Source organism: Nyctereutes procyonoides, unplaced genomic scaffold (assembly GCF_905146905.1).
Source record: "Nyctereutes procyonoides isolate TBG_1078 unplaced genomic scaffold, NYPRO_anot_genome, whole genome shotgun sequence".
Taxonomy (NCBI): domain Eukaryota; kingdom Metazoa; phylum Chordata; class Mammalia; order Carnivora; family Canidae; genus Nyctereutes; species Nyctereutes procyonoides.
In genome coordinates this window covers 34,892,355-35,180,712 of record NW_026575049.1, presented here as the reverse complement: position 1 = coordinate 35,180,712, position 288,358 = coordinate 34,892,355, and the positions used below count along the sequence as shown (strand labels likewise).

General features: G+C 41.3%; 1 protein-coding gene and 2 pseudogenes across 10 annotated transcripts; all 3 read left to right on the top strand.

The window, feature by feature from the left end:
• Positions 1-6,715: 6,715 nt before the first annotated feature.
• Positions 6,716-7,214, top strand: LOC129511821 (NHP2-like protein 1; annotated as a pseudogene).
• Positions 7,215-161,922: 154,708 nt separating this feature from the next.
• Positions 161,923-282,637, top strand: TXNRD1 (thioredoxin reductase 1). 10 transcript variants are annotated; one of them, XM_055328402.1, is made up of 17 exons: positions 161,923-162,032; positions 192,034-192,206; positions 197,314-197,374; positions 218,521-218,630; positions 238,622-238,744; positions 240,477-240,549; positions 242,355-242,474; positions 247,295-247,437; positions 247,861-247,976; positions 249,466-249,691; positions 253,618-253,710; positions 254,304-254,380; positions 255,956-256,112; positions 262,862-262,969; positions 265,314-265,409; positions 268,790-268,924; positions 280,716-282,637. In XM_055328402.1, exons 1-17 carry the CDS (start codon positions 161,945-161,947, stop codon positions 280,776-280,778), a joined length of 1,962 nt encoding a protein of 653 aa, XP_055184377.1. In that variant the 5' UTR covers positions 161,923-161,944; the 3' UTR covers positions 280,779-282,637. The 10 variants fall into 10 exon arrangements, with proteins under 10 accessions (XP_055184377.1, XP_055184384.1, XP_055184376.1 ...); XM_055328403.1 differs by lacking the exons at positions 161,923-162,032; positions 218,521-218,630 and adding exons at positions 194,207-194,284; positions 237,127-237,461 and having other exon boundaries at positions 192,127-192,206; XM_055328406.1 differs by lacking the exon at positions 161,923-162,032 and adding an exon at positions 194,207-194,284 and having other exon boundaries at positions 192,127-192,206.
• LOC129511587 (ATP synthase F(0) complex subunit C2, mitochondrial-like) lies at positions 204,929-205,407 on the top strand (annotated as a pseudogene).
• Positions 282,638-288,358: the final 5,721 nt, after the last annotated feature.

Below are 288,358 nucleotides of genomic sequence, written 5' to 3'. Positions count from 1 at the left end.
AGAGATAAAATATTGGAAATTTTTAGTCTGATACAAAAACGAGTTGTAATGAAAAAAAAAAAAAAAAAAAAAAAAACAACCCTCCCTAGTTCTATATATTATTTTCCCTCGGTCCTGTAGCTTTCCAGTGCTGCTTGTTCAGTGAACTTGCTCTTCCCTTGTTCTTCCAGCAGTTCTTCTGGTGGGTGGTCTGCTGCTGATTCTCAGGTGTCTGTGCCTGGGGGAGATGCCCCACCCCTTGCCAGGTGCTGGGTTCAGTGTGAGCTATTTATCTTGTGAGGCCTTTGTTCCGTAGAGGTCCTGCCTCTCCCAGGTATAAGGGAAAAGAAAGAAAAGAGAAAAAACTGGCAGAGGCCAGATTTCTAGGTCTGGAGTCGAGCTCCTCGTGGGGAACTAACCACAATCTCCTAGTCCACATTGGCCTAGCTGCTCCTGGGGGTAGGTGCAAGTGCACTTATCTGCATAGCTTGCCAGAGCCTAGGGCAAGAGAGTTCTCAGTTTCCTGTGCCCTTCCCACTTCCACCTTTCCTGTGGGAATGGAGGATAGCTGGGTTTTCTGCTTCGGTGTCCTTGGATCCAGGGCCCTGTGCCTATGTACCTGCAGTCCTAGGGACTGCCTCTCCCGAAGGGAATGGAGGACACCTGCCTCTGCCCATCAAGACCCAAACAACGTGCAATTCTTAGCCAATGAAATCAGATCCTCTGAAGGTGGGGTTTGGACTTAAGTATTTTTTCAACCATAAATGATTCTGATGTTTGTAAGCCAATGAAATCAGATCCTCTGAAGGTGGGGTTTGGAATTAAGTATTTTTTCAACCATAAATGATTCTGATGTTTGATTTGATTCCATATTTTCCTCTTTGGACAGCAATTTGATTCCATGTTTTCCCCTTATCCTGGTTTGGGAGTCAGTCTCTGAAGAGCTCAGTGAGCCTTGGTCTTAATCTTGGAATAACCAGATCAAGTTCCCTGTTGGATCAGGATATAAATTTGTTTCATTTAAGCTAATGATATTGATGGGGAACAGAGGACTAACTATGGACAAAGCACACTGAGAAGTCCTTGAAACAGGCAGAGAGACATTCCTCTATGGACTCAACTGCCTCGATATGAATACTTTGCTAAAGGCAAAAGACAGTTTTAGCCCGATCCCCAGGATCCTGTATCTACCTAACATACAAAAATTCCTTTAGAAATTTCCTTTATCTCTAAACCTCCAAGATACATGTTGGCAATCATCCACCAAGCACATGGCCCACCGATATACATCTGAAGGGTCTCATGACTCAGGTTTTATTAGATAGTACTAAGTGACCTTTTCCCGAAAACAGCTAGCGCCCTCCAGGTCCTGGAAACCTTGGTTCCAAAATTCCTTAGAGAGTAAACTATCCTCAAACCCCTCCTAACTCCCAGGTATGTAATCAGCCTCCCCTCACAGGCCCGGGGCAGCAGCTCTTCCTGCCCATGGGTCCTGTCTCCTGTGCTTTACTAAAAGCACCATTTTGCACCAAAGACGTCTCAAGAATTCTTTCTTGGTCATTGGCTCCAGACCTCACCCCCCTAAACCTCACATAATTCCAAAACTTCATCAATATCACTGAAAGAGACTGGATAATGTGAAGGAAATGAGGGAGCCTCTGGTGATATGTCAGGCACCACTAGCTGCACCACAGCCAGAGTGCCCCTGTCTCTGTGGTACAGCCCTGATTTGTTCATCAGTGGATGCTCTTTCTGCCTGTGGACCTGTCTATGTAAAGATGTGATGCCTGGAGCCAGGGGGACTAGCCCACTGACATGACATGAGATAGGAAGAGCCTGGATTCTTGGTGATGACATCACATCACAGAATCAAACCAACTCCTCAAATTACTCCATCTTTGGATTTTTTGTTAGTGGAGGTAAGAAAATTTCTTCCTGTTTAAAGTATTGACCTGTGATTTTCTGTTTCTTACAGCCAATTCATCCTAAACTGATACACCTAGTTACTCCAAGGCAGTGTTTCTCAATTACAGTGGCTATAAATTACACTTAATTGGGTAGTTAAAAAAAAAACACAACAAGATAAAACAATCCTATTGATTTCTGTGTTCCACATCTAGAGATCTTGATTTAATTGGTCCAGGGTGAAGGGAAGACCCTGGGAATTTTAAAACCTGGGCTTGAATTGAGAACCACATCTCTAACGTTAGGAAAATTAATATGAAAAGATTACACAGGAGCTGCTTCAAAGCCCTTGCAAGCCAAAAACTGAGTAGAGGTGGGATAAACCAGTACCTTGTGCCTGGGCTGTTGTCAGGGCAGGGCAAGATCAGCCCATGCGAATACAGTATGTATCTCACAGGGAGCTCTGAGAGTCACAAAAGGCTCCATTTCTAGGACTAGAGGCGGACCTGGTGTCTGGATAACAATGACTTCATTCACCTCCTTATACAAAAGCCATCTGTTTCTCATCAATCAGAAAAGTTGGTGTGTATGGTACACATGTAGCATGTGTGTGTTTGTGTGTGTGTGTGTGTGGGGGGGTTGTAGTGATGAGGAAATGGAAGGGTTTGCACTGTGGTTTGGAACTGAATGGAAGCACCAGTATGAAGAACCTGAGGAAACTGAAGCCCTGACCATGGTGTGAGCCTGTACCAACCTAATACCCAGTTAGGCTTTTTGAGATTGTGTGTGGTGTGTGCTGTTTCCCTACACAGGGGTGAGATGGGTTCTGCTCCCTAACTCTTACACTCTTGAAAGCTGGGTGGCACACACAGCAGGGACAGGGACACATAATGGGCTCACAAGTACAGGTAAAACCAAGTTATGGAAGGATCCTGGTCCCTGTGTGGTGGGAGTAGAATTTTCATTGTCAGCTTAAATACCAGCAATTGTTGGTGGTGATGTTACCCTGTGGAGCTTCAGTGAGGTCTGGGGTGTCACTCCTTATCAAGAGAATCGGTGAGAACCCATTTTCCTGGAGACTTGCCTTTAAGGATTGTGACTAGAAACAGACAGCCCTTCTATTTACCGTGTTTCAATAAGAAGTGAATAACTCTTTCTCTTTGAATGCCCCTTCAAGGATTACCCAGGACTCACATGTCTAAAATCCTCACAGAATGACCTCAGTGCAGACAGCAGGCCCTGTCTTTTGGATGTTGATGATTAGGAAGGGGGAATTAAATATTCAGTCATTCAGAAAGCATTGACTGAGAATCTGATAGGTTCTAGAGAAGATGCTAAAGCAGAAAAATACTTAGTCCCAGCCCTCAAAGACTTTACAATTTGTTTAGGAAAAGGAAACTAAACTACAGAGTGATATTAGAAATAATTAAAGTTGAATTGTATACTAGTACTACTAAAAACCCCTAAGTGGAGCTGGAAGGGCTTGAAAAAGGGCTTTGTGAAGAAGGTGGGGCCCCAGTTAGGGACCCAGTGGAGCACTGGATTTGGCTAGGTGGGAGGGGCAGGTGAGATTGAGATGTGCTGGGGTCTGTGGCCAGGATATGTAAAACCTTGAAAGTCTAGGGAGCAATAGGATCATTCAAATCTTGACTCATGCACCCAGAGTCCCATGACAGGCTTCCATAATTCATGATGTTGGTCTGGCAACTCCCTTTCTCCACCCAGCTACAGCCAGTGTCTCAAGCTAACAGTGGCACAGAATAAATATTAATTCCAGAACATAGACCAAGTCAGTTCTCATGTTGGCCTTGAATCCTCCAGTCAATGACCAACCTCACAAAAATGCTAGTATATTGAACAATAAACACATAGTTTCTTTGGCAGAATCCCGTGGCTGGCTGGCTGGCTGGCATTCTGTTGTCATTTGCCCAGAGCACTCCTAGGGCCCTCCTGCTCTATGTCCAGCATATTCAGTTTGTCTTCTGAGCCCTCCAAGTGGTCACATTTGGACATTTTACTATATCTTCTCCTATTGTTTGTCAACACTCATTCATTCTCACTCCGATTAGAGACTATTTCATATTCTTTTGTATCTTTTAAGTAATAAGCATAGTGCCAGACTGACAGTGGGTTAAAATTCAATAGCACTTTCACTTCCGCAAGGTTATTAGAGACAAAAACTATACATACTTCTGCTATTTCATATTTTAGGAAGGTAAATGTACATTTGAACAAAATTATGAAGGTACAATAGGGAAAACCAAATTTTCTCTCCCCTCTGCCCTTCATTTAATTAAATTACCTCCAAGGTAGACACTCCTAGATTTCTTAGGAGTGTTTTGAGAAATTTTGTATAGTTAAGAATATATATCTCATACTTTTCCACATAAATGTCAATACACTATAGTCACTATTCTGCACCTTGATTTTGTCACTTATTATTATATCTTGAGCATTTTCTATATCTGTACAAATAGTTCTGCTTCTTTTCTTTTTATTTTTTTAAATTTTTTTTAATTTTTTTTTTATTATTTATGATAGTCACAGAGAGAGAGAGAGAGAGGCAGAGACATAGGCAGAGGGAGAAGCAGGCTCCATGCATCGGGAGCCCGACGTGGGATTCAATCCCGGGTCTCCAAGATCGCGCCCTGGGCCAAAGGCAGGCGCCAAACCGCTGCGCCACCCAGGGATCCCTGCTTCTTTCTTTTTAATAGCTGCATACATTCCATTGTGTGGATGTACATATGATTTGTTTAACCAGGTTTCCACTCATAACCATGTAGGATAAGCAACAATGAATATGCTTATGAACACATAATTTTTATTTTTTTAATTTTTAATTTTATTATTTTTTTAATAATAAATTTATTTTTTATTGGTGTTCAATTTGCCAACATACAGAATAACACCCAGTGCTCATCCCATCAAGTGCCCCCCTCAGGGCCTGTCACACATTCACCCCCACCCCCGCCCTCCTCCCCTTCCACCACCCCTAGTTCGTTTCCCAGAGTTAGGAGTCTTCATGCTCTGTCTCCCTTTCTGATATTTCCCACACATTTCTTCTCCCTTCCCTTCTATTCCCTTTCACTATTATTTATATTCCCCAAATGAATGAGACCATATAATGTTTGTCCTTCTCCGATTGATTTATTTCACTCAGCATAATACCCTCCAGTTCCATCCACGTCGAAGCAAATGGTGGGTATTTGTCGTTTCAAATGGCTGAGGAATATTCCATTGTATACATAAACCACATCTTCTTTATCCATTCATCTTTCGATGGACACCGGGGTTCCTTCCACAGTTTGGCTATTGTGGACATTGCTGCTATAAACATCGGGGTGCAGGTGTCCTGGCGTATGAACACATAATTTTGTACTTATACCAGTAGAACTGTAGAATAATTACTGAAGAGTAGAATTTCTGGGTCTTAGGGTATATATATTTCAAATTTTGGTGATTTTGGCAAAATGCCTTCATAAAGTCATCCCAATTACACCCCCACAACCAATATATTAGATATATTTCCTGCATCCTCAGAAGCCTACTCTGATTTTATATCTTTGAGGCAAAAAATACTGAGCCCTCATTGTGTGTATGGTACCCTTTTTGATGTTGTGAACATGTACAAGGCTGGGAAATACAGAGTACCCTGCTCTGGTGCGAAGCTGTCAGGATGTTTGCCAGATGGGCAGGACAGCCCTATGAGAGTTGCCACAGCATACATCACCAAGGTGTGCAGAAGGCTTGTCCATCTGGGGCTGTTGCATGGCTGCGGTTCTGGGGTTTATTTTAAATTTTACTTAATTAAGTTAAATTAGCATTTTAAAAGAGATTTTTCTTTATGTATTAGAGAGAAAGAGATGCACAGAGAGCAGGGGCAGAGAGAGAGGGAGAAGCAGACTCCTTGATGAGCTCAGAGCCCAGTGTGGGACTCGATCTCATGACCCTGAGATCATGATCTGAGCCAAAGGAAGACACTTAACTGACTGAGCCACTCAGGTGCCCCTAATTTTATTTTTTTAGGTGAAATAATTTTAATTTTCTGTGGAATGTAACATCTAAGATAGATTAATCTTGTGGGTTTCTTTTCTTTTTTTTTTTAATGGCCATCAGTTTGTGGGAAGGCTTATATCACACCGACAAAGCAGAGGAGGGGAGGGTTTCCAGGGGTGAAGAAGGGACAGTGATAGAACAAGGACAGTAGGAGAAGAGGAAAATGGTGGAAGAGTTAGGAGTCACCAGGTTCTGAGGGTTGGGGAGGAGCAGGGAATGATCAGAGAACAGACCAAGTTTGGGGAAAAGAAAAATAAAGCTAAACAATGAGGTGAAATTTGGAGTTTAAAAGTTCCTAAAAATTTTCACAAGAAAGTAATTTCTTAGAGAGGGTCTGTTTATTTTGTAAATTTTGGAATTTCCTCCTTTCCCAGCCTTTGGCCTTCACACCTTAATGCTTTTATTATTATTATATTTATATGTTTTTTACCATTTTTGCTCAGCCAGTGATAACTGATATTACTGTCTTGGGGACTGTTTGCCATGCTGGGGGAAACTTTCAAGAAGTGTTGAGACAGCTTCTGAGATGTTTTCTCAGGCAAGTCAAAGCCCTGAACCAGTAACCTCTGGAAACTGGAGGAGGCTGTTTGTTTTTTTAGGTGAATCTTGGTCATCAAGCTCAACTAGTACTTAAGCAAACTGGTTTTATTACTTGGATTTGAAGCCACCACAGATACTTAAAGTTGTTTATATTTCACTTTTTAAGATTTTATTTATTTGTTTAAGAAAAAGAGAGAGAACTGGTACCCGGCAGGAGACCACCAAGGCAGACGCAATGACTGAGGCTGATGTAAATCCGAAGCCTACTCCCTTGCACCTACCCCCTTGGTGATTATTGCCAAAATGCCTTAATAAAGTCATCCCAATTACACCCCCACAACCAATATATTAGATATATTTCCTGCATCCTCAGAAGCCATCCCCTTGCAGATGCCAACCTCACCAAGAAACTACTGGGCCTTGTTCAGCAGTCATATAACTACAAGTAGCTTCGGAAAGGAGCCAATGAAGCCACCAAAACCCTCAACAGAGGCATCTCTGAGTTCATCATGATGACTGCAGACGCTGAGCCCCTGGAGATCATCCTGCACCTTCCGCTGCTGTGTGAAGATAAGAATGTGCCCTACGTGTTTGTGCACTCCAAGCAGGCCCTCGGGCGAGCCTGCGGGGTGTCCAGGCCTGTCATCGCTTGTTCTGTCACCATCAAAGAAGGCTCCCAGCTGAAGCAGCAGATCCAATCCATTCAGCAGTCCATTGAAAGGCTCTTAGTGTAAACCACTGGCCTCTGTCCCTCTCCTCACTGAGTCCTCCCCCCGGGGTTGTGTATCATATCATCTGTGTTTGCGTGTAGTTTCTCCAGCTACCTTCTCTTGTTATATTCTTGTACTAAATCCTGGTTTTGCATTTTTGTATTATTTTTGTTTTACAGGTTGTTATCTGTATATTAATTCCCACCCCACCTCAATCTCCCATTCTACTCTCTCTCTACCATCCTATCCTCCCTTTTGAAAAATGAACTAATGCCAAGAACAGGCAGAAACAGAGTGGTGACACCATTCAGAGGCAGGGAAGAGCCTCATTAGAGGTCTGGTTCGAGCTCACTTCCTGTTGCGTGTAGAACATGATGGATGTAAACATCATTCACTTTGAATCTTTGTGCCTGGAGTACAAAATCATTCCATATGTGTTTGGTCTCTAGGGGATTATGGATCATTAGGGGAGAAAGCATGTATTTTTTGAGGTTGTTAGGTGTGTGTCCAAGTGTCATTTGTCAATATACTCCTGCTGTTTGCTTTGGTAACGTGATGTTGTTCCCCTTTCCCCAGATCCCAACCATGCCCCTGAGGGTGGCAGGACAGCAGCATACCAAAGAGATGTGCTGCAGAATTCCAGAGGCTACATGAGTGAGTTAGACATGGGGCAGCTGATGTAAGTCTTGAAGGAGTCGAGAGTGACTAGAAAAAAAAAAAAAAGAGTCCACTGACGCTGGAATGAAATCTGAGTATGTCACGGAGACCTGACTGGAAGCTACAGCAGAGACATTGGAATCAAGGAAACATCCTCTCTGGTGAATGGAGTTGTCTTCAATGGACACCTGGTACCAGCTCTGAGAGCCCTTATACCTGTTTCCTGCCAGAATGTGGCTCAGATGTATGTGTTCTTTATCACATCAGAAGGACAGTGCTAGTGTGTCATTCTTGTGAGCATCCTAATAAAGAAATATATTCATAAGAAAAAAAGAGAGAGAGAGAGAGAGAGTACAAGCAGGGAAGAGTCGGAGGGAGGACAAGTAGACTCTGCCGAGTGGGGAGCAAGATGCAGGGCTCGACCCATGACCTGAGCTGAAGGCAGATACTTAATTGACTGAGCCACCAAGTGCCCCAAGTTGTTTATATTTCTAATCCCAAACTTGCTACTTTGAATAGGAAAGGACTTAGATCTTGAATATATTTTGTAAATAAAAATTACTCATAGTCTTATAAATGTTTTACAAAATACATTTATCCTTTAAATGCAGTCCCCTTCCCTATGTAGGGAGCATTTGATTTCTCTTTACTCATAAGTGTTTTATTTGTATAGGTATCACTTACTTATACTGGTTTGCATGTATAGACTGAGTGTCTTGCCAGGCACTAGTTAGGCTCAGTGCATTCAATTGTGTTACTTATTCAGTTATATCAGTATGGACTCAAGAATATTTGTTTTATTTTGGGGATTATAATCATCATTACTTATTTTGTTGTTCACATTCACCCAGCATTGGCTATCAGGAATTCCTTTAAATTGACCTCTTTCCTTCTGATATGCCCTCATTTGATTTTTGGAGCACTTCACTATTTTTGGTAGTAAAAAGTCCCTGGAACCAATCTCTTCTCCAGGGAACTCTGGTTCCTTTTCTTGGAGAATGGTATCTGGGAGCCGAGTGTGCTCAGTATTATAAGGGTGTCACTACTTCTAGACCTTCTCAGTCAATAGGACTAGGAAATATGTGTATGTATAATGGCTTTTTGAGATGAACCTCTGCAACCTCAGTGTCTCTAACGTTTCTTTTCAAATCCATTTAGGACAATATAACAGAGTAGAAGTTAAATTTAAACTGGACCTCCTTACCTTGCAGCATTTGGGGTCCGTAGGCATGGAAGTGGGAAAAGATCAGCAGGAAACAGCTGGTGGAGACATCTGCAACTAACTATAGCATATTTTCCATACCTGCTTTTCATTAGCAATGACAAAATCCAGCCACGCCTTGGACTCAGCAAAATTGCTTTTTCCCTTTCCTGCACTCCAGTTAAGTAAACTCTAAAATTCCTTTTGCCAAATACACTTTTCCCTCCTCCTCCCTATCTCTACTATTCCTCAAAGCATGTACAAGCACTTACAGGGAAATTTGATCCATATGGGTTGAATCATCTACACTTCACTCAGAAAAGCTCCTCTTTTGAAGGAGCTATTCCATTGCCAAGTGTGTCTGAACAATAATAAAATGTTTTTCCCGGAAAAAGTGATAATTGGAATCCAAAATTAATATTTGTACTCTTCTTCTCCTAAAAATTTCATTCAATTTAACCAGCATTTATGAAATTCCTAATATGTATCAGGTGTATATTGGAGGCAGGTGCCTGGGGCTACAAAGGTAAAGGCTATCTGACTTGTCTTCTCCAGGAATTATTATTCTATTGAGGGAAAGAGAAATGTACCAATGATGATTCTATTATTAAGTTGTTATCATGGGGATCCCTGGGTGGTGCAGCAGTTTAGCGCCTGCCTTTGGCCCAGGGCACGATCCTAGAGACCCGGGATCGAATCCCACGTCGGGCTCCCGGTGCATGGAGCCTGCTTCTCCCTCTGCCTATGTCTCTGCCTCTCTCTCTCTCTCACTGTGTGCCTATCATAAATAAATAAAATTTAAAAAAATTAATATTAAAAAAAAAGTTGTTATCATGTTCTTGGCACATGTCACAAAGGGGGCTACCAGGCACAGAGGCACTCAGTCGTCTGAGGCTGACTAATGTGCTCCAGGTGGCACATCAAGGGAGAGACCCACCATCCTTTGAAGCCAGGGGGGCCTCCATGTTAGACTACTGCTCAGCATCCATAAGGCCATGGTGGTGTACCTGGGAAGCACCTTGGGCAGGGGAAGAAGGACTTTGCCAGCCTGACCCCCTCCTGATTGAGCTTCTCCCCTTTGCCCCACCTTCTTTCTTCTTGCACACTCAGTAACCAGAGAATTCTGAACATTGCCCTTGTAATATCCCTTTCCAGTTCAGTCACAGCTTTGTTCTCTGCTTCTCATACCAGTGCAGGGTACTTCACCCCGTCAGGCAGCAGCTGGTTCTGCAGGTTTTATAATGTTCAGTCACCAACACCAGAGCAGTCAGCTCTGTCCTGCTGCAAGGCAGGTTCTTTACAAAGGACAGAGCAAAGACCTTGGGTCTCTCCCAGCACTGCAGAACTCAGGACTAAAAATACATAGGGATGATGGGAAGTGTTTACAGTAGCTCTGCCAGAAGCCCAGCAAACGTGTTTAAAGAAAAACACACTGACTCTCAAGTAACAGGGCTAGTCACAATCAGCTGTTGATGATTGGGGGAGAAATGTCCCTTAAATAGTAGGTTTTTAGTAGTACTGCATAACAATGGTGGTTTCAGTCTAAACATAAGGATTTGGTGGAGATCCACCCAGAGACACAGTCTAGTGATCAATCATTGCTGCCAGATGAGCATAAAGTGCAGCCGACAGTTCACCGAGGACCCAGCAGGGCTGGTTTCTGGCTCACCCAGGCCAGTTTCCAGGGCTCTGTTCTGAGCTGGATCAAAGCAGAAATGCTCAGAATGCCCTCAGGGGCCAAGCCAGGTCCAGAGCAGATTTTACACAGCACTTTGTAAGTTCTTCCCTGCTTCCATAAATGGGACTTGGAGCTGCCTCAGGTCATCTCTTGGGTCCCAGCTGGGGCTCCTTCCCATGCTCCTTAGTGGTGAGTAAAGATGGAGATAGAGTAAATCTATACAGTAAAACTGAAACCATGGTGGTTGGCCTTTGTATACACACCTATTTCCACTTCCAACTTAAAGCATCCTAGAAAGTTTGTGATCAACTTTGAGTTTCTGCATATCAAATCCCAGTATACCTTTTGCAAGCTTACTGCCTGGGCACACTGGTGTTTGTGTAATGGAGCAGATGCTGGTCACATGTGGCAGCAGAAAAAGGCCAGGCACAAAACCCACATGTTGTATGGTTTCACTGTGACTGTCCAGAATCAGGAAATAGATAGAAACAGAAAATAGATTTGTGGTTGTCTAAGGCAGAGGATTTGGGGACAGTGGGTATATTGGGGGCTAGGGCAAAGGGTGTAGAGTATACTTTTGGGGTAATAATATTCTAAAATGGGTTATAGTGGTGTTGGACACACAGTTCTGGGAATAGACTAAAAATGAGTAAACTTTACACATTAAAAGGATAAACTTTGTGGTATATGAATTATATTTCCATGAAAAGTGAATGTGGCAACAGAACTGGGAAAAACAAAATAGAAGCTAAGGGGACTCCTGCCTCTCTCTGCATTAGAAAAGTCCCTGGTTTTTGTTTTGGTTTGGTTTGGTTTTTACTCATCTAGAGGCTACAGGCCATATATATGGGAGAAAAACCTAAAACATGCAAGACAGTCTCCTTCTCCATCATTGGCCCTTTGCCATTTCTTATTTCCCTAAATTGGAATTTGGGGTTTCTAGGAAGCTGCTAAATAGCTGCTTGAATTTTTTCACCTTCAAAATTGCAGAGCAGTGGATCCATATATGTCTCCTTTAAAGTCTTTTACTGTTTTTCATTCAGTGCAGATTTATTGTGGGCCAGCTACATGCCAGACACTGTTCTAGTAGTTGGGTTACATTAGGTCTTTGTATTAGGACACTCACATTTCAGTCAAAGACAGTAGAAAGTCAGTAAACATAAAAATAGAAGTAAATCATATGGCATATTAGAAGGTAGTAAGTGCTAAGGGAAAAAAAGCAGAGCAGGGTAAAGGATAATAGGGGCACAAGTCTGAGGGGACAAACACTACAAGTTTAAGACAGGGTGGGCAGAGCAGATCCCATTCAGAAGGTATCATTTGAACAAAGATCATAAAAGAGGTACAGGACAGATTCCTGCAGGTAGGTGGGGGAGAGCTGTCCAGGACAGGACTCTGCACCTAAGGCAGGAGCAGGCGGGGGTTACTGGGGTACAGTGAGGGGACAGGAGGAATGACACCAAGGATAGCAAGGGGATGGGCTACAGCTCATGGAAGGCATTGTGAGGTATGTTAATCATGCCTTTTTATTCTGTATTTTTCATGCTTTGATTTCTTGGGTCCTGCTGACCCTGGATGGATTTTAGCGTCAGCTAAGAGCTAGAGATAGTAAATATGCAAACAATCCAATTCCAAGCCCATGCCCCCAACTGCTTCCTCTATCTGGTTCTCACTCTCCAGGCCCCATTCTTGAGCTGTAATCACACCCGGCCTGGTACCAGAAAACGAGGGACAGCTCCTGTGATCTGGAACCTGCAACAATTAATTATTCAAGCCAGCCAATCAGAAAATTGCTTATTCAGCTTTACCTTTATCTTCCTGTAGAAACCACAATAAAGGCTCTTGCCCACATTTTCTCAGCTCCCTCTGCCTCCTGTCTGGCCCTGGTGTTCTCCCATATGGCTCTACATGCCTCCTGGTTTTAGGGGTTTGTGAATATAAAATCTTCCTTCATAACAGTCATTTCCATGTCTGCATGTCCTACCACTCCTGATTAAAACACATCCTCTTAAAGGAGGAGGTCTCTGGCTTCTGTCCTGAGAGAGATGCAGAGCTACTGGATGTTTAATCAGAAGAGGAACACAATTGAAGTGGTTTCTTAAGGACCACTCTGGTTGTTGTTTTGAAAAGAGATTAAAGGGCAGGGGTACCTTGGTGGCTCAGTCAGTTGAGTGTCCAACTCTTGATTTCAGCTCAGATCATGATCTCAGGGTCATGGGGTTGAGCCCTGTATCGGATGGACTCTGTGTTCAGTGTGGATTCTGCTTAAGATTCTCTCTCTCCCTCTTCCCCTGCCCCTCCCCTCCTCGACTTGCACACAATTGTGCATGGTCTCTCCCAAATAAATAAATAAATAATATATCTTTTTAAAGGAGAGATTAAGAGGCAGAGATAGACTCAGGGCTGTATCATCCTGGTAAGAGACAGTGGTGCTGGGACCAGGGCAGTGGCTGTGGAGGTGTAATATATATCTGTAATATATATTACAGATGTATCATAAGTGCAGAGCCTTTCTGATTAGATGTGAGGTATGGAACAAAAAGAAAAGTCTAAATGACTCTAAATTTTGCCCCAAACAAAAGAAGAATGGTCTAACTGAGACAGAGAACGCCATAGATAGAGCAGATTTGGGGTTATTACCTTGGAGATGTCAATTAACTTTCCAAGTGAGATGTCAGGTGAGCTGTTGCATACATAAACTTGAAGTGTGAAAAAAAATAATAAACTTGAAGTGTGGAGTGGGAATGGCTAGCAGATAGGTGGTATTTAGACTTATGAGACTGAGAAGACTGCCCAGGAAGAAAGAGAAGCAGACCAACAGAGGCCAGACATCCAACAATAAATGTTCAGGGAGAAGCTGAGACCAGCACAGGCAGATGAAATGCACTATGACAGGGAAGAACCCAGGAAACCACAAGAAGGAGGTATGTCTGGAAGAGGGCATATGCTGTGTCAAATGCTACGAAAAGGTGAGAGTTGAGAATAGACCATGAAATCTAGCAATACGCAGGCAGATCCACAGTGTCCTTGACCAGACCACTAGAGAAGAATCAAAGGAAATAAGAGGACCAAGTGTGGGAAGACTAATTCTCTTGTGCACTGCAAACCTTACAGCAGGTGTGATTTTGGTGAGATACATTGAGCCAGGAAACATGGGTGAATCCTGCTCGGTCTGAGTGATGTCAGCAGAAACATGAGTCACAGAATGAAGTCCTGGGTGACCAGAATCTGAGCATCTGAGGTCAGAACTCAGGTTCAGGGGCAAGCGACATAATGGTCTCAGAGTGATGTTGAGGAGTTAGGCCATCAGGGCCAGTAAAGAGGAGGAGGAACCAGCCACTCTGTGAGTAGGCTTCAGGGGAAGTGGTATCTTCCATAGGGCAAGGAGGAGCACAAAAGGGGGTTTTTGATGGTATCCATTGATATTCCAGAGGGCGCAGTAGAAGATTCAGGTGTTGGACACAATGACATTAGGGGATATTCTTATACAGATAAGAATCTTGCTTTCCTGGAACTTACATTCTGTTAAGTGGAGACAGAAACAAACAACAGAGGATGTAAAAAAAAAAAAAGTGACTAGTACAATAAGAATAAAATACGTGGTGAGAGGAGTTAGGCAGCTACTTTATGGGGGAGGGTTCTGAAGAGGATTCAGTCCTATTCCACGGGGAAGATGTGGCATTTGAACTGAGCCTTAAAGATTTCAAGAGCAGTAACAGAAAAGAAGGTGTTCCAAATGGGTCATTGTTCAGGAAAAGGCACTGAAAAAGGAGAAAGTAGTGGGTGCTGTTTGGCCCCCATAAGTAGAGATAGGGAAGTGGCTGGGAAGTCCTTTAGGGCAGACTGAGCAGTCCTTAAGCAACTGAAGGATTCTGAGCAGGGGGGTGATATGATCAGAGCTGGGTATTATGTGGTTATCTGAGCATAAATGGAGCTAGGGCATTATAACACCTTAAAAAAAAAGAATTTTTGTTCTAAAATGCATCTTTAGGCCTCATAGTGTTTCTACTTCATGGATGAAGTTTTTTACTTATAAGTTATTATATATTGTCTTTGGAAAGTATTATCTTTGCCAGGGGATTTATTTCTTTATGTCCTAAACACTGACTTTTGATAACTTATATTTTAGTTGAGAGACAAGACTGGAATACATGAAAGAATAGTGAAATACAAGATCCACATCAGATGAGGTGTCCTTAAGGATTGTCAAGGAGAAGGACATCAATGACATGCTATAGAAAGTCTTGGGAAAACTCTTCAATGCACTCCCAGGAATTGAGAACTAAAGGTATTAATAGATAATGACTATCACTCCTAAGTGAGCTGTTGTAGACACTTTCTGTCGAGGATTCTGTGTCCGTCCTCTGTCCTATTAGAACTTAGATTTTGCAGGCTGAGTGACCCAGGGGAAGATGACCCTTTACTTTATGACCATGATTCCAGGAGTGGGTCCTCATCAGTCTAAATAAACTCATTTTGCTGATTCTACTTCTCCTTGCCAGTGATTGGTTCAGGGAGCCAGGCTTAACCCAATGGGATATTGCATTCTTCTTCACAGTTGGCCCAGTAAGACTGAGGGGGAGGACTGTTATTCCACAGTTGGAGGAGAGGCTCTCTCAACAAGGTGGTATGTGGTACCTGATGACTGTGGTCCTGAAGGAAGGCAGCCTGAGGACAAACACGTGAAGGGCAGAGATAGGTACTTGTGGTGGCATGGAGAGGAAGTCCTAATTATGCCATGCTCAGAGCTGTGCCATGTTGGGACTTCTTTGATATGTGAGCTAATCCTTTTCTTATTGTTGAAGCCACTTTAAATTTAGCTTTTTGCTACTTGCAGTCAAGAACATCCTGAGTGATAGACAGGTGTGCTAAAGTTGGTATATTTGTTCCCAAAAGATAGGCTGCAGGAGAATGAGTGACATACACAGGACCTGTGCTTAAGAAATCTAGCTTGCTTGCTCTTTTGACATATACATCTCCATAGATAGATTAGGAAGAAAACCAAATTAAGGGAAAGGAAGTTGTGATTGGATGACAACTGGTACCTAGAGTTAGGTTACAAAAAGCTTCAAAACACTCCCAGGGTTTGGCTGTACACTTTAGGCTAATCCCCTCCATCTTCTGCCTCCCAACTGCTGCGTGGGTAATACAAGCTAGGGGATCAGAATCATCAGGATCCTTTAACTCCCCCTTAGGCAGAGGGCTCATGGGAATAAAAGGCCCACAGAGCCAACTGGCTGTGGGTGTCCTGAAGGTTTGGTCTTACCAGAGTCAAAGCCTCACCTTCAAAAAAGAACATGTCCCTAATTTTGGTAGGTCCTAGAGTATGATGGCTACAAAAGGTTGGAAAATTCAATGGAGGAAGCCAAATTTGAGGTGTCTATCCAATTCTTTTATTAGTCACCAATGTTATCATTACTTTTAGACAGAACTGCTAATTTAAAAAGTAAAATATTTAATAGTTTATTTTTTTCTTTTATTTATTTATTTTTAAAATAAATTTATTTTTTATTGGTGTTCAATTTACCAACATACAGAATAACATCCAGTGCTCATCCTGTCAAGTGCCCCCCCCAGTGCCCGTCACCCATTCACCCCCACCCTCCGCCCTCCTCCCCTTCCACCACCCCTAGTTTGTTTCCCAGAGTTAGGAGTCTTTATGTTCTGTCTCCTTTTCTGGTATTTCCCACACATTTCTTCTCCCCTCCCTTATATTCCCTTTCACTATTATTCATATACCCCAAATGAATCTCATACACTGTTTGTCCTTCTCCGATTGACTTACTTCACTCAGCATAATACCCTCCAGTTCCATCCACGTTGAAGCAAATGGTGGGTATTTGTCGTTTCTAATGGCTGAGGAATACTCCATTGTATACATAAACCACATCTTCTTTATCCATCCATCTTTCAATGGACACCGAGACTCCTTCCACAGTTTGGCTATTGTGGACATTGCTGCTATAAACATCGGGGTGCAGGTGTCCCGGCGTTTCATTGCATATGTATCTTTGGGGTAAATCCCCAACAGTGCAATTGCTGGGTCGTAGGGTATTTAATAGTTTAAAAAATACCATGCACTCAGTGTTTTTTGTTTTTGTTTGTTTTTCTCCTATGGGTCCATGGTGGTTGACAGAAAAGACTTCATCCTATATATATTAATAAAATATATGTCCATAATTAGTGGACAGGAAACTTGAAGAAAGCAACCAGATCTTCCTTTGCTTAGAAGCTCCATTGCCGGCAGTCTGGGCCCCTAAAGTCTTCTAGATGTGACCTTGCTTTCCTCTTCTTCTCATACACCACATGTCAGTTGATCTGTTGTTCTGCAATTCTCTGAATATGTGTCCATACTATCTTAGCTTCCTGCCTCTGCCTACAATTCTTTTCCCTTCCTACAATGTATTCAGCCCACTGCCTTCTGTCCTTTCAGGACCCAGCTCAGGCATCACTTCCTCCAGGGAATGTTCCCTGACTCTCTCCTCAACCTTAGTTGGGAGAAAGCACTGCTCATCTGACCTCAAATGGATTTTGCCCTTTGAACTCCATCATAGCTGTTTGTCTTTGGATAAATTAGAATTTTTGCCTGTTCAAGCACATCTTGTCTGACTCCTTTCTCTTATTTTAGAAAAGGCCTGGAGAACCTGGAAGGCTGGGGATGAAGGTGGAGCCTAATCCTTCTCTGGTCACTGGGCCTGTTAGGAGTGGGGCTTTAGTGTGCAAACAGTGCAAAAGCTACACAGGTCATTGGCAAGAAGTTGATATCTTGCCCTACCCAGGTCTGATGAGCCAGAAAATTCCCTTTGACTTCATAGACTCACAAACTACTGAGGAGGTTGGTGCAGGCTGTCAACTCAGGCATTGGCTCTCAAAAATAGGCAAAGGCATTGTTCTGTCTTTGCTTCTCACTCTTTACAGAAGAAAATGGATAGGATGTAGCAGGGTTGAGGATTAATGGATTGAGGCCAGAGAAAATTTTCTGACAGGGTATCATCTAGAAAATTTGTTCCTGATTTGGGATTGTTCTGGTTAGGAAATGGGTAGTTACACTCAGCAGGTCCCAACGGGGAGCAAAATAGCAAGACCCCAGATTAATCCCAGATTAAATGCCAATTTGAGACAGGTGGAGACTCCTGCCTCTGTTCTTGGGATACCTGGCCCACTGCTGGTGAGTGGTGAGGCCCAGGAAAGAAAGGAGAGAATTATTCCCTGATCTGGAAACAGAATGATTCTCTTGATTGTCTTTCAGTACATATAGTGGGCCAACTCTTTCAAAATCTTCTAAATTATATTTTAGGCACCAGAGGCAAAAGATACCAAAGCACTTTGCAGAGTGGATCCATGTTACAAAAAATTAGCACACACATAAAAAAATTAGCTCATATAGTGTAATATGTACTTGCTTAAAGGAGCTAAACTCAGTTTGAGGAAACAGCCCTCTTTTTCACTAACTTCTGACTATTCTTTCTTTTGTCTGTTTCCTCACTGCCCTGTCTCCTCTTCTTCCCCCCTTGCCTGCTCTTGGCTAACTCTGTTTACCCCTCCTCCTTAATCTATACTTCTAAAATGCTTGCTGCCAAGAAATATACATTTTCTCAGTGGGTGTTCTGGTCATAATTCAAAAAAAGTTATTTTCCTTCAAGAAGTTCAAAGTGTTTTTCAGGCTTAAATCTTGTAACACCTCAGGCAGAGATCAAATAATTACCAGGACTATCTCCAAGAAACACAAGGGAATGCAAAGATCCTAATTGTCAACTACGTATTTTGGAAAGCTTATCTGGTACTAAGGTTTCAAGTAAGGAGTTATGATTGGATTTAGGGACAAAAATGGGGAAGTGACAACTGAAGGATGAAAGAAAAGGGCCACTCATTTTGGGAGTGACACAGTTGGAGCTAACTGCTAGTAATACTCCTGAAGTTAGTGCTAATGACACTTTTTCCTAATGACAAAGCACTGTGCCAAATATATTGAGATAACACCTTTATTCAGATTGCTAAAATTTCTTCAGTATGTTAATGAAGAAAGGGATGGGAAGGATTATTAGCACTATTTTATGAATTAAGAATTATAATCCAAGCTCGAGGGGCTTCCTGATTCTGGATATGTCAGTAACAGAGACAGGGACAGACAACTCAGGGACTCTCACTAGCTAGGCCTACCCAGCCTTCCTTCCTCTCTGTCTGGGTATTCCCCTCCTTCCCTTTGAAGGAGTAGTGTGAAAACTTGTTTATACGGCAATGGAACCCTTTAAAACCCTTGCATAAAAGTGATATTAAAACAAGGTAAAATATAGTTAGAAGTACTATTTAATATATCCTCAGTAGATTCACTTTAATTTCATCAAGAATTTCACTGAATACAGTTGGATCTACATGCTCTACTTGTGCCTGTGGATTCTCTCTGCATTCGTAAGTAACAATAAACTTAAAGTAATTTCTCTACACCGAATCATGGTACTAATTATTGTTATATATAATTCATTACAAAAAAATTACTGGGGTGCCTGGTTAAGCATCCAACTCTTATTTTCAGCTCAGGTAGTGATCTCAGTGTTGTGAGATCAAGCCCTGCATGGTGAGATTGAGCCCCACATTGGGTGATGCACTCAATGGAGAGTCTGCTTAAGACTCTATCTCCCTTTCTCTCTGACTCTATTCACCCCCTTTCTCTTAAATAAGTAAATAAATCTTTAAGATACTTGTAAGATTTAAATTACTTTAAGATTTTAAGAAATAACATGCAACTTCTCATATATTTTTTAAATTGAGGGATAATTGGCATATCACATTATATTAGTTTCACATGTACAACAGAATGATTCAATATTTGTATATCTTGCAAAATGATCACAAGTCTAGTCAACATCTATATCATATGTAGTTACAAAAATTTTTTTTTGTGATGAGAACTTTTAGGATCTTCTTTCTTAGCAACTAATGCATGACATGGTAACTGTAGTTAATAACACTGTATTGCATATTTAAAAGTTGCTAAAAGAATAGGTATCATGTTTTTTAAAGGAAGTGTCCTTAAAGTACTTTAATCAAATACTTACCATAGTATCATTTATTCCTTTGTTTGATGGCTTTATTTTAATGAAGGTAATCTATGTTCATTGCAAACATTTCAGAAAACACAAAGTGTTTCATTCATGCTTACCAATGGGCAGTGAGGTGGTTCTCACTTACTAGTAGTATTAGGATTGCTAATGAGCATCCAGACTTGTCTGGATATTTCCAGAGGAGAAATCTCAAACTGTGGAACTATTGGGTCAAATGGGATACACACATTAAACATTGATATGCATTGCCACACTACCTTCCAGAAAGCCTTCACCAAGGGACCCATTTTCCCCCACATATGTGCCAATAGCTGGTTTTGGCATTTGTAAATATTTTTTGTCAATCTGATAGTTAAGTTGAATATATTTGGTATGTTTGTTAAACACTTAAATTTTTATTTTCAAAATCTTTTACATATATTTTTAGATTTCTATGTTTTACTTAAGGGTTTATAAGAGCTTTCATTAGTAAAAATATTAACCTTTGATTATCAATATTTCCTTCCAATTGTCTTTGAACTATATTTATGGCTAAGAGGTTCATTTTTACAGAGTCCAATATCTACCTTTACCTTGAGGTCTGGTTTCAGTGATTAACTTTTCTTTCTTTTTCACTTTTATCTTCAGATAATTGTAGATCCACATACAGTTCTTTTAAAGATTTGTTTATTATTTGAGGGAGAGAGAGAGAGAGAGCGAGAGAGAGAGAGAGCTCATGAGTGGGGGGAGGGGCAGAGGGAGAGAAACTCAGGCAGACTCTGGGCTGACTATGGAACCCAATGCTTGGCTGGATCTCACCACCCTGAGAGTATGACCTAAGCCAAAATCAAAAGTTGATTGCTCAACTGACTGAGCCACTCAAGCTCTGATTCATATACAGTTCTAAGAAACACTACAGAAAGATTCCATACACCCCTCACTCAGTTTCCTCCAATGCTAGTATCATGCATAACTATAGTACAGTACCACAACCAAGAAATTGATATAATCCATTGACCATATTCAGATTTCATCATTTTTATGTGCACTCATTTGTGCCTGGGTGTATTTAGTTTGTACAATTTGATCACATATGTAGACTAGTGTCACCACCACATTCAGGATACCAGAACGGTTCTATGGCAAAGATACTTCATGCTACTTCTTTAAGCCATACCCTTTCTTACCCTCTCCCTGGAATATCCTCAATACCAGGCAAGCATGACTCTGTTCTCTGTCCCTGTAATTTTGTCATTTCAAGAATGTTACATAAATGAAATAATACGGTATCTAACCCTTTGAGGTTGGCTTTTTAAATTTTTGGTGTGATATCTTTGAGATCTGTGCAAGTTGTATCAATAGTTTTTCCTTTTTATTTCTGAGTAGTATTCCATAGTATGGAAATATCATGGTTTGTTTAACCATTCACCCACTGGAGGATATTTGTGTTTTTGCAGCTTTTGGCTATTGCAAATAAAGCTGCTGTGAACATTTGTGTACAGATTTATGTGTGAACATAAATTTTCATTGCTTTAGGATAATGTTCAAGAATGTAATTGCTGGATCATATAATACATGTTTAGTTTTAGAAAAACTGCTATACTTTTTACTAGACTTATTACCATTTCACATTACCATAAGCCTGTATAAAACATAATATATGCCATAAGCAAGTGGGAATTATGGCAATCCAAAAATGAGCAATCCATTTTCTTTCCATCCTTGCCAGCATTTGGTGTTATCATTTTTAATTTTAGTCATTCCAAGAGATACATAGTATTATCACACTGTGGTTTGAATTTGGATTTCCCTAATGGTTAATGATACTGAATATCTTTTTATGTCATGTATCTGTATGTCCTATAATGAAATATCTTTTTATGTTTTTTGGCATTTTAAAATTGTATTTTACTTTTTAAATGTTTTTCTTTATTGAGATTTGTGAGTTATTTATGTATAATTCTACAAATAGTTCCTTTGCTGGATATGTGGCTTGTAATGTTCATTCTCAGACTATATCTTGTCTTTTCATTCTATTAACAGGGTCTGTCACAGAGAAAAATTTTTATGAGATCAAATTTATCAATTTTTCCTTTTATAGATTGTGTTTTTGGTGTCAGATCTAAAAACACATTGCCTAGCCCTAGGTCCTGATGATTTCTTTTTTTTTTTAAGTTTTACTTAAAAAAAATCATTTGTGTGAGTCTATTTCTGGTTTTTCTTTTATTCCTTTCTATTGATTTCTGTATCTGTTTCTTCACGATTATTATATTGTCTTCATTTTTATAATTAGATATTAAACCTTAATATTAGACAGAATAATTTCCCCTACTTAATTTTCTTTTTCAAAATTGTTTTAGCTATTCTAGGTTCTGTGTGTTTTCTCCTGGATTTAGAATAAGTTTGTCTATCTCTATAAAAAAAAACATCTTTCTGATTTTGATAGGAATTGCATTGCACTGATAGTCTGGGGAGACTTGATGTTTTTACTGTGTTCAGTCTTCTGATCCTTGAACACAGTATACCTCTATATATTATTTCTTTCATCAGGACTTTGAATTTTCAGGATATTTATCACATAATTGTTTAGATTTTTTAAAAGGTTTTATTTATTTATGAGAGACACAGAGAAAGAGAAAGAAAGAGAGAGAGAGAGAGAGAGAGGCAGAGACACAGGCAGAGGGAGAAGCAAGCTCCATTCAGGGAGCCCGATGTGGGACTCAATCCCGGGGCTCCAGGATCACACCCTAGGCCGAAGGCAGGCGCTAAACCGCTGAGCCACCCAGGGATCCCCTGTTTTGTTTAGATTTACCAAATGCTTATACCTAGGCATTTGATTTTCCTTAGAGAAATTATAAATGGGGGGGTGGGGGGAATCCCTGGGTGGCTCAGCGGTTTGGCGCCTGCCTTTGGCCCAGGGCGCGATCCTGGAGTCCCAGGATCGAGTCTGACGTTGGGCTCCCGACATGGAGCCAGCTTCTCCCTCCTCCTGTGTCTCTGCCTCTCTCTCTCTCTATGTCTATCATAAATAAATAAATAAATCTTTAAAAAAAGAAAAGAAATTATAAATGGTATTGTGTTTTTAATTTTGGTTTCCACGTATTCATTGCTAGTGTAAGAAATGTGATTGACATTTGTGTGCTGATTTTCAATTGTACAATCTTGCTAAAATCACTTCTTATTCTAGGAGGTTTTGTCATTGTTTTGTTTTGTATTTTGTTTTGAGTTTTGTGTGTGTGTGTGTGTGTCTAGATTTCTTGGGATTTTCTCCGTAGATAATCATGTCATCTGCAAATAGGGAAGTTTATTTGTTCCTTCCAATCTTTATACTTTTACTATTATTTTTGATTTATTGTCTGGCTAGAGTTCCCCAGTACCATAATAAATAAGACTAGTGAGAACAGATGTGCTTGGTTTGTTTTCAATCTAGGAGGAAAGGATTTTGCCTTTTACTCTTATGTTAACTGTAAGGTTTTTTTAGATGTTCTCTATGGAGTTGAGGAAGTTCCCCCTCTATTTCTAGATTGCTGGGAGTGTTTATCATGAGTGAGGGCTGGATTTTGTTAAATGCTTTTCCTGCATTGATTAATATAATCATAAGACTATTTTTAATGTGTTGATGTGGTGGATTACATTACCTGCTTTTTGAGTGTTGAATTAGACTTACATACATGCCATAATTCCCACTTGCTTATGGCATATGTTACATTTTATACAGACATGCCTCAGAGATACTGGGGAGTTAGTCCCAGGCACCACAATAAAGCTAGTATAGGAATAAAATGAGTTAAATGAAATTTTTAGTTGCATTCAGCATATAAAAGTTGTGTTTATCCTGTACTGTAGTCTATTAAGTGTGCAACCACATTATGTCTAAAAACACCAATGTGAATATCTTAATTAAAAATACTTTATTGATAAAAACTGCTAACCATCATCTGAGCTTTCAGTGAATCCTTTTGCTGGTGGAGGGTCTTGCCTCCATGTTGATGGCTGCTGACTGATCAGGGTGGTGGTTGCTGAGGGTTGCAGAAGCTGTGGCAATTTTAAAAAATAAGATAACAATGAAGTTGCTGCATCAACTGACAAAATGATTCTTTGTAGCAAGCAATACTCCTATAGCATTTCACCCAAATTTCAAAATTGGAGTTAATCTTCTCAAACTCTGCCACTGCTTTATCAATTAACTTTATGTAATATAAGATTTATAATATTCTAAATCCTTTGTTGCCATTTCAATAATATTTACAACATCTTCATCAGGACTACATTCCATTTCAGGAAACCACTTTCTTTGTTCCTCCATGAGAAGCTTCCCCTCATCCATTCAAGTATTATCATGAGCTTGCAACAATTCAGTCCCATCTTCAGATTCCAGATCTAATTCTAGTTCTCCTGCCATTTCCACCACATCTGCAGTTTACTTCCTCCACAGAAGTCTTGAACCCCTCCAAGTCATCCATGAGGATTGGAATCAACTTCCAAATTCATGTTAATGTTGATATTTTGTCCTCTTACCATGAATCAGGAATGATCTTAATAGCATCTAGAGTGGTAAATACTACTTTCAATTTTGTGAAGGCTTTCAATTTACTTTGCCCAGATCCATCAGAATCATCATAATCTGTGGAAGCTATAGCCTTACAAAATGTATTTCGTAAGTAGCAAGACTTGAAAGTCAAAACTACTCCTTAACCCATGGTCTGCCAAACGGATGTTGTGTTAGTAGGCATGAAAATAGCATTGATCTTGTTGTCCATCTCCATCAGAGCTCTTGGGTGACCAGGTGCATTGTCGATGTCCAGTAATATTTTGAAATAAATCTTTTTTTCTGAGTAGTAACTTACAATAGTCAGTAAACTATTTGTCAATAGATGTGCTGTCATCCAGGCTTTGTGTTCCACTGATAGAGCACAGTAGAGTAGATACAACATAATTCTTAAGGGCCCTAGGTTTTTCAAAATGGCAAATGAACATTGGCTTCAATTTAAAGTCTCCAGTTACATTAGACCCCAATAAGAGAGTCAGCCTGTCCTTTGAAGCTTTGAAGCTAGACTTTGACTTCTTCTCTCTCTTCTCTTCTCTTCTCTTCTCTTCTCTTCTCTTCTCTTCTCTTCTCTTCTCTTCTCTTCTCTTCTCCTCTCCTCTCCTCTCCTCTCCTCTCCTCTCCTCTTCTTCTCTTCTCTTCTCTTCTCTTCTCTTCTCTTCTCTTCTCTTCTCTTCTCTTTTCTCTTCTCTTCTCTTCTCTGAAAGTCCTAGATAGTATGTTTTTCCAAAATAAGGCTGTTTTACCTACATTGAAAATCTGTTGTTTAGTGTAGCCACTTGCATTAATTATCTTAGTTAAATCTTTCGGAAAACTTGCTGCAGCTTCCACATAAGCACTTGCTGCTTCACCTTGCCACTTTATGTTTTAGAGATGACTTCTTTCCTTAAACCTCATAAACCAAACTCTGCTAGGTTCCAACATTTCTTCTGCAGCTTTTTCACTTCTCTCAGCCTTCACAGAATTAAAGAGAATTAGAAACTTTTTCTGGATTAGGCTTTGCTTTAAAGAAATGCTGTAGCTGGTTTGATCTTATATTCGGACCACTAAAACTTTCTCCATATCAGCAATAAGGCTGTTTCACTTTCTTATCATTTCTGTGTTCATTGAAATAGCACTTTTAATTTCCTTCAAGTGTATTTCTTTTGCAATCACAGCTTGACTGTTTGGTGCAAGAGACCTAGCTTTTAGCCTCTCTGCTTTTGGCATGCCTTCTTCACTAAGCTTAATCATTTCTAGCTTTTGATTTAAAGTGAGAGATATACATCTCTTTTCACTTGAACATATACAGGCCATTGCAGGGCTAATTTCAATATTGGCCTAATTTTCCTATTGTCTCAGGGAATAGGGAGGCCTAAGGAGAGGGAGAGAGATGTGGGAATGGCCAATTAGTGGAGCAGTCAGAACACATACAACATTTATTGATTAAGTTTGATATCTTATATGGATGCAGGTTCTGATAACCCCAATTGCAATGCTAACATCAAGGATCACTGATCATAGGTCAGCATAACAAATATAATAATAATGGAAAAGTTTGAAATATTGCAAGAATTACCAAGATGTGATACGGAGACATAGAGTGAGCAAATGCTGTTGGAAAAATGATGCCAAGAGACTTGTTTATCAGAGAGTTACCAAAACCTTCAGTTTGAAAAAAAAAAAAGCAATATCTTCAAAGCACAATGAAACGTGTTATGCTTGCATATCATCTGTATGTTGTTCTACCTGCTCATATTTTGTTGAGGAATTTTATCCTTAAGTTCATGGAAGATATAGGCCTGTAGTTTCTCTTTCTGTATTGTCTATATTAGGTTAATAATAGTCTCATAAAATTAGTTGAGATGTGTTCCCTCCTTCTCCACTTTATGAAAAAGATTGTATAAAAATGGTAATAAATTCATTTCAAATATTTGGTAGAATTCTCTATCAAAACCATCTAGAACTGGAGATTTCTTTTTTAGGAATTTTTAAATCATGAATTCAGTTTCTTTAATGGTTATAGAACTAGTCAATTTGTCTATTTCACCTCTGCAGTTTTCAAAGAATTGGTTCATTTCTTCTAAGTTGTTGAATTTTTGAGCATAAAGTTCTAGTAATCCCTATTACCCTTTCAATACTTGCAGGATCTGTGGTGATATCTCCTGTTTCATTCCTAATATTGGTGATTTGTGTCTTCTTTAACTTTTACAGTTTTGCTAGAGGGATATCAATATTATCCTTTAAATTTTTTTTAATTTAAATTTTAGTTAGTTAACATACAGTACAATATTGGTTTCAGGAGTAGAATTCAGTGATTCATCACTTACATACAACACCCAATGCTCATCACAAGTGCCCTTTTTAATACCCATTCCCCACCCATCTTGCTCCATCAACCCTGTTTGTTCTCTATCATTAAGAGTCACTTATGGTTTGTTTCCCTCTCCTTTTTTCTCCCTCCCCATATGTTCATCTGTTTTGTTTCTTAAATTTCACATATGAGTGAAATCATATGGTATTTTTCTTTCTCTAACTAACTTATTTTGCCTAGTATAATATACTCTAGCTTCATCCATTTGCATCTGTCATTGCAAATGGCAAGATTTCATTCTTTGTGATGGCTGAGTAATATTCCATTGTGTGAATATACTACTTATTTATTCATTCATCAGTCATTGGACATTTGGGTTCTCTCCATAGTTTGTTAATAATGCTGCTACAGACATTGGGGTGAATGTATCCCTTCAAATCTGTGTTTTTGTATTCTTTGGGTAAATACTAGTGCAGTTCCTGGCTTATAGGGTAGCTCTATTTTTAACTTTTTTGAGGAACCTCTGTACTGTTTTCCACAGTGGCTGCATCAGTTTGTATTCCCACCAACAGTGCAAGAGGGTTCCTCTTGCTCCACATCCTTGCCAATACTTATTGTTGCTTATATTGTTAGTTTTAGTTATTCTGACAGGTGTGAGGTGGTACCTCATTGTGGTTTTGATTTGTATTTGAGGGATATCAATATTATCTATTTTTTTTCAAAAATCCAGCTTTCTATTTTGTTTATTTGTCTGAATAGATTTCCTATTTTTAATTTCATTTGCTTCTGCTGTTGTTTATATGATTTCCTTCCTTCTGCTTGCTTTGGGTTATTTTTCTCTTCCTTTTCTAATTTCTTGAGGTAGGATTATCAGTGATTGGTTTGAGACCTACTTTTCTAGTATTCAATGCTATAGGTTTCCCTCTTAGCACTGCTTAACTCCATCCCACATATTTTGATATGTAGTATTTTCATTTTCACTCAGTTCTATGTTTCAAAATTTCTTTTTTTTTAATAAATTTTTTTATTGGTGTTCAATTTACCAACATACAGAATAACACCCAGTGCTCATCCCGTCAAGTGTGTTTCAAAATTTCTTTTGGTATTTCTTCTTTGGCCCATGGATAATTTAGAATTGTGTTAATTTCTAAGTGTTTGAAGATTTTTCTGTTGTTTTTCTGTTACTGATTGATTTTGTGCAGTTTATTCTGTGGTCTAAATTTATGGTCTGATGGTCCACAATATGCCACATCTTGGTGAATGTTCCACAGATGCTTTTAAAAAGTATATTCTGCTGTCGGTGGATATATTGTATATAGGTGAATTTGATCCTGTTGGTTTATTGTGTTGCTCATTTTTTCTATTTCCCTGTTGATTTTCTGTCTGGTAGTTTTATCAGTTCCTGAGAGTGGGATATTGAAGTCTCCCAACTATGGTTGTGGATTTATCTATTTCTCTTTCAGCTCTACCAGTTTTTACTTCTATTAGTATTTTGAGGCTCTGTTGTGTGAAGGTGCATGCACATATAGGACTTTTATGTCTTCCTGGTGAATTGACCCTTTTATTATTGTTATGTATTTTCCTCTTTTTCTCCAGTAATTTTCCTTTTTACTTTTTTTTTTACTCGAGTCTATTTTATTTAATATTAACATAGTCACTCCTGATTTTAAAAAGTTAATGTCTGCATGTATATTTTTCCACCCTTTTACTTTCTACCTACCTGTATTATATTTGAGTTTCTTACAGATAGCATGTTATTGAATTATTTTTATCTACTCTGCCAACCTCTGTCTTTTTATTAGTGTATTTAGAACTATTTATATGTAAGGTAATTATATATAAATCTCTCTATATATGTATATAATATATACATACATATACATATACATACACAGATATATATATCTGTCATTTTGTTATTTGTTTTTCTGCCTGTTTCTTGTTTCTCTGCTCACCTTTCTTACCATAATGTGAGTTCTTGAATTTCTTTTTTTGGTAGTGTTTTGAGTATATCACTTTGTATAGTTTTTAAGTGGTTGCTTAGAGTTTTACTATATGTGTATATATATATGACTTATTGCAGGCTACTGGTATTAACATTTCAATTCGGGATCCCTGGGTGGCGCAGCGGTTTGGCGCCTGCCTTTGGCCCAGGGTGCGATCCTGGAGACCTGGGATCGAATCCCACGTCGGGCTCCCGGTGCATGGAGCCTGCTTCTCCCTCTGCCTATGTCTCTGCCTCTCTCTCTTTCTCTCTCTGTGACTATCATAAATAAATAAAAAAAATTAAAAAAAAAACATTTCAATTCTTTGAGTGAAGTGTAGAGACTCTCCTTCCATTTTAAGTTCCTTTACCCTCACTACTTTTACTATTTTTATTTTTTGAAAAGTTTTTAAAAAATATTTTATTTATTTATTTGAGAGAAAGAGAGAGAAGGAAGGAAATCAAGCATGGAGGAGGAGCAGAGGGAGAAGGAGAAGCAGCCTTTATGTTCCAGCAGAGAGTCCAATGTGGGGCTCAGTTCCAGGACCCTGGGATCATGACTTGGATGGAAGGCAGACACTGACTGAGCCACCCAGGCACCTTAACCCTCTCTGCTTTTAAAACATACTTCCCTAATGTATTTTCTCTACACATTGGATACCATATCAGATGGTATTTTAATTTTTTGCTTCAGCTATCAGGTATAATTTTAAAGATTAATGAGAAGTAAGACAGTCTATTTGCCCATTTCAATGCTTATCTTTCAATTCTGAAGTCCCAGGCCTTCTTCTGTTATGATTTATTTTTTGTTTGTTTGTTTATTTATTTTCTTTTCTGTTTAGAGGATGTTCTTTAGCCATTCCATAAGACTAAGGTTTACAGCAACAAATTCTCTTAGTTTTCCTTTATTTGAGGATGGCTTTATTTCCTCTTCATTCTTAAAGAATCTTTTCATTAGGTGTAGAATTCATGGTTGACAATTCTTTCAGTATTTGAAAAATGTGTTGCTTCCTTCTGGCATTTACAGTTTCAGATAAGAAATCTGATGTTATTAGAATTTGTGTTTTATTTTTATTTTTATTTTTTAAAAAATTTTTATTTATTTATGATAGTTACACACACAGAGAGAGAGAGGCAGAGACACAGGCAGAGGGAGAAGCAGGCTCCATGCACCAGGAGCCTGATGTGGGATTCGATCCCGGGTCTCCAGGATCGGGCCCTGGGCCAAAGGCAGGCGCCAAACCGCTGCGTCACCCAGGGATCCCCAGAATTTGTGTTTTATTATTAATTTGTCATTTCTCTTTAGCAGCTTTCAGTATTTTCTCTTTGCCTTTAGTTTTCATAAATTAAATTATGATGCATCTTGGCATATATTTCTTTGGATTTATCCTACTTGAGTTTTTTTAGCTTCTTTAATATGTAGCTTATTATTATTATTTTCTTTTTGTAAAAGCAAATTTGTCAAGTTTTGGTTATTACTTCCTTAAATATTTTTTCAGTCCCACTGTCCTTTTCTTCTGGGACTCCAGTGATAAAAATATTAGTTCTTTTGTTGCAAGCCTACAATTCCTAAAGACTTATACAGGTCCTAGAGTCATTTATTTTATTTTTTAGTCTATTATTTCTCTGTTGTTCAGATTGGATAAATTCTTCTTACTCAAGTTCCCTGATTCTATCTCTCTTCTTCTCCGTGCTATTGAGTCCATTCAGTGACTTTTAGAATTTCATTTATTGTATTTTTTCTGTTCTATATGTTTCATTTGGTTATTTTTAAAAAAACATAATATTGGGGCACCAAGGTGGTGCAGTCAGTTAATCCTCTGACTCTTTGTTTTGGCTCAGGTCATGATCTCAGAGTCCTGGGATTGAGCTGTATATTAGGTTCTGTGCTCAATGTAGTCTGTTTGAGATTGTCTTTCTCCCTCTTCCCCTCCTGCTTGTGCTCTCTATCTCTAAAATAAATAGATAAGATCTTTAAAAAAACAAAATCCATAGCTCCTACTTCGTTGCTGAGATTTTCTTTTTTTTCATTTAAGAGAATTCCTAATGGCCTATTTAACCTTTATAATAGCTTTAAAATCCTTGTCAGATATTTCCAACACCAAATTCATCTTAGTATTGAGGTCTCTTTACTTTTTTAACTCAAGTTGTGATTTTTCCTCCTTCACAGTATGATAAATAATTTTCAATTGTATCCTGGAGATAAATATAGATACATAAATATAAAATATATATCTATATCTAGATCTATCTATATATATATTTTTACTTTGACTATTACTTTAGGTATAGTTGACATTCAGTGTTACATTACTGTCAGGAGTACAACATAATGATTTGATAAGCTTATACATTATGTTATGTTTATGGTTTCAGATATTGCATTTAGTTTTTAATCTATTTTGAGTTTATTTTTCCATATGATATTAAAATGTGGCCCAGCTTCATTCTTTTATATGCACCTGTTCGGTTTTCCCACCACCATCTATTGAGGAGACTATCTTTTCTCCATTGTATAGTCTTGCCTCTTTTATAATAAATTAATTGACCATCTAAACAAGATTTTATTTCTGGGCTCTCCATTCTGTTCCATTGACCTATGTGTCTATTTTTGTGGAGTACTATACTGTTTTGATTACTGTAGATTTGTGGTATATCTTGAAAAATTTTTTTTAAGATTTTATTTATTTATTCATGAGAGATGAGAGAGAGAGAGAGAGAGAGAGAGAGAGAGAGAGAGAGACCGGGAGGAGCAAACTCCATGCAGGGGGCCCGATGTGGGACTCAATCCCGGGACTCCAGGATCATGCTCTGGCTGAAGGTGGTGCCAAACCCCTGAGACACCCGGGCTGCCCAGTATATCTTGAAATTTGGAATTGTGATACCTCCAGTTTTGTTTTTCTTTTCCAAGATTGCTTTGCTATTTAGGATCTTTTGTGGTTCCATGAAAATGTTAAGATTATTTGTTCTAGATCTGTGAAAAATGCTGTAGGTATTTTGATAGGAATTGTATTAAATGTGTAGATTGCTTTGTGTAGTATAGACATTTTAACAATATTTGTTCTTCTGACCCATGAGCATGGAATTTCTTTCCATTTCTTTGCATTGTCTTAAATTTCTTTCATCAATGTTTTATAGTTTCATGGTACAGATCTTTCACCTCTTTGGTTAAGTTTATTCCTACATATTTTATTGTAAATGGGATTACGTTCTCAATTTCATTTTCTACTGCTTCATTATTAGTGTATAGGAATGCAATATATTTCTCTTTATAGGAATTCATTTATCAGTTCTAGTAATTTTTTGATGGCCTCTTTGGGGTTTTCTACATGTAGTATCATGTCACCTGAGAATTCTGACAGTTTAACTTTATCAATATGGTTGCCTCATATCTTTTTCTGGTCTGATTATTGCAGCTAGAACTTCCAGTGCTATGTTGAAAAGTGGCAAGAATGACATCCTTGTCCTCTTCCTGATCTTAGAGGAAAAGATCTCCATTTTTCACCACGTTACCTGTGGGTTTTTCATATATTGTGTTTATTATGTTGAGGTATGTTCCCTCTAACCACACTTTATTCAGAGGTTTTATCGTGCACGATGTTGAATTTTGTCAAATGCTTTTTCTACAACTATTGAGATAATCATATTATTTTTATCCTTCATTTTGTAGATGTGGTGTATCATATTGATTGATTTGTGAATGTTAAACCATCCTTGCATTCCTGGAATAAATCCTAGTTGATCATGGTGAATGATTTTTTTAAAATATTGTATGTGGGTTGATAATATTTTGTTGAGGACTTTGCATCTGTGTTCTTTTTTTTGCATATATATATTCTTTATTGGAGTTCGATTTAGCATCTATGTTCATCAGAGATATTAGACTGTTGTTTTCTTTTTTGGTAGATTCTTTGTCTAGTTTTGGTATCAGGGTAATTCTGCCCTCATAAAATATATTTGATGGCTTCCCTTCCTTCTTTTATTTTTTGGAATAGTTTGAAGACAATAAATATTAACTCTTCTTTAAATATTTGGTAGAACTCACCTGTGAATCCATCTAGTGTTGGGTTTTTATTTTTTGGTAATATTTTGATTACCAATTCAATTTTCTTACTTGTATTCAGTCTGTTTAGATTTTCTATTTATTCCTAATTTAACTTTAGAAGTTCGTATGTTTCTAGAAATTTATCCATTTCACCTAGGGTGCTCAATCTGTTGACATATAATTTTTCATAGTATTTTATAACTCTTTGGAATTGTGTAGCATCAATTATTATTTCTCTCTCAGTTTTGATTTTATTTTTTGGGGTCCTTTCTCTTTTTCTTGATGAGTCTGGCTAAGTGTTTAGCATTTGTTTATCTCAAAGAACCAGTTTTTGGTTTCATTGATTTTTTTTCTACTGTGTTTTTAGTCTGTATGTCCTTAATTTCTTTTCTGATCTTGACTATTTCCTTCCTTCTACTGGTTTGGATTTTTGTTGTGGTTGTACTTCCTTTTTCTAGTCCCTTTAATTGTAAGGTAAAATTGTTTACTTAAGCTTTTTATTGTTTCTTGAGGTAGGCCTGTATTGGTATATATATCCCTCTTAGAATTGTTTTTGCTGTGTCCCAAAGATTTTTAACCATTGTGTTTTCATTTTCATTTTTCTCCATGTATTTTAAAATTTCTTCAATTGTTTCATTGATCCACTGGTTATTTTGCATCATGTTCTTTAGTTTCCACATGTTTATATTTTTTTTCAATTTTTTTCTTATGACTTATTTTTACTCATAACATCGTGATCAGAAAAAGGGCATGCTATGATTTCAGTCTTCTTAAATTTATTGAGACTTGTTTTATAGTCTAATATGGGATCTCTTCCAGATAATATTCCATGTACACTTGCAAAGAACATGTATTCTATTGTTTTGTATGGTATGGTATTTCCTATATGTTTTGTCCATCTGGTTCAATGTGTCATTCAGAGGCACAATTTCCTTGTTGCTTTTCTGCATGGATTAACTGTCTATTGATCTAAGTGGGGTGTTAAAGTTCCCTACTATTATTAAATTACCATCAATTTATCTTTTTATGTCCATTAATATTTGCTTTACGTATTTAGGTGCTCCAGAGTTGAGTGTGTAGATATTTGCCATTGTTATATTCTTTTGCTAGATTGATACCTTTATGATTATATAATACCTTTCTTTGTTTTTGTCTTTTATTTAGTCTATTTTGTTGGATATAAGTATTGCTACCTTGGCTTTTTTTTTTTTTTTTTTTGCAACCATTTACATGGTAAAAGTTTTTCCATCCCTTTAATTTCTTTTTGCATGCATCATTAGGTCTGAGGTGAGTCTTTTTTAGGCAGCAGCTAGATGGGAATTGTTTTCTTTTCTTTTCTTTTTTTTTTAATCTATTCTACCAGCCTATGTCTTTTGATTGGAACATTTAGGCCATTCTCATTTAAAATAATTATTGATAGGTATATACATATTGCCATGGTGTTCCAGGACCAAAGAGTTCCCTGAAGGGCTGCCCAGGATCTGAGGTGGGTGTAGGCTGCTAGGTACTGAGATATTCTGTGCAGGCAGCCTCCTGGCAGTAAAGCTAAAGCTAAAATGGGCACGGATTGATAGGTATCCTGGATATTTTGGATATTATAAGAATCCATATCCCATTTAATCTTCTTGTTTTTAGTGAACAGTTCCCCTGTTGAGATGTACCATGAAGGCTGGATGGATATGCTATTTTCAGCTTCCCATGGGTCCTTCTAATATCATTTCAGCAAAAATGTAGTCAGTAGGTGCTATTGGATGGAAACGGTGGTTCATTTTGATGCCAGATCTCACAGACCTCTTGGTGGGGAAATTTGGGGCATCATCTGCTTCACCCAGGTGAGAAATGGATGGAAGATCAATGATTTTTTCTTGAGCTATCAAATATTTGCACAGCCCTGCTAACATGACTTTGGAAGGGGAATAGCTATGCTAATTGCTTTTGTCAGGTAAAGATGGAAGATTGTCTCCCTGCTCAACCATAGAGACTGTGTGGGAAAATTGGAATACTAAGGCTTGCTTCCATAGGGCAGAGGGTTAGAGAGAAAGGCCAGCTTCTTGCTTAGTCTTGCTGAAACTGCAGTAGGTAGGGGGTAGTTTTTACATTTACTTTTGGCTGGAGTACAGTGGATATTGCCAAAAGTGTTTTCTATTTTCGACTCCCTTTTTCTTGGACTTTGGTTAGAGGTACTAGGCTTTTATTGGAGTTTACACACACACACACACACACACACACACACACACACTTTTTTTTTTTTTTTTTTTTTTGTGACTATTGACAGTTTTGGATTGGAGGCTTCTGTGGCTTTTTGTCTAGGATGTAGGGAAGCAGTAAGGAAACCCTGAGAGCTCACCACATATTATCCCTGAAGTTCTGAAATCTCTATGTAGTCCATCTTTTTCCCACTGTTCAGTATTCTTATGTTTTTATGTCATGTTTTGCTTAGTGTTTTGAGTTATAAAAGGGTGGACATGGAAAGATTAGGATTATTTCATCCTATCCCAAACTGAACAACAAATTGCTTTTGCTATTATTTTTAACTTGGTTTGTTGAAAATATAAGTCTTCTCAATCTATATCCTACTGGCATATAAAATTCCTAGTCATGTTACTTTCAGTCATTCTTTCGTGTTTGGAAGATAATTTTCAATAATAGAAATGATAAGGGTAGGAAAAAATTAATCAGCTTTACTGATAAATAATTATTTTTCAATCAAGTTCATCCATTTTAAGTTCAATGAATAGTTCAATGAATTTTAACAAACACATACAATGTGTAACAACAACCACAATTTAAAATATAGAATATTTACATTATTTACATATTTACATTAACCCAAAAAGTTCCCTCCTGCTCATTTTCAGCCAATTCCTTCCTCTACTTCAGTTCCTTCCCCTACTTTAACCCCAATGTCAAAAACCATAATGAAATTTTGAAGCATACAGTTATTTTGACTCTAGTTTCTTTTTGTGTGTGTGTGTGTGTGTATTTTTTTATTGGAGTTCGATTTGCCAACATATAGTATAACACCCAGTGCTCATCCCGTCAGGTGCCCCCCACCAGTGCCCATCACCCAGTCACCTCCTGCCACCACCCACCTCCCCTTCCAATACCCTTTGTTCCTTTCCCAGAGTCAGGAGTATCTCATGTTCTGCCACCCTCTCTGATATTTCCCACTCATTTTCTCTCCTTTCCCCTTTAATCCCTTTCACTATTTTTTATATTCCCCATATGAATGAAACCATATAATGATTGTCCTTCTTTGATTGACTTACTTCACTCAGCATAATACCCTCCAGTTCTATCCACATTGAAGAAAACGGTGGGTATACGTCCTTTCTGATGGCTGAGTAATATTCCAATATATATATATATATATATATATATATATATATATATATATATATATATCACATCTTCTTTATCCATTCATCTTTTGATGGACACTGAGGCTCCTTCCACAGTTTGGCTATTGTGGACATTGCTGCTATGAACATTGGGGTGCAAGTGCCCTAGTATTTCACTACATCAGTATCTTTGGGGTAAATACCCAGTAGTGCAATTGCTGGGTTGTAGGATAGCTCTATATTTAACTTCTTGAAGAACCTCCACACTGTTTTCCAAGGTGGCTGCACCAGTTAGCAGTCCCACCAACAGTGTAAAAGGGTTCCCCTTTCTCCACTTCCTCTCTAATATTTGCTGTTTCCTGTCTTGTTAATCTTCACAATTCTCACTGGTGTGAAGTGGTATCTCATTGTGGTTTTGATTTGTATTTCCCTGATGGTAAGTGATGTGGAGCATTTTCCATGTGCTTATTGGCCACATGTATGTAAGACTTTAGTGACATTTCTGTTCATGCCAACTGTACATTTCATGATGGGATTCTTTGTGTCGTGGGCGTTGAGTTTAATAAGTTTTATGTAGATCTCCGGTACTAGCCGTTTATTGATATGCAATTTGCCAATAACTTCTCCAATTCTGTAGGTTGTCTTTTAGTTTTGTTGATTGTTTCTTTTGCTATGCAAAAGATTTTTATCTTGATTAAGTCCCAATTGTTCATTATCTCTTTTGTTTCCCTTGCTCTGATAGATGTATCTTGCAAGAAGTTGCTGTGGACAAATTCATAGAGTGTTACCTGTGTTCTTCTCTAGGATTTTGATGGATTCTTGCCTCACAATTAGATCTTTCATCCATTGTGAGTTTATCTTTGTATGGTGTAAGAAAATGGTCTAGTTTCATTCTTTTGCACGTGGCTGTCCAATTTTCCCAGCACCATTTATTGAAGGGACTGTCCTTTTTCCCGTGGATACTCTTTCCTGCTTTGTCGAATATTAGTTGACCATAAAATTGAGGGCCCATTTCTGGGTTCTCGATTCTGTTGCATTGATCTATGTGTCTGTTTTTGTGCCAGTACTACATTGTCTGATGATCGCAGCTTTGTAGTACAACTTGAAATCTGGCATTGTGATGCCATCAGCTATGGTTTTCTTTTTCAATATTCCCCTGGCTATTCGGGGTCTTTTCTGATTCCACAAAAATCTTGGGATTATTTGTTCCTACTGTCTGAAGAAAGTCCATAGTATTTTGATAGGGATTGCATTAAATGTGTAAATTGCCCTGGGTAACATTGAATTTTCACAATATTAATTCTTCCAATCCGTGAGCATGGAGTATTTTTCCATCTCTTTGTGTCTTCCTCAATTTCTTTGAGAAGTGTTCTTTAGTTTTTAGGGTATAGATCCTTTACCTCTTTGGTTAGGTTTATTCCTAGGTATCTTATGCTTTTGGGTGCCATTGTAAATGGGATTGACTCCTTAATTTCTCTTTCTTCAGTCTCATTGTTAGTGTATAGAAATGCCACTGACTTCTGGGCATTGATTTTGTATCCTGCCACACTGCCAAATTGCTGTATGAGTTCTAGCAATCTTGGGGTGGAGTCCTTTGGGTTTTCTAGGTACAGTATCATGTCATCTGCGAAGAGGGAGAATTTGACTTCTTCTTTGCCAATTTGAATGCCTTTTTTTAAATTTCTTTTTTGTTGACTTCTAGTACTATGTTGAATAGCAGTGGTGAGAGTGGACATCCCTGTCTTGTTCCTGATCTTAGGGGAAAGGCTCCCAGTGTTTCCCCATTGAGCATGATATTTGCTGTGGGCTTTTCGTAGATGACATGTAAGATGCTGAGGAATGTTCCATCTATCCCTACACTCTGAAGAGTTTTGATCAGGAATGGATGCTATATTTTGTCAAATGCTTTCTCTGTATCTATTGAGAGGATCATATGGTTGTTGCTTTTTCTCTTGTTGATATGATCTGTCACGTTGATTGCTTTACGAGTGTTGAACCAACCTTGCATCCCGGGGATAAATCCCCCTTGGTCATGATGAATAATCTTCTTAATGTATTGTTGTATCCTAGTATCTTGTTGAGAGTTTTTGCATCTGTGTTCATCAGGGATATTGATCTATAATTCTTCTTTTTGATATGTTCTTTGTCTGGTTTTGGAATTATGGTGATGCTGGCCTCATAGAATGAGTTTGGGAGTATTCCATCCCTTTCTATCTTTCTGAACAGTTTTAGGAGAATAGGTATTGTTTCTTCTTTAAGCATTTGATAGATTTCCCCTGGGAAGCCATCTGGCCGTGGACTTTTGTGTCTTGGGAGGTTTTTGATGACTGTTTCAATTTCTTCTCTGGTTATTGGCCTGTTCAGGTTTTCTATTTCTTCCTGTTCCAGTTTGGTAATTTGTGTTTTTCCAGTAATGCATCCTTTTTTCTAGATTGCCTAATTTATTAGCATATAGCTGCTCATAATACGTTTTAAAAATCATTTGTATTTCCTTGGTATTGGTTGTGATCTCTCCTTTTTCATTCATAATTTTATTAATTTGAATTTTTTTTTAATAAGGCTGTCTTATGGTTCATGTACCTTATTGATTCTTTCAAAGAACCAACTCCTGGTTTTGTTGATGTTCCACACACAGTTCTTCTGGTCTCTCTTTCATTGAGTCATTGAATTCTTCTCAAATCTTTAACTGTCTCCTTCTTCTTGGTGTACGGTTTATTTGCTGTTCTTTTTCTAGTTCCTTTAGATGTGATGTTAGCTTGTGTATTTGGGTTTTTTTCCAATTTTTTGAAGGATGCTCATATTGTGATGTATTTCTCTCTTAGGACTGCTTTTACTGTATCCCAAAGATTTTGAATGGTTGTATCTTCGTTTTCATTAGTTTTCATGAATCCTTTTTAATTCTTCTCTAATTTCCTGATTGACCCATTCATCTTTTAGCAGGATGCTCTTTAACCTCCACGTGTTTGAGTTTCTTCCAAATTTCTTCTTATTATTGAGTTCTATTTTCAAAGCATTGTGATCTGAAAATATGCAAGGACAATCCTAAGCTTTTGGTATTGGTTGAGACCTGATTTGTGACCCAGTATGTGGTCTATTCTTGAGAAAGTTCCATGAGCACTTGAAAAGAATGTGTATTCAGTTGCATTTGGATGTGAATTTCTGTAACTATCTGTGAAATCCATCTGGTCCAGTATATAATTTAAAGCTCTTGTTTCTTTGGAAATGTTGTGCTTAGAAAATATATCATTTGCAGAAAGTGCCGTGTTGATGTCTCCCAGTATTAGTGTATCATTATGTAAGGATGTCTCTACTTTAGTTATTAATTGATTGACATACTTGCAGCTCCCACATTAGGGACATAAATATTCATGATTGTTAGGTCCTCTTGTTGGATAGATCCTTTAAATATGATATAGTGTCCATCTTCATCTCTTACTACAGTCTTTGGATTAAACGTTAATTTATCTGATATCAGGATCGCTACCCCTGCTTTCCTTTGAGGGCCATTTGAATGGTAAATGGCTCTCTAACCTTTCATTTTCAGGCTGAAGGTGTCCTTAGGTCGCAAATGAGTTTCTTGTAGACAGCAAATACATGGGTCTTGTTTTTTTATCCAGTCTGAAACCCTCCATATTTTGATGGGATTATTTAGCCCAATCACGTCAAGAATTACTATTGAAAGGTATGAATTTAGTGTCATCATAATACCTATACAGTTCCTGGTTTTGTGGATTATTTCTTTGGGCTTCCTTTTTCCTTTACAGGGTCCCCCTTTATATTTCTTCAGAGCTAGTTTGGTGGTCACTAATTATTTCAATTTCTGCCTATCTTGGAAGCTCTTTATCTCTCCTTCTGGTATGAATGAGAGCCTTGTTGGATAGAGTATTCTTGGCTTCAAGTTCTCATTTAGGACCCTGAATATATCCTGCCAGCCCTCTCTGGCCTGCCAGGTCTCTGTGGAGAGGTCTGCTGTTAGTCTAATATTTCTCCCCATATTAGTTATGGATCTCTTTTGTCTCTTGCTGCTTTATGGATTTTTTTCTTTATCTTTGGAATTTGCAAGTTTCAGTAGTACATGTCAAGGTGTTGAACGGTTTTTATTGATTTTAGGGGGGTATCTCTCTATCTCCTGGATCTGAATGCCTCTTTCCCTCCCCAAATTAGGGAAGTTCTCAGCAATGATTTGTTCAAATATGCTTTCTGGCCCTCTGCCCCCCTCAGCATTCTCTGCAACTCCAATTATAAGTAGATTTTTACTTCTGAGGCTGTCATTTATTTTCTTTAACCTTTCTTCGTGGTCTTTTTTTTTTCCTCGTGGTCTTTTAATTGTTTTTCTCTTTTTTTCCTCAGCTTCCTTATTTGCCATTAACTTATCTTCTATGTCACTCACTCTTTCTTCTACTTCATCAACCCTTGTCGTTAGGACCTCCAGTTTGGATTGCATCTCACTTAATTGATTTTTAATTTTGGCCTGATTAAATCTAAATTCTGCAGTCACGAAGTCTCTTGAATCCTTTATGCTTCTTTCCAGATCCACCAGTAGGTTTATAATTATACTTCTAAATTGACTTTAATACATTGAATTATAATTCAAATTCTGTAACTATGTGGCAGAGAGTATTGTTTCTGATTCTTTCTTTTCTATTTAGTTCTTCCTTCTAGTCATTTTGTTCAATGCAGAGTGGCTTTATGAGGGGTGGAGTCAAGAATATCAACCACAACCTAAGTAAATTTCACCCTAGATGATTCTGACAAGGTCAGGGACTAGAAATTGAAAACAAAGATCAGAATGAAATAAAACAAATGGACCACTAAAGTGAAAAACAAATTTTAAAACAAAGTAGTAAAAAATAAAAGAATTCCAAGGAAAAGAATTCCAAAAGGAAAAAAGAATTCCAAAGGAAAAAAAATAACAAAGAAAAGAGATAAAAGGAAGAGAAAAAGGAAAAATAAAGAGAAAAAAAAAGAGAAAAGCAAAGAAAGAAAAAAAAGAGGGGAAAAAAGGAGGGGAAAAAAAAGGGTGAGGCGACTGGGAGATGTTGGTGGTGATGACGTTGTCAGTGGAGGGAGATGTAGTCTACCTGAGGAGTCCTAGAGGGTGATCCTCTTGGTTTTGAGTACATTAAGTTCTGTATGTTAGAAGATTCTCAGTCCAAAATTTGTACAAACCAGACATACTTGTAGAGAGCCTCAGCATTGACCACATAAACATAAATGAGATAAAAGAGTGGGGCAAAATGGGAATGAGGAATCTCACTGAATGAACCTGCACGGTATATGATTTGGTTCTGGGTCCATGCTGGTCATGTTTTAGAAGGTATTAACTTCTGCCATTGTAGAACAAAATGAGGCAAGAAAACAAAAAACACTAAACATGCATACAAGATATGCAAAACAAACATATCCTGTATATCTCCCCAAATTAAGCTGAGTATGTTCAAGGCAATCTAGAGGTGGAAAATATATCTAGGACTTGTAATTGTAGAAATATGAAAGTCAAAAAGGAAGAAACTTAAAAATGAAGAGGTGGTAAAATTTGTGGTTTAGGATGGGAAAAGAGAAAAATTGGTAATTTACAGTCTGATATAAAAACGAGTTGTACTGGAAAAAGGAAGAAAAAAAATCGGAGGGATATCCTCTAGTTGTATTTACTGTAAACCCCTTCACTTCCCTGGAGCTTTCCAGTGGTGCTTGGTCTAGCAGTTACTCTCCCCTGGTTCTTCCAGCTGGGCTTCTGGGAGAAGGGCCTGCTGTGCTGAAACAATAATGGCAGCGGCCAGATTTCCAGCTCAGGTTTCAGCTCCCCACTAGCAACTAATGCAGTCTTCCAGTCTACACTGGCCCACAAGCTCCCGGGCGGCATGGGTGTGCTGATATGCACAGCTTGGGGGCGCTCAGCGGCTGGAGAGTCCTCACTGTCCTGGGCCATCCTGATTCCACCTTCCCGGGAGGGGGGTGCAGGATAATGGGCTGAGTCTGCTCGTTGCCCTGGGATCCGGGGCCCTGTGCTGCTAGAATCTCGCTCCCAGGGCTGTGGCTCCCGAAGGCAGCAGGGCGCAGAGCCTCCACCTGGAGCTGCCACCTTACTGACTGGCTTCTTCCAGAAGCCCTGCCCGGTGTGTGCTCCAACACTTTACCAAGATCGGTCCAGAGTTTGTGGTGTGCTTTCCCCCGGTGCACTTCCTCTATTAGTGATTGCAGGAGACTGGAGGCTTCACTGCCCCTTCTGCGATTCTGCTCGATTTCCCTGCTAATTGCCTTTCAGTCCAAGAAGAATCTGGTGTGGATTTCTTAAAGTTCTCACTTTTCCAGGGCTGGGCTCTCCTGTCCCACAGGCTTTTGCCACTGGCCTTAGCTGGGTTACTCATGGGGCCCCTCCCCCACCTGATTCTTTTTTATTTTATTTTTTTTCCACCTTTCTACCTTGTTAGAAGCAAAAACCCTTCTCTCTGTAGCGTTCTGGCTGTTCTCCCTTTAAATCTCAGGTCAAATTCATATGTTTTCAGGATGGGTTGAAAGTTACCTAGGTAAGTTGGTAGGGCCAGGTGAGTTGAGGATGCTACTCCTCTGCCATCTTGCCAGCAGCCTAGTTTCTTATACTTAGTTTAATGTTTATAAGATTAATCCATGTTGTTACACCTTTCCTTTTTGTTCCTTTATTATTGCTAATTAGTATTTCCTTGCATGAATGTATCTCATTTTGTTTATTTATTCACTGTTGTTAATCATTTGAGTTGTTTCCTGTTTTCAGCTATTTTGAATAAAACTTCTGTAAAAATTTCTCTAAGCATTATTTCATGGGTGTGTGAAAAGCATTCATTTCTCTTGGCAAATACATAAACATATGATTGCTGGGATTATGGTAAGTACCTTTTAAATTTTGTGAAAATCTGCTAAAGTGTTTTCCAGACTGGCTGTACCATCTTCATTCTGTCAGTGAATGAGAAATTTAGTTGTTTAAGCATCCTTGCCAACACTTACTATTGTCTGCCTTTGAAAATTTAACCATTCTAGTAGGGGTGAGGTGATATTTTATTGTGGTTGCAGTCTGCATTTTTAAACTTTAAAAAAAAATTTTCATTTATTTATTCATGAGAGACACAGAGAGAAAGGCAAAGACACAGGCAGAAGGAAAAGCAGCCTCCCTGTGGGGAGCCCGATGTGGGACTTGATCCCAGGACCCCAGGATCACACCCTGAGCTAAAGGCAGACTGCTTTAGCACTGCTGAGCCACCCAGGTGTCCCTTGATCTGAGTTTTCTAATGAGTGTCTTTTAATATGCTAATTTACACTTCCATATTTTCTTTTTTACATATCTTCTTTGGTGCAATGTCTGTTAAACATTTTATCAATTTTTTTGAGTAGTTACTCTTCTTATTAATGAGTTGTAAGTGTTCTTTATATATTCAGGATACAAATCCTTTTATAAACATATGCTTTACAAATATTTTCTCTGGCTTACATATTTATTTTATTTTTTTAAAAAATTTTTTATTGGAGTTCAATTTGCCAACGTTTAGCATAACACCCAGTGCTCACCCCTCCAAGTGCCCCCCTCAGTGCCCATCCCTCAGTCACCCCAACCCCCCACCCACCTCCCTTTCCACTACCCCTTGTTCATTTCCCAGAGTTAGGTGTCTCTCATGTTTTACATATTTATTTTCTTAAAATATTTTTTGAACAATAAAAAGTTTTATATTTTTGGTAATAGCTTTGTTGAGATAAAATTTACATATGACAGAATGTACTGTTTTAAGGTATACAATTTAAAACAGAATGTACTGTTTTAAGGTATACAATTTACACTTTAATTTTGATGAAATGCAATTTCTCAACTTCTTTAGTATAATTCTTTTTTGTATTCTTTCTAAAAATTCTTTTTTTTTCTTTCTAAAAATTCTTGTCCAATTTATATTAATCATACTTTTCTCCTGGACTTTTTTTTTTAAAATATTTTATTTATTTATTCATAGAGACACAGAGAGAGAGAGGCAGAGGCACAGGCAGAGGGAGCCTGACGTGGGACTTGATCCAGGGTCCCCAGGATCAAACCCCAGGCTGTAGGTGGTGCTAAACCACTGCGCACTGGGGCTGCCCTCTCCTGGATTTACATCAGGAGTTTTATAGTTGTAGCTCTTATATGTAGGTCTACAATCTACTTCAAGTTATTTTTTTATATGTGTTAATAGTTTAGGTTCATTTTACCTACTTATGGAGATCTAATTTTTCCATTACCATTTGTAGAAGACTAATTTTTGCCTGTTGTGCCACTTTGGTTCCTATATCAAAGATCAATCAAACATTGTGGGTCCATTGCTGAACTTTTTATTTTGTTTTATTTATCTACATATTTATTTTTATGCCATTTTCAGTCTTAGCTATTTTAGTTTTGCAGTCTTAAGATTGGGTAGTACAGGGGCACCTGAGTGGGTTAAGACTTGACTTTGGTCATGATCCCAGGATCCTGGGATGGAGTCTCACACCAAGCTTCCTGCTTGGATGGGAGCCTGCTTGTCCCTCTCCCTCTGTTGCTCCCTATGTGCTCTCTCACTCACTCACTCACTCACACTCTGTCTCTGAAATCATCAAATAATGAATCTTTTTAACAAGTAAAATCAGGTAGTACAATTTCTCTAACTTTGTTCTTTTTTGAAGTTGTTTTGGCTATTTTAGCTCCTTTGCACTTTTATACAAACTTTAGAATTAAAAGAGTACCTGCTGAGATTTGATTGGAATTGTATTGAATCTATAGATCAATTAGGGGAGAACTGGCATCTTAATAATGAGACCTGTGATTCATTAACATGCTATAGCTCTCCATGCATACAAACCTTCAAAAACTTCTCTCTGTGGTATTTTGTAGCTTTCTGTGTACAAAACATGTACTTTTGTCAGATTTATCTCTAGGCCTTTGTATTTGTCTATGCCAATATTAAAGATATTTTTTCCTGAATTTAAACTTCTAAATGTTCATAGCTAGTATATAGAAATACAGTTAATTATTATATAATAACATACCCTATAACCTTGCTAAAGTCTGTAGTTTTAGTAACTTTTTGTGGATTCTTGGGAATGTTCTACATGGACAATTGTGCCATCTGCAAATAATTCTTCCTTTCTGTTGTTTACCTTTTGTTTTTTATTTCTTTTCTTTGCTTATTGGCACTAAGATGTCTAGCACAATGTTATTTAGAAGTTGTGAGAGCAGGCATGTTTGCCATATTCTTAGGAGGAAAGCATTTGGTTCTTTTGCTATTAAATGTGATGTTAGCTCTATTTGTTCTTTGTACATGTTCTTTGTACATGTATTTTTTTCAGGACACGGAAGTTCCCACCAATTGTTCATTTGCTGAATTTCTTTCATGAATGGATATTGAATGTTTTCAATTTTTTTCCATATTTAAACCTATGTTGTTATTGTTTTCAGTTTGTTAACATGGTAAGTTACATTAATTGATATTTGAATGTTATACCAACTTTGCATTTCTGGTACAGCCCTACTTGGTCATGACATATACATTGTTGGGTTTGATTTACTAATATTTTGTTAAATATTTTAAAAAGTATTTTCACAAGGCTTATTGGTATGCAGGTTTCTTTTAAAATCTTTGTTGGTTTTGGGGCAGCCTGGGTGGCTCAGTGGTTTAGCGCCACCTTCAGCCCAGGGTGTGATCCTGGAGACCTGGGATTGAGTCTGGCGTCGGGCTCCCTGCATGGAGCCTGCTTCTCCCTCTGCCTGTGTCTCTGCCTCTCTCTCTCTTTGTGTCTCTCATGAATAAATAAATAAAATCTTTTTTAAAAAAACCTTTTGTTGGTTTTGGTATCAAAACCTCATTGGTTTTGATTTTGGTATCATTAGTTTCTGCACTGGCAAAAAATTGATATTATTTCCTCCTAAAATATTTGGTAGAATCCGTCAATAACGCTATCAATGCCTGCAGTTTTCTTTGTGCAATGACCATATGCATATTCAGTATTTAAAATAGGTGTAAAGCTATTCAGCTTACCTTTTTCTTGAATGAGCTTTGGTAGTTTGTGTCTTTCAAAGAATATGTCCATTCTTTGGACATATGAATGTAATAATGTAAATTATAAATTTATAATATGTAAATTGTCAAGCTTATTAGCATAAAGTTGTTTATGCTATTCCTTTGTTATTTTTTTTAAAGATTTTTATTTCTTTATTCATGAGAGACACATACAGAGAGAGAGGCAGAGACACAGGCAGAGGGAGCAGCAGGCTCCATGCAGGGAGCCGGACGTGGGACTCGATCCGAGGTTCAGGATCCGGCCCTGGACTGAAGGCAACACTAAACCGCTGAGCCACCGGGGCTGCCCCCTTTGTTATTATTTTAATGTCTATAAGATTCATAGTGATAGCTTCCCTATCATTGCACACATTGGCACTCATTGTCCTAAGGATGACATTATGCTTCCGTTTCCTTTTCTGTCCTTTTGGCTATTTTTGTCACTCGTTTTGCTTCTCCATATTTTATAATTTCCACAAAATAGTTTTCTATTCTCTCTCTCTCTCTCTCTTTTTAGTTATCGCTATACCCAACATAGGCCTTGAACTCATATCTAAAGATCAAGAGTCACATGCTCTACTAACTGAGCTAGCCAGGTACTATAGGGTTGCTATTATTGCTTTAAGCAGTGATATTATTTTTAAATGTTTTAAATTGAAAACAAAAAGTGGTTTTCTTTGTCCCATCTGCTGGGTTTTGTTGAGGCTCTTGCATCTTGCATTTGTAATTTCATCAGATTTGAAAAAAAAAACTGGCCATTACCCCAAGTCTCAAGAAATTAAAAAAGACTGATTAATCAATCACAAGAAAAAAATCTAGAAAGACACAAATACATGGAGGCTAATCAACATGTTACTAACAATGAATGGGTCAAACAAGAAATGAAAAAGAAAAAAAAAATACCTGCAGACAAATTAAAATGAAAACACAAAGTTCTAAAATCTTTGGGATACAGTAAAAGCAATTCTAAGAAGGAAGTTTATAGCAATGCAAGCCTACTTCAAGAAGTTTTAAAAATCTCATGGGATGCCTGGGTGGCTCAGTGGTTTAGCATCTGCCTTCAGCTCAGAGTGTGATCCTGGAGTCCTGGAATCAAGTCCCACATCGGGCTCCTTGAGGAGCCTGCTTCTCCCTCTGTATATGTCTCTGCCTCTGCCTTTCTCTGTGTGTTTCTCATGAATAAATAAATAAAACTTGAAAAAAAAATGTTAAAAAAGAAGCAAGAAAAATCTCAAACAATGTAGCATTACCCATGAAAGAGTGATAAAAAGAACAGCGAAAAAAACTAATTAAATTATAGATTATAATATTTATAATTATAGATTTATAATATTTATAGTAGCACACATTTAATATTCTTGAGTGCTAATTAATCATGTGTCAGTTCTGGGTTTATTTGTATTAGTTGAGATTCGTTTGTATTAATTGCACCTGTTTGTATCAATTGAAAATTTTACATTTGGATACTGGATTTTATTGTATTATTTTAAGAGCATTGTACTTTGTTTCAGGGAGCAGTTCAGTTTCCTATAGATGGTTTTATAGGTTGGTTTTAAAGTTTTTGTGTTTTTTTTTCCAGGTGGGTATAAGGCAGCTTTTATTGTAGTGTTTTACTTTAACTCCACTACTAAGGTAGGACTATTCTGTCTTCTGGGGTCTTGGCCCAGAAGTATTATTAAATCTTTCATTTGCCTGAGTGAGGTCTGTTGTACTGATATTCCACTTTCTGGTGTTCTTCTCATGCCTTGTGTAATTTAATTTTATGTAGATTTGTGTAATTTATTTTAGCTGACAGGGAATCCCACACATCTCTGAAATGCTGTTTCTTTTAAGCCCTTCCCTTTTAGTACTCTGCTGCACTGGCTTCACATTATGACCTTTTTCTTTCAATTCAGTTAGTCATCTAGGTTCCATTTCCCTGTGCCGCAGGCTAGACACTGCCTCCAGGAAGGAAGCCGAGACAATTGCAGGGTTTACCTTGTTTGATACTCTTCTCTCAAGGATTATTTTCCTGCACTGCTTGTTGTTCAATCTCTGAAAAAAAAAAACTTTTCATTATTTTGTTTGTTTTCTAGTTTTATTGCAGGAAGATAATTTCTACAGTAGTTTATCTTTAATGGGTGGAGCAGATGTTATGGATAATTCTTTATTGTTACTATTATATTGTCTTAAAAAGTTCTTGCCAAAAGAAAACCTGAAGTACATTTTAAGTTGAATAGCATTCAGTGTCCAGGATATTTTGTAATGAATTCAAGGTCAAAGTAAAAACAATAATTATCATAATTGCAACCTAGTGTGAGTACTTGGAAACCTATAGGGGATATGGGAGAGATTAATTGTTGCTTGCACCTCCTGTGTGTTGTGCCCAAGATTGCGAATCCGAGAAACCACCAAGGAGCTGACACTGATGGAAGTACATGAGGGTTTATTTACAAGCTCGAGCTTGGGTCCAAGTATACTCCATTCAGCAGACCAGGGACTTGGACCCCGAAGTGGGTTACAGTTGGGTTTTCTATGGGCTGGTCTAGGGGATCTTCAGAAGAGGTGGAGAAATTTTTTCCATTCCAATATGGGGGAAAGGGTGGGGGAGTTTCTTAAGATCTGATATGGGATTCTCTGCCGAAGGCATTCTGAGCTTTATTGTCTTTCAGATATGTCCTGCCTAGGACGATCGGCAGTTTTCCCTGTAAAGTTCAGCTCTTATTCCCAGGGACATAAGATGGCTGTACTTGTGCTAATGCTAAACTTGAGGTGGAATGGCCTTAATTTTTCTCGGCCTCCACACTGTGATGCACTTCTATATTGAAATGTAGTTGCAGCTAATAAGGACACGGTAAGAAGAAAAAGTAAGGAAAGGCCCATCGGAGTCAACAGGGAGTTACCATAGTCAGAGGACAGAAGATTGATTGATGATTGATTGATTGATTGATTTTTGGCTTTTTTTTGGGGGGGGTCTGATTTGCCAACATATAGTATAACACCCAGTGCTCATCCCATCAAGTGCAGAGGGCAGAAGATTGATGACTTTTTTCCCTTAAGGAAATGGCAAAAGAACAAATCAGAAGATGAAGTAGGAGGAAAGCTGGGGAAGGCAAAGGCAAAAGAGAATTTGTGAATAACAGTAACTTGAAAACCAACAATAGAGATAGATTTATCCTCCCAGCCCTTTGTGCCTGAGGGAAATCCATGGAATCCAAACTGCAGGGGATAGGTTCTCAGAAGCAGGGGTTCTGGGCTCAGCATTGCCACTTACTTTGCAGAAAGAACTAAAACTAAGAGATTCAGTCACCTTCTGCAGTCAGGATACAACAAAAAGAGCCTCATCCCATGAGGACTGCCACATGCAATTGGATGCAATTCCCTTACCCAGGGCAAATTAGAAAAAAATAAATTATTTTCTCTAACAGTGACTTTGCTTTTGGTTTCCAAAGCAAGTATTTTAAATTTGAACTTGAATTTGTTGACTATTAACCAAAAATGTGTACTTTTTTTCTTTTTAGTCACAGAGGCCCATTAGTCCCTTGAACATCTACCTGACTTTTTTTCATTAATGACTATGCTTACATACTATTTCACAACATATCTTTTTTTCTTAAGATTTTTAAATTTATTCATTTGAGAGAGAGAGTGAGAGAGAGGGAAAAAGAAACATCACAAGCAGAGAGTGGAAGAGGGAGAAGCAGACTCTCCACTGAGCAGGGACCCTGATGTGGGGATTGATCCTAGGACTCTGAGATCATGACCTGAGCTGAAGGCAGATGTTTAACCAATGATCCACCCAGGCGTCCCCACAGCATATCTTCTGTGTGATTAAAGTAAGCAATCACCTAAAAAGTTTGATCTGAAGGATACTAAGAAGGGTCACCTGCCTGAAATGCTACTTCCATATGTTTTCTGCAAAGTCAGAAGTCCCACTGTGTGATGCCTCCAAGAAGGGAAATGCCACAAGCTGGTTGCCCTGCCCTGGTAATGTATTAGCTTATTTTCCTTGTGAAAAACGACTGAGACCAGGCCACGGAGAAATATCAATTGGGTGGTGGTAAAGAAAGGAGTATAACTTTCTTGGAAAGTTCTCCGGAGTGGACAAGTGTGGAGGATTTGAAAACTCAGGATTAGAGATTATTAAAGCAGGAGATTAAAAAGAGGAAGTGAAGGGAAACCAAACACAAATTTCATCCATGTGTTTGCTTGGGGCAAGCCCTGGTCCAATGTCTCATTTGGCTTGCATTCCCAGATTTTCAGTCCAGCTTATGAGTCCATGGCTGATCTACCACTGATCCACCTGGCCTCCTGGCCAAAGGCATTTTTTTTTCTCTTTTACAATTTTACTTTTATTCCAACTTCAAGGTATAATTGACAAAATTAGAAGATATTTAAAGTGCACATGATGATTTGATACACATCGTAAAGAGCCTCTCTCATCAAGTTACTTAGCACAGCTATCACCTCACATATTTATCTTTTTTTGTGGGGGGAGGAGTGTTGAAAGTATTCTCAAGTGTCTTTAGGACACTTCACAGTGGTAACCTTCAATGTCACCATATTACACGTGAGAAACAGATCTTAATCATCCTAAACTGTGGCTAAAAGTTTGTATTCTTTTACTAGCCTTTACTGGTTTCCTCCACCCTCCAACCCCCCAGCAACCACTTTTCTACTTGATATTTCTATAAGATTGATTATTTTTTAAAATGTTTTATTCGTTTGAGAGAGCATGCACTAGTGGGGTCCGAATGGCAAAGGGAGAGGGGGAAGCAGGGAGCCTGATGCAGGACTCGATCCCAGGACCCCGAGATCATAACTTGAGCCCAAGGCAAATGCTTCACTGCCTGAGCCACCCAGGCGCCTCTTGACTTTTTGTTTAGATTCCACATATACATGATATGCCGGAGAATGTCCCATGCTACCTGACTATATAAACACTGGGTATAACCCTGCCTCTCTCTTAGATCCCACACAAAGATAACAAATGGCCAACTATAGAGTAAGACAAGCCTTTAATTCACACTAAAAGGAAATTCACTTCAGAGCATTCCTTCCTTGTTCTGATCTTAACTTTCTCTGACCACTCAAATTTATGCCATCTTGTAAGAGAGCCTATCAGTAATATATATGTTGGAGGATTTATATTACTTGGTGGTTTCAGAAAGTGCTGGGCTGATATTCATAACCAGTTTATTTCTGTAGATCTTTCCTTTTCTCACCCTACATTCTTTGGGATCTGAGTCAGTTACTTTTATTATAGGTATATTATATAGTGTGACAACAGAGGTGTGGCTAGTTAGATGATGGTCTATTCTCTCAAAAGTTCTTTGCTTCTCTATAAGTATGCTCACCACATTCTTACCCACTTCCTAACCTCAGACAGAGTAGCATAATACTTATATTACAAAAATAGCAAAAAACATTGATCAGATTTGGGGTCAGGACTAGGAATGGACTGTACAAAAAATTTGTTACTCTGAAGTTTGAGTGGTTAGTTTTTTTTTTTTTTTAGATTTTATTTATTTATTCATGAGAGACACACACACAGAGAGAGAGGCAGAGACAAAGGCAGAGGAAGAAGCAGGCCCCATGCAGGGAGCCCAACATGGGACTCCATCCCAGAACTCCAGGATCACGCCCCAGGCCAAAGGCAGGCGCCAAACCACCGAGCCACCCAGGGATCCTGAGTGGTTAGTTTTTTATATTACATTCTGAACTGTAATGTGTAAACACTAATAAAATAGTACCACATCTGTTGAACTGTGACTGTGTCCTGTTATCTAACAGGATGTGTTCACACTCACGCAGACAATGCTTAAATATTGCATGGTGGTGGTCTGGGTTTTTTTCTACATGTTAATTGCTCTTCACCTTGTGATTTGTTGTGAGTATCTTTCCAACTTAATCTTCCTCCTTTACCATCTTCCTTCCTCCCTTCATCTAAAACACACCATCAGAATAGAATTTCTAAAAACCACCATACAAATGTCCTCCTCCTGCTCAAAAACATATAAAGTTTGCTAATTACCTATTTGTTAAGCTCAAGTCACATAAGTGGCCACTTTTGGGCAAGAACTGGTGACACACTATGAAGAGCAAAGCAGACTTCCATCATTGGAGTTGTCTAGAGGGTACAGTCCTGCTGTAAAATGTACTAGAGGTAGCATTTCTTCCATCATCATTTTCTCACTGTTCTATCCCTCCTTATCAGAGAGCTACCCAGGATGTGGGCCTGAATGAACTGATCCTGCTCACCAGAGGTTTTTGGCCCAGGGTAGAAAGTATATCCATCAGATTAGTTAGGTCATCTCTCCCCACACATTTGGAAGTGGGCTCAGAAGCCCCAGTTAGTCTATATTGAGCCTTGAACTGAGCTGGTAGACTGCCATATTTGTACCCCATGTGTTACACAACACAGACAACTGCCTCTAGAGAGAAAAGAAGAAGGCAGGTATCAAAAAGTCAGTAAGAGAAATACGATGATTTGGTATAAGTCAGTACTCACATAGGATGCTCAGACCCTCTGGGAATTATAAAAATGCATAATGACACAACAATCATTCCTGCCAATCAGATTAGCAGATAAAAAGAAAATGGAATACATGCAGTGAGGATGGTGGATGGACAGAGAGAACAGAGCCTGCTCAGCTGACTCCTGGAGGCTTTCTTGCTGCCTCCCAGGGCTGCTGGAAACCTTGTGGGCATGTATCTGTGGGCCTGGTTCCCTGTTGTTCCAGGCTCAGACTCAGAGTTACAGTGCCCAGAGTTCACCCCAGTGTTTCAGCCATGGTTCTCTAAAGCACAGAACTGATCAGGGTGACTGTGCTGGACCGGAGCCTGGTGCCCCCGCAGACCTTTGGCATTGTGCTGGCTTTCCCTAAAATTTAGGCAGAGCCACTCTGGTCCAGCCAAGCAGGCTTTTCCAAGTTTGCATTTAGGAGCAGGAGTTAAAGTCTCAGTCCCCAAGGAAGTCTAGGACCTCTACAAATAGAGCCATTGTCTCTGAAGTTCAGCCAAGAAAGTTTTAGGGAATGATTACCTAGTGGTCATCTAAAATTCCAATGTCTAAAATAGAAATCCTAATGTCAATCCACTGTGAAAAATCACACTGTTCCACTTGTCTCTAGTCAGATAAAAGTAACTCTAGCTCTTCATGTAAACCAACAATAAGAAACTTTGGTGTCATTTTGGATTGTTCCTTCTCAGATTCATACCCAGACTATTAGGATATCATTTAGGGTATACTAAATACCCAGCCACTGCTTCTAACTGACTCACTAGTGGGAACTACTGTCACCTCTCACCTGGGTTATGTTGTGGCCTCCTGGCTGCTCCTCCTGCCCCCATCCCCTGAGCCTATTCTCAGCACAGCAGACATAAAGTAGGCCAGCCCACTCCTGCTCATATCCAGCAGTAGGATCCATTCACTCAGATGAGGAGCCAAAGTCTTACCAGGAAGGAAGATCCATATGACTTCTCTGGTGTTGCTTCCACTCCAACAGATTGGATCATACTGGTCCTTGGAGAGACTAGGCACATCCTTATCTCAGGGCTTTCACACTGGCCTTTTTTTAAGTCTGGAATGTCCTTCCTCAGAAACCCATGTGGCTGACCCCTTTCCTCCTCTAAGACCAATCTCATCTACTAGTTCCAGTTTCATCTACCATTGGAGCCCGCCTTGACCTCCCACACTTCTCAATGCCTCTACTCCCTGTATGCCCTGCTCTGCTTCCCCTCATGGCACCTAGTCCTTTCTAATGTGGTGTATAATTCTGTCACTTATTATGTGTTGTCTACCTCCTCCTCCTTGTTCCATGAGGCCAAAGATGTTTCTCTTTTGTTCACTGAGGCATTCAGAGCACTTGGAATGATGACACATGGTAGGCATTCAGTGAATGTTTGTTGAATGAGAAAGTGAATGAATGAATGATTAGTTACATCTTTCATCTCTGGAAAATGGGTGTCAAGTTGCCTTAGATACCAATAACAAAGGCAGAGTGAGAAGCTAACACCAAAATACTTACCATATAACTTGCAAGGGAGAGAGTGCTCTAGAAGGGGACTTTTACTTTCGACACTCTATTCTGTTTTGCTAGAATTTTTGTATATTTAACTAATATTACTTTTATAATTAAATTGCTTTTCATTTTTTAGAGAATGAATTCAACATATGAAGGAAAGAGTCAGAGACTGAGAGGACTGTTGAGCATGAGGTCAACTGGAGGCCTGGTCCTAGAGGCCCTGGGGCCCATTCCAGACCTTCTACAGGCACTCTGCATTTCTTGCCTCCAGGGAACGTTCTTAGACACAAGCAACAGAAACTGGATGGCTGATTTGAGCTGAAAGGGAATTTATCACAAGGATATTCTCAGATACAGACTTGGATAAAGGGCAGGAACAGCCAGAAGCTGACTTAGCCAGAGCTACAGTAGGAACTGTGCCATAGGACTGCTATCTTCCTCACCTGGCACCCCTGCTGCAGGTTACTGGGTGCCTCTCTGCCTGCTGCTTCTGCCTCTGGATGCTAGGTGTTGCTGCCCTTACCACCATCACCGAAGAAGATTCTCCCATTACTGCTTCCTCTCATCACTAGCTCTCGATTTAAAACCTGGGGTGGGTGCATCTGGTTGGCCTAGCTTTGCTGCTTGTCTTCTAGTGGCAAGTGAAGCTGGGGAAAGGAATATTTGACTTTTTTTTGTTTCCACAGTGAGGGTTTCTCCAAACAGAAATAGGGGTTCAGAAACTTGGCAGCCAAAGCATCTCAACAGATATCTGCAACAAACAGGTTTATGTTATGAGAAACAATAGTGGTCTGAGAGAGAAACAAATTTGAGGTGGTTTTAAAGGGGGTAATCTGTTGGGAAATGAGCCTTTAAGGAGAATGTCCTGCTATGATGGGACAGTACTTGTTTTGTAGCTTGCCAATAGAGTACTCCATCTCCACAGGAACTTTCCAAAACAACTCTGGGAACTGGAGGGATGTGTACCCATTGATTGACTTGGTGGACCTTCTGTGGAGGCTGTGCTGTGGAGCAGGCAGTGCTGGATCTAAGGGTGGGAAAGGGGTGCTCTAGAACTATGGCCAGCCTGGCTTTAGCTTAAGGAAGAAAGAGAATGACAGAAGGAGGGAAAGCACTCAGAAGACAGGTAGTGGGGGTAGATGGGTGGGATGTGGCTGGGAGATGAAGACAATGAGGGCCCAATAGGTAGGCTCTCTTTTAGCTCCTTGACTATCTCCAAGTTACCACATGGGGGATCGGGTGCAGTGAAGGCTCTTGGCAGCCTGGCCTTACCTACATCTCATATCTCCCCATCCCAGCCAATATGGCCCACCTACTGACTGCTCCCAGACAGGTCAGAAGCACTCCTATCCCTGAGACTTCAAACCCGCATCCCTACCTTCAGCTTTCAGTGTTTATGGTTCAGCAATAAAGCTAAAAAATTGGGAAGAAAGGGAAAAGTGTCCATTTCTTTCAGTGGGCTGAGATTAGAGTTTCCTTAGATGTCTCTGTTTTTCCCAAACATTGGTTAATATGGATACCACTAATTAGGATCTTCTGAGAAGACCCATGCAAAATCACTGAAGATAGAATTGAAGCCCCAGGACTCATCAAAATACAGATGAAACCACTCATCATTCTTCATAATCTGAAGTATGCTGCTGCCTTAGCAACTGAGCACAGAGAATGCATGGTTCAATGTCAAGCTCCAGGCCTATATCACAAAATGTGCAACAGTCACAAATTGCTCTTGAGTGTGGGGGAGGGGGCAAAAAAGGGAAAAGTGAACCAACAGCCACTCCCCTACCATGCATCCTAGTATATCCACCATCACTTTTGGCTTCTAGATCCCTCTACCTTTCTATAGAACTACTTATTTTTGATTTCCAAAATTACTCTACTGCAAGTTACTTTTTACTCCACCTATAATTCATATATTAATAGGGTTTCCTATTCCTCCTTAGATATGTAGACTTTGACCAAATCTTTGGAGGTCTGAAGATCTCCCAGGACTTTAAAAAAATTCTCTGCCATTACTTTTTTTTTTGAAAATTTACATAAATGGATGTAAAATATACAGTGCAATGGATTTCCACAAGCTCAATATATTGTACAAATAGAACTCATGTCAGAAAAAGATATTTTTCCCAGGGCCTCAAAGCTTCTTTCAAGAAACCATCTGTGACCACCCACTCACTAAGGAACAACTTCTCATTACTTATTATTTTTGTCAGGCACAACTCCGCTTTTCAAGAATTTTTAATTAATATTCATAATGATTCTCTGAAATAAATACTGTATCTCCCCCATATTAAAGATGAGGAAATTAGGGAACATAAGCATTAAGTTACTTGTGCAGTGCTCACTGCTATTCCATAGCAAAACCAGTATTCTATCTAGAGTCACGTTCTTGAACCTGTGCTGTGAAAAATACCTTGGCAAACAGGAAAAACACTGTGCTTAAGGAAAAGCATGAGTGTCTATGTATACTCTGCAGCTGGTTTCTTGAACACTCTTGAGTTTGTGTCTTTACACTGTGGGTCAGAACCTGTAGGACATGTGAGGCTCTGAGCAGAAAAGGGACTTGCCCCAAGGGCCACAGCTAGTAAGGCACAGAGTCCAACTATAACAAAGAATAAACTGTGAATCATTCTTTTTAATTCCTGTCTGCAAAGAAGTCTTGGAGCATTTGGCCAGTAGGGTTACATGAGATGTTGTAGGCCCACCTCAGTGTTCTACCCAGGGTTGCTGCTAAACTTCCATAACGTCCTCACCATGTTTATTTCTGAACTATGAGCGAACACAGTTTACTAGTAGAATAAGACAAGATTTGGCATCAGTTGTATACATATTTTTCATTTTTGTATTTGTATGTTGTATTTGTTTACAAATAAGTAGACATGAATGGAAAGAGTCCTTATGCAATTACTTGAATTTTGTCAAAGTTATAGATAAAAAATCATATAGCGATACTAATAAAAGTTATTATAAATGACCCATATGCTAACAACTGGATTAGTTCCAATGCTTAAATTGTTTAATGAAGAACTGAAAGTTACCTGAGTTGTAATCAGGTATCAGTTACCTGATATCCAGGAATTAGAATGAGGCTCATTCTCAATACCTACTACAATATTTTAAGTTATCCCTTTGTAGGGCACTGGAATATGGATCCATGGCCCAAGGTAAAATGAAAGATTCTTGAAAAGCAATATTTCTTTTATGAAGTGGGAGAAGCTTTATCGGAAAGGGAAATATTCGTTTTTATACTAGATCTTGGATCACTTTTTGGAAAAAGTATATGTAGAAGTTAAAGATCTGGAAATTAATTCCTTTAAAACCATCCATGCATAGGTCTGGAACGAAGATGGTGGAGTTAGGAATTCCAAAAGCCTTCCTTCCATAAAAACAGTAGAACACTGGTGAAAATTGTCAAAATCAATTTTTACATAACTCTGGAAACTAACTGAAAGTGTGCAGCAAGCAGGGAGCACAAGACAGTGAGAAATCTCTTGCTAATGATGCTCATGACTAAGCTCAAAGACAAGGTGTGAAGAATCCTCAGTGGTTTTGAACAAAAGTAAATAAATGTTTACAGAGTGGATTCAATTTTATGTTCATAAATAAACTAATACACATAAAGTGTACCAGAAAAATTAAATTCTGTGTGGAAAAGGAAAATGTCTGGGTCCCAAAACATCAGGGTTTCTGGTCTGGGTGCCCATTCTGCTGTCCCACCAGAGCAAGGAAGCTAATTTTATTTATTTATTTATTTATTTATTTATTTATTTATTTATTTATTTATCTCTCTATCTATCTATTTAAATATTTATCTATTTATCTATATATTTATTGGTTATATGCTGATATATATATATATCTTATATAATCTTTTTTATACGTTTATTTTTTATTGGTGTTCAATTTGCCAACATACAGAATAACACCCAGTGCTCATCCCATCAAGTGCCCCTGTCAGTGCCCATCACCCAGTCACCCCACCCCCCGCCCACCTCCCCTTCCACACCCCTAGTTTGTTTCCCAGAGTTAGGAGTCTCTCATGTTCTGTCTCCCTTTCTGATATTTCCCACTCATTTTCTTTCCTTTCCCCTTTATTCCCTTTCACTATTTTTTATATTCCCCAAATGAATGAGACCATATAATGTTTGTCCTTCTCTGATTGACTTATTTCACTCAGCATAATACCCTCCAGTTCCATCCAAGTCGAAGAAAATGGTGGGTATTTGTCGTTTCTAATGGCTGAGTAATATTCCATTGTATACATAAACCACATCTTCTTTATCCATTCATCTTTCGATGGACACCGAGGCTCCTTCCACAGTTTGGCTATTGTGGACATTGTTGCTAGAAACATCGGGGTGCAGGTGTCCCGGCGTTTCATTGCATCTGTATCTTTGGGGTAAATCCCCAGCAGTGCAACTGTTGGGTCATAGGGAAGATCTATTTTTAACTCTTTGGGGAACCTCCACACAGTTTTCCAGAGTGGCTGCACCATTTCACATTCCCACCAACAGTGCAGGAGGGTTCCCTTTCTCCACATCCTCTCCAACATTTGTGGTTTCCTGTCTTGTTAATTTTCCCCAATCTCACTGGTGTGAGGTGGTATCTCATTGTGGTTTGATTTGTATTTCCCTGATGGCAAGTGATGCAGAGCATTTTCTCATGTGCTTGTTGGCCATGTCTTTGTCTTCCTCTGTGAGATTTCTGTTCATGTCTTTTGCCCATTTCATGATTGGATTGTTTGTTTCTTTGCTGTTGAGTTTAATAAGTTCTTTATAGATCTTGGATACTAGCCCTTTATCTGATACGTCATTTGCAAATATCTTCTCCCATTCTCTAGGTTGCTTTTAGTTTTGTTGTCTGTATCTTTTGCTGTGCAAAAGCTTCTTATCTTGATGAAGTCCCAATAGTTCATTTTTACTTTTGTTTCTCTTGCCTTCATGGATGTATCTTGCAAGAAGTTGCTGTGGCCAAGTTCAAAAAGGGTGTTGCCTGTGTTCTCCTCTAGGATTTTGATGGAATCTTGTCTCACATTTAGATCTTTCATCCATTTTGAGTTTATCTTTGTGTATGGGGTAAGCGAATGATCTAGTTTCATTCTTCTGCATGTGGCTGTCCAATTTTCCAGCACCATTTCTTGAAGACACTGTCTTTTTTCCAGTGGATAGTCTTTCCTCCTTTGTCGAATATTAGTTGACCATAAAGTTCAGGGTCCACTTCTGGATTCTCTGTTCTGTTCCATTGATCTATGTGTCTGTTTTTGTGCCAGTGCCACACTGTCTTGATGACCACAGCTTTGTAGTACAACCTGAAATCTGGCATTGTGATGCCCCCAGCTATGGTTTTCTGTTTTAAAATTCCCTTGGCTATTCGGGGTCTTGATTCCACACAAATCATCTCATGATGATTTGTTCCAACTCTCTGAAGAAAGTCCATGATATTTTGATAGGGATTGCATTGAATGTGTAAATTGCCCTGGGTAACATTGACATTTTCACAATATTAATTCTTCCAATCCGTGAGCATGGAGTATTTTTCCATCTCTTTGAGTCTTCCTCAATTTCTTTTAGAAGTGTTCTGTAGTTTTTAGGGTATAGATCCTTTACCTCTTAGGTCAGGTGTATTTCTAGGTATTTTATGATTTTGGGTGCAATTATAAATGGGATTGATTCCTTAATTTCTCTTTCTTCAGTCTCATTGTTAGTGTATAGGAATGCCATTGATTTCTGGGCATTGATTTTGTATCCTGCCACGCTACCAAATTGCTGTATGAGTTCTAGCAATCTTGGGGTGGAGGGTTTTGGGTTTTCTATGTAGAGTATCATGTCATCGGCGAAGAGGGAGAGTTTGACTTCTTCTTTGCCAATTTGAATGCCTTTAATGTCTTTTTGTTGTCTGATTGCTGAGGCTAGGACTTCCAATACTATGTTGAATAGCAGTGGTGAGAGTGGACATCCCTGTCTTGTTCCTGATCTTAGGGGAAACGCTCCCAGTGCTTCCCCATTGAGAATGATATTTGCTGTGGGCTTTTCGTAGATGGCTTTTAAGATGTCGAGGAAAGTTCCCTCTATCCCTACACTCTGAAGAGTTTTGATCAGGAATGGAAGCTGTATTTTGTCAAATGCTTTCTCTGCATCTAATGAGAGGATCATATGGTTCTTGGTTTTTCTCTTGCTGATATGATGAATCACATTGATTGTTTTACGAGTGTTGAACCAGCCTTGTGTCCCGGGGATAAATCTTACTTGGTCATGGTGAATAATTTTCTTAATGTGTTGTTGGATCCTATTGGGTAGTATCTTGTTGAGAATTTTTGCATCCATGTTCATCAGGGATATTGGTCTGTAATTCTCCTTTTTGGTGGGGTCTTTGTCTGGTTTTGGAATTAAGGTGATGCTGGCCTCATAAAATGAATTTGGAAATACTCCATCTCTTTCTATCTTTCCAAACAGCTTTAGTAGAATAGGTATGATTTCTTCTTTAAACGTTTGATAGAATTCCCCTGGGAAGCCATCTGGCCCTGGACTCTTGTGTCTTGGGAGGTTTTTGATGACTTCTTCAATTTCCTCCCTGGTTATTGGCCTGTTCAGGTTTTCTATTTCTTCCTGCTCCAGTTTTGGTAGTTTGTGGCTTTCCAGGAATGCGTCCATTTCTTCTAGATTGCCTAATTTATTGGCGTAGAGCTGTTCATAATATGTTTTTAAAATCGTTTGTATTTCCTTGGTGTTGGTAGTGATCTCTCCTTTCTCATTCATGATTTTATTAATTTGAGTCTTCTCTCTCTTCTTTTTAATAAGGTTGGCTAATGGTTTATCTATCTTATTAATTCTTTCAAAGAACCAACTCCTGGTTCTATTGATCTGTTCCACAGTTCTTCTGGTCTCGATTTCATTGAGTTCTGCTTGAATCTTTATTAACTGTCAAGGAAGCTAATTTATAGTCACATCTACTGCTAAGTACCATGCTCAGTCCCAAACACATAGGAAGTCTGACCAGAGAATTTAGACAAATAGGGAACACATTCTATTGAGCAAGAAACCTAGCCAACAGTGCTACTCAATTGTTCTCTGTCAATGGTACTAACTACCTCAAAGCTCAGCAGTGGCTTCACTCCAAGATTGACTCAAATAGCAACACTCAATAGGACATTGCCAATTGACACACTCCAAACCCCAAGCTAAGCTCACTGGCAAAGGATTGTCTCTACCAAAGCAAACCTATAAATATTAGAAGAGGAGGCTGCTGACTCACATATGCATATATCAATGTAAATAATCAAGAATCAGGGATCCCTGGGTGGCGCAGCGGTTTGGCGCCTGCCTTTGGCCCAGGGCACAGTCCTGGAGACCCGGGATCGAGTCCCACGTCGGGCTCCCGGTGTGTGGAGCCTGCTTCTCCCTCTGCCTGTGTCTCTCTCTCTCTCTGTCTCTCTCTCTCTCTGTGACTATCATTAATAAATAAATAAATAAATTTAAAAAAATAATCAAGAATCACAAAAAAATCAGGCAAACACGATACCATGAAAGGAAACTAAGAAAGCTCTAATAGCTGAGCCTAAGGAAATAGAGGTCTATGAGCTCTTAGACTAAGAACTCAGAATAATCCTCCTAGAGGTTTAGTGAAATATGAGAACACACAGACTATGAAACAAAATTAAGAAACAAAATTAAGAAAACAGTGCATGAACAAAGTGAGAAGTTTTACAAAGAAATAGAAACGATAAAAAAAAAATAGTCCCCTGAAAATTTTAGAGCTTAAGAATACAATGATTGGACTGAATAATTCAATAGAGAGCTTCAACATCAGACTTTTATGCAAAAGAAAGCATCAAAGAACTAGACGATGGTACATTGAAACTATCTAGTCACAAAAGCAAAGCAAAAAAAAATGAAAAAAAATGAAGAAAGCCTATGGAACTTACGGCATGCAGTAAACAAAAAAAACAAACAAACAAACAAAAAAAACCCTATATGTGATTATGAGAATCCAAGATAAGAGAAAGAGAAAGGGACAGGAGGCATATTTAAAGCAATAATGACTGGAAATTTCCTGAACCTGGAGAGAGAAATGGATATCCACATCCATGAGGCTCAAAAGACCCCAAGTATGTGGAATCTGAGTAGGTCTACACCAAGATATATCATAATGTCAAAATTCAAAACAAAGAAATTATTTTGAAAGCAGAAAGTGAGAAGAGAAAATATACACAGGAATCTCCATGAGCCAATCTTGGATTTCACAACAGAAACTTTCAGGCCAAGAGAGAATGGATTGATACATTAGAATACTGAAATTTTAAAAACCTATCAACCAAGAATGTTTTGTTTGACAAAACTGTCCTTCAGAAATAAAGGAGAGATAAAGACTTTTCCAAACAAACAAAAGCTAATGAGTTCCTCACTACTAGACCTGCCCTATGAGAAGAATTAACACCTATACTACTTAAACTCTTCCAAAAATATCAAAGAAGGAGGAATACACACAAACTTATTTTAAGAGGCCAGTATCACCTTGATACCAAAGCCAGATAAGAAAACTACAAGAAAACTATATACTAGTATCCCTGATGAATATAGGTGAAAAAAAAATATCTTTAAATATTGGCAAACTGAATTCAGCAGCACTTTAAAGGGTCATACAACATGATCAAATGGAATGCAAGGATGGTTCAACGTATGCAAATCAATCACTGTGACACATCATAGTAATAGATGGAAGATAAAAACACATGAAAATAATAAATTAAAAAAACACATGAAAATATTTCAGCTGAAGCTCTCTATTGGATTATTCAGTCCAATTATTGTATTCTTAAGCTCAGTACATATAGAAAAAGCATTTGACAAGAATTTGACAAAATACAACTTGCTTTCATGATAAAAACCCTCAACAAACTGGATCTTGAAGAAATGTACCTCAACATGGTAAAGGCCATATATGGCAAACCCACAGCTAACATCATACTCAATGGTGATAATTGAAAATTAGTCATGTAAGATCAGGAACAACACAAGGGTGCCCATTCTCAACATTCCTATTCAATATAGTACTAGAAGTACTTCTGCTAGAAGTCCAAGCAGAACAATCAGGCAAGACAAAGAAATAATAGGCATCAAAATTGGAAAGGAAGAAGCAAAGCTGTCTCTATTTTCAGATGACATTATTTTATGTAAAGAAATCCTAAAGACTCTATCAAATAAAAAAAATATCTTGTTATATCTAATAAATAGATTCAGTATAGTTGTCAGATAAAAAATAAATGTACAAATATCAGCAGCATTTCTATACACCAACAACAAACTATCTGAAAAAGATATAAAGAAAACAATCCCATTTAAATTGGGATAAAAATAATAAAATACTTAGAAGTAAACTTAACTAAGGAGGTGAAAGATCTGTACATTGAAAACTGTAAGACATTGATGACAAATATAAAAAAAGAAACTCACAAATAAATTGAACAATATTCCATGTTTATGAATTGAAAGAAATAGTTAAAATGCCCACATTACCCAAGCCACCTATAGACTCAATGAAATTCCTATCAAGATTCCAATACATTTTTTACAGTAGAAAAAAAAATCCTAAAATTTGAATGAAACAGTGAAAGATTCTGAATAACCAAAACAATTTTCAGAAAGAAGAACAAAGCTGGAGTGGCCATACTTTGTGATTTCAACTGTATTATAAAGCTATAGTAATCAAAATCTAATGGTACTGGCATAAAAACAGACATATAGACTAATGAACACAATAGAGAGACCAGATATATGGTCTTTGAGAAGAAAGGCAAAATACTCAATGGAGAAAAATAAAATTGCCTCAATGCTGGGGAATAAACGATGCTGGGAAAAGTGGATATTCACATGTAAAGGAACAAATCTGGAAACCTATCTTAACATCATTCACAAAAATTAACTCAAAATAGATTAAAGACTTACATGCAAGATCTGAAATCATAAAACATAGAGAATAAGCTACTTGATATTGGTCTTGGTAAATGTATTTTTAAAAAATAACACTTAAAGCACAAGCAACAACAACAAAAATAAATGATACTACATTCAAGAACCTCTTCATAGTAAAAAAAAATAATCTACAAATGAAAATGCAACATATGGAGTGGGAAAAATATTTGCATATAATATTAAGAAATTAACATATAAAATATATAAATAACTCATACAACTCAATTTTATGCAAAAAAAGACTAAAGAAAATGCAAAGAACCTGAATAGATATTTCTCTAAAGAAAATGAATAAATGGACTACCAGCATAAAAAGATGCTCAACATCTAATCATTAGGAAGATACAAATCAAAACTACAATGAGATATCATTCCTGTTAGAATGATTATCATCAAAATGACAAAAGATAACAAACGCTGGTGAAGGTATAGAAAAAAAGGAACCCTTGTACACTGTTGGTGGGAATGAAATTGGTATAGGTAGTATGGAAAACACTATGAACTTTCCTCAAAAAATTAAAAATAAAATTACCACATGATTCAGCAATTCCACTTCTGTTCATAGAGCTGAACAAAATGAAATTAGCAAGTTGAAAAAAAGAAATTAGCATGTTGAAGAGGTATCTGTACTCCCATGTTTATAACAGCATTATTCATAATAGCCAAGATATGGAAACAACCTATATCCATCAATAGATTAATGGATAAAGAAAATTTGGTCTATATATCAATGGAATACTATTCAGCCATAAAAATAAGGAAATCCTGCCATTTGAAACAGCATGGGTGGTCCTTGAGGACATTATATTAGGTAAAATAAGACAAATACTAGATGATCTCACTTATAGGTGGAATCTAAAACATAAAACAAACAAAAATCCCCCTGCTCAAACTCATAGAAAAAGAGATCAGATTTATAGTTACCAGAGGTAGGGGTGCTGAGAGGGGATACTGAATGAAGGTGGTCAAGAGGTACAAACCTCCAGCTATGAGATAAATACTAAGAATACAATATACAACATAACTATTGTTATCACCGATATATGTTTTATTTGAAAGTTACTAAGAGCTCATCACAAGGAAAAGAATTTTGATGTAATTATATGAGGAAATGGATGTTAACTAAACTTATTGTGGAAAAAAAAAAAAAAGAATGCCTGTGTGGCTCAGTAGATTAGGCTGCCAGCTCTTGATTTCAGCTCAGGTCATCATCTCAGGGTTCTGGGATCAAGCTCGGCATTGGGCTCCTTGCTCAGTGGGGAGTCTGCTTAATGATTTTCTCTCTCTCCTTTTCCCTCTGGCCCTCTCCTTGCTCTCTCTCTAGGATAAATAAATACATATTTAAAAAAACACTAAACTTTTTGTGGTATTCATTTCCCAACATATGTATGTCAAGTCATTATGGGGTATACCTGAAATTTATACACAGCTGTGTGTCAATCATATATCAATAAAATTGAAAAAAAAGAAATTTTGGTCATAAAGACAATATATAGTCAGTGACAAGCTAGATGTAAGTAAATAAATAAAATGTATCTCAGATAGTTGTAGGTACTATGAAAGAATACAGATGACAGCAGAGAGGGAAGTAGTAGCATATGTAGAAGCTGTTCTGGACCCTTGTTGAATAAATAAACTGTGTTGACAAGACTCACCCATGGAGACTAGGTGATTGAAGTTCTCCTGTATCACTCTCTGAACAGCTTTCTCTAGGATTTGTCCAGCAGGACTCAGTCTTCCTGGGTGACATCCATAGCCACATTCTAAGGTCACTGATCCCTACAACATCATATACATTCTGATTCACTCAGGGCGATCTTTACTAAAGTCCCAGAGAGGAGTCAACATGCTGGGGACAGAGGGCTGTGTGCAATAGAAAGCTCAGGTTGCCTTTGATGGTCTGACCCAATGTTTTTCCTTGATGACCTGGTATGCACCTTTCACATATGCTCAGAGTTATACACATACTCTGAATACATAATAACTTCAGTAAAAAGGAATACCACATAGACTGCGGTTTGAAACAACCTGGATGTTTCCCAATAATGTTTGTGTTGTTTTAAGTTACTAAGTTTGTGGCAGTTGTTACACAGAAACAGAAAACTAATACTGATATCTAGTCTTCCTTCCCCCTTTTTTACCCCAGTATTGAATCTAAATAATGTCTGAATCCTTGCTAACAGTCTCCCAGCACATACATGAATAGCCCTGGTCTGAGGCATTTACTCATATACAGTAGCTGTATATGGTTTTGGATAGCTCAGGAAAATAGTGATAATAGTGATATCTGATAGCTCTTGAGCACTAGCTAGGTGCCAGTTACCACACAGCCTTTTATACCCATAACTCCATTAAACTCCCACAATGGTCCCATAAGAGGAGGAACTAGGAATTAATATTCAAGTTATCTAATTCAGCCTTATTGAATCATTAGGAATCCCAGGCTTAATCCCAGAAGGCTTAAGTCCAAGGTTACAGAACTCCCACATATTGCTTTTTTCAACTCTTACTGCAATACAGAACACTTAGAAGGTGCTCCTATATTCTATGCGCACGGTCAAGATATCCTTTATTCACATACTCTTCTAAGGCTGTGACTGTGTACCCGTTTCTTGTCATAGTCAGAATTCAGTTAGAAACTGTCTTTCTGATTCTAACAGTGCTAATGTATTATGTTTTCAACACAAGCTACCTGTAGTATGAAGTATTGTCTATTTATGACTATGAATGATTTAAAAATATAGGCAAACTCAAATATCTCGTACTGAAAATTTACAATTTATAAGCAATTCTACAAAATACTTTAGAAGCTTAAAGAAAGGTGTGAGGACACATTTAGGAAATGTCATGATATATTTGGGTTTTGTTTTAATTAATTTCTGACTGAATGTAGTATTCATTTCTGTTATCAAAATGTATTTAAAACACCACACATGCATATCAAAACATCGAAGTTATTAGAAGGAAAGAAACAACAAAGATTAGAGCAGAAAAAATGAAACAGAACTAAGAGGATAATAGAGAATACCAATGAAACTAAGAACTGGTACTCTGAAAATAAAATCAACACACCATTACCCAGACTTGCCAAAAAAAAAAAAAAAGTGAAAGAGAGGAAGAGATAGAACTCAAATACAAAACAAAAGAGGAGATGTTAAAAGTGATACCAGAGAGGAGGAGGGGCAAGACGGCGGAAGAGTAGGGTCCCCAAGTCCCCTGTCCCCACCAAATTACCTAGATAACCTTCAAATCATCCTGAAAATCTACGAATTCGGCCTGAGATCTAAAGAGAGACCACCTGGAACGCTACAGTGAGAAGAGTTCGCGCTTCTATCAAGGCAGGAAGACGGGGAAAAAGAAATAAAGGAACAAAAGGCCTCCGAGGGGGAGGGGCCCCGCGAGGAGCCGGGCTGAGGCCGGGGCGAGTGTCCCCAGGACAGGAGAGCCCCGTCCCGGAGGAGCAGGAGCTGCACCAACCTTCCCGGGCGGAAAGGAGCCTGCAGGGAGTTACAGCAGGACCCAGGAGGGCGGGGATGCCCTCGGGCTCCCGGGGACACTAACAGACACCTGCGCCCCGGGAGAGTGCGCCGAGCTCCCTAAGGGCTGCAGCGCGCACGGCGGGACCCGGAGCAGCTCGGAGGGGCTCGGGAGGCGGCTCCGCGGAGGGGGCTGCGGGGCGGGAGCGCGAATCCCACAGCGCAGGCCCCGGAGCACAGGGCGCCGGGACACAGCCCAGGATCCGGCCTCCCCCGGGACAGGCAGAGGCCGGGAGGGCCCAGGACAGCGAGGACGCTCCTGCCCCGAGCTGAGCAGATCAGCGGCCCCGCCCCGGAGCCTCCAGGCCCTGCGGACGGAGAGAGCCCGTAGTTCCTGCGGAGGCTGAATCCAGGCTTCCAGAGCTGCCGTAGCCACTGCGGCTGTTCCTCCTGGGGCCTCACGGGGTAAACAACCCCCGCTGAGCCCTGCAGCAGGCAGGGGCAGAGCAGCTCCCCCAAGTGCTAACACCTGAAAATCAGCACAGCAGGCCCCTCCCCCAGAAGACCAGCTGGACGGACCAGTTCCAGGGGAAGTCAAGGGACTTAAGGTATACTGAATCAGAAGATACTCCCCGTGGTTTTTGTTTTTTGTTTTTTGTTTTTTTCTTTCTGATTTCTGATTGCGTCCCCCACCCCTTTTTTTTTCACCTTTCTTTCTTTTTCTTTCTCTTTTTTCCTTTTTTTTCTTCTTTTTCTTTTTTCTTTTTCTCTTTTCTTTCCTTCTCTCTCTTTCTCTCCTTTTCCCAATACAACTTGTTTTTGGCCACTCTGCACTGAGCAAAATGACTAGAAGGAAAACCTCACCTCAAAAGAAAGAATCAGAAACAGTCCTCTCTCCCACAGAGTTACAAAATCTGGATTACAATTCAATGTCAGAAAGCCAATTCAGAAGCACTATTATACAGCTACTGGTGGCTCTAGAAAAAAGCATAAAGGACTCAAGAGACTTCATGACTGCAGAATTTAGATCCAATCAGGCAGAAATTAAAAATCAATTGAATGAGATGCAATCCAAACTAGAAGTCCTAACGATGAGGGTTAACGAGGTGGAAGAACGAGTGAGTGACATAGAAGACAAGTTGATGGCAAAGAGGGAAACTGAGGAAAAAAGAGACAGACAATTAAAAGACCATGAAGACAGATTAAGGGAAATAAATGACAGCCTGAGGAAGAAAAACCTACGTTTAATTGGGGTTCCCGAGGGCGCCGAAAGGGACAGAGGGCCAGAATATGTATTTGAACAAATCCTAGCTGAAAACTTTCCTAATCTGGGAAGGGAAACAGGCATTCAGATCCAGGAAATAGAGAGATCCCCCCCTAAAATCAATAAAAACCGTTCAACACCTCGACATTTAATAGTGAAGCTTGCAAATTCCAAAGATAAAGAGAAGATCCTTAAAGCAGCAAGAGACAAGAAGTCCCTGACTTTTATGGGGAGGAATATTAGGGTAACAGCAGACCTCTCCACAGAGACCTGGCAGGCCAGAAAGGGCTGGCAGGATATATTCAGGGTCCTAAATGAGAAGAACATGCAACCAAGAATACTTTATCCAGCAAGGCTCTCATTCAAAATGGAAGGAGAGATAAAGAGCTTCCAAGACAGGCAGGAACTGAAAGAATATGTGACCTCCAAACCAGCTCTGCAAGAAATTTTAAGGGGGACTCTTAAAATTCCCCTTTAAGAAGAAGTTCAGTGGAACAATCCACAAAAACAAGGACTGAATAGATATCATGATGACACTAAACTCATATCTGTCAATAGTAACTCTGAACGTGAACGGGCTTAATGACCCCATCAAAAGGCGCAGGGTTTCAGACTGGATAAAAAAGCAGGACCCATCTATTTGCTGTCTACAAGAGACTCATTTTAGACAGAAGGACACCTACAACCTGAAAATAAAAGGTTGGAGAACCATTTACCATTCAAATGGTTCTCAAAAGAAAGCAGGGGTAGCCATCCTTATATCAGATAAACTAAAATTTACCCCGAAGACTGTAGTGAGAGATGAAGAGGGACACTATATCATACTTAAAGGATCTATCCAACAAGAGGACTTAACAATCCTCAATATATATGCCCCGAATGTGGGAGCTGCCAAATATTTAAACCAATTAATAACCAAAGTGAAGAAATACTTAGATAATAATACACTTATACTTGATGACTTCAATCTAGCTCTTTCTACCCTCGATAGGTCTTCTAAGCACAACATCTCCAAAGAAACAAGAGCTTTAAATGATACACTGGACCAGATGGATTTCACAGATATCTACAGAACTTTACATCCAAACTCAACTGAATACACATTCTTCTCAAGTGCACATGGAACTTTCTCCAGAATAGACCACATACTGGGTCACAAATCAGGTCTGAACCGATACCAAAAGATTGGGATCGTCCCCTGCATATTCTCAGACCATAATGCCTTGAAATTAGAACTAAATCACAACAAGAAGTTTGGAAGGACCTCAAACACGTGGAGGTTAAGGACCATCCTGCTAAAAGATGAAAGGGTCAACCAGGAAATTAAGGAAGAATTAAAAAGATTCATGGAAACTAATGAGAATGAAGATACAACCGTTCAAAATCTTTGGGATGCAGCAAAAGCAGTCCTGAGGGGAAATACATCGCAATACAAGCATCCATTCAAAAACTGGAAAGAACTCAAATACAAAAGCTAACCTTACACATAAAGGAGCTAGAGAAAAAACAGCAGATAGATCCTACACCCAGCAGAAGAAGAGAGTTAATTAAAATTCGAGCAGAACTCAACGAAATCGAGACCAGAAGAACTGTGGAACAGATCAACAGAACCAGGAGTTGGTTCTTTGAAAGAATTAATAAGATAGATAAACCATTAGCCAACCTTATTAAAAAGAAGAGAGAGAAGACTCAAATTAATAAAATCATGAATGAGAAAGGAGAGATCACTACCAACACCAAGGAAATACAAACGATTTTAAAAACATATTATGAACAGCTATACGCCAATAAATTAGGCAATCTAGAAGAAATGGACGCATTCCTGGAAAGCCACAAACTACCAAAACTGGAACAGGAAGAAATAGAAAACCTGAACAGGCCAATAACCAGGGAGGAAATTGAAGCAGTCATCAAAAACCTCCCAAGACACAAGAGTCCAGGGCCAGATGGCTTCCCAGGGGAATTCTATCAAACGTTTAAAGAAGAAATCATACCTATTCTACTAAAGCTGTTTGGAAAGATAGAAAGAGATGGAGTACTTCCAAATTCATTCTATGAGGCCAGCATCACCTTAATTCCAAAACCAGACAAAGACCCCACCAAAAAGGAGAATTACAGACCAATATCCCTGATGAACATGGATGCAAAAATTCTCAACAAGAACTAGCCAATAGGATCCAACAACACATTAAGAAAATTATTCACCATGACCAAGTAGGATTTATCCCCGGACACAAGGCTGGTTCAACACTCGTAAAACAATCAATGTGATTCATCATATCAGCAAGAGAAAAACCAAGAACCATATGATCCTCTCATTAGATGCAGAGAAAGCATTTGACAAAATACAGCATCCATTCCTGATCAAAACTCTTCAGAGTGTAGGGATAGAGGGAACTTTCCTCGACATCTTAAAAGCCATCTACGAAAAGCCCACAGCAAATATCATTCTCAATGGGGAAGCACTGGGAGCCTTTCCCCTAAGATCAGGAACAAGACAGGGATGTCCACTCTCACCACTGCTATTCAACATAGTACTGGAAGTCCTAGCCTCAGCAATCAGACAACAAAAAGACATTAAAGGCATTCAAATTGGCAAAGAAGAAGTCAAACTCTCCCTCTTCGCCGATGACATGATACTCTACATAGAAAACCCAAAAGCCTCCACCCCAAGATTGCTAGAACTCATACAGCAATTTGGTAGCGTGGCAGGATACAAAATCAATGCCCAGAAATCAATGGCATTTCTATACACTAACAATGAGACTGAAGAAAGAGAAATTAAGGAGTCAATCCCATTGACAATTGCACCCAAAAGCATAAGATACCTAGGAATAAACCTAACCAAAGAGGTAAAGGATCTATACCCTAAAAACTATAGAACACTTCTGAAAGAAATTGAGGAAGACACAAAGAGATGGAAAAATATTCCATGCTCATGGATTGGCAGAATTAATATTGTGAAAATGTCAATGTTACCCAGGGCAATTTACACGTTCAATGCAATCCCTATCAAAATACCATGGACTTTCTTCAGAGAGTTAGAACAAATTATTTTAAGATTTGTGTGGAATCAGAAAAGACCCCGAATAGCCAGGGAATTTTAAAAAAGAAAACCATATCTGGGGCATCACAATGCCAGATTTCAGGTTGTACTACAAAGCTGTGGTCATCAAGACAGTGTGGTACTGGCACAAAAACAGACACATAGATCAATGGAACAGAATAGAGAACCCAGAAGTGGACCCTGAACTTTATGGTCAACTAATATTCGATAAAGGAGGAAAGACTATCCACTGGAAGAAAGACAGTCTCTTCAATAAATGGTGCTGGGAAAATTGGACATCCACATGCAGAAGAATGAAACTAGACCACTCTCTTGCACCATACACAAAGATAAACTCAAAATGGATGAAAGATCTAAATGTGAGACAAGATTCCATCAAAATCCTAGAGGAGAACACAGGCAACACCCTTTTTGAACTTGGCCACAGTAACTTCTTGCAAGATACATCCACGAAGGCAAAAGAAACAAAAGCAAAAATGAACTATTGGGACTTCATCAAGATAAGAAGCTTTTGCACAGCAAAGGATACAGTCAACAAAACTCAAAGACAACCTACAGAATGGGAGAAGATATTTGCAAATGACATATCAGATAAAGGGCTAGTTTCCAAGATCTATAAAGAACTTATTAAACTCAACACCAAAGAAACAAACAATCCAATCATGAAATGGGCAAAAGACATGAAGAGAAATCTCACAGAGGAAGACATAGACATGGCCAACATGCACATGAGAAAATGCTCTGCATCACTTGCCATCAGGGAAATACAAATCAAAACCACAATGAGATACCACCTCACACCAGTGAGAATGGGGAAAATTAACAAGGCAGGAAACAACAAATGTTGGAGAGGATGCGGAGAAAAGGGAACCCTCTTACACTGTTGGTGGGAATGTGAACTGGTGCAGCCACTCTGGAAAACTGTGTGGAGGTTCCTCAAAGAGTTAAAAATAGACCTGCCCTACGACCCAGCAATTGCACTGTTGGGATTTACCCCAAAGATTCAGATGCAATGAAACGCCGGGACACCTGCACCCCGATGTTTCTAGCAGCCATGTCCACAATAGCCAAACTGTGGAAGGAGCCTCGGTGTCCATCGAAAGATGAATGGATAAAGAAGATGTGGTTTATGTATACAATGGAATATTACTCAGCCATTAGAAATGACAAATACCCACCATTTGCTTCAACGTGGATGGAACTGGAGGGTATTATGCTGAGTGAAGTAAGTCAATCGGAGAAGGACAAACAGTGTATGTTCTCATTCATTTGGGGAATATAAATAATAGTGAAAGGGAATATAAGGGAAGGGAGAAGAAATGTGTGGGAAATATCAGAAAGGGAGACAGAACATAAAGACTCTAACTCTGGGAAACGAACTAGGGGTGGTGGAAGGGGAGGAGGGCGGGGGTGGGGGTGAATGGGTGACGGGCACTGAGGGGGACACTTGACGGGATGAGCACTGGGTGTTATTCTGTATGTTGGTAAATTGAACAGCAATGGTAAATTTTAACACCAATAAAAATTAATTTGTTAAAAAAAGGGGGGAAACAAAAAAAAGTGATACCAGAGAAATACAAAAGATCATAAAAAACTACTATAAATAATTATACAACAACCAATTGGACAACCGAAGGGAAATTGCTAAATTCCTAGAAACATACAGCCTGCTAAGACTGAATCATGATGAAATGGAAAATCTGAACCGATTACTAAGCAGGTAGAATTAGTAATCAAAACCTCCAAACAAACAAAAGTCCAAGACCAGATGGCTTCACAGGTGAATTATACAAAATGTTCAAAGAGGAGTTAATATCAATATTTCTCAAACTATTTCAAAAAATAAAAGAGGAGAGAATTCTTCCAAACTCATTTTTTGAAACCAGAATTACTCTGATACCAAAACCAGACAAGGATTCCACAATGGTCCCAATGTACACTTAGCAAAAATCCTCAACAAAATATTATCAAACCAAATTCAGTAATACACGAAAAGGACCATATAATTTCCCTTTGCCTCAGGACACATATCTAGGAAAATGTTACAGATGATATGAGAGAAATTATTTTTGCTGTCTCCTAGAATTTTTATGGTTTCAGGTCTCACACTGAGGTATTTTATCTATATGAGTTTATTTTGTCCATGGTGAAAAAAGTGGTCCAATTTCATTCTTTTGCACGTTGCTGTCCAGTTTTCCCAACATCATTTGTTGAAGTGACTCTTCCCCATTGGTTATTTTTGTGTCCTTTGTTGAGGTTTAATTGGTCATATATAGGATTATTTGGGGGATTCCTATTCTGTTCAATTAATCTATATGTCTATTTTTGTGCCAGTACCATACTGTTTTAATTACTACAATTTTGTAGCTTAAATTGAAATCTGGAATTGTGATACTTCCAGCTTTGCTTTTCTTTCCCAAGATTGTTTTGGCTATTCAGGATTTTTTGTGATTCCAAAAAAATTTTGGCTTTTTGTTCCAGTTCTGTGGAAAATGCTGTTGATATTTGATACATTAAATCTGTAGATTGCTTTGGATAGTATGGACATTTAAATAATATTAATTCTTCCAATCCATGGAATGTCTTTCCATTTTTTGGTGTCATCTTCAGTTTATTTCAATGTTTTTATAGTTTTCAGAGTTCAGGTCTTAATTTTATTCCTAGGTGGTTTTTTTTTTTATTAAATCTTTGGTGCAATTGCGATTAGGATTGTTTTCTTAATTTCTCTTCCTGCTACTTCATTATTAGTGTATAGGGATGCAACTGATCTATGTATTAATTTTGCATTCTGCAACTTTACTGAATTTATCTGTTCTAGTAGTTTTTTTTTTCTTTTTGGTAGGGTCCTTAGGGTACTCTATATATAGTATCATGCTATATACAAATATATTTAGCATTTAGATGTTTTTTATTTTTTTCCTGATCTGATTGCTGTTGCTAGGACTTCTAATACAAAATTTAATACAAGTGGTGAGAGTAGATATCCTTGTCTTCTTCCTGATCTCAGAAGAAAAACTCTTAATTTTTTACCATTGAGTATGAAAACCACTGTGGTTTTAAATTTATGGCTGTTATTATGTTGAGGTATGTTCCCTCTAAACCTAATTTGCTGAGAGTTTTTGTCAAATGCCTTTTCTGCCTATTGGAATGATTATATGGTTTTTATCCTTTCTTCTGTTAATGTGATGTATCATGTTGATTGATTTGTGAATATTGAACCACTCTTGCATTGCTGGAATAATTCCTACTTAATTGTGGTAAATAATTTTTAATGTATTGTTGGATTTGGTTTGCTAATATTTTATTGATAACTTTTGCATCTGTGTTCACCAGGGATATTGGCCTTTCATACCTCTCCCCCCTTTTTAGTGTCTTTATCTGGTTTTGGTGTCAGGGTAATATTGGCTTTCCTTCTTCTTTTACTTTTTGGAATAGTTTTAGATGAGTAAGTATTAATTCCTCTTTGAATATTTGGTAGAATTCACCTGTGAAGTCATCTGATTTTAGACTTTCATTTGTTGGGTGTTTTTTGATTACTGACTCAATTTCATTGCTAGTAATTTGTCTGCTCAAATTTTCTATTTATTACTGACTCATTTTGGAAGTTTATATGTTTTTAGGAACCTAAATATTTCTTCTAGATTGTGCAACTAGTTGAGATACAATTTTTCATAATATTCTCTTGTAATCTTCTGTAGTTTGTGATGCTGCTTGTTATTTCTCCTCCTTCATTTCTGATTTTTTCACTCTCCCTCTCTCCTTTTTTTAACATGTCTTGGTTTTCAAGGTAGGCTTATATTGCTATAATCCTTCCTCTTAGAATAGCTTTTGCTGCATTCTAAAGATTTTGGACCATTGTGTTTTCATTTTCATTTGTATCCATATAAATCCACACTCCATCTATGCCCAGTGTGGAGCCCAGTGTGGGGCTAGTACTCATGACCCTGAGATTAAGACCTGAGCTGAAATCAAGAGCTGGATGCTTAACCAACTGAGCCACCCAGGCACACCCTCCAAGTATTTTTAATTTTCTCTTTGAAAAAGAGAAATGAGGTGACCCACTCATTGTTTAGTTACATAGTATTTAGCCTTCATGTGTTTGTGTTCTTTTCAGATTTTTTTCTTGTGATTGATTTCTATTCTCATATGATTATGGTCAGAAAAGATGTATGATATGATTTCAGTCTTTTTAAATTTATTGGTACTTATTTTCCAGCCTAGCATGTGATCCATTCTGGAGAATGTGCACTTGAAAAAATAATGTATATTTTGATGTTTTTTGGATGGAATGATCTGAATATATCTATTAAGTCTATCTGATCCAATTATTCATTTATATCCCTTCTTTCCTTGTTTATTTTCTTTCTGGATTATCTATCCTCTATGTTAGTGGGATGTTAAAGTCTCTTACTTTTATTGTATTACTAGAAATTTCTTCCCTTATGTCTATTAATAGTTGCTTTATGTATTTAGGTGCTCTCAACATTGGGTGCATATTTACAATTGTTATATCCTCTTATTAGATTGTTCCCTTTATCAATATGCAGTGTTCCATTTTCTCTTGTTACAGTATTTGCTCTGAAGTCAATTTTTTGGATATAAGTATTGCCATCTCAGTTTCCTTTTCCTTTCATTTACATGGTAAATATTTTTCCATTCCTTTATTTTCAATCTGCATGTATCTTTAGGTCTCAAATGAATCTCTTATAGGCTGCATATAGTTGGGTTTTGCTTTTTTATCCATTTAATCACACTATGTCTTTTGATTGGAGCATTTAGTCCATTTACATTCAAAGTAGTTATTGATAGGTATATACTTATTGCCACTTCATTACTTGTTTTATGGTTGCTTTTGTAATTCTTCTCTGTTCCTTTTTTCTTCTGCTCTTTTCTCTCATAGTTTGTTGGCTTTCTTAGTGATATATTTGGATTTTTTTACACTTTACTCTTTTGTATACTTATTACAGATTTTTTTATTTGGGTTACCATTAGGTTTATATATAACACCTCATGCATATAGCAGTCTATATTAAGTTGATGGTCACTTAAGTTTGAACACATTCTAAGAAGCACAAAATTTTTACTCTCCACCCCATACATTTTATGTATATGTGTCATACTTAACATCCTTTTATATATGAGCCCTTTGACTTATTTTTATGGATATAATTTTACTGTGTTTGTGCTTTAATCTCTGTACTGTTTTTATAAGTGATTAATCTACTATTTTTATTTTGTTTGTATGTATCTATGAAAGTTTTTCCTTTCCTAATTTTCTTACTCTTGATTATGGCCTTTTATTTCTCTTATATACTTCCCTTTAATATTTCTTGTAAGACTGGTTTGGTGATGATGAACTCCTTTAACTGTTCTTTGTCTGGAAAATTCTTTTTTTTTGGAAAATTCTTTATCTCTTCTTCCATTCTGAATGACAGCCTTGCTGATAAAGTATTCTTGATTGAGGGCTCTTTTTCTTTCAGTACTTTGAATATATCACATTACTTCCTTCTGGTCTGTCTAGTTTCTGCTGAAAAATCAGATGATAGCCTTATGGTATTTCCCTTGTATATATATAATCACCTGTTTTTCTTGCTGCTTTTAAAATCCTATCTTTATTATTACTTTTTTTTGGCATTTTAGTTATTAAGTGTCTTGGTGTGGATCTCTTTGAGTTGATTTTGTTAGAGACTGTCTATGCCTCTTGAATCTGGATTTCTGTTTCCTTGCCTAGTTAGATGAGTTTTCAGCAATTATTTTCAAATACATTTTTGCCTCCTTTTTCTCTGTATTCTCCTTCTGGGATCCTTATAATTCAAATGACATATTCTTGATGATGTTGCTCAGTTCCCTTAACCTATTCTCATTTTTATTATTCTTTTTTCTTTTTGCTCTTCAGCTTGCTTGCTCTCTATTACTCTCTTCCAGGCTACCATCCATTTTTCTGCCTCCTCTAATCTGCCATCGATTCCCTCTAGTGTATTTTTAATTTCGGTTATTGGTTCTTTTAAAATATTTTATCTCTTTATTGAAGGTCTCACTGAGATTCTTCACCCTTTTCTCAAGTCTACTAAGGATCTTTGTGACCATTACTTTGAAGTCTTTATTCAGGCATATTGCTTATCTCCTTTCCATTTATCTCTTTTGCTGTGAATTTGTCCTATTCTTTTTTTCATTTGGGACATATTTTTCTGCATCTGTATAAATAAGAAAATTAATATTTGATAGCCTTCTGCAAACAGGTAATATTTTAAACAGTTCAAAATATGAAAAACTTAAAGTTCACAATAAAAATATCTTGATTTACCTGAATATGGCTTGAAAAAGTTCTACCTGAGCTTTGACTCAAAAGCCACTTCTGATGATTCTCTCAACTTAGAACAAATCACCATAAATCTTAATAAGCTTGTAACTAATCATACTGCTTTTTCAGCAAGAGTAGACATATCAAAGACATAGGATACAGTGCTGGGAGTGAGCATTAATACTAAAGCAGATTTAAGAATCTGGAGTGTGGAAGCGAATGTTCTCACATAGAACTCATCCATGGAGCCAATGATTGTAGTGAGGAAGTTCTGTAGTCTCCGAGAAAGACTGGACCATTAGTAGGAAATACTCCAGACACAGATTTTTCTGGAGACACAAGAAATTCCAAAAAATCTTATAATCAGTGTGAACACTGGAGAACTTGGAATCTATTGTCTTTTTTTTTTTAAGATTTATTTATTCATAAGAGACACAAAGAGAGAGACAGAGACATAGGAAGAGGAAGAAGCAGGCTCCTCACAGGGAGCCCGGTGTGAGACTGGATCCCAGGACCCTAGGATCATGCCCTGAGCCAAAGGCAGACACTCAACCGCTGATCCACCCAGGCGTCCCTAAAGTCAATCTACCTTGGCAGCTGAATGAAACAATTACAGTAACATCCACATTGATGGATTTAAGAGTGAGCTTCAGTGGACAAAAGAAACTCCTTCTCTGTGTCCAGATGTGTGAATGGTTGGGTTTACAAGTAACTTAGGTATCTATCTATCTATCTATCTATCTATCTATCTATCTATCATCTATCTATCTATCTATCTATCTATCTATCTATCATCTATCGATCATCTATTGCCATGAAAATATATGGCAAGTAAGCTGAGTATATTTTAGTGGTCCCCAAAATTCAGTGTTTTCTACCTGACATTAATTTCAGTTATTTGTGTATAATGTATCCTGTGGTTTTGGTCTGTTGTTCTGTATTAAGTCTGTCCACTCTTGATTCAGAGCTGTTCCCTGGGTTTTTTATGTTCCATTTTGCTGCTGTCAGCAACCCTCACAAGGCAGCTTTAGGTGGCTGCTGGGCATCCAGGCAAGTCTTGCCTTGAATGTGGCAGATACAAGAGGTTATGTTTGCCACATTTTTGACGTGAATATCTGTCTATGATAGACCAATACTATTAATGCATAGAAGAGAAAACACTGAAATTTTAAATGTTTTGTCATAGATAAGACAATAAAAGTTTTTTCCATAGTTACAAATATTGATTTCATCTTAGTTTTTCTATGCATAGTTCTAAAAGTTTGTGCAAAAACACATTTGGTGTTTCTCTGTAACTGTTTTTAGTCATAAATAAAAGCATAGCACTCTCCTCCTGCTTAGGGAGGTAAAAGTGGTATAAAAGAGACATCCTGCAAACAATCTTTCCCCCATGGTGTCAAAATTAGTGACCTTCTTATCTGAAGGTTTCAGATATGGGCAATTGTAATCCACAAAAAAGTTTGGGAGAAAATGGTTTACACATGGATAATCTATGTAACACATGACATGGGACACTGTCATCAAAATTATCTCAATCAGGTTTAATGTGAGGCTAGAGAAAGGTGAAGTACTAGGAAAGAAATGACTCTCAATTCATGTCCCCCATCAGGTCACCATGTGGGTTTGTGGGGTGGTCATGCTGATGAGGAAGACAGAGGGTTTTATTTCTAAATTTAAGGAATAGGAGTAGGAATGATGAGAGCCAGAGCAAGGGCAGATTCTGCCTGGCTCAGTTCTGAGGTGTGATTTCTGACACTCCTTCAAAGAGTTGCACAGTGTCTTGGCAGTATTTCCTCCTGTCCCTCCCTTTCCATCCTGAAAAGACCTCTCTTTGTCTCATGCCCTCCCCATTGAGTCACTTCCAAAATAATTCTTCCTTCTCATCCTAAGACTTCCACTTCCTCCAGAGTTGGTTTTTCCTCTGATCTTACTCTTCCTGGCATCAATTCTTCTACCTGCCTCCCCTGAATTCACTCCCCTTCTCCTTCTGTCCCTCAGTTCTTCCCCACTCAGAGTCCCTTCTGTTTACCATGCCCCATGGCTCATCTCCATTGCCTTACCCTCAGCTCCACTCTCTGCTCTTTTAACCTGCCCTGAGTTTACCACCCCAACCCTTCCTCACTGCTTCTTCTTCTCTTACCTCACACTCATCTTTCTTTGTCTTCAATTCACTCTCCTCCAAAATGTTTGCTTCCCTTCTGTGTGATTCCCCTTTTGCATCAGTTTACCTCTCTGCCCTGTCACCAATTATCCTCTTATCCTCTTCCCTCTGCTGAGGTGGCTTCCCTTCTAAACACATCCTCTCCCCACCCACCTCATTCCAACCCCTGCTCGCTCCCGGCTCACTCCTCTTACCTCTCTCCACTCCTTCTCCCATAGTTCACTTCCTCTTCCCTCTTTTTAGGTCTTCTTCCTCACACAGGCTCCTTCTTGCCCCTCATTCAATTTTCCTTTCCAATATCTCCTCAGCTCTCTTCTCTCCTCAGTTTGCCTCCTGGGTCCTCTCCTTCCCTTGGGCCACTTTTCTCCTCATTCCCTGTCTGTCCTCTCTCTCCTTAATATACTTTCCTTCTTCTCTCCTTCACCATCTCACCTCCTCTGCATCCATAACTCCCTTCTCTTTCACCATCTCTGGCCCCTCTTTCCTGAGTCAGTCTACCAGCTCTCATTCCACCTCCCCAACTCAAGTCATCTCAGCTTGGCTCTCTCCTCCCTCCTGATCTTTTCCTCCACAGATCTCCTCACTGGCTTCAAGTGACCTATCCCATAGTCACCAGACCTGTCATTGCATCTCTCCCCAGATTTGCCACCACTGGGCATGTGGGCAGAAATCCACTCTCTTCCATGAGTCTTGCCTTCCTCCAACAGAACTCAGCTCAACTCTAAACATTCATCCCTTCACTAGCACCAATTGGCCTTGTCTGTGCCCTGAGCTGGCATTACAAGGATCTTCAACTCCACTTGCCAGGTTTCTTAGAGACCCAGGCCCCTGGTCTAGCTGGTCATGGGGCAGAGTGCCAGTCTGAAGCTTTGGTGGGAGGTGGGGTGGAGGGCTCTGGTGCTTGTCTCGGCCCCTGGACAGCCACCTGGAGCCAGAGCAACAGGCAGTCCTGCCCTTCAAGCTCATATAAAACTCCTTGAATCCTATTCCTGAAGATTCTGAGAGGGCCCTGGAGAGGGCAGAAGTTCATCCTGTGACTGTAACCTCATCAGGCCAGTCCTGAGTTATCTACCCACCAGTCTCCTCAGGCAAGGCCACAGGTTAAATTCATAGCACAGCAGCCCACAAGATAAATCCCCACCCAGGTAAAGTCCTCTAACCTGTAAGCCACCTTATAAGCCCCTCTTATCAATAACTTAGTGCAACGCTCCTGTAGCAATATGATAGTTCTCACATAAGGGGTCTCCCTGTTTTGTCCCCCAGCACTGGGCAACATATTGACCTTTGCCAGACTATCACTACTCCCCCTGGGACACACACTGAGCCTAAACTTCAAAGGGAAATACTCCCAGGGGATCAACTAGGCTACTGTGTGCTCTCCCCAAATAGGTAGAAATCCCAAAGCTATGGAATCACCTCTAGACCAATTGAATGAGCACATCCCTGGATGAGGCTGAGCCTTTATTAATTTTTGGTTCTACCATACAGCCAGGGTGAGCAAAAGTCAAATTGTGAATGAAGGGGATGAACATCCAATTCAGGGTCTGGGCACATCATGGAAGAGAAAGGGCTATGATTAGGCAGGTTCATGGGGTGTCAACACTACTTAACAAGGGAACAAGAGAACAAGCTAGTGGTTAGGGGTCCAGACCCTGGGGACAGCCCCAAGGGGTTTTGATCCCAGTGAGAAATCTGTGGACTTGGACTTGTTACTGAACCCTTCTGTGTCTTTCTATGAGTGTCCTCACTTCCAAAGTAGAGATAGGACTAGTACCACTATGTTAAAGTTGTTAATGAGAATCAATGAATTTATACTGTAAATATAATTTTTTATAGGTAGTCAGTATTTCATCAATGTTTGGAAATAAAAATACTGGAGGATATTCCATGAACTAACTTGACAGTTGGGCACATCACTCGTCATCATCTCATTTTTGTATTGAAATGTTTTCATAGCCAATCTGTAAAGTATTTTCAGGTCACAGCATTTCTAAATAGCCTGATCTGCTAAAACAATAACTAATTTCCCCTGAGGCTGTCTGTATTAATTTTAGCTGTAGCCCCTGGACCAAAACCAACTCTGAGTGTCCTCTGGTGGCTAAACTAAGAACTGCCTCCCTCCTCCCTTAGGAGTTTCCAGGAGTGGGGTGCCTGTTGCAGGGGCCTCCCCAGGAATAAAGCAGATGGTCCCTCCTTGGAGGAGTCTGCGCTCACATTCCAGTGGGATTTACCTATGTGTGTCAGGTAGATTAATGCCAGGAAGAAATGATAAATTAGGAAGGAAGTGGCTCCAGGGCAACCATTTCTGGGTCTTTTCATTTTGCAGTTGGGGAAGGATGAAAGCGATGTGGAGGGAACAATCTCAACACAGAAAAGTGGTATGTGTATTGTTGATTTAATTTTTATTGTAATTTCAAGGACTCTTCAGGATATTACCAACCTTTTCAAACACAAATTGGTGCCCACTTCCTCACCTCAGCCGTGGGAGCTTCACTCCTCTCTGAAACTTCACCCTATAACCGCAGCTCCTTGCCCTGCACCAGCCATGACCACAATGTAATTGAGTTGGTGAATCTGCCTTCCCCCATTTTGATTCTGTCACCCCTTTCTCACCTCTTGGGATCCCACTTTGCCTTAGGTATTCAGAGGGTGTCTCTTCTCTGGCCCTACCTCAGCCCTCCTTTTGTCTCTTGGTCTCTTCACCTCCATGCTCATGGCCTAGCTCCTCTGGCCTGACTTTGCTCTGTACAGACAGCAGGTTTTCTGTGGTTCACACACTGTCCCTCTACCTCCTCTCATCCTCCCTCAACATTGCACTCTGGTCTCCCCTTGATGCCTGGCTTGGTCTCCTCCCTACCTCTTCTTTAAGTCCCTTCTCTCTGTTGAGATTCATTCCAGCCCCTCTGCCTCACCCCTTCTGTGGGACAAGGTCTCTTGCTCCCATTCAGGTCCTCCCAGGCCTTTGTCACCATTCATGCAGTTTCTGCCTTCCCCTCAACTCACCTCCCAGTGGTCCTCTGCCCCACCCTCCTCAAGCCTTGCTTTAGGACTCCAACTCCCTTCCACTGAGTCAAAGATGTCCTTGTCTCCAGTTCAGCTCATCGGAGTCTTCTTGATCTTCTTCCCTTCCCCCAAACTGGCCCCAGGTCTTTGTTCCCATAGAAATGTTCACCCTTCCCATAGTCTCTCTTCACTTAGGATGCCACCTTTAGTTTTGGTCACCTTCCTGAGATGCCATGCCCATGAGCCCTGACTATTCTCACACCATCCCTCACAATTCAGAGCAGCTCCCTCCAGCTTCCTTTCCCCAAATCAAACTCCCCAGGGCCTGTAATATCACCTCCATAAATCTCAGTCCTGCTTACCTCTCATTTGGATGCCCAAAGCCTTAGCCTAAATGAGGATGGCCAGGTTCTTTCTTGTAGCATACAAGGGTCATGGTCTGAAACTTTGCGGTGGCTCTTCAGGCTGTGCTTTGCTCCAGGGCACCCACATAGGGCCTCTCCTCCTCACTGCTACAAGGAAGGGCCGTTGGTAGTTGCCCTGGCATCCTCTGAGATGGGCCAGGAGAGAGCACAAGTTCATCTCATGATTCCCTTCCAAACTCTTGTTGAGGCCCAGTCCTAAAGGGTAATCCAGCCAAGCTCCCCATAAAGGATCTGTTTCCCTGACACACTAGGGGAAATCCCAGCATCTGATGGCCCCCAAGGACCTTGATCACCATCTGGTAAATCACAGTCAAGGCAATATGTCATGCCTCACATGCACTAAAACCCCAATAGAATCCTGGAAAGGAAATAGCCACTGAAGGGATCCCCAAACTCTGTCCACACATCTCTTTGCATGACCCCTGGAATACACAAGCATGAAACCAACTGAAAAAGCTGCAGCCAGGACATAAAATTAGAACTATGAATTGATGGGCCTCCTGAGGTCTTTGAGAGTGAGCTTAGCTATGACTCTGGAGGGCAGGTAGCTCCTTTGGAGGATAGAAGTAAGAAGATAGTGCAAGTAAATGCCCCTTCTACCTCTCCCACCCCCTGGCCCTGGGCTTCCAGCCTGGCTCCAGAGTGCTGAGCAGAAATGAAATTCAAAACCCCACTGTCTACATGGAATCCAGAAATAATTCACAACACCAAAGCCTTAGCAGCCATCACTATAATATTCCCACATTGCTTCCGTAATAAAATTCAGACTCTGAATAGAGTAGAAGTTTCACAACTGTGAATGAAGTGAGTTTGAATGGAGTTTAATCTCCTTAAAAAGCAGATTAATGTCCCTTTGTTACTGGCACAGTAGTGACATCGTTATTTAAAAAATATTTTGTTTTGAAATAATTATAGAACTTATAGAAAAATTGCAATAGCAGTATAATGAATTCTTTCTGATCCTTTCACTTGGATTTCCCAGTGGTTATGGTTTTACCACATTCCACTCACCACAATCCCCAACACCCACCCTTGTGATGGTCTTTTCCTCAGTCTTGCTCACTTGCTTTTTGGTGGAGAGATGTGCAGAACCACAAACACCTTCTGTTGGTTTCAATAACTGAGGGCTCTCCCTCATCAGGACAAACTGTATTCTCCTCCCATGCACCTTTACCTCCATCACACACATACACAATACCAATATGCCCTGGGTCTGCAATAACTGGCCCTCACATCCTGTGTCATTCCCCACTGGGTCTTTCAGCACAAGCTTATGTATATTCTTTATTGAAAATGTGTTTAAAATTTTGTGAACACAGATTCAGGTCTATAGAATAAAACAATATCTGTCTTAATGTTCATGTATACATTCATATTTTATAGAGACAGGTCAATAACCTCCAAGCGAAAGACCACTTGGAACATATATATCTTCCAGGGCTAGTATCTTCCAGGATCTTCAGCAAAAGGAAAAACTAGCATGTAGGTGCCAAGAAACCATTCTCTTTAGGTCCACTCCCTCCCCAGTCTCTCTTGATACCTGAACACGAGTCTCTCCTGTATCAAGAACACAGATTATTTTCCTTCCTTCTCTCCAGCTCTCCTCTACTCACTGCTATCATTTTCCACTGCCACATCAGCCAGCTCAATTCCTGAAACTGCTCAGACATTAGCCCCACAGGACTCAGGGTTGCAAAGTGCTATGTACTCCTCAAGGCCAGATGCCAGCTTGGAGTAGGTGGAGGAAGTAGGAAAGGCTGAGCAGGAACCCCATGTCCATGTGCCACAGCAGCTATACTATGGCACACTTGAGAACATTTCAAATAACAAGTGGAACTGATATGAAACAAATTTCTCTCTCTCTCTCTTTTAAAGATTTTATTTATTCATGAGAGACATGAATAAAAAAATAAGAAAAATGACTTTAACTTTTACACTGAAAATAAATCTGTAAACCAGGCATAACATAACAGAATGGAAGGACACTTACACATCAGATCCAACAGGGAAGTGAACGTGCAAGTGTCCTCAGGGCGTATTCAGTTCATACACTTTAGCTGTCAGGTTGACCCCGTGAGTCATTCGCACCAGTAGGATGACCATCTGAAACTCAGAGAAAAACCGTCTCAAGGACTTGCAGTTTATCTTTGTGAAACAAACTTTGCTTCTGTTTTTTGGGGGGACCTGAAGGCATTTTGACCTTTAGGGGGGTTTTCCAGACTTTCTTCTCTATCTTGTAATTTGACCAAAGAGAGTAATAATAAGGAAAGGTATGAGTAATTAGGATTACTTCAATCATATTTTATTTCAAATATTTTATTAAAAGTAATTTTAAAAACTAGGAAAATACCTAAGAATATTCATTCATTGCATGCAATGGAAATGGATACAGATTAAATATATTTCTTCCCATTCAATCCAGAGATGCTTTTCAGAACTGTTCTCCATCAATAGTTCAGTTAAACTATCATGGCTGATGTGCTTATGGGAGCACCAAAACTGGTATATATATATGAGACTTTGGTGAATATTACTTTAAACCAAAGCCTAAAAAACTTAACGAGTAACAGAGCCACCTAATGGCACTTGATGGTCCTATTGCATCTTTCTACCTCTAGCTTCAAATCATTATAGCATTTAAGTCATCATCTGTTTCTTTTTTAAAAAATATTTTATTTACTCATGAAAGACATAGAGAGAGGCAGAAATATAGGCAGAGGAAAAAGCAGGCTCCCTCTGGGGAGCCTGATGCAGGACTTGTCCATCCCAGGACCCCGGGGTCACAACCCAAGCAAAAGGTAGATGTTCAACTGCTGAGCCTCCCAGGTGCCCCATCATCTATTTCTGAGGGAAAATCTGGTGTACTCCTTCCTTTGTAAACTTTAGAACATGAAACATGATAGAGAGAGAAAGAGAGAGAGAGAGAGATTACCAATAATACTAATATTTAAAAAGCTAAAGAGAGATATGGAAAAATAATTACATGTAATAATGACAGTACATTAAGGCTTCATGCATAAAAACACAAAAAAGGATGGATAATTAAAATAGTTTTCCAGTCGTTCTTCCTAACCAAATTCTGCAGTGGTTGGCAGTATGTACAGAGCCGTGTCTTTTACTATTTTAATTTAAATTCAATTTGCCAACATATAGTATAACACCCAGTGCTCATCCCATCAAGTGCCCTCTTCGGTGCCCATCACCCACTTGTCCCTTCCCCTGCCCACCTCCTGCTCTGCAACTCTTTGCTCATTTCCCACAGTTTGGAGTCTCTCATGGTTAGTCTCTCTGTCTAATTTTTCCCCACTCGGTTCCTCTCCTTTCCTTTACAATCCCTTTCGCTATTTCTTATAGTCCCCGTATGAGTGAAACCATATGATGATTGTCCTTCTCTGATTGACTTACTTCATTCAGCATAATACCCTCCAGTTCCATCCCCATCAAAGAAAATGGTGGGTATTCATCCTTTCTGATGGGTAATATTCCACTATATATATAAACCACATCTTCTTTATCCATTCATCTGTCAAAGGAAACCATTGCTCCTTTCACAGTTTGGCTATTGTGGATATTGCTGCTGTGAAAATTGGGGTGCAGCTGTCCCGACCTTTCACTACATCTGTATCTTTGGGGTAAATCCCCAGCAGTGTAGATGCTGTTTCTTAGGGTAACTCTATTTTTAACTTTTTGAGGAACCTCCACGTTGATTTCAGGAGTGGCTGTACCAGCTTGAATTCCCACCAACAGTGCAAGAGGTTTCCCCTTTCTCCACATCCTCTCCAGCGTTTGTTGTTTCCTGTCTCATTAATCTTCACCATTCTCACCAGTGTGAGGTGGTATCTCATTGTGGTTTTGATTTGTATTTCCCTGATGGCAAGTGATGCGGAGCATTTCTCATGTGCTTGTTGGCCATGTCTATGTCTTCTTTGGTGACATTTCTGTTCATGTCTTTTGCCCATTTCATGATTGGATTGTTTGTTTCTTGGGTGTTGAGTTTACTTTTTGTGTATATTTTTTTTATTGGAGTTCGATTTGCCAACATACAGTACAACACCCAGTACTCATCCCATCAAGAGCTCCCCTCAGTGCCCATCACCCAGTCACCCCGGGTGTTGAGTTTAGTAAGTTCTTTGTAGATCTTTGATACTAGCCCTTTATCTGATATGTCATTTGCAAATATCTTCTCCCATTCTGCAGGTTGTCTTTTAGTTTTGTTGACTGTTTCTTTTGCTGTGCAGAAGATTTTTATCTTGATTAAGTCCCAATAGTTTATTTTTGCTTTTGTTTCCCTTGCCTTCATTGATGTATCTTGTGAGAAGTTACTGTGGACGAGTTCAAAAAGGGTGTTGCCTGTGTTCTCCCCTAGAATTTTGATGGATTCTTCTCTCACATTTAGATCTATCAACCATTTTGAGTTTATCTTTGTGTATGGTGTAAGGAATGGTCTAGTTTCATTCTTCAGCACGTGGCTGTACAATTTTCCCATCACAATTTATTGAAGAGACTGGTCTTTTTTCCAGTGGATATTCTTTCCTGCTTTGTCGATATTTGTTGACCATAGAGTTGAGGGTTCATTTCTGTGTTCCCTATTCTGTTTCATTGATCTATGTGTCTGTTTTTGTGACAGTACCAAACAGTCTTGATGATCACAGCTTTGTGATACAGCTTGAAATCTGGCATTGTGATGCCCCCAGCATTGGTTTTCTTTTTCAATATTCCCCTGGCTATTTGGGGTCTTTTCTGATTCCACAAAAGTCTTAGGATTATTTGTTCCAACTCTGTGTAGAAAGCCCATGGTATTTTAATGGAGATTGCATTGAACGTGTAAATTGCCCTGGGTAGCATAGACATTTTCACAATATTAATTCTTGCAATCCATGTGCAGGGAATATTTTTCCAACTCTTTGTGTCTTCCTCAATTTCTTTCAGAAGTGTTCTGTAGTTTTTAGGGTTTAGATCCTTTACCTCTTTGGTTGGATTTATTCCTAGGTATCTTATGCTTTTTGATGCGATTGTAAATAGGATTGATTCCCTAATTTCTCTTTCTTCAGTCTCATTGTTAATGTATAGAAATGACACTGATTTCTGGGAATTATTTTGTATCCTGCCACATTGTTGAATTGCTGTTTGTGTTCTAGCAATCTTAGGGTAGAGTCTTTTGGGTTTTCTATATACAGTACCATGTCATCGGCGAAGAGGGAGAGTTTGACTTCTTCTTTGCCAATTTGAACGTCTAATGTCTTATTTCTTTTTGTTGTCTGATTCCTGAGGCTAGGATGTCTAGGATGCTGGTGAATAACCATGGTGGGAATGGACATCCCTGTAATGTTCCTGATCTTAGGGAAAGGCTCTCAGGTTTTCTCCATTGAGAATGATATTTGCTGTGGGCTTTTCATAGATGGCATCTAAGATGCTGAGGAATGTTCCCTCTGTCCCTACACTCTGAAGAGTTGTGATCAGGAAAGGATGCTGTATTTTGTCACATGCTTTCTCTGCATCTATTGAGAGGATTGTATGCTTCTTGTATTTTCTCTTGGTGATGTGATCTATCATGTTGATTGTTTCACGATTGTTGAAAGAGCCTTGCATCCCAGGGATAAATCCCCCTTGGTCATGGTGAATAATCTTCCTAATGTACTTAGGATCCTACTGGAGAGGATCTTGAGATTGAGAATTTGTTGAGAATTTTTTGCATCTGTGTTCATCAGGGATAGTGGTCTATAATTCTCCATTTCGGTGAGGTGCTTGTCTGGGTTGGGGATTAAGGTGATGCTGGCCTCCTAAAATGAGTTTGCAAGTATTGCATCCCTTTCTATCCTTCAGAACAGCTTTAGAAGAATACATATTATTTCTTCTTCAAATGTTTGGTAGAATTCCCCTGAGAACTCATGTGGCCCTGGACTTTTGTGTCTTGGGAGGTGTCTGATAACTACTTCAATTTCTTCTCTGGTTATTGGCCTGTTCAGGTTTTCTGTTTCTTCCTGTTCCAGTTTTGGTAATTTGTGGTTTTCCAGAAATGCATTCCATTTTTTCTAGATTGCCTAATTTGTTGGCTTATAGTTACTCATAATACGTTTTAAAAATCGTTTGTATTTCCTTGGTATTTGTTGTGATCTCTCCTTTTTCATTCACGATTTTATTAATTTGAGTCTTTTCTCTTTTGTTTTTAATAAGACTGGCTAATGGTTTATGTATCTTAATTCTTTCAAAGAACCAACTCCTGGTTTTGTTGATATGTCCTACAGTTCTCCTGGTCTCCGTTTCATTGAGTTCTGCTCGAATCTTTATTGACTCTTTTCTTCTACTTGGTGTAGGCTTTACTTGCTATTCTTTCTCCAATTCCCTTAGGTGCGAGGTTAGCTTGTGTATTTGATTTTTTCCCACTTTTTTTGAGGGAGGCTTGTATTATAATGTATTTCCCTCTTAGGACTACTTTTGCTGTATCCTAAATATTTTGAAAGGTTGTATCTTCATTTTCTTTAGTTTCCATGAATCTTTTAAATTCGTCTCTAATTTCCTGTTTAACCCATTCATCTTTTAGTAGGATTCTCTTTAACCTCCATGTGTTTGAATGTCTTCCAAAATTTTTCTGGTGATTGAGTTCTAATCTATAAGCATTGTTGTCTGAAAATATGCAGGGGACAATCCCAATCTTTTGGTATCTGCTAAGACCTGATTTGTGACCCAGTATGTGGTCTATTCTGGAGGAAGTTCCATGTGCATTTGAGAAGAATGTGTATTCAGTTGCATTCAAATGCAAAGTTCTGTGTATATATCTGTGAAATCTAATTTGTCCAGTATATCATTTAAGGCCATTGTTTCTTTGGTGATGTTCTGCTTAGAAGATCTGTCATTTTCAGAAAGTGTCATATTGAAGTCTCCTACTATTAGTGTATTATTATCTAAGTATGTCTTTACTTTGGTTATTAATTGAATGATATACCTGGTGGCTCCCACATTAGGGGCATAAATATTCATGATTGTGAGGTCTTCTTGTTGTATAGACCCTTTAAGTATGACATAGTGTCCCTCTTCATCTCTTACTACAGTCTTTGAAATAAACTTTAATTTATCTGACAGGATGATTGCCACCTCAGCTTTTTTTGAGGACCATTTGAATAGTTAATGGTTCTCCACCCCTTCATTTTCAGGTTGGAGGTGTCCTTAGGTCTAAAATGAGTAGACAGCAAATAGATGGTCTTGCTTTTTTATCCAGTCTGAAACCCTGCATCTTTTGATGGGATCATTTAGCCCATTCATGTTCAGAGTACCTAATGAAAGATATGAATTTAGTGTCACTGTCAACTTACTCAGTTACTGTTTTTGTGGATTGTCTCTTTCTTTCACAGGGTCCCCCTTAATATTTCTTGCAGAGCCGGTGTGATGGTCATATATTCCTTAAATTTCTGCCTATCTTGGAAGCTCTTTATCTCTCCTATTCTGAATGACAGACTTGGCTGCATGTTTTCCTCATTTAGTACCCTGAATATATAATGCCAACCCTTTCTGGCCTTCCAGGTCTCTGTGGAGAGATCTGCTCTTAATCTGAAATTTCTCCCCATATACATTAAGAATCTCTTGTCTCTCGCTGTTCTAAGGATTTTCTCTGTATCTTGGAATTTGCAAGTTTCACTATTAAATGATGAGGTGTAGAACGGTTTTTATTGATTTTTTTGTAGGGACCTCTCTATCTCTTGGATCTGAATGCTTGTTTCCTTCTCCAGGTTAGGGAAGCTCTCTGCTATGATTCGTCAAATATACTCTGTGGTCCTCTCTTTCTCAGTCTCTTCTGGAATCCCATATATTCTTCCTTCTCAAGCTATCATTTATTTCCCCAAGCCTTTCTTCATGGGAATGTTTTTCTCTTTTTTCCTCAGCTTCCTTTTTTTTTTCCATCAACTTGTCTTCTATGTCACTCACTCTCTCTTTCACCTCATTAACCCTAGCAGTTAGGACATCCAGTTTGGACTGCATCTCAGTTAAAGTATTTTTAATTTCAGCCTGATTAGGTCTCATTTCTGCAGTACAAGAGTCTCTAGAGTCCTTTATGTTTTTTTGCAGAGCCACCAATAACTTTATACTTGTACTTCTGAATTGAATTTCTGACATCGTTTTAAAATCCACATTCAGTAACACTGTGGCTTGAGAGTATTGCTTCCAGTTCTTTCTTTGTGGCAAAGTCTTCCTTCTAGTCTCCTAGTCACTTGGTCCAGTGCAGAGTGGTTGTATGAGAGAGAGGGTCAAAAATAGGAATCCTGACAAGGTAAAACACACCCTAGAAGATTACAAAGGTGTCAGGGACCAGAAAATAAAAGAAAAAGAAGAACAGAACAAAGTAAAACAAAAGACTACTAAAGTGAAAAACAAATTATAAAAGAAAGTAATAAGAATTTAAAAAATAAAAACAAAGAAGAAGGAAGGTGAGGGAAGAGGGGCAAGATGGTGGAACAATAGGGGTCCTCAACTTACCTGGTCCCACAAACTTACCTAGATAACTTTCAAAACATCCTGAACACCTATGAATTTGACCTGAGATTTAAAGAGAAAACAACTGGAATGCTACAGAGAGAAAAGTTTTCACTTCTAACAAGGTAGGAAGCGGGGGGAGAATAAAGTGGGAGGGGGCACCATGAGTAGCCAGGCTAAAGCTGAGAGGCAAAGCCTCTGGGGCAGGAAAGCCCAGCCCTGGAAAAATGAGAATTTTAAAAATTTGCACCAGAGTTTTCCCAGATGGAAAAGTCCTTAGCAGGGAAATTGGGTAGAATTGCAGGAGGGGCAGTGAAGCCTCAAGATTCCCGGAGTCTTTATTAGAGGAGGGGCGCCTGGAGGAAAGCTCACCACAAACCGCGGGCCCATCTTGGTAAAAGGCTGGAGCTCCACAGCCCTTGGGGCATTTGGGAGAAGTCAGGGGGTTAGGCAGGTGGCTCCAGAAGGAGGTGGCTGTGCCCTGTTCCCTTCAAGACACGCAGCCCGCGAGAGCTCAGTTCCAGCCCACAGGGCCCTGGATCCCAGGGTGCCAAAGTGGACAAAGCCGGTGATCCTGCATTCCCCCTGGGACAAGTGGCAGCCAGGAGGCACAGGACAGTAAGAACTCTCCTGACGCTGGGAGCCCCCAGTCTGTGCAGATCAGTACACCTATGCTGCCCAGGGAGCATCTAGGCTATTGCATACTGGGAGACTGCACTAGTTACATGGGGGGACCTGACTCCAGAGCTAGAAATCTGGCCGCCACCACTATTGTTGCTCCTCTTTGTTTCACCCTGTGCCTGGGAGAGGAGGGGCCCGAAAAGGAACAAAGGCCTCACACGGTAAACAGCTCACACTGAGCCCAGCACCTGGTGAGGGATGGGGCATCTTGGCCGAGGCACACACATCGGAGAATCAGCACAGCAGACCCCTCCCCCAGAAGACCAGCTGGAAGAACAGAGGAAGAGCAAATTTTTGACCAAGCAGTTTTGGAAAGTTCCAGAACCAAAGGAGAATGGGGGAATATAGTAAGTATATAGAACTAGAGAGTCCCCCTTTAATTTTTTAAAAATTTTTCTTCCTTTTTCCATTACAACTCATTTCCAATATTTTTTCTTCTTTTCCCATTTTACCTACAATATTTTACCAGCTCTTCATTTTTAAGTTTCTTCCTTTTTGACTTTCAGATTTCTACAATTACATATCTTAGATATATTTTTCACTTCTGGATTCCCTTTAACATGTTCAATTTAATTTTGGTAGATATAAGAGATATGCGTTTTTGTTTTTTGTATTTGTTTTATCTGCCTCATTTTGTTTTACAATGGTGGAAGTTAATACCTTCTAAAATATGACCAGCATACACCCAGAACCAATGGAATACTGGTTCATTCTGTGAGATTATATTCTCTCTTCAATCCCATTCTGCCCCTCTTTTTTTATCTCGTTTATGTTTTGGTGGTCAATGTTGGGGCTTTCTACAAGCGTTGCTGGTTTATGTAAATTTGGGATTGACCATCTTCTAACATACAGAACTCATTACACTCAGAACAAAGAGGATCACCCTCTAGGACCTCTCAGGTAAACTACATTCTCCACTACCACTTTTCACCACCACCATCCCCCAGTCCCACCCCATTTTTTTCTTTTTTTCTCTTTTTCACCTTTACTTTTTTTTCCCTCTTATTTTTTCTTTTTCTTTTTCCTTTTTCTTTAGGGTTTTTGGCCTTATATTTTTACTCCTTTGTTTTAAAATGTGTTTTTCACTTTAGTGGTCCTTTTATTTTGTTCTGACCTTCTTTTTCATTTTCTGGTCTCTGACTTCATCAGAATCAACTAGGGTGGAATTTACTTAGGTCGTGGTTGATATTTTTGACTCAGCCTGTGCATAAAGCCACTCTGCACTGAACAAAATGACTAGAGGAAGAATTAACTACAAAAGAATCAGAAAGAGTATTCTCTGCCACAGTTACAGGATATGGATTACAATTCGATGTCAGAGGGCCAACTCAGAAGCAAAATTCTAAAGCTACTGTGGCTCTGGAAAAAGGCACAAAGGACTCTAGAGACTCTGTTACTGCAGAATTGACATCTAATCAGGCCAAAATTAAAAATATTTTAAGTGAAATGTAATCCAAACTGGATGCCCTAACTGCTAGGGTTGATGAGGTGGAAGAGTGAGAGATAAAAGAAAAGTTGATGGTAAGGAAGCTTAGGAAAAAAAGAGAAAAACAATTAGGAGACCATGAAGAAAGGCTTAGGGAAATAAATGACAGCCTGAGAAGGAAGAATCTACGTATAGCTGGGGTTCCAGAAGTCCTGAGAAGGAGAGAGGGCCGCAAAGTATATTAGAACAAATCAGAGGGGGGCAGGGTGAGATGACAGAGGAGTAGGGTCCCCATGTCACCTGTCCCCACCAACTTACCTAGATAACTGTCAAATTATCCTGAAAACCTACGAATTCGCCATGAGATATAAAAAAGCAAACAGCTAGAACGCTACAGAGGAAAGGATTTTCACTTCTAACAAGGTATGAAGGTGGAAAAAAATAAAAAATAATCAAGTGTGGGAGGGCTCCCCCCACCCCCCCGTGAGGAGCTGGGCTAAGGCCAGGCAGCAAGAGCATCCAGGACAGGAAAGCCCAGTCCCAGAGAAGCGGGAACCTTAAAAATCCACACCAGATTCTTCCCTGATGGAAAGGCACTTAGCAGGGAACTCGGGCAGAATCCCAGGAGGGGCAGTGGAGCCTCCAGTCTCCCAGGGTCACTAACAGAGGAAGTGCCCCAGGAGGAAAGCCCACCACAGACTGTGGGCGGATCTTTGTAAAGGGCTGGAGTGTGCACCCAGTGGGGCCTCAAGAGAAGCTCAAGCAGAAGCTCTGGATGGAGGGGGATGCACCCTGCTGCCTTCGAGAGCCATGGCCCCAGGAGCAGGATTCCAGCAACGCAGGCCCTGGATCCCAGGGCGCCGGGGTACACAGCCCACGATCCTGGCTCCCCCCTCCCCAGGACAGAGGCAGTGAGGGAACAGGACGGTGAGGACTCTCCTGTGGCTGGGAGCACCCAAGCTGTGCAGGTCAGCACACCCGCACTGCCCCGGGAGCATCTAGGCCAGTGCAGACTGGGGGACTGTAGTAGTTACTGCGGGAGCTAACGCCAGGGCTGGAGAGCTGGCCACCGCCAGTGTTGTTCCTCCTTGCATCACCCTATGCCTGGGATGGAGCATGGCCACCAGGGTACAGGGGCCTCACAGGATAAACAACTCCTGCTGAGCCCAGCACCTGGCAGGGGGTGGGGCAGCTCCCCCAGGTGCTCACGCCTGAGAATCAGCACAGCAGGCCCCACCCCTAGAAGACCAGCTGGAAGGACAGGGGAAGAGCAAGTTCTTGAATAAGCATCGCTGGAAAGCTACAGGGAAAGTTGAGGGATTTACAGTATATAGAGCTCTGGTTACCCTGGGTAACCTTCCTTTTTTTTTTTCTTCTTTTTTCCAGTATAACTCGTTTTTATATCAGACTAAATTTCCAATTTTTTTCTCTTTTCCCACCTTAACTACAATATTTTACCACCTCTTCATGTTTAAGATTCTTCCTTTTTGACTTTCATATTTCTAGAATTTCAGGTCCTAGATATATTTCCCACTTCTAGATTCCCTTCAACATGCTCAACTTAATTTTGGGAGATATATAAGATATGTTTGTGTGTGTGTGTGTGTGTGTGTGTTTTGTTTTCTCTGCCTCATTTTGTTCTACAATGGCAGAAGTTAATACCTTCAAAAACATGACCAGCATGCACCCAGAAACAAGTGGTATACCATGCTGGTTCATTATGTGAGATTCCTAATTCCCAACCTGCCCCTCCCTTATATCATTTATGTTTTGGTCATCAATTGTAGAGCTGTCAACAAGTATTTCTGGTTTATATAAATTTGGGACTGAGCATCTTCTAAATAACAGAACTTAATATACTCAGAAACCCCTCAGGTAGCCTATATTCTCCCTCCACTACAACTTCTTCACCACCACCATCTCCCAGTTCCCCCTTTTTTTCTTCTCCCTTTTTTCCCTTTTTTCTCTTTCTATTCTATCCTTTTCTTTTCTATTCTTCCTTAGGATTCCCGGCCTTTTATATTTACTACCTTGTTGTAAAATTTGTTTTTCACTTTAGTGGTCCATTTGTTTTATTTCATTTGATCTTTGTTTTCAATTTCTGGTCTCTGACCACAGCAGAATCATCTAGAGTAAAATTTACTTAGGTCGTGGCTGATATTCTTGATACAGCCACTCTGCACTGAGCAAAATGACTAGAAAGAAGAACTCACCACAAAAAAAATAATTGGAAACAGTACTCTCTCCCACAGAGTTACAGAATTTGGATTGCAATTCGATGTCAGAAAGCCAATTCAGAAGCACAATTATAAAGTCACTGGTGGCTCTAGAAAAAAGCATAAAGGATGAAAGAGACTTCATGACTGCAGAATTTAGATCTAATCAGACTGAAATTAAAAATCAATTAAATGAGATGCAATCCAAACTGGAGGTCCTAACAATGGAAGTTAATGAGGTAGAAGAAAGAGTAAGTGACATAGAAGACAAGTTGATGGCAAGGAAGGATGCTGAGGAAAAAAGAGAAAAACACTTAAAAGACTATGAGGAAAGGTTAAGGGAAATAAATGACAGTCACAGAAGGAAAAAAAAAAATCTATGTATAATTCGGGATCCAGAGGGCGCTGAAAGGCACAGAGGACCAGAAAGTATATTTGAACAAATCATAGCTAAGAACTTCCCTAACTTGGGGAGGGAAACAGGCATTCAGATCCAGTAGATAGAGAGATTCCCCCCTAAAATCAATAAAAACCATTGAACACCTTGACATTTACTAGTGAAACTTGCAAGTTCCAAAGATAAAGAGAAAATCCTTAAAGCAGCAAGAGACAAGAGATCCATAACTTATATGGGGAGAAGTATTAGAATAACAGCAGACCTCTCTAGAGACCTGGCAGGCCAGAAAGGGCTGGCAGGATATATTCAGGGTCGTAAATAAGATCATGCAGCCAAGAATACCCTATCCAGCAAGGTTCTCACTCAGAATAAAAGGAGAGATAAAGAGCTTCCAAGATAGGCAGAAACTGAAAGACTATGTGACCACCAAACCAGCTCTGCAGGAAATATTAAGGGGGACTCTGTAAAAGAAAGAGGAAGCCCAAATAAATAATCCACAAAAACAGGGACTAAATACGTATTATGATGACACTAAATTCATATCTTTCAATAGTAACTCTGAACGTGAGTGGACTAAATGATCCCATCAAAAGATTCAGAGTTTCACACAGAATATAAAATCAAGACCCATCTATTTGCTGTCTACAAGAGACTCATTTGAGACGTAAGGACACCTACAGTCTGAAAATAAAAGGTTGGAGAACCATTTATCATTCAAATAGTACTCAAAAGAAAGCAGGGGTAGTCATCCTCATATAGGATAAATTAAAGTTTATCCCAAAGACTGTAGTAAGAGGTAAAGAGGGACACTATATCATACTTAAAGGATCTATCCAACAAGAAAACCTTAAATCATGAATATTTATGCCCCTTATGTGGGAGCTGCCAAGTAAATCAATCACTTAGTAACCAAAGTGAAGACATACTTAAATAATAATACACTAATACTGGGAGACTTCAACACGGCACTTTCTGCAAATGACAGATATTCTAAGCACAATATCTCCAAAGACACAAGAGCTTTAAATGATACACTAGACCAGATGGACTTCACAGATATTTACAGAACTTTACATCCAAATGCAACTGAATACACATTCTTCTCAAGTGCAGATGGAACTTTCCCAGAATAGACCACATACTGGGCCACAAATCACGTCTCCATCAATACCAAAGATTGAAATTGTCTCCTGCATGTTTTCAGACCAGAATGCTTTGAAACTTGACTCAACCACAAGAAGAAATTTGAAAGAAACTCAAACACATGGAGGTTAAAAGAGCATCCTGCTAAAAGATTAATGGGTTAACCAGGAAATTAGAGAAGAATTTAAAAGATTCATGGAAATTAATGAGAATGAAGATACAACCATTCAAAATCTTTGGGATACAGCAAAAGCAGTCCTAAGAGGGAAACACATCACAATACAAGCATCCCTCATATAATTGGAAAAAAAAATCAAATACACAAGCTAACCTCACACTTAAAGGAACTAGAGAAAGAACAGCAAATAAAACATACACCAAGTAGAAGAGGATTTAATAAAGATTCGAGCAGAACTCAATGAAATAAAGACCAGAAGAACTGTGGAACAGATCAACAAAACCAGGAGTTGGTTCTTTGGAAGAATTAATAAGATAGATAAACCATTAGCCAGCCTTATTAAAAAGAAGAGAGAGAAGATTCAAACTAAAAAAATCATGAATGAGAAAGGAGAGATCACTACCAATACCAAGGACATACAAACGATTTTAAAAACATATTATGAACAGCTATACGCCAATAAATTAGGCAATCTAGAAGAAATGGATGCATTCCTGGAAAGCCACAAACTACCAAAACTGGAACAGGAAGAAACAGAAAACCTGAACAGGCCAATAACCAGGGAGGAAATTGAAGCAGTCATCAAAAACCTCCCAAGACACAAAAGTCCAGGGCCAGATGGCTTCCCAGGGGAATTCTATCAAACGTTTAAAGAAGAACCACACCTATTCTACTAAAGCTGTTTGGAAAGATAGAAAGAGATGGAGTACTTCCAAACTCGTTCTATGAGGCCAGCATCACCTTAATTCCAAAACCAAAGACTCCACCACAAAGGAGAATTATAGACCAATATCCCTGATGAACATGGATGCAAAAATTCTCAACAGGATACTAGCCAATAGGATCCAACAATACATTAGGAAGATTATTCACCATGACCAAGTAGGATTTTTCCCCAGGATGCAAGGCTGGTTCAACACTCGTAAAACAATCAATGTGATTCATCATATCAGCAAGAGAAAAAACACGAACCATACGATCCTTTCAATAGATGCAGAGAAAGCATTTGACAAAATACAGCATCCATTCGTGATCAGAACTCTTCAGAGTGTAGGGATAGAGGGAACATTACTCAGCATCTTAAAAGCCATTTACGAAAAGCCCACAACAAATATCATTCTCAATGGGGAAGCACTGGGAGCCTTTCCCCTAAGATCAGGAACAAGACAGCGATGTCCACTCTCACCACTGCTATTCAACATAGTACTGGAAGTCCTAGCCTCAGCAATCAGGCAACAAAGAGACATTAAAGGCATTCAAATTGGCAAAGAAGTCAAACTCTCCCTCTTCGCCGATGACATGATACTCTACATAGAAAACCCAAAAGACTCCACCCCAAGATTGCTAGAACTCACATAGCAATTTGGTAGCGTGGCAGGATACAAAATCAATGCCCAGAAATCAATGGCATTCCTATACACTAACAATGAGACTGAAGAAAGAGAAATTAAGGAGTCAATCCCATTTACAATTGCACCCAAAAGCATAAGATACCTAGGAATAAACCTAACCAAAGAGGTAAAGGATCTATACCCTAAAAACTATAGAACACTTCTGAAAGAAACTGAGGAAGACACAAAGAGATGGAAAAATATTCCATGCTCATGGATTGGCAGAATTAATATTGTGAAAATGTCAATGTTACCCAGGGCAATTTACACATTCAATGCAATCCTTATCAAAATACCATGGACTTTCTTGAGAGAGTTAGAACAAATTATTTTAAGATTTGTGTGGAATCAGAAAAGACCCCGAATAGCAAAGGGAATTTTAAAAAAGAAAACCATATCTGGGGGCATCACAATGCCAGATTTCAGGTTGTACTACAAAGCTGTGGTCATCAAGACAGTGTGGTACTGGCACAAAAACAGACACATAGATCAATGGAACAGAGTAGAGAACCCAGAAGTGGACCCTGAACTTTATGGTCAACTAATATTCGATAAAGGAGGAAAGACTATCCATTGGAAGAAAGACAGTCTCTTCAAGAAATGGTGCTGGGAAAATTGGACATCCACATGCAGAAGAATGAAACTAGACCACTCTCTTGCACCATACACAAAGATAAACTCAAAATGGATGAAAGATCTAAATGTGAGACAAGATTCCATCAAAATCCTAGAGCAGAACACAGGCAACACCCTTTTTGAACTCAGCCACAGTAACTTCTTGCAAGATACATCCACGAAGGCAAAAGAAACAAAAGTAAAAGTGAACTATTGGGACTTCATCAAGATAAGAAGCTTTTGCACAACAAAGGACACAGTCAACGAAACAAAAGACAACCTACAAAATGGGAGAAGATATTTGCAAATGACATATCAGATAAAGGGCTAGTTTCCAAGATCTATAAAGAACTTATTAAACTCAACAGCAAAGAAACAAACAATCCAATCATGAAATGGGCAAAAGACATGAAGAGAAATCTCACAGAGGAAGACATAGACATGGCCAACATGCACATGAGAAAATGCTCTGCATCACTTGCCATCAGGGAAATATAAGTCAAAACCACAATGAGATACCACCTCACACCAGTGAGAATGGGGAAAATCAATAAGGCAGGAAACAACAAATGTTGGAGAGGATGCGGAGAAAGGGAACCCTCTTGCACTTTTGGTGGGAATGTTAAATGGTGCAGCCACTCTGGAAAACTGTGTGGAGGTTTCTCAAAGAGTTAAAAATAGATCTGCCCTACGACCAGCAATTGCACTACTGGGGATTTACTCCAAAAATACAGATGTAGTGAAACTCTGGGACACCTGCACCCCGATGTTTATAGCAGCAATGTCCACCAATAGCCAAACTGTGGAAGGAGCCTCGGTGTCCATCGAAAGATGAATGGATAAAGAAGATGTGGTCTATGTATACAATGGAATATTCCTCAGCCATTAGAAACGACAAATACCCACCATTTGCTTCGACGTTGATGGAACTGGAGGGTATTATGCTGAGTGAAGTAAGTCAATCGGAGAAGGATAAACATTATATGGTCTCATTCATTTGGGGAATATAAATAATAGTGAAAGAGAATAAAGGGGAAAGGAGGAAAAATAAGTGGGAAATATCAGAAAGTGAGACAGAACATGGAAGACTCCTAACTCTGGGAAACCAACTAGGGGTGGTAGAAGGGGAGGTGGGTGGGGAGGGTGACTGGGTGGGGCACTGAGGTGGGCACTTGATGGGATGAGCACTGGGTGTTATTCTGTATGTTGGCAAATTGAACACCAATAAAAAATAAATTTATTATTAAAAAATAAAAAAATTGGGATCCCTGGGTGGTGCAGTAGTTTGGCACCTGCCTTTGGCCCAGGGCGTGATCCTGGAGACCCGGGATCGAATCCCACGTCGGGCTCCCAGTGCATGGAGCCTGCTTCTCCCTCTGCCTGTGTCTTTGCTTCTCTCTCTCTCTCTGTGTGACTATCGTAAATAAATAAATAAATAAATAAATAAATAAATAAATAAATAAATAAATAAATATAAAAAGTTAATCAAATAAGGAAGAACATTATAATAACCCTCTCTATTCAATTAAATTTTTATGCAAATTAAATTAAGCAGAACTGATACCATTTGTAAAATATCCCAAAAAAATCTATGTATTATATATAAAATATGATATAATGTGTATATCCAGACTTCCTTAAAGTTAGCTGCTATAATGGCAAAGATGAAAATATCAGTTTTTAACATTACACAAATTCATATTTACTTCACATAAAGCATAAACATAGGCTTTCAAGTAGCAGGTGACTCGTCCTTTTGAATTTTCTCCAAATAGAGATTCAGAGACTCAGCTGAATAACTGTATTTGCCATAATCAACATGTACCTTCAGCTGTGGGTATTCTCACTGGGATTATTACTCTCAGTTGTAAGAGGAAAGTGTTGTAGATTGTGAAGCAAGTTTTCATGGTATGAACATGTATAGGGTAAATATGACTGCCACCCATACTTACTTACCATGGACTACTTGTGAAATGTGAATTATCTTCATCTGTGGGACATTCATAGGTTGCAGGTGAGAGCATCACAAAGCACTCGCTTACTGAGCAGATCCCTTGGTGCAGGGTGAATGCCTGCAGAGGCGGCTGGAGCACAGGAGTACTCATTGTCCTGGGGATTGTACATGGCTTCTTGTCGATTTTGGAACCTCCACAGGAGTCCTGTTGCTCCCATTCCATGTCCAGCCACTTTAGCCATGTTAGAGGAGACTTGTATACCTGTGCCTGCCAGAGGCCACCCAAACGAACACCCCATCCAGTGAGGATGGAGCCAGAGATCATATCCTCCTGTGCACATACTTTCACAATTCCACATCCCAACCCTCTTTATACATCTGGGAATCAGAGGCCCCAAAAGAAGCAGGGATGGTCCAGGTCTCAGTACATAGGAAGATCCCAGAAGAAATGTGACTACTTTGGCTTCCTTAGAACAGAGTTCAACCCTCTCAGCACATTTACTTTGGAAACTAGAGCCCCTAAGATCCTTGTTATCCTTGCACAACCCCTTCCAATATGGGCCATTTTACTCACCTCATCCCCAGAAGTACATGGGCATACACAAATGGAAACAGACTTCTTCACAGTTGGAGACATTGAGGGATGGTTAAGGAGAGCAGAATCCCTGCAAGGGACAAAAAAAGAAGAAAGAAGTTGGAGGCACAGACAAGGGGCATCTATTCTCCTGGTGATACATCTAGAGGTCCACAGCATGAGAGGGACTCTTAAAGTCCCCATAGCCCTGCCTGGCTATAGGCCATATCCCAGTAGTCTCCAGAGGATAAGGCCAGGGCTCCTAATGTCAACAGCTCTCAGCTCCTGAAACTGGGCACACATCCTTCAGTGTAGACAGGGGCTATAGGAGAGGACTCAGTTTCCTACACTACAAGATGTGTACTTGATGTGTCTGACCACAAGGGTTATGCCTGTTTGGAAAGTCTTTAGACCTTAGTTTCAAAACCAAAAGCTCATTGTTCTCTGAGAACATGGACAAATGCTTTCCACTCCATGAGTTTTTCAGAGAAAAGGGAACATTGGAGCTTGGCAAATGAGGAGTTTGGGTGGAGAGGAGGCAGAGCCATGGACTGAATAAGAAGGGTATAAGGGACAATATCTGTCCTAGTTGGATCCTTGGAGTCTTCATTTGAAAGATGGGTGTAATCACGACCTTGGGTGAGGTGGGGATGCCTTGTGAGTAAATAAAACACCTCAGAGTGTAGAGGAAAATAGGTTCTCAAGAGTGTCTTTTGAGGTTCCTTCCACAGCTCTGGAAGCTGCTGGAACTGAAGCTTTATGCTGAACTTTATGCTGTGGAGAGCCTCTGCCCCAAAAATACCCAATTAGTTTCCTGTGTGGTGCTGCAGTGCTAGTGCTGGCTACTAGGAGGCAGGTAGCGGTGTCTGTGGTATTACTGAGCATTTCTGGAGCAACTTGAGAAAGGATAATACAAAGATCATTTTGGCCATGCCTCTACCTCAGAAACAACATGCATGTCCTATTATTAGTCATTATCCCTACAGAATGAATTAGTCAGAATCATGAAGGAGAGGCTCCAAGATCTTCCCATTTATTCTTTAAGCAGGTATGATCTGAGCACTCACCCTGTGCCAGGTGACTTGGTGGGCCCCAGTGCAGTGCTGAAAATGGCCAAGTTGTTTCTGCTGTTCAGGTGTTCAAAGTATGTAGGACAAAAGCTTGAAAGCAAAGATATGTGACAGAAAAGAGCAAATACTATACCCCAATTAAAACCACACTGTGGTAGGGAGGGCTGGGGAGTCACAGGATAGGAAGATCTGGAAGGCCTCCCTGTTGGGGGCAAAATGACAAGAGGGAGCAACCTGCACAAGTCTGGGAGCAGAGTGTCAGGCAGAAGGCACTTCTGGGGCAGAGTCTCTTAGAAGCTAGTTTGGATAGATAAGTTTAGAAAAGTGGCCAGAGTGTGGTGGAGGCTGGGAGGAGAGAACAATGGATGGGGGTAGATGGTGGGGCCAGATGCTGAAATTTGGTAGACTGTGTTAGCTATCTCTTTCTCTCTGACAACACTGCTATAAAACTGAGTCTGGAGCTGGAATCTGTACACAGCTTAACCAAGGTGTCTCTGCCTCAAGTTCTCTATGTGGTGTAGTCTGTGGCCTCACCTGAGGCTCAGCTGTGGTAATATTTGCTCCCAAGTGCCAAGTATCAGGATTTAACTTAAAATTACTGTCTAAGCTCCTTTCTGCCTTTTGGCCTGGGCAGTCCCTAGGTTCTTCCTTTGTGGGCCTCTATATAAGGCAGTTCTAAACACCAATCTTGCTTTGTATGGTTGAGGGAAGACAAGAGTTGACATCATAACTCAGAGACCTACTAGCAACCAATCAGAGCTTACAGAGAGATATAGACCAGGGACGTCGACCAGGGACCAGAGATATAGACCGGGGACCATGGTGGAGTGAACCTCATGGTTTATTCACTACAATTGCCTAGACCAAAAAAAAACTGAAATGGGATTTAAAATTAATGATTGTGGGGACATCTGGGTGGCTCAGCAGCTGAGCATCTGCCTTTGGCTAAAGGTTTGATTCCGGAGTCCTGAGATTGAGTCCCACATCAGGCTCCCTGCATGGGGCCTGCTTCTCCCTCCGCCTGTGTCTCTGCCTCTCTCTCAGTGTGTGTCTCATGAATAAATTTTAAAAATATTTTTAAAAAATTGACTGTTAGGTTAACATATGAATTTACTCATGTGTGGCAGTTAAGAAACAAAAGAACCAAGAAAAAAAAGAGAAAAACTAAAATCAGACTCGAATATAGAAAAGAAATTGGTAGTTACCAGGAGGAAAATGGGTGCGGGAGTGGGTGAAATACGTGAAGAGAATTCAGTATACTTACTGCTAAGAGCACTAAGTAATATACAGAACTAATAAATCACTATTGTTCACCTGGAACTAATAAACATTGTATTTCATAATATTATTTAAAAAATAAAGATAGAGTAGGATATTAAAGACTACCATATGATTTCTAAGTTTAATAGGTCTCATCAGACTAAATGTAAATCTAAAATAAAGTTGAACGAAAATGTTCTAGACAAAAGTAAAGCATGGTTATATGATAGGATCCACCTCAGTGTTTGAAAAAAAGAAAACATCTTGTGAGAGTAATAGGGGTAAAAGAATTTTTCTTTCTTTTTTTTATGATAGTCACACAGAGAGAGAGAGAGAAGCAGAGACACAGGCAGAGGGAGAAGCAGGCTCCATGCACCAGGAGCCCGACGTGGGATTCGATCCCGGGTCTCCAGGATCGTGCCCTAGGCCAAAGGGCAGGTGCTAAACCGTTGCGCCACCCAGGGATCCCGGTGTAAAAGAATTTTAATCAAGTCCTGATAAAACTGTACTCCTTGGGTGTTTTTTGTTGTTTTTTGTTTTCTTTCTTTTATGTTTTCATTGATATTCGCTTTGTCAAAATACAGTATAAGGCCAAGTGCTCATCACATCAAGTGCTCCTCAAAGTGCTCCTCACCCAGTCATTCCATGCCTCCGCCCACCTCCACTTCCTCTACCCCTTGTCCGTTTCCCAGAGTTAGGAGTCTCTCATGTTTTGGGACCCTCTCTGATTTTTCTCCCTCATTTTCTCTCCTTTCCCCTATGATCCCTTTCACTATTTCTTGTATTCCCTGTATGAGTGAAACCATATAATGATTGTCCTGCTCCGATGGACAGACTTCACTCAGCATAATACCTCCAGTTCCATCCACGTTGAAGAAAACACTGAGTCTTTGTCATTTCTGATGCCTGAGCAATAGTGCATTGTATATATTACACCACCTCTTCTTTATCCGTTCGTCTTTCCATGGACACCGAGGTTCCTTCCACAGTTGTCTATGGTGGCCTTTGCTTCTATAAACATTGGGGTGCCGGTGTCTCGGCCTTTCACTATCTCTGTATCTTTGGGGTAAATCCCAAGTAGTGCGATTGCTGGGTCATAGGGCAGCTCTTCTTTTCACTCTTTGAGGAACCTTCACACTGCTTTCTATAGAGACTGTACCAGTTCACATTCCCATCAATGGTGCAAGAGGGTTCCCCTTTCTCCACATCCTCTCCAGCACTCATGGTTTCCTGTCTCATTAATCTTCACTATTCTCACTGGTGTGAAGTAGTATCTCATTGTGGTTTTGGTTTGTAGTTCCCTGATGGCAAGTGATGTGGAGAATTCTCTCATATGCTTGTTGGCCATGTCTACGTCTTTTTGGTGACATTTATGTTCATGCCAACTGCCCATTTCAGGATTGGATTGTTTATGTCTTGGGAGTTGAGTTTAATTAGTTCTGTGTAGATCTCGGGTCCTAGCCAATTATTGATATGTCATTTGCAAATATCTTCTCCCATTTTGTAGGTGGTCTTTTCGTTTTGCTGAATGTCTTATGCCGTGCAGAGTCTTTACCTGTTGTTTAAGTGCCAATAGTTCATTTTCTCTCATTTCTTTTGCCTTCATTGATGTATCTTGCAAGAAGGTGAGTGCCCAAGTTCACAAAGGGTGTTGCCTGTGTTCTCCTCTTGTATTTTGCTGGCTTTGTGTCTCCCACTTAGGACTTTCATCCATTTTGTGTTTACCTTTGTGTCTGGTGTAAAGAATGGTTAGTTTCACTCCTCTGCGTGTGGCTGTCCAATTTTCCCAGCACCATTTCTGAAGAGACTGTCCTTTTCAAGGTCTCTCCTCCTTTGTCGAATACCAGTTGACCATAGAGTTGAGAGCCCATTTCTGGGTTCTCTTTTCTGTTCCACTAAGCTAGGTGTCTGTTTTTGTGCCAGGACCATACTGTCTGAGGATCACAGCTTTGTAGTACAGCTTGAGATTCAGCCTTGTGATATCCCTGGCTCTGGGGTTCTTTTTCACTATTTCCCTGGCTATTCAGAGTCTTTTTCAGTGCAGGCAACTCTTCTGAGTCCTTGTTCCAACTCCCTGAAGGAAGTCCATGGAATTTGACAGGTACTGCACTGAACGTTTAAATTGCCCTGCACCCCAATGTTTATAGCAGCAATGTCCACAATAGCTAAACTGTGGAAGGAGCCTCGGTGTCCATCGAAAGATGAATGGATAAAGAAGATGTGGTCTATGTATACAATGGGATATTACTCAGCCATTAGAAACAACAAATACCCACCATTTGCTTCGACAAGGATGGAACTGTAGGGTATTGTGCTGAGTGAAATAAGTCAATCGGAGAAGGACAAACATTATATGGTCTCATTCATTTGGGGAATATAAAAAAAAGTGAAAGGGAATAAAGGGGAAAGGAGAAAAAATGAGTGGGAAATATCAGTGAGGGAGACAGAACATGAGAGACTCCTAACTCTGGGAAATGAACTAGGGGTGTGGAAGGGGAGGTGGGCGGAGGGTGGGGGTGATTGGGTGGTGGGCACTGAGGTGAGCACTTGACAGGATGAGCACTGGGTGTTATTCTGTATGTTGACAAATTGAACATCAATAAAAAATAAATTTATTTAAAAAAATAAGAAACGACAAATACCCACTATGTGCTTTGACGTGGAGGGACCTGGAGGGTATTATGCTGAGTGAAATAAGTCAATTAGAAAAGGACAAACATTATATGATCTCATTCATTTGAAGAATATAAAAATTAGTGAAAGGGAATAAAGGGAAAGGAGAGACAATGGTGGATAACAGTGGTGAGAGTGGACATCCTTGTCGTGTTCCTGATCTGAGGGGAAAGGCTCTCAGCTTGTTCCCATTGACAATGATACTTGCTGTGTGCATTTCATAGATGGCTTTTTTTTAGAGTATCAATAACTAGAGTTTTTAATTTATAAATGTAATAACACATATTTTTTAGTTTCAAAACAATCTCCGAATTACAAAATTTGCAATATTTATCTATAATTTGCTGACATGATGCCCTTTCTTTTTTTTTAGAATTTTATTTTATTTTATTTTATTTTGAATTTTTTAATAAATTAATTTTTATAGGTGTTCAATTTGCCAACATACAGAATAACACCCAGTGCTCATCCCGTCAAGTGTCCCCTCAGTGCCCGTCACCCATTCACCCCCACCCCCCGCCCTCCTCCCCTTCCACCACCCCTAGTTCATTTCCCAGAGTTAGGAGTCTTTATGTTCTGTGTCCCTTTCTGATATTTCCCACACATTTCTTCTCCCTTCCCTTATATTCCCTTTCACTATTATTCATATTCCCCAAATGAATGAGAACATACATGTTTGTCCTTCTCCGATTGACTTACTTCACTCAGCATAATACCCTCCAGTTCCATCCACGTTGAAGCAAATGGTGGGTATTTGTCGTTTCTAATGGCTGAGTAATATTCCATTGTATACATAAACCACATCTTCTTTATCCATTCATCTTTCGATGGGCACCGAGGCTCCTTCCACAGTTTGGCTATTGTGGACATGGCTGCTAGAAACATCGGGGTGCAGGTGTCCCGGCGTTTCATTGCATCTGAATCTTTGGGGTAAATCCCTAACAGTGCAATTGCTGGGTCGTAGGGCAGGTCTATTTTTAATTCTTTGAGGAACCTCCACACAGTTTTCCAGAGTGGCTGCACCAGTTCACATTCCCACCAACAGTGTAAGAGGGTTCCCTTTTCTCCGCATCCTCTCCAACATTTGTTGTTTCCTGCCTTGTTAATTTTCCCCATTCTCACTGGTGTGAGGTGGTATCTCATTGTGGTTTTGATTTGTATTTCCCTGATGGCAAGTGATGCAGAGCATTTTCTCATGTGCATGTTGGCCATGTCTATGTCTTCCTCTGTGAGATTTCTCTTCATGTCTTTTGCCCATTTCATGATTGGATTGTTTGTTTCTTTGGTGTTGAGTTTAATAAGTTCTTTATAGATCTTGGAAACTAGCCCTTTATCTGATATGTTATTTGCAAATATCTTCTCCCATTCTCTAGGTTGTCTTTGAGTTTTGTTGACTGTATCCTTTGCTGTGCAAAAGCTTCTTATCTTGATGAAGTCCCAATAGTTCATTTTTGCTTTTGTTTCTTTTGCCTTCGTGGATGTATCTTGCAAGAAGTTACTGTGGCCAAGTTCAAAAAGGGTGTTGCCTGTGTTCTCCTCTAGGATTTTGATGGAATCTTGTCTCACATTTAGATCTTTCATCCATTTTGAGTTTATCTTTGTGTATGGTGCAAGAGAGTGGTCTAGTTTCATTCTTCTGCATGTGGATGTCCAATTTTCCCAGCACCATTTATTGAAGAGACTGTCTTTCTTCCAGTGGATAGTCTTTCCTCCTTTGTCGAATATTAGTTGACCATAAAGTTCAGGGTCCACTTCTGGATTCTCTATTCTGTTCCATTGATCTATGTGTCTGTTTTTGTGCCAGTACCACACTGTCTTGATGACCACAGCTTTGTAGTACAACCTGAAATCTGGCATTGTGATGCCCCCAGCTATGGTTTTCTTTTTTAAAATTCCCCTGGCTATTCGGGGTCTTTCTGATTCCACACAAATCTTAAATAATTTGTTCTAACTCTCTGAAGAAAGTCCATGGTATTTTGATAGGGATTGCATTGAACGTGTAAATTGCCCTGGGTAACATTGACATTTTCACAATATTAATTCTGCCAATCCATGAGCATGGAATATTTTTCCATCTCTTTGTGTCTTCCTCAATTTCTTTCAGAAGTGTTCTATAGTTTTTAGGGTATAGATCCTTTACCTCTTTGGTTAGGTTTATTCCTAGGTATCTTATGCTTTTGGGTGCAATTGTAAATGGGATTGACTCCTTAATTTCTCTTTCTTCAGTCTCATTGTTAGTGTATAGGAATGCCATTGATTTCTGGGCATTGATTTTGTATCCTGCCACGCTACCAAATTGCTGTATGAGTTCTAGCAATCTTGGGGTGGAGGGTTTTGGGTTTTCTATGTAGAGTATCATGTCATCGGCGAAGAGGGAGAGTTTGACTTCTTCTTTGCCAATTTGAATGCCTTTAATGTCTTTTTGTTGTCTGACTGCTGAGGCTAGGACTTCCAATACTATGTTGAATAGCAGTGGTGAGAGTGGACATCCCTGTCTTGTTCCTGATCTTAGGGGAAACGCTCCCAGTGCTTCCCCATTGAGAATGATATTTGCTGTGGGCTTTTCGTAGATGGCTTTTAAGATGTCGAGGAAAGTTCCCTCTATCCCTACACTCTGAAGAGTTTTGATCAGGAATGGAAGCTGTATTTTGTCAAATGCTTTCTCTGCATCTAATGAGAGGATCATATGGTTCTTGGTTTTTCTCTTGCTGATATGATGAATCACATTGATTGTTTTACGAGTGTTGAACCAGCCTTGTGTCCCGGGGATAAATCTTACTTGGTCATGGTGAATAATTTTCTTAATGTGTTGTTGGATCCTATTGGGTAGTATCTTGTTGAGAATTTTTGCATCCATGTTCATCAGGGATATTGGTCTGTAATTCTCCTTTTTGGTGGGGTCTTTGTCTGGTTTTGGAATTAAGGTGATGCTGGCCTCATAAAATGAATTTGGAAATACTCCATCTCTTTCTATCTTTCCAAACAGCTTTAGTAGAATAGGTATGATTTCTTCTTTAAACGTTTGATAGAATTCCCCTGGGAAGCCATCTGGCCCTGGACTCTTGTGTCTTGGGAGGTTTTTGATGACTTCTTCAATTTCCTCCCTGGTTATTGGCCTGTTCAGGTTTTCTATTTCTTCCTGCTCCAGTTTTGGTAGTTTGTGGCTTTCCAGGAATGCGTCCATTTCTTCTAGATTGCCTAATTTATTGGCGTAGAGCTGTTCATAATATGTTTTTAAAATCGTTTGTATTTCCTTGGTGTTGGTAGTGATCTCTCCTTTCTCATTCATGATTTTATTAATTTGAGTCTTCTCTCTCTTCTTTTTAATAAGGTTGGCTAATGGTTTATCTATCTTATTAATTCTTTCAAAGAACCAACTCCTGGTTCTATTGATCTGTTCCACAGTTCTTCTGGTCTCAATTTCGTTGAGTTCTTCTCGAATTTTAAATAACTCTCTTCTTCTGCTGGGCGTTGGTTCGATTTGCTGCTTCTTTTCTAGCTCCTTTATGTGTAAGGTTAGCTTTTGTATTTGAGTTCTTTCCAGTTTTTGAATGGATGCTTGTATTGTGATGTATTTCCCTCTTAGGACTGCTTTTGCTGTATCCCAAAGATTTTGAATGGTTGTATCTTCATTCTCATTAGTTTCCATGAATCTTTTTAATTCTTCCTTAATTTCCTGGTTCACCCTTTTATCTTTTAGCAGGATGGTCCTTAACCTCCACGTGTTTGAGGTCCTTCCAAACTTCTTCTTGTGATTGAGTTCTAATTTCAAGGCCTTATGGTCTGAGAATATGCAGGGGACGATCCCAATCTTTTGGTATCGGTTCAGACCCGATTTGTGACCCAGTATGTGGTCTATTCTGGAGAAAGTTCCATGTGCACTTGAGAAGAATGTGTATTCAGTTGAGTTTGGATGTAAAGTTCTGTAGATATCTGTGAAATCTATCTGGTCCAGTGTATCATTTAAAGCTCTCGTTTCTTTGGAGATGTTGTGCTTAGAAGACCTATCGAGGGTAGAAAGAGCTAGATTGAAGTCACCAAGTATAAGTGTATTATTATCTAAGTATTTCTTCACTTTGGTTAATAATTCGTTTAAGTATTTGGCAGCTCCCACATTCGGGGCATATATATTGAGGATTGTTAAGTCCTCTTGCTGGATAGATCCTTTAAGTATGATATAGTGTCCCTCTTCGTCTCTCACTACTGTCTTCGGGGTAAATTTTAGTTTATCTGATATAAGGATGGCTACCCCTTTCTTTTGAGAACCATTTGAATGGTAAATGGTTCTCCAACCTTTTATTTTCAGGTTGTAGGTGTCCTTCTGTCTAAAATGAGTCTCTTGTAGACAGCAAATAGATGGGTCCTGCTTTTTTATACAGTCTGAAACCCTGCGCCTTTTGATGGGGTCATTAAGCCCGTTCACGTTCAGAGTTACTATTGACAGATATGAGTTTAGTGTCATCATGATATCTATTCAGTCCTTGTTTTTGTGGATTGTTCCACTGAACTTCTTCTTAAAGGGGAATTTTAAGAGTCCCCCTTAAAATTTCTTGCAGAGCTGGTTTGGAGGTCACATATTCTTTCAGTTCCTGCCTGTATTGGAAGCTCTTTATCTCTCCTTCCATTTTGAATGAGAGCCTTGCTGGATAAAGTATTCTTGGTTGCATGTTCTTCTCATTTAGGACCCTGAATATATCCTGCCAGCCCTTTCTGGCCTGCCAGGTCTCTGTGGAGAGGTCTGCTGTTACCCTAATATTCCTCCCCATGAAAGTCAGGGACTTCTTGTCTCTTGCTGCTTTAAGGATCTTCTCTTTATCTTTGGAATTTGCAAGCTTCACTATTAGATGTCGAGGTGTTGAACGGTTTTTATTGATTTTAGGGGGGGGATCTCTCTATTTCCTGGATCTGAATGCCTGTTTCCCTTCCCAGATTGGGAAAGTTTTCAGCTAGGATTTGTTCAAATACATATTCTGGCCCTCTGGCCCTTTTGGCGCCCTCGGGAACCCCAATTAAACGTAGGTTTTTCTTCCTCAGGCTGTCATTTATTTCCCTTAATCTGTCTTCATGGTCCTTTAATTGTTTATCTCTTTTTTCCTCAGTTTCCCTCTTTGCCATTAACTTGTCTTCTATGTCACTCACTCGTTCTTCCACCTCGTTAACCCTCGTCGTTAGGACTTCTAGTTTGGATTGCATCTCATTCAATTGATTTTTAATTTCTGCCTGATTGGATCTAAATTCTGCAGTCATGAAGTCTCGTGAGTCCTTAATGCTTTTTTCTAGAGCCACCAGTAGCTGTAGAATAGTGCTTCTGAATTGGCTTTCTGACATTGAATTGTAATCCAGATTTTTTAACTCTGTGGGAGAGAGGGCTGTTTCTGATTCTTTCTTTTGAGGTGAGGTTTTCCTTCTAGTCATTTTGCTCAGTGCCTAGTGGCCAAAAACAAGTTGTATTGGGAAAAGGAGAGATAGAGAGAGAAGAAAAAGAAAGAGAAAGAGAAAAAAGAAAAAGAAAAGAAAAAGGGAAAAAAGAGAAGAAAAAGAAAGAAAGGTGAAAAAAAGGGGGGTGGGGGAAGCAATCAGAAATCAAAAAGAAAAGAAAAAAGAAAAAAAACGAAAAACACGGGGGAGTATCTTCTGAATCTATAGACTTTAAGTCCCTTGACTTCCCCTGGAACTGGTCCGTCCAGCTGGTCTTCTGGGGGAGGGGCCTGCTGTGCTGATTTTCAGGTGTTAGCACTTGGGGGAGCTGCTCTGCCCCTGCCTGCTGCAGGGCTCAGCGGGGGTTGTTTACCCCGTGGGGCCCCAGGAGGAACAGCCGCAGTTGCTATGGCAACTCTGGAAGTCTGGATTCAGCCTCCGCAGGAACTACAGGGCTCTCCGTCCGCAGGGCCTGGAGGCTCCGGGGCGGGGCCGCTGATCTGCTCAGCTCGGGGCAGGAGCGTCCTTGCTGTCCTGGGCTCTCCCGGCCTCTGCCTGTCCCGGGGGAGGCCGGATCCTGGGCTGTGTCCCGGCGCCCTGTACTCCGGGGCCTGCGCTGGTGGATTCGCGCTCCCGCCCTGCAGCTCCCTCCCAGGAGCCGCTCCCGAGTCCCCTTAGGGAGCTCGGCGCACTCTCCCGGGGGCGCAGGTGTCTGTTAGTGTCCCAGGGAGCCCGAGCGCATCCCCGCCCTCCTGGGTCCTGCTCCACCTCCCTGCGAGCCCCTTTCCGCCCGCCCGGGAAGGTTGGTGCAGCTCCTGCTTCTCCGGGACGGGGCTCTCCTGTCCTGGGGACACTCGCCCCGGCCTCAGCCCGGCTCCTCGCGGGGCCCCTCCCCCTCGGAGGCCTTTTGTTTCTTTATTTCTTTTTCCCCGTCTTCCTACCTTGATAGAAGCGCGAACTCTTCTCACTGTAGCGTTCCAGCTGGTCTCTCTTTAAATCTCAGGCCGAATTCGTAGATTTTCAGGATGGTTTGAAGGTTATTTAGGTAATTTGGTGGGGACAGGTGATTTGGAGACCCTACTCTTCCGCCGTCTTGCCCCTCCTCTCGGATTGTTTGTTTCTTTGCTGTTGAGTTTAATAAGTTCTTTAAGAATCTTGGATATTCGCCGTTTGTCCGAAAATCTCATGCAAATATCTTCTCCCATTGTGTAGGTTGCCTTGTAGTTTTGTTCTGCTAGCAGATCTTGAACATTGCAGGCCGAGAGGTATGGTGTCTCATGTTTAATAGACAGACTTTCAAGAACAACCTCACTTTAAATAGAGCTAGATTCTAACTGCCGTCATGAGAGGCTAGATGAAAACAGGCTACAAAGCATACTTATTTCTGAGAGTTGACTACAGGTGCTGTCCCTTGCAGTTCCACACTGACTGGGGATTTACATTCATACATCCTCGTTTTATATGCTTGTAAGAAGCTGCATGTGAGGCAAGTGGCAAGCTACAGGCATGGGACGCTAGTGCCTCCGAGTTCAAGACACCTTTTGCAATGGAAATTCCTAAAATAGAATGCTATTTCCTTGTAACTCCCATAGGTGCCAGTATACTTATAAGCTGGCTACAGACAGACTTCCTTCAGAGAGTCGAACACAGGAGCTGTCCCTGGAAATTTCACATTGCCTGGGGCTATAATATCTGACATCCATTTTAGATGATTGTCTGAAGCTGCGTGAGAACTAAGCAGCCAGTTGCAGGCCTGGAAGGCTTGTGTCTTCGAGTAGAGTACAGCGCTTCAAAGGAACCTCCTCACCGAGTAAGATGCTAAGTTCTAGCTCGAAGAAGAACGAAGCAAGTTGAAATCTGGCTAAAGACATCCTAACTTCAGAGAGTGCAGCTTCTTGCAGGACGACACTCCCGCATCTGACTGCCTGTAGATTTAGCATCCAACATCCTTATATTGGATGCTGGGATAAGCTGTGTGAAAAGCATGTGGAAGTTGCAAGCCCAATCCCCTGTTGTATCTGATTCAATACAGCAATTTCCAAGAAAGATACTCAATGAGAAAGGAGCCAGGTTCTTTTTTTTTTTTAAGATTTTATTTACTGGGATCCCTGGGTGGCGCAGTGGTTTAGCACCTGCCTTTGGCCCAGGGCGCGATCCTGGAGACCCGGGATCGAATCCCACGTCGGGCTCCCGATGCATGGAGCCTGCTTCTTCCTCTGCCTATGTCTCTGCATCTCTCTCTCTCTCTCTCTCTCTCTCTCTGTGTGTGTGTGTGTGTGACTATCATAAATAAATTTAAAAAATTAAAAAAAAAGATTTTATTTATTTATTCACGAAAGACGGGGTGGGGGTGGGGGTGGGGAAAGACACAGGCAGAGGGAGAAGCAGGCTCCATGCAAGGAGCCTGATGTGGGACTAGATCCCAGGACCCCAGGATCATACCCTGGGCTGAAGGTGGCGCTAAACCGCTGAGCCACCCGGGCTGCCCAAGGAGCCAGGTTCTGAGTGGTATAAATGAGGAGCTAGCTGACATCTGGCTTGAAGGAATAAGTACTTCCGAGAGTTGAGCCTAGGTGAGTTCCCTCCCACTTCCACACTGCCCAGGGATTTATTTTCAACATCCTCAATTAGGTAGCAGACAGAAGAGCATGAGAGGCAAATGGAAGCTGCAGACCTGGACCTTTGCCGCAGTCAATCATACTGCAGAATGAAGTTAACCACTAACTACCAGATTACGGGGTCTAGCTGTATGCCGGATTCGAGGCATACTCACTACTGGGAGTTGATTACCACCTGTAGCTCCCCAATCCTGACTGCCTAAACACTTAGCTTTAACATCCTAATGTTCGATGCTTGACATGTTGCATGAGAAGAAAGTGTACATTGCAGGTCCAGATGTCTGGTGTCTCCCTGTTCAATAGAGAGATTTCCTACAACATCCTCACTAAGAAGGGGGCTAGATTAAAATTGCCATCAATGAGAACCTAGTTGAAACCTGGCTTCAAGGCGTACTTACTTTTGAGACGTGAGCTGATGTACTGCCACTTGCAGTTTCACATGGCCTGTGGATTTAGTTTCTAACATCCTCCTTTGGTAGGCTTGACAGAAGCTGTGTCTGAGGCTAGTGGCAAGCTGCAGTCATGGAGGCCTAGTGTCTCCGAGTTCAAGCCACCTTTTGCAATAGAAATTCCTACAGTAGAACAGTGTTTGCCTGTAACACCCATAGGAGCATGTATATTTGTAAGCAGGCTACACGGCAGAATTCCATCACCGAATTGAACACAGGTGCTGTCCCTCCCACTTTCACACTACCTGCTGATGTAATTTCCAAAATCCTCTTTTTATGATCGTCAGAAGCTGCCCAAGAGGTTAGCGGCCAGTGGCAGGCCTGGAATGCTTGTGTCACCAGGGGAGTACAGCACTTCAGTGGAACCTAATCACGGAGTAAGGTGCTAACTTCTAACTCGAAGAAGAATGAAGCTAGTTGAAGGCTGGCTTGAACACCTACTTACTTCTGAGAGCTGAGCTTCTAGCACGACGCTCCAGCATCCTGACTGCCTGTGGACTTAGCTTCCAACATCCTTACGTGAGATGCTGGCAGAAGTTGTGTGAAAAACACGTGGAAGTTGCAGGCCCACATGCCTGTCGTATCTGATTCAATACAGTGATTTCCTAGTACCATGCTCAATGCGAAGGGAGCCAGGTGCTAAGTGGCCTAAATGAGGAGCTAGCTGACATCTGGCTTGAAGGCGTACTTCCTTCTGAGAGTTGAGCCTAGGTGAGGTCCCTCCCAGTTCCACACTGTCTGGGGATTTACTTTCCAACAACCTCGTTTAGAAGCTTGTCAGAAGCAGCATGAGAATCTGGTGGCAAGCTGAGGGCCTGGAAGGCGTGTGTCTCCGAGTTGAAGGCTGCCTTTGCCTCGGTCAATCCTACCTCACAATGACGTTTGCCACTATCTGCCATAGGAGCGAATCTAGCTGTATGCTTGATTCAAGGCATATTTACTTCTGGGAGTTGAGCACACTTGCTTTCCCTTGCAGTTCCACACTTCCTGTGGATTTACTTTGTAACATCCTTAATTTATTTGCTTGTCAGAAACTGCGTTGAGGCAAGTGGCAAGCTGCAGTCATGGAGGGCTAGTGTCTCGGAGTTCAAGACACCTTTTCCAATGGAATTGCCTACATTAGAATGATGTTTGCTTGTAACTCCCATAGGAGCATGTGTACTTGTAATCTGGCTACTAGACAGACTTCCTTCAGCTTGTGGGACATAGGTGCTGTCCCTGGCACTTTCACAGTGCTTGTGAATGTAATTTCTAACATCCTCTCTTAGATGATCGTCGGAATCTCCGAAAGAGCTAAGTGGCCTGCTGCGGGCCTGAAAGGCTTGTGTCTCTGTGTAGAGTACAGCGCTTCAGAGGAACCTCGTCCTTAAGTAAGGTGCTAAGTTCTAACCTCAACAAGTAGGATTCTAGCTGAAAGCTGGTTTCAAGACATCCTTATTTCTTAGAGTTTAGCTTCTTGCAGGACTCTCACACATCCTGACTCCCTGTAGACTTAGCTTCCATCCTCCTTAAGTTAGATGCTGGCAGAAGTTGTGTGCAAAGCATTTGGAAGTTTCAGGCCCAGATGCCTGTTGTATCTATTTCAGTACAGTGATTTCCTAGTAATATGCTCAAATTGAATGGAGCTAGGGTCTAACTCGCATAAAAGAGAAGCTAGCAGAATCTGGCTTGAAGGCATAGTCACTTCTAAGATTTTAGTTAGGTGATGAATATATACCATGGTCTTTCTCCACAGAGTTGGAACAAGTAGTCTTAAGAGTTGTCCTGAATCAGGGAAGCCCGTGTGGTTCAGCGGTTTAGCACCACCTTCGGTCTAGGGCATAGTCCTGGAGTCCCGGGATCCAGTCCTGCCTCAGGCTCCCTGCGTGGAGCCTGCTTCTCCCTATGCCTGTGTCTCTGCCTCTCTCTGTGTGTGTCTCTCATGAATAAATAAATAAAATCTTTTTTAAAAAAAAAGAGTTGTTCTGAATCAGGGAAGACCCTGAATAGCCAGGGGAATGGTCAAAAGAAAAACAGAGCCAGTGGCATCACACTACCAGATTTCAAGTTGTCCTACAAAGCTGTGATCATCAAGACAGTGTGGTACTGGCACAAAAACAGATACATAGATCAATGGAACAGAACAGAGAACCCAGAAGTGGGCCCTCAACGCTTTCATCAACTAATATTTGACAGAGCAGGAAAGACTATCCACTGGAGAAAGGACAGCCTCTTCAATAATTGGTGCTGGAAAATTGGACTATTATGTGCAGAAGAATGAAACTAGGCCATTGTCTTATGCCAGACACAAAGATAAACTCAAAATGGATAAAAGACCAAAATTTGAGAGAAGACTCTATAAAAATCTTTGAAGGGAACACAGGAACACACTTTTTGAACTTGGCCACAGCAAGTTCTTGCAAGGTTCATCTATTTCTGCAAGGGAAACAAAGCAAAAATGAACTATTAAATATTAATCAACATAAAAACTTCTACACAGCAAAAAAAAAAGAGTCAACAAAACTAAAAGACAACATACAAAACAGGAGAAGATATTTGCAAATGACATATCAGATGAAGGGCTAGTATCCAAGATGTAAAAAAAAGAACTTATTTAACTCAACAGCAAAGAAACAAACAATCCAATCATGAAACGGGGAAATGGTATGAACAGAAATTTCACCAAAGAAGACATACACATGGCCAACAAGCACATGAGAAAATGCTCCACATCACTTGCCATCAGGGAAATACAAATCAAACCACAATGACATACCACCTGACACCAGTGAGAATGGGGAAAATTAACAAGGCAGGAAACAACAAATGTTGGAGAGGATGTGGAGAAGGGGGAAACTTCTTGCACTGTTGGTGGGAATGTGAACTGGTACAGCCACTCTGGAAAGTCTTGTGGAGGTTCCTCTAGAGTTAAAATAAGACCTACCCTATGATCCAGCAATTGCACTACTGGGGATTTACCCCAAGATACAGATGCAATGAAAAGCCAAGACATTGGCTCCCCAATGTTTATAGCAGCTATGGCCACCATAGTCAAAATGTGGAAGGAGCCTCGGTCTATGCAAAGATGAATGGATAAAGAAGAGGTGGTAAAATATATACAACGGGCTATTATCCATCAGAAAGGATGAATATCCACCATTTTCTTCGACTTGGATGGAACTGGAGGGTATTACGCTGAGTGAAGTAAGTCAATCTCAGAAGGACGATCATTATATGGTTTCACTCATACAGGGAATATAAAAAGTAATGAAAGGGATCATAGGGGAAAGAGAGAAAATGAGGGAGATAAATCAGAGACAGTCACAAAACATGACTCCTAACTCTGGGAAATGAACAAGGGGTTGTGGAAGGGGAGGTGGGCAGGGGAATGTGGTGACTGGGTTACGGGCACTGAGGGCCGTACTTGATGGGATGAGCACTGGGTATTATATGTTGGAAAATCGAACTCCAATAAAAAATATTATAAATTGATATGTAAAAGTAAAAAGGGGGGGATGGTGGTGGTGAAGTAGTGGTAGTAGAAAGAGAATGTAATGTCCCTCAGGGATCCTAGAGAGTGATCTTCTTGGTTCTGAGTGTATTTTGTTCTGTATGTTAGAAGATGCTCAATCCCAAACTTATATAAACCAGAAATACTTATATAAAGACCCAACATTGACCATCAAAACATAAAAAAGATAAATGAGGGGGACAGAATGGGAAGGAAGAGAGAATATAATCTCACACAATTAACCACTTAGTTCTGGGTGTATGTGGTCTTGCTTTAGAAGATGCTAACTTCCACCATGGCAAAACAAAACAAGGCAGAATAAATAAAAAATAAAAACCCATATCTCATATATCTACCAAAATTAAATTCAATACATTGAAGGAAATCCAGAAGTAAAAAATACATCCAAGACATGTAATTGTAGAAATATTAAAGTCAAAAAGGAAAACACTTAAAAATGAGGAGTTGGTAAAATATTGTAGTTAAGGTGGGAAAAGAGAAAATATATCAGAAATTTTTATCTGATATAAAAATGAGTCATAATGGAAAAAGAAAGAAAAAATAAAAGAAAAAAAAGGACCCTCTAGTTCTATATACTATTTTCTCTCAGTCCTGAAGCTTTCCAGGGCGGCTTGGTCAAGAACTTGCTCTTCCCTTATTCTTCCAAATTGTCTTCTGTGGGAGAGGTCTGTTGTGCTGGTTCTCAGGTGTCCAGGGGAAAGCTCACCACCAACCAATGGCTCATCTTGGTAAAGGGCTGGAGCGCCGCAGCCCTCGGGGACATTTGGAAGAAGCCAGTCGTTAGTTGGTTTGGCTCCAGATGGAGGTGGCTGTCCTCCATTCCCTTCAGAAGAGGTGGTCCCCGGGAGTGCGGGTCCAGCAGCACAGGGCCCCTGGGTCCCAGAGCATTGAAACAGACAGAGCCCAGGATCCTGTGCTCCCCAGGACAGGCGAAAGCCGGGAGGGCCCAGGACACCGAGGCCTCTCCTGCCACTGGGCACCTTCAAGCTGTGCAGATCAGCGCACCCTCGCTGCCCCAGGAGCACCTAGGCCAGTGTGGACAGGGAGACTCTGTTAGTTACTCACCGGGAACTGACTCCAGAGCTGGAATTCTGGCTGCCGCCAGTGGTGTTTTTCCTCCTTGTTTCACCTTGGGAGACACCCAGGGGACAAAGGCCTCACAGGACAAACAGCTCCCACTGAGCCTGGCACCAGCAGGGGGCGGGGAAGCTCCCCTAGGCCCAGACACCCAAGATCACTACCCCAAGATCAAGAGTCGCATACTCTTACCAACCACATGGAGCCAGCCAGGCCCCCTTTGATTGATTGATATTAGTTGAACCAGACATGCAACATGTGTTCAGGGAAGAAATTAAGCCCACCCTTTGAAGTTTTGTGGAATCATTTGGACCTTGATAAGTGTTAAAGAAAGCATAGCATCCCTGGGACCCCAGAGAGCGGGGCCCATATATGTTAAATGTTGACAATTTCCTTTACCAGTAGTCCTTTAACCGATGATTTATTTAAAGTGCTATTCAATGGCAAACATTGTTCTAGGATTGGGATATAGCAAGAACATTCCATGATTTGGAGATAACTAAAGCTCCCCCCTTGTGGACTTAATGTTCCAGCTAGATGCAGAGATAGGCTTGCAAGCAAAGATATAAAACATGGCACTGGGTGCCTGGCTGGCTCAGTCAGTGGAGTGTGAAACTCTTGATATCAGGGTAGTGAGTTTGAGCTCCACGTTTGGTATAGAGATTACCCAAAAATACAGTATTTAAAAATAATAAATGGATGAACAAAACATGGCATCAAAGGTAAGTGCTTGCTTCAGAAAGAAAAAACAAACCGGAATGTCTAACCTGCAACCCATTCCTCATCAACCCTACTTTCACTGCTTTGCCCAGATGACATCCTCCACAAGTGATGGTCCCACCAAAGTGGGAGTGGACTTCTTTCATTATAAGACCTGTGTTCCCCCTCATCTGCAAGGAGAGAAGAGCTGTGAAGGCAGGAGTTTGGTGGATCAGCATACATCTAAGCAATAATCATTCCTGAAACCAGTAGCCAAAGCTCTGCCTCCTTTTAGGACCTAATGTCTTTAAAAAGCCTGTATGGCCATTGGCTTGGAAGAAGGGGGGAGGCTGAAATATAATTATGAAGAACAAGTAGAGGAAGAAACAGAAGCTGCAAAAGAGAAGGACAGATTTCACCAGCTATAGCCTTCAAAATGTTCTGGTGTCCTTTCCTAAGAGAGGGCCCACCCTCTGTCAAATGTTTCCTACAACTCTTCACTAATTGTCAGAGCCCAGCAAGCACATCTCCATGCCTCCAACACCTCTCTGCAGTCATGATTTGTAGCATCTTCAGTCTATTCTCTCGTGTGACTAGAGTATCGTGTATGTAAACATTCTGCTGCTGTTTGACAACATTGAGGGGGGATTCCGACTTTTGTTCGTTTTGAGGTGTGTGTGTGTATCTATCGCTGTGCAGCTATCTGATCCCCAGGCTGTGTCATCTTCACACTTAACTTGCTTGAAACAACATTTCTTTATTATTTCTGGTGCTGGCATTGGGTGGCTAGCTGGGTTCTACTGGTCTTCCCTGGACTCACTCGTGCAATGACTTTCTGCTGAAGGGTCAGCTGAGTTTGAAGGTCCAGCTTGGCCACATTCATGTGTCTGGCAGTGGGTCCCAGCTGAGCACTGGCTTCTCTTCTCAATGCCTCTCAAGCTGGGAGCCAGACCTCAGGGCCACCCTGTGGGGGAGCTCCTGAAGAGCAAGCTGCCCGATGGAGGGGAGCCCTGGGGCTGCCTCTGTGTGGGAGTCAGGATGGGGAAAGGGCCGGGGATCCTCAGTCTCCTGTGCTGCCAGGCCCCTGGGCCAAGCCCCTCTCTCACCCAGCCCCTTCTTGCTAGGGCATGGAGGTTGCTTTTCACAACTTGGTGCAAGAGATCCAGCAGCACGAGGTGTGCAAGTTGAGCCCACCCAGTGACAGTGGCCCAGGTGCATGAGCTGCAAGTGCCTTCTGTCCTTACCTCTCTTCCAGGGCTATGTTGACAGCCCTGCTGGCCCTCTGTGCCCCAGGAGCACAGGCACAGGGCAAGGAAGGGAGGAAGCACCCCCAGAACCCGGCCAGTCCAGGCTCCCCGGACAGAGGGAGCACAGACCTCCCAGGGCGCTTTGCACAGACTGTCATGAACTGAGGCCACCGGGCCCCCTTGGGTGTTACTCTTTCCCAGCCCCATCCTAGCCTGTGGGGCATAGGCTGAGTCGCAGTAAAGTCTGTGATGGTTCTGACCCTGGCATCTGGCCAACCTTGGAAGGCATGTAGGAACATCAGCTGTGTCTGCCTGGTGGCCCCTCTGCAGAGCTGGTCAGGGGCCTGGGAGGTGCCCCCTCCTACTTTCTGGGGGTCTGTCTGGTGCTTCTTGCACAGAGCTCTGGGAGACGCAGAAATGGGCTAGGTGTGCATTTGAACACAACAACACTTTATTGAACTTTCAACAGCAAACAGGGACTCAGAGCTGAGGGTGTGTGCCTTCCCCTGGGGAGGAAGACCTTGTCCTTTATAGGAATGCTGAAATCGCATGGGGTTGTGGGTGCTAAAGTCCCCCACCTTGGAGCCTGTGCTGACTCTGGGTGGGGGTATATTTCCTGAGGTTGGGCCATGAGAAGCAGTTCTGAGGACAGCAGACCTTACCCAGACCTGCAGCTTTTGGGTTCCCGGGGCGAGTCCCACCTGGACCCCAGCCTCTGGCTCATTGGTGACTGACTGCTGGAGACCCAGCATGTGGAGGAGTCTGCCTCCTAGTGTGGGTGAGGGTGGAGCCCACCGGCCTACCCTTGCTGCCCCTATCCTGGGGGGTCCTGTTATTCCCAGTGCTGCCCTAGGTCAAAGACCTGGATCTGTGGGGCACACCCAGATCCCAAGAGGCCACATACTGCTCTGAGAGGGCTCAAACAGGCTTGGGGCAGAATCCAGGACTGGCCAGGGCCACAGGGGACTTGACTCCATCAGTCTTCATTCTGGCCCTGGGTTGGGCTCATGTTGACCCTGCCCCCTCAGAGCCTGGGGAGAGGCCAGCCCCAGTCCCTCTGGGTCAGAGACTTGCATCCCTGAGTGTACCGTCCTCCAGGAAGTACAGTGAGACAAGGCAGGGCATGGTGCTGGCTGGCCAGAGCCTCAGGGCCCCCACACTCACCATCATGCTCTGCTCCAGAGGCCTGTGAGCATCGAGCTTCCCTGGGGCTGTAGAGGTCAGAGGGTCCCAGGCATGTGTGGGGCCTTGGGGCAGCTGGCTCAGTGCGACCCTGACTCTCCCCTGGCTGGGTCAGTCACTGCCCAGTGAGGGGCTTGAGCTGCCGTGGCCACAGAGCAGGAAGGGTGTCCTGGGCACTAGAGCATTGTCTTTAGTGGGCTAGGTGGACCCCATGATGGGAGGAGTCCCAGGGGAGTTCCAGGGCCTGGCCTGTCATATGGCCTCTGGGGTGGCCCAGTCAAGTGCCAAAGGGAAGGGGACCCAGTGTTCTGGCTTCAAGCCCATGTCTGTGGACTGCCTGTCTGCACCCTCCTGGTTCACTGGGAGGATAGAGGGGAGTTCCGTCACTGTGGGGGCAGCCTGGCCAGTGAGGGGTCCTGGGCTGGGGGCAGCCTGGCCAGAAGCAGAGCCCCCAGTGTTCCTGGACACAGGTATGCAGCCATGGGCTCTGGGTAGCTTCCTTCCTGCAGTGGCTCCTCGGCCTTTAGGATGGCCTGGCCGGGAGGGGAGTCCAGGCATCTCAGGCTGGGTGGCTGGGCCTGGGGAGGCCTGCTCGTCTACTCTGGGCAGCACGTCAACAGTAGGAGAAGGGAGGAGAGGCCCTGGCACTGGGGACGCTCACTCCAGGCCCAGGGGCCTCATGGGGAACTCTTCAGGTTCCTCTGGAAAAAGGCCAACTGAGTTAGCATCACCAGCAGGCTGTGTGTCCCCAGTAGGGGGGCCCCAGGGGTCCTCACAGATCCTGCGTGCCCCCCCACCCCAGTCTGACCCTGTCCGCAGCTCTCCACACTGCTGGTGCCCAGCCTCTGCAGTAAGCGCCCGCACGCCTAGCCCTGGCCTGGCATCCCCGAGGTTGGAGCAGAAGAGGAGAGGCCCAGAGATGAGGAGGAAGGCCCTGGGGGCTCTTTCCACTGTGGGCAGCCCCAGGAGGCTGAATCGGGAGGGGATAGGGTCCTGAGCCCACCTGGGGTGGTGGGGGAGGTCATACATCATCCTTCGGAGCTGCCCGAGGGCGTCTGAACACCACCTCATCCTCCAGGGCCCAGGGCTGGGCCAGCGAGTCCTGCAGAAACTCCCAAAGACCTTCCAGGGGCAGCTTCAGGAGTGCTCTGGGCAGTGGGTGAGTCAGACCCAGAGGGGCCCCACCCTGTGGCTCCAGGGTGCCCCCCAGGGGCAGCGGCTGGGGGTCCAGCTGTGCCCAGGAGTGCCGTGGGCAGTGCGTGGCCAGCGCGATGGGTACTCAGAGTAGTAGGTCAACGTCCCTGTCCCCCTCCTCGGGCACACCTAGGTTCCCAGAGGCTCACTTACTCCTGTGCACCTTGAGGATCCTGTAAGCCATGGCTGTGAGCACACGCTCCCTGTCCAGGATGTACGAGTCCCAGAGCTTCAGGGTGAGCAAGAAGGGGGTCTAGGGGACAGCGGGGTGAGAGGAGCAGCCTGAGCAGGGCCCCTGGGGGTCTCAACTCAGGCTGGGACTCCCACCTGCCACAGCCAGCCTGCCTGCAGGGCTGCTCCAGCCATGGGGCAGGCGGGGACCCCCACCCAGCCTGCCTCCACACCAGCAAGGGCACCGCATCCCCAGGTGGCCCTTGGGGTCCTTGAGCCAATGGGTGGCCATGGCTCCCCACCATCTGCAAAACAGTCTTGCACTCCCACTGCTCCTTCAGCCTCCCGTCTGGCAGCCTGCTTTCCCCACCCAGGCCACCCTGCCAGCCCACAGCCAGATGAAGCCCAGATGGCAGCACCTACCTGAGTTTTAGGACAGCAACGGTGCACATGAGAGCCCCAGGCAGCCCCAGCACTCAGTGCACACAGGAAGGTCTGCACCCCAGCCCCCTGCCCAAGTCCTGAAGGAGACAGACCCTCCCTTGCATCTTGGGACAGTGGGAGCTGGGGCCCTAACTATGTAACCTGTTGGTCACTAATACTCCGGACAAGGACACCTGCAGGGCAGGAGGCCCGGGGGCAGGGACATTCATGGTGTTGTACATGGAATAGGCCGACAGCATGTGGAACAGGGCTTGCTGGCTAGGAGGGGGGACAGCAGGGTGGTCTGCTCAGTCCGGCCCCCTGCCCAGCAAGCCTGGCAAGGTGTGGACACCAGCCAGGCAGGCTCTGCACTCTTCAGGGCACCTCAGTGGGGGACGATTCTCTGGGGTCAGGCCTGCACACGGTGATAGGCAGGGACCTCACACATACAGCATGCTGGGGGTTTATTTGCATTCTGGTGTTTTCCGTGTGCCTCCATGAGCGCTCCTGCTGTGGGGTGTGCAGCTCCTGGGCTCTCCCAGAGTCACCAGCTCCCCTTCCAGCCCTGGAGCAGCCCCCCACCTTGAATGCCCCCCTGGAAGTCAGGCGCTCCCCTTGACCCTGCTCTGACGACTCTCGTCTCCCTGCTCTGACTTGTTCCCTATATGTCCTGGGAACACCACCAGCCCCCATCTAGCTTCCTGCCCTGAGCAAACGCAGTGGGTGCATCCATGGCACTGAGCGCATCCACAGTGCCTTCCTTGTGTCCCTGAACTAGATTGTGTGTTAGGGATTCCCGTGCTTGCTCATCCAAGAACATCTTGGGTGCTTCCAGGTTTGAGCCATTGTGAAGAAAGCAGGAAACGTTCGTGTAGGTTTGACTTGGATACAAGGATTTGAACCAACTGGTCCACTCTCTATGAGCACTTTGGGGTGTACTGTGGTAAAGCCCCGCTCAGCTTTCCCAGAAGCCACCCGCCTGCCTTCCCACACTGCTGCCTGAGTCTGCACCCCCAGCTCCCACTGCCCTCGTGCCAGGGCTGCTAGAGGCTGGCTCACTCTGGACCTGGTCACAGGTCAGCCTGACGCCGCTGTACTCTGAGAGCCAAGGGTGACACAGGGTTCACCAGGTTCCTTGCATGGAGGAGCATCGACCCCTCATGGTTGAGATGGTCCAAGCGGCCCCCCAGGAAGCCCCAGTGCACCCCTGCCTGGTGGCTCCTCAGCCCTGTCCCTGGTGCCCCTCCAGGTCAGCCTCTGTGGGTCTCGGGCTCTGATACACACCGCCAGCCACCCCACGCTGCGCACAGATAGAGCTCTATCCTCTATTCCATCCACCTGGACTCACCTGTCTGGGGCACACTTCCTCCCCTCCCTCCCGTGTGGCCCCTGGGACTCTACAGGACACCCAGGCTTCTGATGGGAACAGACCATCCAGAGAACGCTAACGTGGTGGAGGAGGTGCAAACATACCCCACACTAAGCAGCTGCACCACATCCTTGCAAGGGGGCAATGGTGTGGGGGCGATGGTGTTGGGGATGGTATGGGAGGTGACGCTGTGGGGGATGGTGTGGGGGGCGATGGTGCAGGGTGACAATGATGCAGGGGGGCAATGGTGCGGGGGGACGACAGTGTGGCAGACCATGGTGTCGGTGATAGTGTGGGGGCATTGGGTGGGGGTGATGTTGTGGGGGGCGATGGTGTGGGGGAATGGTGTGCGGGAGGATGGTGTGCAGGGCAATGGTGTGGGGGCAATGGTGTGCAGGGGGATAGTGTGGGGGTGACGGTGTGGGGGGATGATATGCAGAGCGATGGTATGGGGGATGGTGTAGAGAGCAATGGTGTGGGGGGTGGTGTGCAGGGGATGATGTGCGGGGCAATGGTGTGGACGGTGATGGTGTGCGGGGTGGGGGGGTGCTGTGGAGGGGATGCTGTGAGGGGATGGTGGGGGGGATGGTGCGGGGGTGGGGTGGTGGTGCAGGGGATGGTGTGGGGGATTATGCTGTGGGGAGCATGCAGACACAGGGCATCCCCATTCTGTAAGATGCATACGGAGATGTCCACAAGTAAAGCCCACCCCAGGTCTGGGGTTTGCTCTGTGACACACTTGCTTTTTGGGTCCCGTGCAGTCAGTGCAGGACCCTGGCTGGACCCAGGGCGGTGTGTGGGGGTTCATCATACTATGTATATTTACAAACAGTACAAATTGTCTAAAATAAAATGCAAAAATTCAGAAATACATTAAAACACTGAGGATTGCTGTCACTTTGACCTGTCCAAACCTCATTCGGTCCATGTGTGTCCTGGTCCAGCCGCAGCTGTGCTGCCTGGCCCCCATGTCCCCTTACTGCCCCTCCACGGCCCCTGATCTTCATGGGGCAGCCGCACACCACCTTGGGGTTCAGCTCATACAGTGACACCTGGAGGCCCTGTCCTGGTGGCCTCCCCATTGCGGAGACCCCAGAGGGTAGGGGGCACATGGGTCATCCGAGCACTTTACCATGCAGCAGTATTTTGTTTGCTGCTGTAATTCCCCTTGGCCTCAGAGACCCCATGTTCGCTACCCAGAAGCCCCTTGGGGCTCCCCTGGGGCCCCCAGAACCCTGTGGTCCCAGAACATGATGTGGTAGTGGAAGGTTCTGTTAACATCCAGGTCGAGGGCAGCCCCAGTGGTGCAGCGGTTTAGCGCCACCTGCAGCCCCGGGCGTGATCCTGGAGACCCAGGATCGAGTTCCATGTCCGGCTCCCTGCATGGGGCCTGCTTCTCCCTCTGCCTGTGTCTCTGCTTCTCTCCCTCTCTCTATGTCTCTCATGAATAAATAAAAAATAAAATCTTTAATAAAAATAAAAAACATCCAGGTCGATTTGTTTGATGTCATAGGAGACCTGGGCCTCCTCCTTCATTTCCTGTGGGGAGCACCCGGGAGGAGGAGCTGGCATCGGGGACACAGAACCCGAACTCTCACCAACTGCCATCCTAAGCAGGGAGCACTGCTGGCTACCATGTGAGTGAGTCCTGCAGAAACCTCCTTCCTTCTCCTGTGAAGCCAGAGATGGCACAAGTGCCCACTATGCCCATGGGGCCTGTGTGAGGGCTTGTGCTCAGCTGTCATGGGCAGGGAGGGGACACAGGGGGTCAACCTCGGGTAGGGAGGGGACTCCCAGGGCTCAGCCCAAGGCTCCTCCCCTCCCCCAGCACAGGGCCTGTCCAGGACTGAGCCCCAGGCTAGACCTTGAGCTTGCCCTCAAGGAGAAACCTCCCTGAAACCTGCTCCCAGGGCACCGGCTGCTCTCAGGGCACCTGGGGAGACAAGGAGAGTTGGGGGGCCTCTGCTCCTGATGCCCTCCTGAGTGAGGTGTGGCACGGGCCAACTGTCCTCCTCTTCCCATCCCCACCTGAAAGCTCATTCTGCTTCATCCAGCAGGAACCTGGCCCCATCCCACCTGCTTGGCCCCACTTGGGACTCCAGGGCTGGGCTGCTGCGGCTCCAGGCCTGTCCAGGGGGCCAGCTCCCATCACCCCAACACTAACCCTGCCCAGGAGGAGCTCAGAGTCCCGCAGCCCTGTCCCTCTCTGGACCCCAGGCCTACCCTGCTCCAGGGACAGTGGGACTGAGGTGGGGACAGCAGGGAGATGGGCAGGGTCCTTGGGTCTGAGAGGCACCAGGAAATGCTGGGGCTGCCCCAGGTCTCCAGGCAGGTGACCTCACCCCCTCCTCCCAGGTTTCCCTCAGCTCCTGCCCCGGCCTCCATTAGGGGCCATGTGTCTGCCAGGAGTGGAAGGGCCTTACCTGTCCAGCAAACACAACCACACCTGTCCCCACACCTGGGGAGGGACCCCCTTATAGACCCGGCGACACAGCTGCAGGAAAGAAGGCAGTGCTGATGAGACAAGCCCAGGGCAGCACCATGGAGCCCAGGGAGCAGGAGGCATCTAGAGATTCCAGCTTCGGTTCTACAGTGTCTCTAGAGAGGCTGGGCATCCCTAGAGCTGGGCCCCGTCCCCCACAAGGAGCAGGGGACCGTGGCTCTCACCTGACGCTCCCCCATTGCCATCCTTGGGCCTGGGGAGGCTTCAGCTCCAGCAGCAGACTCTCCCCAGGCAGGGGACTCTCCTGGGGATGGGGCAGGAGGAGACTGTGGGTGGCCCCCCAGCTCAGTCAGGACAGGGTGCCCTCGGGGGCACGCTCTGATGGTAGTGGCCCCATTTTCTGAGCATTGTTAGCCACTTGTCAGCTCACCAGGTCTCCTGGCGATGTTTCTGGTAAAGGACAAGTGGGGGCAGCAGATGAGCCTCCAGCCATGGGAGGTGGGCACTTGGTGCCATGTCCAGTTGCCCCTGCAGGGACTCAGAGGAGCCAGGAAGGTACAGGGCCTCTCCTGCTGACCGCGGCTCCAGGTCTGTGGCACATTCCCAGCAGCCCGTGCAGTGCTGGGACAGGTGGTTTGAGGAGACACCCCGGGGGACATCCTGGGGGACAGGGTCTGCAGACACCTGGCCCCAAGCCCATTGTCCACATCCTGTCTGGTGCCCAGGACAGGCTCTCACCTTGGCCTCAAGGGGGCTGGGGCCAGGCAGCTCCTTCTCCCTGGAAGGCAAGAGACGCAAAACCCTGAGGCCCAGGCCCTACATCTGGGCCCAGGGGCCTCGGGAGGGGAGGGCTCTCCCCCAGGGAGGGCAGGGGCTGCCAGCTGCCTGTGGTCAGATAGGAGCAACATTCTGGGGTGTCTGAGAAGGGTTATTGCTGGTGGTGGGCTGGACAGGGGACCCTCGGCACCCCTGGGAGGTGACCTGCCACTGTCCTGGGATGGACCAGCCTGAGACCTGTCAGCGTGCCCCGAGTGCCCCTGTGACTGTCCGACTGAGGTCTCCCCACGTTCCCAGGGCCTGACTGCCCGGTGTCCAGTCGGCCTCCCCCCACATCCTGGCCATGCCCCCTGCTGCCCCCTGGCTGTGTCTCCTCTTGCTATCATCTCTGCCACTTTGGCCCATTTTACCTCTTGTCTCATCACAGTCCCTGAGCACGACCCACCCCTGGCCCATCCAAGCAGCCACTGGGCAGGGAGCAGGGCTGAGAGGGCTGGAAGCAGTCCTTTTGGCCCCACATGGAATCTCCAGCCTCCGTGAGGTTCTTGTGGGGCTGTCGACCCAGCAGCCTCCTCCCCTCTGACCAAGGCCACTGGGCTGTCCCCCTTCCCTCTTTCCTGCCCCAGGTCAGCCTCCTCCTCCTCTTCCCTCCTCCTGCCCAAGCTGGTCAGCCCCTCCCACTGTGCCCACCCTCTCTCCTTGAACTTGCCTTGTCCCTGGCATCTACCTGCAGCCCTGCAGAAGCCTTTGGGACTGTGGAGGCCCTGGCCTGGGGGGTGTGAGTGAGTAGCACTCCTCCCGACTCACCCCAGACCAGACCATCCTCCTACAGAAAGCACACCACTGTCCCAGAGCCCTTCACCCTCTAGAGCACTTGCTGAAGGGACTGGACACCCCCTTCACCCCACCCCGATGCAGGAGACAGACACCAGGCCCTCCCCGAAGCAGGCGTGGAGGCCATTCCTCTGAGTGCCCGGAAGCCTACTCCCAGGCCCGGCTCCCTTTCTGCCCACTTCCCCGTTTTGCCTCCTGGGTCTCATCAGCTCTATCCCAGTGCAGATATGGCCCTAAGTGGGCTCCAGGGGATGAGGTCCTGACCTGGGGGGATGGGTCAGCTTCCAGAGAGGTGTTCCTGCAAATGCAAACCACCCCTGAGATGGATGAAGGTGTGTCCAGGGGCTCACTGGAGAAAGCCCTGATGGTCCGTGACCTTCCACAGTGACAGGTCAGCATCATCCCAAGGGTCCCGTGGAGACCCTGCTTAGTGTGCCTGAAACAGAGAGGGCCCCGTGATGGGGACCGATCAGAGCCAGGGACACGGGGAAAGGAGGGAGCAGAATGGCTCATCCCTCCCCTGAATCCTGAGGGAACCCAGGACCCCCTGAGATTGGCTGGGCATGAGAGGAAGGGCCTCTCTTCCCAGTGGGAGCAGCCTGACAGCCTCACCTGCTCCTACCAGTGATAATCCCTACCTGGGCCTCACCTGGACCTGGTGACTATGATCACTGCCTGGGCCTCACCTGGACCTGGTGACTATGGTCCCCATCTGGGCTCTTCGGCTACCAATGACTATGATTCTGGATGGACTCTCACTTGATACTGATGTCCAGGACCATCCCCAGGGTCTCACTTGTTCCTGATGACTATGATCCTTGTCTTGGCTGATCTGGCTCATCCTTAGCTGTGATCCCTACCTGGGCCTCACCTGGCTCTGATACCTCCAGTCTTTTTCTGAAGCTCTGCTCCTCTTATTTTCATTTCTGCCTAGGCTCTATCTGCTTGGCTGAGATTAGGATCCCTGATTGGGTCTCACCTCTACTTGCTGGCTAAAACACCCACCTGGAAATCTGGTGCTCCTGAGGACTATGATCCCCACCTGGGCTTTATCTGTTCTAGGAACAATACCCACTTGGGTCTCATCAGCTGGACTGTGGCTATACTATACTTCAATAAATATTAAAGAATAGGGGCTTCTGATACAAATCACGATGGGTCCGTGAAAGGCATTTACGCAGCCATTACAAATATGAAGCACTGTAGAAGTGATAAAGATTTCTCAAATGTTTTAAATGTTAATTTTTAAAATATTTATTTGAGAGAGCATTCCGATGCTAGCAGGAGGGAGGGGCAGAGGGAGAGGAAGAATCGGAAGCAGACTCCTCACCCAGCCGGAGCCCGAGCCCCACATGAGGCTTGATACCACAACCTGACGATCATGACCTGAGCCAAAATCAAGAGTTGACATTTAACGGACTGAACCGCCCAGGAACACCTCAAATGTTCTTAAGTGAAAAACCCATGCTATGAACCCTTGGGATGGGAGGACATTTGCGACACCCAGTCTACCTAGAAAGACAAGAGGCCTGGAGGGCCTGATGATGGGAGCTAAGGATGTGGGAGGGTGCCAGCATCCCCTTCCCACCTTACATGGTGACAGGACCCTCCCCTGGGATACTTGCCCTTCAGGGTGAAGGGCTAAGTGATGACTGGACCTCCATCAATCTACAGTGATGATGTGGGACCCCATTGTGAGTGGAACTGTGGTGCCATGCTCACTACGTGTCCGCAGGCATTTGGAGGCACTCATGCTCCATACCCTGGCTCTGCCATAATCGAACTGTCCCACTCTCCCCAATTACCCAGTCTTTAAACGGTAGGTGCTCACACAGTGACAGGTCACAGGTGAGTGGGAGCTGTTCCCTGCTTCCCTTGGGCTATTTGCTGAAGACATGGTACTATAAACAGGAAACCCAAGAGACTCCACCAAAAACTGTTAGAACTAATAAGTGAATTCAGTAAAGTTGTGGGACACAAAATCAACATTTGAATATCAGTAGCTTTTCTGTGTACCAACCATGAACACTCAGAAAGAAAATTAAGAAAATGACTCCATTCTCAGTAGCATCAAAAAGAACAAAATAATTAGACTGAACCAAGGAAGTGAAAGACTTGTACACTGAAAACTAGAAGACTTTGGGAAGACATTCTGGGCTCATGTGGTGGGAGCCTTCATATTGTTAAAATGTCCATAGTACTTGAAGTGACCTTCAGTTTCAATGTAATTCCTATCAAAATAATGATGGCAGTTTTTAGAAATAGAAAAAGCAACCCTAACATTCATACACCCCCATAAATGACCCTGGACAGCAAAAACAATATTGAAGAAGCAGAACAGAGCTGGATGCAGCACTTTCTTATTTCAAACTATGTTACAGAGCCACAGAATTAAAACAGTGTGGTTCTAGGACACCTGTCTGGCTCAGTTGGTAAGTGTTTGACTCTTGATCTCACCTCAGGTCTTGATCTTAGGGTCATGAGTTCAGGTCCTGTGCTGGGCTATGGACTAGGCATGGGGTCTACTTAAAAAAACCAACCCCACAATAGTGTGATTCTGACATAAGCTGATGGAGCAGAATAGAGAGCCCAGAAGGAAATGCATTCTGATATGGTCAATGGATCTTTTAAAATTTTTTTTAATTTTAATTTAAATCCAATTAATTAACATATAGTGTATTAGTTTCAGAGGTAGAATTCAGTGATTCATCAGTTGGATATAATACCCAATGCTCATTACATCATGTGCTCTCCTTTATGCCCATCACCCAGTTACCCCATCCTCCCAATCCTCTCCCAATCATCAACCCTAAGTTTGTTTCCTATGATTATGGGTCTCTTCCCCCCGCCCCATTTTCATCTTATTTATTTTTCCTACCATTCACCGATATTTATCTATTTTTTTCTTTAGTTCCACATATGAGTGAAATCATATGGTATTTGTCTTTCTCTGACTGACTTATTCCACTTAGCATAAGTCTAGTTCTATCCATGTCATTGCAAATGGTAAGATTTCATTCTTTTGATAGCTGAATAATCTTCTTTATCCATTCATCTGTCAAAGGACATCATGGCTCTTTCCACAGTTTGGCTGTTGTGACTATTGGGGTGCAGGTATCCTGGTGTTTCACTACATCAGTATCTTTGAGGTAAATACACAGTAGTGCAATTGCTGGGTCAGAGGGTAGCTCTATTTTTAACTTCTTGAGGAACCTCCACACAGTTTTCCAGAGTGGCTGCACCACCTTTCATTCACACCAACAGTGTAAGAGAGTTCCCCTTTCTCCACATCCTCACCAAAATTTGTTGTTTCCTATCTTGTTAATTTTAGCCATTCTCACTAGTGTGAGGTGGTATCTCATTGTGGTTTCGATTTGTATTTCCCTGATGATAAGTGATATGGAGCTTTTTTTTTTCATGTGTCTATTGGCCATTTGTTGGTTTTCTTTGGAGAAATGTTTGTTCATATCTTCTGCCCATTATTGATTAGATTTTTTTGTTTTTTGGCTGTTGAGTATGATAAGTTCTTTATAGATCTTGGATACCCACCCTTTATCTGATATGTCATTTGCAAATATCTTCTTCCATTCTGTATGTTGCCTTTTAGTTTTTCTGTTTCCTTTGCTGTGCAGAAGCTTTTTATCTTGAAGTCCCAAGAGTAGTTCATTTTTGCTTGTTTCCCTTGCTTTTAGAGATGTGTCTTACAGGAAGTGGTTGTGGCCAAGGTAAAAAAGGGTGTTGCCTGTGTTCTCCTCTAGGATTTTGATGGATTCTTGTCTCACATTTAGGTCTTTCATCCATTTTGAGTTTATCTTTGTGTATGGTGTAAGAGAATGGTCCAGTTTCATTCTTCTGCATGTAGCTATTCAATTTTCCCAACACCATTTATTGAAGAGACTATCTTTTTTCCATTAGATATTCTTTCCTGCTTTGTCAAAGATTAGTTGACTAACTTCTTTTTAACAGTAAGGTAATTTTGTTTTCTTGGGGGTAAACCTAACTCATACATGGAAACTATCATTTTGTGTACTGTTGAATTAAGTGATTTTGTCTGGATTAGATCTTCATGAATGATATTGATGTGTCTTAGTATTTTCCTTTCTTGGTTTTATTTTAAAGTTTTACTAGTGTAATAAAATGAGTTGTGGAATGCTTGCAATTTTTACTATTTGCCAAAATGTAAGTGTGGAATTACTTTACTTTGTTTAATAGAGTTCACCATGATATTCTCTGGTTCTGTAGTTTACTTGTGGAAGGGTTTTGGTGACTGTGCTGTAGGGGCTGCTTCATAGGAATCCAACTTAGGATTACCCCTGCCCTTCAGGGGTAACTTGTCTCCTTCCTGAAAAACATTGTTTAGAATTTCCTTTTGTATTGACTGCAGTAGCTTTGGTGTGTGTGCTTGTGTGCATGTATGTGCATATATGTCTCTGAAAATATCTTCAGTGTATCTTTACTCCTAAGTAACATTTTCATTGGTATTTAATTTCTAGGAGTTATTTTTTAAATCACATTAAATATATAATTCTATTACATATTTTATATAATATATATTAATATCTATATAATATATATTAATATCTATTATATATTACATATAATATATTTAATTCATATATATTGTGATTTCTATTACAAGTGGAGAAATACTCTGAAGAATGATAATATGTCCCATCTTTGAGCTAAATTCTATATTTTCTTCATATTTTTTACTGTGACAAAATACACATAAAATTTGCCTTTTTGACCATTTTAAGGTCTACAATTCAGTGGCATTATGTACATTCACAATATCAGGTGACCATCACCACTATCTAGTTTTGGAACATTTTCATTATTCCATATGAAAACCTCATGCCATGTAGATGGTTCATCCTCATTCCCTCCTCATCCAGCCTCTGGCAACACTCCTCTGCTCTTCATCACTGTGGATCTACCTATTCTGAGTATTTATATTTATATACACATTTATATTTCATGTAAATAGAATCACACATATGGATGCTTTTTGACTTCTTTTGCTCAGCATGATGCTTGCAAAGCTTACCTATGTTGCAGTGTGTATCAGCACTTCATTCCTTTTTATAGCTGAATAATATTCCATCACATGAGTGTGCACATTTTGCTTATCCATTTTTCTATTTTGGGGCATTTAGGTTGTTTCCATCTTGTAGCTATTGCAACCATATGCTGTCATCGTTTGTGTACAAGTCTTTGTCTGAACTCTTATTTCTACTCAAGTATATGCCTAGGAGAACAATTGTTGGAACATATAGTAATGTTTAACTTGTGGAGGAACCACTAAACTTTTCCACAGTGGCTGACCACTTTATATTCCAACCAGCAATATTGAGAGTTCCAACTTCCCCACATACTTGTCGTTATTTTCCTTCTTGATGATTATGATACTCCTAGTGAGTGTGGAGTCGCATCTCATTGTGGTTCTTATTTATTTGCATTGCATAATGACGTTGAACATCTTTTCATATTTTTTAGGAGCGAACCCAACCTCATCATGACAGTTTCCCCTATGTTTATCATGTATTGCTGGATTCAGTTTGCTAATATTTAGCTTGAGATATTTGTGTCTGTGTTCATGTAATAGATATGAATGAGAACATACACTGTTTGTCCTTCTCCGGTTACTGTGGCCAAGTTCAAAAAGGGTGTTGCCTGAGTTCTTCTCTGGGATTTTGATGGAATCTTGTCTCACATTTAGATCTTTCATCTATTTTGAGTTTATCTTTGTGTATGGTGCAAGAGAGTGGTCCAGTTTCATTCTTCTGCATGTGGATGTCCAATTTTCCCAGCACCATTTATTGAAGAGACTGTCTTTCTTCTAGTGGATCGTCTTTCCTCCTTTATCGTATATTAGTTGAGCATAAAGTTCAGGGTCCACTTCTGGGTTCTCTGTTCTGTTCCATTGATCTATATGTCTGTTTTTGTGCCAGTACCACACTGTCTTGATGAACACAGCTTTGTAGTACAACCTGAAATCTGGCATTGTGATGCCCCCAGATATGGTTTTCTTTTTTTAAAATTCCCCTGGCTGTTTGGGGTCTTTTCTGATTCCACACGAATCTTAAAATAATTTGTTCTAAGTCTCTGAAGAAAGTCCATGGTACTCTGCGCCTTTTGATGGGGTCATTAAGCCCATTCACGTTCAGAGTTACTATTGACAGATATGAGTTTAGTGTCATCATGATATCTATTTAGTCCTTGTTTTTGTGGATTGTTCCACTGACCTTCTTCTTAAAGGGGAGTTTTAAGAGTCCCCCTTAAAATTTCTTGCAGAGCTGGTTTGGAGGTCACATATTCTTTCAGTTCCTGCCTGTCTTGGAAGCTCTTTATCTCTCCTTCCATTTTGAATGAGAGCCTTGCTGGATAAAGTATTCTTGGTTGCATGTTCTTCTCATTTAGGACCCTGAATATATCCTGCCAGCCCTTTCTGGCCTGCCAGGTCTCTGTGGAGAGGTCTGCTGTTACCCTAATATTCCTCCCCATGAAAGTCAGGGACTTCTTGTCTCTTGCTGCTTTAAGGATCTTCTCTTTATCTTTGGAATTTGCAAGCTTCACTATTAGATGTCGAGGTGTTGAACGGTTTTTATTGATTTTAGGGGGGGATCTCTCTATTTCCTGGATCTGAATGCCTGTTTCCCTTCCCAGATTGGGAAAGTTTTCAGCTAGGATTTGTTCAAATACATATTCTGGCCCTCTGTCCCTTTCGGCGCCCTCGGGAACCCCAATTAAACGTAGGTTTTTCTTCCTTAGAGTGTCATTTATTTGCCTTAATCTGTCTTCGTGGTTCTTTAATTGTTTATCTCTTTTTTCCTCAGTTTCCCTCTTTGCCATTAACTTGTCTTCTATGTCACTCACTCGTTCTTCCACCTCGTTAACCCTCGTCGTTAGGACTTCTAGTTTGGATTGCATCTCATTCAGTTGATTTTTAATTTCTGCCTGATTGGATCTAAATTCTGCAGTCATGAAGTCTCGTGAGGCCTTAATGCTTTTTTCTAGAGCCACCAGTAGCTGTAGAATAGTGCTTCTGAATTGGCTTTCTGACATTGAAGTGTAATCCAGATTTTGTAACTCTGTGGGAGAGAGGGCTGTTTCTGATTCTTTCTTTTGAAGTGAGGTTTTCCTTCTAGTCATTTTGCTCAGTGCAGAGTGGCCAAAAACAAGTTGTATTGGAACACGGGGGAGTATCACTGGTCCGTCCAGCTGGTCTTCTGGGGGAGGGGCCTGCTGTGCTGATTTTCAGGTGTTAGCACTTGGGGGAGCTGCTCTGCCCCTGCCTGCTGCCGGGCTCAGCGGGGGTTGTTTACCCCGCCAGGCCCCAGGAGGAACAGCAGCAGTTGCTACGGCAACTCTGGAAGCCTGGATTCAGCCTCCGCAGGAACTACGGGGCTCGGGGCTCTCGGTTCTCCGTCCGCAGGGCCTGGAGGCTCCGGGGCGGGGCCGCTGATCTGCTCAGCTCGGGGCAGGAGCGTCCTCGCTGTCTCGGGCCCTCCCGGCCTCTGCCTGTCCCGGGGGAGGCCGGATCCTGGGCTGTGTCCCGGCGCCCTGTGCTCCGGGGCCTGCGCTGTGGGATTCGCGCTCCCGCCCCGCAGCCCCCTCCGCGGAGCCGCCGATACCTTTAGTTTTCTTTTGCTGTCTAGTTTTTTAAACTTTCATTTATTTTTTTAATAAATTTATTTTTTATTGGTGTTCAATTTACCAACATACAGAATAACACCCAGTGCTCATCCCGTCAAGTGTCCCCCTCAGTGCCGTCACCCATTCACCCCCACCCCCGCCCTCCTCCCCTTCCACCACCCCTAGTTCATTTCCCAGAGTTAGAAGTCTTTATGTTCTGTCTCCCTTTCTGATATTTCCCACACATTTCTTCTCCCTTCCCTTATATTCCCTTACACTATTATTCATATTCCCCAAATGAATGAGAACATACACTGTTTGTCCTTCTCCGATTGACTTACTTCACTCAGCATAATACCTCCAGTTCCATCCACGTTGAAGCAAATGGTGGGTATTTGTCGTTTCTAATGGCTGAGTAATATTCCATTGTATACATAAACCACATCTTCTTTATCCATTCATCTTTCGATGGACACCGAGGCTCCTTCCACAGTTTGGCTATTGTGGACATGGCTGCTAGAAACATCGGGGTGCAGGTGTCCCGGCGTTTCATTGCATCTGAATCTTTGGGGTAAATCCCTAACAGTGCAATTGCTGGGTCGTAGGGCAGGTCTATTTTTAACTCTTTGAGGAACCTCCACACAGTTTTCCAGAGTGGCTGCACCAGTTCACATTCCCACCAACAGTGTAAGAGGGTTCCCTTTTCTCCGCATCCTCTCCAACATTTGTTGTTTCCTGCCTTGTTAATTTTCCCCATTCTCACTGGTGTGAGGTGGTATCTCATTGTGGTTTTGATTTGTATTTCCCTGATGGCAAGTGATGCAGAGCATTTTCTCATGTGCATGTTGGCCATGTCTATGTCTTCCTCTGTGAGATTTCTCTTCATGTCTTTTGCCCATTTCATGATTGGATTGTTTGTTTCTTTGCTGTTGAGTTTAATAAGTTCTTTATAGATCTTGGAAACTAGCCCTTTATCTGATATGTCATTTGCAAATATCTTCTCCCATTCTGTAGGTTGTCTTTTAGTTTTGTTGACTGTATCCTTTGCTGTGCAAAAGCTTCTTAACTTGATGAAGTCCCAATAGTTCATTTTTGCTTTTGTTTCTTTTGCTTTGTGGATGTATCTTGCAAGAAGTTACTGTGGCCGAGTTCAAAAAGGGTGTTGCCTGTGTTCTCCTCTAGGATTTTGATGGAATCTTGTCTCACATTTAGATCTTTCATCCATTTTGAGTTTATCTTTGTGTATGGTGCAAGAGAGTGGTCTAGTTTCATTCTTCTGCATGTGGATGTCCAATTTTCCCAGCACCATTTATTGAAGAGACTGTCTTTCTTCCAGTGGATAGTCTTTCCTCCTTTGTCGAATATTAGTTGACCATAAAGTTCAGGGTCCACTTCTGGGTTCTCTATTCTGTTCCATTGATCTATGTGTCTGTTTTTGTGCCAGTACCACACTGTCTTGATGACCACAGCTTTGTAGTACAACCTGAAATCTGGCATTGTGATGCCCCCAGATATGGTTTTCTTTTTTAAAATTCCCTGGCTATTCGGGGTCTTTTCTGATTCCACACAAATCTTAAAATAATTTGTTTTAACTCTGTGAAGAAAGTCCATGGTATTTTGATAGGGATTGCATTAAACGTGTAAATTGCCCTGGGTAACATTGACATTTTCACAATATTAATTCTGCCAATCCATGAGCATGGAATATTTTTCCATCTCTTTGTGTCTTCCTCAATTTCTTTCAGAAATTGATTTTCTATAATTTTCTATCAACGATTTTCTATCCTTTTTAGGGTATAGATCCTTTACCTCTTTGGTTAGGTTTATTCCTAGGTATCTTATGCTTTTGGGTGCCATTGTAAATGGGATTGACTCCTGAATTTCTCTTTCTTCAGTCTCATTGTTAGTGTATAGAAATGCCATTGATTTCTGGGCATTGATTTTGTATCCTGCCACGCTACCAAATTGCTGTATGAGTTCTAGCAATCTTGGGGTGGAGGCTTTTGGGTTTTCTATGTAGAGTATCATGTCATCGGCGAAGAGGGAGAGTTTGACTTCTTCTTTGCCAATTTGAATGCCTTTAATGTCTTTTTGTTGTCTGATTGCTGGGGCTAGGACTTCCAGTACTATGTTGAATAGCAGTGGTGAGAGTGGACATCCCTGTCATGTTCCTGATCTTAGGGGAAAGGCTCCCAGTGCTTCCCCATTGAGAATGATATTTGCTGTGGGCTTTTCGTAGATGGCTTTTAAGAAGTTGAGGAATGTTCCCTCTATTCCTACACTCTGAAGAGTTCTGATCAGGAATGGATGCTGTATTTTGTCAAATGCTTTCTCTGGATCTAATGAGAGGATCATATGGTTCTTGGTTTTTCTCTTGCTGATATGATGAATCACATTGATTGTTTTACGAGTGTTGAACCAGCCTGTGTCCCGGGGATAAATCCTACTTGGTCATGGTGAATAATTCTCTTAATGTGTTGTTGGATCCTATTGGCTAGTATCTTGTTGAGAATTTTTGCATCCATGTTCATCAGGAATATTGGTCTGTAATTCTCCTTTTTGGTGGAGTCTTTGTCTGGTTTTGGAATTAAGGTGATGCTGGCCTCATAGAACGAATTTGGAAGTACTCCATCTCTTTCTATCTTTCCAAACAGCTTTAGTAGAATAGGTATGATTTCTTCTTTAAACGTTTGATAGAATTCCCCTGGGAAGCCATCTGGCCCTGGACTCTTGTGTCTTGGGAGGTTTTTGATGACTTCTTCAATTTCCTCCCTGGTTATTGGCCTGTTCAGGTTTTCTATTTCTTCCTGCTCCAGTTTTGGTAGTTTGTGGCTTTCCAGGAATGCATCCATTTCTTCTAGATTGCCTAATTTATTGGCATATAGCTGTTCATAATGTTTTTAAAATCGTTTGTATTTCCTTGGTGTTGGTAGTGATCTCTCCTTTCTCATTCATGATTTTATTAATTTGAGTCTTCTCTCTCTTCTTTTTAATAAGGTTGGCTAATGGCTTATTTATCTTATTAATTCTTTCAAAGAACCAACTCCTGGTTCTGTTGATCTGTTCCACAGTTCTTCTGGTCTCGATTTCGTTGAGTTCTGCTCGAATCTTTATTAACTCTCTTCTTCTGCTGGGTGTAGGATCTATTTGCTGTTTTTTCTCTAGCTCCTTTATGTATAAGGTTGGCCTTTGTATTTGAGTGCTTTCCAGTTTTTGAATGGATGCTTGTATTGCGATGTATTTCCCTCTTAGGACTGCTTTTGCTGCATCCCAAAGATTTTGAACGGTTGTATCTTCATTCTCATTAGTTTCCATGAATCTTTTTAATTCTTTCTTAATTTCCTGGTCGACCCTTTCATCTTTTAGCAGGATGGTCCTTAACCTCCACGTGTTTGAGGTCCTTCCAAACTTCTTGTTGTGATTTAGTTCTAATTTCAAGGTGTTATGGTCTGAGAATATGCAGGGGACGATCCCAATCTTTTGGTATTGGTTCAGACCCAATTTGTGACCCAGTATGTGGTCTATTCTGGGAAAGTTCCATGTGCACTTGAGAAGAATGTGTATTCAGTTGAGTTTGGATGTAAAGTTCTGTAGATATCTGTGAAATCCATCTGGTCCAGTGTATCATTTAAAGCTCTCGTTTCTTTGGAAATGTTGTGGTTAGAAGACCTATTGAGTATAGAAAGAGCTAGTTTGAAGTCACCAATATAAGTGTATTCTTCACTTTGGTTATTAATTGATTGATATATTTGGCAGCTCCCACATTTGGGGTATATATATTGAGGATTGTTAAGTCCTCTTGTTGGATAGATCCTTTAAGTATGAGATAGTGTCCCTCTTCATCTCTCACTACGGTCTTCGGGGTAAATTTTAGTTTATCTGATATAAGGATGGCTACCCCTGCTTTCTTTTGAGAACCATTTGAATGGTAAATGGTTCTCCAACCTTTTATTTTCAGGTTGTAGGTGTCCTTCTGTCTAAAATGAGTCTCTTGTAGACAGCAAATAGATGGGTCCTGCTTTTTTATCCAGTCTGAAACCCTGCGCCTTTTGATGGGGTCATTAAGCCCGTTCACGTTCAGAGTTACTATTGACAGATATGAGTTTAGTGTCATCATGATATCTATTCAGTCCTTGTTTTTGTGGATTGTTCCACTGAACTTCTTCTTAAAGGGGACTTTTAAGAGTCCCCCTTAAAATTTCTTGCAGAGCTGGTTTGGAGGTCACATATTCTTTCAGTTCCTGCCTGTATTGGAAGCTCTTTATCTCTCCTTCCATTTTGAATGAGAGCCTTGCTGGATAAAGTATTCTTGGTTGCATGTTCTTCTCATTTAGGACCCTGAATATATCCTGCCAGCCCTTTCTGGCCTGCCACGTCTCTGTGGAGAGGTCTACTGTTACCCTAATACTCCTCCCCATGAAAGTCGGGGATTTCTTGTCTCTTGCTGCTTTAAGGATCATCTCTTTATCTTTGGAATTTGCAAGCTTAACTATTAAATGTCGAGGTGTTGAACGGTTTTTATTGATTTTAGGGGGGGATCTCTCTATTTCCTGGATCTGAATGCCTGTTTCCCTTCCCAGATTAGGAAAGTTTTCAGCTAGGATTTGTTCAAATATATATTCTGGCCCTCTGGCCCTTTCGGCGCCCTCGGGAACCCCAATTAAACGTAGGTTTTTCTTCCTCAGGCTGTCGTTTATTTCCCTTAATCTATCTTCATGGTCTTTTAAATGTCTGTCTCTTTTTTCCTCAGTTTTCCTCTTTGCCATCAACTTGTCTTCTATGTCACTCACTCGTTCTTCCACCTCGTTAACCCTCGTCGTTAGGACTTCTAGTTTGGATTGAATCTCATTCAATTGATTTTTAATTTCTGCCTGATTGGATCTAAATTCTGCAGTCATGAAGTCTCTTGAGTCCTTTATGCTTTTTTCTAGAGCCACCAGTAGCTGTATAATAGTGCTTCTGAATTGGCTTTCTGACATTGAATTGTAATCCAGATTTTGTAACTCTGTTGGAGAGAGGAATGTTTCTGATTCTTTCTTTTGAGGTGAGGTTTTCCTTCTAGTTATTTTGTTCAGTGCAGAGTGGCCAAAAACAAGTTGTATTGGGAAAAGGAGAAAAAGAGAGGAGAGAAAGAAGGAAAGAAAAGAGAAAAAGAAAAAAGGAAGGAAAAAAAAGAAAAAAAAAGAAAGAAAAAGAGAAAGAAAAAGAAAGAAAGGAAAAAAAGGGGATGGGGGAAGCAAACAAATCAAAAAGAAAAAAAAAAAAAAACACGGGGGAGTATCTTCTGTTTCTGTATACTTTAAGTCCCTTGACTTCCCCTGGAATTTGTCCGTCTAGTTGGTCTTCTGGGGGAGGAGCCTGTTGTGCTGATTTTCAGGTGTTAACACTTGGGGGAGCTGCTCTGCCCCCTGCCTGGTGCAGGGCTCAGTGGGGGTTGTTCACCCCGTGAGGCCCCAGGAGGAACAACTGCAGTGGGGGCGGCCAGCTCTGGAGCCCTGGAGTCAGCTCCCGCAGTAGCTCCAGAGCTCTCTGTCTGCAGTGCCTGGAGGCTCCGGGGGTGGGGCCGCTGATCTGCTCAGCTCAGGGCAGGAGCGTCCTTGCTGTCCTGGGCCCTCCCAGCCTCTGCCTGTCCCAGGGGGAGGCCAGATCCTAGGCTGTGTCCCGGCGCCCTGTGCTCCCGGGCCTGCGCTCCTGGTGGCACAGCCCCCTCCGGGGAGCCGCCGCCTGAGCCCCTCTGAGCTGCTCCCAGAGCTGCGCAGCCCCATCCGCAAGGAGCCTCTTCCTCTTCCCGAGCCCCTCCGAGCTGCTCCGGGTCCAGCCGTGCACACTGCAGCCCTTAGGGAGCTCGGCGCACTCTCCCGGGGCGCAGGTGTCTGTTAGTGTCCCAGGGAGCCCGAGGGCATCCCCGCCCTCCTGGGCCCTGCTCTAACTCCCTGCGGGCCCCTTTCTGCCCGGGAAGATTGGTGAAGCTCCTGCTTCTCTAGGAGGGAGCTTTCCTGTCCTGGGGACACCTGCCCCGGCCTTAGCCCGGCTCCTCGCGGGGCCCCTCCCCCTCGGAGGCCTTTTGTTTCCTTATTTCTTTTTTCCCCGTCTTCCTACCTTGATAGAAGCGTGAACTCTTCTCACTGTAGCATTCCAGCTGTTCTCTCTTTAAATCTCAGGCCGAATTCGTAGATTTTCAGGATAATTTGAAGGTTATCTAGGTAATTTATGTGGGGACAGGGGACTTGGGGACCCTACTCTTCCGCCATCTTGCCCCTCCTCCTAAATTTTCATTTAAATTCCAGTTAACACACAGTCTAATATCAGATTCAGATGTATAATGTAATTATTCAACAATTCCATTCAACACTCCATGCTCATTACAACAAGTGCCCTCTGTAATCCCCATCATTTATTTCACCCATCCCCAAACCCACCTACGCTCTGGTAGTCATCAGTTTGCTCTCTCTAGTTAAGAGTCTTTGTCTTGGTTTGCCTCTCTTTTTCTCTTTGCTCATTTGTTTTGTTTAAATTCTACTTAGGAGTGAAATCATATGGTATTTGTCTTTCTATGATTGACTTATTTCATTTAGCATAATACTCTCTAGCTCCATCTATGTACTTGCAAATGGTAAGATTTTGTTCTTTTTTATGGCAGAGCAATTCATATGTATCATATCTTCCTTTTTTTCCTAAACAAATCTGGGTGTATTACCAAAACTTAGCAGATTCTAACAATACTCATTTATTAGCTCTTAAATGTGCTCTTATCTAATGGTTCATGTAGATGAGAAGTCTACGGTTCTGTAGATGAGAAGTCCAAGTGAGCTCAATAGAACTCTGCTTACTGTCTTACAAGGCTGCAGTCAGGATGTCAGCCTGAGTAGGCTTATAGCTAGAGGATTAGAGAAGAATGTACTTCTAAGCTCATTCAGTGTGTTGCCGGAATCCAGTTCCTTGTGGCCATAGGTCCTTTGCTGTCAGATGGGAGCATGCTTTGCTCATAGATACTATCAACATTCTTGCCACCCACATTCTTTCTACATGGCCCTTCCATCTTCAAAGCAGTGTGCTGAGTCCTTGCAGTTTAAATCCCACTGACATCCACCTTCTACTACCACCTGGAGAAACTCTGTTTTTAAAGGTCTCATGTGTTTGGATTAAGCCCAGCTGAATAATTTAACTTTTACCACATTATCATATGCGTAACAATATATGATAAAAGTCATGAGTGCCATCTTAAATTTATGTGTTCCATAAAGATGTACATGAACCATTAGATAAGAGCACATTTAAGAGAAAATTGTGATAGTTTAAACTATATCTGACTTTAAAAAGAGCTTAAATTATCACATATTTACATATTTCTGAAGGCATGAAAGTCAGGCACAAAGAAATATTATAAATATATATACAATGTATACCACTCTTCCATATGCACTCAGCAGTTGATAGATACTAGAGTGTTTCCATAATTTAGCTATTGTAGATAATGTTATCTATGGTAGCATACTTCTTATGTGAAAATACTTTTTTGAAAATAATTTTTTATTTCTCTGAGATACATTTCCAAAAGTGCTACTGCTAAATTATGTGGTATTTGTTTGCAAAATATTTTTTGAAGAAACTGCTAAACTCTTTTCCAGGAGTGATTGTAAAATTTTACATTACAACTGGATGTATACAAGTGGTAAATTTTCCATATCTTTGCCAACACTTGGTGTTGTCACTTATAAAATTGTAGCTATTCTGATGGGCGGGTAGTTGTAATAATAAGGCTGACTCTATTTTTTTTCCTTTTATGTTGGCTGTCAGCTTTTAGGCTTTCCTCCTTATTCTTCCCCTTGTGCCTCAACTCTGGGCAAAGCGATAAGAAATCCAAAGTTCTCCCTGCTTTGGCACCATGCAACCAACCCCTTGCTGGCATGTATAAACCATTCCCCCAGCCACACCTGTAACCATAACAATAATAAGAAAGAAATCTGGTCAGTTTCCTTTACATTTATTCATTTCCTATCCATGTTTGGATCATCTCTGGAGGCTTATCCTGATCTCAGAGCCTCATTATGTAGGTAATAAGCCTCCTCTTACCTCTTGGTCTATTGGTGTCATCTCCAGTCTTACCTGTGATTACCTCTACCTCAAGTAGAGGGCTAAGGGAGTCCTGAGACACATAGGTAGGCAGCATAAGACACATGTCAGTCAGTGTCAGTGAGTTGAATATGGAGTGAGATTATGGTAATTCCAAATTTTCCAGTTTTAGCAGATCACTGAGGACCACTTGCTGGAGGTAAGAGATTTAGGATATGATGGAAGTAATCTATGACTTGGCTGTGGGTTTTGATATTTTGCATTTGACCATATATACCCTAATGTTTCTGAAATTAGTCAACATTAATAAAAACAATATATACCTAGTGTGAAATAGGTTTTATCTAGCATAATCTGTGTGACATGTTTATATATGCCACAAAAATACAATCTGTAGGGCAGACCCGTGGCGCAGCAGTTTAGCGCTACCTGCAGCCCAAGGTGTGATCCTGGAGACCTGGGATCGGGTCCCACATCAGGCTCCCTGCATGGAGCCTGCTTCTTCCTTTGCCTGTGTCTCTGCTTCTCTCTCTCTCTCTCTCTGAATAAATAAATAAATAAATCTTTAAAAAAATACAATCTGTAAAAATGAGCTATGTGATACAGTAACCTTTTGGGAAGAATATCATTGCACAGATACTACTGGAATTCAATGTGCATAGGAAGACAGGTATATTAAAAATACATGGATTAATAATTTTTAAATATATATATTTTATTGCAGTTCTATTTTCAAACATATAGTATAACACCCAGTGCTCATCCAGTCAAGTGCACCCCTCAGTGTCCGTCACCCAGTCACCACATCCCCTTGCCCACCACCCCTTCCACTACCCCTTGTTCATTTCCTAGAGTTAGGACTTCTTATGTTTTGTCACCCTCTCTAGTTTTTCCCACTCATTTCTCTCCTTTCCCCTATGATCTCTTTCACTATTCTTTATACTCCCTGTATGAGTGAAACCATATAATGATTGTCCTTCTCTGATTGACTTACTCCACTCAGCATAATACTCTCCAGTTCCATTCACGTCAAAGCAAATGGTGGGTATTTATCATTTCTAGTGGCTGAGTAATATTCCATTGTATACATAGACCACATCTTCTTTATCCATTCATCTTTTGATGGACACCGAGGCTCCTTCCATAGTTTAGCTATTGTGGACATTGAGGCTATAAACATTGGGGTGCAGGTGTCTCGGATTTTCAATGCATCTGTATCTTTGGGGTAAATCCTCAGCAGTGCAATTGCTGGGTCGTAGGGCAGGTCTATTTTTAACTCTTTGAGGAACCTCCACACAGTTTTCCAGGGTGGCTGCACCAGTTCACATTCCCACCAATAGTGCAAGAGGGTTCCCCTTTCTCCACATCCTCTCCAACATGTGTTGTTTCCTGTCTTGTTAATTTTCCCCATTCTCACTGGTGTGAGGTGGTATCTCATTGTGGTTTTGATTTTTGTATTTCCCTGATGGCAAGTGATGTGGAGCATTTTCTCATGTGCATGTTGGCCATGTCTATGTCTTCCTCTGTGAGATTTCTCTTCATGTCTTTTGCCCATTTCATTATTGGATTGTTTGTTTCTTTGCTGTTGAGCTTAATAAGTTCTTTATAGATCTTGGATACTAGCCCTTTATCTGATACATCATTTGCAAATATCTTCTCCCATTTTGTAGGTTGTCTTTTAATTTTGTTGACTGTTTCTTTTGCTGTGTAGAAGCTTTTTATCTTAAGTCCCAATAATTCATTTTTGCTTTTTTTTTTTTTGCCTTCATAGATGTATCTTGTAAGAAGTTGCTGTGGCCAAGTTCAAAAACGGTGTTGCCTGTGTTCTCCTCTAGGATTTTGATGGAATCTTGTCTCACATTTAGATCTTTCATCCATTTTATCTTTGTGTATGGTGCAAGAGAGTGGTCTAGTTTCATTCTTCTGCATGTGGATGTCCAATTTTCCCAGCACCATTTATTGAAGAGACTGTCTTTGTTCCAGTGGATAGTCTTTCCTGCTTTGTCGAATATTAGTTGACCAGAGAGTTGAGGGTCCACTTCTGGATTCTCTATTCTGTTCCATTGATCTGTGTGCCTGTTTTTGGTGCCAGTACCACACTGTCTTGATGACCACAGCTTTGTAGTACAACCTGAAATCTGGCATTGTGATGCCCCCAGCTATGGTTTTCTTTTTTAATATTCCCCTGGCTATTCGGGGTCTTTTCTGATTCCATACAAATCTTAAGTTTATTTGTTCCAACTTTCTGAAGAAAGTTCATGGCATTTTGATAGGGATTGCATTAAATGTGTAAATTGCCCTGGGTAACATTGACATTTTCACATTCTGCCAATCCATGAGCATGGAATAGTTTTCCATTTTTTTGTGTCTTCCTCAATTTCTTTCAGAAGTGTTCTGTAGTTTTTAGAGTATAGACCCTTTACCTCTTTGGTTAGGTTTATTCCTAGGTATCTTATGCTTTTGGGTGCAATTGTAAATGGGATTGACTCCTGAATTTCTCTTTCTTCAGTCTCATTGTTAGTGTATAGAAATGCCACTGACTTCTGGGCATTGATTTTGTATCCTGCCACACTGCTGAATTGCTGTATGAGTTCTAGCAATCTTGGGGTGGAGGCTTTTGGGTTTTCTATGTAGAGTATCATGTCATCGGCGAAGAGGGAGAGTTTGACTTCTTCTCTGCCAATTTGAATGCCTTTTGTTTCTTTGAGAGGCTTTTCAGAAGCTGCCTGTAAGGAACAATTTTTTTCTCAGAGTTCAGTAGCCCACATTTCACTCGAGTCTCCACAGGTGCTTTTGATAGAGCTTGTAATGCAGGTAGGTGAGAGGTGAGTGGAAAGCTGCTCTCCAGGAATGCTGGTTGTTCACACTTCACTACATACCATTTCCATGGCCCTTCCACTCCTGTGGAGATAGCTTTTACCTCCCATAGGTGAGAGGCTAGTGGAAAGCTTCAGGGCAGGAATGCTTGTACCTCATTGTTCAGTACAGTGCCTTTCTATGGCACCTCCTTACCTGAGTGGAGCTAGCTTCTAATTCCCATAGGTGAGAGGCTAGTTGAAAGCTGCATTCAAGGATGCTTTTTTCTCAGAGTTGAGCACAGGACTTTTCCATTGGGCCTCCATACTTCCTGTGGACGTATCTTCTTACTCCCTTATGTTAGAGGCTTCTCAGAAGCTGCCTCCAAGGAACACTTTTTTTTTTTCTCAGAGTTCAGTAGCCCACATTTCACTCGAGCCTCCACAGGTGTTTTTGATATAGGTTCTAATGCCAGTAGGTGAGACGGTAGTGGAAAGCTGCACCAAGTAACGTTGGTTGCTCACAGTTTACTACATAAATGCTCATTACATAGCATTTCCATGGCCCCTCCACTCCTGTGGAGATAGCTTTTACCTCCCTTAGGTGAGAGGCTAGTAGTAATGTGCATGGCATGAAAGCTTGTATCTCAGAGTTCAGTGCATTTTCATGGTACCTCCTCACCTACAGTGGTGTTAGTTTCTAACTCCCATAGGTGAGAGGCTAGCTGAAAGCTGTGTTCAATGAATGCTTCTTTCTGAGATTTGAGTGCAGGACCTTTCCATTTGGTCTCCACACCTACTCTGGACATAGCTTACATTAGGAAGGCCTGAGCCTCAGAACTCAGGCCAGCTCATTTCCAATGCGCCCCACAGCTGCTGGGGAGGCAGAGTCTCACAGGCCTTTGGGAGAGGGAGGCCTATGCATGAGCTTAGTCAGGGGGAGCTCTGTCCTCAGAGGACAGTAGCCTGCTTTCCTTGTGCTCCCCCATCACTGCTGAGACACCTGTTCACACTCCCTAAGGTGAGAAGCTAGCCACCAGTGGGTACTACAGGAAGGCCTAGGTGCCCTAGAGGTGGACAGTGCCTTCCAGGACCCCTCCAAAATTCCTGAGGAGCTGGCTTCTCAAGCTCTTCCTGGAGAGGCCTGGAAAGCTGCCCTCACAGGACCCTTGGGCCCAGGGTTTCACGACAGTGAGTTCCATTTGCTCTCTAGCCTAAGGTGGGGTCAGGGTCTACCTCCCAACTGGTAAGGGCTAGCTGAAAGTTCAGGAGGTTGCATGGTCTTTTCACCTCCACAACAATTGTGGAGAGGATGTGCTAACTCACCCCGGTGACAGACTTCTTGTAAACTGAAGGCCCAGAAAGCTACTTTCTGAGTGAAAAGTACCTGGACTCTCCACTGTCTCTCCAACATCATGCCTGGAGCTAGCTGCTAAACTCCCTCAGCTGTGAGGGCTCATTTAAAGGTTCCATAAGGGAGGGCTTGGTTCTCAGACAGAATCCCACAGCTTTGCCACTGCCCAGACTTGTCTGCTGGGCTGAGAGATTCAACTTTCCTCATGGAAGGCACCTGTGAAGAGCTACACTCAAACTGTAATGTCCCAGATGCCCTACAGCAGTTTTGGACCACCCCTCCAAACTTTCTGGAGAGACAGGCTTAAATTCCCTTCATTGAGTAGTTAGCCTTCTGAGAAGGCCTGAGCCTCAGAACTCAGGCCTCCTCATTTCCATTACGGCCCTACAGATGCTGGGTAGGCAGGGTCTCAAAGGTCTCGGAGAGGGGTACAGTGGTGAGCTTAGTCAGGTAGAAACTTTGTCTTCAGAGAAAAATAGCCTACTTTCCCTTGGTGTTGCCACCACTGCCTCGACCCATGTTCTACCTCCCTGAGGTGCAATGCTAGTCACACAGTGCACTCCAGCAACACCTATGTCACCTAGAGGTGGATAGCACCTTCCAGGCCCCTCCAAACTTCCTGAGGAGCTGGCTCCTCAAGCCTTTTCTGAAGAAGTGAGTGGAAAGTTGCCCTCATGGGATCCTTGAGCCATTGGGTCTCCAGCCTAAGGTGGAGCCAGGGCATACCTCCCACCTGGGAGGGGCTAGCTAAAAGTTTCATTCAAGAAACGCTATTTCCTCAGCGTTTAGTCTGTCACATGGTCTCTTCACCTCCACATCAACTGTGGAGAGGGTGAACTAAGTCACCCAATGACAGACTCATTGTAAGCTGAAGGCATGAAAGCTGCTTTCTCAGTGAAAAGTTCCTAGGCAGCCTCGGTGTCCTTCGAAAGATGAATGGATAAAGAAGATGTGGCCTATGTATACAATGGAATATTACTCAGCCATTAGAAATGACAAATACCCACATTTGCTTCAATGTGGATGGAACTGGAGGGTATTATGCTGAGTGAAATAAGTCAATCGGAGAAGGACAAACAGTGTATGTTCTCATTCATTTGGGGAATATGAATAGTGAAAGGGAATATAAGGGAAGGGAGAAGAAATGTGTGGGAAATATCAGAAAGGGAGACAGAACATAAAGACTCCTAACTCTGGGAAATGAACTAGGGGTGGTGGAAGGGGAGGGGGGTGGGGGTGAATGGGTGACAGGCACTGAGGGGGGCACTTGACTGGATGAGCACTGGGTGTTATTCTGTATGTTGGCAAATTGAACACCAATAAAAAATAATTATTAAAAAAAAGAAAAAAGTTCCTAGGCTCTCCACTTCCCCTCCACCACCAAGGTTGGAGGTACCTGCTAACCTCCGTCAGCTGTGAGGGTGCCTTGGTTCTTTGAAGCCCATAGCTTCATTCAAGAAGCTGCCCAGGCTTATCTGCTGAGTTTCTACTTTCCTCACGGAAGGGACCAATGGAGAGCTGCACTCAAGGAACTATGGTGTTACAAAGGCCCTCCAGTGCTTTTGGACTGCCCCCCAAACCTTGTGGGGAGAGGGGATTAAAGTCCCTTCATTGAGAAGCTAGACTTCTGGGAAATCCTGGGCCTCAGAACTTAGTCCTGCTCGTTTCCATTGTGTCTTCACAGCTACTGAATAGGCAGGGTCTCACAGGCCTCTGAGAGAGGTCTAGTGGTGAGGTTAGGGAGAGCTTTATTCTCAGAGGAAAGTAGCCTGCTTTCCCTTGGTGCCTCCACCACTACTGAGACCCATGCTCCAACTCCCTGAGGTGAGAACCTAAGTCACAACCTTAGGTCCCCTACAGGTGCACAGTGCCTTCCAAGGCCCCTCCAAACTTCCCGAAGAGCTGGCTTCTCAAGGAAGGGCAGCCAGTGGAAGGCTGCCCTCACAGGACCCTTGGGCCCAGGGTTCAGGACAGAGTGCCACTGGGTCTCCAGCCTAAGGTGGAGCCAAGGGATACCTCCCACCTGGGAGGAGCTAGCTGAAAGTTTCATTCAAGGAATGCTATTTCCTCAGCATTTATATGTCACATGGTCTTTCTACCTCCACACCAACTGTGAAGAGGGTGTGCTAAGTCACCCTGGTGACAGACTCCTTGTAAGCTGAAGGCATGAAAGCTGCTTTCTCAGTGAAAAGTTCCTAGCCTCTCCACTTCCCCTCCACCACCAAGGCTGGAGGTACCTGCTAACCTCCGTCAGCTGTGAAAGCTCCTTGAAAGTTTCCCTCAGGGAGGCCTTGGTTCTCTGAATGAAGCCCACAGCCTTTCCACTGCCCAGGCTTGTCTGCTGGGATGAGGGGTTTGACTTACCTCAAGGAAGGAGCCAGTGGAGAGCTGCACTCAAGGAAATGTGGTGTCCCAGAAGCCCCCCCAATGCTTTTGGACCGCCCCACCAAACATTCAGGGGAGACTGGTTTGAACTCCCTTCTTTGAGAAGCTAGCCTTCTGGGAATGCTTGAGCCTCAGAACTCAGCCCAGCTCATTTCCATTGCACCCCCACAGCTGCTGGGTAGGCAGGGTCTCACAGGCCTCTGAGAGAGGCCTAGTGGTGAGTTTAGTTAGGGAGAGCTTTGCCCTCAGAGGAAAGTAGCCTGCTTTCCCTTGGTGCCTCCACCACTGCTGAGACACATGTTCCAACTCCCTGAGGTGAGAAGCTAGTCACAAAGGGTACTCCAGGAAGCCCTAGGTCCCCAAGAGGTGGACCGGCCTTCCGAGGCCCCTCCAAACTTCCTGAGGAGCTGGCTTCTGAAGCCCTTCCTGAAGAAGTGAGTGGAAAGCTGCCCTCATGGGACCCTTGAGCCCAGGGTTCGGAACAGAGAGTGCCATTGGGTCTCCAGCCTAAGATGGAGCCAGGACATACCTCCCACTAGGGAGGGGCTACTGATAGTTTCAGTAGGTTGCATGGTCTTTTCACTTCCACAGCTGTGGAGATGGTGTGCTAACTCACCTCAGTGATAGGCCCAGTGGTGAAGACCAGGAAAGCTGCTCTCTCAGTGAAAAGTACCAGACCTCTCTACTGCCCCTCCACCTCAAAGGGTGGAGCTGGTGTTAACCTCCCTCAGCTGTGAGGGCTCATTGAAAAGTTCCCTCAGGGAGGGCTTGGTGCTCGGACTGAAGCCGACAGTCCTTCCACTGCCCATGCCTATCTGCTGGGGTGATAAGTTCTACTTTCCTTAGAGAAAAGGCCAGTAGAAAGCTGCATTCAAGGAACTATGGTGTCCCAGAGGCCCTCCAGCATTTTTTCACTGCCCCTCGACACCTTGTGGGGAGACAGGTTTGAACTCCCTTCATTGAGAAACTAACCTTCACGGAAGGCCTGAGCCTTAGAACTAAGGCCAGCTCCTTTCCATTGTGCCCCCACAGCTGCTGGGGAAGCAGGGTCTCACAGGCCTCTGGGAGAGGCCTACAGGTAAGCTTAGTCAGGGAAAGCTTTGTCCTTGGAGAAAGGTAGCCTGCTTTCCCTTTGCACCACCACCACTGCTGAGACAGATGTCCCAGCTCTCTGATGTGAGAAGCTAGTCAGAAGGTGCATTCCGTGAAGGCCTATATCCCCTAGAGGTGGATAGGGGATATAGAGGTGGAAGGTGGCCTTACGGGACCCCTCCAAACTTACTGAGGAGCTGGGTTCTAAAGCCCTTCATTTAGAGCCAGTGGAAAGAACCTTGTGCCCAGAGTTCAGGAGAGTGAGTTCCATTGTGTTTCCAGCCTAATGTTGAGCCTCCCATGTAGGCCCACCTCCTACATGGGAGACGCTAGCTGAAAGTGTCATTCAAGGAACACTTGTTTCTCATTGTTCAGTATATTGCATTATCATTTCACTTTCACAACTGTGGAGAGAGGTGCTAACTCTCTCCAATGATAGACCCGGTGCAAGGTGAAGGCCAGGAATGTTGCTTTCTCAGTGAAAAGTACCGGCCTCTCCACTGCCCTTCCTCCACCAATGCTGGAGCTCGCTGCTAACCTCCCTCAGTTGAGAGGGCTTGTTGAAAGGTGCTTTCATGAAAAGCTTGGTTCTCAGTGTGAACCAGACCACCTTTCCACTCCCCATACAGATTCCTGTTGACATAGGGTCTACCTCCCTTATGGAAGAGGCTAGTGGAAAGTTGCATTCAAGAAACTGTTGTCAGGATGCCTGGGTGGCTCAGTGATTGAGTGTCTGCCTTGCCCAGGACATGATACCAATTTGTGGATCCAGTGCCACATTGGGCTCCCTGTGGGGAGCCGCCTTCTCTCTCTGCATATATCTCTGCCTCTCTCTGTGTCTCTCTTGAATAAACAAAATCTTAAAAAAAAAAAACTTGTGGGGTAAGGGGCAAGATGACAGAAGAGTAGGGGTCCTCAACTCATCTGGTCCTACAAACTTACCTAGATAATTTTCAAAACATCCTCAACACCTACGAATTTGACCTGAGATTTAAAGAGAGAACAGCTGGAATGCTACAGAGAGAAAAGTTTTCACTTCTAATGTAACCAAATTTCACCAAAGAAGACATACATGTGGCCAACAAGCCTAAGAAAATGTTCTGTATCACTTGCCATCAGGGAAATACAAATCTAAATAAACCACAATGAGATACCACCTCACACCAGTGAGAATGGCAAAAATTAACAAGACAGGAAACAACAAATGTTGGAGAGGATGTGAAGAAAGGGGAACCCTCTTGCACTGTTGGTAGGAATGCAAACTGGTGCAGCTACTCTGGAAACCCGTGTGGAGATTCCTCAAAGAGTTAAAAATAGAGCTACCCTATGACTCAGCAATTGCACTACTGGGTATTTACCCAAAGATATAGATGCAGTGAAACACCAGGACACCTGCACCCCAATGTTCATAGCAGCAGTGCACACAAGAGCCAAACTGTGGAAAGAGCTTCGATATCCATTAACAGATGAATGGATAAAGAAGATGTGTCCATATATACAATGGAATATTACTCAGCCATCAGAAAGGATGAATACCCACCATTTGCTTTGATGTGGATGGAACTGGAGGGTATTATGCTGAGTGAAATCAGTCAATTGGAGAAGGACAATCATCATATGGTTTCACTCATACTTGGAATATAAGAAATAGTGAAGGGGATTATAAGGGAGAGGAAGGGAACTGTGTGGGAAAAATTAGAGAGGGAGACAAATCATGAGAGACTCCCAACTCTGGGAAACAAAGACTTGTGGAAGGGAAGGTGGGTGGGGGGATGGGATAACTTGGTGACAGGCACTGAGGGAATGACCATTGGGAGTTATACTATATGTTGGCAAATCGAACTTAAATAAAACAAATGTAAAGAAAATAAAATAAATGTAACAAAAAAAAAAAAAGGACCATCTAATTTTATAAACTATTCTCCCTCAGTCCTGGAGCTTTCCAGTGCTGCTTGTTCAGTAAACTTGCTCTTCCCTTGTTCTTCCAGCTGGTCTTCTGGGGAGGGGGTCTTCTGTGCTGGTTCTCAGGTGTGTGTGCCTGGTTGGAAATGTTCCACCCCTTGCCAGGTGCAGAGCTCAGTGTGAGCTGTTTATCCTGTGAGACCTTTGTTCCCTAGAGGCCCCAACTCTCCCAAGTGCAAGGTGAAAAGAAGAGAAAAAAATGGTGGCGGCCAGGTTTCCAGCTCTGTAGTCAAGCTCCCCCCGGGCGACTAACTGCAGTCTCCCAGTCCACACTGGCCTAGATGCTCCTTGGGGCAGATGCAGGTGCACTAATCTGCACAGCTTCAGGGGTGTCCAGCAGCAGGAGAGTTCTCACTGTCCTGTGCTCTCCCCACTTCCCCCTGTCCCAGGGAGAATGGGGGATAGCTGGCTTTGTCCCCTTCTGCACCCTCAGATCCAGGGCCCTGTGCCCCTGGACCCATGCTCCCAAGGGCCGCCTCGCCCAACAGACAGCTGCCTCTGTCTGTTGCCAACCTCTAGGGTAAAGGGTGCTCCAGAGCTGGCCCCCTGATTAACTGGCATCTCCCAGATGCCCTTGCGGTGCTCCAGCCCTTTACCAAGGTCAACCCATGGTTTGCAGTATGCTTTCCCCGAGGCGCCCCTCCTCTTATAGTGACTCTGGGAATCTTGAGGCTTCACTGCCCCTCCTGCGATTCTGCCCGATTTCCCTGCTAAGCACTTTTGCATCAGGGCAAACTGAGGTGCAGATTTTTGAAGTTCCTTCTTGTCCGGGCCTGGGCTTTCCTGCCGCGGAGGCTTTCTCAGCTCTGCTTTAGTACTGCTAGTCATGGTTCCCCTCCCCCACTTGATTTATTTTTATTTTTTTGCCTTCCTACTTTATTGGAAGTGAAAACTTTTCTCTCTGTAGCATTCTAGCTGTTCTCTCTTTACATGTCAGGTCAAATTCGTAGGTGTTCAGGGTGTTTTGAAAGTTATCTAGGTAAGTTTGTGGGACCAGATGAGTTGAGGGCCTCTACTCTTCCACCATCTCTCCAGTTTCCTAACTCCCTTATGTCAGAGGCTATTTGAATGCTGCAGTCAAGGAATGCTTGCTTCTCAGAGTTTAGTGTATCACTTTACCATTGCACCTCCACACCAACTGTTGAGATAGGATCTAACTCCCATATGTTAGAGGCCAGTTTAAAGTTTCACTAAAGGAACACTTGCTTCTCAGAATTAAGTACAGCGCATTTCAATTGCACCTCCACACCTACTTTGAGAGAGGTTCTAACTCCATTCTGTAAGAGGCTAGTTTAAAGCTGCATTTAAGGAACTCTTGTTTCTGAGAGTTAAGTACAGTACATTTCCATTACGCCTCAACACCTTCTGTTAGAATGGGTTCTAACTCCCTTATGCTAGTTGAAAACCCCAATCAAGGAACTTTTGTTTCTCAGACTTAAGTACAGCACATTTAGGTTTAGCACATTTAGCACATCTACTATCAATATACATTCTAACGCCCTTGTGGTTAGAGGCTAGTTGAAAGCTGCATTTAATGAAAGGTTGTTTCTCAAAGTTAAGTATGTCACATTTCCACTGCACCACCACACCTACTGTTAAGATAGGATCTAACTTCCAGGGACACCTGGGTGGCTCATCAGTTGAGCATCTGCCTTTGGCTCAGGGCATGATCCCGGGATCTGGGGTCAAGTCCCGCATCAGGCTCCTTGTGGGGAGCCTGCTTCTCCCTCTGCCTATGTCTCTGCCTCTGTCTCTCTGTATCTCTCATGAATAAATAAATAAAATCTTTTTAAAAAAAATACCCACCCCCCTTCAAAAAAAAAAAAAAGATCTAACTTCCATATGTTAAGGGCAGTTGAACGTTTCCTTCAAGGAAAGCTTGCTTCTCAGAATTAAATACAGCACATTTCCATTGCACCTCCACAACTACTGTTGAGATAGCCTCTAACTCCTTTATGTGAGAGGCTGTTTGAAAGCTGCATGCAAGGTTATATATAAACACTTTTTTTATATATATGATCACTTTAAAATGGACGGTGGAGTTGGCATGTTACTCAAGCAGAAAGTGCTAATAGCAGAGAAATTATATCTAGGAAAATTGCTTTAAAATGTAAATTTCACAGCAAATCCAAACAACTGGAAAACTAAAAAACCTGGAAGTTTTTTCAATGTGTAATTGATGACCAATGTTAGGCTTTTCAATGCATAATTGATGGTGGATGTTGTATAATATTTTCACAGTGATTCTCTTAGATACTGAGCCATGTGCTGAGGACACAGAAGTGAATTAGTCACAGACCTGCCCTTAACACATCACCATGGTGTAGGGAAAGGAGCAGGAGACCAAGGCACCACAGGTATCTCCCCAGGTAGGGCTGGGAGGAGCAGGTGGATTCAGGGGTTTAGCAGGTAGAATAAGTAGAACCTGGTGGGCTAGGGGTGCCCTCTGACCATGGGACCAGAAATAGGCAGGGGCAGGACGGTCCAAGCCAGGCACACAGAGTTACATGGAAAGAGAAATTCCTCTTCTGGATAAAGAATGTACTGTACCCAGATTGTCAACACTCAGAGATTAAATTAAAGAAATAATTGTTGAACCCTAATTGTTGGGACTTTAAGACTTTGTTCATAAGCTCCATTTATGGAGTAGCCCTCTGAGGTGTAATGATGGTTTAAGGTAAATGAGATGTTCTGACTTTGACCTGACAGCAGCTTTGACATTAATCATCCCAGAACGATAATTATAAGTATGGTAGCAGTGAGGGTGGGCATCCATAAGTTACTATCTGGTGGTCTGCAAGTGATGCCCTGCACACAACAGGGGCTCCATAAGTATTTTCTGCAGGAATGAATGAATACTGCTCCAAGATCACCAATTTGTACCTGAAAGAACAGAGTTGCCTTTTTATTGGATGGCGGACATACAGGTTTGGGGAGGGGACAATCTGTTTGGACACTTTAGGTATGAGAGGTTTCTTAGACACTTAGGTGCAGATGACAGGACAGGAAATGTGAATTTGGCAGATGGCCCAGAAAGCTTTGAGACTGGGTGAAGTCACCAAGGGAGCAAATGCAGATTGAGAATGGTGGAGAAGGGCAGAGAAAGTTTAAGGACTGAGCCCTGGGCACTTAAATACTAAGTGCTATGGAAAATGGGAGGCAACCAGCAAAGGAGACCCAGAGGGGCATCCAGCAAGCTCAGAGGAAGGGAAGAGTGTGGTATTCTAGAAGCCAACTGTTGCAAGGAGGAGAGAATGACAAACGGGGGTCACATGGGATGGATGGGTCACATAAACCAAGGACTAAACATCGACTGTTATTGAGTGAAAAGAGATGCCCTCTCTTTTGATGCACTTTAAACAGATCTTATATAATTAAATCAACACTCAAAACATTTCCCAAAGAAGAGTCCTTCCATGTATAGAGATTGGGGATTGCAATATCACAATGATTATATAAGTTAGTAGTTAAGAGCAGAGGCCCTAAAGTAAGGAGAACTGGATTTGTATATCAGGCTTTGTGAATCTGGGCAATTAATCCACAAGCCTCAGGATTCTCACTATAAAATAGGAATAGGGCAGCCTGGGTGGCTCAGCGGTTTAGCGCCGCCTTTGGCCCAGGGTGTGATCCTGGAGTCCCGGGCTCGAGTCCCACGTCGGGCTCCCTGCATGGAGCCTGCTTCTCCCTCTGCCTGTTTCTCTGCCTCTCTCTGTGTGTGTCTCTCATGAATAGATAAATAAAATATTTTAAAATAAATAAATAAAGGCAGCATGAAAGAACTAAAGCCCCAACAGTCACTTCAGTCCAGGATGGCAATAGCAACGGTTGACCTTCACCAGAAATTCTTTGTCTAGGCAGCTAGGCAGGTGACAGTGTGCCTAAGATGTGTTTTTAAAAAAAGAAAAATAAAATAAAATAAAATAAAATAGGAATAATGGTTGTCCCTACCACACAGGGCTCTTGTATAGGTAACATAAGGTGAGGGTGCCAGGCTCATCTTAGCATCCAACAAATTGTTGACATGTGGTAAGATGACCCAGGCAAGCATGTGACTGTCAGCTTCTGTTGCATAGATATTTTTAAAAATTTTTGGAAAAGCCATCATTTTAGTTCAATGTGTGCTTTAAATAGGGAAAAAGAAAAGACAACCACAATTAGAATTTTGTTGACAAAATATGTAGTAATTTTAGCATAAGTTGAATAGCATGTTTGGTTTTTTTTTTTTTTTTCAATCTCTGAAATAATCATCCCAACTGCACAAAGGAACTATGAGCTGGCTCACCAAGGGAGGGAACTTTTCTTTGCCTTTCAAAGTTCCCAGCTTGATTATATTACTGACCATCATAACAGATCGCAAACAACTGGATGAGGTTTTCCAGCTCCACTTTGGCTTTGTGTAGTGTGTTTTTAAAAGGTTTTGGTTCAGCCTTTGCTTTCTGTATTTAAGCAAATAAACACCCAACATTTTCCAAGAGCATTTTGACTCTGGATTGCTCCCAAGAAAAGCAGGAAATAAGGTTGCACACAAATCCAGATGCAAACAAAGAGCCTGCACCACTGCCACACATTTAGTGACCAAACGTGTTCACTAAATCTCAGCTGGGATGGAAGTTCCTCAAGAACAGGAAACATGTTTTAGACACCCTGTAGCCCTAGAACGAAGCCAGATATGGGCTGGATGCTTCACATATGGTAATTCATTGAAAGAAGGAAAAACTAAGCACTGCCCTGAGAACAATGACCCCACCTGATGTGGCACCATGTGGTTTTGGTGTTAAAAATCATTCTTGGGTAGTATGGAGCTCTCATTCCTTACCACTGGGAGTACAAGTGGGTACCACCATTCCGGAAAGCAAGAGAGAGCCTTAAAGCTCTAAAAACAAAGATATCCACTGTCATCTTATTCATTATATTTTAAAATAGGAAATGAATTAAATGTCCATCAGTAGAGGACTAGGTAAGCCTAGTACAGTAGCTCTTTTGAGAGGACGTTTTTTAAAAAAGATTATTTATTTATTCATTCATTCATTCATTGAGAGGACGTTTTTTAAAAAAAGTTTGTTTGTCTGTTTATTTGAGAGAGAGAGCGCGCAAGCAAACAGGAGCCGGGGTGGGAGGGACAAAGGGATAGGGAGAGGCAGGCTCCCCACTGAGCAGGGAGCCCAATGAGGGGCTCGATCCCAGGACCCCAAGATCAGGACCTGAGCCGCAGGCAGACGCTTCATCAACTGAGCCACCCAGGGGCCCCTAGTGAGAATATTTTAATATGAAAAAAAAATTCACCTGCTTGAAAGAGAGGAGGCGGGACATCAGGGCGTGACCTCCCGCGCCCCGCCCCTCCCCGCCTCTCCCCGCCCCTCCCCGCCGCCCACCGCCGGCAGGGGGCGCGCGGCCTCCGCCCAGGGGCCGTCCGCCGCGAGCTCCCAGAGGCCTCCGCCCAGGGGCCGTCCGCCGCGAGCTCCCAGAGGCCTCCGCCCAGGGCCGTCCGCCGCGAGCTCCCAGAGGCCTCCGCGGGCTATGGGATGCGAGAAGAGCAAGGTGGGGGCGGGCGCCCCGCCCCAGCCGGAAGCCAACGGCCGCCGGGGCCGGGGCAGCCAATCGTCAGGTACGAGCGTGGGCGGAGGTGCGGCCTCAGGGCGCGGGGCGGGCCAAGCCTGGGGCGTGCGGGGCCGGGGAGCGCCCTCCGGGCGGCCTCCCCAGGTCGGCGCCCGCAGGACCTGCCCCGAGACGGCTTCCCAGCGAGCGAGGCCGGAGGCGGTTGTTGGGGTGCTTTTGGGTGCCCCCTTGTTCCAAGCACCGTGTTTCAAAGGGGAATTAGGGGAATTCACCTCCACCTCTACCTCTCAAGGAGTGGCGGGCCGGGGGTACAGAGCCAAAATCTAAGGAACCTAAGGGCCGTTTTAACCGGAGATCCTGAATTGGTGGCTCTTGGGGCGGGGGGGGGGGGGACTCGTGCACCCCTTTGGCCGCACACACCCTCCGCCTTGGAGAATCTTTTTTTCTTTTTTAAAGATGTACATAGTCAGAGGGACCCAGGCAGAGACCAGGCAGAGGGAGCAGCAGGCTCGATCCCAGGCCCCTGACCTGAGCCAAAGGCAGACGCTCAACAGCTGAGCCACCCAGGCGCCCTTTTCCTTTGAGAACCTCTCGCATCCGGCATCCGCCTGCCCTCCCCCGTCTTCTCCAGCCCTTGAGTCTTAGGCATGTTTCTGACCGCGATAGCCCAGTCTCCAGGACTCTGGCAGGGGAAAGGCGCTGGGCTTTCCTCCTCTTGGCAGATGATGGTAACGATGGCTAACAGTTACTGAGCACGGCTTCAAGCCCCCCACGTGGATGATCTTGTTTCACTTTACCAACAGCACTAAAGGATCGGTTTATCATGACCCTGATTTCATAGTTGAAGAGGCTAAAGCACAAAAGGATGATGAAACGTGCCCAAAGTTCCCCAGTAGTAAGCGGTAGCGCTGGGATAGGTGCAATGTTTGACTCCAGACTCCATCAAAATCCTCGTACTGACCTGGGCAACTCCCAGATTTACAGGTGTTAAAAGCGAGACGTAAAAAAGTCGCTTGCCCCAAAGATGGAATTGTTAAATACCGTAGGACCTGTCTTCCTGTGGCTTATGATTTAGTTACAAGGCAGCATATGGCGAAGGGCTTAGAGAAATGGTTAAAAAAAAAAAAAAAAAAAAACAGCCAAGTGGGGAAGGCAAATCTCTTGGAAGAGTTAGGATTTGGCACCGGCGTCTGAGTGGGAAGCCGCTGATAAAAGCCACTGTGGAGACACTGAAGGTGCTTATCCTGCTGGAATTTAGGACTTGAGCTGGGAAAAGGGAGAATGGGAGAGAGGCAGCTCCTACTCAAGATCAAGCAGCTGATTTGTGGTAATCACTTGAGTTTCTTCTTCACAATGGAATTTGAGTAGGTGTGTCCCAAATTAACCTTTCCTTTCCCAGTTTTCAGGATTTTTCTAGTGTCCATGTGCTATCATTTATTATTTAACTACATCCCCTTAAAAAAAATACTTTTGGGGATCCCTGGGTGGCGCAGCGGTTTAGCGCCTGCCTTTGGCCCAGGGCGCGATCCTGGAGACCGGGATCGAATCCCACGTCGGGCTCCCGGTGCATGGAGCCTGCTTCTCCCTCTGCCTGTGTCTCTGCCTCTCTCTCTCTCTCTCTCTCTCATGAATGAATAAATAAAATCTTTAAAAAAAATACTTTTGGATCGAAATATACTGTACATTACAGAAAAGAGCAGCTAGCACCCAGCTAAAGAAACATTTCCTGTCCCCCAGAAACCCACCTTGTGCCTCTTACTCTCATACCAAGGGCAACCACTATGATTCCTAATAGCATAGTAGTTTCACCCGTTCTACATTTACTTTTTGAAATAAATTGTTTTAAGCACTAATCTATGAAAGCACTGCTTTGTTTTAGATATTTTCTATGCACGCCTATATATGCCTCCTATTGAAATTTAAAATGTTTTCCATATGTCACCTATAAACATTCTAGAAGCTGTCTTCCCTGAGTGCCACTAATAATCTGCACACCAAATTTAGTGATATGCCAGACCACGTGTTACCCCCAAATGTGAAATTACATGGCTAGGTTTCAAGGAACTGACTTTCCTAAATGAGCAGCCAGAAATTACTGTGAAGTTTCTCACAATCTGGGGCAAGTTGTAATGATGAAGCGTGTGTTGATTAAATGACTCTTCTTCCTAGCATTTATTATTTACCAGGCATTAACAACTCAGGAATGAACAAGGCATGACCTCAGCCCTGGAACATGCAGTCCAGTGGAGAGCAAGGGTTTGGAAAATGCTGTATCATCATGTGTAATCATAAAGATAGATCGTTGAGATGCTGGGGAAGAATGGTAGAGGGAGTTCACTTCTGAGTGCTTAGAGTTTAATTTGGACTCCTGCCATGACACATATTCCATTCTATTTTAATTAACTGATAAATACTTATTTTTCCCCCCCGCTGGATTTGTAAGGGTTAGGAATTTGTTTTGTTCATTATTTTGTCGGCCACAGTCCTTGACACACTGCCTTACACATGGTTAGGACTCAGTAAATGTGTCCATATACTCCATTCAGCAAAGGACAACTTTTTGTGAGAAACTTTCTGAAAGCCGATGTTACTAACATTGACCTGTGTCTTGAGCATGCTCTGAAGGCGCACACGTGAGTTTTATCTTTCCATAATGTCAGCTTTATTCGGTCATAAAGCAGGATTAATGTAATTATGGAAGCAGGTTCAGGATTCCAAATTGAAAGACATGTCACGATATCATTAACTTGGCTTCTTACCTGGCACACAAAGCAGAACATAAGTCACACGGTAAACAAGATAACAGTGGGTAGAAGTTAACAAACTAAGTGTGAATTTAGCCTGTGAGCCCACGGTAGAGTCTGGTCCCGGTCAGCTCTCAGCACTTAACTGCTTATGATGTACGAGCAATGAAGGATCTCACCTCTGTTCAGAGATCAATCAGGAAAAGCCTTTGGTGGCAGCTGCCTTTTTAAAGAGGCCAGACATAAAGGGGTCATGTCTAAGGATAGTTTGCTGCAAAAATCCTCCCTTTTCAGAGAGATTTAATCAGTCTTGGGCCCTTGCAGACCTCCTCCACTTCAGCTTATTATCAGTTCTGGGTGTCAGCTGCTGCTGGTCTCAGCGATATCTTGTAGCTGCAGTATCTCAAGTACTTGTGTCATCACTTGACACAGGCCCCTGCTTTACATGAGTGACTCCATTTTGGTTTCTACAACCAGCTTCTCCAGTGAGGCAAGGACACAGTGTTTGCCAGTGTGTCTCCTCTCCTAAGACCACCTGCAAGAGAATTAATTACACAGAGGGTGGGTTATATGTAAGTTAGAAGTTTGTTTTCCTGGCTTCATCCTACTAAATCAAGTCTCATGGTATTGGGCTAGGAATTGTCATGTTTGGTGCTTCAGGTGATTCTGTTTGAACCAAGGTCTGAGAACACAGGAGGGAGGTGTTTGAGCCAGAGTGAACCCACCTTTTACTGGGGAGAGGCTCCTGTCCTTAGCAGTGGGGTTGAGGCTTGGGTGGAGGATGTAATAAGAAATTGAAAGCTGTGGTATAGAAATTAAGATCATCCTGAGTGATATGCTAGGAATCTGCAGTCAAAAGTTAATATTGCATAATTTGCTGGATAATTCAAGGGAAAACTTGCTCTTAGCCCACAATAGCCAGATAATTTAAAAAAAAGTCTTTAGCCATTGTTTGAATCTTTACACTTGAATGTTCACCTCTTTGTATTAATGTTTTCCGAGTATTTAAGGCTTTTAAATGTGTCCTTTTTAAAAGTATATTTTGGATTTACAATTGGATTAAGCCCTTGAAAGGAGAGATTAGTGTGTAAGGTTGGTTCTTTTTTAACCTTCATACATCATTGAGCATTTCATGAATGTTCCTTATATCCTGTTCTTAAGCTCAGAGCTTTGCTAGTCTTACATGTGTACAGCTGTAAATCACTATCATGAATCCCTATTTGGTGTTGTAAAACAATTTATTACTTGTTGGTTTAAATGACAGTGCAAAGGTTTTCAGCTTTCAACCATTAGGTGTGTCAAGAATGCCTTAAAAATGTGCTACCAACTTTCGATCAATATTTTAGTTATTTTTTTTTGCCATAATTGAATGTATGTGTGTATAGGATATGTATACACACACAGACACTCTTCAGATGTCAGTGTCTATTGAATGAAGAATTGAGCTAAGCAGGTAGTGGGAGGTGGGACAGACTGAGAATCAGCTTGTTATGGGAAGAATGGACAGGCCACAGTTGAGGGATTGAAAATTTGAATTAACTGCGAAGACAGGCAGGTAACAATAGACAACGGTGGAGACTGGGATGAACAGGGGACAACATGCGCTAAAAGGGGCTCAGCTCTTCTTTGTTGGGTGGGAAGAAGACTCCAGTGTTGCTAGATACTTCTGATCTTCTTCAAGAGAAACTAGAAATCCATGTTTATTGGCTTGTGACTTCTTCCAGTTTGTAAATGTCAGTGATAATTCAGTTAAATAAAACAAAACACTGAGGGCCAAACAAGATACAATTGCAGGTAATTATGGCCTGTGAATATGTCCAGCTGGCACACATTAAGGAAAAAAAGATGGTGCCTTTTGAAGGTGTAGGAAAAGTAGACAAGGCAGAAAATCTACATTGTTTTCATAGATAGCAACGCAACACAGAGGAACAACTGAATGAACAATGTAGTGACTAAAGTATGATTTTCAAAAAGTTAAAAACATGATTCTTGTAAAAATGAGATGAACATGTATAAAAGTTTATTAAACTGAATGTATGAAGTAATCAGTAGGTGGTAAAGCTGCTGTTTTGAGGGAGAATCCAAGGAATAGAGAATCAGTCAAAGTATTACTGAATTGAATTTTGCTAGTAGTTACAGAACTGGTTAATGTCCTACAGGGCAATAAAACTGTAACCTTTGGTATTACTGGATAGACGTGTATAAGTTAAAATAAAACTTCAGAGTCCCAGGGGTGCCTGGCTGGCTCAGTAGGTAGAGTGTGAGACTCTTGATCTTGGGGTCATGAGTTCAGGCCCACATTGGGTGTAGAGATTATTTAACAGCAACATCTTAAAACAATGACAAAACTTCAGTGTCTGGACACTAATGAACTAGTAAATAACAAAGTCAAGAACAAGCACATTCTCTTCAAGGATTGAATGATCCTTTATTGGGCTTGTTAAACAAACAATGCCCCAGTATGACATTGAAATGGCATCGTCATCCTCTTCCTTTATTTTCAAGTTTTGGATGCTTTTTTTTAAGATCATGGATATTATACCAGAGTTATGGTTACCATGGAGTAATTGCTCACTTACTTAGTGGCATTTGAAGCTGGTTATTCCTCCATCCCCAATGTGCTGCCCAAATTCGACTACTTTTTTAGGTATGTGCCACAGCCTACATAAGGTTTAAACCTCTGTGACCATATTAAAGACTTGTGCCCCTCTATATCCAGTTAATGATTGTTTCGTTGAATACTTTATAACAAAGATTTAATTGGAAGTGGATACAGTACAGTCATGTACTGTACTGTTTTAGGTTTATGGAAGTAATTGTACATACTGTTTTAGGTTTATGGAAGTAATTGTACATATTTGAGCAACGGCTAGTTCTTTGTTGTTGTTGTTGTTTTTTTCTTTTATGTAGGCAGTGAGGTCAAAGAAGTGAGGGGGGTAGCTTGGTAAGCTGCTTTCCACCCCCATCAGGTTTTGTCAGAAATGTTAATACTGGGCTAAACAGTCTTTATGCTGGGAGAGCCAGGAGGCAAGGTTTCCTTGTACCTATTTGCAGTAGGATTCCATGGTATCTCTCTGGATGTGATTTGATTTGCTAGACTGGTAATATCCTCAGGATTTGGTGGGGCTGATCTGGCTGGGCAAGAGAGGGTGTCCAAACCAAAGTGAAATGAAAAGGAAGTTAAACTCCTCAGTCAAGTGCAGGGAATAGCAGTAACAGCTCGATGGTATTACAAAGAGGCAGCTGCGGGTAGAGATTGGCAAGGAGGGAGGAAAAAGCATGGGCCAGTGTGTGTTTGGCAACTGGTTTGGGGGCACAACAGCAGGAATGACTTGCTAAAGCATGCTAATTGTATTTATTAAAACAACCCAACAAAAAGCCAAGTCAATGTCTTTGGCTCTGGGTGTGGGCAGAGTAGTGTGAGAAGGGGAGGGGTAGATTTTTTTTTTTTTTAAGATTTATTTTACTTAATTTTTTTAGAGAAAGTGCATGAGCAGTGGGAGGGGAAAGAAAGGAGGGAGAGAGAATCTTAAGCATCAAGTCTGATGCAGGGCTTGATCCCATAACCTATGAGATCATGACCTGAGCCAAAAGCAAGAGTCCAACACTTAATTAACTGGGCCACCCAGGCACCCCAGGAGGAGGTAGATTTTAAAGAGAATTGTGTGTTGGATCTTTTCTTTTTGCATAGGTACTGATTAGTAATCATTCTCACTACATTGGACCAATCCTGGAGCTCCTAGTGAAGTTTCTTTTAAGAACAAAGGACCTTTTGACAGGGTTAGGTCTCTTTCTAAGCCCTTCTCTTGCATTTGACACATTTTTTCTTCCTGTTCCCTGATCTTGCCAAGCTCCTTCATTCATCTGTTCTTGAACATTTGGTTGTCTGCCTAGAATATTCTCCTTCTTCTCTTTGCTGAGCAAGCTCTCCTTACCCATAAAGACCCATTCCAAGTGACAGTGTTGAGATTCCCCAAGTAGAGTTAGTGTTGTGCCTTGTGGAAAACTATGGCCTTTTCCATTTTCTGTTACAGGACATATAGTGCATTGTGCAGTGCGCTCTACTAGGCTGACTTCCCAGGGCAAGGATGTCTTGCTCAGAGTTGAATTTCCTTTTTGAGATGATGTATCATGGCACATAGTAGATGCTCAAAAATAATTGAATCAAGTGAGTCAAGTTTTTTCTGTCTCTCTGATTTTTCTTTTACTTTATTGTTTTTTGAGAGAGATAGAGAGAGAAAATCCATGCACCCACACAAGCATAAGAGGGGCAAAGGGAGAGGGAGACAGAGAGAATCTTAAGCAGGATCCAGACTGAGCATGGAGCCTGAGACAGGGCATGTCTCATGACCCTGAAATCATAACCTGAACCAAAAACAAGAGTGGGACACTTAACCAACTGAGCCACCCAGGCACCCCTCCTGTCTGATTTTTCTATCCTGGTGAAAGTCAATGGAGGACCATCTTTTTTTTCCTTTTGGAAACCTCTTATCTACTTCTCTTTCCCCACCTCTTTGGAATCCTACAAATGGGACATCTCATCTCAAAAATTGTCTTTGTCAATTTTCCAATATACCATATGGAATGTTGTAGTTTCCAGTAATAATTTTTTTGAAAGGGAAGATAATTCTTGTAAATTAGGCTACATTTCCTCATTCAACACTTAAGCTAACCATCTTATAGACATTAGGCATTGTAGGCAAATGAGGTGCAGAAGAGGAAAGGGCATGTAACTGGTAAAGACTGGAGCCAGGATTCTCACCTAGGAACTAATGCTCTTAAGTACTGCGCCATACTCCTTCCCATAATAGACTGATTAGCCATTTCTTTTTTTTAAATTTTTATTTATTTATGATAGTCAGAGAGAGAGAGAGAGAGAGAGAGAGAGGCAGAGACACAGGCAGAGGGAGAAGCAGGCTCCATGCACCGGGAGCCCGACGTGGGACTCGATCCCGGGTCTCCAGGATCGCGCCCTGGGCCAAAGGCAGGCGCCAAACCGCTGCGCCACCCAGGGATCCCTGATTAGCCATTTCTAATCTAATGGCAATCTGGATCCCTCCTTGAAAGTAAAGCATTGTGTTATTATGAGAACCAGCCCTAGAATTAAAATAAAACTTTTTGGAGGATTGCCAGTACCTGGAAATAATGGGGAAAGGAGCATGTTTATGTAGTTTAACCTTATATTTAGGGACAAGTAGAATAAAAATCAGTCATAGAAATCCTGAATAGCCCTCAATACCCAGTTTAGGTGGTGAATGCTGAATGCAATGGGCTCACTGATCTGCCTACTAAGCAGAGTAGATCCCTTTATCACTTCATGTCCACAAGACCAATTGTGTCCCTGGAATATAACCTTGAACCGATATGAAGAACTTGATATAAAACAACTTAGCAGAGCACCTGAGTGGCTCAGTGTTTGAGTGTCTGCCTTCAGCTCAGGGTGTGATCCTGGGATCCTGGGATCGAATCCCACATCGGGCTTCCTGCATGGAGCCTGCTTCTCCCTCTGCCTGTGTCTCTGCCTCTCTCTGTGTGTCTCTCATGCATAAATAAATAAAATATTTAAATAAATAAATAAATAAATAAATAAATAAATAAATAAATAAATAAACTTAGCTTCCAAGTTAGGTCCCTGATATAGTCACCGTCATGACAGTGATGATGTAGCTGTTCATTTAGATTATGCTCCACAAGTCACTTGAGAGACAATGGAAAACAAACCTCTAATTCTTGTTGTACCAACAACTAGCTATATAATCTTAGACAATTTCCATAGCACTTTTGCGCCTTGGTTTCCTTGCAAAATAAGGTGAATGGATAAATGTTAAGTCCTTTCCAGCTCTTGGAACACCAGGGTAGCTCAGTGGTTAAGCTCCTGCCTTTGGCCCAAGGCATGATCCTAGAGTCCCCAGATGGAGTCCCACTTTGGGGTCCCTGTAGGGAGCCTGCTTCTCCCTCTGCCTATGTCTCTGCCTCTCTCTCTCTCTGTGTCTCTCACTAATAAATAAAATCTTAAGACAAAAAGACCTTTCCAGCTCCAATATTCTGTAGATCTGTCTCCCAGAAAAGTTAATCAAGTCACCAGATGCATAGGAAATGTATTTTTTTTAAGTGGAAATGTATTAATTCCAAATAAAAATACCTAGCATTTTATAGGATCCCACAATATACAAAGGAATTTCGCATGTATTATCTAAGACATATCCTTTTTCCCATCTTGGCTGCTGGAATGCATGCCTGAACAACTAGGATTTTAACTCATTTACTTCATTTTATGTGGGTATGTCAGTAACTTCTGACATAGCAGGAAGGAGCTTGCTTTAAAGTAATAAATATGCTAAGATCCAAATAATATCTTAATTGTATTTTTTAAGATTTCAGTAGAGGAATATGCATAAATTCAAGTATATTTTTAGAACCCATTCTCTGAGGATAAAGAAGATGTGGTTTATGTATACAATGGAATATTACTCAGCCATTAGAAACAAATGGCAAATACCCACCACTTCCTTCGACGTGCATGGAACTGGAGGGTATTATGCTGAGTGAAATAAGTCAATCGGAGAAGGACAAACATTATATAGTCTCATTCATTTGGGGAATATAAATAATAGTGAAAGGGAATAGAGGGGAAGGGAGAAGAAATGGGTAGGAAATATCAGAAAGGGAGACAGAACATAGAAGACTCCTAACTCTGGGAAACGAACTAGGGGGGGTGGAAGGGGAGGAGGGCGGGGGGTGGGGGTGAATGGGTGATGGGCACTGAGGGGGGCACTTGACGGGATGAGCACTGGGTGCTATTCTGTATGTTGGCAAATTGAACACCAATAAAAAATAAATTTATTATTACAAAAAAAAAAAAAGAACCCATTCTCTGAGAGGGCTGATCCTTAAATTCATGTCCCTCTTGTTCATATAAGATCTCTATTGCAGTCTTGTTTTTTTATTTTATAACAACTGCATAGGAAATGAGTGTATCTTTTGAGATACCTTGTTAAATTTTATTTTTTAAATTTTTATGATACAAGTAAAATTGATAGTTTTAACACATGTGTACATAATCAGCATATATTAACAGTTCCATAATCCTGAAAAAACTCTCTTATGCTGTCCTTTTGTGGACACAACCAACCCCCACTTCTAACTTCTGGGAACCACTATCTGTTCTCTGTATAGTTTTGCATTTTCAGGAATGTCATATAAATAGAATTACACAATATATAACTTTTTGAGATTTTTTTTCCGCACAGTATAATGCCTTAGAAATTTATCCAATTTGTTGTGTGTAACTATAGTTTATTCCATTTCATTGCATTTATTACATTGCATGAATGTGCCATAATTTATTTACCTTTCATTCATTGAAGAATATTTGGAGGGATCCCTGGGTGGCACAGCAGTTTAGCGCCTGCCTTTGGCCCAGGGCGCGATCCTGGAGATCCGGGATCAAATCCCACATCAGGCTCCCGGTGCATGGAGCCTGCTTCTCCCTCTGCCTATGTCTCTGCCTCTCTCTCTCTTTCTCTGTGTGACTATCATAAATAAATAAAAATTTAAAAAAAAGAATATTTGGATTATTTCCACTTTTTTGGATTATAAATAGAGCTGCTATAAATATTTATATAAGGGTTTTTAAAAGTTGAGACATAACTAACATACCATAAAAAAAAAAAATCACCATTTAAAAATGCATAGTTGGGGAGCCCTGGTGGCTCAGTGGTTTAGCGCTGCCTTCGGCCCAGGGTGTGATCCTGGAGACCTCAGGCTCGAGTCCCGTGTCAGGCTCCCTGCATGGAGCCTGCTTCTCCCTCTGCCTGTGTCTCTGCCTCTCTCTCTCTGTCTCTTATGAATAAATTTAAAAAATAAATAAATAAAATAAAAATGCATAGTTCAGGTACAACCATGTAATTTTCACTACCCCTAAAAGAAACATTGTATCCATAAATACTAGCCTCCACCCACCCACCCCCACCCCTGCCAGCCTGTCAGCCACCAATCTACCTATCTCTATAGATTTGCCTATTCTAGACATTTCATAGAAATTGAATCATTGCACTCTTGTTAAACTTTTTCCCAAGTATTTTATTCTTTTTGAGGTTATTGTAAATGGGGGGGGGAATGCTTGCCTAATTTCATTTTCAGATTCATATATAGGAATATAATCTCATATCTTACAACCTTGCTGAACTTGCTTATTCATTCTAACAGGTGTGTGTATATGTATTTTCCTGAGGATTTTCTACAGAGAAGATCGTGTTATCTGTGAATACAAGTAGTCTTATTCATACTTTTCAACTTGGATACCTTTTATTTCTTTGCCTAATTGCCCTGGCAATAACTGTCAATACAGTGTTGAATGGAAATGGTAAGACCAGACATCTTTATCTTGTTCCTGATCTTAGAGGGCAAGCATTCTTTCACCATTAAGCATGATGTTAGCCTTTGTTTTTTGCAGATGGCCTTTATCAAATTGAGAGTTTCCTTCTATTCCTGGTTTGTTGAGTATTTTTTTTATCATGAAAGGTGGTTATTAATTTTGTCAAATGTTTTTTCTGCATCTATTGAGATGATCATGTAGTTTTTGTTTTTTATTTTTTATTCTTTCTAAAAAAATATTTTATTTATTCATGAGAAACACGGAGAGGCAGAGACACAGACAGAGGGAGAAGCAGGCTGCATGCAGGAAGCCCAATGTGGGACTCGATCCCAGGACTCTAGGATCATGCCCTGAACTAAAGGCAGATGCTCAACCACTGAGCCACCCAGGGGTCCCTTGTTTTTTATTCTGTTTAAAAAAGATTACATCAATTAATTTTTTAAAAGATTTTATTTGTTTATTCATGAAAGACAGAAAGAGGCAGAGACACAAGCAGAGGGAGAAGCAGACTCCCTATGGGAAGCCCGATGTGGGACCTGATCCTCGGACCCTGGGATCACGCCCTGAGCAGAAGGCAGATGCTCAACCACTGAGCCACCCAGGCTTTCCTCAATTGATTTTTTCATATGTTAAATCAACCTATGCAAAGTTAATCCTGGGATAAATTCCACTTGATGATTGATACATAATTATTTCGATTATGTTGCTGGATTTGCTTTGCTAATATTTTGTGGAGGATTTTTGTGTCTATAGGGAATATTGTTCTGTGTTTTTCTTTTCTTGTAATGTTCTTGTCTAGTTTTCAAGGTAATAGTGGTAATCATAAAATGAGTTGGGAAATGTTCTTTCCTTTTCTGTTTTTTGGAATAGTTTGTGAAGAATTGGTGTTAATTCTGCTTTGGATGTTTGTTAGAGTTCACTAATGAAGACATCTGAGTCTGGGCTTTTCTTTGTGGGAAGTTTTCTTGGTGATTCAATTCTCCACTAGTTATAGGTCTGTTTAGATTTGCATTTCTTCTTGAGTCAGTTTGGGTAGTTACAGGGCATCTAGTACATTGGCATATAACTGATACGGGTTTTTCTTTTAGACCATTAATATGGTAGATTATATATATATATATATATATATTAAAGATTTTATTTATTTATTCATGATAGACATAAAGAGAGAGAGAGGCAGAGACACAGACAGAGGGAGAAGCAGGCTACATGCCAGGAGCCTGACGTGGGACTCGATCCCGGGACTCCAGGATCACGCCCTGGGCCAAAGGCCGGTGCTAAACCGCTGAGCCACCCAAGGATCCCTATGGTAGATTATATTGATTGAGTTTGAATATTGGACCAGTCTTGTCTCCCCAGGATAAACACCCTGGGATCATGACCTGAGCCGAAGGCAGATATTTAACCAACGAAGCCACGCAAGCACCCCTCATTGGCTATTCTTAACACTCATTAGGTCACATAAAGAATATGAAAAATACAGAATATTTTCTGTATAAATGTTTGAAGCATGTTTATTGAAATTATGAGAATTAATGGTGTAGTATAGGTGAGATCTTTTTAGCTAGCTCTTAAGTGGTATGTAGTAGGAGTGTGTCTGTGTGTGTGTGTGCATATACGTACGTGTGTGAGGAATCAGTTGTGTCATTTTCCACAGATTCTTTTTGTAGTTTAATGACTATTATTCAGGTTTAATAGTAAGTATGTTATACAAAGATAGCATTTACATTTTCTGCCATGTATTTGCTTTATGTTCACAAAGGGCACATTTGCAGAAATATCTAGACCAACTCATATCACAGATGAAAAAACTGAAGTCCAGGGATCCCTGGGTGGCACAGCGGTTTAGCGCCTGCCTTTGGCCCAGGGCGCGATCCTGGAGACCCGGGATCGAATCCCACATCGGGCTCCCAGTGCATGGAGCCTGCTTCTCCCTCTGCCTGTGTCTCTGCCTCTCTCTCTCTCTCTCTCTCTCTCTCTCTCTGTGTGTGTGTGTGTGTGACTGTCATAAATAAATAAAAATTAAAAAAAAAAGAAAAAACTGAAGTCCAGAAGGCATTATTAAGCCAGATCTATCTCTCAAGTCATTGAAAGTCATTTTTAAAGGACATACTAAGGAAAGCTTCTCAATTTTATTCTTTCACGGATGGGAGACAGAACATGAGAGACTCCTAACTCTGGGAAACGAACAAGGGGTGGTAGAAAGGGAGGTGGGTGGGGGGTGGGGGTGACTGGGTGAGGGGCACTGAGGGGGGCACTTGATGGGATGAGCACTGAGTGTTATTCTATATGTTAGCAAATTGAACACCAATAGAAAATAAAAAGATTTTATTCTTTCATGTAATATCTTTTGTTTTCACACTTCCAATTTTAAAAAACTTCTATAGTATTTCCTTTAAAATGATGTTTTTATTAATAGCATCAATATAAAATTTAACAGCGAGGTGAAAGGAAGTTGGATTTTCTTCTTCTTCCATTTGATCATTCAGTAGTAGACCCTAACCCTGACCTGATAATCTTTGGGCTGAGTGATCCAGTAAATAAGAATAACTTTCTGCCCACCCCTGCCCACCCCCACAAGAAGAGTCAGTTTCTAGTGGCAACTCATTTGAGCTTCTGGCATATTTTCTTCCATCATAGATCATTCCATAATCCAGTCCTTTGGGGAAGGGCTATTTCCTTTCAAATGTATCTTCTCAGTCTCATATAACTATCTAATCCTGGACATGGCATATCATCATAATAGTATACAACTGTGGGGTGAGGCAAGTGGGAAATCCCTAAGAGGTAGGACCCTCAGCATAACCCAGGTTTAATTTTAACCCTCTAATGAGACTCCTCTGAGATAAAGAAGAGCTATAATCAGGACGTTGTAGGCCTGTTTGTAGCAGCTCTTCTGAAACATACTAAGTACTTAACATGGCAAGTTCTTTGTAAGAATTAAAAATCCCTTTGAGGCTTAAAAAAACATCCTAGGTGTTTTGTTTTAATTTGGCAAATAAATAGTACTAAAGACTAAGATGCATTTATTCAGTGCTAGAGAAGTCATCATCATGTCACATTAAGGAGTCTTTAGTCTTCCTTCTTATGTTCTTATGTTTTATTTTTCTAGCATGTCTCATACCCTGCAGCCTTTAAAAAGCGTGCATAATTATCTTGTCTTCTCACCATATAGATCATGTCATACTTCCCCATGATAGCTTCCCCACTCTTAGGATTTTTATGGAATATCTTGTTATTTCATGGAGTCTTGTTAGATCCAAGTGTAATAATATTCTGGGTTGAAAAAAAATACCATTACAAATGTTAATTTATTAAAAGAAATATGAGAGCAGTGGCATGTTTGCAAAATCCTTGAGCCAAATAAAAGGTTTTAGAGCTATAGGATTTGCGGAAATCCTTGATTTCTTCTGATGTCTTATAGTCTAGGTGCTTTTAACCATAGGCAACAGAGTAAACACATGAATGTGACAAACCTATGAACCAGGAAGTGATGACAGCGGGCAGAGTGGAGTGCTATAAAATTTTTATCATCACATTTGAAGTGATCATGTGGCTTATTAATGGCAGAAATTCAAGTTCTAACAAGTGGCAGTTTTAGTTTGTATTTAACTCTGCCATTTTGCTTCCTTTTGCTGGGCTCTGCTTTGCTTTCCCCCCTTGAGTCCCCTGCTCTGAAATTTACAAGCTACTCCTCTCATCTCTTGACAGCCTTGACCCCGTGCTCTCAGAAGTCCAAGCTGTCAACTCCAATAATCTGCTGCTGGTTTTTTTTTTTTTTTTGTCCTGGTGACTACAGCATAGACATGCAGGCCTTGAGAGCCTCATGCAACGTGTAAGGATCAAGGAAGGAGGGGAACATTGAATCTGTTTGTTCTACAGTTGGTAAAGTCACTTTACCCCCTCCTTCCTCTTCTTCCTCTTGTTCTCCTCCTTTACTTTCCTCCCCTCCTCCTCCACCATCTCCTCCTCCATTTTGTTTTAAGTGGCATGGAATTAGAACTAACAACAGTGACAAAAACAATTTTTTTGTTTTTTAAGAGGAGCCTAGACTGAAGGACTGCCCCATTCTAATTAGTGTTGGGGACTTTGGGGAGAGAAGCCAAGTTGTGTTCGCTTTATTTAGCTTTAAGAATTTTTTTTTTCATGGGATCCCTGGGTGGCTCAGCAGTTTAGCACCTGCTTTTGACCCAGGACACGATCCTGGAGTCCCGGTATTGTGTCCTGTGTCGGGCTCCCGGCATGGAGCCTGCTTCTCCCTCCTCCTGTGTCTCTGCCTCTCTCTATGTCTATCATAAATAAATAAATAAATTTTTAAAAAAAATTTTTTTCAGGCCTAGATAAAATTAGCTCCTGTGGAATTTCTACCTTTCATGTTTTCTTTCTTTCAAATCTTTCAAAACATCAAGATTGGTCGTTGTCAAAAGTTTGTCAAACTTTTGGTCTTAATACTCTTTTACTCTTCGACATTATTAAGAATGCCAACAGTGAAAAAGGCAAATGCATCTTATTATTATGAAAACAGTTTTGACCTCAGGGATTCCAGAGGTATGCCTACCACATTTTGAGGGCCACTGGTCTAAGAGATGTTTATGTTGCCTAAACAAAGGAAATCAAGAAATAAGTCCCAGGGATTCCTTATTAGTTACAAATTGATATACCCAAAGTGGGCTGACTTACAACTTCCGGAGTTTTTCAAACTCAAACCAGCCATCTGCAGAGACATGACTGAAGGTAATGGAATGAAGACGAATGAGCCAGACTTTTCCCGCAACTCTGAACAGGAATATAGTATTATGGGCTTTGAAGGCTATTATCCCAATAATTCTAGCAATTTCCCCAGTCAACAGAAAGGTTGAAAGACTAGTATAATGGATACCCAAATTCTCTTCTAAAGATTCACATTTTGCTACATTTGTTTTATTTTCCTTCCTTACATCCTCTTTTTTCTCCCAATCAATCCCCCTCTACTCTTTTATCTTGAACCATTTGAAATAAATTACAGACATCACAACTTTTAGCCTTAAGTATTTCAGCATGTGTCTCCTAAGAACAAGTACTCTTCCATATAAAGTCAGTGGACTTAACACAATAATATCATCCTATGTAAGTTCATATTAAAATTTACTCAGTTGTGGGGCACCTGGCTGGCTCAGTCCATGGTGCATGCAATTCTTGATCTTGGGGTTGTGAGTTAGAGCCTCTAATTAAGTATCATATATTGCAAATTGTGGCCAATTATTGTGTCTTGCAAAAAGAAAATCATTTTTAAGTTTGAGAAATACAAAAAAGGAAAAGTCATGCATAATTCTATCTTGCCAATATAACTTCTATAACCATATTGCATATCCCTTTTTATGATTCCTATATGCAAATTTTCATGTAATTGTAAAACTATGGTACATAGGATTTGGTATTCTGTTTCTTTGCAATTAACAATACGTTAAGCCATTTCCATATTGTTTTGAATCTTGCATAAGTATAGAACCATTAAAATTATTGAAGAAAAAGAGAGGTACTATAATTTAGCCATTCTCCTAATGTTGGACATATGTTGTTTTCCAGTTTTTTTTTTTTTACTATAACCAATGATGCTGTGTTGGTAACATATAGATAAAAAGAATGGATTGAGGATGGGAATAGAAAGGTGTGAAGGAGGCTGGAGAGGAGGAATAGAAGCTGTTTGCAATTTAGCCTTTGGAGAGAGAAAGGTGGCTGAAACAAGATATGATTTTGTCCCTGTCCTTAGGTGATACACATGTTCAGGAGGTAGGGAGTGGAAAATGTTGATAGGTCAGTGGTCTGTTTTGCTCCCTTGGATTTCACAGGAAGTTAACATGATTATTCCTAAGGCTATAGAACTCATATTGAAAAGAGATTTGGAAATTTTCCCATTAACCAGATGATGCTAATTATATACATAAAAATTACTAAAAGCTTTTCCTATGAGAAGACTAGAAAGTGAGGGTCATTTTATGAATATAATGTTTTCATTAGTTTAATTTTTTTGTTGTTCTTAAGATAAATTCCTATAAGAATCCTTGGTTGAAAAGGATGGCTGTTGGGTGACTGTGTGGCTCAGTGGTTGAGCGTCTGCCTTCAGCTCAGGTCATGATCCTGGGGTCCTGGGATCGAGTCCCACATCAGACTCCCTGCATGGAGTCTGCTTCTCCTCCCTCTGGCTTGTGTCTCTGCCTCTCTCTGTGTGTCTCTCATGAATAAATAAATAAAATCTTAAAAAAAAAAAAAAGGAAAAGAAGAGGATGGCTATTTCAATGGTTTTTGATCCACACTATCAAATGGTTTTCCAAAAGAATAGTAACAGCTTATACTAGATACTCCCTTATGTTCATGGACTCCCATTAGTGTACATTTACCAGCACTGAGAGTTTCCATTTTTAATACATAAAAAATGGGGACACCTGGGTGGCTCAATGGTTGAGCATCTGCCTTCAGCTCAGGGCATGATCCCAGAGTCCTGGGATCGAGCCCCACATCAGGCTCCCCACAGGGGGCCTGCTTCTCCCTCTGCCTGTGTCTCTGCCTCTCTCGGTATCTCATGAATAAATCAATAAAATCTTTTACATATATATGTGTATATAAATATGAAACTATACTTCATTGCTTTAATCTTCAATTCTGATTTTGAAAGAAAAGTGAAATAGACATTTTATTCTAGGTTCTTTATTTTCTAATGAATTAGTTGTTCTTGTTCTTTATTCGCTTTATCATTTGTGATCCTGCTGTTTATTCACCAATTTGCTTGAGTTCTCTTTGTTTGTTATATAGTAAGAGACAAGTGAAAAAACTTGTTTCCAAATTATGGAGCCATAATTACGATATTATTTTAAATTTTTTTAATTTTTAAACATTTTTTTAGAGAGGGAGGGGCGCTGGGGGAGAGGAAGAGAGAAAATCCCAAGTAGGCTTCACATCTAGTGCAAAGCTCAACATAGGGCTTGACCTCATGACCATGAGATCATGACCTGAGCCAAAATTAGTTAACAGACTGAGCCACCCAGGTGTACCATCACCATAGTATTTAAAAAAAATTTTTTTTTTCTCAGACAACAAAATGAAATGAAAAGCATCCAGATTGGCACAGAAGTCAAACTCTCACTCTTTGCAGATGACATAATACTGTATGTGAAAAACCCAAAATACTCCACCCCCAAAATTGCTAGAACTCATACAGGAATTCAGCAAAGTGGCAGGATACAAAATCAATGCACAGAAATCAGTGGCATTTCTATACACTAACAATGAAACAGAAGAAAGAAAAATAAAGGAGTTGATCCCATTTACAATTACACCAAACCTATAAGATATCTAGGAATAAACCTAACCAAAGAGGCAAAAGCTCTGTATTCAGAAAATTATAGAATACTCATGAAAGAAATCAAGGAAGACACAAAGAAATGGAAAAACATTCCATGCTCATGGATTGGAAGAACAAATATTGTTAAAATGTCTATGTTACCTAGAGCAATCTAGGCATTCAGTGAAATTCCTATCAAAATACCATCAACTTTTTTCACAGAGCCAGAACAAATAATCTTAAAATTTGTATAGAACCAGGAAGGACCCTAAATAGCCAAAGGAATGTTGAAAACCAAACTGATGGCATCACAATCCCAGACTTCAAGCTGTATTACAAAGCTGTGATCATCAAGACAGTATGATACTGTAGCACAAACAGACACAGATCATTGGAACAGAAGAGGGAACCCAGAAATGGACCCTCAACTCTATGGTCAACTAATCTTTGACAAAGCAGGAAAGTATATCCGATGGAAAAAAAGATAGTCTCTTCAACAAATGGTATTGGGAAAATTGGACGGTCAAGTACAGAAGAATGAAACTGGACCAATCCCTTATGCCATACACAAAAATAGACTTGAAATGGATGAAAGATCTAAATGTGAGACAGGAATCCATCAAAATCCTAGAGGAGAATGCAGATAGGAACCTCTATGATCTCAGACACAGCAACTTCTTGCTAGACACATCTCCACAGGCACAAGGGAAAGAAAGGCAAAAAAGAACTATTGCAACATCAGCAAGATTAAAAGCTTTTGCACAGCAAAGGAAACAGTCAGTAAAACCAAAAGACAACTGATAGAATGGGAGAAGATATTTGTAAATGTCTTATCAGATAAAGGGCTAGCTAGTATCCAAAATCTATAAAGAACTAATCAAACTCAACACCCAAAGAACAAATAATCCTGTCAAGAAATGGGCAGAAGACATGAACAGACATTTCTCCAAAGAAGACATACAAATGGCCAACAGACACATGAAAAAATGCTCAATGTCACTTGACATCAGGGAAGTACAAATCAAAACCACAATGAGATACCACCTCACACCATTCAGAATGGCTAAAATAGACAAGTCAGGAAATAACAGATGTTAGCAAGGATGCAGAGAAAGGGGAATCCTCTTACACTGTTGGTGGAAATGCAAGCTGGTATGGCCACCCTGGAAAACAGTGGGAGGTTCCTCAAAAAGTCGAAAATAGAGCTACCCTACGACCCAGCAATTACACTACTAGGGATTTACCCCAAAGATACAAATGTAGTGAAATGATGGGACACCTCACCTCAATGTTTGTAGTAGCAATGTCCACAGCAGTCAAACTATGGAAAGAGTCCATTGACAGATGACTGGATAAAGAAGATGTGGTATGTGTATATACACACAATAGAATACTACTCAGACATCAAAAAAGGAAATCTTGGCATTTGCAACGACATTGATGGAAGTAGAGGGTATTATGCTAAGCATAATAAGTCAGAGAAAGACAATTATCATATGACCTCACTTGTGTGGAATTTAATAAACAAAACAGGATTATAGGGGAAGAGAAGAAAAATGAAATAAGATGAAATCAGAGAGGGAGACAAACCATAAGAGATTCTTAATCATAGGAAACAAACTGAGGGTTTCTGGAGCAGGGGAATGGGGTAACTGGGTGATGGACATTAAGGAGGGCACATGATATAATGAGCACTGGGTATCATGTAAGACTGATGAATCACTGACCTCTACCTCTGTAACCAATAATACATCATATGTTAATTAATTGAATTTAAATTTAAAAAAAATAAAAGTACCCAGGGGGAAAATACACTTTTTATTGCTTTGTGATGTCTTTTTATCATAAATTATTCTATATTTGTCTGTCTCTAGATTATCCAATCTCTTTCATTGATGTACATAATTTTTGTGAATGTTAAGTATGGGGCACTTTAATTATTAACTTTTGTTTTGAGGTTTTTTTTTTTATGATAGTCACACACACAGAGAGAGAGAGAGAGAGGCAGAGACACAGGCAGAGGGAGAAGCAGGCTCCAAGCACCGGGAGCCCGACGTGGGATTCGATCCCGGGTCTCCAGGATCGCGCCCTGGGCCAAAGGCAGGCGCCAAACCGCTGCGCCACCCAGGGATCCCTTGTTTTGAGCTTTTTACAAGTGGACAGTAGGTATTTCATTGATCCAAATATTGGGAACTGATCTAAGAAGAGTTGGGACAAAATAAAGAAATTCATGTATTATACATGGTTCTATGCTGTTCTTGCCATATTTACTTATTTCTTTGAATGCTGCTTCATATTTTATTTCAAAATGAGAACAATTAAAAATAAAATTTGCCTTTTTTGTTAGAGGTAGAGTTTAAGGAAAAATTCTAATGATTTTGATTAATTGGGCTCTTATCTAGCTATTCATTTGTTTATTTTATGTTTATTTGGGGTGAACAGTCTCTCCACAGTAAGATTGTAGCTCTCTTATTTTTTTAAAGATTTTGTTTATTCATTTGAGTCAGACAGAGAGAGAGCATGAGGAGGCAGGGAGAGGAAGAAGAAGATTCCTGCTGAGCAGGGAGCCCAACACAGATGGGGCTCGATCCCAGGACCCTGAGATCATGATCTGAACCAAAGGCAGACACTTAACCATCTGAGCCACCCAGGTGCCCCAATTACAGCTCTTTTTGATTATAGAAGGTACCCCTTCCCCTGCGATGGCCTTGATTTCTGTGTTTCATGTATTGGCAAATATCTGAGCTTTATAGGTGGGTGGTGACCTTATCATAGATGTTATGTAAGGAATTGTCACCTTCCTTTAGAGTCAGTCATCCCATGAAGTCAGAGGAGTCAGGAAGGCATAATGGAATCAAGAGGCTTTGTGTGACAGCCCTAAGTCTGACACCAATTAATTAGCTGTCTGGAGATCAGTTTCCTCATCAGTAGAATAAATACTGACCCCCAGTGTTTTTCCCACGTTGACATTCTGATTCTCTTTCCATGAGATTTTACCACTAAGAATCCTCATTTCGGTGCTGCCCTTCTCAAATAAGCAACATGGAAAAAGAGAATATGAAAACCAGGGTTTAATTAAAAATTTTTGAAGTGTCATTGGTGAGTCTGGAAGGCATTGGTGAAGCTTATGGACAGCAGATAAGAAAGGTCAGGTCTGGTCTGGAATATTCTGCAGCAAATACCAAGCCCCATTGTGCTTTTGGGACCCTATAATTAATTGGCCTAGATTTTGGTTTTTCTTTATGGTTTTCTTTAGACAAACCAATAATCTCCTTCACTGCTTCAGCCAATTTGTTTTTTTTTTAATTAATTTACTTTTTTATTGGAGAGAGAGAGAGGCAGAGACACAGGCAGATGGAGAAGCAGGCCCCATGCAGAGAGCCTGACATGGGACTCGATCCCAGGACTCCAGGATCATGCCCTGGGCTGCAGGCGGCACTAAACCGCTGCGCCACCGGGGCTGCCTGCTGTTGAGTGTAATAAGTTCTTTATAGATCTTGGAAACTAGCCCTTTATCTGATACATTATTTGCGAATATCTTCTCCCATTCTGTAGGTTGTCTTTTAGTTTTGTTGACTGTTTCTTTTGCTGTGCAAAGCTTCTTATCTTGATGAAGTCCCAATAGTTCATTTTTGCTTTTGTTTCTTTTGCCATCGTGGATGTATCTTGCAAGAGGTTGCTGTGGCCGAGTTCAAAAAGGGTGTTGCCTGTGTTCTCCTCTAGAATTTTGATGGAATCTTGTCTCACATTTAGATCTTTCATCCATTTTGAGTTTATCTTTGTGTATGGTGCAAGAGAGTGGTCTAGTTTCATTCTTCTGCATGTGGATGTCCAATTTTCCCAGCACCATTTCTTTTTTTTTTTTTTTTTTTTTTTTTATAAATTAATTTTTATTGGTGTTCAATTTACCAACATACAGAATAACACCCAGTGCTCATCCCGTCAAGTGTCCCCCTCCGCCAGCACCATTTCTTGAAGAGACTGTCTTTCTTCCAGTGGATAGTCTTTCCTCCTTTATCGAATATTAGTTGACCATAAAGTTGAGGGTCCACTTCTGGATTCTCTATTCTGTTCCATTGATCTATGTGTCTGTTTTTGTGCCAGTACCACACTATCTTGATGACCACAGCTTTGTAGTATAACCTGAAATCTGGCATTGTGATGGTTTTCTTTTTTAATATTCCCCTGGCTATTCGGGGTCTTTTCTGATTCCATACAAATCTTAAGATAATTTGTTCCAACTCTCTGAAGAAAGTCCATGGTATTTTGATAGGGATTGCATTGAATGTGTAAATTGCCCTGGGTAGCATTGACATTTTCACAATATTAATTCTGCCAATCTGTGAGCATGGAATATTTTTCCATTTCTTTGTGTCTTCCTCAATTTCTTTCAGATGTGTTCTGTAGTTTTTAGGGTATAGATCCTTTACCTCTTTGGTTAGGTTTATTCCTAGGTATCTTAGGCTTTTGGGTGCCATTGTCAATGGGATTGACTCCTGAATTTCTCTTTATTCAGTCTCATTGTTAGTGTATAGAAATGCCACTGACTTCTGGGCATTGATTTTGTATCCTGCCACACTGCTGAATTGCTGTATGAGTTCTAGCAATCTTGGGGTGGAGTCTTTGGGTTTTCTATGTAGAGTATCATGTCATCGGCGAAGAGGGAGAATTTGACTTCTTCTTTGCCAATTTGAATGCCTTTTATTTCTTTTGTGTCTGATTGCTGAGGCTAGGACTTCTAGTACTATGTTGAATAGCAGTTGTGAGAGTGGACATCCCTGTCGTGTTCCTGATCTTAGGGGAAAGGCTGCCAGTGTTTCCCCACTGAGGATGATATTTGCTGTGGGCTTTTCGTAGATGGCTTTTAAGATGCTGAGGAATGTTCCCTCTATCCCTATACTCTGAAGAATTTTGATCAGGAATGGATGCTGTATTTTGTCAAATGCTTTCTCTGCATCTATTGAGAGGATCATATGGTTCTTGTTTTTTCTCTCGCTGTTATGATCAATCACATTAATTGCTTTATGAGTGTTAAACCAGCCTTGCATCCCGGGGATAAATCCCACTTGGTCATGGTGAATAATCTTCCTAATGTATTGTTGTATCCTATTGGCTAGTGTCTTGTTGAGAATTTTTGCATCCATGTTCATCAGGGATATTGGTCTAGAATTCTCCCTTTTGGTGGGGTCTTTGTCTGGTTTGGAATTAAGGTGATGCTGGCCTCATAGAACGAGTTTGAAAGTATTCCATCTCTTTCTATCTTTCCAAACAGCTTTAGTAGAATAGGTATGGTTTCTTCTTTAAACGTTTGATAGAATTCCCCTGGGAAGCCATCTGGCCCTGGACTTTTGTGTCTTGGGAGGTTTTTGATGACTTCTTCAATTTCCTCCCTGGTTATTGTCCTGTTCAGGTTTTCTATTTCTTCCTGCTCCAGTTTTGGTAGTTTGTGATTTTCCAGAAATGCTTCCATTTCTTCTAAATTGCCTGATTTATTGGCATATAGCTACTCATAATATATTTTTAAATTTTTTTTTATGATAGTCACACACACAGAGAGAGAGAGAGGCAGAGACACAGGCAGAGGGACATAGGCAGGCTCCATGCACTAGGATCCCGACGTGGGACTCGATCCCGGGTCTCCAGGATTGCGCCCTGGGCCAAAAGCAGGCGCCAAACCGCTGCGCCCCCCCCCCCGGGGATCCCCATAATATGTTTTTAAAATTGTTTGTATTTCCTTGGTGTTGGTGGTGATCTCTCCTTTCTCATTCATGATTTAATTGAGTCTTTTCTCTCTTCTTTTTAATAAGGCTGGGTAATGGTTTATCTATCTTATTAAATCTTTCAAAGAACCAACTCCTGGTTTTGTTGACCTGTTCCACAGTTCTTCTGGTCTCTATTTCATTGAGTTCTGCTCAAATCTTTATTAACTCTCTTCTTCTGCTGGGTGTAGGATCTATTTGCTGTTTTTTCTCCAGCTCCTTTAGGTGCAAGGTTAGCTTTTGTATTTGAGTTCTTTCCGATTTTTGGATGGATGCTTGTATTGTGATGTATTTCCCCCTCAGGACTGCTTTTGCTGCATCCCAAAGATTTTGAATGGTTGTATCTTCATTCTCATTAGTTTCCATGAATCTTTTTAATTCTTCCTTAATTTCCTGGTTGACCCTTTCATCTTTTAGCAGGATGGTCCTTAACCACCACATGTTTGAAATCCTTCCAAACTTCTTGTGATTTAGCTCTAATTTCAGGGCACTGTAGTCTGAGAATATGCAGGGGACGATCCCAATCTTTTGGTATCGGTTAAGACCTGATTTGTGACCCAGTATGTGGTCTATTCTGGAGAAAGTTCCATGTGCACTGAAAAGAATGTGTATTCAGTTGCGTTTGGATGTAAAGTTCTGTAGATATCTGTGAAATCCATCTGGTCCCGTGTATCATTTAAAGCTCCTGTTTCGGGATCCCTGGGTGGCGCAGTGGTTTAGCGCCTGCCTTTGGCCCAGGGCGAGATCCTGGAGACCCAGGATCGAGTCCCATGTCGGGCTCCCGGTGCATGGAGCCTGCCTCTCCCTCTGCCTATGTCTCTGCCTCTCTCTCTCTCTCTCTCTGTGTGACTATCATAAATAAATTAAAAAAAATAAAAAATAAAGCTCCTGTTTCTTTGGAGATGTTGTGCTTAGAATACCTATTGAGTGTAGAAAGCGCTACATTGAAATCACCAAGTATAAGTGTATTATTATCTAAGTATGTCTTAACTCTGGTTATTAATTGATTGGATATATTTGGCAGCTCCCACATTCAGGGCATATATATTGATGATTGTTAAGTCCTCTTGTTGGATAGATCCTTTAAGTATGATATAGTGTCCCTCTTCATCTCTCACTACAGTCTTCGGGATAAACTTTAGTTTATCTAATATAAGGATGGCTACCCTGCTTTCTTTTGAGGATCATTTGGTAAATGGTTCTCCAACCTTTTATTTTCAGGCTGTGGGTGTCCTTATGTCTAAAATGAGTCTCTTGTAGACAGCAAATAGATGGGTCCTCCTTTTTTATCCAGTCTGAAAACCTGTGCCTTTTGATGGGGTCGTTAAGCCCATTCACGTTCAGAGTTACTATTGAAAGATATGAGTTTAGTGTCATCGTGATACCTATTCAGTCCCTGTTTTTGTGGTTTGTACCCTTGGACTTCTTCTTAAAGGGGAATTTTAAGAGTCCCCTTAATATTTCTTGCAGAGCTGGTTTGGTGGTCACATATTCTTTCAGTTCCTGCCTGTCTTGGAAGCTCTTTATCTCTCCTTCTATTCTGAATGAGAGCCTTGCTGGATAAAGTATTCTTGGCTGCATATTTTTCTCATTTAGGACCCTGAATATATCCTCCAGCCCTTTCTGGCCTGCCAGGTCTCTGTGGAGAGGTCTTCTGTTAATATTATATTTCTTCCCATATAAGTTAGGGATTTCTTGTCTCTTGCTGCTTTAAGGATCTTCTCTTTATCTTTGGAATTTGCAAGCTTCACTATTAAATGTCGAGGTGTTGAACAGTTTTTATTGATTTTAGGGGGGGGGGAATCTCTCTATTTCTTGGATCTGAACGCCTGTTTCCCTTCCCAGATTAGGAAAGTTTTCAGCTATGATTTGTTCAAATACATATTCTGGACCTCTGTCCCTTTTGGCGCCCTCAGGAACCCCAATTAAACATAGATTTTTCTTCCTCAGGCTGTCACTTATTTCCCTTAATCTATCCTCATGATCTTTTGTTTGTCTCTTTTTTCCTCAGTTTCCCTCTTTGCCATCAACTTTTCTTCTGTCACTCACTTGTTCTTCTACGTCTTTAAACCTCGTTTTTAGGACCTCTAGTTTGGATTGCATCTCATTCCATTGATTTTTAATTTCTGCCTGATTAGATCTAATTCTGCAGTCATGAAGTCTTGAGTCCTTTATGCTTTTTTCTAGAGCCACCAGTAGTTTCTAGAGCCACCAGTAGTGCTTCAGCTAATTTGAATTTGGTTTCTGTCACTTGCAGTGGGGTGAGTCCTGAATAATACAGTGGTATTATCTATTGGGTGAAGTCTGAGATATTCTGAATACAAAAATGTAGATGTGATAAGAATTTGACAGACATGTCAATTCTAGTTTTTCTTAATAAACTGAAAAAAAGTCTACAATTCATTGAATATGAAAAAAAAAAAAAGAAGCACCCATGCCTATGAGACACCTGGGTGGCTCAGCGGTTGAGTGTCTGCCTTCAGCTCAAGTCGTGATCCTGGGGTCCTGTGATCGAGTCCCACATCAGGCTCCCCGCAGGGAGTCTGCTTCTCCCTCTGCCTGTGTCTCTGCCTCTCTGTGTGTCTCTCAAAAATAAATAAATAAAATCTTAAAAAAAAAGCACCCATGTCTCAGATTTAGAGATTTCTATATCCCTTTTTACTTTATCTTATTTCAGTTAGTAATATTTGAATGGCATATAAAAATACAGTCACTTAGTTTTTGACCCTGTCTTGACCACGTATAATAGGGATGATTTTTTAAAAATTTAAAATTAACTAGCACTTAAAAAACTTTTTATAAAAATAATACTTATGGTTTAAAAACACATAATACAAAAGATTATATGATGAAAAATGAAAGTCAAGCTTAGGGGGCAGCCCCTGTGGCTTAGTTGTTTAACGTCACCTTCAGTCCAGGGCGTGATCCCGGACGGGATTGAGTCCCACATCGGCTCCCTGGAGCCTGCTTCTCCCTCTGCCTGTCTCTCTTTCTCTCTCTGTCTCTCATAAATAAATAAAATCTAAAAAAAAAAAAAAGTCAAGCTTAGTAGAGATAACCATCGTTAGCATTCTTGGGATTAGCAGATTTTGTTAATACTTTGTGCAAATATTGGTCTGAGTGCTGTGTCAGTATGGCACACTAGTTAAAGGCAAGGGTTCTACTCTTATATTCATGGTCAATTTATTTTTGACAGAGTTCCTAAGACATTTCAGTGGGGAAAGAATAATGTTTTTAACAAATGGTGCTGGGACAACTGGATATCTACATGCAAAAGAACGAAGTTGGACCCCTTCCTTATACCCTACACAAAGATTAACTCAAAATGGATCATAGAACTAAATGTAAGAGATAAAACTTTAACTCCTGGAAGAAAATTATAGGAGTGAATCTTTGTGATTTTTGATTAGACAACAATTTCTTAGATACAGCATCAAAAGCACAAGAAAACAAAATAGATAAGTTAGATTTACTGAGTTAAAAATGTCCGGGCTTCACAGGACACCATCAATTAAAGGGGGGAAAAAAACCCCTATAGAATAGGAGAAAAATTTCACAGGTCATATAGATAAGGGATTTATACCCAGACTATATGAGGAACTCTTGTAACTTAGGGGTGTTTGGCTGCCTCAACAGTATAGCAGGTGACTCTTGATCTCAGGGTCATGAGTTCAAGCCCTACATTGGGTGTGGAGTCTACTTAAAAAAAAAAAAAAAAAACTTTTACAATTTAGCAATAAAAAGACAAATAGCCCAATTAGAAAGCGGGAAGAGGATCTGAACAGACATTTCTCCAAAGAAGAAATATATCTATATCTTCTATAGATATAGATATATAATCAATAAGCACCTGAAAAGTTGCTCAGCATTATTAGCCCTCAGAGAAATACACATGAAACTACAATGAGACACCACTCCACATCCACTAGGATGGCTCAAATCAAAAAGTAAATAGTAAGTATTAGCAAAGTTGTGGAGAAATTGGGGCCCTCATCCATCACTGATGGGAATGTAAAATGGTGTTACTGCTTTGGAGAACAGTTTGATGGTTCCTCCTAAGATTCATACTCCTAGGCATTTACTAAAAAAAAAAAAAAAAAAAAAAAAAAACAAACTGAAGACAGGTATTCAAAACCTGTGCACAAATGGTCATAGCAGCTCTGTCCATAACAGCCAAAAAGTGGACACAACCTAAATGCCCATCAACTGATGAATAGATTAAAAAATGTATATTCCTACAATGGAATATTATTTGAGAATAAAAAAGAAAGCACTGACACATGCTACAGCATAGATGAACCTTAAAAAATATAACAATAAATTACAAATACTACATATTATATAATTCCATAGAGTAGTTGTTGCCGAGGGGAATAAGGAGAAGGGCTGGGTGGGGGAAATGGAGAGCAGCTTCTAATGGCTACAGGGCTTCTTTTTTGAGGTGATGAAAATGTTCTAATTTTTTTTTTAAATCTTTTTTTTTTTAATTTTATTTATTTATTTATGATAGTCACAGAGAGAGAGAGAGAGAGGCAGAGACATAGGCAGAGGGAGAAGCAGGCTCCATGCACCGGGAGCCTGACGTGGGATTCGATCCCGGGTCTCCAGGATCGCGCCCTGGGCCAAAGGCAGGCGCCAAACCGCTGCGCCACCCAGGGATCCCGAAAATGTTCTAATTTTGATTGTGATGATAGTTGCCCAACTTGAACTAAAAAAAAAAAAACCATTGAATTATATACTTTCCATTGGTGAATTCTATGGTATATAAATTATATAGCAATAAAGCTGGGTTTTTTGAAGTATGGGTTCCAGAGAATTAAGATGTACTTTGAATCTCAGTTCTGTCACTTACTGTGGGGAAGTTGCTTAACCTCTCTGAATCTGTTTCCTTATTTGCATAAATAGGGATGATGGTGTTTACATTATGATATCCTTTTAAAGATTAAATGAGATGATGCATGCAAATATCGGATACTCCCTGTCTAGTTCTGGGTAAACATTAATATCAACTATGAAGATGATGAGGAGGTTGAAGAAGAATGGGTAGTTCTTAGACAAGCAAAAATGAGAGGAAACAACTTGTGGAGTAGGTAATAAGGGTAGGATCAAGCTTGCCTTGCTTGTGGCCCTGGAGAAGATAGCTAGTTTAAAATATTTACAAGCCCGAGGTAGCAATCTCTCCGTGGTTTTTGTCTGGCTATGATGCCTGAGATGATAGTGGTGTCATGTGGGGTAACATACCACTGAGTTGGGTCATGTGTGCTAAGGTGCCAGTTTGGGCTGCCACAGAATCCTGGGGAGGAAAACAGAATCTGAAGTCATTTTTTTAAAATCTTGCTGTGCCTGTGGCCTGAAGATCCTGTTTCTGCTTGTCCAGAAGTTATAGAGGGAAAGGAATGAGCCTTGATTTGAGTTGCCCGTTCCAGTGCTCTGAGCAGGGTTGTGTGAGAAGGGGATGTAGTCTCTGAACTTTGGCCCCTCTGCATTTATACCATGGGCAGGGTGGGGGTGAGGTCATATGTGGCCCTCAATGTCCAGACCTCTCACTTAGTTTCCTGCCTCAGGAAGTTTCAGTCTCTTCCTTTTTTTTTTTTTTTTTTTTTTTTTTTTGATCAGCCCCCAACTAATCTCGAATGTAACAAAAACACATTGGAAATATCCAGTGAGTTGCCAGGAGTCTCCGGTCAGATGACAGAATTTAATGTGTAATCCACCTTAGAGTCCTTCCTCAGACTCCTTATTTTGGTGGTTGGAGCTAAAATTGTGAGGCTTGTCGAGTAAACTAATATTAGGAAATGCATCATCATGTTTTCCTTTCTGATAATTACCATCTTTGCTTCCATTTCTTCTAGCTAAGGACCATTTCCCTTGTCAGCCTTTGCCAGAAAACCCAGCCATTGGTGTGAGCAGACCCTCAGGGTCCACCAGCACGAGCCTCTTGGACCCCAGAGCCCGGCTCAGGGCCTATATAGATAGCCACCCTGTAGTCATTGTCAGCAAGTCCGCATGCAAGCGCTGTGCTGAGGTAAGCCTTCAGCCTCTAGGAGCCGCGGTAAACTGTTGCCTTAGAGAAATTTGACAGACTTCTGAGCTCGGCTGTGAGTCATTGGATTTCACCTGAGGAAGGGGTTTGCGTGGTTGTAAGTTGCTTCAGAAACCTTGGAGGTGATGCTTTGAGAACAAATGGTTGCTTGAGTGATCTCCTGAGCTTTCCAAAATACTAGATACTTTGAGGTAATCAAGGGTCAGGCAAAGTCGGGGTGGGAACTCCCAAACCAGGTGATTGGCTGCTCTTTTAGGCGCTTCTACAGAGAATATTTCCTAGGAGCTGTTACTTAAGATATTCCTAAATTTGGTTAAGTATCTCTTCATGCTCATCATGGGGAAAATGACTTCCCAAAGAATAAACTGTGCTTCCTACTTGGTTCTTAGAGAAAAGGTCAATGATCACAGCCATGGAGGGGGTTGGTTTAGTCCCCCTTGATTTAACCACAGAATGATGTCGAGAATTAATAGACAAATCTGATCAGGTGCTTTATGGGAAGGTTGAGGATGTTTAAATGTCACTGAAGCTTAGTGTTAGATTATACTCAGGGTAGCTCCAGGACTTGACACAGTGGATTCTTAAGTGAACATAGCTGACCTTCTGTCAGGGTTCACCTGTAATTTATTAAGTTCAATTTTCTCTGTTTATCTCTTGATTTACTTTCCAGCTCTCAAGGAGACTGAACTCAGAAGGCTTTATATTCTGGAAGCCTTACACAGGGACAGGTTTCTTGGACTCCTGGCGTGTGTGTGTGTGCGTGCGCGGCGCGCGTGCTTTCTCTTGTTGTAAATAAAAAAAAGGGAAAGTGGGCAAGCAGTGGAAATATTGAAAGTAGGCAAAACCTTTCATGTTTGTTTCTCATCCCAACATAGTCTGCCTCAGTGTCACCTGGGGCTTCACCTCTATTAACATCATCGTGGAACCTTTCGTGTAGTCCATCATGTTGGGAACAGGGTTGTAAAGAGATAGGAGACACAAGTTCCATCCCCAGAAGGTTTAATCAAACTAAGAAGGCAGACGTTGGCCTTAAAAAGAAAAATGATCTGGAGCACCTGGGTGGCTCAATCGGTTGAGCACCAACTCTTGATTTTGGCTGAGGTCATGATCTCAGGGTCCTGGGATGGAGCCCTGCTTTTGGGCTCCATGCTCAGTGGAAAGTCTGTTTCTCCCTCTCCCTCTGCCCTGCCCCTCCCCTGCTCATGCTCTCTGTCTCCTCTCTCAAATAAATAAATAAAATTTTGAAAAGAAAAGAAAAATGACCTAAGGTAAACCATTAAATTCTAAATCATTAGCATAGGCAGTAAACATTAGAGAATTTGGAAGAGGGCTGGGTATCAGAAATCCCCTGCATAATTCCCGTCCTCTGGGAACTTCTTTTGAGGCTCTTCTCCCTTGTTTGTGCAATCTGTAAAATGAAAGGCTTGGACTAGTTGACTATTGAGATTCCTGTTGGTTCTGAAATTATGGAGTTGTCTAATCTTTTCTGTTTCCAAATAATGGTCAGGTGCCTGAACTCTGAAGTCGGAGTTTGAATCTTGCCTCTGTGACTTATTAGCCATATGATCTTGGTTAAGGTTTTTATCTATTGTGCATCAGGTTCCTCATCTGTAATATATGGGTAATAATACACCTATCTCATAAGTTTGTCGTGAGGATCAAATTAGCTAATATTTATAGAAGCCACAGAACATGCCTGGCACATAGTAAATGCTACATAATGTTTTTTTATTTTTAAAAATATTTTATTTATTTATTTGACAGAGAAAAGGAGAGAGTACAAGCAGGGAGAGAGGAAGGCAGAGGGAGAGGAAGAAGCAGGCTCCCCGCTGAGCAGGGAGCCCTGATGTGGGGCTTGATTTCAGGACTCTGGGATCATGACCTGAGCCTAAGACAGGTGCTTAACCAACTGAGCTACCCAGGTGCCCCTACATAATGTTTTTTTTTTGTTTTGTTTTGTTTTGTTTTGTTTTTAATAAAAGAACTACTTGCCCTTCCTGTTTTCCTAACATGACTTCCAACCTTGGATGAGATCTTCTTTCATCAATATTGAGCCTCAGGTAGGTGGAAATCAACAAATACCTGATTCTATTCCTACTATAGCTACTCCTATTAAAAAGTGGCTATTTTTCCTAAACTAACAACTCCCTTCAAAACTCTATGCACCTGGTGGTGTAATGGAAGAACACCTGGATTTGAAAGGGCTCAGTTCTCATTCTGTAAATCAACTTCCTCAACAGTAAATCTGACAATACCACCTTATCTGCTATTCTTGTTTATGCACAGCTTCCTTATGAGGACCAGTCATTTTAGATCTATTTGGAAGCCTACAGTACTACACTTGTATTAGAAGCCACCATTGAGTGTTTACTATGTGCAAGGCAATGTTTGGTCACTCTAGTTGTATTTTAAAACACTACTAAAAAATTGGAAAATTGCATTTTTCACCCTGCTCTAGTCCTGCAGCAAAGAACTGGGCTAGCCTGGCCAGGATTGCTAGTAGCGATAGGCAGTTTCATTGCATGTTCCCTACAATCGCCCATCTCTTTGACCTATAATTATTCTTATTTCTACACTCTTTTCCCTGAATTCATATCCGAAGTCTCCTCCCTGACTCTGAAAAGACAAAACCTTTTTTTCCTCAATTAAATATGCTCTAGGAATGGTGAACATTTCCTATAAAATTTGTGGTAGATCTTGCATATTTATTGTGTTAAAATGCAGGCTAATTCTGGCAACTTTATTTAATGTCATTATCTGAATAATTCCTAGGTATACCAGGTCTTTTGGACAAATATCCCCTAGTTTTACCTTGACAAATACCAGTTCCTTAGCTTTTCTGAATACGTAATATATAAGCTATTCTCAGATTTGTGCCAATTAATATGGAAATTAATCTTCATTGCCTTTGTGAAGGATGCTTAGGTGTCTCTTCTGGTAAAAATAGTGATTTTCTTGAGGGTACAACTTCTATACTTGGCTGTTCATGGTTTTTTTATTTTAATTTTAATTTTCTATTTTATTATTTTTAAAAGTTACCTTGAAATAGCATTTCCCCAGGTTATTTCCTTCAGTTTTTTTTTATTTCCTTCAGTTTTGATTTGATTGTCTAACAGTTGTGAGTAAATCAGAATGGAGAAACTTCAGTTTTATATCTGCACTTAGTCTAATGAATATATATTTCTCTCTGAGATGAGTAAGTAATTTGCATTAATTCAAATTGAGAAATGCCCGCAAAGAAATGAACTTCTACATAAGTTAGTTTCCCACTTATTGCATAACACATTACGGTGTGTGCTTTGCTTTCATCCTGCTGTGATGGCTGGGTTTTATTTTTATTTTTATTTTTTTTTAGATGGCTGGGTTTTAAAGTGCAAAGATAACTTCCTATCTCTTCAGAAATGTGATATTTATTTCTTACGGATATTTCAATGGGAAATTAGATGTATTAAGTTGGAATTAGCAAATGAAGTCTCATATAACTTATCAATTGCCTGACACCCAGATCCACTGCCATTTCTCCATAGTGTGTATATTTTATAGGCAAAGTTGACCATCCTTTACTTCTACCAATTAGAGTATTCTGGAAACCGGTGCTAATGATATTCAATACAGATCTTTAATGTTGTACTGTGGATCAAGGAGAAAGTTTCATCAGAGGTTTCTGTTTGTTTGTTTGTTTGTTTTTAAGATTTTACTTATTTATTTGTGAGAGACACAGAGAGAGGCAGAGGGAAAGGCAGGCTCCTTGTGGGGATCCCAATATAGGACTCGACCCCAGGACCCCGGGATCACAACCTGAGCTGAAGGCAGATGCTCAAGCTCTGAGCCACCCAGCCTCATCAGAGTTACAATAACCTACCAAAGAGTTTCTTGAAGTAGGGTCATGTGTACTCTGGAATCTAGAGCTTATATTTTCTACATTTCATATATTGTCACATGTTGATATTTTTAGGAGCTGTTTTTAGGATTACTCTCTATATCTGGAAAATTGTTTGTTTTTATAACAAACTGCAAATGGTTTATTTCTAAAGTTAAGTGGCTAAGGAAGCCTTAAGAGCCCATAATTTTGTATGTGTTTGTCCTTGTTTATTTTTAGTCTTAGAAAATGAGCATTGGAATAGGAATTAACTTTTGTCCAGATGGTCTCTCAGCTGTAGCTTTCCTTGCCCTTTCCTTAAAGTCCCTCTTTACTCACCTTATCACTCTTCCAAATGATTCTTATCTTTTTAACTGTATGTTGCCAGGGGGAACTGAATTCCTACTGGGGCACAGAAGCTGCTCAGAGGAGTGCTAAGAGGAGGGCCCTGAGACTGTGTGAAATGAGCTTATTCTTCCATTTTTATCAAAATATAGTCTTTGGTTCTATAAAATTGAAAATTTCTTTCAACCTTCTGTTTCAATAGTTACATTAGAATGGGACAGGAATACATTCTCTAGATTGGTAATTTCTATGAACCTTTTTCATTTTATTGTAGAAGCTGGAGGAAATGTAGTTCTAAATTTTCCTGAAGCATTAATGACAAGCTATTGTGTCTTATTTATAAATGTCATTTTACAGTCCATTTTATCAGTAATTTGTTATTTAATGGCACAAATTTGGCAAAAGTAACTCTTTATCTTTCCAGTAATTTTTTTTTACCATTATAGTTTGTGTAATATTGAGCATATGACTTCTGTAATTGATGTGTTGGTTGAGGTTTACTTGGCCAAAAAATAAAAAATACTTTGACTATTGCAGGATGTGTTTTTTTTCTTAGAGTTTCCACATATGTTTTGGAAATATTAAATATGACAGTGCCTTTTTAAACATGGTTAGTACTAAACCCATTTTATAGTGGGGTAGATGGAGTCACTAAACATGTAAAATGTATTTTATGAAGCTATCTGAGGTGAATCACTGAACATAGAGTAGAATCAACATACTTCAAATAGCCATTAAGTATCATTACTGTCAACAACAGGGAGAATCTTGTGGGTTCTATAAAAACGGGCTGGTAAGTTTGCAAAAGAGAAGCCTGATTAAAGAGGAAAGTAAAAAGCTGGAGAGAAGACTCTTGAAAAACAATTCTCCCCCTTGTTTTTTCAGGTAAAGAAGTTATTTGAGTCGATGAGTGTTCCTTATTTTTTGCTCGAACTTGATCAAGCAGGTAAGATTCTACTGAATATGTAAAATACATCCGGTGACTGTGCAGTTTATTTAATCTAGTTTGTCTGGTTTTTATTTTTCTCCTTTGAAGTTTTTATGGTTTAGGGAGCTCTTTCCAGTAGATCTTTTTTTTTTTTGATCATTTAGCCAGGCCATTCCAAGGGACTAACTGTATTTGCTTTTCGTCTTTACCTTGTTTATAGACTTGATATGAGCTTCATGTTGAAATCATTCTTCCTATTAATCCTGAGTCTAGTTACAGATACAGTATTTTCTGGTTTCATGGTAACTATTATTTTTGCAAATTTGCCACCTTTCCAATAAGTCATACCAAATAGTATTTGAAAATAAAAGAAAAGAGACTCAACTATAGAGATGTGATAATTGGGGTAGAAAGCTAATTTCTAGGGTCAAGAGGAAGGAGGTAGTTGTAGGACAGAAAATTATTATTCTAAAGAATTTTTTAAAAGATTTTATTTATTTATTTGAGAGAGAGTGAGTGAGAGCATGAGCGGGGGTGGGGCGGTGGGCAGAGAAAGAGAGAGAAGCAGACTCCCTGCTGAACAGGGAGCCAGATGCAGGGCTCCATCCCAGGACCGGGGGAACCATGACCTGAGCTGAAGGCAGATGCTTACCTGACTGAGACACCCAGGCGCTCCTATTTGATGCTTCTAAAGACAGATTCCCTAACACAGAAAGAGACAAAGAGTATGACAGAAATGCCAAAGGTAGATGGGAGATCAGTAAAGGCAAGTGCCAACTATTCAGACATTTTAATTCTGGCAACACTAATCAGACAGGCAGTTCTTTCCCTTTATTGTGGATGTGGCAGTGGATCTACAGATCACAGTTGGGAGCTCCCACTCACCCCTTGGTAAAGTCCTACCTCAGAAAACCTGAAGGACATGAGCTGCAATAGGTTTGACCTGAACCAGCCTCTGTAATTGAAAGATGGGAGTCTCTTGCTCGATGAAAGAGCTGATGATTCTCTGTGTCCTCACTTGCTGCTTCATCACACAGAATAAGCTCTCTTCCTTCCCATGCCAGGCAGTTTGTAGGAACAGATCAGGATTTATTTATTTTTTATTTTTTTATTTTTATTTTTTTCAGATCAGGATTTATAGAGTAAGGTAGCAGTTCTCAAAATGTCTGCACACCCCTGGGGTACCTGTGATTTTGGAGGGATCCTTAAGCTCAAAACTGTTTTCTAATAATGTTTAAGATGTTTACTGTTTTACTGTCTTGATATATTTTTTTAAGATTTATTTATTAATGAGAGAGAGAGGCAGAGACACAGGCAGAGGGAGAAGCAGGCTCCATGCAGGGAGCCCGACGTGGGACTTGATCCCGGATCTCCAGGATCAGGCCCTGGGCCGAAGGCAGCGCTAAACTGCTGAGCCACCCGGACTGCCCCGTCTTGATATTTTCATTGATGGTGCAAAAGCAGTTGTGGTGAGGCACCTGGGTGGCTCAGTGGTTGAGCATCTGCCTTTGGCTCAGGGCATGATCCAGAAGTCCTGGGATCGAGTCCCACATTGGGCTCCCTGTGAGGAGTCTGCTTCTCCCTCTGCGTATATCTCTGCCTCTTTCTCTCTCTGTGTCTCTCATGAATAAATAAATAAAATCTTAAAAAAAAAAGCAGTTGTGGGTAAAAATGCATAAAGTGTTTTTGTTGCATGAAGCACAATGGTTGTCTCAAAGAAAAGCACTTGTACAATTAACAGTTTGCATTGCAAAGTGAACTAGCTGCTTTTCTCATGAAAAACCATATATACTTGAAAGAATGACCAGCAGTCAAATTATTCAAATGATACAGATTATTCAGAGCTGGGTATTTGATAGACATTTCCCTTCAAATGAACAAAACGAGTCTGTCACCTAAAGGTAAACTACTGACAATATTTGTTGTCCATGATAAAATTTAAGCTTTCAGGTGAAAATAAGAAATTTGGAAGCTGTCCCTGGCATGTGAGCTCAATAGCTTTTCAGTATTTAGTGAATGAATATTTTATGAATGATCAATGTATGATCTTAACAGAGTTGTTCATGGGTAAAAGAGCTATTCAAAGTTTTGGTGCAGTATCAAGGAATATCTGCAATTATCTGAAAAATCTACTGAATATTTCTCTTTTTTCCAACTACTTGTCTTTGTGAGAGTGGGTTTTTTTTCATATATTACAAACATATATTACAATATATTGAATACAGAAGCAGATATGAGAATCTGTCTAGTATTAAACCAAGCAGACAAAAAATTGCAAAAATATCAAATAATGCCAACTTTTCATTATTTTTTTGGAAAAATACAGTCATTTTTAATTAAAGGATGTTATTTACGTTAACATGTAATGGGTTTACCAATTTTAAAAGAATAAATAAATATTTTAAAAATGTCTTGGTTTTAATTTTTAATGTGGTAAGTTTTAATAGCTATAACCCATATAAACAAAAATTCTTTGAAGTCCTCAATAATTATTTAAGAGTATAAAGGGTTACTGACACCAAAAATTTGACATCTTGAGTTCTAAGGCAAGTAGGAAGAGTGTGTATTAATCTAACAACATGGGAGGCATCTGGCTGGCTCAGTTGGAAGAGCATGAGACTATCTGGAGGTTGTGAGTTCAAGCCCAATGTTGGGTGTAGAAATTGCTTAAATTTAAAAAAAATAAACTTTTAAAAAAACAAACAAACAATTAAGAACTTTGGATTCTGCGTGATTTACTTGTCTCCAGCACAGGAGGAACACTGTACAACATGTGCTGAGCCTCAGAACCAGCCACACAGGAGAGATACGTGATCAGGTTTGTGTTGGCAAGCAGCTTGTAATTACAAAGCTGGAATTGCTGCTGTGGTCTCTAAGTGCTGGTTTTGTGAATGAACAGTTTCTTATCTGTTTTAGCTTGGCTCTATGAAGAACACTGCCCAGGCATTATTTTCTCACCAGTCTTGGCTACCTAATCTCCTCAGCTGTTGGATCACAGTAGAGTCTCAAAGAGCCAGAGGGTCATTTGGTAGGCAGGGGTGTTTGCTATAGAATGAAGTGGGTGCATTTTTTCACCCAGCATGTTGAGTATTTGCTGCATGCCAGGCTCTGTACTAAGCACTGGAAATATAGTAGGGAACTGTGCTCTTGTCAAGTTTGACTTGCATTCCCCCGCCCCTCACAAAACCCCCCCTCCTCTTCTTTTAGAGTTGAATGTCTGTGGCAGCCAGTGCAGTGTGCTATTTGATGGGGCTGGTAATGGAGTGCTGCGCACAGAGTTACTGGTGGCAGTAGTATGATCTCTTAAGGAAAATCAAGAAGGGAAGCTCTGTTGCCAGGAACCTCCCCTCCCACCCTGACAGTTTCTTCTTCCTTATTTTGGGCTATATTTTGGACAAGTCTATATAAATTAAGATTAGTATTTGAGAACCATCAAGATCAACTCAGATCTACCAAGATTGGTACTGGAGAGAACTCAGCACCTGGAAGGCATGGCATTAGCATCTGTGTATGGGCAGCGGTAATGGGCATAAATGTTTTTCCTCCCTGTGCCAGGGGCTTATGCATATCTTCCTACTTAATCTTCAAAATACTATCAGTGAGGTAGGTGTGATAGCACCTTCTTATGATGAAGAAACAAAATGTAGAAAAGTATTAATATAGAGGATGTATGGCTTGCTAGTGAACCCATGGGTAATTCCTGGTCCCTCCCCTCAGTTTCCTCTGATTACATCCTCAGAGGCTGTCATGACTCACCCTATCTGCCTTATATATGATGTATGATGTTCATGGCATTGATACTATGATGGGTGTTCCTGGATGGGACAGTGACTTATTGTGACCGGAGGTTATGCAACCTACCACTGTGATAGCTGCACCTTAGCTATCCCTGTGGATGAGCTGTCATTCACAGGGCTTGTTGGTCTGTGAAACCTCTCTCTTGGACTTGGGTATCTGCCCAGTGGCTTCGATCCGAGGAACAGACAACATCAGTGTAGTCATTTTAATCTGGTCTGGAAGCTGCTGCGGCTCTTCAGCTGTTGATATGGGAAACAGATGTAAGGTTTGAGAGGACTCATGTGATAGTTTGCCAGGATGTATGTCTGGATGCCATAGGTCACTCACTGGCTTGGGGGTTCTGATGGGTATCATCCTTACCCCGGCTGCTTATGGAGGGCATAGCTTTAATGCCCTTACCCAGAGGGAAAGGAACCAACCTTGACTTAACACATATTTGAGTTATATTGATGAGCTTTTTTTTCCCTCATGTCTGTGTTTCACATCTCTCTTGCTTAATCCTCACACTGACCTTGTGTGGCTGCTGGATTTAATTCTGCTTTACAAGCAAGGAAGCAGATACTCAGCATTTTAGTAACGCTCAGTGTTGCTATGTCAAGCCCAGGCTTGTCTGGTTCCCCAGCTGCCTCTTCAGGGATTGCTTGCTTGCTTTCTTTCTTTCTTTCTTTCTTTCTTTCTTTCTTTCTTTCTTCTTTCTTTCTTTCTTTCTCTTTCTTTCTTTCTTTCTTTCTTTTTTCTTTTTTTTTAAGATTTTATTTATTTATGGATGAGAGACAGAGAGAGAGAGGCAGAGGGAGAAGCAGGCTCCATGTAGGGAGCCCAATGTGGGACTCAGTCTCGGGACTCCAGGATCATACCCTGGGCGGAAGGCAGGCGCTAAACCACTGAGCCACCCACGGATCCCCAGGAATTGCTTTCTTTAAACAAATAAAAACCCCTTACATGCAGAGGTACCCTAGCCCAGCTCAGACCTTACCACTTAGGTACCAATGCTTATTCATTCAACAGATGTGCTTGGGTACTGATTTCTGTGCCAGCCACTGCAGGAGAAAAAAGATGAATAAGGCACAGTCTCATTCTTTAAGATTATCCTATTGGCTTGCATCTGCCTCCCTTCTAATTTCAGTGTGATCTGGTACCTGGAGAGGCTGCAGGATCACAGAGTACTTGTAAGAGCATGTTGCACAAGTGTTTTCCTGATAGAAAAAATGTGGCAAGTAAGGAATTTGTAGTTGTAAACAAAACAAATTAGAAAGCATCCTGCTTTATTCATTTAGAGTGAATCTAGTGAGGAGTACCTGGCAGAGAGAATAATAAGAGATGAAAGTGGAGAAATCAAGAGGCTTGACGGTAGAGGAAGTGGGGGTCCGTAGGAGATTGTTCTGCTTATTTCAACGAATGAAACTCAAAATGTTCTTTCTTTTTTTAAAGATTTTATTTATTCATGAGACACACACACACACACACACACACACACACACACACACAGAGGCAGAAACACAGGCAGAGGGAGAAGCAGGCTCCATGCAGTGAGCCCGATGTGGGACTTGATCCCAGGACCCTGAGATCATGCCCTGAGCCAAAGGCAGATGCTCAACCGCTGAGTCACCCAGGCGTCCCTCAAAATGTTCTTTAGACATTTTGATTTTGCCCATAAAAAGGTTCATTTTAGAAATTTTGTAGAATGCAGTATAATAAAACACAAAAACCACATATAATTGCATCCAGGAGAACCACTATAAATATTTTTGTATGCCTTTTATGTATTCTGCGTTCTGTTCTGTTATGTTAAGATGTTTTTGCATGTTATTAAAAGTTTTTAGTGGGCAGCCCCGGTGGCGCAGGGGTTTAGCACCGCCTGTAGCCCAGGGCATGATCCTGGAGACCCTAGATCGAGTCCCGCATTGGGCTTCCTACATGGAGCCCGCTTCTCCCTCTGCCTGTGTCTCTTCCTCTCTCTCTGAATGAATAAATAAATAAATCTTAAAAAAAAAAGTTTTTAGTAATCTTCCCAGTTGCTATAAAATAATAGTCCATATAATATTTTTATTTAGCTATTCCACTTTGGTTGGACAAATAGTCTATTGCTGGTGTTTTTGCTATTATGGGATAATAGGTTAGAAATATTTTTCTTTGTACTAAATTTTTTGTTGTATTTAGAATTCTTTTCATAGGATAGATTACTAGAATCAATACCTGGATCAGAGTATTAACATTTCTAAATTTCTAGAGCCTTTTAAATGATGTGGATTAATTGTTAAACTCCACAGATTCAATGAGTTTTCCCTGTATTTAGTGAGTATTAGAAATGATAAGAGGTTTTTAAAAAAATGATTGTTTGCCAATTTGAGAGATAAAAAATGTGTCATTTTTTATTTGTATTTCTTTGACTATTAATGAGGCAGTTTTTTCTATATGTTGTAGCACTTTATCTGCATTGTATTTCATTTATTGTCCTTTATTATGTGAATTATGTGTTCATGCTCCTCATGTAACAGAAATGATACCAGGAAACCCTTTTATAGCAATATCTAGGAGCTACTGCCATGGCCAATGTTAACTAGTTTAACTACACAGTTCTGTGAAGCCGATATTTCTATTATCTCCATTTCACAGATGAGGAAATGAAGGTACAAAGAGGTCAGACAACTTGCTCAAGGTCATAAAACCAGACTTACTGCTGAACTCTGTTCTAACCTCTGCTGATGATTGTGCAGGTCCTGGTGCTCCTCACTAACTTCCACACACACCCCTCCACCCCCCCGATTGCTTTTTATACCTGTTTCCATGCAGTTTGTGGAAGTAACCACTGCACTGATTGCACCGCTTGTGTATGCTTTGCTCTTAGATAAAGAGCACAGAGAGGACAGAGACCAGTGGTCATGTAGCCTTCACATAGGAATCCATATACATACACCTCTATTCAAGTCCATTTCTGTTTTAGAATGAATATGAGGTGGGTGGGAGAGCTGATTATATATTTAAGAAAACAACTCACACATCTTATGAAAGGATTTCTTTTAAGTAAGAAGTAAAAAATACATTTTCCTATCACACAGACCTAGGTTCAAATCCATGCCAGATGGAATAATGTTGTTCCTCTGTTTGAGTTGTAAGGATTAATAGGAGATAATGTTTGTCCCTTAAGTACAGAGAACAAACTAGTAGTTGCCAGAAAAGGGGGAAGCGCGTGGGGGAGATGGGTGAAATAGATAAAGGGGATTAAAACTATACTGAGTAATGTATAAAATTGTTGAAAAAATTATATTGTACACTTGAAGCTAACATAAGTGTATGCTAATTATACTTAAATAAAAATAAATTTAGAAAAATAAAAAATAAACAGAATAATGTATATAACACATCTAACATAGTGTTCAATTACTGTCCTCTTCCCAATGTACTTAGGTAAGAAAAAGTTAGATTAAGCTTTTTATGAAGCACGATAAAGCCAGACATACATTCTAGTAAATTGTTGATTCTTTTCATTCTTTGAACAAATGTTGGAGGGCCTGCTCTTACACATAAATGATAAGAGTTCTGCCCTTTGTGGGCTCTATATGTTGTGGGTTATTAGTAACAGGCCACAGGCACCACAGGTGCAAAGAGGGCTCTTTGCTTCTCTGAGCCCTTGTTTCCTCATCTGTCAAGTAGGGGATCTAATGAAGATGTATATAAGAACACCTAGCACTGACACACACTCAGTCCTTAGTAGTAGATGCTAACTCATGTAATATTATGCAGCCATTAAAAAAGATTCACAAAGCTCCCTGTCATCTCTGCCCTGGGAGCAGCTCTCCTTCTACATCCCCTCATCCCCTGAAAATGTACGCCTGTGCAAAGTTTGTCTCCACTGCCTTCTTGGTCCGGAGCACCTCTCAGCTGTTGAGCTGATGACTGTCTGCAGTGGTGCTAAAACCACCGGAGACACTGACAGATAAGAGCCTCAGCAGCTGGGCCGCCCCACATCCCCTGACCTCACATATTTCTAGTTGCAGCTTCCGAACCAGCGCCATTTCAAGGGACATTGACATAGCAGCCCCAAGTTCACTGGGGCTGGGGCTGCCACTGTAGGGGTGGCAGGCTCTGGGGCTGGAATTGGGACTGTGTTTGGGAGCCTTATCATTGGTTATGTCAGGAATCCCTCTCTGAAGCAACAGCTCTTCTTCTACGCCATTCTGGGCTTTGCCCTCTTGGATGCCATGGGCCTCTTTGGCCTGATGGTGGCCTTTTTCATCCTTTGCACCATGTGAAGGTGTCCTCTCCACCTTTCATAGGTCTTTCTCCCCTGTCTTGTCTGCTCTGTATGTTCCTTTTCCTATGCCTCCCCAGGCAGCCTGGGGAGAGTGGTTGGCTCAGGGTTTGACAGAGGGAAGACAAATACTATATTCATAAGAAAAAAAAAGTTTTTAATAGCATGGGGAAATTTTCTATACTATAATACTTAGTGGAAGAAAAGCAGAGTTTAAAATAGCTTTTATAAAATAGTCCCATCTTGTTTTTAAAAGTATAGGAAAAGGACTAGAAAGATACACTAAATATGAATAATCACTCAGCTATTTGTGCATCTGTTTTGCTAGTGCAATAGAAACTGAGGAAATACAGGTGAAATGATGTGTTTCTTTGTCAGGGAAAAGTTTGTTTTTTAAGATCTTATTTATTTATTCATTAGAGGGGGGGCAAAGGGGCAGAGGGAGAGGGAGGAAGAGAGAATCTCAAGCAGACTGGACCAAGTCTCTGCCATTATGACCTGAGCCAAAATCAAGGGTTGGATGCTTAACCCACTGAGCTACCCAGGCACCCCAGGGAAAAGGTTTTTTTTTGTTTTTTTTTTTTTTTGTTTTGAGGAAAAAGTTTTAATAAGGGAGACAGACAGTCACAAAGTAGTGTAGGATGAAGTACAGAAAGAAGCCAAACATGCTGCTTTGATTTCTGCTACAAAGAATGGAGGATTGTGGTGGTATTCATTGAGAGAGGAGATGGGATTTAGACTAAGGAAGATGATGAATTTGGTTTTGGACATATAATGATTATCCAATGTGGATATATAGGCTGGTTGGTTTATAGGTCTACATGAGCGGGAGATACAGATTTGAGAGGGTTTAATTTGTAGGTGAAGTGAATGAAGAAGAGCACTCAGGGAAAGTCTGTGAGTGAAGCAGGAGACTTAGATCTTTTTTTTTAATATTTTATTTATTTATTCATGAGAGACACACACAGAGAGAGGCAGAGACACAGGCAGAGGGAGAAGCAGGCCCCACACAGGGAGCCCAATGTGGGACTCGATCCCAGGACTCCAGGATCACACCCTGGGCCAAAGGCAGACGCCAAACCGCTGAGCCACCCAGGGGTCCCCCAGGAGACTTAGATCTTGATTGCATCCAGAGGGTAAAATTCTGAATGATGTCTCTTTTCTTCCTTTGCTTTATTTATATATATTTTTAAACATCCTATAATGCAAATGTGTTTCCTATAGTGTAATATAAGTGTTTTAGTTAGTTTTTAGTTTGGTCTCATGTGACAACAAACCCAAAATAACAATGGCTTATACTAGATATAAGCTTAGTTTTCTCTCACCTAAAAGAAGTCTAAATAGAGTAGTCTGTCCAGGACTGGTGTGATACTCCACAGCACTGGATCCAATATTGAGTCCTCCTGTATTCATGGCCCATACTCCTCAGCATTTGTCTTCCATCTAATGTCCCAAAATGGGGATTCAAACTACAGCCATCAGTTGAAAGAAGAGCTGAAGGAGGACTTGCCTTTACTATTTAAGAACATTTCCTGAAAGTTGCACTTGATAGAGTGCTTATGTCTTACTGACCAGAATTTAGTCACTTAGCCATATATATGGTGAAAGGAGACGGGGAAATGAAACCTTTATTTGGGGAGTCAAGTACACAGTTAAAAATCAAGAGTCCAGTTAGTGATGCTAGTTCATCTTGGTTTTGCCTGCAGAATAGCTGAGGTCGGTTCACCTGAAGATTAGTATAATAATTTCCATATAAACCATACATTTATCTCCTATTTAAATCACAAGTATAGAGGCACCCTGCTATGGTCATTATATGATGGTAGTGAGGTGGGAAATATTTTGCGGTCTTAGAAAGGCCAGTGACTGAAAAAGGACTGAACTAGAGGCCTGGTAATCTCACTTAATGTTGAACATTGACCAGGACTTATCAAGAGGAGTAGGAGGTAGTCCAGCTTTGTCCATTACAACATGGCCTCAAAAAAGTTTCTGAGAATATTGAAGATTATTATAGATACTGTAAATCTGTAGATAAAGAAGTTCAGAAATATTTTAGTAGAGAACTATATAATGTTCTCATTTGTCTTTACAGTGGAAAAGTTAGTCTTACTACATCTATGGTTATAAATGAGACATAGATCACTCTGTTCAAATCAGTGTCTGGATGATAGTTACCATCCAGGGAGATCCAAGGCCACTTCATGAGGTGACACTAACCCTCCACCAATGACTTGTGGTCATCAACTGTCTGGAGATTCTGGAATTTGGGCTCTGGGAAAAATTAGAGGCAAATGTTCTTCTCAATATCAACTACCTAATAGGGCTTAAGAATTTAGAGGTTAACAATGGTAATAAACTGTATGGCTCTTCTTTCATCTGTAGGATCTAAAAGCTGTTTACCACTGTTAATTAATACTTATACAACCCCTAGTGATAAAGGTGGCTGATCTCCAGTTTTTTCAGACAAGACATCTGAGAGTTGACTTCAAGAGAGCCTGTGTCTCCTTAGGTTCTGCTGGCTGGTAGTTTTCTGCATTAAAAACATTTTCTTTCTTCTAGAATTGAGATGAGACACCAAGAGACCTAAAACAAATGGAGTGCAGAAGGGGACTATTTCTGCATGCTCTAATGTGTGTACATTTTGTGTGTATGAACACTCAATATGAGATGCATATACTGATTCTTTTAGTTTTTTTTTTAATTTTTATTTATTTACGAGAGTCAGAGAGAGAGAGAGAGAGAGAGAGAGAGAGGCAGAAACACAGGCTCCATGCACCGGGAGCCCGACTTGGGACTCGATCCCGGGTGTCCAGGATCGCGCCCTGAGCCAAAGGCAGGCGCCAAACCGCTGCGCCACCCAGGGATCCCTATACTGTTTCTTTTAGAAGTTCCTCATGTCCTTTGCATTTCTTTTAGCAAGTTGTTTAAGGAAATTACATTTTTCTTCTGGCAGGTAAAGAACAAGTTCTGAGTAATACGGATAGATAGCCGTGGAAAATGGTGTGCTTAGTCATAGACTGCTAATTAAAAGAAAGATGAATAGGTTGCCCCCTTGAATTAAGTTTTGAATATCGTCTAGTGCAACACATTGTTGATGGTTACTATGAATAATTTGTTAAAGGAGGAAATCCAAACTCTTAACCACTCTGTGTTCTTCCTAGATTTACACCATGCATAAAGACATAATGATGATAATAACACAGATATTGAATACCTACCACATTCTGAGCCCTTTACATCTGATTCCCACTGCCACACCATGAAGTGTAGGTGCTGTATTTATCACCATCTTACAGATGAGTAAACAGAGAGGGAACAGAACTTGCCTAAGGGCATGCATCTTGTGGGCAGAAAAGCCAGGTTTACGTGACTTCAGAAGAAGTGTGCTGACTATTGGGCCATACTGCCTGTAGAAAGCTGAATAAGGCTGTGGGGTCAGTGAGATATTTACAAAAGAGGAGACATGGATGTGTTTGAAGGCAGGAGGGCTTGAATGGTCCTGGATAGAAGAGAGGGAGAGGATGTTTAAGGGATGTGGGGTTCCCTAACACCGCCTGGAATTGGGATAGGTTGTGGGGTTCTGGTAAAGGTAGAAGTAGAACAATCCTTAGCCTTCTGAGATTGCAGTCACGTCTAAGAATAGAGAACTGCAGTGAAGAGGAGATGTAGGAAGGGAAGAAGCTTGTACCTGATAACCTTGAGGCCTTAGAGGTTGTGCTGGAACTGCTCCTATCAGTTTGAGACAGCCATTGTTAAACGTGGAGGAATTCTGTAAGCAGGTTGATAGCTAGAAATCAGCCAAAGTGGGAGTATTTATACCACAAAAATTGGCAAATGCTACAAATTCAGCCCCCACCCCCAAGCTGGTTTACCAGAACTCTTTGAACTCTCTTCTCTACTTCATTAACATTTGAAAGCCTGCTGTACTGACAGTTGAATTCAAATCTCAAGTGCAAGCTACTATGGGAAAGGCACTGTGCCAGGTACTGGGGCTACAAAGACCAACCCCTCAGGTAAAAAATACCTTAGCAGAGAGAATAGAGTAGGAGACATAAATTCTGCACTAGGTGCCAGAACTTGCTTGGGCCAGTCACTTAAACTTGCTTTTCCCATCTGCAAATAGAAATGGTAATACACATCCCAAAGGGTTATTGCAATGATTAATGAGAACATGCAAAGCTCCTGGCACAGAAGTACTCACTAAGTGACCATTCTGAGCATGGCAGACATGTAAACAGTTTTAATGTAGATCGATATAAGAAATAAAAGGACTACTTCTGTGTTTGATCAGAGAAGGCATCACAGAGATCATGGTTCCCCCCCCCCCCCAAGCAGGATTTTGAACTTTTTTTGAAGTTTTGAAGTTTTCAGGATTTTGAAGTTTTCATCATGCTTCATGGATGAAGTCTGCCCTGATTTTTGTCAGGAAGTTAATTCTTTTTTTTTTTTTTTTTTTTTGGATTTATTTACTTGAGAGAGAGAGAGATAGTGAGAGAGCTTGAGCAGGGAGGAGAGTGAGAAGCAGACTCCCCTTTGAGCAGGGAGCCTGACATGGGACTGGATCCCAGGACTCTGGGATCATGACCTGAGCTGAAGGCAGACATTTAACTGACTGAGCCACCCAGGTACCCCAGAAAGTTAATGGTTTGTTTCTTTGTTTTGTTTTTGTCCCTACAGCATGTTGCTTTTGCCTGTTTTGGGCTCCTACCTCACTATATATTGTTGAATTGTAATACAAACAATGAATTTGGAGATTAGGCACACCTGGATTTATATCCTAACTCCAACATACCTGTTTTGTGATCTTTGGCAAGATTCTTAAACTTCCTGAAATCTCAGTTTCTAGTTTTTAATATGGTGTAACAGTTAGATGATTTTTGAGGGTTAACTGAGAATGTAGAGAAAAGATCCAGATACTTAGCTGTCTTGTGAACCCCAAAGTGAACCCAACATGTAGTTTCATCTCCTCTTATGCTTCTGCGTCTCCTATAGGATACACCATTTCTTTCCTATGGCTGTGTCTTTGTATGCATTGCTCTCTCTACCTAGAAAACATTCTGTTCAAGAGATAGAACAGCATCGTGGTGATTCCCAAGGATTGAAGATCAGTCTCAGCTCTGCTGATTGTTATTTAGGTGGCTGTGGGCAAAACAATTACCCCTTCTATACCTCAGGTTTAATTTGCTTAAATGTAGTTTGCCCCATGTAGGCAGGATCCAGGGTTATTTATGCTCATTACAGTGTTCTCAGTACTTAAAACAGTGCCCACACAGCACACATTGCAATTGCTCAATAAATATTTCTTGAAACATTCAAGCACTAAAATATTCTCAGGCATTTCTCCCACTCCTATTACTTCTACCTTTATTATTCCTCAAGATATGGTTCGGTATCATCTGCTTTTTGAGGCCTTTCCCAATCTTCCCATACCATTATTTGCTTTCTCTATTTGAAGTTGATGGATGACCTCCACATTTTAAGCACCTACTATGTTCCAGGCACACTCTTAGGCATATTACAGATGCTATTTCATTCAGACCACTCAGTAAGTTCTCCTTTATTATCCCTGCTACCCTCTGGGATAGATCAAGTTCTAACTTAAAGGGCAAATTCATCTTTGTAGGAGGACTGAGAACCTACAGGAGTTGCCATATAAAAGTCTTTTATCCTCTCCTCTATGGAAAAGATGGAATCCACAAATTAACTAGTATTCTCCCCATTTTACAGATTGAGTTTTTCAAGAAATATTTATTGAGCAATTGCTATGTGTGCTGTTTTAAGTACTGAGAACACTGTGGTGAGCATAAATAACCCTGGATCCTGCCTACATGGGACAACCTACATTTAAGCAAATTATGCTTAAATAAAATAAAAGCTTCAGATGTGCAATTGCACTAGTCATATTTTAAGTGCTCAACAGCCACATGTGGTTAGTGGGACAGTGACAGTGCTGGTTGGACAGTGCTGATACAGAACATTTCCATCATAGAAAATTCTGTTAACTGTGCTGTCCTAGAGGGAGGCTGACATTGATCAAATAATCATCATCAGTAAAAATATAGCTGCAATTGTGATAAGCAGCAAAAAGAAAGAATACATGATAACACAGGAGCATTTCATCGGGGGAGGTGACCCATGTTGATGGCTTCCTCAAGGAAGACTTGCTTGAACTCAGATTTGCTGAACCACTGGCAGTTAGCAAAGCCCCAGGGTTAGGTAATTAAAGGCTAAAGGCTGGGGTATAGAGATAGAGGGCAGGTTTGGGTGAGATAGAGAGGTAGAAAGACCACAGAAGGTCTTGGAGAAAGGTGATGAGGGAGCTAGAGGCTGAGTATCTGGACAGTCTAATCACAGATAGAGCCTGGGTTTGACTAAGTCTATGCTGCATCGTAGATGCCTGTTCAGAGGACTTTGTAACGACCTCCTCTCATTGCTTTCCTCTTTGAAAATTGCCAACTCTCCCTCAGCTAGATTGCTTTTTTTTTTTCCAACATAAATACATGTTCTAATAATTTCCTTCTTAGACAAAACTAAACAAAACACCTTCCTTGGTCCTTTATCCCTCTTCATCTACTTTCCCACGTTTCTGTTTTTATAGCTATACTCACTACCTCCATGTCCTTTTTTCTGTTTCTTGTTGAACCTCCTCAATCAGGCTTTCTTTCCTCCCTCGTTTTCATAAAAATCAGCAATGATGCCCAAGACTCAGTTTTTATCTTGGTGTATTTCTCAGCAGTACGTGGCATAGTTGGTCTTCCTCCCTGGAGAGCACTTCTTCCCTAGCTTCTGAGATACTACATTCTCTTGGTTTTCCTCCCACCTCCCTCCAGTTTCTTTTCAGGCTCCTTTGCTGGACCCTCATCCTCCTTTGCACTGTGCTAGGGCTCAGTCCTGTACCATCTTCATTTCTTTAGCTATATTAATTAATTCCCTGGGTCATTTCATCTAGTCCCATGTGTGATGGTTACTTTATGTGGCATGTTGTTTGGCCAAACACCAGGGTAAATGTTGCTGTGTGAAGGTATTCTTTGATGTGATTAATACTGAAGACAGTAGACTTTGAATGAAGCAGGTTACTTTCTGTAAGGCCAGTGGGCTTCATTCAATCAGTTGAAGGCCTTAAGAGAAAAGATTGAGGTCTTCTGAAGAGGAAGGAATTGAGATTGCCTTGAGACTCAAGACTGCAACATGAAGAATGGTGCATTTCCAGCCTGCTGGCCTGTCCTATAGGTTTTGGACTTGCCAACCCTCACAATCCTGAAAGCCAATTTTTTTAAAGATTTTATTTATTCATGAGAGACAGAGACACAGGCAGAGAGAGAAGCAAGCTCCATGCAGGGAGCCCGATGTGGGGCTTGATCCCCGGTCTCTAGGATCACACCCTGGGCTGAAGGCGGCACTAAACTGCTGAGCCACCTGCACTGCCCTCCTGAGAGCTGATTTGTTTCTCTCTCTATTTCTGCACCCTATCAGGTCTGTTTCTCTGGAGAACCCTGACTAATATACATGGCATTAAACATCTTTTATATTTGACTCCCAGATTCTTATTTCTAGCTCTAACTTCCTCCCTGAACTCCAGATTTGCATACCAGCTGCCTACTCAGCATCTCTATTTGGATAACAACAGGCCTCTCAAACCACACTGTGGATTTGTCCCAAACTATTGCATTCCATCTGTCCCACTCCATCTTTCCTCTCTTCCTGGAGTATTTCCACTTGTCTTTAAAGAGTGCCCCCATTTACTCAGTTGCCAAGTCTAAAACTGCAGTCTTCTCCTTCATTTATGTCCTTCATTTCACCCATCTGCAAAATGTATGAGCTTTACCTTCAAATATCTCTTCCCACCCCCTAATCCAAGCCTTCATCATCTTTAGCTTGGACTACCACAGCAACTTCCTAGCTAGTCTGTGCTCCATCATTCCACCTTAGTCTATTCTCCACACAGCAGAGCAATCCTTTTAAGACACAAACTAGGTGATTTCCTTGTCCTCTCTTGTGATGCTTTGGTTTATCACACTAGAATGAAATCCAAAGTCCTACGGCCTTTGGGTTCTGACCCCTGGTTACTCCTCTGGCTTCATTATCTACCACTTTTTTCCTTGTTCACACTGCTTCCCTTGCAGATCTTTGGACAAGTCAAGCAGGCTCCCAGCTTAGGACTTTAGTTCTTCGTATTTCCTCTGCTTAGAAAGATTTCTCCCCTCTTAAAAAGTCTTGTTCCCTCTTTTCATTAGGTCTCTACTCAAGTGCCATATTCTTCAATCTTTCCTGACTTCCATATTCTACTTTCTTCTTCTTCAGGGTAGAAAGGATTCTTTCAAGACAGTATTCCCCCTCTCCCCCACCCAGGGAAGGGGAACAATGAAATGGGATAGTAACTATGGGATAGTAAACATGGGATCACAGGAGGCTTTTTTTTTTTTAATGGAAAAACTACAGTATATTTGATGATAGAATGATCAGGCAGAGAACAAGAATCTGATGATGCCAGAGAGAGGCTAATTTCAGTAGTGAAATTATTAAAGATCGAGAAGGCAAGACAAGATGAGAATCTGTACACAAGTGGAGAAGTTGGCCTTCATTAAAACAGGGGCAAAGGGATCCCTGGGTGGCGCAGCGGTTTGGTGCCTGCCTTTGGCCCAGGGCGCGATCCTGGAGGCCCGGGATCGAATCCCACATCGGGCTCCCGGTGCATGGAGCCTGCTTCTCCCTCTGCCTGTGTCTCTGCCTCTCTCTCTCTCTCTGTGACTATCGTAAATAAATAAATAAAAAACCTTTTAAAAAAAAATAAAATAAAAATAAAACAGGGGCAAAGGTAGAGAATATGGCAGCGTGGTGATTCAGAGGAAAATGGGAGGGAGTTCTGTCTGATTGATTCTATTTTCTTAAATTAGCAGATTATGAGTTAATGGCAAAGAGTAGGTGTATTAGAGGTTTGAGAAAAAAAAGGAGTAAGTATGAAATATTTACTTTGGAAACTAGGAAAACATATCACAGATGCAAAGCACTGCTGGGCAGCTTTGGAGACTTGCTGACATTTGCACTCTTGACTCTGAAGTGAAATCACTTTTAATTTCTGTGTTTTCTCCAGCAATCTTTTGCTGTATAAGTAGGGTACAGAATATATGGACAGCAAGGTTTAACAAGGGTGGGCCTTGCCAAGTCAGTACAATTGAGGAGCTTGGAATTTGTTTTGAGGGTTCTAGAGAGTGACAAGTTTTTTTTTTTGTTTGTTTTTGTTTGTTTTTAAGATTTTATTTATTCATGAGAGAGAGAGAGAGAGAGAGAGAGCAGAGACATAGGCAGAGGGAGAAGCAGGCTCCCTACCAGGAGCCTGATGCAGGACTTAATCCCTGGGGTCCTGGACCCTGGGATCACAACCTAAGGCAAAGGCAGACTCTCAACCACTGAGCCACCCAGGTGCCCCAGAGAGTGACAAGTTTTGAACAGAGAAGATTTGAGTGTCAGAAACATTGTTTTAGCTCAGGGTGGTATATGTGTGTGAGAGGGAAACTTATTATAGGAAGAACAGCAGTTTAATGCAATAAGGACCCTGCATAGATCTGTTTATACTGTGTTTATGGGACAGCTCAGCAACATAGAGGGTCTTTTCCAGCCTTTCCTGAGTAAGTTACTATGTATAGCAGGTTCTGGGAAGACAGGGTAAATTAAACAAGGGTTTGCCTTCCCAAAGCCCTCTTGGATTTACATGATTTACAATTACTTTTGGGTATTTGGGATCCCAGGATAGGGAAGGAGCTATCAACACTGAGTGGGAATCTGGGAAGCCCTCCCAGAAGAGGTCACATTTCAGATGAGCTTTGAAGGAGTAGGCCTTAGTGAGGGAGATTATTTTAGGCCGTGGGAATAACAAGAGCTCAGTCAAGAGATGAAAGAGTTATGTCTAGAACAAAGTGCTGCATGATGAGAAATGGTGGGAGATGATGAAGCACTTCTTCCACTACCCAGAAACTAAGTATAACTAAGGAGTTCTCCGTGTTTTGTGACAAGGGTGAGGCATCGGGGCCCTTCACTGCACAAAAAAAGGTTTGAAAGTGAAGGTTTTAAAAAATGGTGATTTTTTTTCTAACTTAAAAAAAGCTACATGGAGCTATTGTAGGTATTTGTGCTATAATTTTCTCACTTAATAACAGTGTGAAGTTAAAATGCTTTTTTGATATGCTGTTAGGAGATATGAACTATAGCAGCTCTGACCTGATATGAGTTTCATAGAAATCAATCTTTATCACATGCTTTCAGTACATTATTTCAAGTTAAATAATTTTACAGTTCCTCTCTATCTTGAGACATACCTTTGTAAGAAGCTGTAGTTTATATGCATTTTAGGGAGAAGTTTATGACCCTGATTCATGGATCATTATTGTGTAGATTAAATGAGCTAAGGTATATAAAACGGTTAACAGAGCTGGGCACAGCAGCCAGGAGGAAATGTTTTCTACTTTGGAGTCCTGGGTTTCTTGCCTTCTCATTATTCATCCTTTGCTCCTTACATCACATTGTTTCCCAAACACCTGTGCTAGACCCATTCTCTGTTCAAAGGACCCCAGAACAGGTGAGGCATGCACTTAGGTGAGCAACCACCATGCAGGGAGAGTGCCCATTTATATACGCCGTGTGTGTGTTTGCACACGTGCACAAATGTGCAGACGCTGAGAGGCTGTATACCAAACCTCCAACTTGTGCCTGGGAATGCACTCACAGGAGCAAATTGTGGTTGCCTGCCACTTCAGAGAAGGCGTGTCTTCTCCTAGCCTTAAGAAATCAAGTCCTTTCACTCCAGTGCGCTTCAGTTTGTCAGTATCCAAAGAAGGGGGAGAGACATTCGTTCACGCATTTATTTATTCATCAAATATTCCTAGCTACCTACTGAAGCAAGGTGCTGAGTAAGAATATGACTAAGCAGGAAGTATGAGAGAGCACGGCCCACCAGGGCAGCTGCGGGTGGTTTGGCATGGCTCGAGTCGATTTTACGTATTGTTTTCCCGAAAACAAACAGAACAAATCAAAACCTGAGTGGGTTAAAGAGGAAGGCTAGAAGGGGAAGTTAAGTGTTGGTGGGAATTTGTCACTTTTCAGGATTACTCGGCATGACTTAGATGTTTCTTCTAAAAGCCTGACAGATAACTTCCTTTGGGGAACTGCCAGACTGACTAATCTGTTACCTTAGGGCATTGGGTCCCAAACTTTGCTGTTCACGAGAATCACCCCGGGAGTTAAAAAACGACAACAAAACAAAACCAAAAAACCAAACAAAACCCTCAGATACCTGGGTCGCACCCACCACCCATGACCTCGGAGTGTCTGGGTGTGGGGACGAGGCGTCGGTATTTTTAAAGATCCTCTCGCGATTGCATTGGGCAGCAAAGTTCCGGAGTCACTGCCTTAGGGCAGAGCCGGGTTTGTGTGGTGCTTTAACCACTCTCCTCCGGGTTCCGGTTCCAAACATTCCTCACGTTGTTTTCGCTCCTTTGTCGGGTTGGGGGCGCTGTGAGCAGGAAGAGCAGGTGGAGTCGCCCAATTAGGAGGTCCCAGCCCGCAGAGCCCGTCGGCTGGGTCCGCAGAGCGGCACGGGAGTGGATTTCTGCTTTGTCATTCTGACTCCGGAGGCCCCGCCCGCTCCGAGCAGGGCGTGGTTTCTCGCGGCCGCGGGGAGCCCGCCGTCTCCGCCTCGCCGAGCCACAGTCCGCCGGGCCCGGAGCCGAAGCCGGGGAGCCGCCCGCGAGGAGAGCCTGGGGGCCGGGCGCTCGGGTTCACGCCAGCGGTGGGTTCGCGGGAGCCGGGCGGAGCGGCGGGGCCCTGGGCCCTGAGGCCGGGGGTGGGGGTTGGGTCCGGGAAAGGGGCGACGTCTTGAGGTGTGTGTGTCCGAGCAGGGGCGAAGCTTTCCTCGGGCGGTGAGCCGCGTGGCCGCCTTCGTGGCCGCGCGGGGGCGGCGGGAGCCTGCCCGGGGCGGGGGGAGGCCGCACTGCCCCCGGTCGGCCTGGCGGCTCCTTCCGCCAGCTGCCCGTAGAGCCGCCGAGCAGCGACGGGAAGAAAGGGGTTTGTAGCGGTTCCTACTGCGCGAGTATGGGGCCGTGGGGGCCGTGGGTGCCAGTGCGCCGCGCGACCGGGCCGACCCTCGACAGCGCGAAGGGAGTAGAAGGATCCACAGAGGCCTCTTTAAGATTTCCCCGGAAATCCCGAGTTGGCAAATCGTCTGCACCTCCCGGTTTACCTGCGGGGAAACCGAGGCTTGGAATCACGTGACTTGCCCCAGACCGAACCCGACGGCTGCGAGGGGGACCCGGCGCGTGGGTCGGTCGTCGGCAGGACAGGGTGGCGGCGAAGGGGGCGCGCCGGCCCCCTGGGGTCGAACCCTACCCTGCGGCGGACTCCCCTGCCTCTTGGGCTCGGGCGCGTGAGCTGCTCCGCGCCTGACTCTGCCTGCGTGGACGTCCTTGGGGGACCGCGGCGGAGATGCGTGTCCCCAGGGGAGGGCCGGCTGCCATTATTGTCGTCAGCCCGCCGTCAGCCCGCCGCACTTGGGGGTGTCGGTGCGGTTTCCGCTGAGGTGAGCGTAACTGGAGTCTATTTTTAATTCGGGCGCTGACTCACACCCTCACCGGAGTTCACCCGTTCGTAAAATTGGGCCATTAGCTCCCGGTTTGTCAGGCGAGGCGTTGCCGTGCGGCTGCCAGGTCCCGGACTGAAGCGCTCTGACAGGGCAGCGTGTTCCTAGTCCTGCCTCGTGGTCTCGAATCTGAAAGAAACCGGAGAAGTCGGCTCTGTACTCTGGGCAGAAGTAGAGTTCAGAGGCGCATTACAGAGGGGAGGGAGGCGGTTGACAGAGCGGAGGTGCCGCGGCGTGCGCTCTGGGACCTACCGGGATTCGGGATTCGGGGTTCGGGGTTCGGAGCGCCTGCCCCGGCCCCGGCCCCGGCCCCGGCCCCGCGGGCGGACCTCGGCGGTCGGGGCGGAGAGGGCGTGGCGGGGGGCAGCGGGGGGCAGCCCCGGGCTGCGCTGCTGCCGGCGCCCAAGCCCCGCCCCCGCCGCGCGCTTCCCGCCGCCGCCGGGCCGGCGGGGCTGACCCGGGTCCGCGTCTGCTCTTGTGTCGCAGAGGACGCCCGGGGCCTGGAACTAGCGCTCTGGGAGCTGACCTCGGAGACCGACGTGCCCGTGGTGTTCGTGAAGCGGCGGAACGTAGGCGGCCATGGTCCAACCCTGAAGGTAGGCGAGGGGCATTCGTGTTGTTTACTCGCCTGCTCGGGCGGTGAGCTCTGGCCGCCGAGCTCGCGGCCCCCCTCGGGGCCGGCGGGGATGCGAACAGCCCCGCACCGCGTGGGTCCCTGAAAACCTCCGAGACGCACCCAGCGGCCAGCTGGCGCGTCGGGGGGGCTCGATGGGTCGGCGGGTAAATTCAGAGCCGGAGAGGCTTGGAAGGAAATACGCAACTTCTTGTCTTTTAAGACACGTGTTCGGAAAATTTGTTTTCTCTTCTGCCTTCCTTTTGCCCCTTCTAGCCAGTCTAAAAACTTTAAAAGATATTTAGCGGCCGTGTGAACTGCTGAAAGTGAGTCGTTTTAAGAACTGAGAAAAGGGGATCAGGAAATGCCTATCTTTGTCCATCCCCTATCATCTTTCTCTTTAATTCTCTGGGAGGGAAACCCAGATGCCCCAGGGCCCTGGGGAGAGCAACCTGCAAGTTTCTCCAGTGAGTTTATTTCCCTTCAGTTATCTCTCCTTTTTTTTTTTTTTTTTTGACTTTTTTATTTATTTATGACAGTCCCACACACAGAGAGAGAGAGAGAGGCAGAGACATAGGCAGAGGGAGAGGGAGAAGCAGGCTCCATGCACCGGGAGCCTGACGTGGGATTCGATCCCGGGTCTCCAGGATCGCGCCCTGGGCCAGAGGCAGGCGCCAAACCGCTGCGCCACCCAGGGATCCCCAGTTATCTCTTTTCTAGCCCGGAGTTAACAGTTGGGAAGGGAGAAGTCCTTTCTTTGGCTGGTGGCAAGCGTGGTGGCACTCCTCCGGTAGGACCAGGCACCGTGGGGTGGATGAGTCATGGCCCTGGTACCGGCAGAGTGCTTGGAGACAGCTGCAGGATTGAGAGGATACCCAAGGGGGATGTTGTTCTCCATCAAGTGTGGTTGGTTAGCAGGTTAAAAAGCATCATAATCTCATCACCTTGATGCTTTTTTGCTCTATTTTTTTTTTTTTACTGATTATCATTTTGTTCTTGTTTGTGTAATTTTTAAGAAATGGAACTCATACTTGAGCATTACCTTCTTAGAGGTAAACCTGAGGCCTCCGTTAAATGTAAAAGTCTAGATATGTGCATGTTTAGGAAGAATATTCACAATTTGCATTTTTATTTACTACCTTTTCTCCTAAAAGATTCTTATTTACCATTTTTAAAGAATGGGTAATGGAATAGGAAATGGAGATAGACTTCAAAGACAAATAACAATTTTTTTTTAAGATTATTTATTTATTTATTCATGAAAGTAAGGCAGACACACAGGCAGAGGGAGAAGCAGGCTCCATGCAGGGAACCCGATGTGGAACTCAGTCCTCGGGACTCCAGGATCACACCCTGAGCCAAAGGCAGACAGTTAACCACTGAGCCACCCAGGTGTCCCACAGAGCAAATTAATGGAAAATTAAAAATTAAAGGATAAAAAGGCTTTTAGCTTGAGTTTCAAGTAAGATGAAACAAAGGCTTATTAATATTACTTTATGTCTGATCTGTTTTCTCCACCTGTGTCATAAATTTCCACTTAAAAAGTTATACGTGCACTTGACCTTTATTTAAATTCTACAAATAGTTCTGGTTTTAGCATCAGTGGGAATGAAAAGAATCAGTTTTTATAAGCTTTGAATCCACTTTTATTAGTATGATTGATGTTTTCAATCCATACGATTGTAGTTAATTTCAGACATTTAGTGAGATACAATGTCAAGATTGAGAAGTACACCACCCAAGTCTTAATTAAAATAAAGTCATTTAGCACATCATTTTTAAGTAAGCTTGTCACTCTCCTTTATATCATTTAACATTGGTTTCTAATGAGTACTAAGAAATGGAAGAAGAGACACAACAAAGTAAGGACTACTAGTTTGAAATGTTTGAATTTCCAGCCAACTGTTGCCCACATTTGGGGCTAAATGGAGGCTTCTGAAAATCTTTAGGGAACGTTGGGTTTGAGTGGAGAAAGGCATTTATTTAGTGGGGAATTAAGTGTTTATAGGATTAGTGTTACAGTCCTAAAGTCCACACTTTAAAAAAAATGAAGATTTTATACCTTAATTACAACCTAAATAGGGGAGAGGGAGCTCTTTAAAATGTCTGCTTTTTCCTTTCTCATTTCTTCCTTTATCTCCCTTTCCCCTCAGTAAACACAGTAGCAGCAGCAGCCACAGCAAAACCTACCTTGTTTTAAGGAACTATATTTCAGAAGACTAGTATATGGGCCACCTGCACAGAATCCCCCGCAGTGCTTATTAAACCTGCATGCCTGGGCTTTACCTGAGGTCTTAAGGAAACCCTCTGGAAGGGACTAGGAGCTGCCTTTTAACTTACTTTAAGCAAGTCCACTCAAGTTCTTTTTTTTTTTTTCCCCACTCAAGTAATCCTTAAGATATAAATATTACATTTGAGACTACTGTATGAGGTGGTTTGGTCAAGATTGGTTGCTAAATAATTAGGATGGGGGGATCCTTGGGTGGCTCAGCGGTTTAGCGCTTGCCTTCGGCCCCGGGCGCGATCCTGGTCTCCCGGGATGGAGTCCCATGTCAGGCTCCCGGCATGGCTGACGCCTGCTTCTCCCTCCTCCTCTGTCTCTGCCTGCCTCTCTCTCTCTCTCTCTCTCTCTCTCTCTCTGTGTGTGTCTATCATGAATAGATAAATAAATCTTTAAAAAAAATAATTAGGATGGGGAGGGAAATTGAGAAGAAAGAGAAGTGTATGAAATATGTTTATTGGCACACTGAGGACAGGATGACATAATGAAGACTAGTAGTTTGAGATAATAGACTAAAACTGGCACCAGAGTACTTAATTTCTTCAAGGCAATAAGAGGAGAGATGCCAGATATAAAGCAGTGCCTGCCTGATTGGCCTCCAGGTGAATTATGGAGACAGTTGTGGGCGGAGCTCCAGTATGATGCTGTTGCATTGAGGCTCCTGCCCCCCTGGTCTAGGCTGTGCATGTAGACACTACAACAAAGCCAGGTCTCCTTTCAAGCCTGACTTCTAAAGTTACAGGAACCAGATTCTTTAACTGAATAGACATCAGGAAATGAGTGGTAATTTAATAACTCTCCAACCATCCCCTTCCTTTCTTAATACTCTACCAAAATTGGCAGAAAACTATGTTTCTTTTGATTCCTTCCTGGGACATAATCCTTTTGGAGAGATTAGTGGTGTACCTGTTTTGACTGAGAGAAGGTTGAGGCCTGAGAGGAAATGGGAAGGACTCCTTTGAAGATGAGGGAAGTGAACGGACTCTGACTGACCTAAATAAAAAGGTAAGGGGCGAGGACTAATAAGATTTAGAAGAGGCCTGGATTGGGGGATCCCTGGGTGGCTCAGTGGTTTAGTGCCTGCCTTTGGCCCAGGGCGTGATCCTGGAATCCTGGGATCCCGGGATTGAGTACCACGTCGGGCTCCCGAGCCTGCTTCTCCCTCTGCCTGTGTCTCTGCCTCTCTTTCTCTCTCTCTATCAGGAATAAATAAATAAATATAAAAAAAAAAAAAAGAAGAAGAAGAAGAGGCCTGGATTGTTAGGACTGCAGACAAATTTCCCTGGGGCTGATTTGTGTAAAGAAGTTTTTAGAAGTTGTGAATTTGTGTTGAGACTCCACGCCTCTTCCTCCCCCTCGAACAAAGTGACAGCACAAGCCTCCTTGTTCTTCATCTGTTCTTTCACAGTAGTGTCAGTGTTCTGCTGGTCCTGGCTTTAGGTCACCTTTGGCCTCTCCTGTCTGTTCACTGGGTGAGGCCTGACTTTTTTCTCTCATACGTGCCCACTGCCTCTATTAACTTTTGCCCAAGCTCTTCACACATCCTCATTTCCTCTTGCCTAAAGCGCTTCAGCAGTCTCTCTATTAGGCTTTCTACTTTTAATATTCTCTCCTTCCCGTCTGCTGTTGGAGGCATCTCCTGATTGCTCCTTCCCTGCCCTTGGGTATGCATGCAGGGTACAGGGCACCCTCCCTCAGCTAGGTATTCTATATTCTCCAGGGTCTGACCCTGCCTGCTTTTCTGGTTATCTCCTGCTCTGCTCCCTTACCTACCGGAAGTGGGATTGCCGTCACAGCTAGAGTCCCTAAAATTTCCCTCTTTTGTTCAGTTCTTTATTCCGGTTTCTGATTTATCTTCCTGCTCAGACCCACCTTCCCAATTGCCTGTGTTAGAGTACAAGGCCAGATTTGCCCAATCTTTGCCGCGACCTCTTATCTCTGGAAAAGGGGGAGTCCTGCCAATTATAATTTTTTTGACTTACATATCAAAAGTGGAAAGTCATATTCTTTGTGCCTAGGATCCCAGGTCTATATTACAGTTCAGCAAATATTTAAACAAGCATGCCCATTAATAATAGTAACTACCATTCATTTGAGTATCTACTATACATTAGGCTCTCCATGCTATATAATGCCTAGGTGATTAAATTCTCACAGTAGTCCTGTGCAGAAGGGGTTATTATCTAGTTTTATAGATGAGACAGCAAGTTACATGGCAGAAGCAGGAATGGAATCTAGGCCTGTCTGAAATTCACTGTGTTGTACTCATACCTGCTGGCACTTGACTTCATTTTACAGCTACTAGGATACATGCCTGATCTCCCCAGTGTGATTGTGTGCTCATCATTCAGGCCTGAGCCCATGCAAATCTTGGTATTTCTGGCGTAGCTCTGGCAGATGGCTTTCATTCATTAAATGCTTGCTGAGTGGAACTGCATTCCTCTGTGCCTACCAAATTGTGTGTTCCTTTAGGACAAAAATTATTATTATTTTTGGTATCGTGTGTATATGTGGTTTTAACACCTAGTGTGCATTCAGTAAGTATTTATTGAATGAATGGATGGTGGTAGGGCCAGAGGAGACTCACTTCAAGTGAGATATTTAGCTACAGGGTATCTAATATTGAGAAGATGTCTGTATCTAACTGAGACCAACCCCTAAGATATTCTGGAGAGATTCTAGGCAGTGTGTATAGACAGTTTAGAATTTTAAAGAGCTGTATGACAGCAGCATTTTCTGCCTTCATTGTGTTATGCAGGTGTGTCCAGGTCAGTTTAGAAGGAAATCACATTACATTTATTTAGCTACTATTTATTGAATACTTGTGTTCTCAACTTTGGGCTAGGCACTGTCTTTGCTCTCTGTAACACAAATCTGTAGGGCAAATGTATATATTTTAAGATAAATTTGTCAAAGAATGTTTCTTTATAATTTTTTTTAATAAAGAGTGACAACCACTCTGTGTGGCAGAGAAGATGTCCAATAGACTCATTTTTACAAAGGAGGAAATTCAGACTGTGAAGAAAATAAATGGAAATTAATAAAGCACTAGTCTTGATTTGAGCCCAGGCTTCCAGAGTGAGTTCCTTCAAGGCTGCCTTCTTTAATACCCAGTACTTTCCTGCCTGTAGTCTATCAAAATAATGCTCCTGGTCATTGCTGACTTCTGAGGTGTGTCCTAAGAGAGTTGGTAATTGCTCTCATAACCTGAAAGGTTCTATTCTCAACTCACACCCTTGTTTATGTTTGTTCTTGAGGCCTCGTAAGTCAGTCAGGACTGGGTTTTCTGGTGACAGTGAAGTGTATGACTTTGACCACAGAGTAAGGGTGGAGGTTTTATGTACTCTTAAGTATTTAAATGCTTGGATCCGCATTATTCTGTGGCACTTGACTGTCATTTTATCTTTTACTTCACTAACAGTAAAGCCATATTACTTGAATAGAACAGTTATTTGAAGCCTCTCTTGGGTACTGTATGTGTTTGGTTTTGTTTTTTGTTTTGTTTTGTTTTGTTTTTTTAAGAATCTGCTAAAATCCAAGGAACCACTCATGAGAAAAGTGTACATAAGAATTTTGCATATAATCTCAGACTCTTAATAGACCTGGTTCAGATTATCTATCTAGTACTGGGTTGGTTTTTTGTTTTTTTTGTTTGTTTGTGTTTACCTCTTCAAAGTATGATGTGCACTTCCATTAGTTGAAACCACCTTAGTAGGTTTTTAAATTGCATTATATGGTAATTTTCTTTTCACTGGCATTAGTTATAGCGGGACATATTCCTGTATTCCTGCTTATGGATTTAACCTTTAAAATATTTTCCTGTTCCTAAAACAGCATTTAGGAGTGAGGCTACTGGTTTGTATACTTTTTTTCTGTTTAGTTCCTAATGTTTACTAATAAACATTTAGTACCTTTGGGATAATTTAAGGCTTACTAAGTGCCTACTCAGAGTTGAAAGTATGATCAGATCTGTCCCATAATTCTCATTTAGTACTTAACAGTAGCTTTATGGTGTGTAACTAGTAGTATTTCAGATGAGAAACCTGGAAGCTGAGCATTTAAGCCACCTACCTAAGAGAAACCTAGTAACTAATAATAGGTCAAGATTGGAACCTGGGTTTGCCTTCTTCCACTGTCCATGGTTATTTAAAAAATATGTATCTGCCTTGATCGTGGCAAAGCTTACCTTAAATACAAAAATACCAACCAAAGCAAAAGCATAACCTTAAGATGAAAGAGAAAATATACCTAATAATCCTGCTACTCTCACAAATCAAACTAGTGCTTTTGTCAGTAAGACTCTTCTCTGCTAAGTATAAAGTAGATACCCTGGCAGGATGAGAGAAGAGAAACAGCTGTGAAAGAAAGAACAGGAAAGTTCAGGGAAGTAGCTAATAGGCTAAGCATATCTGCTGTAGTGTGGGACTCAAACCTGATTGGTCCCTGGCTTTGGCCCAGAAGTCTCTGGGTCCATTATCGATATTAATCCTGCAGTAAAAACCCCACTGACCCTGTGTGAGTTCTTTTTTAATTTGGCTATAGAGAGGTCTGGAATCTGTGACATCCACCCCATCATGTTTGTGTTGAGCCCTGGTGTTGTGGGAGAGAGCCTAAGAGCTGGAAATGAATGATTCTGAACTTGTAGTAAAGGGGGACTGGAAAATAGAAAAAACTGAAGAGAAGAAAGGAGATGTTGGGCCATATTGAGCACTTGGCAGCAACTCCTTTTGAAAGAGGAAAAGGGGGAAGGGGAAGAGCCGAATTATCTTGAAGCCCAAGCCCTGTGTCATGGTGACCTGAACCAGCCTTCCTGAATGAGGAAAGTAGACTTTAGTGATTTCTTTGTAGTGCTAGTGCATGTTTGCTTTCTTTTACAATCCATAAAGAAGTTTACCAGCATAACAATTTATTGCTGTTTCTTCTTTTTAAGCTTAAGCTGCTTTTATATAATTATCATGAGTAATCGGACTTTAGGGTAGAAAATCACTATATAGTGATTTTAGCATTTGCAAGTATAGAAATCCCATTTTTTTTAAATGACTAAGGAAAATCATTAGCCTTGAGATTTGCGGTTTGTAGCGACATTTAAACTTTGAAGGCAGAGTTAAAAAGGCTGAATATATATAATGCAAATATGACTTTCTGAGGATGATGATATGTTACATGTTACTAAGGTCCTTAGGGATTGAGATCTAACTAGCATCTAATGAATGAATTCAGCATTGGAAATCACTGCTTAATAATATGATGCTTGTCTTGATGTGTTCTGTTGCTCTGAGCAAGTTGTGTGGGCTGTTATCTCCTGAGAAATCCCTGTAAATGGTACAAGTAATACTTTATAAGTAGGGTGGGAGAATTATTTTTCTAAACCATTTTGAAATTCTTAGATGAAAGCCTCTGTGTAGAGCAAATTGTTGTCTGCCTGTTTTCCCTCTGGTGAGACAGGAGAAAATAGACACCTTAGGGTGGGAAGGTTGGCTTGTCTTTTGGAGTTCTTTTATAAATTGCTTTTACTGAATGTGAAGAAGATAAAAGAACTCCCAAGAATATGGTTAACTAAAAGAAAATATTTTTCATTTTGGAACTTGTAATTAACTATGTCTCTTCATCTAAGATTTAAAACATTTAAATAGTTTGTAATTGGCCAGACTTGGGGAGGAAAATATGGCCCTTTGATGATACTAAGGCTAACCTTTGTTTTTCTCTTGCTTTTCCATTATTTCAGAGAAGAGTAAAGGTTGACTTTCTGAAAAGCAGTCAACTTTTATTTTCAGTGTGTTGGATCTATTTTTTCCCACTAATCTGTGAAATTAATCTTTTCTGCCAAATAACTTGGCAGTAGGTGCTGGAACAGTGTTTTCTTATCTACATTCATTTATACATTCCAATGTGCATATTCAGTTATGTTCATGTGAAAACAGCTTTGCTTGGAAGATTTAAAACCAGATTCTTGCTTTAGAGTAGTTCGGTCTAATACAGCAGGATAATATTTATGCATGAATAGCCATAATGCCTGGTGTTTTTGAAAAATGTATATTTTTCCCTCTGAATTATACCTCTACTTTAAAAAAACTGTGTGTGGTGGTGGTGGTGTGTTTTGGTGGCTTAGTTGAGCTTCCAAACTCTTGGTCTTGGCTCAGGTTGTGATCTCAGGGGTGTGTGATAGAGCCCTGTGTGAGGCTTAGTGTGGAGTCCGCATGTCCCTCTCCCATTGCTCCTCCGCCTCCTCTCTCTCTCAAATAAAATAAATAATCTTAAAAAAAAGAGAAAATTGTGGTGGATGAAGAGTGATATAAATAGGTCAGAGAAATTTAATACTAGGTTGTGCTAATGCATTTACAAGAAACTTTCTGCCAAAAACAAGGAAAAATGAACTAGTCTAGATGCATAGGAAGGAAGGTAGGGCTAGTTTACTTCCTAGTACCCTGAAACCAGAGTTGACAGGTGCAGTATGGTGTTCAGCATCCCCCCCAGCCCCCATTAAAGGGGCACCTGTTGAAGTGAAAAGCTTTTGATCCTGTGGGCTAAGAGTGCACTTTATTTTGTTCTCTTTAACAACAAAATATATTCCTTTTTTTTCCCCGGGGCCAACAAAATATATTCCTTATTGTTACATATACTTTGCTGCTTATGAAACCATTGAGCTAAACCCTTTCTCCCAACTGTATGTGAATTCCCAGTGAACTAGTGGGTGAATTTTCCAAAGTAGTCACTTGATTTGCAGCATTCACTTTCATACCCTTACATCAGATTTTTTTTTTAAGATTTTATTTATTTTTATTCATGAGAGACAAAGAGAGAGAGAGAGAGAGGCAGAGACACAGGCAGAGGGGAAGCAGGCTCCATGCAGGGAGCCTGACGTGTGGGACTCGATCCTGGTCTCCAGGATCACGCTCTGGACCGAAGGCGGCGCTAAACCGCTGAGCTACCGGCACTGCCCCAGATTGTGTTTAAAATCTTAATAGGTGACTGGGTGACGGGCACTGAGGGGGACACTTGACGGGATGAGCACTGGGTGTTATTCTGTATTTTGGTAAATTGAACACCAATAAAAATTAATTTATTAAAATAAATAAATAAATAAATAAATAAAATCTTAATAGCTTTGCTCACCTTTCAGGGCTTAGCTTTCTCTCCACAGTCTGTGGCTTTTAGCTTTTGGTAAGCTTCCAAATAAACCACTCTTTGCAGAGACTGTACCCACTTTATTCTTCCACCCTTGGGTGGTGGAGACCCAAAGGTCACTTGGGTAATGCCTGACATTCCCCCACCTTTTGCCCCTGCGTCAGCTCAGCCACTCACTTGCTGGCAACTGCCTCCTCTATTGGATGAAAGGGGTCTGGCTTCTGAGGGCCAGTGTAAGGTAATTAACCCGATATGCATTTGTATAATGAATAAATTCCAAACCTTGCAAATGAACTCTGAGAATTCGGCCTGTTTGTAGTGGACGTTCTGCAACTCACTATGCTTAGCATTATGGGCAGTTGACAGCAAAGCCAGATTTAGTTTTTAGAAACACACAAAAGGGATCCCTGGGTGGCGCGGCGGTTTGGCGCCTGCCTTTGGCCCAGGGCGTGATCCTGGAGACCCGGGATCGAATCCCACGTCAGGCTCCCGGTGCATGGAGCCTGCTTCTCCCTCTGCCTATGTCTCTGCCTGCCTCTCTCTCTCTCTCTCTCTCTCTCTCTCTCTCTCTCTCTCTTTCTCTCTCTGTGACTATCATAAATAAAAATCAAAAAAATAAAAAATAAAAACACACAAAAAAGAAAACTCCAGACTCTACCATTTAATCAGAGTAAAAACGAAAACCATAGGTTGACCTAACTGCAGTTATGTGACAGCAAGTGTCTCAAAGCGCAGGACCTTTAGTCCCTCCCCCTCCCCCTCAATTTTAAAATGTCGTAAGATCTTCAGGTATTTCTTTGAAAGCTAGAGGACACTGTCGGTAATCGCTAAAATAAAGCTGTCGTTTGAGCGGGTGGTGTTCGCCTGTGGAGGGGGGCCCATTATTGCTCGCGTTCTGCGTTCTACGCTGCCTGCCTGCCTGCCCCTGCTGCCGCGGCTGGTCGGAAACGCCGAGGGGTCTGGGCTCCGCGCTCCGCGCTCCGCGGCTCCGGGCCGCCGAGAGGCGGGGCGGGCGGGGGGCGGGGCGCGGGGCCTGGCCAGTGCGCATGGGCGGGCATCCTCTGCTCCCCCCCGACCCCCCTCAATTTCCGCTCCTGTCGGAAACGTCGCGAGGGCCGTTAGCTGAGTGTCCGTGAGTGCGCCGGCCCCGAAATGTCTGATGAAACAGGCTCCCGCGCGGGAGCCGTAGAGGAAGGAGAGGCGCCAGCGGGGACCCTCGCGGCCACTGCGTACTCTGTGTACTCGGTGAAACAGGCGGACGACGAGGAGGAGCCCATGAAAGTGGAGGTGGCTGATGGCTGCTCTGACGACCTCAGCTGTGGGGAGGCCGACGTAGACCCCAGCCTCCTGGAGCTTGCGGATGACGAGGACAAATGCCGGAAGATCCGCAGGCAGTACCGGCAGCTCATCTATAACGTCCAGCAGAACCGTGATGACATCGTGAACACTGCCAGCGACTCATTAACCGAGGCTCTTGAAGAAGCCAATGTCCTGTTTGATGGAGTGAGCCGAACACGGGAAGCAGCTCTCGATGCCCAGTTTCTTGTTTTGGCTTCTGATTTGGGTAAAGAAAAAGCAAAGCAACTAAACTCTGATATGAGCTTTTTTAATCAAGTAGCGTTTTGTGACTTTCTGTTTATATTTGTGGGTCTGAACTGGATGGAAGATGATGAACCTGGTGAACTGAGTGGCTGTGATGATAATATAGCTCTTTCCTTCTGGGAGACAGTACAGAAGGAAGCAACATCCTGGATATTGCAAGCTGAAACATTTCACTTTATTTTCGGTTCATTCAAGTCCAAACCTTCTGCACCAAAGCCCCGACTTGAACACCACAAAAAAGCTCACAAAGTAGAAGAAAGTGGGGATATGCCTACAAAGCTGAGGAAGTTGGACCTGAGTAACAATCAAGAAGCAACGGAAAAAGAAGTAGAGAGAATCTTGGGATTGTTGCAAACGTACTTTCGAAAGTATCCTGATACTCCTGTGTCCTATTTTGAGTTTGTGATTGATCCAAACTCTTTTTCTCGTACTGTGGAGAATATATTTTATGTTTCTTTCATTATAAGGGATGGTTTTGCGAGAATAAGGCTTGACCAAGACAGGCTGCCAATATTAGAGCCGATTAATATTAACCAAGTGGATGAGGGAAATGATCCCAGTTCTCATGGCAGGAAACAAGGAGTTATATCTTTAAGTTTACAGGACTGGAAAAATATTGTGGCAACTTTTGAAATTTCAGAGGCTATGATCACAAACTCATACTAGGGATTTTTGTTCTTAGTATAGGCTGCATTATCTGACTTTCCTAATATATCTCAAAATGGAGAGTAAAATCCAAGCAGAAGCACATACTGTATTTCCTGTAGAATGAAAAAGTGTTTTCAGAAACACCAGAAATTGTTTTACTGTGCAGTGTATTTTTTTTGGTACTTTATAAGGTTGTCGTGATCTTCTGTTAAAAAATATTCACGTGCATGTTTGCAAGATTTTTTGAATGCCCTTTAAGTCTTTATCAATAAAAATCAGTTCTGAATTTCATAAGTTAAAAGGCATTTGATAATTTACCAAAAATATCAATTTTATGATGCTCTATGATACTGCCTTGCTTCCTCTGTTAGAGGGAACAAAAAGAATCCCATATGGGGTTCCTGACAAGGTTAGGGGAAGCTGTAAAAAAAAAAAAAAAAAAAAAAGTTCAAGGAAGACTTTATCCTTAGGGCAGTGAATAAGCAATGTTAATGCTGCAGAAAAAAAAATCTAGATGCCAAGCTTCATTGCAAGGAGGATTCAGTATGATTAATGAGTGGATATCTATATTCTAAAGAATTTTCCTGTGATGAGACTTATCTACTGTAGAGTCATTCTACCTTTGTCAGGTGAGGCATCAATTAAGTGTGTGCTGAAAGGTGAGCAGCGATTAGTCAAAGATAGGAAAGGTATTCTAGGCAGGGGAATACAGAGGCCAAATACATGGAATTACAAGAAATAATGGCACCAGAGAATCAGGAGATTTGGTGTTCCATTTGAATGTTAAACTGAGCAAAAATTGAATTACCTTGTTATTAGTATCCTCAGAGGTAGAAGGTATTTTTTTTTTCAAACACAAACCAGTTAGAGGCTTTATCTACTTGGTTAATTTCTTCTCTAGTCTCTAATTTCCAAACCCTTGGTAATTTCTGCTAGTGCACAGAGTGACCTTCAGAATCAGTGGTGTTTCATTATGTTACAGCCTTGAAAATTCCCAGTTCAATTTTGTTTCTTATTTGGGCTTTAAATGCCTGGAAACAATCTCTCTTTATACTGACATGTGTAATTGGGGATCCCTGGGTGGCTCAGGTGTTTAGTGTCTGCCTTTGGCCCGGGGCATGATCCTGGAGTCCGAGGATCGAGTCCCGCATCAGGCTCCCGCCATTGAGCCTGCTTCTCCCTGTGCGTGTGTCTCTGCCTCTCTTTTCTCTCTCTCTCTCTCTCTCTCTCATGAATAAATAAATCTTTTAAAAAAAATGAAATGTGTAATTGACTTCCCCAAATGTTCTTTTATTTAACCATGAAAGCTTTTTTTTTTTTCTTTTTGTTGCTTGCAGTTGTTTTAAGGTTATAAATTACAATTTTATTTTGAGGTTATACCAAAAATTTAAGTTTTTAAGAAAATAACTTTGAAGGTACAGAGCATGCCTAAATAAGCTGCTTTTCTTCCTTTCCTTCTTCTTTTCTTCTTGTTCTTTTTCATAGGCTCCATGCCCTATGTGGGGCTTCAACTCAGGACCCAGAGATCAAGAGTCACATGCTCCACTGACTGGCCAGGCAGGTGCCCTGTAGGCTGCTTTCTTGATCCATAAGGGAGCTTAATCTTTGGTAGTGAATTTTGCCCTTAGGCATGATTTGGCAAATGGAGAAGTATCTGTTTTCCATAGAAGTAACAATAAATTTTCCTAAGTCTAGTGTGGTACAGGGAAGGGAAGTCCAAAGACTGAATAAATGACATCAGGATTGACAGGAGCGATCTTAATGTATGTGTGGGGAAGATTCTTCAGTAATAGTTGTTTTTAGCCAAAAGCCAGATTTCTCTTGAAACTTGCTCAGTTTTCTAATGTAGCCATCCCTTCCCCTTTTTCATGTCTTGAAGGAATGCTAACCCTTCTGGTGTCTACCACTCTTAGATTTATTTAGCAGTCAGGGAAATACCATTTACTCTCGCTGATCCTCACTTTAGCTTGTCTCTCCCAACCACATTTCTTGGGTTTTCCAGAGATTTGACATTCTTGGTAGCAAGAAGATCCTGCCTCCCTTTTTTACTCATCCCCAGGTGGTTCTGTTAGGTGCCCTGTATCATTCTTTACAGGGAGTATTGGAGACTTGACTAAAACAATAGAAGATGTACAGGTTTAGGGGGAAGGTAATTTTGGGGGCCTTCTCTAAAGTTACAGCTTTTAACATACAAATCATGGTGTGACCCCTTGTTTGTATTTCTGCTGGTTATTGTGACACCTCAGTTGCCTCATCTCTTTGAAATTAAAGTGACTGCTTACTTGGAAGAAAAAAAAGAATAGACAAATAGATAATTATGGAGATAGGTATGAGCCCAACTGCAGATCTGGTATTTTCCCAGTAATATAATTAGAGTGGCTTAAATTTCACAGGTTCAATAAACTCAGTTGAATTTTAGGAGAATATTATGGGAAAAAAATGTATTTATTCATGAGAGACATAGAGGCAGAGACATAGGGAAAGGGAGAAGCAGGCTCCATGCACTTGATCATGGGACTCTGGGATCATGCCCTGAGCCAAAGGCAGACGCTGAACCACTGAGCCACCCAGGTGTCCCTATGGAAAAAAATTTTAATTAGAACTTTATTGTGTAACGATCACTTTTCTGATTAAAGCACCTGGCATCTCGGTGTCCATTGAAAGATGAATGGATAATGAAGATGTGGTATATGTATACAATGGAATATTACTCAGCCATTAGAAATGACGAATACCCACCATTTGCTTCATTGTGGAGGGACCTGGATGGAGAGTATTATGCTGAGTGAAATAGTCAATCGGAAAAGGACATTTTATGGTCTCATTCATTTGGGGAATATAAAAATTAGTGAAAGGGAATAAAGGGAAAGGAGAGAAAATGAGTGAAAATATCAGTGAGGGTGACAAAATATGAGAGACACCTAACTCTGGGAAATGAACAAAGGGTAGTGGAAGGGGAGGTGGGTGGGGGTTGGGGTGACTGGGTGATGGGCACTGAGGGGGGCACTTGGCGGGATGAGCATTGGGTGTTATGCTATATGTTGGCAAGTTGAACTCCAATAAAAAAAATTAAAAAAAAAAAAAGCACCTGGCATCAAATCCTGACTAACCATTCTAGTTAGAGGCTTTGGACAAATTATTGAACATGTAAACCTTAGGTTTTTGACTTGCTAAGTGGGAATGATATCTCTATTATGTTTACATAATATGTCTATGATGTTTAAGTATAAAGTTAGAAAATCTCTGTGACAAGTATAGTAACTCTTGAACAATGAGGGAGTTAGGGACACCATCCCCCCTGCACAGTTAAAAATTTAGGTATAACTTTTGACTCCCCCTAAACTTAATAGCTTACTGTTGACCAGAAGCCTTACCATTAGCATAAAGAGTTAGTTAAAACATGTTAAATGTATTATGTACTGTATTCTTACAATAAAGGAAGCTAGAGAAAAAAGATTATAAGGAATGGGGTGCTTTGGGTGGCTCAGTCATTAAGTGTCTGACTCTTCATTTCAGCTCAGGTCATGATCTCAGGGTTGTGGGATCAAGCCCTATGTCAAGCTTGTGCCCAGTGCTGACTACTCAAAATTCTCTTCATTCCTTCACCCTTTCCCTCCCCCTCTGCACCTCCCCCTTCTCTCTTTCACATGTGTGCCCTCTCTCAAATCAATGAAATTTTTAAAAACTGACAAGAGAAAATACACTTAAAATACTATATTGAAAACAATCTGTATAAGCGGACTGCATTTCAAACCCTTGATGTTCAAGGGTCAACTGTTCTTTGAAATATGAGTTACTGGGCATGGTATAGTGAGAAAAGCAAGAGTTTGTAATCACTTACTCTTGGGTTCAGTTTTTGATTCATGGCAAGTTCATCCCCAAGGATCTCTATATTGTCACTTAGGAGATGGGAATGATGTTTGCTTGGATGACTGTTGTGAGGATTAAATGGGATAATATATATAAAGCATCTAGGACTGTGTCTGGCCTGTTGTGATCATGCATGTTAGTGCCTCAATCTCACGGTCAGAAATTCTGCGTTGCCATCTCCTTCAGTGGTGACATCTCTGTTATGGTTCATTCACTCTACGTCAGGATAGGACTTCATCATGCATTTGCCTTTGTTTTGAGGAGTCCATTACCAAGCTATTGAAATTGGCACTTGCTAACTTACTCAGTTGTTTGAGTGCTCTCTGTACCAGACACTGCTCTAACACTGCTCTAGGCACTGGGGGAAACATGGTGGACCATCTCTTACGCACTTTATATTTCACTGAGTGTGTATTGGTGTCCTATTGCTGCTGTAAGAATTTACCAAATGTTTACTGGCTTAAAACAACAGAAATTTATTATCTTATAGTTCTAGTGGTTGAAAGTTAAATCTGTTTCTCTGGGCTAAAATGAAGATGTCAGCAGGGCTGCTTCTGCTGAGGCTCTGGAGGGAGAATCTGTTTTCTTTCCTCTTTCAGGTTTTGATGGCTACCTGTATTCCTTGATTCCCCATCTCTTCCTCCATTTTCAAAGCTGCCAGTGCAACTTCTTAAATCTGTCTTCACATTTACTACTGTAGTGAAGTCTCCCTCTGCTGCTTCATGTGAGGATATGCTATGTTAATGGAGTGACAAGAAACAATAAGAGAACTTTAGGGGAGATCTAATGGAAGAAACGGGCATTTTGTTGGAGTCTTAGAATGTTGGTAAAAGAACCCTTCCCTTCAGCCCCTAAAGGATTGCTTTAGAAAGAATAGTGTGTTTGTGTACATTGAATAAAAATAATTTAGCGTCGAGGTTTATGTGCTGTTCTTGTACTCTTATCAGGAATTGATGGGAAGAGGTGAGGTGCGGTGCAAGGGACATCTTTTAAACACTCCAGGAGCTTTTTGACCACACAGATTTCCTTTTGTTTAGGAAGGGGAGAGTTAGTAACCTAAAGAGATTTTTCCTACTAGCCATTCTGCCGATATGCATTATTTTACTTAAAGCCTGCAGGTTGGTGAAGTACAGGGGTGTGTTAACTTCATTTTACAAAATGAGAAAACAGACTCTTAAGAATTAAGTGATTAGCTTATTTCACTGAGCTTAGAAAGTAGTAGAGCAAGTATTTTAACCCAGGTGAGTCCAACACCAGAGCTAGTGTATAATGGTAAAACTAGTACACATCTGTGCCCAGTGGCTATGAGTCCTGTTTGGGGGGAAGGGGGATAAAGATTATTCTAATTTTAAAGAAATCTGGCACACTTGAATTACTTTCTATATGTTGTGCCTTTTCAGAGGTGAGTCTGGAGCAGTGTTTCACTTAGAAGTGGGATGGACGGGCAGAAGCTTTCCTGAGAGACAGATGGAAGAAATGGAAGGATATCCAGTAACTAAGGCAGACAGACACCTCCTGGTGTAAGGTGTTGTATAATTACACTTAAGACCTAAAGCAGTGGATCTCAAAGTGTGGTCTGAATTTCTCTGGTGGCCTCCTGAGGCCCGAAGAGGAAGGCCTTGAAAGTCAGAATTATTTCCGTAATACTAAGATGCTTTTGTGTTATAATCCTTTCTCAATTTTCTGGAATTTTCCAGACAAGTAATGCTGTAATGGATTGACTGCAGAAAGGATATGAACTGTCTTTTATTAAGATAGACATTAAAAAGAGTTACAAAGGTATAAAATAATGCCACCCTTCTCACTAATCAAAAGATTATTAATAAGGTATGTTTAACAGTAGTACTTAAGGTATTTAATATTTATTTAAGATTTTATTTATTTATTCATGAGAGATACAGAGAGAGGGACAGAGACATAGGTGGAGGGAGAAGCAGGCTCCCCCTGGGGAGCCCAATGTGGGACTCAATCCCAGGACTTCGGGATCATACGCTGAGCCAAAGGCAGATGCTCAACCACTGAGCCACTCAGGCATCCTGATATTTAATATTTTAAGATATTTTAATATTTTCTTAGTTTTAATTTTTAATCTACTAAAATTGATAAATAAGTCTCACACTAACCAAAGCTCTTTGGAGTCCTAACTAATTTAAGGTTGTAATTTAAGGATCCTGAGACTAAAAAGTTTGAGAACTGTTCTTTATCAGTTACTATGGTCAGTGGCCACTATTTCTAGCACTCATAATTGGAGAATGGGGGGGGGTATTTTTCTCATCCTCTCTATAGCCATCAGTGTGCTCCTTCTACTGTCTATCGTATTTATATTTCAGGTGGGAAACCACTTAATTTGGACCTTATTGACACCAATTTCAGTTTTAAGTTGGATTAAAATTTTAAAGCACCATGTTCTGGGGTCAGTGGAATGCTTTAGGTGCCTGTGTCTTACTCATTTTACTTGTACAGAGTGAAGTGTTCAAGCTCACGCAGCTTTCTTTGTAAAATCTGTATACTAGTTAATATAATTTGACTTCCAACTTGAACCATAAGAATCAGGTGTGATCCAGAATTTCAGTGCAGAACAGATTACGCTCTGGTGGAGGGAGTAAGTGGTTTTTCAGTATGACAGTGCATTTTCTTTCCTTTGTTCTAGTGGATATGTTGGGAGGAAGTGGTTATGAAATGGGTAATTGCCATTTAGACAGCCAATGACTGTTCTGGCACTGTCTGTGTCATGTACTTGCAGATAAAATTGAGGCTGAAATTTAGAATGGTTATACTTTGTTTTTCCAGAAGAACATCTAGCTGCATTTATTAATTCCTCTAAGCCAGCAAGTCAGCCAGTCAACCTGTGCTCTTTGAGACCAACAAGAGAGTAATGCTTGCTATCTGAAGCTTATATTGATCCTTTAATCTAAATGGCTATTATTACCAAATTGTTTCCCTCCTCCCGCAGTGCCTTGTATTGGAGGAGAAGCCTCTGCCGTAATGCCAGTTGATGAATACTGGCTGTGTTTACCAGCCTCTCACGTTAGACCTTTTGTACAGATGGTCAGGGTGATGCACTCTTCTCCCCATTGTTGCTGGTTTCCACGTGTTCTCCCTTCAGTGCCCAAGCCACCAGGTGCACCTGCCACATTGCCAAGGGGCAGCCACAGTGCCGGGCCTCCTCCACCTTCCTCCACTGTACCCCCTTCCACATCCCAAGCATCCTGCTCTTCTGACCCTAAACCCTGCCTTTCACCCCCTGCAGCTGATGGTAGGCAGGAGAAAAATGTGCAGTCTGGGTTGGTAAGTTTTTTTTTTTTTTTTTTTATTATTGAGATTAAAACTTGATTTTTATAAAAATTTTTCATGCCTATTAACATTTCTAACCATTATCTCATCTTAGCACAGATTTTTGTTTTAATAAAAGCTAATTAAATATATCATCAAAACAGTCTTCCAAACTAATACGAAATGTATATAAAAGCTAGGAATAAAATGGTTTTTTAAATTAAAAGTACATAACATTTATATGCCTTGTTATGTGTCAGGTACATGGAAACTAAATTTTAAATAAAATACCAGAGGCCTTGTGCATAGGTGGATTAAAGAAGTAAGCTTTAGGGGAGCCTGGCTGGCTCAGGGGGGGTCATGAGTTCAAACCCCATGTTGGATGGGAGAGATTACTTAAAAAACTAAAAATAAAATAAAATCTGTTCTTTAAAAAAAAAAGAGAGAGAGAGAGAAGCTTTACAGGGACGTGTTTGTTTATTTAGCCTCTTCCATCCTCCTTCCTTTTTTTTTTCCTTTGCGTATTTAAAATGCCTTGGAAAATTAGGGACTTTTACATTTAACTATTCATGCAGTTAAATGTCAATTAATGATTTTGTTCTGAATTTTTACCTAAACAATGTAGGAAAGTATTTGGCTGATCTGTTTCCGTTGCTATTTACCAGTCCTCTATCTTAACCTGAGACCTTAGCCCATTCATTGTGGTACCTTTGATGATAGAAAATAAAGATGCTGCTGACTGGTATTGATGATTTTACTAAAAACATATAAGATGAGTGTTTTAAAAACCTAATTTGAAACCTAGTATAATAATTCTAGGAAAAATTTACTTAATTTAAGACTAAGTTGAAAAAAATTAAAAAAAAAAATAAAAAAGACTAAGTTGATCTTGTTGGAATGTGAAGGCCTAACTTACGTAGAAGTACTATATGAACATTTCAAAGTTAGCTATCTGTGCTATAAAAAGGAATTTGAACAGCCCTAACAAAAGCAAATCACTGATCACCACTTCAGAAAGGGGTTGCACATTTTCTGTTTTGTGTGCTATAATATAATTACTATTTTTCCTTTGAAAATTCCTTTTGTTTTTCTTTAAAGAAAGGTTTTCTCACAAAACTTTTCAGATATTGCTGCTTTTAAGTTAAAGTATTTCCCCTTCCATTGTTTTTCTTTAGGCTTATCAAGAGGGCAGACTTCAAAACCTACTAAACATGAATGGCTCTGAGGATCTTCCTGAGGCCTATGACTATGACCTCATCATCATTGGAGGGGGCTCAGGAGGACTGGCAGCTGCTAAGGCAAGTTCCATGTTATCTGGGGGATGGGTAGAATAGTCCTATTCCTAACAGACTTCTGGTTCTTACTGGAATCTGGTTCTCACTGGAATTTCTTTTAGCCATTCTTGTGACATTTTGCACATTAACTTGGGCAGCACATGTGTATAAAGGAACTATTTTATAAATCATTTTTCCAGGTTGAACTGGATCTTCTTTATGAAAGTACTTCTATATAACAGAACCAGCCCCAATATTTTGGGACATGTTTTCGTTCATTTTGACTGATTTTTCAAAGATAATCAAGGTGTTGTCTAGAAATGGCTTGAAATTAAAAATCTTTCTTTTTTAATAAATATTAATATGAACTTTTCACTTCAGTGATTTTCAATATTCACAAGCCCTCTACCCCAAGAGAAAAGTGGAGAGCAATTCGAATTCTTAAACTTAATCATTAAAAATGTTTGCTTCCTTTGTATGTGAAGAGAACTAAGAAATAACTACCAACTCTGGCCTGGGGGTAAGAGGGTAGAAGATGTGTATATATAAGAGAGGTTAAGGAGTAACCTTAAGAGAGATTACTTAAAAACTAAAAAAAATTAGGGCTCCTGGCCCTAAATTGAAATACATTTTCCATGTGTGAAGAGCTTGGGACCTGTCATCCTTCCCCAACAGTACTTTTAAAAAATGAGATGGTTATATTCCCCTAACATGTAGCTAGTGGATCAGGAAAGGTAAATTCAGGGGATCCCTGGGTGGCTCAGCAGTTTAGTGCCTGCCATTGGCTCAGGGCGTGATCCTGGAGTCCCAGGATTGAGTCCCACATCAGGCTTCCTGCGTGGAGCCTGCTTCTCCCTCTGCCTGTGTCTCTGCCACCGCCACACCCACCCACCCACCCCCCCGCCCCATGTCTATCATGAATAAATAAATAAAATCTTTAAAAAAAAAAAAAAAAGAAAGGTAGATTCAAATGAAGCTGCCCAGATAAAGATCAGGCCAGTGTCTGGCATCAAGCAATACTTTGCTGTAAATGATACAGGAATAATGCTGGATGTATTTTACTCCAGTTCTGGTGGTTTTAAAGGACACCAGACTCAACCTTTTCAAGTAACCTTTGGAGTTCTAGTTGCCAGTACACAAAGCTTATTCTCTGAGAAGTATAAAGGATACTTTGCAAAATGACCTTCTGACTGTTGTGATCACTCCCCTAAAATTGATTTGGAAACCTTCTAGATAACCATTAACTTTATCATTGGCTCCTCATGTGAAATTTTAGGAAATCTGACAAATTTAGAAGAAAAATATTTCCAATATTCTGCCGGATACTGAATTAGATAAAACTTAGAAGTACTTTAAAAAATACTTGTACGATACAGGTTGAATCAAGAGCTGTAGACTGTCATAAATCTTTTTTACTGAATACTCACTTGTTTGCTTAAAAATGACCACAGGTTTTTCAGATTATTGCTTAACATGCTTTTGTTTGAGTGAAATTCTGTAAGATTCTAGTGTTTACAGCGGACAGTTTTATAGCTGTCTCTGCATATTCTTTAAACTACCTTTATGACTGTCTGAATGTTCCTTAATTTTTATCTTGGAGTCACACTAATCATTTTGTATATGAAATTCCCAGGTAGTAATAACTGGTTATGCCTTAGGTACTATAGCTTAATAAGAAGAGTGTGGAGTTTTAATAACCCATTTCTAGTCTGTCATATTCACCTTTCCAGTTTATTTTAATACTTTTATTTTCTAGGAGGCAGCCAGATATAATAAGAAGATAATGGTCCTGGATTTTGTCACTCCAACCCCTCGTGGAACTAGATGGGGTAAGCTTTAAAATATTTTAGAGGTGAATTTGGAAGAGCAGGTTTTTCCCTGGCTCTTCCAAATTCCAAAATTGGTTTAAATGGCTCCTAAAACCCAATTAAAAATTTAAAAATTAGTGGCTTATTAACTGAAAATTTAAACATTTATCTGTGGATTTCCATTTTAAAACCAGTTCCTACATTCAACAGGAACTGGATTCAGGTATCTTAATGGATAGCCCGTGCTGCTTCCCAGTCTTGGTGAATTAAATATTCTGTGTTCATTTATCCTATAAGTATTAATTAAACACTTATTATGAACCACTGGAGATTATAGCAGTGGACTTAGTGGACATGAAGTTCGTGCCTTTGTGAAGTTTACATGCTAGTGAGGAGACAAGCAAGAACTTTATGAATTATGATAAGTTGTACTAGAAAAAATTATATGGTGGAATAGGGAGGACCTGGGTAGAGGAAAGAGTTTAACTTTGAGAAGATTATCAGAGAAGACCTCTGAAGAGGTGGCCTTTAGATAGGCCAAAAGAATTAAGAGTGAACGAACTATGCCAAAAACTGAGGAAAAACCTTTCAGGGAACTTTTCTCAGTTTTTCTTGAGAATAGAATATAAAAAGGCCCTGAGACAAGTAGGAGTCCTTCATGGTTGTAGCTTGAGTGGTACGAGCTGGAGGTAAGATTGGAGAGGAAGGCAAGTGTCAGGGTATACAAGTCCTGGTAGGTCAAGACGAGAAATTGGATCTAACTGGAGCATAGTAGGAAGCCTTTGAGACGGGGATTGATGTGATAATGTAAATCTTAACAAGATGACTTAGCTGTTCTAATTAGGAGACAAGAAACAGGAACTCTGGATAAGAGAGTGTCTGAATTTCCGATTAATCCATTCAGCAAGTACCTATTAGGTGTGAGTTTTGTGTCAGGCACTATTCTTGTGCCGGACATAGCTGTGTTCTGGGCTGTGGAGCTTCCACTCCATAGTGGCAGTCTGGAAGCATTCTCTTCAAAGGGCTTATGTTTCCTGAGCTGTGAAGTCCACTGCTGTCCTGTACACTTATGCCATTTTGTCTTCCCTCCCTGCCTGTCTACATTTTGTTCTAATGGAGACAGTCTGTTGCCATGTTCTTTAAGCTCAGAGATGCTAAATTTCTTTTTGTTTCTTTGTTTTGTTTCGGTCATGAATCCTTCTTTAAAAAATGCTCATATATCGGGATCCCTGGGTAGCGCAGCGGTTTGGTGCCTGCCTTTGGCCCGGGGCGTGATCCTGGAGACCCGGGATCAAATCCCACATCGGGCTCCCGGTGCATGGAGCCTGTTTCTCCCTCTACCTGTGTCTCTGCCTCTCTCTCTCTCTCTCTCTCTCTGTGACTATCATAAATAAATAAACAAAAATTTTTTTAAAAAATGCTCATATACACCAGATTTTGTATGTACTTCTAGTCCATCCGTGGCCAGCTTAACAACCCCTTTACCATTTAGTTCTAGTCACAGATGTGGTGCCGAGTTAGGGTTGTGGACAAAGTAAAATGTCAATTTGTGGCATCTTAATCAGCAGTTAATTTTGAATCTTTGAAGTCTGTGGAAATTGGGGAGATCTCATTTTTCTTTCGTTTTAGGATGTATCACTATGTTTGATATATAAGGCTTTCTGAGCTTAGAAATACCATGAGTCGTAGGAATAAACTTGTGTAGATAGTATTGGCTACATTAAGCAAATAAATGATGATCTTTCCTAGCATAATAATAATTATTGACCTTTTTCTCTCGAGGATTGTGAAGCTGGATATAAACTGATTTCTCAATGTTGTTGCAGGTCTCGGAGGAACATGTGTAAATGTGGGTTGCATACCTAAAAAACTGATGCACCAAGCAGCTCTGTTAGGACAAGCCCTACAGGACTCTCGGAACTATGGTTGGAGCACCGAGGAGACGGGTACGGCAGGAAAAGCTGCTTTTCCGTTTGTGCTTTTGATGGGTTTGAGCTGTGATCCTGCACTAATGCACCATCCATTTCTGTGGGACTAGAAAATGACTGGGAAGTTTTTATTGTTGACGTTTTTTATGTCTAAAATTACTGTGATTATCCTGTGTCAGGTAGCTGCATAGCTGGTATGGTAAGGACAGATACTGTACTTAGAGTGCCTTTCTGTAATAGAAAACCAGAATTTTTTAGATAAATTCTTTTTATTATTATTTTTTTAAAGTAATCTCTGTGCCCAGAGTGGAGATCAGACTCATGACCACAAGATCAAGGGTCACACTCTACTGACTGAGCTAGCCAGGTGCTTCTCAAATAAATTCTTTCTTAGGGTTTCATAAAGAGTATAAATTACATTTGCTTTCCTTGGAAATGGTTTCATTTTTCTCTCCAAAGAAATCAGTCTCATAAGCTGATAATTTGGGGGTGGGGGTGCTATTTATTTGTTGAGAAAGAGATAGTCTTTGTTGGATAAAATATTTAAAGTACCCTAGTGACCCCAGGAAAGTTGAAGAGGAATTGTTGCCTTTGGAAAGTAGATTGTATTATCTGGTTGAAGAAAAAAATGAGGCTGGCATAGCTTCATAATTAATGACATAGGTCACCATGTCCTTGAAGAGAGAAACTCCAACTGTATCTGATACAGTTATGAGATCTTATAGGGTATGGGACATTTGCTAGGGTAAATTATTTTGTAGCTTTTTCTGAATTTTAATTAAGTTTATTAAATATTGTTTTAAAAAGGCATAATAAATAAATGCTTTGAAAAATTTTGCTCCTACTCACATTAGCTATGCTTCCTTCGTTTGATGCTTTTACTTCCTGTTTAAAATCAACAGTACTTTTTTATCCAAGTTTGGAATCTTAGAAAATCAGTTACTCAAAAAATGTTTTTGTGTTGGGGTCATCTTTCTTTCCTCAGATCCTTACAAGGCTATTCTCTGTCTATGACCTTTGGGCCTTAGGCTGGTACTGAGAGTTTCATTACTTGTTTCTGAGGTGCCATGCCTTTTCTCTTGCCAACAAACAGGACAGTCACAGTGAGTCTTTTGACCTATGGAATGTGAATTTAACACATAATCTACCGATAATCCGTCCCTAATCCCATCTCTGTGCCCCTCCCCAAATTATTGTTACTCTCATGTCTGAATGTCTCCCCACTGAGTCTGCCATTAGATACACTCTTTCCCCTCCTGGAAGCCTGCTTTTAATGTACCTCTGTGAACAAGAGGTCTCCCTTCAGTTAATTATTAGACTTCTCAATAGACATTTTAAAGTGGTAAAGTTAAATAATATTGCTATTGAGTGCCCACTGTTTGCATTTGAGTCTGTCCTGGAGAGATACAGAGATGAGTAACAGCAATTGTATAGGTACACAGATTCCATAATCACTGATGTACCACTATCATCGAAGTGCAGACCATGTACCCAGGAGGCCCAGAGGTAGAATTGGTAACAGGAGTTAAGTGGCAACACACAGTCTTTGCTGGTATTCTGGGTCCCTTGAGTTAAGAGCTTCCTTCACCCCAGCCCTCCTGATATTAAAATGAGATAGCCCTTGGCACAACTTCTGACTTTGCCATTCACTGCTTGTGATGAGGATTAAGTATAGTAGTGTGGTTAAAATAGCTGCCACTCAACATACAGTTTTTATCCTTGCCTCTGGACTTGTTGCCTTTAATTCTTCCATTCATGGTTTGAATAAATTGGGTAGACTCTGCCAAGCACTTAGTTCTTTAATGTGTACAACAACATTTACAGGTACTCCAGGAAGTTGTATATTTGAACTAGTTAGTTACGCTCTTAAAAAGGACATGTAACAAGAATATTAATCTGAAAAAGTCTGGAATCTGTTGGAAAAAGTAAGATTGTTCCAAGCAAATTTTGATTTACACAGCTTTGTAATTTCCACATACTGGCATTTACAGTGAATGTGTCTGTCCCTTAAATCTAGGTAAGTAACAGGGCCAGGGAGCTATATAACTCAGTCACACAATTTTTATTCTTTCATGTAAGGATCTAATAGTCAAATTGGTATGTTGTACTAATTGATGTTAGCTTTAAGCTAATAAATTCAGTAATCAGGTGGGTGGTAAAATATTTAGTGAATCGACAGATCTTTCCAGCAGATGAATATTTCTGTATCTGTCATGTAACAATAAACATTAGCTATGCTTATTTATGTTGAATTTATTTCTGAATTGTATAATAAAGAACTAACATAGTTACTGGAGTGATAAAGAGCCACTACCAGCATAAATCCAGATCTATACCTTAAAACCAGTAAAATCTCCCTGAATTTTAATGGGATTTTAAAACTTGGCCAAATCAAAGTTGTTTGTCTTTAAAGAAATTATTTATTCAACTAAATTAACAGTTTTAATCTTGTGCTTCTTCCTCCTTTCCAGATTTAAACATTACAAATTATAATTTTCTATTTTTATACTCTCCTCTTTTATTTGCTGGCAGCACCAATCCCAAAGGGTTTGATGAAAGCCATGCCCTGTATTTAAATCCCTCTCCCTCTGCCCCTCCCTGCGTGTACACGCACACATATCCTCGCTCTCTCTCCCTTTAAAATAAATAAAGCATTAAAAAAAAAAATGAATCCTTTGAGTCAGGCACTAATGTATTAAATTTCAGTGGATAAAAAAATCAATCATTCATCCATTAATAACTTATCAATGAGGGATGCCTGGGTGGCTCAGCGGTTGAGCACCTGCCTTTGGCCCAGGCTGTGATCCTGGAGTCCCAGGTTTAAATCCTGCATCGGGCTCCCTGCGTGGAGCCTGCTTTTCTCTCTGCCTACGTCTCTCGTCTCTGCTTCTCTCTCTCTCTCTCTCTCTCTCTGTCTCTCTCTCTCTCTCATAAATAAAAATAAAATCTTTTAAAAAAATAACTTATACTCAAAAGATCTGTCATGAAAATGAGGAGTCTGAATCTTAGATTCAGGATTAATGAGCAGCTTAGCCATGGAGGAAGTGGTGAATCAAGTCTATACAACCCAAAGGCCAGCCTCTGGAACTGGGAATAACAACACAAAAATTGGTCTGTGGGACCTGAAAGAGCAAACTGTCAATACTGAATTCACATAATCATAGAATGTTAGACTTGAGATCAGTGAAAACAAACAGCGGCTACAGAAGCCACTGTGGTTGCAATGCTGAGAGGGTGAGGTGCTGGGAGGCAGGACTGGGGGACACTGAGGGAGCCCTGCCAACCTGCCCATCTGGCCTTCATCTAGCAACACTAGAAAAAGGGGCAAGATTCACTCCTGCTTTGTCCCCAAGGAATGAACAGAATAATGAGTGTAACTCAACCCCTGTGCCAATCATCTAGCTATAAAAATTACCAACATTTTGCCAATCTCATTTCATATACCCCCGTTTTTTTTTTACTAGAATATTTAGGATTTTATTTATTTGAGAGAGCACTTGTACATGTGCACAGGGGAAGGGGCAGAAAGGGAGAGGGAGAAGGAGAAGCAGATTCCCCACTGAGCATGGAGCTCAATCCCAGGACCCCACGATCATGACCTGAGCCAAAGTCAGACCTTTGAGCTTCCTAGGCATCCTTTTACTAGAATATGTTAAGTAAACCCTAAGCATTTTACTGGTGATGTGGTTGGCTATTACAGTGGTTTGGGAATGACCCAAGGGCCAGTGATGCTAAATATCCTTCACTATATATAGTTCCTTCCAATTAGAAGGTATCCAGTCCAACATGCCAATAATGCCTGCCTGGAGAAATAATGACCTAGACCACAGGCAGGATTGCCCTGAAGATGTTAAAGATTCCACAAAGTTCAGTTAGTCTGATTACTGTTGTCAAACTTAATGGTGTGGCCCAGTGGCACAACAGAAGCCCTAGATAATATGTAAATAAATGATCATAAGTGTATACGCTTGATTTAAAAAAAAAGGTGATGGTGGGCAGCCTCGGTGGCGGCGCAGCAGTTTAGCGCCGCCTGGAGCCTAGGGCGTGATCCTGGAGACCCTGGATCGAGTCCCAGGTCAGGCTTCCTGCATGGTGCCTGCTTCTCCCTCTGCCTGTGTCTCTGCACCTGTGTGTGTGTGTGTGTGTGTGTGTGTGTGTGTGTGTGTCTGAATAAATAAATAAATAATCTTAAAAAAAAAGGTGTTGGGGACGCCTAGGTGATTCAATCAGTTAAGCGTCTACCTTCAGCTCAGATCATGATCCCAAAGTCCTGGGATCAAGTCCCACATTGGGCTCCTTACTCAGTGGGGAGTCTGCCACTCCCCCTGCTTGTGCTCTCTCTCTGTCAAATAAATGAATACAATCTTTAAAAAAAAAAATGTGATGGGCTATGTTTGGCTGTGGGGCCATACTTGGCCTTTGTTTGCTGGTCTCTGGTCTAGACTCTGTTACAAGCTTAGTAACTCCAAACCTGGCTACATCAGGATCCTTTGGGGATTGTTAAAACTACAGAATCCTAGGCTTTACCACACCTCATTACCCCAACAATCAGTATTTACAATCAAAATAAATCCTGTTCATTTTTTAAAAAGTTTATGCCTGGTTATCTTAGTTTTAAGAATTGCCAGGAGGCCTTGCATGACTTAATTGTATGGTGGTCTTCTAAAAAAGAAAGAATATTTGAGCATGAAAAAGTTGTTGATGTGTTTGAAATGAAGGACCCTGCTCTTTTAGACTAAAAGCTCTGCTCTTCATATTCCATGTGAATAGTTGCTGAGAAATGATCTTTGCCAGGCAGTTGAAAAGCTAAAAGCATTTTGTCTTATCTTCTTGTGCAGTTAAACATGACTGGGATAAAATGACAGAAGCTGTACAGAACCACATTGGCTCTCTGAACTGGGGCTACCGGGTAGCTCTGCGGGAGAAAAAGGTGACCTATGAGAATGCATATGGACAGTTTGTGGGTCCTCATAGGATTAAGGTAATTGTGTGACACCCTGAGTAGCTTTTGTTTGTTTTAAACTTTGCTTGGGGGTAGGGGAGGAAAAAGAAAGTGATTATCTTAATAAAATAAAAGCCATGGTGACCCAAATTGTCCAGTTTGGTGATTTTGCAGTCACATCTTACAGGGCTTTCTTTTGTGGGGTGGTAGTGTAAGAGTCCTGGATTTGGGGCCAGATGGCCTGGATTTGAGTGTTGCTGCTTGTTAGATTTATGATTTTAAACAAATGTATTAATTACTCAGAGCCTTAACATCTTATTGGGTATTACCAGATTTTTGTGACGATCAAATTGGATAATGTGGTGAATGGCCTTTGTTAATTATAAAGTCTGCAATTCTAATGAATAATGAATGAATAATAAGTCTGCAACTTATTAAAAGTTGACATTGGTTTCTTTGCAGGCAACAAATAACAAAGGCAAAGAAAAAATTTATTCAGCAGAGAGATTTCTCATTGCTACTGGTGAGAGGCCACGTTACTTGGGAATCCCCGGTGACAGAGAGTACTGCATCAGCAGGTAAGGGACCTTGCGGGGGAAAAGAGAAACTCATTTTAGATTTATGCTTTTCAGGGTTTTTTTTTATTATTATTTTATTATTTTTTATTTTATTTTATTTTATTTTATTTATTTTATTTATTTATTTTATTTTATTTTATTTTATTTTATTTTATTTTATTTATTTATTTATTTATTTATTTATTTATTTATTTGGCTTTTTCTTCAAACCCATTCAGTCCATTTCCTAGAACTTCAAAGTATTTTGCCACATTTTTTGCCCAAAAGGGACAGGGAGTTGGGAAAAAAGCACGGGAAAAATCATTTTATGCAAGAGAACATTGAAAGAATTCAAAGCCGTAAACATTGGTCTTTTTACTACCTGGTTAACATCACTGCTGACATATAGATTTATGTTTGAAATGTATATATGTGTGAGTGTGTGTTATAAATGTATAAAACATAAAACCAGAAGAATATTCATGGGGACACTAAAACAATGACAGGATGGCAGGCCATGTAGATTTATTAAACCCTCGTCCCTCCTCATGCTGTTTGCAAGGTTATAATGTCACTGTAGGCTGGCCATCTGAAATAAGTGAGTCAGGCAAGGTTTGGCTGTGTGATTTATTTTTGCCCATCAGGTGATCGTATGGTGACATAGCAATTCACATTTGGAATTCAATCAGGAATTTTACATTATGACGAAATTATGACAGGTTGTTGATAAATACGTCCTCTTGGGTGTTTTTTGCCCAAGGAGTTTCGGATTATGTTGTAAATTATTTACTTTCGGGCCCTTTTTCGGGGCAAGGATATGATTTTTTTTTCCTTTGTGCTTCATATAGGGGCAGTTCAGATGGTAACAGTTCTCTTTGTTGTCTCGGATAGCTTCCCTTCTCATATTTTAAAAAATAATTTCCCAACAATGCCTTTGTGATCTCTCTCATGTCCTGTATATTCTTGACTAAAAGATTTTGTTGGGTTTTACCTTTTAGAGCTGGTTTTTATTTTACAAAACAGTTATGTTGCAAGTTTTCTCCAACTCTTCTCCCCACTCTTGATAATTGGTGTTCTAAATAAAAAGTAATACAGATTTTTACCTCAGAGAGAGCTAAGTGATGAGATGAGGGATGGGGGTTTGATTTGCGAAAATACGATATTAAACACATTAGTGGACAGTTATTCCAGACCGTTCAGGATTATTTTGTTTGACCACGAGCTGGGACTAACGTCAGAAATCGGGCGGTGAGCTGTTTGGCCGTGAGCAGCTTGAGCTACTCCCAAAGCAACTGAGTGGCAAGAAAGGGACAGTGTCTGAGGCCTTGCAAACACTTTCTATGTATTATGTGTGTAGCTAATTGAATGTTTTTAATATTAAAAGTGTATCATCCTTAAGAAACCAAAAATTTTACTTTCATTTAGTCATTATTCACATACGACCATTTTCAATTTCTTTTTTTCCTTTCTTTTCTTTTCTTTTTTTTTTTTTTTTTTAATTTCCTTTCAGTGATGATCTTTTTTCCTTACCTTATTGCCCGGGTAAGACCCTGGTGGTTGGAGCATCCTATGTTGCCCTGGAATGTGCTGGATTTCTTGCTGGCATTGGTTTAGATGTTACTGTTATGGTACGATCCATTCTCCTTAGAGGATTTGACCAGGACATGGCCAACAAAATTGGTGAACATATGGAAGAACATGGTGTCAAGTTTATAAGACAGTTTGTACCAATAAAAGTAAGTGGAGTTGCTGGTAGGTTTATTGTTTCTATACTTAGGTTTAAAAGGCAGGAGAGAAAGCATTGGGGTGGGTGATGGGAGCTGTCTTTCATTATAAACCGTTAGCCTCACCTGTGATATTTTATTTATTTGGCAGCACAAGCTGGGGGACAGGCAAAGGGAGGGGGAGAAGCAGGCTTCCCACTGAGCAGGGATCCCAGTGTGGGGCTTGATCCCAGAACCCCGGGATCATGACCTGAGCCTAAGGCAGATGCTCAACCCCTGAGCCACCCAGGCACCCCAACAGCTTTGTTCTTGTCTGCAGATTAATAATTAATAATAATACTGTCCTCTCAACTTTCTTACCTTGGGTTCCCTTTTTTTTTTTTTTTAATGCTTCTCTTTGGACATCCCTTTACTTTATAATTACTAGAGTTTTTTTAAGGAGTGGAGGTAGATATCCTATGTTTGCACTAGGACTGTGATTAGAAAACAACAGCTGGATGTACATGTTGCCTGATAGAAGAGTAACCTATTCCTATAATGTCTTTTTTTTTAATTCCAGTGTAGTTAACATGCAGTGTTATATTAGTTTCAAGTGTGCAATATAGTCATTCAGCAACATGTTAGTGCTCATCATGATAAGTGCCCTCCTTAATCCCTATCACCTATTTCACTCATCCCCCCGCCCCAGCCTGCCCTCTGGGAACCATCTATTCTCTAATAAGAGTTGGTTGTTTTGATTTGTCTCTTTTGTTGTTCATTTGTTTTCTTTCTTTAACTCCACATGTGAATGAAATCATAGGTTTTTTTGTCTTTCTCTGACTTATTTTGCTTAGCATTATACTCTCTAGTTCCATCCATGTTGTTGCAAATGGCAAGATTTCATCCTTTTTTATGGCTAATATCCCATTGTTTGTATAAACCACATCTTTATTCATCTATTGATGGATGCTTGGGCTGCTTCTGTAATTTGGCTATTGTAGATAATACTGCAGTGAACATAACAGTACATTTATCCTTTCAAATTAATGTTTTTATATCTTTTGGGTAAATACCTGATAGTGCAATTGCTGGATCATATGGTAGTTCTATTTTTAATTTTTAAATTTTTTTAAATTTTTATTTTTTTTTAAAGATTTTATTTATTTATTCACGAGAGACACACAGAGAGAGTCTAGGCAGAGACACAGGCAGAGGGAGAAGCAGGCTCCATGCAGGGAGCCCAATGTGGGACTCGATCCTGGGTCTCCAGGATCATGCCCTGGCCTGAAGGCGGCACTAATCTGCTGAGCCACCCAGCTGCCCTATTTTTAATTAAAAAAAAGAAAAGATTTTATTTATTCTAGAGAGAGTGTGTACGCATGAATGGAGGGAGTGGCAGAGAGGGATGGAGAGGGTTAAGCAGATTTGCACAGAGTACAGAGCCCACTGTGAAGCTTGATCCCAGGACTTTGAGATCATGACCTGAGCTGAAACCAAGGGGTGGATGCCTGACTGAGTCATCCAGATACCCTTGTATTTCTAAATTTTTTAAAAGATTTTATTTAGGGTGACTAGGTGATGGGCGTTGAGGGGGACACTTGACAGGATGAGCACTAGGTGTTAAAAACTATATGTTGGCAAATCGAACTTCAATAAAAAATATGTTAAAAATAATAATTAAAAAATTAAGATATTATTTGTTCATGCGAGTCACAGAGAGACAGGCAGAGACATAGGCAGAGGGAGAAGCAGGGTCAGTGCAGGGAACCCGATGTGGGACCCCGGGATCACACCCTGAGCCAAAAGCATACACTCAACCACTGAGTCTCCCAGGCATCCCTATTTTTTAAGGAACCTCCATATTGTCTTCCACAGTGGCTATGCCAGTTTGCATTCCCACCAACAGTGTGCAAGCGTTCCTGTTTCTCCACATCCATGCCAATACTTGCTATTTTTTGTGTTTTTTATTTTAGCTGTCTGACAGATGTGAAGTGATACCTCATTGTGTTTTTTAAAAAATTTTATTTATTTTAGAGAGAAAATGAGTGGGCGTTAAGGAGCAGAGAGAGAGGGAAAAGCAGACTCCCCGTGGAGCAGGCAACTTGATGAGGGGTTCAGTCCCAGGACCCAGGCATCATAACCTGAGCTAAAGGGCAGATGAATTTTTTTTTTCATGTTTGTTAAAGTAATTTATTTATTTATTTTTAACTGGAGTTCAATTTGCCAACATATACCATAACACCCAGTGCTCATCCCATCAAGTCCCCCCCTCAGTGCCCGTCACCCAGTCACCCCCCACCCCCTGCCCACCTCCCTTTCCACCACCCCTTGTTCATTTCCCAGAGTTAGGAGTCTCTCATGTTCTGTCTCCCTCTCTGATATTTCCCACTCATTTTCTCTCCTTTCCCCTTTATTCCCTTTCACTATTTTTTATATTCCCCAAATGAACGAGACCATGTAATGTTTGTCCTTCTCCAATTGACTTATTTCACTCAGCATAATACCCTCCAGTTCCATCCATGTCGAAGCAAATTGTGGATATTTGCTGTTTCTAATGGCTGAGTAATATTCCATTTTATACATATACCACATCTTCTTTATCCATTCATCTTTCAATGGACACTGAGGCTCCTTCCACATTTTGGCTATTGTGGACATTGCTGCTAGAAACATCAGGATGCAGGTGTCCCAGTGTTTCACTGCATCAGTATCTTTGGGGTAAATCCCCAGCAGTGTAAATAAAGGCAGATGCTTAACTGACTGAACCACCTGGGCGCGCCTCCTCCTCATTGTGGTTTTGATAATGCATTTTCCTGATGATGAATATTGTTGACAATCTTTTCATGTGTCTGTTGGCTCTCTGGATGCCTTTGGAGATGCCTTTCTGTTTATGTCTTCTCCCCCCCCCCCCTTTTTTTTTTAAGCTCCGTTGGGCTTAAATTCATGACTCTGAGATCAAGATCTGGTTTGAGATCAGAAGTCAGATGCTTAGCTAACTGAGCCACTCAGGTGCCCACTTTTTAATTGGATTATTTGGTTTTTTGGTGTTGAGTTGTATAAATTTTTTTATATAAATTCTTTATATGTTTTGGATGTTAACCCTTTATCAGATATGTCATTTGCAAATCTCATCTCTCATTCTACAGAAGTAGAAAGTATTCTCTTATACTTTTGTTGATTGTTTCCTTCGCTTTGCAAGAGCTTTTTATTTTGATGTAATCCCAATAGTTCATTTTTGCTTTTTTTTTTTCCCCTTGCCTGAGGAGACCTATCTAGAAAATTGTTGCTAAGGCCAATGTCAGAGAAGTTATTGCCTGTGTTGTCTTCTAGGATTTTTATGGTTTCAGGTCTCAACATTTAGGTCCTTAATCCATTTTGAGTTTATTTTTGTGTGTGGTGTAAGGAAGTGGGCAAGTTTTCTTTTCTTTTCTTTTCTTTTCTTTTCTTTTCTTTTCTTTTCTTTTCTTTCTTTTCTTTTTCTTTTTTGCATGAAACTGTCTAGTTTTCCTCAAACCATTTGTTGAAGAGACTGTCTTTTTTCCATTGCATATTCTTTCCTTCTCTGTTGAAGATTAATTGACCATTCCTTTATAATGTTTTAACATTTAGAGAGTTGTGAGCACCTTGAGAATCTTGTGGACTATCCCCTAGTAAAATAAATATGTGCACATAACATTTTACTGAGTTACCAGGGTCTCTTTTTTCTCTCCCAATTTTCTCTTTGAATTTTACTCTGTTTGGGAACTATTTGAAAGAAAGCCCCTCTAGCAAACAAACAATAGAAAGAAGGGGATAAAATAGAAAAATCTCTTATTATCCTCATGATGTTAAGGTGAGGGAGATGAGACATGAAAGACCTTTCGAGCCAGATTTTGTGTTTTAACTTTGGGTTGACCTGATAGAAAAGGCTTGGTACATGTCCTTATTGTGGAGTAAGTGAAACTTTATTACTTTTATAGGTTGAACAAATTGAAGCAGGGACACCAGGCCGACTCAGGGTGGTAGCTCAGTCCACCAGTAGTAGCGAAACCATTGAAGGAGAGTATAATACGGTAAGGAGAGGACCCAGGTCATTATTCATTAGAAAGCAGATAATGTGCTTATTGGTTATTTGCTGGGTATATACAATGGCTGCTTGCTATTTCCAAAACCCTTGATTATATTCCCATTCTAAGACATTGTTATTGCTTGTGGTATTACAATTTGTTTTAGTATAGGGATGGCTTCAGATTTTCTTTAATCTAACTTTAAAACATCATTTGTCAAAGAGCTGAAAAGGACATCCAACTTTTAAAATGAGCTAGAACTTCTCTGTCCTTAAAAATTTTAATTTCTCTAGCTCACTACTTAAAAAAAAAGTAGTTCAGTCATAGGCTATGCTTTCTTTGTCCCTAAACTTGGCTAGATTTATAAAGGAATTGTTAACTTTCTTTTTCTTAATAAATGGATAAGGATTTCTACTGTATCCTATTCAATGGCTATATATATATTTTTTTAAGATTTTAATTTGTTTAAACTCTTGCAGTATTTTCTTAGTGAAGTATTTCTTTCCAGGTCTGGAAAATGCAATGAGATTGGCTTAATGATTAAGTAACTTATATGCAACCTTTTGGTAACAGTCACTGATATATTAATAATTTTTCAGGTATTGCTGGCAATAGGAAGAGATGCTTGCACAAGAAAAATTGGCTTAGAAACCGTGGGAGTAAAAATAAATGAAAAGTAAGAAAAAAATTTATTATGTCTTACTGAATTAGTGTTCCAGTTATTTTATAATACTGATTAATAGTGAAGTTTTAGATTTTTAGTTAGTTGTCATTATATTGGAGAAAACTCTCAGTGCTATTCACAGTAGTATTTTCTGTTTTTACTTCTTTCCCCTTTTCAGAATCTAAATGGAAGATAGAACAGCTTGCATTTTGTTTCTTTAATGTTTAGGGTACAGAAAAAGAATCTAACCCCACAGTTAATTGCAGGTGTGTGCTTTGAGCCTCATTAAATATATAAATTTAGGATGATGAGTGGTCACTGTATTTCTAGTGACAGCTACAAGTATCAAAAACTTTTCAAGGTTAAAAGTTAAAACGTTCTGGACTGTAGCACTAGTTGAGATAACTGACCTGCGTGGTATCTGCTTATCTGCTGCCTGAGGCTGTTTTCCAATATCCCCTTCCTTAAACCAAGTAAAAACAAGCACTGTGAATGCCACATGTCTGGGAAACTAAAAATGCAGGTTACTTTCCCTTTTACTGGAATAATCTTATCTTCTAGAGAAGAGACTTCCCTGCTCTGATTGTGAGGATTTTTGTTTTATTCATTTTTTACTAGGGTGAATGAAGAGACAGTTGTTAAGGAGGTCATCAGTAAGGTTTAGCAGACCAAATGTTCCATCAGCTTAATAAACCTGCTAGCCTGTTTCCAGTGGGTCCAAGGCTAAGATTTTGTGTTATGTTAACAGCTAACACTTACTCTGCACTTACTACGAGCCATGGCCTTTTGTGCTAAATATTTTGTACACATTTTCATTCAATCCTCACTGCCACTTAAAGTAGAAGATGGTATCCTTTTCCTTCTTACTGGTATTCCCAGTATTATGGTTCCCATTCCCAATACGTGGTTCCCATTTTCCCCTGGGAGAATGAAGCTTAGTGACATTAAATAGCCTTCCCAGCATCATAGAGGTGATAACTAACAGACCTGATTATTACAGTTTAGAATCTTTATATTCTTTTTTTGTTTGTTTTATTTAGTTAGGTAATCTCTACACCCAACGTGGGGCTCACACTCAGAACCCTGAGATCAAGAATTGCACATTCCTCCCACCAAGCTAGCCAGGCACCCCTAGTATCCACCTGCATGTTTTTAACCACTGTTGAAACCCCCCAGAGTTTCTTACGCTTTTCTTATTCCAGAATTGTCTCTAAGCTTTTTAAGAATTTTAAAAAAATTTTTATTTTATTTTTTTATTTTTATTTATTTTTTTTTTTTAAGAGAAGAAGAGTGCTTGGGGCATGGGGGAGAAGCAGAGGGCAAGAGAGAATCTTTAGCAGGCTCCACATTCAGTGCAGAGCCTGATACAGGGCTTGATCCCACAACCCTGAGATCATGACTTGAGCTGAAATCAAGAGTCAGATGCTTAACTGAGCAATCCAGTTGCCCCTGACGTATGTATTTTTAAGTTAATGCATTAGAATATTGGCCTTAGCTAGAATCACAGTTTTGGGCTTCTTTGGGAGAAAGGAGATTTTGTTTTACTTAATAGTGGTAATTAATAATTTTAACTGAATGAATTTTCAGGACTGGAAAAATACCTGTCACAGATGAAGAGCAGACCAATGTGCCTTACATCTATGCCATTGGTGATATATTGGAGGGGAAGCTGGAGCTCACCCCAGTAGCAATCCAGGCAGGAAGATTGTTGGCTCAGAGGCTTTATGCTGGCTCCAATGTGAAGGTGAGTTGTAGCTGACACCTATTGATACTGTTTTTTGTTTTTGTTTTTTTAATATTTATGTATTTATTAGAGAGGGGAAGAGAGAATCCCAAGCCAACTCTGTTGAGTGTGGAGTCCTGTACAAGGGCTCAGTTCTATGATCCATGAGATCACTATCTGAGCCAAAACCAAGAGTCGGACACTTAACCTACTGAGCCACTCAGGCACCCCGCCTATTGAGACTGTTTTTAATAATGCTCCCAGTTCTCTAATTAGGGATAGCTGTGAAGTTTTCCAGGTCTTTTTTTTTTTTTTAAAGATTTTATTTATTCATGAGAAACCCAGAGAGAGGCAGAGGCAGAGACATAGGCAGAGGAAGAAGCAGGTTCCTTGGAGAGCCCAATGCAGGACTTGATCCCGGGACTCTGGGATCACAACCTGAGCCCTAGGCAGATGCTCAACCACTGAGCCACCCAGATGTCCCAAGTTTTCCAGGTCTTGAATAATTTAGCTATCTGCTGACAGCATCTTAGATGTGCTTTATTAACTGTATTCAAAACAAGACTTTGTTAAGACTACTGTTCTTTTTTTACTTTATTAGGAAAATTGTCATTCTTGGAATCACACTAGGAATAAAATGAGCTTGATTAATCAAGTTTCAGCTCTATTATGTTTCATAGATGCCTAATAGTTGCATTTTACATTAATTTCATTATTACCCATTTTAGTATAATTTTCTGAATCTTTCTATGGCACCCATCTAGGCTATAAAAGGATTTGAGGATGTAGGTAATAATGTCATTGTACAGAGCTGCTTAAACAGATACTTAGGCTTTTATTACCTTGTCCTTTCTAAAAATATGTCTTCTGCTCTTGGAATGTTTAATGTGTTATATTAATGTTTTCAGTTTTTTTTAAGTCAGTGTATGAAATTGAAACTTTTAGGTATGTTTCATAGGACTAGATGGCAAATATTATAAATGTACTGTAATTTTTTAAGACAAATTTTACAGCAGTTACAGGTTCACAGCAAAATTGAAAGGAAGGTACCAGGATTTCCCATATATTATTCCCTGCACTCATACATTCATAGCCTTCCCCATCATCAGCATTTCCTCCCTAATTGATTATTTGAAAGGATTCTAGGAACATTGATTGTAAAGAACTTAGTCATTACTCATTTTCCTGGCACATAAATCACCATGGGTTGATCTGGGTTGGTTATAGTAATGGAAACTTCAAAGAATACAGCTAGTAAAATTTATGACAGGCATTTCGAATGTACCTGGGATTAGTTTGGATAGTGGCATAATAAGATCTTCTATCTTGAAATTAATAGGATTTAGACTAAAAAGGATTTGAATTCCAGATTGTCTGAACATCCAGGGCATAGTAGCTGATTCTTATTACTATTTGGGATAAATTTAACTACTTACTGGAATGAGTTATGTCTTGTATTGTTGCAGTTATTGAGTATCTGGTAAACCAAGAAAAGGGGACCTGGAAATACAGCTTGAGATGCATTGAATTTGTTCCTGACCTTATATCTTTGTGTTTTCCTAAAATGGAGGTATTTTTGTATACCAACAATAACCAAAGAAGACATGTGCAAAAATTTGCTCCTAAACAAATTTGAAATTAAGTAGCACAAAATTCTATTTATTTATTTATTTATTTATTTATTTATTTATTTATTTATTTATTTATTAATTAATTATAGTCACAGAGAGAGAGAGAGGCAGAGACACAGGCAGAGGGAGAAGCAGGCTCCATGCACCGGGAGCCCGACGTGGGACTCGATCCCGGGTCTCCAGGATCGCGCCCTGGGCCAAAGGCAGGCACCAAACCGCTGCGCCACCCAGGGATCCCCAGTAGCACAAAATTCTTAAAAAAAACTTTAATTCTTAAAAAACCTTTCTTTGCACCTACTTTTATGTGACCTTCCATGTGTTGGCATGGTACTGTATTCTATTCTCTCCTAGGTAGAGCCAATTTTCTTAAAGTGCCTTAAGCTTTTAGCAACATTAGAGTTTAATGTAGGTTGAAATTAAAGGACTCTTTTTTATTCTGTTTTATCTTTTTTTCCTTATTTTTAGTCTAACCATAATAATAAGACAAATACTTTACTGAACAAGAAAATAAACAGATGCAGATGCGCTCTGATCTCTGAGTTTGAAGTCTCCCTGGTCTGTCCTTCAATATAATAAATAAAGTCAAAATGCCAGTAGATATCTAGGTTAAATGTATTTGGGGAAATCACACACTTTTAAAGCAACTGCATAATTTTGTTCCCTTTCATTTTGCCCAACATATGTTAATGAGAGCATTATCACATATTATCTAAGAAGGTGAGAGGATCCATGACTTCCTTCCTTCTAAGGGAGCAGCTCTATTGAAAAGTTTAGTTTAACATCAACACCTAGCTGTGTTTCAATCCATTATGGGATTTTAAGGGAGCTCAAATTGAATCGTGGGTGTTGGTGCCTTCCTCCAAAATTGCTATCATCTATTCCTTATTGCTTCACAAGAGTGTTGGGAGGAAAAAGAGATAATGCTACATGTGAGTGCTTGTGCCATGCTTGACATTGCGCTAAGGGGCTTTGTACACCTTATCTCATTCAGCCTCAGGGCAGTTGTGGAGATTGATGACAAAGTACAGGGAAATTAGGTAACTGCGTGAGGTCAGGAGGCTAGGAGGCAGCCAAGGCATAAAAATGAAGTCCATTTCTGATTGTAGGTACTACTCTCTTAATCACAACGATTTATTGCCTAAGAAAGAAGATCTAAGACATATAGATTATAGGAAAATAGGGGGTGGAATAGGAAAGATATCTCCATACTTAAAGAATCTACCAATTTGCAAAAATTTCTGTAACAAATATAATTTTCCTAAATAAAATGAAGCAGAAAATATATAGGGAAAATTTGTATGACCCTTTTTAGCACTTAATAATTAAACTTTCGGGCAGCCCTGGTGGCTCAGCGGTTTAGAGCCACCAACGGCCCAGGGCGATCCTTGGAGACCCAGGATCGAATCCCATGTCAGGCTCCCTGCATGGAGCCTGCTTCTCCCTCTCCCTGTGTCTCTGCCTCTCTCCTCTCTCTCCTCTCTGTGTATTCTCATGAATAAATAAATTAAATCTTTAAAAAAAAATACTTAAACTTTCAAAACTTAAAAATATTTGCCATTAAACTATTCCATTCTTTTGGAAACAAAATGAAGGAATGAAAAAAAAAGTTGCTCTCAAACACTTGAAATACTTCGTTTTTACAAAGAGTAAACACTAGCATCTTTATTATTAAGGAGGTACTTTTTGTTAACTGAGTATTATAGTATATATAAAATATTTTAGGGGTGCCTGGCTGGCTCAGTCTGTAGCGTGTCCAATTCTTGATCTCAGAGTTGTGAGTTCAAGTCTCATATTGAGTGTAAAGCCTACTTAAAATGTGTATATGTGTATGTATATATGTGTGTGTGTGTGTATGTGCATGTATTTTATGTGAAAACCATAGAGAAACTGCAGGACACATATCTTCAACTTCAGAATGTGCATTCTAAAAGTGCATTAAGCTGATGTTGTGAAAACTGCGAAGTGTGTTCTCCAAATGGAAGTGATAGAAACAAGGGTTACATTTTCCAGGCTAGGCCACACAGTCCACTTTAAGTCCATAGGAACCTGCATTTTGGAACCGGGGACAAACCTGTCTTTTTTTTTTTTTCTTCTTTTTTTTTTTTGACAAACCTGTCTTTTATGTAGATACTGATTTCCATTTGATACACTGTTTTCTGCTTAAAGAATTTCCTTTAATAGTTATTTAGTGTGTGTCTGCTCTTGGTGGATTCCTTTTCTACTCTTTGTTGTTTGTTTTTTTAGATTCATTTTGCCTCCAATTTTTGGGAAGGTATTTTTGCTGAATATAGAGTCCTAGATTTACTGTGTTTCTTTAAATATTTTAGTGATTTGCCTATTATCTTGATCACAAAGATTCTGAACACAAGTATGCTGTCATTTTTATCTTTGTTCTTCATAAGATTGCCTTTTATCACAGTGTTTTAGCAATTACTGCTAAATTACTGTGTGCCTTGGCATGCTTTTTATTATTATTATTCTGCTTATGGTTTGTCAAGATTCTTGGACTTCTGTTTCTCCTTTTCATCAGATTTGGAAAGTTTTTAGCCATTCGTTTTTTTTTTTCTGTCTTCCCCCTTCCCTTTTTCCCCCTCAGCCTCCAGTTAATGAATGTTGGTTCACTCAGTGTTATCCTGAGTGTCTAATGCTCTTTTCATATTCTTCCCCCTCTGTTTCTGTCCTGTGTTTTTTTCAAGGACCTGTTGTGATGTCTTCAAGTTGACTATCTTCTGCACTGTCTTAGGCTATTAATTCCAGATTGTGTAGTTTGCACTTCAAATAGTTTTTTCATCTCTACAAGTTTTATTTACCTAAGATGTTCTCAAGGCACCTGGGTGACTCAGTGGTGAGTTTCTGCCTCTGGCTCAGGTTGTGACCCTGGGGTCTTGGGATTGAGTCCTGCATTGGGCTCCCTGTGAGGAGCCTGCTTCTCCCTCTGCCTGTGTCTCTGCCACTGTGTGACTGTCTCTCATGAATAAATACATAAAATCTTTTAAAAAATAAATGTTTTTGTTTTCTCTCCTCAACGGGTTCATGTCTTTATTTACTTGACTATACAGAACATGTTTATAATATGCTCATTTCATGTCTTCTGATAATTCCATCATCTCATTTTTTTTTTCATCATCCCATTTTTAGTGTCTGTTTCTATTCATTGATTTTTCTCTCGTTATTGGCTCACATGTTCTTGCTCCTTTGCATTTCTCGTTATTTTGGATGGATGTGGACATTGTACATTTTACTCTGTTGGGTGCTGGGTTTTATTGAATTCCTTTATACAGTGTTGGATTTTGTTCTGGCAGCCCGTTAAGTTACATGGAATTAGTTTTATCCTTTTGTAACTTGCTTTTAAGCTTTTTTTAGGGTCTGCAAGTAGCCACCTTCTATCTAGGGCTGATTTAATTCCACTCCTAACTCCTGCCTTTTGGAGGACTCTACCCTATTCCTCCTTATGAGTTCTTTCTACTCTGGCTTGAGGAAACAGGAGCTATTCCCAGTCCTATAAGAGTTCTGGTCATTTGGGGGCCTGCTGCTTTCTGCTTTCCAGTAGCTCTTTCCTCACCCTTGAGGACCACCGATGACACATTTATGGATCAGTTCTCAGCCCCATTCTTTGCAGATCTCAAGAGTTCGTCCCACTCTACCCTCAGGTGCTCTGCCCTGCAGCCCTAAGCCTAAACTGTGGTCTCTATCTCCATAACTAAGAAAGATTGCTGTGCTCTGTTTGTGTTCCCTCTTCTTGCACCAATCCTTAGTGCTCTGGACAGTAATTGAGAAATCACTGGGCTCACCTCATTTGTTTCCCTTCTGTCCGGAATCACACATCCTTCACTGCCTGTTGTCCAGGGTCTGCAAGTGGTGGCTGCTGTTTGTCTGGTTTTCTCCTTGTTGAAAACAGGAAGGGACATCTGGTCCCTGATACACCATTATGGCTGTCTGTCGATGTCTACCTATACTTTTGATTCATAATTCTAAGAGTTTATGTTCTTTTTAAAGAAAAAGGATTATATTGTTTCTAGAGGGAGACTGTTTTAAAGGGGAATTGAATATCTGATATTTTATTTTATTTATTTTTTAATATCTGATATTTTAAATGCAAAATGTTACTTAGGCTCACCTCTGTGTACAAATGTGATTTGGTAGGTTTTTACCAAATCATTTGTAAACATGTTTGGTATTTGCATAATATCTTTTCTACAATTCACATCAGTATACTGGAGGCTCTGAGAAATCCATAGTAGAGAAACCTGTTTATTTAGTGTTTCACAAAATTGTTTGACTTCAGAATCCTTTTGTCATCTCTACTATTAACATCATAAAATATGCTTTGGAAATACCATCATTAACTTTTTTTTGTTTCTGTGGTCTTCCACTTTAGTGGCTGTATAATACTACACTGAGAGTATATACTATAGAATCACTCTCCTGTTTGCTATTTATAACCACTCAGTATATTGCCCCTGCAGCAATGCTCAATGCCTGTCACTTTTTCCATATAATAAATTAAGATTTCTAAGGGTGGGGTTCTTGACACAAAGATAAAGAATGTATTTATGGCTCTTACTAGGTATTACCTAATTGATTTTCCAAAGAAGTCTATTAATTTCTGTCACCTGTGTGAGACTATCAGCATTGAATACACTTGTATTGTTTTTGGCTGCTTTATAAAGGGAGAAAAAGTGTGTCCTTGTTGTTAACATCAGTTAGTAGATCGATGGAGAAGGCACATGAATCTATTTATACCTGGTCTTGACAGACTTCAGACCTCTTAAAAGTGCCACATGAGTTAATGGTTCTCAGAGAAGTGGGTTTATATCTGGTGTTGTGACTTCCCATACTTTTCATAGAAATTTATTAGTCTGCTTTCCCCTTCTGATTTTTTTTAAGATTTTTTAAAATTTGTTTATTCATAACAGAGAGAGAGAGAGAGGCAGAGACCCAGGCAGAGAGGAGAAGTAAGCTTCATGCAGGTAGCCTGACGTGGGATTTGATCCTGGATCTCCAGGATCACACCCTGGGCTGAAGGCACTAAACCGCTGAACCACCAGGGCTGCCCTCCCCTCCTGATTTTAAACTTTTTTGACATATTCTTTTTAGAGTTATAATTTCTCCAGTCTTTAACCTTCCATTTTGAAACAGTGTGATTATGAAAATGTTCCAACAACCGTGTTTACTCCTTTGGAATATGGTGCCTGTGGTCTTTCTGAGGAGAGAGCTGTGGAGAAATTCGGGGAAGAAAATATTGAGGTAAGTTATATTCTTTATGCCTATGTTAAGTTATACTGCTCTTTTGTTCAAAATTAAAAGTAATTTCAAGCACATAGAAAAGGTGAAAAATTATACAAAGACCTTTCTGTATACCTATAATCCAGATTCATGTATTGCCATTTGTTTTATACTTTTCATATTTTCTTTTCTCTCTCTGTATCTGTATTTTTTCCCCGTACCTTTTGAAAGAGGATGAAATGCGCCTTTACTACTAAATTCTTCAGTGTGTGTTTCCTGCGAACAGGGTATTTCTTAACTACATTATAGTCACCACTTTTCAGAAGTTTAATGTTGATACAATACTTGGATATGACCTACCTTCTGTTTTTCAGTCTTGTCAGCTGACTCAGGAATACTTCCTTCTACTTTTTGAAACCACTTTTACTGGTTCCTTTTATTATTAAAATAATATTGTCGGAATTATGGAAAATACAAAGAAGAAAACTAAAAATTAACTCCATTTCTACGACTCTGTTAGTAATAGTCGGGGTTTTTTGTACCATTACCCTCTTCTAACTTTGCTATAATCTAGGAACAGGCACCTGAAAGATGTTTTGGGAACAGGATGCTACCCCAGGGACTGCTGCTTTAAATTGTTCAGGAAAAAAGTTTCTAGTAAAACCTTCCAGAAGACCAGATTTGTAAATCAGAGTAAATTTTATTATATAAAAACCTATTTTAAATCTCTTAATTTTTTCTTACTATATACATTAGTGGTAGTATGTAATATCTTGGTCTATTTGTACCACATTAGTAGCATTTTCTGATTGCAAAAATAGTATCTCCTCATTCTAGGACTTTTGAAAAATTAGGAAAATATAAAAAAGGAAATTGTAATTCATGAAGCAAAAACTGTTATTAATATTTTGGCATATTTCCTTCTAGTTTCTTTCCAAGTTATTTACATGTTTATATTATTGTATACTTGTATATATACATTGTGTGTATTGTATAATTGTAGGTACATGTGTCTTAATTTAAGTATGATTAAGTTATTGCAGTTTTCTCTTTTACAGTTAATGTTAGGTCATGAGCATTTCACCCTAAACCCAGCATTTTAAAAAATGACTTATGTTTTTTTGGATGCTCTAAAATAATTTGATAAGCCATACTTTTATTAGATTGTTCATAGTTTTTCACTTTTACAAATAGAACAATGAACATCTTCATAATTCACTGTATTTCTCTGGTTATTTTCTGACAATAGAGTCCTATCAAAAGAGTCTTATGTTTTAAGGTTCTTAGTATATATTTCATATTTCTTGACAGGCTTTGGCTTTCATTTTATGAAATTTGCATTTTTCATTTAAAAGTAATGCATTTGGGTTGCAGTTTTGAAAATGGAAGTAGGAAACAATTATCCATAGACTTATGTCTGTAACATAGCAATTCTTAGCAATTTGGGATAATTTCTTTAATATCTTTTCCCTATGTAATTGTTGTGATACTATAACATTATATATTCAATTTTATAACCCACATTTAAAAAAAATTCACATTGTATTATAACATCAAAGAACACTTATTATAATGGCTACATAATCCATATTTTTTTAAAAGGTAGCCAGCCATGTATGTTTTCAATTGAGGCTAGCAGCTGGAGGTGGAAATAAATCCCTGTAGTCACCCAGGTTTAAGTTCATGAAGCATCAGTAAAGATATCTGTGTCCTTCCACCTCTCATCTTCCCTCCATCTCTCCCTCTTCCTCCTCTTCATTACTTTTGGTGAAAAATACCAAAGGAAGAAATTTCTTTGGAAGCATTAAGCAAGGAACTGGGTAATTGCTATAATTGTTTGTGGCACCTTATTTATTTTTTGCCCAAAGTTGTCATTCAAGATGCAAGATAGTGTTGGGTTCTTTCTTTCTTTCTTTCTTTCTTTCTTTCTTTCTTTCTTTCTTTCTTTCTTTCTTTCTTTCTTCTTCTTCCTTCCTTCCTTCCTTCCTTCCTTCCTTCCTTCCTCTTTTCTTTCTTTTCTTTTCTTTTCTTTTTTCTTTTCTTTCTTTTCTTTTCTTTTTTAATGTAAGACAGCAAGTAATCACCTGGTTTCTTTCTCTCATTTGCTTGCTTTTTGTTGTTATTATTACCTAAGGTTTACTGTTCTGAGGTTGAGATGTAATTAAGGGAAGGAGCTTATAGCAAAGGGGCCTGACAACAAGTGTAAGGTCATTTACCTTCTGACCAAATTTCCTATTTATTCCATGAATTTTATTGTTTCATGAAAGTCTGAGTATCAAAAGAGCCTTCAGTGTTTTCAAATCACAGCTGGTGTTTGACAAACAGACTTCTTAAGATAATGGGCCTAAATTGTGTATCTTCTCAGGTTTATCATAGTTACTTCTGGCCATTGGAGTGGACAATTCCCTCAAGAGATAATAACAAATGTTACGCAAAAGTAATCTGTAACATCAAAGATAATGTAAGTGAAATCCTCATTGAATCCTTTTTTCAGTAATTAAGTTTTTAATATATAGTTCTATTTTGATCACATGATGTACCTCACATTCCTTTAGTGTTTTATTGTTGGTCTTCCCAGCCATGTGGACACTGAGGGCAAGGACCATGGTGACACTGCTTGATCTCTACTCAGGGTCACTGTCACAGGGCCCCGCACGTGGTCGCAGGTCCACAAGACCTCGCCGAGCAAAGACCACAGAGACAGCTTGAGAACTGTTTACACTTGTGTTTGCGAAAGGGAAGCAATGAAGTCAGTGACTATCTAGAAATAATGAAAAATAAAAGGAGTAACACATGTTTGTATCCTAGGCAGCTGGCACTAATGAGAAAGGTGTAATAGGAGGAGCTCTTAATTGGGTTCTGATTGAAGATTTCATTGCCAGCTCCTACGTGTAACAACTGGTAACTGAAAGCCTGTGGGCAAACTCCTTCACCTCACAGTTTTGTTTCCATACCCACAAAATGATTGAATACATGGTTGGTTTTCTTTTTTAGCTACTGTCCTCATTTTATATTGTGATTCAGAATGTATATATCTTTGCACATATGCTTACGGATTAAATCTGATGAGAACTGGTATTTTTAACTTAGTTGGGATCTTACCTTAAAAAAGAAAAAAAAGACCTAAGTAAAAATGTAAATGGTGCTGAAGAATCCATACTTTTCTTATTTGGAGGGTTTGAATAAAATTAAGCCATGTATCCTACTAAGAAACTCCTGCCTCCGGTAGTAGTAGAGGAAAACCTGCGCTGTCTACAGGAATGGTGATCCTAGATGCATCTAGATGCATTTAATAAATGAGGATACTAGGATACAGTTGGCATAAAGAATGATTTTATGCAGTTTTTCCTTTGCAGACATGTTTTATTACTAAAAGTGTTTGCGTATACAATAGTTCTCATGCTGCTGTAGACAAAAGGAGACAATGTCTGAGGTTGTCACTAGCAGTCTGATAACTGCCTCCAACAAGAAGTAGTTCAGTTGCATGTTGCATGTAGCAATGAAACCTCCACATTTTCCTTCAGACCAAGCAAATCTTCTTTAACTGTGTTTTTTTTTCCCACTGTTGTGTCATGTGTTCAAATAACACTTTTTAAATAAAATATGAAGAGTAGGGATCCCTGGGTGGCGCAGCGGTTTGGCACCTGCCTTTGGCCCAGGTGCGATCCTGAAGACCCAGGATCGAATCCCACATCAGGCTCCCGGTGCATGGAGCCTGTTTCTCCCTCTGCCTGTGTCTCTGCCTCTCTCTCTCTCTCTCTCTCTCTCTCTCTCTCTCTATCATAAATAAATTTTAAAAATTTTTAAAAAATTATGAAGAGTAGTTTTCACTATTAATGAGCCCATCTTAATTAAAATAGTTGAGGCCTTAAGGAGGATGATACTGTTTTTAATTATTTTCACAAAGAGTGTATTAGAAAAAATGAATACTTGTCATTGTTCTTTTGTCATGAGCAGTCTCTTTTTTTTTAAGATTTTATTTATTTATTCATGAAAGAGGCAGAGAGAGATGCAGGCTCCCTACAGGGAGCTTGATGTGGGACTCAATCCCAGGACTACAGGATCAAGCCCTGAGCCAAAGGCAGACACTCAGCCATCATGAGCAGTCTTATGCAAAAGCATGCTTCTAGAACTTGACCATCTTTGGGGCGTATGTTTTATTCATTTTGAGTCCGTCACTTTACAGTGTCTACCTATGCTTGGCTTTCTCAGTGTTTATTATCTGCTGGGGTTCTATTTTTCTGTATGTTGTTGTATGTTATGATGAAATATTTAACATTTACAGAAGGATAGGGAAAGTACCCACCATCCAGATTTAGTGTGTTTGCTTCAGAGCTTTTCTGTTGTAAGAGAGAAACCATCACAGAGGAAATTTAGACTAGCTTATGTTTATTGAGCACTTACTATGGTACCACTAGGTACTTCTTGGATGTCTGTTGTATTGACTTAGTTAATTCTTACACAATCCTGTGAGGTGTGTACTCCTGTTATCCCTTCTTCATTGATGATGAAACTGGAGCACATGGAGGTTAAGTGTAACTGTGCTCAGGTCACTAACCTAGTTAATGGCAGAGTTGGAACTCAATCCCAGGCAATGTAGATCTCAAGCTATCAAGCATTACCCTATGCCTGTGTAATCGTTTGTAGTCCTTCTCAATCCTGTGATCCTGTACTACTCACTCCTCCTTGCTCCAGAGGCAACACTGTTTTGAAGCGAGTATCTCACCTGTTCACGTTTTTACATTTGCTGCCTGTTACGTATCCATAAACACGCATTGTGATTTAAGAGTGGTATCCTCAGCTAAAAATAGAACCTTGTAACTTTTTAAAAATCTCTTTCTTTGAGATATATCCATATCATTAAATGTAAGTCTATATATCTTAAGTGCAGTGTGTTTGGTGCTTTATCCATACACTAAACCCCTGATTGGCAGAATGAATATGGAGGAGCTCAGCGTGGAATATATTATAGTACTATGGCAACAGGACAACCATCCTGATTGTTTTCCAGGCAGCAATTAACCTTAGATAAGGCTGTGTACCCCGCAGTGTCAGTTGCCTTTCCTGTGCTGAGGAGGTTGGACTAGATAGTGTAGCTCAGTCATGAAAGTCTGAACATTAGAATGCATCAGATTTCTTTGCCTTTGGCAGAGGTAGCCGGAGTCTGGGATTTGGAGTTTATTCAAAGTAATTGCCACATCACTTTTCAGAGTTGCCAAAAATTTTTCTGTTGGTTTCTAAATGGTTTCAGATTAAAAAGGTCTGAAGTCTAACTATGCTGTCTGCCCTCAAGGCCTTAGAATACTTTCTAAATTTAAATGACTACTTTTATTTATTTATTTTTATTTTAAGGCTTATTTATTTTAGAGAGAGAGTGATGGGCAGATGCACAGGGAGTGACAGAAACCCAAGGGGACTCCACACTAAGCTTGGAGCCTGAGGTCATGACCGAGCCAAAACCAAGAGTCAGATGCTTTAACTGACTGCAACACCCAGTCACCCCTAGATTTTTTTTTAAGTAATCTCTGCACCCAACGTGGGGCTCAGACTCACAACACCAAGATCAAGAGTCACACATTCTACCAAATGAGCCAGCCAGGCACCCTGAAATGACTGTTTTTGAATGTTATAGCTATCACGCATAGTTTATCTGGAGCTTTGAGACAACCAAATAGAGGAGATGAGGATAGAACTGCCCGTTGAAAATATTTTCCAGAACATTTTGGTGCATGTGTTAGTAGAAGTCTTTCTGAACAGGGTTTTTAGAATAGACTGGGTCCATGTTCTAGGTTGTTAAGGGGGAAAGAATCAGCGTAACTATTACTTTATTTTATATCTTAGGAACGTGTCGTGGGCTTCCACGTACTGGGTCCAAATGCTGGAGAAGTTACACAAGGCTTTGCAGCTGCCCTCAAGTGTGGACTGACCAAAATGCAGCTGGACAGTACCATTGGAATCCACCCCATCTGTGCAGAGGTGGGTCCCCTGTACTTTGACAGCTCTGTTTAAAAGTGCACGACATCATTTGCCTTTCAAGTGGCAAGTCCAGGACTCTGAAGTTAGTGTCCTTCTGTTGTAGTTGAGCTACTTCTGTACCTCCTTACAGTTTAATTTCCTTTTTCAGATACTTTTGTTCCTGACATGAACTGGATAGGAGTATCATGCTAATGGTAAAATGATGGCAGTGATTTATTTATAGAGATGTGCCTTAAATTTTTTTTATCATGTCTCCTAAATGATTTTCTTGGCAGTCAATGATAGTGCCCTTCATACCCAGAAAGAGCTTGCAGTCCTAGTTATCCCAGAGCCACCTCAAGGCTCAGTGATGTTGTCTGCCTCTAGCTTTCTGTATCAAAGGATGAGATTTGAAAGTGTTGCTTTTAAAAGATCAAGCAACTGACACTAGAACTGGAAGTTGACCACTCTGGGCCTCTGGGGTGCCAACATTTCTTCATGCTTGCCCATGATCATGCAAGAGTTGAAGGTTATTATGTTTACTACTAAGCAGGGCTTGTAAACCAAAAATGTGTCGACTTTGGAGACTGGCAAAGGTTGGGAGAAGGTAGCTCATATTAGACCAGCGTAGGTATGGAGTTGAAAACCATAGCTGTTATCTGGTCACCAGAGTGAGTGGTTTCCAGGGTGTATATCTGCAGGTGCATGCCTGATTTCATTCTGCAGCTGGTTAACTGATGGGTGTCTGTTCTTTTTGCCCTTGCACAAGTGAATTCTTTGCTGAATATGTGAAATGTCAGCTTCAAGACTAAGGAAACATTTGGGTGTCCTTTTGCTTTTGCCTTTTCTATAATTAGGGATAGGGTCCTCCTCTGTGTTAATAATATACACCTGGCTAGGATGGAAGCATAAAATATTAACATGTTTCGTGACCAGGGCATTATTCATAGAAAACTTCTGTTTTTGTGAAATAAAACTAAGCTTCAAAAAAATGACCCCAAAATTGAAGAGTCCAGATTGAAGCTCTTAAAGAATATACAGCATATGTTTTTTGTTCATTGTAATGACTAAGACTATCTGCCTGGGGAAGGAACCAGCTAACTTCAGTTTTTTCATAAATACTTCCATTGAGATAAATATTAGTATATAATATGTCTTTAAAAGACCAAGTTGATGTAACAAAGTGCCACACATTGGGTGGCCTAAGACAAAAAAGTTTATCCTCGCATAGTTCTGGAGGTTGGATGTCTGAAACCAAGGTGTCAGCAGGGGCATGCTCCCTCCCAAGGCTCTGGAGAAGAATCTTGCCTGGCTGGCCTCTTCGAGCTCTTGGTGGTTGCTGGCAGTCCTTGGTCGACCTTGGCTGAGTCCTGCATCACTGTCATCTCTGTCTTCACGTGCATGGCCTTGCCTCCTGTGTGTCTGTGTCTGGATTCCTCTTATTAGAGGGACCTCAGTCACTGGATTAAGGCCCACTCAATCCAGCCTGACCTTATCCAAATAAGATCACGTTAACAGGTATTGAGCATGTCATTCTGGGAGACTTAACCCACTACACTGAGTATATTTAAAATTTTAGAAGCCAATCCAAGATATTTAAAAACCACAGCAGTCGTCTCTGTCCTGGATGAAAAGGTGACTTTTCAACTTGTGTATGTGAGTGTCTTAACTTTTTAACTCTGAGTTTGAGTTTAGCCCTCAGTGGACTGGTTAAAAGACTGACTCAAAAAAAAAAAAAAAAAAAAAAAGACTGACTCCCATCATCCACGTGTTGTATTGTGACCCGGCAGTGGCAGGTGAGGTGGTATCTGGCAGGATGATAGCCAGCTGTGCAGAGAGATGGCATTGAAGAGGCAGGGAGTCTTCCCGAAGCCTCTGCCTGCGGGTAGGTCAGCCAAAGGTCTCTTCTTTTTGGTATACTTGGCACATTTTGAGCATTTGCTCCTGTGCCTCTCCATTTGTTGGTTCTCTTATGACTTTGAAGCTTGGAGGCTGAAAGTGTCGCTGATTTGTTAGGGCTTTAAAAAAATTTTTTTCCCAAGCTGGTGTTGGTTAATTAATGAGAGAAAACGTGGGTGCTGCGTCACTCGGTGAACACATTTGTTGTACAATTATGAGTGTAGCACTGTGCCAGGCATTTATGGGGTTAGAGCAGAGATATAAGATGAGACTCAGAAAGAGCAAGTGGCAGCTGAGTGAAATAGCAATTGCAGTTCAGTGTGACAGGCCCCCAGATCAGGGGCAATCCTGATGGCGTCCAGAGTAGGGAAATCCAGGCAGGACAGTTGAGGAGGTAGTTCTGGTCTGTGATGAGTAGTGTGTTGGTAGTTAGCCTGTCAGAGGGAATACCAAGTACAAGGCCTCTGTGGGGGAGATCATGTTTCTTTAAGGAGGAACAGGGAGGACCTCTACTGCTGTAGCTTGAGGAGCCTATAGAGAAGTAAAAACAATGATGCTAGAGAAGCTGGTAGGAAGGTCATGGCCTTGTAAACCAGGGGCTTTATCCTGGGGGCACTGAGGTTTGGCTGAGAGAAGGTTAGAGCCAGGGGTAATGTGATCAGATGCACTGTAGAGAGAAATCACTGGCTGCATTGGGGCATTGCTCTACTGGACCAGAGCAGACACATCCAGAAGGGAATGGGGAGGTGGTACCTGCCTAGGGTAGTGGCAATGGACGTCAGGAGACCTTGAGACATTTGAGAGAAAAATAGGAGGTGACTTCATGGTGCTTGCCAACTGACTGCAAGCGGGAGAGGGAAGAAGCAGAGTGATTCACAGCTATGGCTTGAAGTGGGAAGTGGTGGCAAAAAAAAGCAGGTTCCAGGGGAGTGATTCTAACCACAGCGCCGACATTCTTCAGGCCTTCCTCTATGTGACAGGCACTCTGCTCTCTGCAAAGTCCTTACAAGCATTCCCCGGGGGCGGTAGTAGCTCCACTTGACAGATGGAGAAATGGAGGACTGGGAGGTTGAATGGAACTGGCAGAACCAGGCTTCAAACCCAACCAGTCTGGCTCCTGAGACACCACTGTACAAGTGATACCCTACTTGCATACCTCTTCTATGATATTTGACGTAGAATTTAAAATATAGAAATGATTTCCTGGTGGTAACATAAGTGTAGTGGAGACACAGAGCTGGGTTGTAATCTCAGCAGAATCTCAGCCTGGCCATGGCATCCAGCTTTTCAGACACCTTAACTAAAGCAGAGATGGTGCCAGAGTCCTAGGATTAGTGGACGACACTGTGTGGAGAGTTTGTAGGCTGGGTTCTTCTATCATTATAGAAGATGTAGCTTTACTCAAGGTCATCCTTACAGTATTTCTTAAGAGGGCTGGAGGATGGGGTGGGTAGGGATGTGTATTTTGAAAAAGGTCCTGTCCCGGATACCTGGCTGGCTCAGTCAGAAGAGTATGCAGCTCTTGATCTTAGAGTCATGAGTTTGAGCCCCACGTTGAGTGTAGAGATTACTTAAAAATAAAATCTTAAATAAATTTTAAACTAAAAACATGTGAAACAAGGAGAAAACAAAAACAGTTGGTCCACTTTTCCCACCCTCACCCCTGCCTCTTGTAACCACTAGGCTGTTTTCTCTGGGATCATGTTTTTTTGTTTGTTTCAGAATCCACATATAAGAGAGATCCTATAATATTTTTCTCTGACTCATTTCACTTAGCATTATGCTCTTGAGGTCCATTTATGTTGTTGCAAATGCCAAGATTTCATTCTTTTTTTAAGGCTGAGTAATAGTCCAGAGGGTGTGTGTGTGTGTGTGTGTGTGTGTACACCACGTTTTCTTTATCTACTGATGGACACTTGGGTTGCTTCCATATCTTGGTTATTGTAAGTAATGCTATAGGGAACGTTGGGGTGGAGATAATCTTTTTCAGATTGGTATTTTGTGTTTCTTGAGGGGATACATACCCAATATTGGAATTCCTAGGTCATATTGGTAGTTCTATTTTAAACTTTTGAGGCACCTCCATATTGTTTTCCATAGTGGTTGTACCAACTTACATTTCCACCAACAGTGAGTGCACAGGGATTCCCTTTTCTCCACATCCTCACCAGTACTTAATTCTTTTCTTTTTGATAGTAGCCATTCTAACTGGCGTGAAATGGTATCTCATTGTAGGTTTTGCTTTACATTTCCCTGATGATTAATGATGTGGAACATTTTTTCATGTACCTGTTGGCCTTTTGGGTGTCTTTGGAAAAATGTTCAGATCTATTTCTTAATTGGATTTGATTTTTTGCTGTTGAATTGTATGAATTCTTTGTGTATTTTACATATTTAGCCCCTTAATAGATATGGATTTACAATTATTCTGTTCAGGCAAGAGAGGAGTGATTTTTTTTTTTTTTAATCTCTCAGTATGAACTGCTTGCTGGCAAATCAGATTTTGAAAAAATCAAATTCTTCCAATCTCCAACTATGGAAATATTTTTTTACAGCTTCTTGATCAAGGGAAAGTAAAATTTGATTTGGAGGCAGTTTTTAGGGGTTCTTTTTTTCTGTGTTAAATGGGGGGTCTGGCTTGGATGGTGATTGGATTAGTTGCTGGACCCAGTTTTTTCATGTCCAGCTTTATGCTATAGAGACATGCCTCTCACAGCCACCCCAGAGTGTGTGTTAGTAGTGCATTTGAGATATGGATGGAAATGAAGAAGGGAAGGTTAGAAACTTGATGGTATCTCAGGTTGGCTTTTAATTTTACGTGCCTCTGAAAATTTCATTTTATTGGATTTCACAAATATCAGTCCATGGGCTGGATTAGAAGTCAGTAAGTTAAAAACTGGTCCTGAACACTATTGTAGTGACCAGAACTAGCCACAGCTCTAGGGCCAGTGGCGCTGGTTTGCGGAATGAATCACGAAAGGCTCTTCACACCATTGTGGGAATGTAACCTGTTGTTTGAGCAACCAACCTTTGGTTCTGAGGAGTAATTACTGAGAAAAGTCAACAGATTGCTCAGTTGAAGAATTGCTCTAAGAGAAGGAGAGAACTCTTTTAGCCTGCAATTTTTTTGGTATCAATACTGGGGGAATCTTAATGGCTGGAGCATCAGTAATGCATTAGCATTATTCAGTGTGAAGATAGTGTGGTGATAATTTATTCCAGGTTTTGGAGCAGCAGTAATTGAATAGGAAACTGCACATCATTTGGAGGAGTAATTTCAACTAATCATGTTTATTTGTAGGGGAAAAATAATAGCTCAAAAGGAGAAAACATTAGGAAAGACCCGTGAAATGTTTTTAAGTCAGTCTTAGTGCTGAACATCAAAAGTTGTAATCAATGTCAACATCGCAGCCTTGGAACAGGGGGGCTTGTGAGGCTGGGAGGTGGTGATGGATCTGAATGTGAGGGGGGTGCCTATATCAGCACTTGACCTTCGTGAGTGCACTTCTTGCTGGGCTAGGAAAGTGTGAAGGGGTAGCCTCCATGCTCATCTTTAAAATATGTGCTTTTAGGAAAATTCTAAAGCAGCTATGTGCAAATAAAAATGTTGTAAAAATTGACCTTATTTCTTTTTTCATTTAGACTAATCAACAGTGGCACTTTGGGTTTTTGATGGCCTTCCTTCCTTCCTTGCTTCCTTCCTTCCTTCCTTCAGCTTGTACAAGCAGGGCAGGATGGGGCAGAGGGAGAAGAAAAGAGAGAATTTTAAGCAGGCTCCACACCAGTGCGGAGCCGGACTCGGGGCTTGGGGTCACAACCCTAATATCATGACCTGAGCCAAAATCAAGAGTTGGACACTTAGCCAGTTGAGCCACCCAGGTTTCCTTTTCTACCAAAAATCTCCCACCAGTTCTATTTCCAAATTAATTCCTGAGAAGTAAAACTGAAGCGAACCCTGAAATGTGTTGTAATGTATTCCTTGGCTCTTTATCTTTCTTCTTTTATAAAAATTGAGGCCAGTGCATTTGATGATACTTTAAATTGCCCATGATATCATCCTAACACAGCTATTTTCATTATCATGTATTGTCTTTCTGTCCTTGTTCAGTGTCACATTTTTTTAACAATTTTTTTTGATTTTTTTTTTTTATTTATTTATGATAGTCACAGAGAGAGAAAGAGAGAGAGGCAGAGACATAGGCAGAGAGAGAAGCAGGCTCCATGCACCGGGAGCCCGATGTGGAATTCGATCCTGGGTCTCCAGGATCGCGCCCTGGGCCAAAGGCAGGCGCCAAACCGCTGCGCCACCCAGGGATCCCTCAGTTTCACATTTTTTTAAACAAAAAATTTTTTATTGCTTTTCAAAAGTTTCCATAGCTTACAGTGTCATCAGCATGAATTTGGGAGTGCTAATGAAAATGTTGCAAAATTCAGTGTAAATAAATCTTTTTCTGTATCAAGTAAAAAAGGACTAACTTTCAAGGATTTTTACATATCTTCGTTAACCTATTTTTAAAAATATGAATTGTTCATATTTTCTTCTAGCTTCAAATTTTTAATGTTTTAATATACTGTTCATTATTATTTGGGTCTTAATTTTTTAAGGTGCTGATGATATATATAGTTCTATAGATATGTTTATCTATATGTATGTAAGTAGTAAAAAGGCTTTTTGTCACTAGTTTAAGACTGAAATGGACCAAGGGCTTTTCTCAATAATGTTCCTCTTTTACACAAAAGTTTTTCTCCTTTTATTCGAAAGTATTTTTTTTTAAAGATTTTATTTATTCATGAGAGACAGAGAGAGAGAGGCAGAGACATAGGCAGAGGGAGAAGCAGGCTCCATGAAGGGAGCCCAACATGGGACTCAATCCTGGGTCTCCAGGATCACACCCTGGGCTGAAGGCGGCGCTAAATTGCTAAGCCATCAGGCTGCCCTCAAAAGTAGTTTTGATACTGATTGCTATTGCTTTGACCAACATTAAGTCAAAGTAGTCTTGCTTTCTTGTGCTCTTTCTTCTTTATATTAAAAACCAGGAAACTAGTTTTTCCTCAGGAAGCAAGGGGGTAGCTGACCAAAAAATTTGCCCAGGTGTCCTGGTGTGCCAGCACAGATGTGGGTACTGCATGAGTCTTGCTTCTGCTGGGGACTCTCATAACTAAGCCATGGCCTCCAGTCTTACTCCAGATGCTTACTGGCTGGAGGGGATCAGCCTGGGTGTAGAGGACAGATGGAGTCTACAGAAACTTACTGGTGTTTTTTCTCCATCCAAGTGCTGTGGCCAAAAAGGTTTGGACTGAAATCTTAAGTATACTTGATATCCAAATAGGCTTCTAAGTTTAATTAGTTGAACACAATGCCCTTTTATGTTTTCATGACTGGGCAGTACAGATGGACAGTTTGGGTGGTGGTGTTTGTTTTGCTTATAAAACCAGGTCTCTTCCTTGCCAGTGCTCCATGGTCATCATGGACCAGATGTGACTATTTCCATTCTGTCTTCACTCTAGGCCCTGACTCATAGAAGCAGCCCCTTCCTGGGGCATTTCTGGCTAAGATGCAGAGGGGAACAAGATGTAGGAAGGCACACTTTGGTGCTCCTGGTTTTCAGAGGTGACGCATCCCTCTTCCTTACACTGCAAGCCCTGGGCCCCTAACATCTAATAGGGCAAAAGTGTGTAATGTGTGCCATACAGAAGTCTTCATGGTGAGACGAAGACATTGGAAACTAGCAAAAACTTCCCAGTAGGTCAGTCAGAATGATGAGACACGAACTGAGTGTCAGTGTTAACACAAAAAGAGATCAGATATGACAGAAGAGAAGCTATGGAAGACCTCAGAATTGATTGCTTAGCAGCAGGAAGGAGACAAAAGAATGAAACATTAACTGCAGATATGTGGCCTAGTGATGGCCTTCACTGAAGGAGCTGGATTCAGGGAGGGGGATGGTTCAGTCTTGTACGTGATGGGTTTGAAATGTCATCCGGGAAGAAGTGTTGTGTTGGGTCTTACTGGTAGATACAGTTCAGGAGGGACACATGGTGGCTGGAGAAGTGGTGCCTTCATCTGCCTAAAAGGGAGAGGCCAACTGAATAAGACATGTACTGTGAGGCTGTCTTAGGGGGAGAAATGGGGGCCGAAGCCTGGGGCAGCATTGGTGCAGCACCCCACAGCAGACAGGCAGCTGGGCTGCACAGCCCCCCAAGGGCTCAGCCAGTGCATTAGCCAGGGGAGATGGGTGTTCCTGCATGTGTCCATGCCACGGTGGGAGGAGCCACTAGGGGAGGACATGGGCATGGGAAGAGGAAGGAGTTGTTAAAAGGGAGATGAGGGGGATGACAAGGAGTGCTGCAGAGGGTGTGTGAAGAGAAAACTCAAGGTGCCCCCCTGGGTTTGGCAGCCAGACATTCCTAATGAACCCCAGGCGTGGTGGCAGGGACAGAATCCAGCTTTCAGTGAAATGAATCAAAATTGACTGTAAGTACCAAGAGCCCAAGATTCTGTCTGTAAAGAGGATGAGCGACATCGGTGGTAGAGGTGATCATAAGGTGGAAGGAGAATTGTTTCAGGATAAATGCAGTGTAAACACATTTGAAAGCCAAGGAGGAAGAACCAGTGGTAAAGGCAAAGTTGAGAGTAAAAAGAGGTGGGTGGGTTCAGGTGATGTATGAAAGAACGCTAGGGGTGGGATCCTCAGCCCAGCCTGGCAGCCTGAAGACTGTTCTTGCGAAGTCATGGAGGAGGAGTGGTGGTAAAAGTGGGCTATCCCTGGGTGGCGAGCGACAGGCCGGTGATGGTAGGAAAGATGTTACCTCTTGGTGCATTTCCCTGAGCTGGAAGGACTTCCTTTCCCATTTTTGGTATCGTAGGTCTGCTAGTGACAAGTCGCTTAGCTTTTGTTTGTCTGAAATGTCTTCATTTTGCTTTCTTCATGGAAGGAAGGTTTTGTTGACCATAGAATTCTGGGTTGACAGGTTTTTTTTTTTTCTTTGAATCCATGCCAGGTACCTGGGTTTTGTTGTCTTCCTTTAAAAGGTACTGAGTTTTCTTGTGGTAGATAATGTCCTTGTGGATCATTTGATCCTTTGTAAGCTTGTTTTTGAGCTTTGTTAGGGTGGTCTAGGATAGCTTTTACTCTGGGGCCAGTAACATTACTAGCTTAGCCCTATTTTTAGATGTGGCTTTCTGGCGTCTCTGCTGATTGCTCCAGGGCCTCAGAGAAGTCTCCGGACTCCAGTTGGTGACAACGGGAACATCTCCCAGACCCAAGTGGATTCTGGTGCTGGTTCAGCATACAGTTGTCTGCTGGTGGTTCTTCTCTGGCCTCATGGGGTCCTGCCCCCCACATGCGGAGAGCTTGGTATTCAGGTGGAGATGAGGGGACAGCTCTTTCTCTACGTGGCTGCCTCCTCTTGGGAATTTGGCCCCACAAATCCCAGCCACCTCAGCTTCCCCAGTCTCCACTCTGTCTCAAGTCCCTGAGATGTTTGTGTTGTCTCTGGGCTGTACCAGGGTCATACAGAGGCTTCCAGGTAGAAAGCCAGGACTGTTGAAGGCTCACCTTGTTTCTCTGTTTCTAAATGTGTAGAGTATAGGTTTTTAAAAACCTTGACTGTAGGCTTCCTATTTGGTAAAACTACAAAGATAAGCAAGTGCTGGTTAGTTTACATGCAGTAGACTTCTTGAATTTGGATTTTGCCCAAAATTCCTGCGCTAATGTTCCACAAGAAAGTGTACTATAGATAAACCTGCATTAGAATCAATCACTTGGGACTCATGCTAAAAATGAGATTGCTGGGCCCTACCCTAAATCTGCCATATTGACATCAGTATAATTTCTGTGTATTTTTATCTGTGAGTAGACTTTGTTCACTAATGTTTGAGAATCACTGTTTTTATGAATAGTAGACGGTAAAATAGCTACTTGAAGATGTTGAGGCTCTAAGTCCATAAGCACCAGATGTTTGCAGGATGTGACTTGAGGTGGACTCATCAGTTGGTCTGGCACCTTGGGAATCCAGTCACGTAGAAGTGACATATACTTTCCAACCCAGAAGTTGTACCTCTAACTGCAGGTACAAGGAGACAACTGGAACGTCACAGAGCGTATTGCAAATAGAATATTAGTAACTGCTGGAAGGGCCACCTATAGGAGCCTGGGTATGTAATTTGTAATATATTCACTGAATAATTGGATTCTCTAGTACACAGTGTATATAGTGTACTGTAGTTACTTGAATACTATTCAGTGAAAAGTGGAAGAATTAGAGATACTTGTATCCTTATCAGTGAATGAATTACAGAAATGCAAGATGATGCCAAGGAAGCAGGTGGCAGAAGAGTACATTTATCATCTTGCTATTTAGAGGTAAAGTTGGTAGAAACCCACCAAAGAAATGCAAGAAATGTATAGGAGTGGCAAGCACTGGTCGGGGAGGAGAGGAGAGAGGTGATGAGGGAGGAGCGCACATGGGGCTCTAACCACATTTATACACACTGAATAGCACATGGGTGTTTGTGACAGTATACTGTATACCTTTCTACATTTCCAGAATATCTCACCTTGCATTTCTTTTTTTTTCATTTCCACAAATATTTTATTGAGAACCTAAGCCACATACAGCAACACTTAGATTATTATAACTCCATCAAGAATCAAAATTATTTTTTCTTCTTATAGAAATCCCAGCATTTCTCTCGAAATTTTAAATAGTTGCTAGTTTCCAATTAGTTCCTCTCTTTTTTTTCTGATCCTCCTCATACTAACTATCCTCTTAGTAAAATTGAAAGTTATTTCATAGATAATTTAGAAAGTTTCTCTTATTTGATGTGAAACTAAACATTTTATAAAATTACAATGATTGAAAAAGGGCATAACCCTTCTGTCTTCAAATTTTCCATTTGGAAAAAAGTGGAGAAAATTTCCATTTCCATATTTAATCATAGTATCATTAAAACACATCTTTAAAGAAAGATAAATACATCATAATCTACAGTTTATTAAAATTATAGTTGCTATGTTTTATTTCCCTCCAGGTTACTAAAGGTTTTCTTTTTAAATTTTTTTAATTTAAATTCGATTTGCCAAATTATAGTCTAACACCCAGTGTTCATCCCATCAAGTGCCCTAATCAGTGCCTGTCACCCAGTTACCCCATCCCCCCCTTCCATAAGCCTTTTTTTTTCCCTCAGAGTTAGGAGTCTCTCATGGTTTGTCACCCTCTCTAATTTTTCCCAGTTCCCCTCCTTTCCCTTATAATCCCTTTCACTATTTCTTATATTCCCTGTATGAGTGATGAAACCATATGATGATTGTCCTTCTCTGATTGACTTATTTCACTCAGCCTAATACCCTCCAGTTCCATCCACATCGAAGCAAATGGTGGGTATTGGTCCTTTCTGATGGCTGAGTAATATTCCATTGTGTATATACGACATCTTCTTTATCTGTTCATCTGTCGAAGGACATTGAGGCTTCTTCCACAATTTGGCTATTGTGGACATTGCTCCTATGAACATTGGGGTGCAGGTGTCACGGTGTTTCACTGCATCTATATCTTTGGCGTAAATCCCCAACAGTGCAATCGCTGGGTCTTAGGTTCACCATGCTTTTCTTTGAGAGAGTTGGCCAGCAACCGGGATGACACATTTAATTGTTTTAATCACTCTCATGAAAATAAAATTCTTCATTAGATAAAACTTAAATTTTTTTCCTCTTTTACCTTGTTTTTAAAATACATCTCCCCTTTTATCCTCTGAAAAAGTTGTGATACCTTTGGTCATACTTCTTTTCCATTTTGTTCACTGTAAGTAGTCCTCTGAGTCCATCTTAGTAGGTTTGGTGTTACTGGCACCGCTCCCTGGTGACTTCTTGGCTGGGGTGTCTGAACATCTCCTGTTCTGTCCTTCCCGCAGGTATTCACGACCTTGTCAGTGACCAAGCGCTCTGGGGCAAGCATCCTCCAGGCTGGCTGCTGAGGTTAAGCCCCAGTGTGGATGCTGCTGCCAATACTCCAAACCACTGCTGTGTTTCCTTGCCCAAACCCAAGGGGAAGTTTTTAGGAAGGTCTTGGGCTTTGGCACCTGGACGTCCTGTGCGCACAGCACCCAAGGCCCCCTTGGATCTCCTGGGCAGGAGGTGGTGAATGGAAGGCAGGCAGCGTCGCACTGGGGTCACCGTGAAGGACTGGAACTGACCTTCGGCATGCATCGGCGTGGTGCGTCCATGAAGTCACTGGCCTCAAGCCATGCGGTGGGCAGTGATGGAGCAACTGTCGAGCAGTTTTAGTGTGATCTTTCCTTTCTGAGTTTGCCTATTCTCCCTGTTAAGCTTTTTAATGTTGATTGCTTTTTTTTTCCCTCCAAGGTGTAAATGATACTAGAGAGGAGAAATGTTAGCAGTTGGTTTTTGTTCAAAAGCAGGTCTTGAGAATGCAAGTAAGGTGCCTTGTGCACGGGAGGCGTGGTTTGGTCACTTGGAGGCTGCTTAGGCTTGTCCTGCACAACAGAACTGTGCCAGGATTCCAGTGTCCTGTCCTTTGTGACCGACCTATCATTCAGTGTCTCCCCTCAGGGGTTCTGTGTCAGAACAAGTACAGTTGTGACAAGATCTGGCCTCATTTGTCCCATTTGCTACATCACCTACTGTTCTTAGTTTTAATGCTGTTTAGGAAAGAAGGTGGCTCCTTGGCCAGCTTGTTTGAAGTAATACTCCACTGCACAGACCTAGTCAGAGAGGAGGGTTCCCACCAGGACTCACCGTGGAGGCAGAGGTGCACCTTTAAATGGGGAAGAACAATAAATATTTTCCTTTATTTAGTGTATCGTGTTGGTCTAAGTGAGCTCTTTCTCAGTAAGAAACATTTAACTTGGGTAATACTTTTTGGGGGTAACCTGAGCTTTAAGCTAAAAACAAAGACTATCACAGCCTTACTTTTCATGTGTGTTACATATCTATCCCTTCCTATGAGCTGTGTTCATAGGAAAATAGGTCCCTCACACTTACGATTCAACTCTGTTATGGTAATTGATGTTTAAAGGAAGTATTAATGTCCTAAGTTATTATTTTTGAACACAGGTGGATGTGAAGGATTTTCATTTAAAAACCAAATGGTTTTGACTTTTTTTCTGTTGAATGAATGACTGATCCTGGCGGAATTGTGGTCAAAGCATTCCAGCTTGTAGCATGACAGAGAGGGTTGGCTCTGCAGTTTGAGATTCCTACATGAATGTGCTGACTATTCCACGATGACGTGTGGGCCACTTTGTCTCTCAAAGTTGGATCTGCACCATATGCTGTGGCTGTCAGGCCCCTGCCAGCCCATCACCTCCTCTCAGCTCGAGTTCTCAGCAGCAACGCTGAGTGGCAGTACATTTTTTGGTCACCTCAGGGAACTTCTGCATCTGCCTGGCATGTAGTCAGCAGGGTGCCTACCCCTGTCCCACACGGCTCTGCCTCACGCCCTCACCCATGCGGCTCTGAAGAGCACAAAAAGGAAAACGGGGATTTGGGGGGGGGGAGGGGACAACGACTGAGGCAGTTGACTGTGTTCAGCTTTATTTATTTTTTTTAGTCGATTTTTTTTTCTCCAAGACTACCAGTCTCAGAAGTTAGAACAATAGGCAGTATGATATGTTTGTGCCTAATCATGTTGTGATTCTTTCTTCTTAGTAGAATGGAATGTTGTCCCCCATAAGAAGGATTATACTTGATAGACTTGTCTTATTTAGGTTCTGTAATTGCCCACTGTACTGAGATTCATATTAAATCCATGTATTTTTGTTATGTACCTTCTGGGGGAAAAAAAATGTGAAACATTAAAAGGTATTAATATGCACCCTGTGTGTGTTCTCAGGATTCTTTGCACGAGTGCTGGCTAGATTTCAGGCTTTGTGTTGATGATGATGATGACTCACTGCTGAAGAAGCTCCACTGAGGCCACTAAGGTGTATGTTTCCATGTTGTTGGCTTTTCCGATTCCATTTTCCAGTTCACTATGATTTTCCCACTCAGTCTTGATCTTTAGGGCGGCAAACCCCCACTCCACTCAAGCTCATACTTGGTCCCAGCACCTGATGTATCCCTGGCTATGCATCTGTCACTGCCCCACAGAGCAGCGTGCAGGCCTTCCATCCTTCCTCCCAGCAGTCCTTGGAGAGCAATCGACAGGTTATTGGCATTCCCAGCCTCTGGTCATGTTGGGCATGGGGTAGGCATTCATTCTTATTTACAATAATGCCAATTGTCATGCTCCACTTCATTTTCTTATGCATCAGTTGCTAAGCAGAAACTCCTCTATTTTGTGTTCATTCTTAACCAAAAACCTTTCCAGAATATTTCTGTTCCACCCTGAGTGATTGCAGAGTGCTAACAGTCATAGTGTAATACCCACCCACCATAGCCTGTGCTGGGTGCTGTGGCTTGACAGGCATGAGCTGCCTTCACCCTTCATCCTTAAACAGCTCTGTCCTAAAGTGCTCCTGTACCCACCCATTTATAGGTGGAGAAACTGGCCAAGGGTGGGAATCCCTGTTCAGGATTGCACAGCTAGTTAGTGATGTAGCAAGTATTGGAAACAAGAGCTAGGTCTGTGACTTCACTGGGCCCTGCCTCTTCACCACCTTTCCTTACTGCCTCCCATCCACCTGTGACAAATGGGAGCTTTCAGGGTTGCTGGAGCCATTCCAGGGACTCTCCATTTTTCACACACATGGCACAGTATCATCGGCATGGTTAATACTTTGAGATGTCCTAGCACTTTTCCTGACTGGTTTTTACACTGCCAATTTATTTCCACACGAAAGCCAGGATTTTATTGCTCAGATTCCCTTGCCCCAAGCCGTCAGGATCTTCCAGAGGCCTCTAAATAGGCCCTTAGCCCCCTGCCAGACACCAAGCCTGGGCCCTGTACCTCTGACCTTGGCTTTCACATGCTCGTCTGGTCACACTTCAGCTCTGTGCTCCACACACACTCTTCCCCTGACCTCCCTGCTGCTCTGGACTGCCTCCATCAAGAATTCTCCTTATACACATCGTGGTACTCTGTGCTTTCTCTAGAGCACTTTGAATTACTCCGCATAGAGACTGGTACATGTGTCTTCTCATCTGTCTCTACTTCTTAATAATCAGTGTTCTCTACCTCTTTCTGCCCCCCAGCTTGTAGCACAAGGCCACCTGTATGCACAAGAGCAAGTGCACTGCAGAAGCACCACAAAAAAAAAAAAAAAAAAAAAAAGTTTGTAATTGGCTTGGCTGGTGGAGCCTTAACCTTGGATCAGATCCTGTCTAAGATGGCCACTTTAAGGGAGCCTGCCTGTTAATCTCTTCCTCTGATCTTAGGAACCCTTGATGCAAATGTTAATGAGAGTAGAAAGGGCAGGAACAGAAAAACTGGTCCACCTCAGCAATGAGGAAAAAGGCAAACTAAACTGCTTGGAGGCACCATTGCGTTGCAGCTACCTGGCAGATTTTATGTCTGACAGTAACCAAATGTTGGCAAGATGTGGAGCATGGAACATTTATGTATTGCTGGCAGGAGTGTACATTAATGGGTACAGTCACTTTGGGAAACTTTTGGAGCAGCCCCAAAAGCCATCAGACAAGAATGGACACACAAATTGTATCTTCATGTAACAAGACTACAGCAGCAAAATACTTAATATGACAGATGAGTCTAAAGCAGCACTGAGTGAAAACGTCAATGTAACTCTACTGCCTACACAGGCAGGACGAAGCAATAGCTCCCATGTTTAGAGAGAAAATTGGTGTAGAACAGTAAGGGAAAGCAAAAGCATGAAAATTCAAAAAGAAGAATATGTAGAGTACAGGCTGGTGGTTGCCTAGGAAGGGATAGAATGGAGGGGGTGGTCAAGACGGGACATGTAGGAACTAAAGGATTCTTTGTTTTAAGATTATTTGTTTAAGAAGGAGTATGAGCTGGGGCAGAGGGAGAAGCAGACTCCACTGAGCGCAGTTTCCTAACATGGGGCTCTCAGATGCTTAACGACTGAGCCACCTAAAGATTATTATTATTTTTTTTTTTTTTAGAAAAAAAAATTTAAGATTTTATTTGACAGAGCAAGAGAACACAAGCAGGGGGAGCAGCAGAAGCAGAGGGAGAAACAGGCTCCCCACTGAGCAGGGAGCTCCAGGTGATATGGGACTCAATCCCAGGACCCCGGGATCATGACTTGAGGCATCCAAGGGCTCCTTACAGGCTTCTTACTTAACCCATGTGGAAGACTTCTGTATCTGTTGTATCATTTATGTTTACAAAAGTTCCTTAGTATCTACTCAGTAGCTCATTCAGACAACTTCAAAAGGACAGGGGTGGGGGGCAGCTTGAATGTTGGTAGAACGCCAGGGAGCAAGAATGAATCCACTGAAGTCCTGCCCTGGGAGCTAGGAAACCACACTCTAAGAGAATAGTATACTGTGCTTCACTTTATTGTGCTTTGCACATCCTGTGTTGTTTGTTTTCTGCTTTTACAAATTGAAGGTTTGTGGCAACCCTGCATAGTACTGGTGCTCTTTGTCTAATAACAATTGCTCACTTTGTGTCTGTGTCACATTTTGGCAATTCTTGTAATATTTCAAACTTGTTCATTACCATATTTGTTACAGTGATCTGTCATCTGTGATCTCTGCTGTTACTGTTGTGATGGGTTAGGGGCACCATGAACCTTGCCCACACAAGACCGTAAACTTAATCTATAAATGTGTGTTCTGAATGCTCCACCAGCTGGCCATTCCCCAGTCTCTCTACCTCATCTCTTCCATGAGACACTAAAGTGCTGAAATGAGGCCAGTTGATAACGCGACAGTGACCTCCACGTGTTCAAGTGAAAGAAGAGTCATGTGTTTCTCACTTTAAGTCAGAAACTAGAAATGATTAAGCTCAGTGAGGAAGGCATGTCAAAAGCTGAGACAGGCTGGAAGCAAGGCATCTTGCACCAAACAGCCAGGTTGTGCATGCAAAGGAAGAGTCTGTGAAGGACATTTAGAGTGCTACTCCAGTGAACACATGAATGATAAGTGGAACAGCTTTCTTGCTGATAGGGAGAAAATTTGGTCTGGATTGAAGATGAAACCAGCCACAACATTCCCATAAGCCAAAGCTAACCCAGAGCAAGGCCCTCAACTCTCCCAATTTTATGAAGGCTCAGAGGGGAGGCAGCTGCAGAAGAAAAATTTAGAGCTAGAAGGGGTTAGTTCATGAGGTTTAAGGAGAGAAGCCATCTCTATAACATAGAAACTTTTTTTTTAAGATTATATTTATTCATGAGAGACACAGGGAGAGAAAGAGGCAGAGACACAGACAGAGGGAGAAGCGGGCTCCAGGCAGGGAGCCCGACGCAGGACTTGATCCCGGGTCTCCAGGATCAGACCCTGGGCTGAAGGCAGTGCTAACCCACCGAGCCACCCGGGCTGCCCAGAAACAGTGGTTTCTTGATAGAGAATCGACTCCCCATGAAGATGCTAAGAAGATCATAATGAAAACAAAGATTTAGAATAACACATAAGCTTAGTTAATAACACAGTGTTAGAGTTTGAGAGGATTGACTCCCAATTTTGGAATTTCTACTGAGGGTTAAAAGCTACCAGATGGGCACCTGGGTGGTTCAGTTGATTAAATGTCTAACTCTTGGTTTCAGCTCATGATCTCAAGGTCATGAGATTGAACAGCCTCGTCAGGCTCTGTGCTGAGTGTGGAGCCTGCTTGGGGTTTTCTCCCTCGCTCTCTGTTTCTTCTCACCCCCACACATGCACTCTTTCTCTTAAAAAAACAAACAAACAAACAAAAATCACTGCTACCAGACAGCATCTCATGCTACAGAGAAATCGTTTGTGAAAGCAAGAGTCAATTGATAGAGCAGACTTCAATATTTTAAGAAATCTCCACAGCCACCCCAACCTTCCACAACTACTGCCCCAATCAGTTAGCAGCCAGCAACATCAAGGTAAGAACCAACCCCCCCCCCACCAGCAAAAAGATTGTAACTCATTGAAAGTTCAGATGATGGCTATTTTATCAATAAAATATTTTTAAGTTTAGGTATGTACTTTCTTCCTGGCGTAATGCTGTTGTGTACTTAATAAACTACAGTATAGTGTGAACATAACTTACATGCACCAAAAAAAACCAAACATATATTGTCACTGTATTGTGATAGTCACTTTATCACAGTGGCCCAGAACCAGACCCGCGGTATTTCCGAGGTGTACCCAAACAGCGGAAGGTCTTTCCTGAACATCTCTCACCATAATTCCATCCCTGATATGAGATCTAGGAATGAGCAGAACATAAACCTAATTATGGGGTAATTTGTGACACAGCAATGGGGGTTAGAGAAGGAGGTCATAAAATGAATAGCCCATATCTCTTCCCTTAAACCCACTTTAAGTCAGAGCACTCAACTTTATTTATTTTTTAAAGCTTTTATTTATTCAGTGAGAGAGAGGCAAGAGACACAGGCAGAGGAAGAAGCAGGCTCCATGCAGGGAGCCCGATGTGGGACTCGATCCCTGGTCTCCAGGATCACACCCCCAGCTGCAAGCAGCGCTAAACTGCCGTACCACCAGGGCTGCCCAGAGCACTCAACTTTTAATATTTCATAGGATTTTATTTAGAAAAAGAAAAGAGCCTTTTTTTGTTTTGTTTTTAAACTTGAGATTCTACTGCAAGAAAGCGGGATTTTACTGCAAAGCCTTTCCTGCTAATGCTCCACAGCACTGACCCCATACACCGTCCTTTGGGTAATGTGGGGAGTCTCACAAGATGCTGAGTAGAGCGGGGTTGGGGTGTTTCTAGATCCCCTGGATGGCTGTGAGTGGTACCCCACCATGAACTGCCTTATTACAGCCATGTGCCTCTCAGGCACTATTTCCTAGTACTTGAGATTGGAAAGGCAGGTCAGCTCCAAGTCCAGTACAGGTGCAGGAGCTGAGGGCTCCATGTGAAGCTACCTCCTCAACATTAAGGTCAAGGTTAAACAGCTCAACATAGAGCTGGAACCAGAAGCCGTCGTGTTCCTGCTCTGTGCTTTCCCACAGCAGCATGGTACTGCTTTGTTCCTGCCACCATCTCCTCCGTAGATTGTTCCACATGCCTAAGAACACCAGCCATGTAAGCACACTTGATTGCAAGGGAACGAAGGGCACAAAAGCATGTGTTGACTTGGAAATATGCAGCAAATAGGTTGGTCATTGGCCTGGTGGCCAGCACACAGAGGATGTGCAGAGTACAGCGGGGCATCAGAGCCCATGGTGTCAGCTTCCTTGCGGGCATGATGGGGGTATCTTCTTGGATGTCAGGAAAATGAGGAAGAGTCTGCCTAGTCATTGCAAGAGTGAAAATCCTGGGTGAGTTTGCTGAATGAGTGAGGAGGCAGACACAGTTATGGAACGTTCCTTACATCCAAGGTGCAGTGGATACAGAGAGTGAATAAACAAGATGGTTAGTTTCTGTATCAACTCGACTGGATCATGGGATGCCCAGATATTTGGTGAAACGTTATTTCTGGGTGCGGTGTGAGAGTGTTTCTGAAGGAAATTAGCA

Excerpts from the sequence above, each read along its gene's own strand:
- TXNRD1 (XM_055328402.1), top strand. The coding sequence starts at position 161,945 with ATGGGATGCGAGAAGAGCAAGGTGGGGGCGGGCGCCCCGCCCCAGCCG. Across the intron at positions 162,033-192,033 it reads CCGGGGCAGCCAATCGTCAG|CTAAGGACCATTTCCCTTGT; the intron begins GTACGAGCGTGG and ends CATTTCTTCTAG. Across the intron at positions 247,438-247,860 it reads TGGGTCCTCATAGGATTAAG|GCAACAAATAACAAAGGCAA; the intron begins GTAATTGTGTGA and ends GTTTCTTTGCAG.